General features: G+C 38.0%; 4 protein-coding genes and 1 non-coding gene across 15 annotated transcripts; 2 read left to right on the forward strand and 3 right to left on the reverse strand.

The window, feature by feature from the left end:
• Window positions 1-19898: 19898 nt before the first annotated feature.
• On the forward strand, window positions 19899-139957 carry SLCO1A2 (solute carrier organic anion transporter family member 1A2). Of its 11 annotated transcripts, none has more exons than XM_070789983.1 (16): window positions 19901-20251; window positions 55659-55757; window positions 80509-80630; window positions 85138-85279; window positions 87277-87409; window positions 95114-95220; window positions 99437-99583; window positions 104062-104160; window positions 105250-105465; window positions 107376-107540; window positions 109953-110148; window positions 113863-114025; window positions 116346-116518; window positions 124401-124465; window positions 125011-125128; window positions 130298-139957. In XM_070789983.1, the coding sequence occupies exons 3-16, from the start codon at window positions 80571-80573 to the stop codon at window positions 130509-130511; spliced, it is 1998 nt and encodes a 665-aa protein (XP_070646084.1). In that variant the 5' UTR covers window positions 19901-20251; window positions 55659-55757; window positions 80509-80570; the 3' UTR covers window positions 130512-139957. The 11 variants fall into 11 exon arrangements, with proteins under 11 accessions (XP_070646089.1, XP_070646088.1, XP_070646087.1 ...); XM_070789984.1 differs by lacking the exon at window positions 55659-55757 and adding an exon at window positions 79973-80162; XM_070789988.1 differs by lacking the exon at window positions 85138-85279 and having other exon boundaries at window positions 19899-20251.
• Window positions 38882-44478, reverse strand: IAPP (islet amyloid polypeptide). Its single transcript, XM_019961478.2, has 2 exons — window positions 44202-44478; window positions 38882-39071 (listed from the first exon to the last, which is right to left on the reverse strand). The coding sequence occupies exons 1-2, from the start codon at window positions 44285-44287 to the stop codon at window positions 38882-38884; spliced, it is 276 nt and encodes a 91-aa protein (XP_019817037.2). The 5' UTR covers window positions 44288-44478.
• A 3466-nt stretch (window positions 139958-143423) lies between the features above and the next one.
• On the reverse strand, window positions 143424-215673 carry LOC109559603 (solute carrier organic anion transporter family member 1B3). The gene is made up of 15 exons (XM_070789982.1): window positions 215540-215673; window positions 212655-212803; window positions 184173-184314; window positions 174421-174553; window positions 169982-170103; window positions 168741-168887; window positions 168449-168547; window positions 165292-165537; window positions 160913-161077; window positions 159074-159269; window positions 155012-155177; window positions 152440-152624; window positions 149260-149324; window positions 145427-145544; window positions 143424-144393 (listed from the first exon to the last, which is right to left on the reverse strand). The coding sequence occupies exons 2-15, from the start codon at window positions 212742-212744 to the stop codon at window positions 144198-144200; spliced, it is 2070 nt and encodes a 689-aa protein (XP_070646083.1). The 5' UTR covers window positions 212745-212803; window positions 215540-215673; the 3' UTR covers window positions 143424-144197.
• On the reverse strand, window positions 162660-165234 carry LOC109559604 (heme-binding protein 1). Its single transcript, XM_070789992.1, has one exon. It carries the CDS (start codon window positions 163654-163656, stop codon window positions 163081-163083), a length of 576 nt encoding a protein of 191 aa, XP_070646093.1. The 5' UTR covers window positions 163657-165234; the 3' UTR covers window positions 162660-163080.
• LOC139183401 (U6 spliceosomal RNA) lies at window positions 196726-196828 on the forward strand. The gene has a single exon (XR_011566989.1). It is a non-coding gene; the product is annotated as a U6 spliceosomal RNA (small nuclear RNA).
• Window positions 215674-259141: the final 43468 nt, after the last annotated feature.

Below are 259141 nucleotides of genomic sequence, written 5' to 3' on the forward strand. Positions count from 1 at the left end.
ATGTAATTTTTTAAAACTACTTTTACTATATTCACATTATTATAGTATTCACTATTTACATTGTTATACTATTTACTATTACCTTTGCTGTCTCATATAATACTTCCCTTGGGGGTTGAATTAAATTATAATATTAAGAAGGAACTATTTCTCTAAACAGCTAACTCCCAAACTGGCAATTATCAATCCTCCTTTAATTCATTAAACTCTGGAAATAAACAACGTATATAAAGAGGAAAACCTAATGTGTGTGGTTACAGATATTTACTGGTATCTCTTCTAATTATTGTGCTTTGATTTAATCAAATTGTAGGCAGTTCAGTGATTCTAAGTCCTATTACTAGCTTAGACAACCAAATAAAGCATTTCAAGAAGGAGGAAATTGTACTTTAAACCCTTATAGATCTAATCTAGCTATAGATATAGTCTCTAGTCATTGTTGATTGATGTAGACAAAAATGCTCTCTGTGTGTGGAATGGGTTAAATTAAGATATAGATAACTTTGGAACATGGATTCCTCAGAGAAAGCAGGAATATGTAGAGGTTGGGGAAGAGGTAACTGCTGAGAAAACTGGTTTAGAAATTAGGGAAGCTTAATGCCAAGGGGTAGGAGAGGAGCGGAGAAGACAGTCAGCTCCTTTTTAACTCTCTGGGAAGCTTAGGAGTAAATGGCACACCAATTTGGTGGCTGTTTGGAGGAGAGAAAGAAATACCAGTTTGTTGCTAAATAATACGTGTGCTTAAAGGTAGAAAAGAATAGAGGGCTGTGGAGTAGACAAGGACAGCTTCATAGAGTAGGTAGGATTTATACTGAACCTTAAAGAAACCACTAGAATTTGAACAGGTTGAAAGGGACAATCTGGCAACCTAAGGGGGAAATATCTGAAGTACAAAAAGTTTCAGGGCAGCAGTGAGCATGGGAAATGAAAGAGATGATAAAAAAGGAAAAAAAGTAGCTGGAGAGGTCAAGATTCATCTGAAAATCTGAAGGAAATAAAACGCTCTTTATCTTACTACTTTATTAAATTTTCATAAAGGTCATTTCTAACTTTTAAAGCATAGTAAGTGAAAACCTTTATATTTGGGGGCTACAAAATCACTGCAGATGGTGACTGCAGCCATGAAATTAAAGGACACTTGCTCCCTGGAAGAAAATTTATGACCAACCTAGACAGAATATTAAAAAGCAAAAAAAAAAAAAAAAAAAAGAATATTAAAAAGCAGAGACATTACTTTGCCAACAAAGGTCCATCTAGTCAAAGCTATGGTTTTTCCAGTAGTCATGTATGGATGTGAGAGTTGGACTATAAAGAAAGCTGAGCACCGAAGAATTGATGCTTTTGAACTGTGGTGTTGGAGAAGACTCTTGAGAGTCCCTTGGACTGCAAAGAGATCCAACCAGTCAATCCTAAAGGAAATCAGTCCTGAATATTCATTGGAAGGACTGATGCTGAAGCTGAAACTCCAATGCTTTGGCCAACTGATGCGAAGAACTGGCTCATTGGAAAAAACCCTGATGCTGGGAAAGATTGAAGGCAGGAGGAGAAGGGGATGACAGAGGATGAGATGGTTAGATGGCATCACCAACTCTATGGACATGAGTTTGAGTAAATTCCGGGATTTGGTGATGGACAGGGAGGCCTGGTGTGCTGCAGTCCATGGGTCACAAAGAGTTGGACACAACTGAGCAACTGAACTGAATTGAACTGAAGTGGAAACCTAGCTACCCATTCTTCACCACACTAATTAAAAAAAAAAAAAAAAGTCTAAAATAAGAGAATTCCCTGGTGGTTCAAAGCATAAGGAATCTGCCTACAGTGCAGGAGACCTGGGTTCAATCCCTGGGTGGGGAATACTCCCTAGAGAAGGGAATGGCTACCCACTCCAGTATTCTTGCCTGGAGAATTCCATGGACAGAGGAGCCTGGTGGGCTGCAGTCTATGGGATCACAAAGAGTCAGACATGACTGGGCTTTAGATTAATTTATTGAGCTGACTGAATGTTGGGAAAGAACAAGGAAATTTCATGCTATAGGTAATGATGAGCAGCTTTTGAATCAGAGGACCTGAGATCAAATATGGATCTAGCATTTCCTTAGTTACGGGATCTTAAGTGAGTTACTTTCTAATATGAGCCTTAGTTTACTTGTTGGCAAAGTGGACATAAGATCTACTTTGTAGAGTTGTTTTAAAGTATAGTTGAGATAACTTATTAAATTTTCTAGCACTGTAGATACCACAGTAGGATCACTGGTTAAGTTCTCTGCTCTTGGGAGGTTGAACAGTCTATATCTCTCATCAGAAAGTTTTGTTGACATTCTTAACTTCATTGAGTTTAAATACTTTTAACTCTCAAATGTCTTTCTATCATATTATTACTCTGAATCGTCAAAACTGAAATCTCTAAAAGCTCTTGGATATCTTCTTGAGGTTCCCCCAGTGTCCTCAAGTCCAGGGTGAGTCTAAACCAGATTCATCTTTCTTTCAGAATCTCTTGTTTTTGTTTTATTGAGGAAGCTGAACTTTCAAGAGAACATGCAAAGGAAAAAGTCTTCCCACCACTTTTCCTGTGAACATATTTTCTCATCCTTCAGACTAAGTCTTTGTCTGGCCTCAGAGCTTTTCTGATCATTCTTGAGTGTCCAAAAGTCCAGTGCTGCTTATTATCAAAGCTCTAGCGCGTGTGTGCTCAGTCATGTTGGACTGTTTGGGACCCTATGGGCTGTAGCTTGCTGGGTTCCTCTGTCCATGGGCTTTTCCAGGCAAGAATACTGGAGTGAGTTGCCATTTTCTCCTCCAGGGGATCTTCCCAACCCAGGGATGGGACCTGTATCTCTTGTGTCTCCTGCATTGCAGGAGGATTCTTTATCGCTGAGCCATAGGGGCAGCCCCATCAAAACTCCAGACTGTCATCCAATTAAAGCTTCACCTAGCTGCAGGCAGTCAAAGTGGGTTTATTTTTGATTTCTTGACCTAGCTCTTCTCCCATGTAGTGGGTGGTGTTTAAGCTGCTTTAAAATTGGAAGGTTGGCAAAGAGAAGGGTAGGAAAGACCTTATCTCACTGGAACAGCTATGAATCAGTGGTGTGCTGGGGTCATTGTCCTGTGAGAGCTGCTTGTTAAAAATTCAGAAATTGTGTAAACTGATTGTTAACATAACCGTTGTTAAATACTAAATTATATAAATGTATAATTAAATGAACTATGTGAAAAGAAAGGTAATGAATACTCAAAGCTCATTATTTCCTAATTATCAATATTTTATCATTATCTACTCTTGAGGTTATTTCTATCTATTTTATCCATATGGTGAAGATATCATATAACGTTGTACTCCTGCACACTTTTTCCCAATGACTCGTTCAGTGATATCATGTTGATTTACACCCTGTAAAATGGCAAATGATGCAAATCAGGCATTGTTTTATTGTATTGCTTGGACTTAAGAAAGTGGTGGAAAAAGTATTAATAATGCATTAAGTGAAAATTTTATTAATATTGTTTCTGAGTGATCATTTGTGGCACATTGTGAATAGCACAAAGATAGGAAGAAATATTATTCCAGTGTTCAAAAACTACTATGCAATTCAGCAAAGACATTACTGATGTCATAGATAAACGAGTGAAACTTTGACTTTTTTTTTTGGCTGTGAATCTTGTTCCCTGACCAGGAGTAGAACATCGCCCTCTGCAGTGGACATGCTATAGAGCCTTAACCATCGGACGGCTAAACACCAAAATAACATTAAAAAAAAAATCCAATTAAAAAAATAAAAACATATAAAAATTCTTCCGATTGCCAAAGATGGGCACACCCAACTTCCCTAGCTTGCCTCTCTGTAGGGCAGAAAGGGAAAAGGTAAGGCATGGTTGTCGATAGCTGTCTACAGCCCAACACTGAAACTGAGGTCAGGCTCTTTACTAAAAGCCTTTCTCTTTTGATTTCCAACTCTCTGTGATTGGTTTATAAAATTGCCAAGCTCTTCTCAGGCTGTATGATGGAGCTCATGGTTCAGTTTCAATTTCAATCCTTATCGCTAGAAAACACTCTTAAATTATAAGCACACAAGCCAATTCCAGAGTCAAATATAAATTCCCTCTTATTATCCATATCTTTTTTTCTACTATAGAAAATTGGGAATTCTCTTTAGTCTTTTAAACTTTTTGAGTCATGATTGAAACTTCTAAAAGATGTCTTTCAGAATGTGAAATGGTATTATAACACAATTTGCATATATTTTGCATATACTCTAAATAACAAATATTATTAGGATTCAACCTTATAGCTTTCATGCTGTTTTTAAATAAAATGTTTCTACTTAAGTTCCATATAATTTATTTAATTTCTATGCTTTTCACATATAAAATTACTGGACAGCACTTGAAGGAATTATTACTTAATTATTTTCCATTTTAGCATGCAATGCAACATTTTAACATCGGCTACATTGAAGATAAGAGAAATGCTGATTGTTTTCTCAAAAATAATGACATACATTCCATAGCCAATTATTATATTAAGGGACTAGAAACAAACAATGCTTTGTATTTATACTTGTTTATTGAAATCACTAGTATTTCTCATAAAATAAATGAAGGTATAAAGAAAGTAAAGTATATTTTCCCCTCCAAATGAGAGAAACATATTAAATTATGCTCTCAGGTGAATGACTAATTTACTTCAGTAAATATTAAATACTGAAATTAGAAATAAGGTTGTATCTCTTAATTTTATGTTTTGAAAAGAAAAACAAACCTTTGTTATTTAAATAATACTCCAAATACTGCATTATCCATTCATTAAATGAAGGCAGATTTATATGAAGTTTCAGTACATTTCTCTAGTCTTGAACTTATTTTAAGGTTTTTATGAAACTTTAGAATTTTAGCTGTCGAAATGATCTTTAATAAAATTCATATGTTGTAACCACATTGATTCACATTGAATGTTCTTACCCAAGGCATCAAGCTAAAAGTAAAAAAGAAATTCTCATGTCTAGACTTGGGAGAAGAAAGTTAGCCAATTTTTGCTTTGGTTCAGACCTGGTCTCTTTTGTGGATGACAGTTGAAAGAACAGCTGGGTAAAGCATTTTTATGGGACTTCCCTGGTAGTCCAGTGGTTGAGACTTCACCTTCCAATGCAGGGGATGCAGGTTCCATTCTGGTTGAGGAGCTAAGATCCTACATGCCTTGGAGCCAAAAGACCAAAACATAAAAACAACAGAAACAATATTGTAATGGATTTAACAAAGACTTTAAAAATGACCCACATTAAAAAACAAAAAACCACTTTGTTTTTGGTATAACACCAAAAAATGTTCTCATTGTATCTTGAAAGGTACTCACGGAGGGAAAAGCTTTTCATCAGGAAGATGTGGACGTGTGCTCAATCGCGTCCAACTCTTTGGGACCCCGTGGACGGTAGCCTGCTGGGTTCCTCTATCCATGGGCTTTTCCAGGCATTAATACTGGAGCGGGTTGCCATTTCCTCCTCTAGGGGATCTTCCCAAACCAGGTATTGCACCTGTGTCCCCCGAACTGCAGGCGAGTTCTTTACTGCTGAGCCATCTGGGAAACTCTGGACTCTGGATATAAGATTAGGGGTAGAGAAGCCATTTTGTAACCATGAGATCAAAAGTATGAAGATAAAGATATATTTGCTAATGATATGTAAGGAACAGATGGAAATAGCTTTCACTAAAAGCTTTACTGAGCCACTTTTTAAACTCTGGCTTGCATACTTTCAGCTCTCTTGTTTCTTGAGACAAACAAATCTTTATATGTTTAAGTCACTGTTGGTTTTTCATGCTTATTGCTGAATATAATCCTAAACCTAGCTCTCTGTTATTTAAGTATGTTAGAAGAGAAACACTTGATTCACTCCTGTTACATCCTATCTTGTGGTTTTTTGTTTGTTTTTTTTTTTTTTTGCCACAAGGCATGTGGGATCTTGGTTCCCTAACCAAGGATTAAACTCACACAACCACTGCATTGGAAATGCAGAGTCTCACATCTGCAAAATCAAATAAGTGACTTTTAGTTCAAAGAAGTTCACTGATTTATTGTGACATTTCTCACTGTGATTTATCTCCAAAATTTTGCTGTAGGCATGATGTAATTTATAATTTGGGGGCCTTGCTGACAGCCTGATTTCCACATGCCATTCCTGACCACACTGGTAATCACTCCTGCAAATCCAGTCTAAATAAATCTTTTTGATAAATTTACTTTGTGAGAGGGCCTGACGTATTTTATCAGACATAGATTACGATTTGCTATCCTATTCACACTGAGGCTGGTTAACAGTGAACATGTAGTAGGCCACTGAACAGATTAACTTATAATTAATACCTGTATGAGTGCTAAGTTGCTTCAGTTGTGTCGGACTTATTGCAATCCTATGGTCTGTAGCCTGCCAGATTTCTCTGTCCATGGGATTCTACAGGCAAGAATACTGGAGTGGGTTGCCATGCCCTTCCAGGGAATCTTCCCAACCCAGGGATCAAAACTGAGTCTCCTCTGATTCCTTCATTGCTGGCAGATTCTTTACCACTGAGCCACCTATACAGGAAGCCTAAAACCTGTATATCAATTTCTAGATGTTTATCTGCTTATCTCTATGCCTAGATCTGATTGGGGTAGCTATATAAATATAACTGGTTTCCAAGTGGTGGCTTTGTATTCTTCCCATTATCATGGATTCGATTTAATGATATAATGTGGTCAATTTCTGAATCTGAATATATTTCTTCAGTTTCAGAAGTTTGTATTAATCAAAATTACCCAAATTTACTCTAAAAAACATGTTTACTTTTATAATGAAAAATATAATAAAATGAATTAAGAGAAGTACATTTAGGTTCAGTTCAGTTCAGTCCAGTCGCTCAGTCACGTCCGACTCTTTCCCACCCCATTAACTTCAGCACACCAGGCCTCCCTGTCTGTCACTAACTCCCAGAGTTCACTCAGACTCATGTCCATTAAGTCGGTGATGCCATCCGGCCATCTTATTCTCTGTCGTCCCCTTCTCTGTTGTCCACTTCTCCTCCTGCCCCCAATCCCTCCTAGCATCAGGGTCTTTCCCAGTGAGTCAACTCTGCATGAGGTGGCCAAAGTATTGGAGTTTCAGCTTCAGCATCAGTCCTTTCAATGAACACCCAGGACTGATCTCCTTTAGAATGGACTGCTTAGATCCCCTTGCAGTCCAAGGGAGACTCTCAAGAGTCTTCTCCAACACCACAGTTCAAAAGCATCAATTCTTCAGTGCTCAGCTTTCTTCACAGTCCAACTCTCACATCCATACATGACCACAGGAAAAACCATAGCCTTGACTAGACAGACCTTTGTTGGCAAAGTAATGTTTCTGCTTTTTAATATGCTATCTAGGTTGGTCATAACTTTCCTTCCAAGGAATAAACATCTTTTAATTTCATGGCTGCAGTCACCATCTGCAGTGATTTTGGAGCCCAGAAAAATAAAGTCTGACTCTGTTTCCCCATCTATTTCCCATGAAGTGGTGGGACCGGATGCCATGATCTTAGTTTTCTGAATGTTGAGCTTTAAGCCAACTTTTTCACTCTTCTCTTTCACTTTCATCAAGAGGCTTTTTAGTTCCTCTTCACTTTCTGCCATAAGGGTGGTGTTATTTGCATTTCTGAGGTTATTGATATTTCTCCCGGCAATCTTGATTCCAGCTTGTGCTTCTTCCTGTCCAGCGTTTCTCATGATGTACTCTGCATATAAGTTAAATAAGCAGGGTGACAATATACAGCCTTGACGTACTCCTTTTCCTATTTGGAACCAGTCTGTTGTTCCATGTCCAGTTCTGACTGTTGCTTCCTGACCTGCATACAGATTTCTCAAGAGGCAGGTCAGGTGGTCTGGTATTCCGATCTCTTTCAGAATTTTCGTTTGTTGTGATCCACACAGTCAAAGGCTTTGGCATAGTTAATAAAGCAGAAATAGATGTTTTTCTGGAACTCTCTTGCTTTTTCCATGATCCAGCGGATGTTGGCAATTTGATCTCTGTTTCCTCTGTCTTTTTTAGGTTATGCAAATGCAAATCAGTATGGCCATTCTAATGTCATTTGAAAGTTTTTGTTACATTTATTCATTCAACAAATATTTACTGAACACCTCCTTCATGTTAGACAGTATTCCAGTCACTTGGATACATCGGTGAATAAAACAGACAAAAATTTCTGCCCTACCTGGATCGGGAAGATCCCCTGGAATAGGAAATGGCGACCCACTCCAGTATTCTTGCCTGAAAAATTCCATGGACGGAAGAGCCTGGTGGCCTGTAGTACATGCGGTTGCAAGAATTGACCATGACTGAGCATATGCATGCACGCGCGTGTGCGCACGCACACACACACACAAACAAATTAACTTGGATCATATGGTATGCAATAAAATTGATGGATCATAGCAATAAGTGAAAACCTTGAGTCCTTTCAAATTACATACAGCCTGAAGCTCTTCATAAAGTTTAGAACAATTAAACACCTACATGGGTACATGCAGGCACACACTCTTCAGAATTATACATACATGCAAAATTGTATAAAAATGAAAGCACGAGAATGATAAAAGATTCACAATGAAAACAAAGACTCAAGTGGGTGGTTACCTTGAGTTGGATAAAACAGGAAATAGGTTGGTGGGGGAAAACCACATGGTTAGATGTACTTTATTCTAGATCTTATGAATAAGCAAAAACAAGACCAGGAGCTGACTGTGGCTCAGATCATGAACTCCTTATTGCCAAATTCAGACTTAAATTGAAGAAAGTAGGGAAAACCACTAGACCATTCAGGTATGACCTAAATCAAATCCCTTATGATTATACAGTGGAAGTGAGAAATAGATTTAAGGGCCTAGATCTGATAGATAGAGTGCTTGATGAACTATGGAATGAGGTTCATGACATTGTACAGGAGACAGGGATCAAGATCATCCCCATGGAAAAGAAATGCAAAAAAGCAAAATGGCTGTCTGGGGAGGCCTTACAAATAGCTGTGAAAAGAACAGAAGGGAAAAGCAAAGGAGAAAAGGAAAGATATGAACATCTGAATGTAGAGTTCCAAAGAATAGCAAGAAGAGATAAGAAAGCCTTCTTCAGCGATCAATGCAAAGAAATAGAGGAAAACAACAGAATGGGAAAGACTAGGGATCTCTTCAAGAAAATCAGAGATACCAAAGGAACATTTCATGCAAAGATGAGCTCGATAAAGGACAGAAATGGTATGGACCTAACAGAAGCAGAAGATATTAAGAAGAGGTGGCAAGAATACACAGAAGAACTGTACAAAAAAGATCTTCACGACCCAGATAATCACGATGGTGTGATCACTGACCTAGAGCCAGACATCCTGGAATGTGAAGTCAAGTGGCCCTTAGGAAGCATCACTACGAACAAAGCTGATGGAGGTTATGGAATTCCAGTTGAGCTATTTCAAATCCTGAAAGATGATGCTGTGAAAGTGCTGCACTCAATATGCCAGCAAATTTGGAAAACTCAGCAGTGGCCACAGGACTGGAAAAGGTCAGTTTTCATTCCAATCCCAAAGAAAGGCAATGTCAAAGAATAGCTCAAACTACCGCACAATTGCACTCATCTCACGCACTAGTAAAGTAATGCTCAAAATTCTCCAAGCCAGGCTTCAGCAATATGTGAACCGTGAAGTTCCTGATGTTCAAGCTGGTTTTAGAAAAGGCAGAGGAACCAGAGATCAAATTGCCAACATCCGCTGGATCATGGAAAAAGCAAGAGAGTTCCAGAAAAACATCTATTTCTGCTTTATCGACTATGTCAAAGCCATTGACTGTGTGGATCACAATAAACTGTGGAAAATTCTTTAAGACATGGGAATATCAGAACACCTGATCTGCCTCTTGAGAAATCTGTATGCAGGTCAGGAAGCAACAGTCAGAATTGGACATGGAACAACAGACTGGTTCCCAGTAGGAAAAGGAGTACGTCAAGGCTGTATATTGTCACCCTGTTTATTTAACTTATATGCAGAGCACATCATGAGAAACGCTGGACTGGAAGAAACACAAGCTGGAATCAAGATTGCCGGGAGAAATATCAATAACCTCAGAAATGCAGATGACATCACCCATATGGCAGAAAGTGAAGAGGAACTAAAAAGCCTCTTGATGAAAGTGAAAGTGGAGAGTGAAAAAGTTGGCTTAAAGCTCAACATTCAGAAAACTAAGATCATGGCATCCGGTCCCACCACTTCATGGGAAATAGATGGGGAAACAGTGGAAACAGTGTCAGACTTTATTTTTCTGGGCTCCAAAATCACTGCAGATGGTGACTGCAGCCATGAAATTAAAAGACACTTACTCCTTGGAAGGAAAGTTATGACCAACCTAGACAGCATATTCAAAAGCAGAGACATTACTTTGCCAACAAAGATTCGTCTACTCAAGGCTATGGTTTTTCCTGTGGTCATGTATGGATGTGAGAGTTGGACTGTGAAGAAGGCTGAGTGCCAAAGAATTGATGCTTTTCAACTGTGATGTTGGAGAAGACTCTTGAGAGTCCCTTGGACTGCAAGGAGATCCAACCAGTCCATTCTGAAGGAGATCAGCCCTGGGATTTCTTTGGAAGGAATGATGCTAAAGCTGAAACTCCAGTACTTTGGCCACCTCATGTGAAGAGTTGACTCATTGGAAAAGACTCTGATGCTGGGAGGGATTGGGGGCAGGAGGAGAAGGGGACGACAGAGGATGAGATGGCTGGATGGCATCACTGACTCGATGGACGTGAGTCTGAGTGAACTCCGGGAGTTGGTGATGGGCAGGGAGGCCTGGCGTGCTGCGATTCATGGGGTCGCAAAGAGTCGGACACGACTGAGCGATTGATCTGATCTGATCTGATGAATAAGAACATACCACGTGTGGACAATGATGAGAACAAATTGTGAAACAATGAGTGTGATTAATCTAATTCTCTGTTTGTTTCTGAGGTCCCTAAAATGAAAATTTTTTCCCACATAAAGAAAAAGAAACCCTTTCCCCTAATAGGGTAGTTTTCCACATTAAAAAAAAAATAGAGCACAGAAAACAATTGTGAGGGACCATGTCTTACTCATCATAGCTCACAGTGAGGAAAGAACTTGTGCAATGGCATGAGGAGAACACTTACAGTGTTTGATATTTAAAGAGACATAAGATGCATGTACAGATTCTGAGGGAAGCTTCTGTACCATACAGCTCAAAGACACAACTGTGATCTCAGAATTATTGGCAAAGCCAAGGATGCCAGCCACACATGGATATGATCTCCCATGGCCTTGGCCTGCAATGACTTAGACCTGGGCTTGGGTTCCCACTCAGAGATTGAGGCTGGGTCCTGGAGGTGAGAGCACCAGATCCTAACCTCTAGACCAGTAGTCAGTGACAAGGGCCCTGGCCCTTCGACTTTGCAGAAAAGAATTTCCACAAGGAAGGGAAGTAGTGAAGCAAGTAATTTATTAAGAGGAAACTATAATGGCACCCCACTCAAGTACTCTTGCCTGGAAAATCCCATAGGTGGAGGAGCCTGGTAGGCTGCAGTCCATGGGGTCGCAAAGAGTCTGACACAACTGAGTGACTTCACTTTCACTTTTCACTTTCATACATTGGAGAAGTAAATGGCAACCCACTCCAGTGTTCTTGCCTGGAGAATCCCAGGGACGGCGGAGCCTGGTGGGCTGCCATCTCTGGGGTCACACAGAGTCGGACACAACTGAAGTGACTTAGCAGTAGCATGGGTATCTATTTACTATGGGTAAATAGACACATGAGCAGGCTCAGAGAGAGAGAGCCCCTGAATCACATGAGTCACTCTCATGGCAGTTTAAGTCACTTCGTCAGTTTGGTTCGTCACTCACGTGTGTCTGACTCTTTTAGACCCCATGCACTGCAGCATGCCAGACTTCCCTGTCCATCACCAACTCCCAGAGCTTGCTCAAACTCAAGTTCATTGAGTCGGTGATGGCATCCAACCACGTAATCCTCTGTTGTCCCCTTCTACCTCCTGCCTTCAATCTTCCCCAGCATCAGGGTCTTTTCCAATGAGTCAGTTCTTCACATCAGGTGGCCAAAGTATTGGAGTTTCAGCTTCAGCATCAGTCCTTCCAATGAATACTCAGGACTGATTTCCTTTAGGATGGACTGGTTGGATCTCTTTGCAGTCCAAAGGACTCTTGAGAGTCTTCTCCAACACCACAGTTCAAAAGCATCAATTCTTCGGCGCTCAGCTTTCTTTATAGTCCAACTCTCACATCCATACCTGACTACTGGAAAAACCACAGCTTTGACTAGATGGACCTTTGTTGGCAAAGTAATGTCTCTGCTTTTTAATTTGCATCTAGGTTGGTCATAGCTTTTCTTCCAAGGAGCAAGAGTCTAAATTTCAAGGCTGCAGTTGCCATCTGCAGTGATTTTGGAGCCCAAGAAAATAAAGTCTGTTACTGTTTCCATTGTTTCTCCATCTATTTGCCATGGAGTGATGGAACAAGATGCCATGATCTTAGCTTTCTGAGTGTTGAGTTAACTTTTTCATTCTCCTCTTTCACTTTCATCAAGAGGCTCTTTAATTTCTCTTCACTTTCTGCCAAAAGAGTGGTGTCACCTGCATATCTGAGGTTATTGATATTTCTCCTGGCAATCTTTATTCCAGCTTGTGCTTCATCCAGCCTGGCATTTCACATGATGTATTCTGCATATAAGTTAAATAAGCAGGGTAGCAATATACAGGCTTGACATATTCCTTTTCTAGTTTGGAACCAGTCTGTTGTTCCATGTCCAGTTCTAACTGTTGCTTTTTGACCTGCGTACAGATTTCTCAGGAGGCAGGTAAGGTCTTTTGGTATTCCTGTCTCTTGAAGAATTTTCCACAGTTTATTGTGATCCACACAGTCAAAGACTTTGGCGTAATCAATTAAACAGAAGTAGATGTTTTTCTGGAACTCTCTTGCTTTTTCTATGATCCAATGGATGTTTGTAATTTGATCTCTGGTTCTTCTGCCTTTTCTAAAACCAGCTTGAACATCTGGAAGTTCATAGTTCACATACTGTTGACGCCTGGCTTAGAGAATTTTGAGGATTACTTTGCTAGTGTGTGCAATGAGTGCAATCATGTGGTAGTTTGAACATTCTTTGGTGTTGCCTTTCTTTGGGATTGGAATGAAAACTGACCTTTTCCAGTCCTGTGGCCACTGCTGAGTTTTCCAAATTTGCTGGCATATTGAGTGCAGCACTTTCACAGCATCATCTTTTAGGATTTGAAATAGCTCAACTGGAATTCCATCACCTCCACTAGCTTTGTTTGTAGTTATGCTTCCTAAAACTCACTTGACTTCTTTTTCCAGGATGTCTGGCTCGAGGTGAGTGATCATACCATCATGATTATCTATATCATGAAGATCTTTTTTGTATAGTTCTTTGTATTCTTGCCACCTCTTCTTACTATCTTCTGCTTTTGTTAGGTCCATACCATTTCTGTCCTTTATTGTGCCCCAAACCTCTGAATTTAAGCTCAAGTATTATCTCCTCAAGGGCTTTCCCAGATAAAACCACCAAATATATACCACGCTGTTTGCTTCTCTTCATGACATTTATTTTTAAAGGGCTTCCCAGGTAGCTCTGTGGTAAGGAATCTGCCTCCCAATGCAGGAGATGCAGGAGATGGGGGTTAGATCCCTGGGTGGGAAAGATCCCCTGGAGGAGGGAATGGAAACCCACTCCAGTATTGTTGCCTGGGAAATCCCATGGAGAGGAGTCAGGTGGGTTACAATCCATGGGGCTGCAGAGAGTCAGACGTGATTGAGCATTCATGCACAATGACATTTATGCCTTCTAGAAATTATCTGGTTAAATTATTTCATAAAACCTCTGGATGATCCTGCCAGAAGATGGAGAAATAGGAGATGTGCTAAGGGTTTGGAGAAGGGGATGGTTCAGGCAGGGGAGAGAGGTGTCTTGGGATACTGGTAAATAATGGCAATGGGATTATGTTTTCATAGGATAAAAGTTAAAATGTAAAAACTCATATGTTTTCAGAAGTATGGTTATCCAAGGCTTTGAACACTCTAAGAGTGTATACATATTGCATCGTAAGAAGGAAACAGAATATACAAATCTCTGCAAAATTATTGTAATGCTCTTTCCCACCTGTTTACTGACTTAATGTCGGCTCTTGAAAGTTAGTGCAGTGTGTGATTCTGAAGCTGAGGTGCTGGAACTCAGCAGCCAGAACTCAGCTTTAAATCCCTCCTCTTCAGTTTCCCAGCCATCTGATCTTGATGACATTAAAGCTTGCCTATGTGTCCCAGCGACCTGATGAATTTGTTGAGAGAACTAAATGAGTTAACACACTTCTGTTCTGGGAATGGCTCATAGCACAGAAGAAATAGTCGATAAATATTAACTATCATTATCAGACAATAGGAAACAACCCTGCCACTTGGGGCTTCTTAAGAGAAAGGAAAGGCTGGAATTTCCATTTACACTCTGGAAATGGAGGTGACCAGAAGGATCAGAGCACTTCCTGCTCCACCCCCTCTCACTTTCAAAGCAGTTCTCAGATTTTTGTCCATAGAGCTGCAGGTGGGCAGATATTTTTAGGTTCGTCTTTCCTCAAACTACTTAAACAGGTTGGAAACAGTGACAGAAATATCACCTTCTGAGGTTGAGGAGCAGTACAAGAAATATCTGAGAATTACTAAATGGAATTTGGGTAGAAAAAAATGTTGCAATTGATTTGGTTGTTGAGTATTCACACACACACATATACACATCTACCTTTTAAAATGTATTTATTAAATAGGTCTAGTGAAGGGCAAAGAGTCCCTCTTATAGAACTCAAGATCTCTCAACATTCAGATATTTGATCCTTTTGGAGGTACTTAACCGATCTGTGGATTTCTTTTATCATCTGCTCTTTGTGCTGCCAAAAAGCAAATGGGAAATGCAAGGTTGTAGGTGGGGGAAAAAGTTGGGTTCAGAGGTAAAACAAAACAAAAAGCAGGAGAATAAAATCTTGGGGGAAGGCAAGAGTAAGGAGAGTTGGACTGCTATTTTCGAAATGGTAAGTCGTTAGGTTTTTGAAGGAAGTAAGGCCAGTTATCAGGCTTTGAAAGAAAGTAAAGCCATGCTCCCATATTCAGGGTCAGGTTGTCTGACTCAGTGGTAAGAGCTTACCTCTGCCTTCTTCCTGAGCCTTTAGTAGAGGATACAGCCTGAGGCGGTCACCGCACAGGATTTTCTTAAATTCCCCTCAACAGTTTGAGAGATGAGTTTTCACCCCAAATCTCACTAAAGCTGTTTGTTTCTGTTCAGTGTCTCTGATTTCCAGAAAGGAGGCGGAGAAGCTGATGATTTGTGTAGGAAGGTTTGCTGAACCTGTGTTGATTTATAACCTCCTGACCTGAGGAGATGGAGCCCTGGCTCACCAGGCTCTGACCACAGCACCCCTGAAATCTCGCTCCTTCTGGGTCAGCCTCAGGGTGATCACTGACCCACCGAAGCTTCTCTTCAGACGTCCAAGAGACCGGACACACTGCTATAACAGGGCTGAGGGAAGTACAAAGTTTTAACACAATGGGAGAAAACGGGACGACAGGACAAGATGGTTCTCTTCAATATTTAAAGAGCTGCTGAAAGAGAGACTAGAGTCGTTTTGCGGCTTTAAAGAGCACAATCAGAGCTGACAGGAGTTACCGATCAACTCAAAATGGTTCAGAGTCGGGGGGAGGGGGAATTGGATGAAGGTGGTTCAAGGTATAAACTTCCAGTTATAAGATAAGTAAGTCCTAGGGATGTAAGGTTAAACATGACTCATCTGATTAACACTGGATGTTATATGAAAGTTGTTGAGAGTAAATCCTAAGTGTTCTCATTACAAGGAATAATTTTTTTCTTTGTCTCAAGAAAAAGTCTCACAGTGAACTGCTTGTTTTTTTTCAAACGGTTTTGGATTGTGAACTCACCTTCAGCGGAGTTTTTCTAAAAATTGCATTTATTATATTTTTTGGCTGCGTTGGGTCTTAGTTGTAGCATGCGGGATCCTCCTTTTGGCACAGGGGCTCCCCGCGGTATGTGGGATCTTAGTTGCCCAACCAGGGATCGAATCCACATCCTTTGCATTGGAAGGTAGATTCTTAACCATAAGACAACCAGAGAAGTCCCAAGAGTCCTTCTTAATCTTACTATGTTGACTTGCTTATTTTCATCCTTCCTTTAACCAGAATTAACAAAGTAGAAATTTAAACTACTTTGCTTATTATTATATCCTTAGTACCTAGAATAGCATTTGGCATAGAATGTGTGCTAAGTTGCTTCAGTTTTGTCTGACTCTTTGCAACACCACGGATGGTAGCCCTCCTGGCTCCTCTGTCCATGGGATTTTCCAGGCAAAATACTGGAGTGGGTTGCTATGCCCTCCTCTAGGGGAGCTTCCCGACCCAGGAATTGAACCCTCGTCTCCTGCATTGCAGGCAGATTCTTTACCGCTGAGCCTCCAGGGAAGCCCTTGGCATAGAATAGGCACTCAACAAGTGTTTGTTGAAAGAAAGAACTATAATCTCAGCAATTCTTTCTGATTAGTGCTATAATTATCCCATAGCATAGATAAAAAACTGAGGCTAATGAACTTGCTCAAGATCACAACTCATCAGTGCTGGAGCTGGGTCCAGCTGGCACTTTTAAGCATCACAATACATTTGTATTATGTTTCCCTGTTTTAACATATCAGTCCAAACTATGCTTCAAACTTCATCTCAAATTCCATTTGGATAAGACCACCTTAGCACCTGACACTGTCCCTAATATTTCGCTCATCCAATTCTGCAAGCAAGTTGTGTGTGTGCTCAGTTGCTCAGTTGTGTCCGATTCTTATGACCTCATGGACTGTAGCCCTCCAGGCTCCTCTGTCCATAGGATTCTCTATGCAAGAATACTGGAGTGGATTGCCATTTCTTTCTCCGGGGGATCTTACGAACTCAGGGATTGAACTCGCCCCTTGCATCTCCTGAGTTGGCAGGTGGATTCTTTACCACTGAGCCACCTGGGAAGCCCAGGTAGAAAGTTATCATGAGAATAATTGGTAAATGGTGGTTTTCTCACCTCAGTCAACTGTTCAAAAATAGTGGTGGCACCCAGTAGAAATGAATGTTCCTGCTTAAAACAACTCTGTTCTTCAAGTTTATTTCTGTTTGTGATATTATCTTTTCTTACATTTTCCAGTCACACAAGAAATTGAATTCATGCTTAGCATATTAGCGTCTTACTTTACTGAATGAGTAAATGAAAGCAAAGTTGCTCGGTTAAGTCTGACTCTTTGTGACCGCATGGACAGTGCATGGAATTGTCCAGGGCAGAATACTGGAGTGGGTAGCCTTTCCCTTCTCCGGGGGATCTTCCCAACCCAGGGATCAAACCCAGGCCTCCCGCATTGAAGGTGGATCCTTTACCAGCTGAGCCACAAGGAAGCCCAAGAATACTGGAGTGGGTAGCCTATCCCTTCTCCAGGGGAACTTCCCAACCCAGGAATCAAACTGGGGTCTCCTGCATTGCAGGCAGATTCTTTACCAACTGAGCTATCAGGGAAGTCCTACTGAATGAGTAAATCAGTAAGTGATTTACAAAAGACTTCTTAAAGCACAAAAGAAAAAACTCAGAAAAGAGGTTCAGCAAGTTAAGTAATGTGAACATTTTAACTGAGTTTTCCTATAGTCTCTGAACACGATGTCATAGTCAGAGCTCTGGCCAGGTAAGGGTTAACTGTTCAGACAAAACAAAACAAAACAAAACAGAAAGGAGGAGCCTCTGGTTCCAGTTGACTAATCTTTTCTCTCACCTGTTTCATGCAGCCTTCAGAGCTAAAGAAATTTTACCAAAGGATTATTACTTAGGTAAACAGAGATTCTTTTATTTCCAGCTCTGATTCTCTGGAGAGCAAGAAGCTCCAGCTTACATGTATTCAGATGTTAATTCATATTGGTTACTCAGTATATAATTGTAAACAGTCTGACTATCTTACAGTATAGAGGCAGCAATGAATGAAGGTGATGGTGAATGCTAAGGTAAAGGAAATTCATTTATTTGGGCTGTTGTGGGTTGCAGTTTATCACTTCTGGTTGCAAAAAATAAAAGGTAGACTTAACGCTGAGAAATGTAAGACTCCTTGGGTTTTCTAATTTGTCTTTAATTTCCTGATAGTGACACCAATTCTATTTAACTCAGGATCCTGTAATAGTAGCACTACTGCTCGTTCACAGACAAGTCTGGAAATACAGATGTTGATTTTCAATCATGAAATATATTGATTTTTTTCAAATACATAGTTACCAGTGGTTTAGAATATTTGAAGTGAGTCTAAATGATCCAGATAATATTTCCTCCCTGCTTTTTTCTATCGTCTGAAAAGCCCCCTTTTGTTTATCCAGTTCCTCCAAGTTCATCCTTCAAGTTTTGATCAAGCCATATGTTTTCCACATACCTGTCTCCCTCCCCTGAAATCCTACAGCGTTAGTGGTCTATACTATACTGTACTACACAGATGTACACACACACACTTTGTTGGAATTTTCTTTCAAAATTCAAAAATGAGAAAGTTAGTTTTTTAAAGCCAAATACCATAAAAAAAGTATAAAAAGACAAAGTCAACTTGGTGAATATCTTTTTACATGTAAAAATATATAGAACAAATATAATTGCATGAATTTATATACATGTGTTCCCCTACTTTTATTCACAGGAATAGGATCATAATTAGATACATGACTTGACTTACTACTGTATTCATTTAAACTGTGTACTCCGGGTATTCCTCTAGGTCAGCACATGTGTCTCAGTCATTCTTGGCCTATTTTTTTTTCTTTGAAATATGTCTGTTTCTATAGAACAGATTTCCAAAACTGAAATTACAGAACAATGTGTGCTGTAATTCACAACTCTCCTGTTTCTATACCCCATTATGTTGAATATTATAATTCTTTAAAATTTTGTTAACTTATTATATGAAAAAGTGAGAGTATTGTGTTGTTTTGAATTGTGTTTCCTTGTCTATTAGTGAGACAGCATCTTTTATAAACTGCTTTTAATACATTTTTCATTTGCATTTCTTCTTTTATGAACCTCAGTCCATACCCATGCTTGTTTTTTTTAATCAATCTGTAGAAGCTCTTTTTTTCACATTAGCGATATAACCTTCTGCTTCTTATATATATTTTAAGCATTTCTTCCATCTCTGTTTTTCTAACATTATTTATGGTAATTTTTTTTTTGCCTTTGTTTACTTTGTATTATGATGAATTCAACTTTGAGAACTTTTCCTGTTATGGTTTCTTAAAGTTTCTTTGGTCTTTTTGAAGAAATTTTTTCCAATCGTAGCACTTTTCTACTTAAAAAAAAAAAAATATATATATATATATATATATATATATGTTTTTACATTGAAGTCTTTCATCCTTTGCTCTTTTTATTTTAAACATGGTATCTAGACAGGGCTAGCAGCCTATGGGCTGCCGTCTATGGGGTCGCACAGAGTCGGACACGACTGAAGCGACTTAGGAGCAGCAGCAGCAGCAGTCTATTTTCTTTTCAGATAGAGATTCAATTATGATATCACTATCATTCATTAAATAAGCTCTATTTTTTCCTGATGAACTATTATTAATATATTTATCATATACACATTTTCTGTTTTACTGGATGTTGTGATGGACTCCGTTTTGCACCAGTGACCTGTGTGCTTGTTTTTTGGCTCAGAACGTGCTGTTCTAATCAGACTAATGTTATCAAAGGTTTTAGTATCTCCATGGCAGTTTCCTACCATCCTTTTTGATTTCAGGGCAGGGTGGGGGCAGTCTTTCTCTCAAACTCAAGCCCAGTGAGCATGCATGACTTTAAGAAGTTCGCTGTGAGTGGTTTATCTGTCCTCTGCAATTTGGATGACACAGGGACTGGTGTCCAACTCCTGCTGTAGAAGTTTAAAAGGTTGTGGGAGGATCCACCTACCAGGAGGTGGAAAGAAGAGAGGGCTACGTTCAGAAAGGAGCGACGTCCCAGTCAATTGTGGGTCAACCAGAGCTAGTTTGGGGCTGTCTTACATCTGGACTGGATTATATGGAGCAATGCTGAGATCCCAGTAGAAAGAGGCTAAACGTGTATGCTGCTCCTTGAAATCTGAAGGAGAAATTGTGCCTGATCAATTAGCGGAAGTGCATTTACCCTGCCAGGACACTGCAGGTGAGAGACGGTGAATGAGGGGTGGGATCGCCCAAGACCTCTGAAAGTGGCCACCAGAGAGCCATCAATTCAAATCAATCCTGGCCAAAGGAGGCAAGGATGACATTTCCTACTTCATTAACCAACCCGCCGCCCTGCCCCGCCCCCCCCCCGCACGACCCTCCCCCACCACGCCCCCCGCCCCCAGCCCACACCAACTCCTACAAGTTTCAAGTTTCAACTCTGCAGGAGACAAAGGCAGGCTTGTTCTACTGGGGAGGAAGAGAGGGGTGCGTGGGGATGGGGAGAGGCCGGAAGAAGCTGATAGAAAACAGAAGCAACCTGTTTATGATGATATCAGGAATGAGTATAGAATTTTAAATCTTCAAAATAGCCATTTACTTCTCATAAGTCAATAAATAAACAGAATTACATGTCGTGTATTTGAAATGAGGATAGAAAGTAGAAAATGTCTTGCTCATGCCAAGTTGCTTCAGTTGCGTCAGACTCTTTGCAACACCAGAGAACCCTCCTCTGTCCATGGGGTCCAGGTAAGAATACTGAAGTGGGTTGCCATTTCCTTCTCCAGAGGGTCTTCTGGACCCAGGGATCAAACCCGCATCTCTTGTCTCCTAGATACTTAGAGGCAGGATGTGGACAAGATAAAAATCAAGGTTGACAACTTCACTTTTCAGTTACTTTGTTAGCAATAGAGGCAGCTGAAACATGTCAGGCTCTCAGACTGGCACTTTACATCAATCATCTCCTTTTTTGTTATATGCCAGGTAGAAGTCTAATCTTTTTAGGATCCAGCAAGAGATTTGCATATCTCCTATTTAGTCGATCTAGGAAGCCTAACAAGACTTATCAAAATGTTTTCTTGGCAGTTTCTGACTCTTCAGAGAAATTCAGGTCACTTGGATTTCAGTGTTAGAATTAATTCAAATGCTGAAGCAGCTGCTTCGGTATTCCAAATATACGATGTAAATGACAGTGTAGGACAGGTATGAAAAAACGTAGACTGAATTCTGCATTGGCTTGGTTCACCAGCATTTTTGTTTCACAAATTAGAAACTTTCTGATAGCAACAATCTGTCATTTCGTCTACTTTTATGAGAATATAATATAATGATTTTAGTTAGATGGTATAATTTTTATTTGTATTCTAAAATGGGAAAAGTGAAAGTTGCTCAGTCATGTCCAACTCTTTGCGACTCCATCCATGGAGTCCTCCAAGCCAGAATACTGGAGTGGGTAGCCTTTCCCTTCTACAGGGGATCTTCCCAACTCAGGGATCAAACCCAGGTCTCCCACATTGCAGGCAGATTGGTTACTAACTGAGCTATCAGGGAAGCCCAACAGCATATGAAATACAACAATTTGTGAAAAGTCCATACAAGGCACTTCATTGTGAAAAAGCTCTGGTTTCTCTTTCTATCCACTTTCTTCCTTTTGTCTCTGTGTTTACCAGCGAGTTTACGTCATTTGTGGTTTCTAAGCTCCTGTTCTTTATGCTGTAAATCTTGTTAAAACCCATGCTAGATGAGGCTAGTTGGTTGAACTACCGATGTGAATTCAGATATTCATTCAGATTAAATTCAGAAATGTCAGAAACATACACAAGTAGTGAACCTGTCTTTGAATCTACTATTTTATCTTTTGTTTATTTATGTGGCAGAATAAGTTGTTTATACGTGAAAGGAAGAGGGCAGAGGGTAAACTCCGTTTGAAGTTCCCATTTTCTGATCAGAGTCCCTACCAGAAAATGGTAGGCGGCTACGGTTAAATTGGACCGTAGCCTAGTAATGTCTCAATGTATCTGGAAATTATGGTCACATTTGTGGACAATTTTAAAGGTAAATTAAGTTTTAAATATATAGTCCTAGGAAAGGCTAGAAAGAAAAGTGTATAGGTGACACTAAGACATAAGCTTTTCTGGGGCAAATTTCTGGATAAAAACATATAATAAAAAGTAACTAATGATTATAACTATTTTCAGACAGGTAAATATTACATCCTATTGCCTTCCTGTATTACAGATGGGAAGACAATTTGCCTCAGATTACTGGTCATAGCCCAAGCCCATTCCTGGTGGTAAAGCAGTGCATTATCCATTTTAGGTGATTTAGCTCCTAAAAAACTCAAAAGTAACAAAAGAACAACATGTACTAGAGACACATAAGATTTAAAAGATTTTAAACAGCCTTGGCACATCCTGTCTTAAGACAGCCACATTTAAGCATATGTTGTGGTTCAGTCGCTAAATTGTGTCCAACTCTTTGGTGACCCCATGGACTGTAGCCCACCAGGCTCCTCTGTGCATCAGATTGTTCTATTATGGTGTTTACAATGATTAAGTACAGAAGGGTCTTTTCTATATTTGAATACACTCTAGAAAATTAATCCTACACTTGCAGATTTTCCCAGTTGTAGCTATTAGACGCTCCTAAAGCCTTGACGTGGGTTTATTTCTTTCTTCTTTTTACTCAGAAGTCTTAGAATCAAAATGGGGCACATGTGGCAGTAGTGAAGTTGTATAGTTTTTTTTTTTTTAATATCTCATGCTTTGGTTAATGCCATATCCTAGAATTTAATGAATAATAATTACAGGTAATATTTGTTAAATGTGGCTGAGACAGGTGTAATTATATTCTGAGCCTTTTTCATGAATCATCTATCTTCATATCTCTGCCAAGAAGACACACACATACACACATATATATACACAGGCATGTATATGTATTTTCATATATAAATGAGGCAATTGAGGCTAAAAGAAGTTAAGAAACATATATAATGTTTTGAAAAGGAACTAGGATTTTAACAAAGGTCAGTCAGCCTGATTTTAAAAACCTTACCCTTCCCATTATACCGGTAGTCTTACCATAGTCATTTTCAGCATCTTGTTGATATTTTACTCTTCCAAAGCACAACTGGGAATTTTTAAAATGCTTAATTGTACTTTTAATATTATAACATTTGAACACATTTAGACAGTCTGTCCTGGTACAGACAGTTATTAATCCTAAACTTAAATTCAAATAAAGCTCCAGAAACTTTCAAGTAAAACTCCAGTTGTCCTGGTACTCAAAGGGTTTGGTTCTGTTTCATAGCCTCTTTTATTTTCCAGTGTCCTTTCTGCAGGAGGGATTCTGGAAGCAGACAGTTCCTAAGGATGCAATCCTGTCTGAGGAAGTCTGAAGAAGGTTCAGAGAAACAAATGATTTCCATTGTCTTGTCCTTTTCTCTTGTCCTGCTAGCCTTTTCTACCTTGTTGGCCCAGGTTAACATTTAGGATTTTCATAACCAGAGTACAACTGGTACTTTCAATATTGTTCAGGAATAGCTGTTTGCAGGGAAATGGTTGCAAATGTATGTAGGCCCCAAAGCCCGAATACAGATATTTTAATTGGTAATCAAGGCTCCTTTATGCCTTTTTCCTCCTTGCTCCTTCTTTTTCTTTTCCTTATAGCTCTCCTCCTTTCTTCCCTAATCATTTTTTTGTGTCTGCAGGAGCGCATTCCATTTTTCTAGGCCTTTGCTCTCAGCTCCTGTTATGTGACTTCAACTAGGGTATTAGTAATACTGATAAAGATTTCCCTGTCAAGAGGGATTTGTCTTTTAATAAGAGACTCTTGAACTAAAAAGTTTTTAAAATGCAAAAGAATGAATTTCAAGTTGCAGGAAGTTTGGGAGATTAATTTGGGACATGAGTTCTTGAAACCTGCTTGTTATTCAGATAATTCCTATTTCAAAAGTGGAGGTATGTGTTCAGTAAAGAAACTGAATTATCACAAGCCAGAACCTACTTTTTTTTGGCTTCTCTGGTGGCTCAGATGGTAAAGAATCTGCCAGGAGACCCAGGTTTGATCCCTGGGTGGGAAGATCCCCTGGAAATGGGAATGGCAACCCACTCCAGTATTCTTGCTTGGAGAATTCCATGGACAGAGAAGCCTAGTGGGCTACAGTCACAGAGTCGGACACGATTGAGAGATTAACACGCACACGCACACACACATACACACACAGAATCTACTATTATCACAGTTATAATTGGGACCACAGCTTCCTAGCCTTCATGTAAGCTGACACTATTCCATCTGCCCCGTATTCACACATTTATACGATAATCAGGGCATTATACCCTTGAAGATGAAGAAGAGATTTTTTTTTTAATGTAAAAATCTCCAAATTTTAATTAAGACAGTTACAGGAATTCCCTGGTGGTCCAGTTGTTAGGACTCCATGCTTTCTCTGCAGAGGACCTGGGTTAAAAACGATTGGGGAAATACGATCCCACAAGCCTCTAAGCACGGCCAAAAAATAAAGATACTGCTTTAAAAAAAAGGGTCATGATAGCTTTTTAAATTGAAGTGTGATTGATTTACAATATTGCATTGGTTTTAGGTGTATGGAAAATATATATTTTGGTAGTTTTTTTAGATAATTTTCCATTATAGGTCATTATAAGATGCTGAATACAGTTCCCTGTACTATACAGTAAATTTTTGTTGCTTAAGAAAGATTTTAAAAAATTTGTCTACAATGTTTTTGATAAAATTAATTTTCCTTCTTGTAATGCCTATCCATGATTTCAATTTTAAAAGTATTGAATTCATCAATATATGACTTGTTAGGTAGGAGGTAACATTGCCAGTTGCTGAAATTCTATTCCTTTAGACATTTCAGAATTTGCTCTCACTCTTTTAATCTACTTACAAGTCAGGTTATCTCTGCCAGATGTGCTGTTTCTGCATTGTCTTGAGATTTCCTTTATAGGATTTGTGTGACACTTCTTACTGAGCATAACTGTTGTTCTAAATAACAAGGAATGTTCCCACAGGGAAGAAAGAGGGGGTGTTTTCAGAACCTGCATCTCGTGTAGTCCTGTCAAAGTTTTTGTAATTCTAGATGCGATAGTGTGGGACAAATGCCTTTGCATCATTGGTTATTGGAGCAGGAAAGGTATCCTGTGATACAAATCCTGTTTAGGATTTGGACAGATTATTGTCATTATCCTAGTTCTCTTTTTGTTTCTTTAAACATTTTCCCACACTGTTTTGTGCTCACTTTTGTTACCCACCTTCATGCTCCCCCCATTTCTCTCTCTTTTTCAATCCTCTGGTCTGGTTTGTTATTAATAACCAAAGTACCCATGTAATATTATATCATTTTTTGTTTGTGTAGAGTTATCATGGCCAGAATAGTTACCACTGACTGAACACGAGAGACATGCCCCACACTTCGTGTATTTCTTTCCTAATCTTTAATATAACCCTACAATTATTATTCCTATTTTACAAAGAGACTATAAGATGTCATCCTCTATCAGCTTCATCATTGTGTCATATCAGAACTTTACATTGAAGTTCACTCATTCATTTTCTTGTGCTTTATTCATGGAATATATTGATTCAGCCAAAATTGATTGAGTGCCTGTTATGTGCAAAGTTGGGATTCAAAGATTGTGGGGATTACCAAGGTAACTCACACATCCTTGTCCTATATTACAGGCTAGATGAGAAAATAATGCCTATGCATACATAACCAAAAATACAGGGTAAATCTGTAAACTTCTTCAAGATATTCCCTAAACTCTAGCCACTAAAAGAGTATCAAATACCAATGCAAGCTTAATAGACATGTGTTGAGTGAATGTTTCAATCAACTGATATCGGAAGAGTAATACAGATAAAAGTCTATGTAACTTAAGAAGAGAGTTTCCTTGGAGATTGTGGCATTTGAGTAAAATCTGGGTGTAAACTCCAACAGGGTGAAGGGAGGGTATTGCAAGGTGAGCAAACTGTATGGGCCTAGGTGTGGAGGTGAGGGGTGTGAAATGTAGTCTGAAGTTCCATGGGAAGGACCTTCATGGACTGGCTACTGGAAGTGGGCTTATTCACTTGGTAGAATTTTCATTGAGCCATAAAAGAAAATTTTCTTAAAAGTATACAGAACAAAGAAATGAAAGTCTCAATAGAAAAGGCAATATGTTAGGAGGTTGGGATTTACATATACACACTGCTGCTGCTGCTGCTGCTAAGTCGCTTCAGTTGTGTCCGACTCTGTGCGACTCCATAGACGGCAGCCCACTAGGGTCCTCTGTCCCTGGGATTCTCCAGGCAAGAATAGTGGAGTGGGTTGCCATTTCCTTCTTCAATGCATGAAAGTGAAAAGTGAAAGTGAAGTCGCTCAGTCGTGCCCAACTCTTAGTGACCCCATGGATTGCAGCCTACTAGGCTCCTCCATCGATGGGATTTTCCAGGCAGGAGTACTAGAGTGGGGTGCTATCGCCTTCTCCAACATATACACACTACTACATGTAAAACTGGTAACCAACAAGAACCTACTGTATAGCACAAGGAGCTATACTCAATATTTTGTAAAAAAAAACAATCTGAAAAAGAATATATATATATACATATATTTATGTATAACTGAATCACTTTGCTCTATACCTGAAATTAACATGACATTGTACACCAACTATTATTGTTTTAATTGCTCATTCATGTCTGATTCTTTTGCAACCCCATGGACTATGGCCTGCCAGGCTCTTCTGTCCATGGAATTCTCCAGGCAAGAATACTGGAGTGGGTTGCCATTTCCTTTTCCAAGGGATCTTCCTGACCCAGGGATTGAACCTGTTTCCAGCACTGGCAGGTGGATTCTTTACCACTGAGCCACGAGGGAAGCCCACAACTCTACTTTGATATAAAAAAGATCAGTATGAGAATCTCAAGTGGATTTGGGAAGGGGAATAAAGATAAGCCTCTAGCAATCTTTCAGCATTGCAAAATTTTGATAAGTGTACTAGATTTTTCAGACTTTCAGTTGAAACTTTATAAAACAAAATAAAGCAAGAAAAAATGTGATACTGGGTAAAGATTGTTATCTTCAACAGCAAACAAGTTCTTTATATCCTGAACACAGTTTTTGCCCCATTATTCTTTTGCCTGACTTGTTTGTCCAGTTCTAAGACAAACTGATTTGGCAGGGTTCTACATAAAATAAGCTACAGTAGAAGTAAGAAAAAAAAGATTTCTGTTTGGACATAATATGGCAAAATTGCCTGGGCTTCGGAGTCTGATAAACCTCAGTCCCAGTCTTAGAATGACCGTTATTAACTGTGTGATCTTGGACAAATCAGCTCATTTTTCTTTTATAGCTGCTATCCTTTATTTTGACAGATGTGGCTTGTTATGAGAAGGCAAAGAAATCCTTGTCATTCTTATCTATTCTTATTCTTATCTATTCAGAATGAAATTTTTATATCAGCCTGTTTTTTATTCCTTGGTTTATATCAGTTATTAGTGTAACAATACCTGCTTGATGGAGTTTTATGAGGATTAACAATAGAATATATATAAAGTGCATGTAGATGGTACTTAGAAAACAGCGACTTATTTTTCCTCCTAATTCTGTCCTGATTTCTCATTTTCCTCAAAGTGCTGTGAAAGGAAGATGAGAGATTTTTACAAATCCCTGTGATTGAGGAAAGTGTTATAGCATAGTGACTAAGAGTACACTTTTGGTACACACTATCACCCCCTAAAATTAGAAAGTAAATTCCATGAGGACAGAGGATTTTGTCAGTCTAATTTACTGAGGCATCCCCAAAACTTTATAGAGTATCTGGTACATAAGAGGTACTAAGCAAACATATGGAATGATGAAGAATTGGGTTAATATCTTGGCTCCACCGTTGACTTGGTTTGTATTTGGTATAAACTGAGGCAGAATAAGGTGAAATGATTTACCCAAGGTCAGAAAGCCTCAGTTTCTTCATCTGTAAGACAGTGATAATAATAGTATTTTTATTGAACTATCATCAGCATATAACATTAAATTGGTTTCAGGTTTTCACAGTGTAATGATTTGATTTGTGTATATATTGATAAAGATGACCACCATCAGTCTAGTTGACATCCATCACCAAACATGGTTACACATTATTTTCTTGTGATGAGAACTTTTAAAGTCTACCCTCTTATCAACTTTCAAATGTGCAATATATTATTATTCAGTCACTGTGCAGTTCATTACATCATTGCAGCTTATTTTATAATTGGAACTAACTTCATTTTACAGGGTTTTATGAGGAGTAAATGCATATGAATTTGAATGAGTTTAAAACAGCATCTGGCACATAGTGAGACTACCATAAATGAAGCTCTAAATGGGAAGGCACTGGGGCTCAGAAATTAATAGGTACCATTGGAATACTGCCAAGTACAAGCTGAGATAGAAAAATAGAAAGGGGAATTCAAAGGTAGGGTAGAATCTCTATTATTAAAAGAATATATTAACTTCTCCCTCAAACACCTTCCTGAGCTCTGCAGTGGGCAGATACCACCCTCTTCCAAAGTGTGATACAACACCATGTGCTGTGGCAAGGTGACCCTGTGGGAAACATATCACAGGGAAAAAGAGGGACCTTCCTCTACAAGGGGAAAGGGGGAACCAGCATTTATTGTAAGGCAAATTTGCAGCCAAAGTCTTAGCTATTCTCATCACTGACATAATCTCATTTCTTCCTCACTGCCAATCTCTTTGGTGGCTCAGACGGTAAAGAATCCGCCTGCAATGTGGGAGACCTGGGTTCGATCCCTGGGTTGGGAAGATCCCCTTGAGAGAGGCATGGCAACCCACTCCAGTATTCTTGCCTGGAGAATCCCCACGAACAGAGGAGCCTGGTGGGCTAACAGTCCATGGGGTCACAAAGAGTTGGACATGACAGAGAGACTAAAGTAGCAGCAGCAATCTGTGAGTTACTATTCTGTTCATGTCACACAAGAGGAGACAGAAGTCCAGAGTAACTTGATCGTAGTCACCCAAGTCGATGTGACTCCAGGCTACATATACATTTAGGATACACCCTTACTGGCTGTCACTTGGTTTCCCCAAGCCACTTTGCTGTAGAACAAACACAAATCTCTCATCTTCCAAAGCATGGCAACTAACAGCAAAATGGGGTTTCCCTCCTCTGAGAAAGAGAAAGATTTTCTACCCCATCCCAGAAGAAATACAGTATCTTTCCTAAGACATAAAAGGCTTTGGATCAATAATGATACATCAAAACTCAAATCTCTGGTTCATACGGTTTTTTTTTTTTTTTCGACTTCATAAGCATTTCTACACTGTCATTATGAAGAAATGAAAATGAAAGTGTTAGTCGCTCAGTCGTATCTGATTCTTTGAGATCACACGGACTATAGCCTGCCAGGTTCCTCTGTCCATAGAATTCTCCAGGCAAGAATACTGGAGTGGGTAGCCATTCTCTTCTCCAGGGACTCTTCCCAACAAAGGGATCGAACCTGGGTCTCCTGCATTGCAGGCAGATTCTTTACCATCTGAGCCATTAGGGAAGCCACATGAAGAAATAGCAGATTTAAAATGATCAGGAGTGCTATTGACACCTCTTATACAATAAAGAAGAGGTGAAGAACTTGACTGCAATTTTTGAAGAAGCTACCATTGTTAACTTCATCCCAGCAAAGTTGTATCTCAAACCATTAGAAGATGCCCAGAAGTAGAACAGACCTTGAACGCACAATGAAATTTTCCACTGAATCTTGTTACTCAGTGATTTCTTTAGCAGAAAAAAGTCACTGTATAATAAAGGATTTCTCCCTAAGTATAAAAAGAAAACTATTAATATTAGTTGCTATGTGAATAACTGTCACAGCATAATTTAATTTTCTAAGAAATTATTGAGAGTTTTCCTAATTCCAGATAATATAGAGTGTGACAATCTTTGTAACTTTAAGAATATTAATTGCAAGCCAAATGATAAAGCTATTTTAACTCATTCACAGGTTGTTTCACAGAAAAGCATTTGGTTGTCAATATGTAAACTCTAAGCTTCTGTTTGGCTTCTAAATTGATAAATATACTTATCATGACTGCTTAATCCATTTCTTTCTTGTTTGACCAGAACTTTTAAGTTTAATAATTAAGGCATGTTTGAGTATAACAAATGAATTTCAGGTGTGTTCTGTGTATTTCTCCTGTTGAAAATTTTGCAGAACTATGACTCACTGTGTTTTTTGATATCTTATTGTGCTCTATTAATAGATATTTCAAAGCAGAAACTTTCTCAAAAAGTATAGATTAAAGAACAGCATGTAGATGACTGACCAATGTATATCACTATGTCTTCACAAAAAAAGATCAAAAATTAATTTTCAAAGTTTTGTCAATAGGCAAAGATTGGAATTTTGTTTATAAAATTTGCTCATGAATTAAACTTGCATTGTAAATCAATCAAGGGGAAGGAATGTATGCTAGCATACATTATTTTTCCAATGCAAGAGCACTGTTCTACCAATAAAGTGAGAAACATGACCATTTGCTCCTATCTCATTCCCCCAGAAAACCCTTTATTTATGGAATTTAATTAATCCTACTTATTATGAAAATTTAGAATCTTTTTTTTTATAATTATGCTATAGAATTTAAATATTGTATAGTTGTATGGTACAATATTTAGTTTATTTGGAGATGGTATTCATTTCATAAATGGTTTCATATTTCAAATCAAGAAAACCTGTTAATGAAGATACATTTCACAGCAATTTATCAATTACTTTTAGTTACATGGTAAGACACCACTGGGATATAATGTGTTCTATCATCTTTATGATATGTTTAGAAAGCACAGTTGCTTGATTTGTTGTCAACCAAAAGATGTTGGTGGTAAATCAAGTTATTTTCAGAAGATGGGCTGTTTAGCTGTATGCCAGCACAATATCAAGAACAGAATATGGGAAGTGCTCAAGTAGTCCAAATTTTCCAGATTATGTAGATAGGCTTAACTTCTTGATTGTGAAGTAATTTGAGGAATGGAAAATGACTAAGTTGCAGTCTCTTGTCCTTAGGAACCTAGCAGTATTGAAGAGTACTGTGTCATTCACACAAATAATACAGCAATAATATACAATATTGTATATTGTATACAATAATATACAATACACAATTGTATATACAATATACAGTTGTATACAATATACAAGTATATATTGTATACAATAATATACAATATAATATATAATACAGTGTTTTATGAAAATAAAATATTAATAATATAATACTCTAATATCAAACTTCTTTTTAATATTCACAGTGTGAGGAGAGCTCAGTGAGTGGGGAAATCATATTCAGTAGGGCAATGATGAAAGAGTCTTGACCTTGTTATTGAAGGACTTCAAAAGGTTGCACCACGGGTTAGTTGTTCAATTTGGAGGGAATGGAGGAATGAGCCAGAGCCTGGGAAATAAGAGGAAATGTGATGATATCGGTTAAAGAGAAACAACTAAAGCAACCAGAGAATTTGGTTCAGCGTAGGAATAGGAAATGAAATGATGTGGGGAGAAGCTGGAAAAGAGGATAGGGGTTATTTTGTGAAAGGACTTAAATGTCAGGCAAAAGGACTTGATGTATTTTTGTAGATAATAACAAGGCTTTGAAAAATTTTGTATAGAAAGACTGATTCAGTAAGAAATGTGCATTTGGAACTTGTTCTGTATCAATGTATAGAATAACAGTAAATATTGGAGGTTGGAGAACTATTTTAGCAGCCTGTTGCAGGAGTCCTGGCTTGCAGTAAAGAGGACTGGAGCTATATTACTGGCACTGGGAGAAGAAAGGAGGAACATATCTTAGTAACCGGAAAGTACTTTAGAGTACCTGTGTCTTGATGACTAATTTGAATGTGCGGGACAAGGACTTAGAGCAGTTGGTGATAATTTTAAGATTCAAGGCTGAATTATAGTGGAAGAATGGTTCTGCTACTATTAGACATCGTGGAGTCAGGAGAGAAGTATTAACAGGGTAGTTAGGTATCATGAAGGTTACCTAACTGATTGATTTTGGTTATTGTGTGTGTGTGTTTTGGTAGGCTGTAGATAATGCCACAGAAGTTTATTTCTTGATCGCACTCCATGTCCAAGACAGATGAGAGGGAATCTTTTTCTCCATGAAGCCATTCAGAGTCCCAGCTAGAGGGACACCTCATCAGGAACTGCAGTAGCAAAGGAAAGAGAAAGACTTAAAATTTTCCCATAGATTTTTAAACATATTGTCAGCCTAGATGTGAAACACATCATTTCTGCTAATATTTCGTTGGCCAGAATGAGCCTCATGGCACCACCTGAATATGAGGGAGCTGAGAACTACACGCCCTTGTATGCTCAGGAAGAAGCGGATGTTGGTGAACACTAACAGTATCTATTACACATTCAGTGAGTGTAAAGAAGATGGATTTTTCCATCACTGTGGGTTATGTGTGTGTAAAAGGGAGGATAATGGGTAGAAAAAGAAAACTTTCTCCTGCTTTATATGAAAAGCTCTCCCTGCACTCAGCCAAAGGAGGTTTAGACTCACGGGCATTTCTACTCTTAACACGACTGAGCGACTGAACTGAACTGAGCTGATTCTTTCATTTCAGCATAATATTACCAGGTAATAATATTCAAGATTGACTGGTTTGACCAAACTAATTCCTTTGTCCTAAAGTAAATAAACCTTGAATATTCATTGGAAGGACTGCTGTTAAAGCTAAAGCTCCAATACTTTGGCTACCTGATGCAAAGAACTGACTCATTGGAAAAGAAAGACCCCGATGCTGGGAAATATTGAGGGTAGGAGGAGAAGTGGGTGGGGCAGAGGATGAGATGGTTAGATAGAGTCACTGATTCAATGGACATAATTTCAGCAAACTTCAGGAGATAGTAGAGGACAGAGGAGCCTAGTGTGCTATAGTCCATGGGGTCTCTAAGAGTTGGACATGACTTAGTGACTGAACAGCAATGATATTCAGGCTTCAGAGGAGTAAGAGGCTTATTGCAGAATGTTCTCTCACAATGCTCAAGAGAATTTCTGGAAGTTTTAGAAAATAAATTCTTTGTTCTGGGTCACTATTGCAATAGGAAACATAGGATCATTTGTATTTCTAAATCTTCAATAAAATTTAATTTGTAGCATGTACATAAAAGTATTTGGAAGGCTACTCAATAGCACCTGTGATTTCATGTACCACAGGCACAAGAAGAGTTGGAATAAGCTTAGTCACAAATATTTACTGTTGATATCACCAGTTACATCAATAAAGAAAAACTAATTTTTTTCACAGGGTAATTATGAGAGGCCAGGGTAAGTATTTGTTACGTTCCGTGGCATAAAGCATTCCCAACCTTTATATATTTAGATTTCTATTGGTCTATGAATGCCAAGGAAGGAAAGAATGCTGAATGTGTTCAAATGTTTCACTCTGTTAATAAATATAATGAGTAAACTTTACAATAACATCAACTATTTATATTTATTGTATCAATGTAATAAACTCTTTCCTTCTCAAAAGTCTCCTGGTTGGAGTAAGTGACATAGTAACCCTAACTCTATCCTATTCCTCAGCACCAGAAGTCGTTAGGTTACTATATGTTAATTCTTCTTGTCTTATACCTGGGAATTGTGCACTGCTATATACAATGTCCTTGATTACTATATGAGCTCATTAAAATTTAATTAACTCTTGAAAGATAGATTGAAAGTGAAAGTGAAAGTGAAGTCGTATCTGACTCTTTGCGACCCCATGGTCTGTAGCCCACCAGACTTGATTGGGGAGTTGATATAGATGTGACATGCAATGCTGTTATTTAAGGTAGACTATTATGGGACAATTTTTAACTGAGTAAGTTTAAGAGATTAATTTAATTGTACCTTGCATATGTGCTGAGTTGCTTCAGTGGTGTCCAGCTCTTTGAGACCCTATGGACCATAGCCTGCCAAGCTCCTCTGTCCATGGGATTCTCAAAATGTTGAGCTTACATCCACTTTGAAAGGGGGCTAATAGTTGAATATCACAAATAGAATTCAATCACTCATTTATTTCAGAATGTAATTCATGACATAAAATCATTATAACTAACATCTGTTTTCTCTATACCCTCCTCTCTGAGAAAAAACCAACCAACAAAACAACAATAACAAACTCTAAAGATGATAATCTAAGGTAAATTTTATGAGGAGCAATTTTAATGTAGCAATTAACTCAGTGAGCTGGATTGGCGCTGATTGAAATGCTTCTTTTTTTTTTAGTTTTTAAAAATAAAAGCTGAGCCCTGAGCAATGCATAATGCAGCATAATAGCCATTGGTATGAGTTAATGATACTTCCAAAATTATGGAACTCACAGTCAGGGAGAATCAGATACCCTGTAGGAATTTGACTTAGAGCAAAATATTTCATTTCATTTCTAGTACTGCAGGTTCCTTCAAAAAAAGGGTGTGGGGGGGGAAACATCACACACGTGGAACCTCTGCCAGAAAAGTCCAATTAATTAAACAAAGACAATAAGTTGCTATATAGTACATAATTTCCAGAAATCTATAGTCTTTTAAATAAAGACAGAATTAATAGGAACACATATTGATTTTGCAGTATTCTGTATAAAAATGTGACTAAGATTTGCTGAAAGCCACTTAAACAGAATAAAGGGCATATACATTTAATACAAGCTCACTGATAATAGTTCAATGAAACTAAGCCATGCCAGTGGGGCAACCCAAGATGGGCGGGTCATGGTGGAGAGATCTGACAGAATGTGGTCCACTGGATAAGGGAATGGCAAACCACTTCAGTATTTTTGCCTTGAGAACCCCATGAACAGTATGAAAAGGCAGAATGATAGGATACTGAAAGAGAAACTCCCCAGGTCAGTAGGTGCCCAATATGCTACTGGAGATCAGTGGACAAATAACTCCAGAAAGAATGAAGGGATGGAGCCAAAGCAAAAACAATACCCAGCTGTGGATGTGACTGGTGATAGAAGCAAATTCCAGTGCTGTAAAGAGCAATATTGCATAGGAACCTGGAATGTCAGGTCCATGAATCAAGGCAAATTGGAAGTGGTCAAATGAGATGGCAAGAGTGAATGTCGACATTCTAGGAATCAGTGAACTGAAATGGACTGGAATGGGTGAATTTAACTCAGATGACCATTATATCTACTACTGTGGGTAGGAATCCCTCAGAAGAAATGGAGTAGCCATCATGGTCAACAAAAGAGTCCAAAATGCAGTACTTGGATGCAGTCTCAAAAACAACAGAATGATCTCTGTTCGTTTCCAAGGCAAACCATTCAATATCACAGTAATCCAAGTCTATGCCCCAACCAGTAATGCTGAAGAAGCTGAAGTTGAACAGTTCTATGAAGACCTATAAGACCTTTTAGAACTAACACCCAAAAAATATGTCCTTTTCATTATAGGGGACTGGAATGCAAAAGTAGGAAGTCAAGAAACACCTGGAGTAACAGGCAAATTTGGCCTTGGAATACGGAATGAAGCAGGGCAGAGTAATAGAGTTTTGCCAAGAAAATGCACTGGTCATAACAAACACCCTCTTCCAACAACACAAGAGAAGACTCTATACATGGACATCACCAGATGGTCAACACCGAAATCAGATTGATTATATTCTTTGCAGCCAAAGATGGAGAAGCTCTATACAGTCAGCAAAAACAAGACCAGGAGCTGACTGTGGCTCAGTCCATGAACTCCTTATTGCCAAATTCAGACTTAAATTGAAGGAAGTAGGGAAAACCACTAGACCATTCAGGTATGACCTACATCAAATCCCTTATGATTATACAGTGGAAGTGAGAAATAGATTTAAGGGACTAGATCTGATAGATAGAGTGCCTGATGAGCTATGGATTGAGGTTCGTGACATTGTACAGGAGACAGGGATCAAGACCATCCCCATGGAAAAGAAATGCAAAAAAGCAAAATGGCTGTCTGGGGAGGCCTTAAAAATAGCTGTGAAAAGATGAGAAGCAAAAAGCAAAGGAGAAAAGGAAAGATATAAACATCTGAATGCAGAGTTCCAAAGAATAGCAAGAAGAGATAAGAAAGCCTTCTTCAGCGATCAATGCAAAGAAATAGAGGAAAACAACAGAATGGGAAAGACTAGAGATCTCTTCAAGAAAATCAGAGATACCAAAGGAACATTTCATGCAAAGATGAGCTCGATAAAGGACAGAAATGGTATGGATCCAACAGAAGCAGAAGATATTAAGAAGAGATGGCATATTACACAGAAGAACTGCACAAAAAAGATCTTCATGACCCACATAATCACGATGGTGTGATCACTGACCTAGAGCCAGACATCCTGGAATGTGAAGTCAAGTGGGCCTTAGAAAGCATCACTACGAACAAAGCTAGTGGAGGTGATGGAATTCCAGTTGAGCTGTTCCAGGTCCTGAAAGATGATGCTGTGAAAGTGCTGCACTCAATATGCCAGCAAATTTGGAAAACTCAGCAGTGGCCACAGGACTGGAAAAGGTCAGTTTTCATTCCAATCTCAAAGAAAGGCAATGCCAAAGAATGCTCAAACTACTGCACAATTGCACTCATCTCACACGCTAGTAAGGTAATGCTTAAAATTCTCCAAGCCAGGCTTCAGCAATATGTGAATCGTGAACTTTCTGATGTTCAAGCTGGTTTTAGAAAAGGCAGAGGAACCAGAGATCAAATTGCCAACATCCGCTGGATCATGGAAAAAGCAGGAGAGTTCCAGAAAAACATCTATTTCTGCTTTATTGACTATGTCAAAACCTTTGACTGTGGGATCACAATAAACTGGAAAATTCTTCAAGAGATGGGAATACCAGACCACCTGATCTGCCTCTTGAGAAATTTGTATTCAGGTCAGGAAGCAACAGTTAGAACTGGACATGGAACAACAGACTGGTTCCAAATAGGAAAAGGAGTTCGTCAAGGCTGTATATTGTCACCCTGTTTATTTAATTTATATGCAGAGTACATCATGAGAAACGCTGGTGGAAGAAACACAAGCTGGAATCAAGATTGCCGGGAGAAATATCAATAACCTCAGATATGCAGATGACACCACCCTTATGGCAGAAAGTGAAGAGGAACTTAAAAGCCTCTTGATGAAAGTAAAAGTGGAGAGTGAAAAAGTTGGCTTAAAGCTCAACATTCAGAAAATGAAGATCATGGCATCCGGTCCCATCACCTCATGGGAAATAGATGGGGAAACAGTGTCAGACTTTATTTTTCTGGGCTCCAAAATCACTGCAGATGGTGACTGCAGCCATGAAATTAAAAGACGCTTACTCCTTGGAAGGAAAGTTATGACCAACCTAGTTAGCATATTCAAAAGCAGAGACTTTACTTTGCCAACAAAGGTTCGTTTAGTCAAGGCTATCGTTTTTCCAGTGGTCATGTATGGATGTGAGAGTTGGACTGTGAAGAAGGCTGAGTGCTGAAGAATTGATGCTTTTGAGCTATGGTGTTGGAGAAGACTCTTGAGAGTCCCTTGGAGTGCAAGGAGATCCAACCAGTCCATTCTAAAGGAGATCAGCCCTGGGATTTCTTTGGAAGCAATGATGCTAAAGCTGAAATTCCAATACTTTGGCCATCTCATGTGAAGAGTTGACTAATTGGAAAAGAATCTGATGCTGGGAGGGATTGGGGGCAAGAGGAGAAGGGGACGACAGAGGATGAGATGGCTAGATGGCATCACTGACTCGATGGACGTGAGTCTGAGTGAACTCTGGGAGTTGGTGATGGGCAGGGAGGCCTGGCGTGCTGCGATTCATGGGGTCGCAAAGATTTGGACACGACTGAGTGACTGATCTGATCTGATAATAGCAGACAATAAAACTCTTAGGGACATTGTTTTTTTTATTTGTCTTATTTATTTATTTTTAAACTTTTAATTTTGTTTTGGGGTATAGCCGATTAACAGTGTTGTGACAGTTTCAGGGGAACAGCGAAGGGACTCAGCCACGCATATATATGTATCCGTTTTCCTCCAAACTCCCCTCCCATCCAGGCTACCACATAATACTGAGCAGAGCTCCATGTGCTGTACAATAGGTCCTGTTAGTTATCCATTTTAAATATAGCAGTGTGTACAGAGACATTTTTTAATTTTGAAATAACCTCTTAGTAGCAGCAAGTACAACAAAAAAACAGAATTAAACAAGAGTATTTTGACTGAGTCAGGAGAAGGCTTTAATTTATTTTGTAAGTAAACTCTTCATACCAGCAAATGCAATAAAAAAGAGAGTTAAAAAAAAATATTTTGACTGAGTCAGCAGCAGGCTTTTATTTTTTTAAATAGCATTTTATGTCATTTCAGAAATCTAATGCAAAAAAGGATTGCTTAACAAGGATACTTACAATTGCTAGTTTTCTAGTGTTTATAATCATAACTTTATTTTTAGTGTCTAATAATTTATCGAGTTTATCAAATTTCAATGATCAAGTATCAAGTTTATCAATTTATCAAGTTTCCAACAACCATTTTATCAAACGCAGGTAGGTCATAAAGTTACAGGCAAAAGAAACAACTTTTAAAAAGTATTTTAAAAATAAACACTACGGCAAGAACATTTCATTTTTAAAGACAGTGCCTTTTTATTATGGGATCTTAATCAATTAGTATTAATTTAAGCAATTCTTAACATGGCATTTTATATGCGTTAGCAACAAACATGGGATGCAGAGATTCATATATTCATTCTAGTAACGGAAGAGGTACTGTTAAATAACAAAGGAAATCACTGGAGTAGTTATATAATACATTAAAGCAATAAGAGCTGTAGAGGAGCACTGACCTCTAAATGGGCAAGTAACTCAATGGTTCTCTCTTTAAAATCTCAACTTTTTTCCTCTTGCCATATGTATTGGATCCCATCTTCGTAGGTGAGAAAATGGCGCCAAGTTTGTTGCTGGATGGAGCTAAAAAATTTGCCAGGCATTGAGTCTCACAAGTGGCAGTGCCGCATTTCCGCTTTTCCATCTGATGACTGGTGACAGTGAGCAAATTTGAACGGTTAGAAACTTAGAGTCAGGATTGGATACAACTATCTCTGTGACATCACATATCTCATGTTGATGAAAATGAAAGGAAACATCCTCACGTCAGTAACTCAGTGTTTTGGTTTGCAAAATACTTGGATGATTTGATCGAGTTTCTGGACACCTTGAAGATGCAGCTTAGAAATCATATAGCAAACCCTCTGTTATAGTTAATGTTGAATTTCCCAGTGTAATTTTTTTCTTTGGCAATTCAGAATATATTCCAGATAATTATAATAAAAGTTTTTTTTTTTGTCTTATATTCTTTTAAATATTGATTAATCTATTTCCCTCATAGCTCAGTTGGTAAAGAATCTGCCTGCAACACAGGAGACCTGGGTTTGATCCCTGGGTTGGGAAGATCCCCTGGAGATGGAAAGGGCAATCCACTCCAGTACTCTTGCCTGGAGAATCCCATGGATAGAGGAGTCTGGCAGGCTACAGTCCATGGGGTCTCAAGAGTTGGATAAGACTTAGTGACTAAACCACCACCACCAATCTATGTCCCAAATTTTTCAAAAAGGTCTTGAATTGCAAATTATGTATGTAATCTGGAATATGTGAATTTAAATATATATATATATTCATTTCTCATACCTTTCAAACAAGAATTAAGCAGTGTTAGTTAATTTTTGTTAAGTTTCTTGATTTCACTGAATTGACAGTGTTGACAAATGTCAGGTATTATTTCAAGGGAATAAAATTTACCACCTATTCAGGTACTCTAACTACTGTAGTGTAGAAATTCTATTACTATTAGCATAAATACATGAAGATTACTATGTCCCTGCTATGTACTACGTTCCTATATTCTCAACAATTTTAATGATAGGTTAAATGTTAAAACCAAAAGGCTTTTTGTGTCAATGGTATTAATATTCATCATGTTCCTTCAGCCACCTGGAAAAATTGCATGATAATATTATGGATAAGTCATAAATGATAACTGTAAATAATTCATTTGAATCAACTTCTTAGTATTTAGAGAATTTATTTATATCAATCCTATATTTTTGTACCATCTTTTGTTTTAGTGTACTGGAAATAGACACAATGATTGCTTTTTTGCTGATTATTAGGAGTTATAGGGAAATTTCAGCTCCTGTAAAAACCAAAATCTTGGTTAAACTTGATTAAGTGTAAAGTGGGAGGGAGATACTGGCAGGAGGCTAAAAACTCAATATCCAGAAGCCAGTGTATATACATAATTTGAAGCAATATGCAATGGCTTTTATCTCAATGTGTTTATTTTGTATGGGAAGTACTTCATTATCTGCATCTTTGTATAGAGATAGCCTAAGAGTAAATATTTTAAAAACTCATGTGAAACTTTATGGTTTATACTCTCAGATATTCTCCACAGAAAATTTTTCTTACAGAATTACATGAACTGAGTATCTATTGAGCATGAGTGTATGCCGACAAACCAATTACTCAGGCAAGGAAACACACCTAGAAGTTTAATTTGTGTATGTTAGTTGTTCAGTCGTGTCCGACTCTGCAACCCCATGGGTTGTAGCCCACGAGGCTTCTCTGTCCATGGAGTCTCCAGGCAAGCATACTGGAGTGTGTTGCCATTCCCTTCGCCACGGGATATTCCTGACCCAGGGATTGAACCCAGGTCTCTTACATTGCAAGAAGATTCTTTATCGACTGAGCCACGAGGGAAGCCCACAGAAGCCTAATTACCTGGCTTATATATCGGTCTTATTCATATCATCTGTTTAACTCTTTCTTTTTCATATGTGGTAAGCATGGCCAATGTGCATTTTCAAAGAATGGTTTAATGCTCTTATAAAGATTGAACCAGCAATTCACACTGAACATTCAATTCTAAAAGGTGATAGACTTTTCCTGAAAAACAGTAGTAATCAGAATTTGACCCAAACATTTCAAACTAATAAATTTAAAGTAATAAAAGAAACGTGGGTCAAATTGAGAAGGTTGAAAGGGATTTCTTTTCCAGGATATATTTGGTGAATGCCTTGAACAGAATGTGAAATACTCTTTGTGCTTAGTGATAATTGGTGAATGTTTGATAATTGGTCTCAAGGTTTGTAATAGGATTTTAAACTATCCTAACTAAAATATTCTCTAATTTGAGTTAGCTAGGAGGGTCATGATTCTACTTTAAAGAAATACAAAGAACTTTTATGTTTTTTGGTTTCATTCTTGTGAAACTGCTTTCCCAAACAGGAATTTTTATGTAAATCTGATAGGATATACCCTAAATTATCATTAAGATGGAGAAAGTTGACTGAGTTGGTTAGTGAAAGGCCTGGCACCCCAACTTTTATGTATTTTCCCTCATTGACTACCAGGCAGACATGACCTACCAGCCTACCCACCTGCTAATAACAAACACTAGTTTAAAGCAATGACCATTCACACACATGGAAATTCTTGGCTTTAAGAGAACTTATTATAGGATATTGAATATAGTTGCCTGTGCTATCCAGTAGGACTTTGTTGTTCATCTATTTCATATATGGTAGTGTGTATCGGCTAATCTCAAACCAGTTTATCCCTCACTCACAATAGAAGATTGTTTTCTATGTCTGAATCTGTTTCTGTTTCATAAATAAGTTTAATATCCTATAACAAACGATAATGGAAAAGGACACAAAAAAGAAAAGAATATATATAGAGAATACATATATACCTATATATGTATATATATAACGGAATCACTTTGCTATACATGAAAAACTAGCACAATTTGTAAATCAACTATACTTCAATAAGAAGAGAATGTAGACAGTGATAATTATAGGCCAGATTGTAACTCTTAAATTGTCTCTCTTTAAAAACATGTCAGTTTCAGGGGCTTTTGAAACAGTTTTTAAATGGGTCTCTTATCCCAGCTCTTAATAGTTGTCTGTGGAGGTGTGTGAGTTCAGTGACTCTAGCTTGAAACTCATGTAATTATACTTTTGGTTGCTCTCTTACTATCTGCCAGGCAGATACCACTGAACCTTATTTACTTCTGAGTCTTAAAAAGTTGGTGGGCAAGTGTGGGATCCTTCTGCCTCACTCATGAGTGTCAAGTAACATAACCATGTTTTGGTACAGTCTGTAAAGTCTGTTACTTCTTAATCCCGTCCCATGCAGGTATAAAAGTTGAAAAAGATCTCAGATGAGATGACTGATTTTTGTGAAAAGACAATATTGAAGAATAAATCTTCATCAGCTTTATTTTTTAAAGGTGTTCAAAGTTTGAGATATTTTCTACATAGGCTTTCTCAGCTTTTTATGAGCTTTATAGAATATTATATGGTTGAATGGCTCAGGATGTTAAATTCTTCCTCTCTCTTCAAAAAACTGACCAAATATACTGATTCCAGGAAATTCAATTTCCTGAAAAGTAATTGATGAATGTTTTATAAATATTTCTAGTAATTCAAAAAGGTTGTGAGACCAGCATGAAAATATAATTGTTAATAAATAACATTATGTGTTATTCTATTTCTCAGTGAAATTCACCTCATAATTAATGAATTTCCTTAAAAACATACTGGGTAAAAATAGTTAGCAGATGAATATATCTAATGAAAGAAAAGATCAAGATATAGACAGAAATACTACATAATATCACTAATTTTTCTGTCATTGTTCAAATGTTCTGCTAGTTTACCAGAAACTTCATGGCAGGTTTAAAGTTGTTTTTATCCAGGAGAAAACCAATTGAACATTACAGTCAGTTCTGAGAAGAATGTCCTGTAAACTAGGTAAGCTTTGAAATGAAAGGAAAAGAAAAATCTATGTGTACTATCTATTACATGTACGTGATTTAGCAACCTTTATGTATCACACCCAGAAGGGAAATAGACAAAATGCTGATAATTCTATGAGAAGAGTTCTAATATGACTTAAAGCAAAGATTTTTCATGAGTAAACTTATTCTCCTTGGTCTTCAAGAGAGTTTAAATTCAGTTTTTTTTTTTTTTAATTCAGTTTTATAAAACCATATGGAGTCAAAACCAATTTAGACACAAGCAAATCTTCATATTATTTATGACATATGCATGAATTTGGACTTAAGACTTTTTAAATATAGCATTTTAAAATAAATTTATTTTTTACTGGAGGATAATGGCTTTACAGAATTTTGCTGTTTTCTGTCAAACCTCAACATGAATCAGCCTAGAGGGGTGGGATGGGGAGGGAGATGGGAGGGAGTTTCAAAAAGGAGGGGATATATGTATACCTATGGACTTAAGAGTCTTTTAATAAATGGATAATAACATTTTTAAAGGCTTTCCACTTGGAAGTTGTAAATACTGCAAACATTTTCATCCTTCACAGTTTTTAAAATTCCTTAAAATTACCATTCAAATAAAATGACACCTTTCAAAATAAGCTTTTAAAAAAAAATCCTGATGTACATGCTACTTATTGAAAACATTTTCAAGAAATATTATTTTATATTTACAGAATATTGGAAATATATTTACAGAAATATTGGAAATAGTCTCATGAAGAATAGTATTTTAATTATAATTCTGTTTCATTAACAGAGCAGTTAGCAATATAGAAAGATCCCCTATGGACTAATGTCTTTTTAACTGGGTCTTCTAAATTTAACTTCTTACCAGATTTAATTTGCCACTTGATTATTTCCTACTTAGATTTCCAGAAAGAGATGTGAAAGTTCAGGATATTGCCAGAGTTGAGAAAAATGTCTATATAAGCACCCAGCAAAATTCCACCTCATATAAAATATATACTTTGAGTTTCTCCTAGTTTGCTTGAGAATTGGATTAGTATAGTAGAAGTTACTACCTTTTGGGTTTTCTTGCTTCATGTTCTGGTTCTGCTCCTTTAAGTTCCAATAGCATATTTCTTGACAAAGCTGAAACTGTCCATTCCTGTCTGTCAGAAATTTCATCAGAGAGATTTATCAGACTGACTTTATTCTTTAAAGAACAAAGAATTTAAGAAACAGTGGAAAATCTTAATGTACTATTCTTAAATATGACTTAGAAATCTAATGGCACAAGGGCCGTTAATTACATAGCAGTATTTGATTATAATTTTTTCATACTTTCAAAAGAAACTAGGATTTTCAAGTTACTAACCTTTCAGTGGGTTTACCACCACCTTCCAGATGGTTTAACGCAACACAGAGCACAATGAGAACCACCGGCAGCTTCAAAATACCCATTGCTTCTCAAATTTTCTGAAAAGAATAATTCAGCTCTAAAATAAAGAAATCTATTGTAGCTTTGTTTAATGACATATTAAACTAGAGCCTACTTTAAAAAATCTTTTAAAAACATAATTTCCAAGGATCATAATTTTATTGATATGGTTCAGACTGCTCATGCAATTTTCAAATATTTTCAAAATTTTCCTTTACCCAGTTTCCTTCTAAAAACAATCTAGAAAATTGATATCATTATACATTATCTCTTTAGTCTTCCTTTGAAATAAGCCATACATTTAATCCCAAATTTGTTCTAATGCTAAATAAATAATAGTATGCTAGACACAGAAAATTCCTTACCTTTTAATGTCTCAGTGTCAGCAATATCAGAAAATGCCTTTGTTAGGAAGGAAGCTTCATGAAAAACCCCAAGCTTGCATCCACTGGAGCATTTACCCCCCAACCTGCTAGCCAGTAGTCCAGCTCATATATACCCTTCACACCTTTTCCAGCTCTGACATGAGACAGTTCAGAGAGACTCTGTCATTAATTTCCATTCTTACAGAGAGAAAGAGCCTTATAGATAGGAATAGCAGGTGGGTCATTATTATACTAACACATTAGTGAATGTTAACCTAGCAGATACAAAGCATCTTGGTGGAGTTAATGGTAAGTCACACACAGCAGAAGTTTGAATTTGCCATCTTTGTAAAATACCAGAGTGAATTTTCAAGGATTAAAGAGAAGTTTCTAGTAGTGTGTGTGGCATGTTCAGTCGTGTCCGACTCTTTGCAACCCCGTGGACTGTAGCCCAACAGGCTTCTCTTCCATGCAATTTTCCAGGCAAGAATACTGGAATGGGTTGCCATTTCCTTCTCCAGGGGATCTTCCAGACCTAGGGATTGAACCCCCATCTCTTTCTGTCTTCCACATTGGCAAGCAGATACTTTGCCACTGTGCTGCTTGGGAAGCCCAAAATCATTGTGTACACTTTGTAAAATACATTAGTTATCTTCTTACAGGAAATCATTAGTCTTCTAAATCATGTGATTTTTACATTCCCTTTCAGAATTAAAAAAAAAAAAACCCTGAAATTTCAGATTCATTGGTAACTAGAACAAAGATTGGAAAACGGTTTCTCTCCTCCTAAGATCTTCATGCTGCTGCTGCTAAGTTGTGTCAGTCATGTCCGACTCTGTGTGACCCCATAGACAGCAGCCCACCAGGCTCCCCCGTCCCTGGGATTCTCCAGGCAAGAACACTGGAGTGAGTTGCCGTTTCCTTCTCCAATACATGAAAATGAAAAGTGAAAGTAAAGTCGCTCAGTCATGTCCGACTCTTCGCGACCCCATGGACTGTAGCCCACCAGGCTTCTCCTTCCATGGGATTTTCCAGGCAAGAGTGCTGGAGTGGGGTGCCATTGCCTTCTCCGAAGATCTTCATAAACACCCTCAAACTATATTACTCAGTTTTAAAGAAATATATGAAATCCGAGAACTTAAAGTTTATTTGGAGAACTTCCGTCTTTCCTAGATTATACAGACATGCCAATTTTCACTGACAGTCAGAATTTTAGTTGTTATATATGTTCTTAAGTTGTCATAACTTAGAATATTAACTTAAATATGTCTTAGAAATACAGAAAACAGGAACAATTTGGAGAAAATAAAAAATAAATCTTTTAAAGTAATTATTTCTATGTAATAATGAAAAAAGTGAGTGAAAAAACTGCTTGACTAGAGTTGTGAAGTTATCTGTCTCTATTTAAATGCTGACAAATGAATTTGTATATTGGAAATGATTGCTTTTATGCTTCAAACCCTCCTGCTTCATTATAAATGGCTTTCAATTTTCTTCTGTTTTTTTTCTATATACCTTGCCTTTATACCTCAATATACTATTGAATATTCATGGAATTAAGCCCTTGGGGTTATTTGAATTCAAGTAGATGCTTCAATGTCCCTGGCTTCATTTTTTGCAAATAAACATATTTGTTGATATTTTTAATCACCTCTGTTTACCAATTCCTTACTAGAACCTTTGGGAGATTCTCAGATGGAACAGTGGTAGAGTCTACATGCCAATGCAGGAGACTCAGGAGACATGGGTTTGATCCCTGTGTCAGGAAGATCCACTGGAGCAGAACATGGTAACCCACCCTAGTATTCGTGGAAAATTCCATGGACATGGACTGTGGGCTGCAATCGGTGGGGTCACAAAGAGTTGGATGCAACTGAGCACGCATGTATGCACATACAATGATTTAGAAATAATACAGAGGCCCAGGGGTGTCAAATAATATGTCTAATGTCTCACATTTAGTTTGTGTTGAATCCTGGACCAGATCTTTGCTTTTTCTAATTCACATTGTAGTGTTCATTTAAACCAAAATGCTTGTTTTTAACCTACATAGTTATTTGTTTTCCTAATTTTTTTCCCCCTCTGAGATGATAAATGTGCCAAACATACACTCAAAAATTGATTCTCTCTCCCCCTGGGAAATTAATGTTATAAGGAAAATGTTCTACCTAAGAAAGGAACAGGAGCCTAATAAGGACTACCAGGCACAGTTATTTAACTGATATGAGAGACCCACTTCATCTGCTCACCTCTAAGGTGGATATCATTTGCCCTGATTGATAAGTGATGAGACTGAGATTCAGAGAATATAAATTACTTAAGGTTGCACAACTACTCAAGGGCAAAATGAAATTCAAATTCCCATCTGTCTGTCCCATGATATTTATTGCTTTATGAAAAAAGCATCTCTATCCCTATAGACTGAATTACCAATTGCTTCTTGTAAATTTTTTGTTTATTGTAACTCTGAATGATTTTATTATTGCTAGACATTTCTTTATGTTGGTTTTGTGTACTTTTGGGGTAAGGTCAACATTGACACCAATTTCAAACAGTTTCAGGTCTTACAGGTTTCCTGTACCAAGGAAATTCATGATAGTTGTGGTGTTTTAGCAGAGAAGGCAATGGCACCCCACTCCAGTTCTCTTGCCTGGAAAATCCCAAGGACGGAGGAGCCTGGTGGGCTGCAGTCCATGCGGTCGCTAGAGTCGGACACGACTGAGCGACTTCACTTTCACACACTGGAGAAGGAAATGGCAACCCACTCCAGTGTTCTTGCCTGGAGAATCCCAGGGACAGGGGAGCCTGGTGGGCTGCCGTCTATGGGGTCACACTGAGTCAGACACAACTGAAGCGACTTAGCAGCAGCAGTGGTGTTTTAGATCATTTTTCTGAGGCAACTTCTTTACCAAATCATAAGGACAAACACCACCATCACTCATCTTTATAATCCCTCTGACCTTGCTAGTCAAAATATGAATAAGGTACTGGCAGCTTTGACATCACCCAAGAGCTTGTCAGAAACACCGAATCTCAGGCCAGATCCCAGATCTACTCAATCAGAACATGAGTTGAAAAACAGATCTCTTCTGTGGCTATCTGCAAGCTTTTGAGGAAAACTGTCCTTCTGTACATTCCACTCATTCATTGATTCAGTCAGGATTGATCAAGGGCCTGTTCTGTGAAAGGGAATCTTCTAGCAAAGTGAAGGTCCTGGTCTCATGTAGCTTAGAGCCTGGGGAGGAAACAAAGACAAGCAAGTGAATAAGTATATATGCAATTACAAATGATAAGTACTGTGGAGAGAATGGATATGGTGGTGAGAGAAAAATGGCAGCATTTAAGTTGAATCCTAAACCATGAGACAGAACCAAGAAGACAGTGTGGGGAGAAAGAGAAGCAGCATGTGCAAATCCAACGGAAGGATGAGCAAGGGGTGGAAAGATGATGCTGAAGACATAGTAGGAGCTTGAAGATGCAGGGCTCAGAGGCTGAGTTTAAGACTTGGATTTATTCAGAGAGCAATCTGAAGCTATTGAAGGGGTCCAAGCAGGGTTGTGACTTGCTTTGTTCTTCATCTTTAAAACACCAGCCTGACTGCTGTGTATGGAATGGCTCAGATGGTGGCAAGAGTGAAAACAGAACATCTGTGGGGAGACTAGGTGGTATTCCGGATGAGAGATGATGAAGTCTTAGTCTTAAGAAGAGTTAGAGAAATAAACAAATACAAGTCACATTCGCAGTCATGCATGATGTGGAAAGGATCAGGTATGGGGAACAAATGAGGGATAATTGAGCACAAAGATGAATGCCAGGTGAGGATAATATGAATGCATGGGCTTTGTATAACATTTTTAAAAAGTAAAAGATTTTTAAAATGTCTTTAAAAATAATTTCTATTTTGACCAAATTTGTGTGTGCTCACAATTTAAAAAACTTTGACAATCATATATTTTTAATTTTCAAGATGTCTTACTTACTGATTATCTTTCTGATTATAAAAAATTTAAAAGGAATCCAACACTGAAAGATACAAATTAGTGATAAATAAAATAAAAGATACAAAATTGTTCTTATATACAATATTTGCTTATGAAAATAGAACAAAAGTTTCTGTGTTAGAGTACTAGGTTATGACTTACTTTTATCTAAACATTTTTTATGTTGCTATATAGTTTTAAAACTATCTTGTTAACAGATTGCCACACAGAGTGTAAAGATGGTTGTTATTTAGTCGCTCAGTCATGTCCAACTCTTTGCAACCCCATGAATAATAGCGTGGCAGGTTCCTCTGTCCGTGGAATTTCCCAGACAAGAACACTGAAGTAGATTGCCATTTTCTTCTCCAGGAGATCTTTCTGACCCACATATCGAACCCACATCTCCTACATTGCAGGCAGACTCTGTACCACTTCAGCCACCAAACAGTCTCAAATGATACTTATGTTATCCTGCTTGTTGACTAAAAAAGATGCACAACGTGAGAGTTATGAGTTGAGTTATATTTGAGGGCAAAATGAGGACTGCAACCCCGGAAAACAGCACCTCAAATACCTCTGAGAAACTTCTCCAAAGATGTAGTGGGGGAAGGTCAATATATATGACTTTGGTGAAAGGGGAGTTAAACAGAATCACAACGAGGAGCTGATGTCACCGTGAAGGGATTTAGTGCTTTTCTAGTTATAAGGAGATGCAAGGATTAGTCTTGCTCCTTGGAAGAAAAGCAATGACAAACCTAGACAGAGTATTAAAAAGCAGAGACATTACTTTGCCTACAAAGGTTCATATATTCAAAGCTATGGTTTTTTCCAGTAGTCATGTATAAATGTGAGAGCTGGACAGTAAAAAAGGCTGAGCACTGACGAACTGATGCCCTTGAACTGTGGTGCTGGAGAAGACCCTTGAGAGTTCCTTGGACAGCAAGGGGATCAAACCAGTCAATCCTAAGGGAAATTAAACTTGAATATTCATTTGAAGGACTGATACAAAAGCTGAAGCTCCAATACTTTGGCCACCTGATGCAAAGAGCTGACTCACTGGAAAAGACCTTGATATTGGGAAATATTGAGGGCAGGAGGAGAAGCGGGCAGTGGAGGATGAGATGTTGGATGGCATCACCAGCTCAATGGACATGAGACTGAGCAAGCTGCAGGAAATGGTGAAGGACAGGGAAGCCTGGCATGCTGCAGTCCATGGGGTGGCAGAGTTGGACATGGCTGAGCAACTAAACAACAACAAAGGATTCAGTACAGTTCAGTTCAGTCGCTCAGTCATGTTGGACTCTTTGAGACCCCATGGATTGCAGCACGCAAGGTCTCCCTGTCCATCACCAACTCCCAGAGTTTACTCAAACTCATGTCCATTGAGTCTGTGATGCCATCCAACCATCTCATCCTCTGTTGTCCCCTTCTCCTCCTGCCTTCAATCTTTCCCAACTTCAGGGTCTTTTCAAATGAGTCAGCTTTTCACATCAGGTGGCCAAAATATTGAAATTTCAGCTTCAACATCAGTCCTTCCAGTGAACACTCAGGACTGATCTCCTTTAGGATGGACTGGTTGGATCTCCTTGCAGTCCAAGGGACTCTCAGAAGTCTTCTCCAGCACCACAGTTCAAAAGCATCAATTCTTTGGTGCTCAGCTTTCTTTATAGTCAAAATCTCAGGTCCATACATGACTACTGGAAAAACCATAGCCTTGACTAGATGGACCTTTGTTGGCAAAGTAACATCTCTGCTTTTTAATATGCTATCTAGGTTGGTCATAACTTTCCTTCCAAGGAGTAAGCATCTTTTAATTTCATGGTGTAGTCACCATCTGCAATGATTTTGGAGCCTGAAAAAAATAAAGTCTGCCACTGTTTCCACTGTTCCCCCATCTATTTGCCATGAAGTGATGGAACCGGATGCCATGATCTTAGTTTTCTGAATGTTGAACTTTAAGCCAACTTTTTCACTCTCCTTGTTCACTTTCATCAAGTGGCTCTTTAGTTCTTCACTTTCTGCCATAAGGGTGGTGTCATCTGCATATCTGAGGTTATTGATATTTCTCCTGACAATGTTGATTCCAGCTTGTGCTTCATCCAGCCCAGCATTTTGCATGATGTACTGTCCATATAAGTTAAATAAGCAGGGTGATGATATACAGCCTTGATGTACTCCTTTCCCTATTTGGCCCCAGACTGTTGTTCCATGTCCAGTTCTAACTGCTGCTTCCTGACCTGCATATAGGTTTCTCAAGAGACAAGTCAGGTGGTCTGTTATTGCCATCTCTTTCAGAATTTTCCACAGTTTATTGTGATCCACACAGTCAAAGGCTTTGGCATAGTCAATAAAGCAGAAGTAGATATTTTCCTGGAACTCTCTTGCTTTTTTGGTGATCCAACGGATGTTGGCCATTTGATCTCTGGTTCCTCTGCCTTCTCTAAAACCAGCTTGAACATCTGGAAGTTCACTGTTCATGTACTGTTGAAGTCTGGCTTGGAGAATTTTGAGCATTACTTTACTAGCATGTGAGATGAGTGCAATTGTGTGGTAGTCTGAGCATTTTTTGGCATTGCCTTTCTTAGGGATTGGAATGAAAACTGACCTTTTCCAGTCCTGTGGCCACTGCTGAGTTTTCCAAATTTGCTGGCATAATGAGTGCAGTACTTTCACAGCATCATCTTTAGGATTTGGAATGGCTCAACTGGAATTCCATCACCTCTACTAGCTTTGTTCGTAGTGATGCTTCCTAAGGCCCACTTGGAAGCCCATGCTTCCTAAGGCCCATTCACATTCCAGGATGTTTGGCTCTAGGTGAGTGATCACACCATCATGGTTATCTGAGTCATGAAGATCTTTTTTGTATAGATTTTCTGTGTATTCTTGCCACCTCTTCTTTATATCTTCTGCTTCTGTTAAGTCCATATCACTTCTGTCCTTTATTGTGCTCTTCTTTGCATGAAATGTTCCCTTGGTATCTCTAATTTTCTTGAAGAGATCTCTAGTCTTTCCCATTCTATTGTTTTCCTCTATTTCTTTGCAATGATCACTGAGGAAGGCTTTCTTATCTCTCCTTGCTATTTTTTGGAACTCTGCATTCAAATAGGTATATCTTTTCTTTTATCCTTAGCCTTTTGCTTCTCTTCTTTTCACAGCTATTTGTAAGTCATCCTCAGACAACCATTTTGCTTTTCTGCATTTCTTTTTCTTGGGAATGGTCTTGACCCCTGCCTCCTGTATGGTGTCATGAACCCCTGTCCATAGTTCTTCAGGCACTCTATCAGATCTAATTCCTTTAATCTATTTGTCACTTCCACTCTATAATTGTAAAGGCTTTAATTTAGGTCATACCTGAATGGTCTAGTGGTTTTCCCTATTTTCTTCAGTTTAAGTCTGAATTTGGCAATAATGTGTTCATGATCTGATACATAGTCAGCTCCCAGTCTTGTTTTTGCTGACTGTATAGAGCTTCTCCATCTTTGGCTGCAAAGAATAAAATCAATCTGATTTTGGCACAAAGAATAAAATCGATCTGATTTTGGTATTGACCACCTGGTGATGTCCATGTGTAGAGTCTTCTCTTGTTCTGTTGGATGTTCTGATCTGGTGATGTCCATGTGTAGAAGTCTTCTCTTGTTCTGTTGGAAGAGGGTGTTTGCTATCACCAGTGCATTCTCTTGGCAAAACTCTATTAGCCTTTGCCCTGCTTCATTCTATACTCCAAGGCCAAATTTGCCTGTTACTCCAAGTGTTTCTTAACTTCCTACTTTTGTATTCCAGTTCCCTATAATGAAAAGGACATCTTTTTTGGGGGGGTGTTAGTTCTAGAAGGTCTTGTAAGGTCTTCATAGAACCATTCAACTTCAGCTTCTTCAGCGTTACTGGTTGGGGCATAGACTTGGACTACTGTGATATTGAATGATTTGCCTTGGAGACGAACAGAGATCATTGTGTCATTTTTGAGACTGCATCCAAGTACTGCATTTTGGACTCTTTTGTTGACCATGATGGCTACTCCATTTCTTCTGAGGGATTCCTACCCACAGTAGTAGATATAATGGTCATCTGAGTTAAATTCACCCATTCTAGTCCATTTTAGTTTGCTGATTCCTAAAATGTTGACGTTCACTCTTGCCATCTCCTGTTTGACCATTGCCAATTTCCATTGATTCATGGACCTAACATTCCAGGTTCCTATGCAATATTGCTCTTTACAACATTGGACTTTGCTTCTGTCATCAGTTACATCCAAAACTGGATGCTGTTTTTCTTTGGTTCTGTCTCTTTATTCTTTCTGGAGTTATTTGTCCACTGATCTCCAGTAGCATATTGGGCACCTACTGACCTGGGGAGTTTATCTTTCAGTGTCCTATCTTTTTGCCTTTTCATACATTCATGGGGTTCTCAAGACAAGATTACTGAAGTGGTTTGCCATTCCCTTCTCCAACAAAGGATAGGGATTATGAAATCAGTTCCTGACGATATCTCATTATCTAAAGACCTGTTTCACCTATTTCTCTGGAGCACAGAGCCCCTCATTCTTCACCCTGGACTCCTTTCAGGGCATGTCAAAGGTCAACAATGACAGTAGCACAGATTGAATCTCTGCAGAGGCAGATGGCAAATGCTCTTGGCAAGCGGCTGTTAGTAGTTGACACACTCGACTATGAAGACATAAGTGAGTTATTCTCTAGGCAAAAATGTACAAATTAGCAAGTTGGGTGATTTTCTGACACACATACCCTTTTACCGCTTTGTACTGCAGAATCATTTTGCTGGAGAGGAATCATTCTTTCTTGACATCCTTTTTGAAGTCCCTAAGTGAAAAATGACTTTTCCAACATTCTCTTTGTATTTCCCACCAGGGCTTGCATCAGAGAGGCTGGAGCTGGAGGCAGGTACCAGCCAGGGCATGTCCTAGGTTCAATGGCAGTCACTGTCCCATTGCAGGAGGGGCCGGTTCCCTGAGGGACTGATGCTGAATTTTTTAGCTGGCTCTGGGTCTCTGCCTAGGTCAGAGGCAGGATCAGGGCCCAAGGAATTTGAGCCACACTTCTGTCCCGGCTGTAGGCAGAGCTGGTCCTGAGCTGGCTCTGCTTCTTCCCTGGGGTGTGCAGATGCGTCTGCAATGGTGATCCTTGCCTTGTGGGGAGGAGGGTTGGAGCAGAAGGGGCTGGCGCTGGAGCTCAGTGCAGGCTGCAGTGCACACTGGGGTAGTTCTGGCAGGCTGGCTAAAACCCCTGGCAGCTTTCAATCTGCTGCCTCTGTGCTGGGACTCAGAGCAAGTGTGTTTGTGCATGCACTCTTCAAGAATGGAGTTTTGGTTTTCGATAGCCCTCCCTGTACTGCATGTTGCAGTCCATGGGGTTGCAAAGAGTTGGACACGACTTGGTGGCTGAACAACAACAACAACAACACCCCATTGGTTTTCAAACCATCAAAATACTGGTCTTCCCAGTGTCAGTCCCAAGGACTGGGGTTCCTAACATGTAGCTTAAGCCCCCTGCTCCCTGTAATGTCCCTCCCTTCTTCTGGGTCCTCCACTAAGGGTGCAGGCCTGGATCAACTCTTCTCTTTCCCTCCTGCCAAACTCCACATGGTTTATTCTTTACAGCCTTGGCTGTAGAAGCGTGGTTCTGAAGGTAGTTCTCAGCAAGAGTATGTTTTATATTCTCTCCTTTAATTCTGTTTTTTAAAACGTTTTCTCAGTAAAGGAATTTCTTTTATTATTTTGTGGTCAAGCAATGTTTTCTGTGCTACTTATATTTTAGACTTTATTAAATTTTTTTGTGATCTAATACATGATTAGTTTTAATAGAACTTCCGTAAGCACATAGAAAGAGTCATATTTTCAGTTCAGGTATAAAATTCAATATATATCCATACCATCTCCTTTATTGAAAACATTATTTCAGTCTTCTAAATCCTTTCTTAAGCTTTTCATCTTGATCTACCTTGGACTGGGGAGAGACATGAATTCTTATTACTTGAATGCCCTCTACCTGTTTATCTTTGCACCTCCTGCATTTTCTGTTTTATGAAATTGCCTTACTTCCACTGGGTGCATAAAAATGTGTAACACTTGTGTTTTCACTTTAAATTGTTCTCCTTAGTACCTTTAAAGTACCATTCAATGTCTTGTATACTGCACTTAACTCTGAATTTTATCTTGTCAGATACTATGATCATGACTTTTGCTTTTTTTTTTTCTCTCTTTTCTTTTTTTCCATATGTTTAGGAATATCATTGCTCATTCTTTAATTTTACTCTTTGTATTTAGCGTGTCTTTTATACACAGTCTATATTGAGATTTGTTTCATGAATTACCTGGAAAAATATCTTTGCTTTAATAAGCAAGTTAAGCCTATGTATTTCTTGATGTAATAGATATGTTTGGGCTTGGTTCTGTCATATTAATAATGAAATATATTCTTCAGTGCCTAATTTATCAGACATTGTTCCAAGCATTATATATATATTATCTTGTTTAATCCTTACACATATGCCCTCCCTGCCCTGCCCCCCCCCCCCCAACCCTCGGCCTCTTTTAGACTAGAGAGGGATTTAGTGATAGAACTGGGATTCAGATTTAGTCTAGTTCCTGAATCTTGTCTTGTATAAAGGAGGTTGTCTAGATACTGTGCTTGAAATTTAGATTGCATGTTCAAATTCACATTTTTGAGAAAATAGAGGCCATTTCCCTCTATCAGAGTCTTAAAAAACACTTGATTCTCAATATGTTAAGATCCATTGATCTATATCAGTAACATTTCAGGACTGTCATTGATCTATATCAGTAACATTTCAGGACTGTCATGCTATCCCATTACTCTATGCCTGTCCAAACCAAGCACTGAGTACACCCCAGTTATAGTCCTTTATATGGATTCCCTTACTGTAGCCTCATGGCAGAGAGGATTCATCATAAAGGGAAGAGAGACAGACTGATAGCTCCAGGAGAGGTCAGGGTTAGGTTAAGATAACATGTAAAAAAATGCCTGGCACTTCCTAACTACATATTCAATGAATGTTTATCAACTTTTCATCAGGAAAGGAGAGTGTGGTGAGACAGGAGAGAGAAAAGGTAATTGTTGGTATCATGTCCCCGAAGAACTGGGAGGCCATGAGGTCATGAGCATAATGGAGAGGTGAGTCCATGGGGAAGAGGGAAGTAGCCACTAGAAATGCGTGTCTTTTAGAAACTGTTTTGAGTCAAGCATCGTGTTCCAACGTGTTTGTCCAATACGTAACTTCATCTTCAGACAGCCCTGTGAAGTAGAGAACGATAGCTTTCACAGATGAGCATTTGAATCTTTAGAGAGAGTGAATAGCTTTTTCAGGTTCACCTTAGAAAGTGGCAAGGGGAAGAGTCTAGCCTCCACTCATCACACAGCAAAGCTGCCACACCTGGGACAGTTATACAGCCGTAAAGGAGTTCATTTGTATAGCTAAGACTGGAATTTGAGAGGAGGGAAATTTGAGTCTCTGTTTTCACTGTCACATTGTTACCAAACGGAGCTTCGGCTGTTTTCAGCTAGGAAGCCAATATTCAAGAGATGAGTGTTGGTCGAAAAAGGAAGTTCAGTTGTGTCTGACTCTTTATGACCCTTGGACTGCAGCACGCCAGCCTTTCCTGTCCTTAACTATCTCCTGGAGCTTGCTCAAACTCATGTCCATTGAGTCAGTGATGCCATCCAGCCATTTTGTCCTCTGTCGTCCCCATCCCCTCCTGCCTCTAATCTTTCCCAGATTCAGGGTCTTTTTCAATGAGTCAGTTCTTCGCATCAGGTGGCCAAAGTATTGGAGCTTCAGCTTCGTCAGCAGTCCTTCCAATGAATATTCAGGACTAATCTCCTTTATGACTGACTGGTTGGATCTCCTTGCAGTCCGTGGGACTCTCAAGAGTCTTCTTCAACACCACAGCTCAAAAGCATGAATTCTTCGGGGCTCAGGATTCTTTATGGTTCAACTCTCATATCCATACATGACTACTGGAAAAACCATAACTTTGACTATATGGACATTTGTCAGTAAAGTAATGTCTCTGCTTTTAAATATGTTTTCTAGGTTTGTCATAGTTTTTCTTCCAAGGAGCAAGCGTCTTTAATTTCATGGCTGGAGTCACTATCTGCAGTGATTTTGGAGCCCCCCCCCCCCCGCCCCCAAAACAAAGTCTGTTACTGTTTCCCTATCTATTTGTCATGAAAACGAAAGGTTATTTTACTCAGGAGGCTAGCAACCTGGGGAGAAGGCAAACTTGTGTCCCAGTGCTCATGCTCAATCGTGTCTGACTTTTTGTGACCCGTGGACTGTAGCCTGCCAGGCTCCTCCGTCCATGGGATTCTCCAGGCAAGAATACTGGAGTGAGTTACCATTTCCTTCTCCAGGGAATATTCTTGACCCAGGGAGATAACCCGTGTCTCCTGCATTGCAGGCAGATGCAGTGGCTCTTTACTGCTGAGCGCAGAACCAACTTCAAAGATTCTGCTTGGCCATGAAATTTTTTAAGGGAAAAAAGATTAGATAGTCTTAGTTAATCATTGAAGTAGAAGGTCAGATTCTTCACTATCTCCCACTGTGTGCAGGTTTGTTGACTTGGACTCTTTCTTCAGATGCTATCTTGTTCATGCAGTCAGCTCACAGGGTTACTGAAGGGGAAGCTGGAGAAAAGTTTTAGTCATTCGTGATTTATTCTTCATTCCTACTTCTTCAATCTAAGAAAAAATTCAACAGGTTAGACAAGGCATTGTGTGATCAAAAGACTTGAGAGGAGTGCTTGGGTGGGAGTTTGGTGAAGCATGGAGGCACCCACTGTAAAAGTTAAGTTAAAATATAACTTTACTAAAGCCACAAGATAACGGGCCTTCTGAGAAGAGGTGCTTACAAATGACAGAATGATCCAGTGGGAATGACCATTAGCCTGGCTTACCCCTCTCTACTGACTTTTCAGCACTGTCCCTTTGATTCCTAGAGAGACGTCACATAGTCCTGCAGCCCCTGGGTCCTGCACCCTGCCCTCCTTCAGGTCTGACAGCATGGAAGCTGGGACCGATGCAAACCTCTGGGAAGGAGCCAGGTTGTTTAGAGATTTTCAAGTATGAGCTAAATGGAAAGGGAGCACAAAAAGAACATTATAGATTCATCAGAGCAATCATGTGTTATTTCCTACCAAAGCCACCCAGCTTTGATTTTATTTTTGTTGTTACTTTATTCTTTCCTGAGAAACAATCGGCAAGTACAGAAAGAGGCTGTGGAACCATCCAGATTGTAGAAGCTTTAAGACTAACCTTGTTTCCCTCTGTACAATATTACTGTTCATTTTGGTTCAAGAGATTATTAGCTCTTTGGAGCCTTAGTTACATTTTTTGTTTTATATTTAGGAACACTTTACAAATAATATTACTTTATGTTGCTTGTATTTGAGTTTTATTACAATTCAATCTAATGCTAAGTAACTTCCAAACTAAGTAGATATGTGATAAAAATTAACTGGTTTTAAATAGTCATTTTTGTTGTTGTTCTGGTTGTGAATGCTGCGGCTGGATATAATTACAGTTGTTTAGTTGCTAAGTTGTGGCCCACTCTTTGCTACATCATGGACTGTATGCCAGGCTCCCCTGACCTTCACTAATCTCCCAGAGTTTACTCAAATTCATGTCCATTGAGTTTGTGATGCTATCTAACCATAATTATAGAGATGAGTTTTAAGTGATAATGTGCATAATCATAAGAACTCTGATTTGGATATGATTCTTTAAGTAAATCTTATAATAACCTAACAGGAACACCCTGTGATTAAGTTGTAGTACTGCTCAGAGAAGTAGCATGTGATTAAAGTTGAAATCTAGCTATTTTATATTCACTCCTAAAAAGTTTAATACTGTATGCCAAAAATTCCTTTAAAGATTAGCTGTTTCCCTTTAAGTGTAAATTAATTGGTTGACAAAATCGCCAAGCTCACTGAGATAGTTTTGCCCACATCTACCCATACTCCTCTCATTTCCACTCCCATGGAAACAACCAATGAACCAACCAAACATGTAGAGAAACAGAGAAAGAGCATTTCTATTTTAATGTGTTTCAGCATAAATGGATTGAAGATATTTGTTGCACTATGCTTTTGGCTTTGGGTAGAAGAGCCAACATCTATGTATTCTGAAAGTATATGTTCAGACTCAGAGACCCACCACAACAGAGTGTTAAAGTGTAAACAACAGATGAGGAGACAAAAAGGAGTGTGTACCTGTGGGCAGCCATGAAGGACTCCTTGACAGTGAGTGATGGTTTTGGACACATACACAGCCATAATAACATCCTTAAGAGGAAGACTCAAAATGTTCAATTTAGAGATTGACTCGATCAGATGACCTAATTGCAATCAGATGAAGGGAGAGAAAAAGCATAATGATCCAGTAATTGGGGAAATAGAATAGGCTTAGCTGGGGTTCTACTGACACTATTGCAATGGAGTCACCAGACTAAAGCCCTTCAGGACTTAGAATTTTATCTAATTGCTAACATCCACCCCCTCTTAATTTTTCCTTTCTCTGCATTTCCAGAGATAAATTAACTTTTGGGGATGTAAGTCTGAACTCAATTGCTTGGTGAAGTACAATTCAATCTTTGTAATAAAACAGCAAACCTTCCTCTTAAAGACTGTCTTGAAATACAAAGGAAGGAAAGACCAGGAGGGGTGGCTGGTACTAACTAGGGGTTTGAGTCACTGAAGCCCTGAGGAGTTTTAGCTCCACATGCAATGGAGGAGGTTTGTTGTTGTTTGGTCACTAAGTCATCTCCAACTCTTATTGACCCCATGGACCCAGGTTGCCCTGTCCATGGGATTTCCCAGGCAAGAATACTGGAGAGGGTTGCCATTTCCTTCTCCAGGGTATCTTCCCAGCTCAGAGATTGAATCCTTATCTCCTGCATTGGCAGGTGGATTCTTTACCACTGAGCCACTGGGAAGCCCAAGGAGGAGGTTATGCTACAGGAAATAATCAGCCAGTCACAGAATGACAAATACTGAGTGATTCCACTTATATGAAGTACCTGAAATAATTGAACTTATGGAAACAGAGCCAAATGGTAGTTTTCTGGGGCTGGGAGCAGGGGGAAATGGAGAGCTACTGTTCAACAGGTATAAAGTTCCAGTTACACAAGATGAATAAGTTCTAAAGATCTGCTGTATAACATTGCACTTATGTTAACAATATTGTATTGCATCCATAGACATTTAAGACGGTAAATCTCGTGTTAAGTGTTCTTACAACAATAAAAACAACAACAACAAAAAATATGGAAATAAAATAAAACTAAGATGTGGACAGCTAAAACCAAGACAAAACCAAACCAAACCAGCAAGAGCTTAAGAGGCTGGTGGCAATTTGGAGGCCTGACATTTTCCATAACAATATGGGGATCTGAAGGCATCTCGAATCCTTCTCAATCTATTCTACAGATTTGTCCCAAGATTTTGTTGAGGTCATAAACTTTCTTTGAAATCCAGGAGGAAATGGCCTAAGGCCAATTTCAAATCAGTATAAACTAAGCCTCAAAGACCCAGGGGCTTCCATGCTGTTTGTTGGATTTTAGTTGTTTGGGGACATAATAGCCTGGTGTTGGTACATTTCATATACTCCCTTGATCCATGGTTCCTTTGAGGCTTTTTTTTCTTGCGTGTGTACTCAGTCATGTCCTACTCTTTGCAACCCCATGGACTTTAGCTTGCCAGGCTCCTCTGTCCATGGGATTTCCCATCAAGAATACTGGAATGGGTTGCCATGCCTTCCTCTGGGGATCTTCCTGACTCAGGAATCAAACCTGGGTTTCCTGAATTGAAGGCAGATTCTTTACAGTCTGAGCCACCTCTATCAAAATATGTATCTGCCTGGGAGGAGCATATTAAATTCAAAATTAAAAGGTGGTAATATATCAATATGAATTTATTAACTCAGTTAGTTTCATAGCAACTGGAAAAGAGTAGAACCAGGGCATAAAACACTGTGGACAATGAGTCAGGTGAAGTACTATAATTTATACCTCTGTGAGGCCAAGTGTAGGGTACACTGTGGGCTTGTGGGGTGGTTAAGGGGAAGATGTACTCCTTGTGTCTTCTGTCAGGCTTTCTATAATGCTAAATGGCTCTCTCATGCTAGACGTTCTGAAAGACAGCACATAGAATTGTTTAACCCCTAACATTAATGCTGCTTGCAAACAGTCACTCAATAAATTAGATTTATCTCTTTTTTGTTGAAGATATATAAATTCAGTTACGGAAGCATCAGTTTTCACTGTTTAGCGGTACTTTTTATCAAACTTGCCATCATCAAAAGAAAAAAAGTCTGGCCCATATCATCCTTTTGGTTTTTTCAGTCAATTCTCACACCTTATCTGTATCTTTTTAAAAATTTTACTTATTTTTAATTGAAGGATAATTACTTTACAGAATTTTGTTGTTTTATGTCAAACCTCAACATGTATCAGCGTATACAAATATCTGTATCTTGACTTTGTGTAGACAGAGTTAGTGGCCTTGTAGTGGATGTGATTTAAAAGATAGTGCAATATTTTGTGCTGTTCTATCTATCCCACATTCCTGCCAATGGAAACTTATTCCTTGCATGAGATAACTGAAGTGAAAATTTTTTCCTGTGTTTTACAAACATGCATTTCTTTTTATCTGGGAAAGAGGAAAAGGATAAGCTACTTCCTAATCAGAATGGTGTCTTAGGTGAGTAGGTGTTATATTGGAAAGTAGTAAAATGAAGCAGTCAAGGATCATATCTAAAGAGTTAGGGGAAAGGGAGTCTAGGGGAAAGGCCTGAAAAATATGTTTTCATATTTTTATGAAGTTTAGCCTGACTTTGATTGATTAAAGAGAAAAAAAATGAAAAGGGCAGTTTACTCTCTGGAGATGATGGGTATGGGTCGTGTGGGTGCACATGTGTGTGTGGGTTTTTCACAGGTGCTTTAGCTTATTGGAGGCATGTGGTGCTACTATAAGCTTTGTCAACTGTATCTATTGACCAATATTTCACTATGCGTAAGGCAATCTGATAGTGGCTGATATAAAATTAGCCAATCTACATGTATTTACTGAACCTCTTTTACACACAAAAAGACATTTTTAACAGAGATTTTTCAAGATTTTATCATGAAGGAGTGAAGGAAATTGTAACCTCTTGAGAATGATATTTTGGGATTAGTTTACTTAAAATCCCATCAGGGGACTTCCCTGGCATTCCAGTGGCTAAGACTCGCCACTTCCAATGCAGGGGGTGCACATTTGATCCATGGTCAGGGAGCTAAGACCTCACATTCAGTGCTTCATGGTCAAAAAATAAAAAAAAAAAAATTTTTTTTTAAATGCCATTGTGTAGGCAACCATTTATTCTGGCTCAGTTGAAACTAAACAGTTAACAAGCCACCAACAGATGTTTAATTAACTCTCTCCATATTGGTAGGGCCAGTGATACTTTAAACAAAAAGCATGTTAGTAAATTACACCTATTAGCTGTTCTGCTAACCAAGAACCTATTACCCTTGTATGATGAATTGGAAGACAGGCACATTTCCACAAACTCAGAATTATGGCTTGGTGAGTAATGAAAGTAAATGTTATCTAGTTACAAAAGCCAGTGATTGATAAATCATAATTAATGACCTTTTATGAAAACTTGGGAAAATGAAGTCTTTGTGCTACAACCTACATTGCATTTCTTTCTGTAAGTTGTATTAATCAAAGCCCTTGGTGTAACACAGCTAATTTGCAAGCAACTCAGATGATGAGATAAACTCAAAAGGATTTCATCTATCTTAAATAATAATATCACTAAGGGAGTTGCTTAGAAAGTTGCTTGGCTAACTTTAAATAATACTTTGATCACTGGAGATACTGATGTTCATTTTATGCAGTCCCAAGTAAGGATCAAATTGGCAAGTATCCACTAACTTAAGATGCAGGGAGCTAGTTTGAATATTTCAGAAGTAATTAAAAATTTTTTTTTACTCTGCTGTCTCTAGCATTAAACAGTGGTTTTTGTGCCTGATACAGTTATATCATTTGGGGTGCAGACTAGATTTTTTATCAGCTCTGCTTTCTCCTTTATACACAATAGCATTAGCTACAACTAGGTTACATGAAGGAATTCTTTGTGGTTCTGTTACTCAAAACTAAATAGATAAATAAAATGCACATAGCCGCAGGCTACAGGGCCACTTATTTCTTCTGTTTGGTTCGAAACCAGTCACTCCTTTGGGTTAATATAGAGAAAATGGGGGTTGTTTCCTCTAGGTGTTCACCTTAGGATACAACTGCCTGCAACCAGGTGGAAAATAAGGGGTGTGTGTGTGTGTGTGTGTTGGGGTTTAAAAGGACAGGGTCCGGGAGATGAAAGCACAGGAGAGAGAACTGCTTTGGGAATTAGCAGATGATGGCTCACTCCTGCAAATACCTAAGATGTTACCTTGAGCTAATCTCAGAGTTTTTGGTTTCAGTTTCCCCATCTGAAAAAATATATAATTATTTAATTCATCCCTGTCTTCCTATACAAAGAAAACATCAGAAATAGCAAGGAAATAGCAGAGAAGAATGGTAGACAAGGACCAGAAGAGAAACAATCATCAGACATTTAGTCCTACACCTTAGCAATTTCCCACCTTCTATTTTTGCCTGAGTGCCTGTGATGAAAATGCAGAGGTTCTTGAAAGAGCCCTGCTACTTTTGTGCTGATCTTGTTCTTTTAATCTCCTGTCTAGAATGCCTTCACCCCTCATTTCATCTACCTAAACTCTATCTTTTAAGTTCAACTTAAGAATCACCTAATTCATGAAACCTTTCTTCCTTAATAATAGTAACTAACATTTTTGAGTACTTTCTGTGTTCCGGGCATGATGTTAAGATCTCCACATATATTAATTCACATGATTCTCACAAGAAACCTTGGAGGCAAGTTGTCCTATTGAGTGGATTTTACTGAAGAGAAAACTGAGGTTAGATAATTTTTCCAAGGAAACTTAGGGAGAAAGTTATGTATCGGCATCAAAATCAAGATGATCTGGCTCCATGACCCCTTATTCCTTAGCCTAGGCATTGGCATTACATGACTTTGAATGATAGTTTCTGCTGTAGATATTTTATCAGGTGATAGGTTTCATATAAATAGAAATCATACCTTCTAAAGCTACCTGTCCTACAAGCACCTGTGACACTATTCTGTATGTTTTAGTATATATAATGTGTGTCACTGAGGGCTTCCTGGTCACTCCGTGATAAAGAATCCACCTGCCAATGCAAGAAATGCAACTTCAATCCCTGGGTCAGGAAGATCCCCTGGGGAAGGAAATGGCAATCCACTCCAGTATTCTTGCCCAGGAAATTCCATGGACAGAGGAGCCTGGAGGGCTACAGTCCATAGGGTTGTAAAGGGTCAGACATGACAGCAATTAGACAACAACAAATGTGCTTATTGAACAAATCTGTTCAGGAAGAATGGGGAGAGATATGTGATCAAATAAAAGAAGAATTATTTTCCCCTTATTAAATAAAATGGTAGTGTACCATTGAAACCACATGAGACAAGATGGTGAATTGGACTAGGATGGTGGCAAAAAGAGGAAAAAATAATTGAATCAAAGGTTACTTAGGAGGGAGAATAAAAATGTTAAATGAACAATATGGCTCCAAATACTTAATGATTTCCTCCCTTCCTGGGTGGCAGATCTCTAAATTAAGGTATGTGCCTGGTAAAACCGACGACAGGACTTAGCGACTGAACAACAAAAATGACAACTGATATTTTTATCTACCTCATTTGTCCTGGTATGAGTTTCATGAAGGTGAAATAATAGGCAGAGACAGCTGCCTAAACAGAAAAGATAAGGGATAGCCCATTCCTTAACCTTTATTATGTTTTCTATTTTTAGCTTTGTCAAAGGGAGAAGCAGATGGCCCCAAGATTCAGATGTATGTAGAAAATGTGGGCAGGTAGAGATTAGTCTGGGAGGAGGAGCCAAGATGGTGGGTAGGTGGATGTGGAGTGCCGCTTGCTCCACGAATGCGTTAAGAATACATCTACAGATGCAATAGAACGCCAGCTGAATACTAGCAGGAGTCCTTGACCACCGGAAAGGATTATGCGGATCCACGAATACTGGGTAGGATGAAAGAAAGAAGGGAGAAGGAAGAGGAAAGCGAGCAGGAATGGACCTCCACCCAGGGGTTGGGGAGCTGAAGCAGGGGAGAGACTCTGCATCTGGGGAAAGCGGTTGGAACAGAAGGGAAGCATTTGAGACTGTCGGAGGAGGGTGAAACAGCTCATCTGTGACAGTCTGAATAGAGTGAGAACCACATAGACAATCTGTGCTGTGGCTCTATGTAACCTGGACAGGCAGGGCACACAGATGCTGGGAGCTGGAGCTGTTGTGCCGTAAAGCCAAAATCATTAACTGTGCATACTGTAACCAAGGTATTGTTCTTATGGAATTGTTCATTGTATAAAGAACAGTTTTAAATGTTGCAAACTAATGAGTTGCACCATTTAAAAAATTTCTTTCTCCCCTCCATCTCTTTGTTGGGGAATACAAAAAAATGTATAATACAGGTGACATTATAATGCTTGCTTAATCAAAGAAGAGAGACTAAACAAGGGTAAAAAATTTAACAGTACAGTATTTGGCATCATTTCCTTGTCTTGATTCTGTTTGTGTCCTAAGATACAAAAGAAGTCAGTGGTTTTTAACAGTTTACAAGTAGAATGTGATTGTAAAATGTACAGTTCAGTTGTCTTTGAATTATGAACTTTCTTCAGATATAATAAACCATGGCTTTTAGGCTGCTCAACATTACAAAAATTAGGAGAGTGTTCCCAAGGTGAGGACTACTGTTGATTGCAGGGAGATGGTGTGAGGAAATGGAAGGGAGGTGAGCCATAAATCCAAAATAGGGAATGCCTTTAGGGGACAATCAGGTGGCCATGGAAGCAGGGTGCTACTGCTGAGCCACATATGGGGGGGGTCACCACTGTAACCTCTCTTTGCCCACATGCCAGTACCGACAGCTGGGCAACAGGACTAGCCAGAGTTGCCCTTTGAATATCTTTTGTCAGAGGCTAGAAAAGACTCCTGTGCTGTGCTGTCCTGTGCTTAGTCACTCAGTCGTGTCTGCCTCTTTGCAACTCCATGGATGGTAGCCCACCAGGCTCCCCTTTCCATGGGGATTCTCTGGGCAAGAATGCTGGAGTGGGTTGCCATGCCCTTCTCCAGGGGATCTTCCCAACCCAGGGTTCAAACTTGGGTCTCCTGCATTGCAGGTGGAGTCTTTACTGTCTGAGCCACCAGGGAAGCCCACAAAAGACTCTTAATAGTGCCATATCTCTTGTGCCCATGGCTGTTGACTTTCCTGCTCACGTGGTGTCTCTGGGGTCTCTGCCTCCATGCAGCCGTGCCCTCTCCTCACCGAGGCAGACCCAAGTCCTCCAGGGCAGCCTTAGGAGCAGACTCCTGTGGATGACCCACAAACAGAAGAGGGGGTAAAACCACAATTGACCTCCAGGGACAGAACAACTAAGGAAGAGTATCAAAAACCTTTCCAGCAGCTGCACAAGCTGCAGATTAAATCCACATGATCAACTAGGTAGACTCTGGAATATATAAAAAGACAATGAGTGCTTCCATAAAAGAAAACTCTCTAGCTCTGGCAGCTGTGGACATTGGAGGCAAACATACAAGGGAGTAGGACCAGATTAGAGTCTGAGCTGTCCTCAAAACAGGGCCAAAGCCCAGCCCTCCACAGTACTGGAGGACCTCCTAGGGTCACTAAGTCCATACGCTCTGCTTGCCACATGACAGGCCAATGAATCTGAGAGATGAGGTGTTGAGTCAAGGAATATGACTTTATTTGGAGAGCTGGCTGACCAAAAGATGGCAGACCAGTGTCTCAAAGTAACCATCTTGTTGGGATCTGGATGCCAGGTTCTTTCATAGAGTGAGAGAAAAAAAATAAGGAACTAAAGTCAAAAGGCAGAGTGGAGAGGAAAAGGCAGTGAGGAAGTAAAGTAAAAAGGGTCTTCAGTCTTGCAAAACATCTCTGGGAAGGGCCAGCCTTTGGAAGGGGTGTGTTAATCTTTTTTGTAGCCGTTCACAGGTAGGCAAGGTCAGATTATCTTTTTATGATCTGAACAAAGCCACTTTAGTGTAACAGGCAGAGGGGCAAGGTCCTTGGAGGCAGGCCATTGTGTATAATTATAATAACAACAACAATGAAAAACAAGTCTGAAAAGAACATCAAAGAAACAGTTTCCAACATGGGGTCAGACTTGGTTCTTCTCCAGAACACTAGGAAGACAGAGACAGGCTGTGGCGCACAGCACAGACAAAGAAATCCTAGGAAAACATTTATTATTACTTTTATGTTTTGATTGGCTTTGTTGTTGGCTCTGGGTTTTTTTTTTTTTTTTCTCTTCCTTTTTCTCTGTTGTTGAAGTTGTTGTTATTATTATTTCTATTTAGGCTTTTGGAATTTCTTATCCCAGTTTTTCTTTCTTTTTTTGACTGCACCAGGTCTTGGTTGCAGCATGTGAGATCTAGTTTCTCATATGTGTGTATCTCAGTTTGTGTGTTAGTCACTCGGTCATGTCTGACTCTTTGCGATTCCATGGACTATAGCCCCTTAGGCTCCTCTGTCCATGGAATTCTCCAGGCAAGAATACTGGAGTGGGTAGACAGTCCCTTCTCCAGGGGATCTTCACAACCTAGGGATTGAACCTGGGTCTCCTGCATTGCAGGCAGATTCTTTACAATCTGAGCCACCAAGGGAAGCCCTGATCAGGGATCAAATTCTGGCTGTCTGCATTGGAAGTACAGAGTCTCAGGCCCTAGACCACCAGGGAAATCCCATAGGCTTTTGGTATTTTTTTAATCATATTTTTTATTTCTTTCATATATTTCTACTTGTATGCTTTTTTTTTTTTTTTTTGCTGTTCTTTGCTTTGTTTTTGGTTGTTATTGTTTTTCTTATATATACATCCTTTTAATATGTTTCTATTTTAACCTTGCTTTTCTATTTTTTTCAGCATTTTTGACTGCTTGCTTTGTTTTCTTTGCTTTATTCCTCTATTAGACTCTAGCTTTGGTTTTATTTTCTGTTTTAGTTTTGTTTTTAACTGGTTGATTTCATTTTTGTCTTCTTTTGTTCATTGGGTCACTTTCTTTTACTTTGGTTTGTTTGCTGTGCTTTGGTTTCTTTCGTAAGTGTATGGGTGCATTTGTTTGCATATGGGTACAAATGTTCCTTTGTTTTTGTTTTTCTGTTTGTCTAATTGTGCTTTTACCATTTGTCTGGGTTTGTTTTTTTGTTTTTGATTTTTTAAAATTTAGTTTTAATTGGATGACAATCACTTTATAATATTTTGTTTGTTCTGCCATACAACAATGTGAATCAGCAATAAGAATACACATATTCTCTCTCTTGAACTGTTTCTTCTTTTTTTTTCTGATATTGAGCTGCATGCTATACTACCCAAAACAGTCTACAGATTAAGTGCAATCCTTATCAAATTACCAATGGCATTTTTCACAGAACTAGAAGAAAAACTTTTATAATTTGTATGGAAATAAAAAAGATCCAAAATTTGAGAAAGAAAAATGGAGCTGGAGGAATCAACCTTCCTAATTTCAAACTATACAAAGCTACAGTAATTAAGACAGAATTGTATTGGCACAAAAACAGAAATATAGGTCAATGGAACACGACAGAAAGCTTAAAGATAAACCCACACACCTATGGGCGCCTTATCTTTGACAAAGGAGGCAAAATTATACAATGGAGAAAAGACAGCCTCTTCAATCAGTGGTACTGAGAGAACTGGACAGCTACATGTAAAAAAATGAAATTAGAACACTAATTCTGGTGGGCTGTTAACTCACCACACCTTTAATCCATTCACTAAATAAGTGGCCACAATTTGGGAAACTCTAGTGTTGAGGAGGACAACCAGTTAAATATCCTATCTTTCTTCAAAGAAATTATAATGTTACAAATATCCACATATTTATAATGCAAGGGCAGTGATACAATGAAAGGCAACAAATATGAAGGAAGATGAAAACAGGATGGGGAGACTTCAAAGAGTGATCTTGAGGAACAAGTGAAGTTAGATAGCAGAGAAAGCAGCAACATGTTCTAGTGAGATGGACCATCATGCAGGAAGATACAATAGTAGATGAGTCTGAAAGAATGTCTAGCAGGTATGTGTAGCTGGAGCACAGCATGAATAGAGAAGTGAGTATGGGTGTGATAACTTTTCAGAACCTCTGACATTATGGGTGTATATATGTCTCTACACATTGATATTGGCATGGCCATTTGGCATGTTTTGATCAGTGAAATGCACTCAGAATGATATTTCTGAATGAATTGGTTGTTGCTAATTGCAATAGGTAAGGTACTACAAAAAAAGAGGTACTCAGAGAGTGGGTTGTTTGCAAGCAGAATTGGTAGAGATTATGGAGAGCCCCTGGTGGCTCAGATAGTAAAGAGTCTACTTGCATTGCAGGAGACCTGGGTTTGATCCCTGGGTCAGGAAGATCCCCTGAAGAAGGCAATGGCAACCTACTCCAATATTCTTACCTGGAGAATTCCATGGACAGAGGAGTCTGGTGGGCTACATTCCTTGGGGTCGCATACATTTGGATATGACCTGAGCAGCTAACACTTTCACTTTCATGGAGAGCCCAGAAACTTGTGATTGCAAAATAAAATTGTTTCTCATCACATTGATGATATCTTGGTGATTAAGATGTATGTGCGTGAATGCATGCTAAGTCACTTCAGTTGTGTCTGACTCTTTGCAACCTCATAGACTGTAGTTGGCCAAGCTCCTCTGTCCATGGAATTCGCCAGGCAAGAACAGTGGAGTGGATTGCCATGCCCTCCTCCAGGGGATCTTCCCAACCCAGGGATCAAACCCATCTCCTGTGTCTCCTGTACTGCAGGCAGATTCTTTACCACTGAGCCTTCAGAGAAGCCCAATTAAGGCATATCCTCAGGATAAAAATCATATCCCAGAACTATTCTCTAGGTACAGCTGCAGAGCAGAGGTATGGTCTATATAAAGACTTCTGAGAGGGTGAAAACCATGCCTACTAGTTTCTTTCATTTAGACAAAATGACTGGTCAGCAGATGTATTAGCATGAAGATAAGTATCTGTTGTTTCAGGCCATTAAGATATTGTGGTTGGTTGTTAGGCAGAATTCTCAAAGCAAAATTGCCCCTGAGTTTGGATACATTTTCACATTAAGCCATTTCTCTCACCACACAAAGTGGAGGATCAAGTGTACTGCCTGAAGGTCTGCTAACCAGGAGGATTGCCTGTCGTCTCTGGGTTTCGGGCCGCTCCCCAGAGGGGCGCTAGTTCAGCAGTGATTCGTTTTCAGTTTACCTCCATGTAGTGAAATCACCCATCTGTAAATCAAACTCAGTCTTCCCCTGCCTTGTCTGTCAGCTGATTTTAAGGAACTTTGCTGATATTATAGGTACAACTTGATGGGGAGATGCAGATGCAACACTGGTGGATGACGTGGAGTCTGATCTACTTGCTCTTGCCCTCTGAACCTGCTTGTGTCTGATGCTGAAGGTATCACTTTGTTCTTAGAACAAAGGTCTTTGTTCAAATGAGGCTCAGCACCTACCTCCTTTTCTGCCTCAGTGAATCCGACAGAAGCCAGCTCATCATGGGCAGCTCTGGCCACATGGTCACTTGATGTGCCCTGGGCAGTCACTGCATCATTTCCAGCACCTGGTAGCTGCAGTCTTGATTTAGAAATCCAGGGGGTTTCTTTTATGATTCTTATACTGAGGTTTGTCATATTCTTCACACTGTCTTTTCCCCTTCTCATGCTCTCTGTAAATGTCTACTCTTTCCTATATGAGTGCTCAGTTGCTCAGACATGTCCTCTCCTTCAGTCAATGGTTTCCAACTTGAAAAGCAGCTCCAGTAGGGTAACTAAATAAGGTATTGTAACATTTTATTAGAGATGGCATCTCTCAGCCTCTGATTATCTACCCTTGTTTTCATTTGTTTATGTAGGTTGAGTTATGTCCTTGTTGGTCATCTACCTATCTTGCACCTAGGGTTGTCATGTTCTATTAACCATTCCTATAACTTTCTGTAGTTCAGATACCGCTGGTTACCACCCCAGCCTTGATGCTCATTGCAAAATTGTACCTGTTTTGCTTCTGATCTTTAAATGCCACCAGCTGACTTCTGTTATTTTGTGATTTTTATCCTCTTTTCCTCTCTGCTCTCAGAGAACTCTGTTCTTTCTCCCTTTTCCTTTTCTTTTCAGCTGCACTTTGCAGCTTGTGGGATCTTAGATCCCTGACCAAGGATCAAGCCTGAGCCCCTGCTGTCGAGTCCTAACCATTGGACCTCCAGGGAATTCTGAGAGCCCTATTCTTTAATAGCATCCTTTAATGTATTCCCAAAAGCAAACCTAGGAATATATCAAATAGTTCACCTCAGAAACTTAAAATTAATGAAAGACTGGGAATATATGAGAGTATATGAGAGACAGAGAGGATGTTTATATGGACATAAAGAAGTGAAGACAGTTACACATAATGCTAACATTACTGCAAAAAGAAAATGAGCAAAGCGAGTCAAATTTGGAAAAACACCAATTTCAGTTTTCAACATCTGCCAAGAAGTGTAAGAGTTTAAGAAAAGATTTCCAAACTTTTTTGAAACATACACGTTCTCTGAAAGGAAAAGTCGAAAATCTGGAAGGTAATCTAGTCTCTACTGCAAATACTCATTCAGAAAATACTGAACGTAGGCTTCAACTAAACCTACATTCAAGCATGTCTGAACACCTAAAATTTAACAATGAGGGGAAAACCCACAATATAATAAATTTGAGGGATCCATGAGCAGGGGATCATTATTCTTCCCCCAATAGATATTTTCTGTCCATTCCGAGATGTGTAATATTGATGATATGGAAGAGATGTAATCCAACCATCATTGTCAAAACATATTGTGATATGGTTAATACACAACAACTTTTCATGTGTAGTAAGATGAGTCAGACCTTAAGTAAGAGCTCCAGCTCTAATAATTACAAGAGTATTTATGGTGGACTGAGAAGGTATTCAGGCAATGAAACTGGGTATATGGTTGAAGGAAACTCAAACCTTAAGAAATATCAGGGACCCGAATCTTCAAACAAGGATTCTAAAAGTAATAAATGTAGAAATACCTTTTATCAATTGTCAGGTTTTTCTCTAGATAAGAGTACTTGTACTGGAGAGAGGGTTTGTAGTGAATATGGTAAGGTTTCTAATCAGTCTTCAGAACTTATTCAATAGCAGACTGTTCAGAATCTACAGAAAGAATACAAATGTAAGATATGTGGAAAAGTCTTTAGTAAGTCATCCAATCTAAGTAGACATAGGAAAATTCATACAGGAAGGAAACCTTTCAAATGTACAGAATGTAGCAAAGCCTTTAACCGTTGCTCACATCTTACTCAACATGAGTGAATTCATACTGGAGAGAAACCTTATAAATGTACAGAATGTGGCAAAGCCTTTATTGGTTACTTCCATCTAACCTATCATCAGTGAATTCATACAGGAGAGAGATGTTATAAATGTACAGAATGTAACAAAGCCTTTATCTCTTACTCATATTGAACCGAATTTCAGCAAATTCATACTGGAGAGAAGCCTTATAAATGTAAAGAATGTAACAAAGCCTTTATCTATTGCTCAGTTCTTATTCAACATCAGCGAATTCATTCTGGAGAGAGACCTTATCATTGTACAGAGTGTGGCCAAAGCTTTATTTGTCATTCAAAGTTAATTGTACATCAGAGAGTCCATACTGGGGAGAAACCATACAAATGTAAAGAATGTGGCAAAGCCTTTATTTCCAGTTCGGCCCTTACTCATCATCACTGAATTCATACCGGGGATAGACGTTATAAATGTACAGAATGTGGCAAGGCCTTTATTAAGGGTTCTAGTCTTAATGGCAACCCACTCCAGTACCCTTCCCTGGAAAATCCCATGGGCAGAGGAGCCTGGTAGGCTGCAGTCCATGGGGTCGTGAAGAGTCGGACACGACTGAGCGACTTCACTTTCACTTTCCACGTTCATGCATTGGAGAAGGAAATGGCAACCCACTCCAGTGTTCTTGCCTGGACAATCCCAGGGACGGGGGAGCCTGGTGGGCTGCCCTCTATGGGGTCGCACAGAGTCGGACACGACTAAAGCGGCTTAGCAGCAGCAGCAGCAATGTTAGCACTAGCCTGCAGAGGGCAGCCATCCTTGAGGTTCTCAACAATGCCACCAATGAATTCCATATTGCTGGGGTTTACAGAGTGTCCTTTGGACTCTCCTATGAGATACAGATGACTGGTGGGGGTTTTTGGCCTTATGTGATATGTACACTCTAGCCTGCTCACTTTGATCTTTTTGATCCCTTCTCCCATCATCTACTTCACTTGGTGTGCGCTACCGGTTTTCTAAGTTTCCAAGAGACAGTCTAGAGGAGTGCTTGCCTAACCTTTGACAAATATTAAACCTTGAAGAAACTTTATATGTAAGGGGTATGTCATAAAAAGAAGAGAAAAAGTTATAGATTGTTTTGAAATGTTGGCTATGGGGATTTTTTTAAACAAGGCAAAAGAACTCATTGTCTTGCCAAATGCTAATTATAAATGTATCAGAAAATTTTCAGAAACAATGTATTTGAAAGCCTTTTGCTTAGTCTGAGAAAATTTCACACTCTTTGGTTGAATTATTCAAACCCTGACCTTACCTTCCGTTACAGTTATTTTCACTTCCAACCTTAGATCAACAACCTACATATTTGGCTGTTCTCTGGCCTAATCCCCTCAAAAACCTACTTTTTATCTGGTATCTTCCACTAGAAAATGCATTTCAATATTTTTTTCTTTAACCAGTAATGTTTTATTTATCTAACTCTCTAACTTTTCAATTAGTCAACTTTTGACCTGTATCATATTATTCATAACACAACATTCCCTGGGGTTTTAATCTGTCACTTCCTTCATTCTTTCTTTCTTCTGTATATTCAAAATAACCTCGTGGTCCATGATTTCAATTCTATACTTGTCTCTTAGATTCGTTTCCTCTCTCAACCCATTGCTGAACCAAAACCAAAACCAAAACCAAAACCAATTCAAAATTCCGAGTGAACACATCGGTCTACGTATCTCCCTCTTTTTTTTTGTCTTTCAAATTGAATATTTCTGGCATAAAAATCACGATGCTGTTGATGATCTGTATATTTCATATGATCCAATCTGACTCAGCCTAGCAAGCAGTGCTATTTACCAATCTTTTTACTCACTTCCATTTGACTTCCTGTTTTAATATCCATGATGACTGTTTTGACTTTTTTCATTCTATTGAGGTCTTCTACCACATCCCCGATGCTCTGCCTTTCTGGTGAGAATGTAGGAGTCATTCTACACATATTCTTTCAACTTCCTCTTACCTCAGAATTTCCTCAGGTTTTAACAACTTTGCTTTCTCTAAGGCACCCTACACATCCTTCCTCATGCCAAGAATATCTACATGAACATATAAAGACTGTACAAATGTGTACTGATCTCAGTAGTAAGTGAGCAAGGGTTAAACAGTACAGCTAGTACTTGCTGTCTCTGGGCAGGGTGTTTAATTGTAGGAGGGAAAATTATAACAGATTCCATGATTCTGCTGCATAGAAAGAGAATGTCTTGGATCCAGTCTAAAATTAGTGTTCTAGCAAAAAGCAAGTAAGAAAATGTAAAAACTTACAAAACAAATGAAAAAATACAAAAACAAACAAAACAACACCACATTGTAAATCAACAACAACCAAAAACAAGTACAGTGTAGATTTCCCATTGCTTGAACACAGAGGCAATTAGCCAGAGGACAAGGGGTGCTCAGGCTTGAGCCAATCACAAGGCAACTGCAGGTAGAGACACTTGTCATCCATGGATAATAATTGAAAATGTGCCAAGTACTTTCTAAAAAACTTTATTTATTATTATTATTATTATTATTTATAATTTATGGCTGTGCTGGGTCTTCATTGCTAAACATGAGCTTTCTCTAGTTGCAGCGAATGGGGTCTCCTCTCTGCGGTGCGCGGGCTTCTCATTGCAGCCGCTTCTGTTGTCATGGAGCATGGGTTCTAGGTGCATGTGTTTCAGAGTTGTGGCACATGGGCCCAGGTGCTCTGAGGCATGTGGAATCTTCCTGAACCAGGGATCGAACCTGTATCTGTTGTATTGGCAAGCAGACTCTCAATCACTAGATCACCAGGGAAGTCCTGGCAAGTATATTATGAAGCTTAATTTTACTTTAAATTAATAAACTAAGAAGTAGCATGGTTTTTTTGGATAAAATTTCCAGGTTCTCTTGCATCTGATTTCCAGTTAGGCTGTCGATGGGAGGTACTGGTGTGAGACTGGAGTTGTAGAGGGGAAAAGACACTTCTCCTGCTCCCTGCTCCGTGTGTTAAGTGGTGACTCTGGCAGCATCTGTCTGTCCCTGGCAACATCTGTCTGTCCCTGGCAGCTCAGCCTTTTTCGCTTTCTGATATAGTCTCAGGAGTGAGAGAGACTTGCCATTAACGTCAGTCTCTAGGTTGCCTACTGTCGTCCAAGTTTGGCTTTTTAACTCTTCTGATGCTTATATAACTAATTTCCCATAATTAAATCCTCTATTAAACTACCTGTCATGGGTTCTATTCTTTTGTCTGAACCTTGACTGATAAAAAGATAGAGATTATCTTCATTGTACGGGTGGATTAAGCGACTTGTACAAAATCACACAGCTAGCTTAAAAACAGGCTTTCAAACCAGTTGTGCCTCATTTCAAAGCCCAAGTAAAATGACTATGCTGTATGCAAAGGATATTCAGAATGAATTTTCAAAGAAACAGTTTTCATGCATCGCTTATTTTTATTACTTGGCTCAAATTGTCTGCATGATAGCACTAAGCAACTATTATTAACGTTTAACTGTCTATCTCTCCCTTTAGCTTGTGATACTGCTTGAGAGTAAGCACTTATTGTATTCAACTTTGTACTCTGAGCACCAACTACTGTGCTTGGAATGTAGTAGAGCCTTAATAAATATTTGTGGAATGAATGAATAATAATCACTACTGTTTACAGAGTGATTATTCATTCTAGTAAGTCTGCTAGGGGTCTTACATAAATTTTATAACTCAATCTTCAAAACAATCTTGCAAGGTAGGCATAAATATTCTAGCATCATAGATAAGAGAAAATAAACTCAGAGTTTAAGCAATTCACAACTAAACTAGAATTAAAGTCTGATTATATATGGCTGCTTCCATTAATATGAAGAAACAAATGTATAAATAATTGGGTTGGAAAAAAATCTAAACATATTATTGGATTTACAGTTTTTAGAGGAGCTTCATAAACAGATAAAGTCTTATCTTTATGAGAAAAAGGAGGAGTTTGGTGTTTTCTTGCCATAATTAAATAAAAGAACAGTTTTTGTATCTAAAACTGTCTATAAAGGCAAAAGAAAGAGAAATTGGGGTAAAAATATGAAAAATGAAACAGTTTAAGTTGCTGATTTGAAAAAACATTGGCTACTCCCATAATTATCTAATCATTCTCTAGGGTTACTTGGCATGAGAAGTAACACTGATGATATTCACAACCAGCTCTCCTAAAGACTTAAAAGACAGATTTTAGCTTTACTTTTCCAGGTCTTGGTTTATTATCCAATGTGTGTGCATGCTAAGTCACTTCAGTTGTGTCTGACTCTTTGCAACCCCATGGACTGTAGCCTGCCAGGCTCTTCTGTCCTTGGGATTCTCCAGGCAAGAATACTGGAGTGGGTTGCCATGCCCTCCTCCAGGGGATCTTCCCAACCCAGGGATTTAATCTGCATCTCCGGTGTCTCCTGCTTTGGCATGTGGTTTCTTTACCACTAGCACCACCTGGGAAGCCCGTATTATCTAACACTAGACAGGAAAGTAACTGGGTATCCAAAGTAACTGGGGTAGGTGTGTCTATTGCTGGACTACTGATGATGGTTTGTACTTATATTTCTGAGTGTTCCATTCTTTGCTTTGCATAGTAAAATCATATGTGCAAGTCTATGGCCTGATTAAGTTTTTCCCTTAGTGTTAGTAGAGTGATGCATTCCTGATACCTCCTCTGAGTTTGCACTTAAAATTATGCCTCTATTTGTAAGGCTGATTTGCAGAATCCATTGTCTTTTTCTTTGATTTCTGATGAAAAGGAACTAATAGAAGCAAGATAATTTGGTAGGCATCATACAAAGAGCTGTTGTTGACTCTCCTTGTGCTTGTTTGGCGTGTACTTGCCTGGCTTGGTATTCGCTGATATGATTTCAGCTGGATACCACCAAGAGGCTGCTCTCTTTTTGCAGAGCAAGGAGCCATTTGAAGATTCTGGAAATAAACAAGTTTCGTAAGATTTTTGCTGGCGTGACCCTGTCTTTTTTCCCAGGGAAAGGAAGTTCTCCTAAATCTTCTTCATGTATGTACTATTAGTTTTGCCATGATAAAGTAAAGCCTTTATTATGTTAGTTCAATAGTGTAGAATAATATAAAATTAAATGTATGCATTTTCCCAGGTGGTTTGTAACAATAGAAGGTATTGTGTATTTATCATTGGGAAAAGAACACAATAAGACCATTTACTTGTTTTATAAAACACTGTATTCTTTTGTGGCTGAGATGCATCATTATGAGCTGGATACCAAGGGGTGTCAAAAACCCCAGAGTGTTGCTGTTTCATGGGTATAGACTTTCAATCACATAAGATGAAAAATTTCTAGAAATCCACTAACCAAACACATGCTAATTGTTCTGGAGTGAACAATTCTGTAATGTGATTTTACCACAATTAGAAAGAAAACAAAAAGAAGACACAAAAAGCAGAGTTGTGACCAGTAGACATGGAAAAAATTCAACTACGTTCATGCTGCAGAATTACCTGCTTCCATTTGAATGCTCAGAAGGAGTTAGAGAAATAAACTGATTCTCTACTTAATAAAACTGCAGCAAGGCATTTCCATCAGCAGTGATGATTGATGAGGATTGGGTCAGTGATGCTGCAGTCCTAGGAGCAGAAATCACCATGTAAACAGAGCTGTGATGACAAAAGGGAACTCTTCATAAGGCTGGCCCTAGTCTGGTCTTGAGGATATGAAGGAAAAAACATGTGTAGTCTCTGATTTAGGGCCAAAGTGCTCAGCAGTGACGGTGACATTAATTAATTTTGTTAAGTTAGAAGAATAGAATGTATTTATTTATTTATTTCCACTATAATTTTTCCAAAGTGTCTGAAAAGCTAAAATGTTTTCACTTTTGTATAAGTTGGCAAATTTGGAAAAGTTTAGTGCTAATTGAGGGCTTCTCTGGTGGCTAAGATGGTAAAGAATCTGCCTGGCAATGCAGGAGACATGGGTTTGATCCTTGGGTTGGGAAGATCCCCTGAAGAAGGGAACAGCTACCCACTCCAGTATTCTTGCCTGGAGAATTCCACGGACAGAGGAGCCTGGTGGGCTATAGTCCATGAGATCTCAGAGAGTCGGACACGACTGAGGGTTAACACTAGTGCTAACTGAATCACGTTTAATTCTTTCCAAATCCTTAGCTTTAAACACTGCATTTTGTCCCAGTTAAGACAATTGTTTAAAAACTTCTTTCAAGGCTGGAAACACATTTTGCAACAAATCCTTGAGGCATGCTGATAAAACCTGCACAGTATCACAGTACATATAAGGAAACACAGAATTCCCCAGGGTAGTGATTTTCTCTTACCAACTCCAACTTCTATGCCTCTGTAGCAATATGGGGAAAATGGGCATTTAGAATAGTCATGATTTTAGCCACCAAGATGCATGAGTACAACTTTGATGCCAAGAGGAATAAGTTCTCTCCCTCTTATTGTTTGTTTGGGTGGTTATATTGAACTCTCATACATTGAAATATAAGCAAGCAAGAATGGGGAAAAAAGGGAAAAAAGCATAGGATAGAGGGATTTAAAATGTATGAGAAGGAAAAAATGAGGAAAAAATGAGGTAAGAAGTTTATGATAAAACCAGATAAAGACTGTGTATGCTCAGTCGCTCACTCTGACTCTTTGCAACCCCTTGGACTGTAGCCCGCCAGTCTCCTCTGTCCATGGGATTCTCCAGGCAAGGATACTGGAGTGACTGGGTTGCCATTTCCTTCTCCGGGGGATCTTCCCAGTCCAGGATAGAACCTGAGTCTCTTGCATCTCCTGCATTGCATCCCCATAGATGAAGACCAAAGAAGAGGAGTTCCCAGTCTTCTGATAAATCATCCCTGTCTATGGGTTTATCTAAAACTAATGTCATGTACTTGCACTGTACTTAAGGTGATTTGGAATTTTTTGGGAGGGATTTTAGTGTGAGTTCATTTGTATTGTCATTCAGAATTGCTAAGGGTGATCTCTAAGAGTTTTCACTTATGACCTTTGAATTTGTTCACCACTTACATACCAAACCATTTGTATTTGATCACACACTGTCCAGTTCTATTCCAATATGTTTTATTGAAGAGTTTTACCTTTCCCGATAAATATATAAGTTCCTTGGGATCTGCGTTCAAGTACCTTCCACAGAACCTTATTCTTCTCTAGTGATATATATTTATTGTCTTTAGGGCAACTTATCTGTCCTGTTTACAGCTGGAATCCTATGCTTAGCACAATGACTGGCATAGAGTAGACTTTTGATACATATTTGTTGTGTTCATAAAAGAAGGACTAAAAAGAATTAAATTCATATATAATTTTTCAGTGGCTATTGCCTTAATGTGTGTAGGGAATTAGATTCAGGTTTTTAAAAATAAGGGCCAGTCTGGATATTGTTAAATGGATATGTTTCAGAGGATTTTAATCAATTAATCCTGGGGATACTGTTATGATAGCATCTGACAACTTGAAGTAAATTTACTAGAATAAATATTGTCAGAGTGAAATAGTTTGGTTTTGGTAGAAAATATTGCCCTGGTTTCAAGAAAGGAAATAGGCAAAATCTTTGACAACACATTAGTAGAATTTAAGAGACATGGCCATCTTTTTATTTTACATATAAAAGCGTGTATCTATATATTACATATATATACTTAGACACGCATATATCTGTATTTATTATATATGTATAAATATAGATCGCCACCTTTGTTTGGTCTTCTCCTAGACCTCACTTCTTAACTGGCAGCTGTAGGATTCCTTTCCAGATCAAAGAATTATTTGTTGTTTTTACTTAGGCTATTTCCATGATTAAAATTCCATGTCTCCCCAGGTTTCTGTGAATCAGCAGTGCCCCAGAAAGCATTTCCCTTCTTGAGACTTTAGGGAAATCTTGGAATCCAAAGAACTTGAAGAGGGAGCCTGGCCAAATGAGATTTCTGAGCCTTTGTAGGCTTGCTAAACCAGATACTTAGCACAAACACAAATCAAAGTCCATGTGTTCCTAAAAGCAGCATTTTCATGTAAGTCCAGGAAGCTCATTTTGGTTTTATTTATTTTGGCTGAAGAAGTGAAAAGTTTTGTTTTAACCACGTGGTTATTATTTTGCAAGGAGACCATAACAAATTATTCTAACCTTTAATCTCACTAAAGAGTAACTAAAGTGATTTGATGTAACTTTTTCAATGGAAAACTAACAGCTAAATCTTCTCTAACGTCATTACTTTCTGGATCTGAATCAGAAGCTTCCTAGGTATTTTTGTTACACAATGGATTCTTGATTCTGTTATTCAGATTCAGTGTTTTCTTCAGAAGAACGACCCTTTATGACTTTGTCAGTAATTTAATAGATTTTTGTCTTCTTAAAAGACTAGAATTAAGAAATATCAAGATTTAGAACATAAATATCTTGGACTATTCAGAAGAACAACATGGGAGAAACTGAGGAAAGAATCGAAACTCATAGAATAAGATGTCTTTCCAAGTTGAAGGTATGGACTTGCTTTGTGTGGATATATGTATATGTACTGTATTTTCTTTTTAAACCTAGATCTTGTAAAGTTGTTTATATCTTCATGCAGTGATCTGATAATAACATCATACTACCTGATATATTGATAATTTCTTGCTTTAATGAAATTGGTTTGTAACTGAGAGTGTGTCTAAATAGGATTATTGATTCTAGGAAATTTAATCAGAATAGCTTTAAAGGATTTAAATGGGAGACAGGATCTTAAACATTTTCAAGCACACATAATACAGTACCATTTACTTTCCTGGATCAAAGGCCTATTTAAAGTTCACCCTTCTGGTGAGAGGAGTATGGAGATCTCTCCTGGAAAATGGTACATTGGACAGAAAAGCTTTGTTAATCTGTATTCAGTGATGACTTCACAATGACCCACTAAAACAAATGTTTGCTTCAAGCTTTGGCAGCATACCAGTCATCCTCTGTAAGAAAAATGCCCATTTTGCTAGCTTTGGGTATTCTTAACTACTTCAGAGAAATTCTTTTTGCATAGCCATAAAACCATTTTGCTTTCAAGCAAAATTTGAATTTATTTTAAACCAGAAGATCTGGATACTTGTCCTGATTCTACAGCTACTGCCTACAAGTGGTTATCAAACTATTACACTGCCACCAATTTTCTTCCTATCGAAAGTTTGTTTTCTCTTTATATGTGTGTAGGAAAAATCTACACATGTACAGAAAAGTTGAGAATCATGATGTAGAGTTAGAAAACTACTTTTGCCTGAAATGCTACATTAATTATGTATTAAAAAAATCCCTTTAAATTATTCCTTAATTCTGATGTCCATCTCCTAAAACCGAGGGTTTAAAAATAAAGACTGAGGACCAGGCTTCCTAGATTTGTGCTGAGTTCAACTGCTGGTTTGCTATGTGCCCTTGGATAGGTTGCTTAACCTCTTTGTGGTCCAGTTTTCTCCTCTGAAAGAGATAATGATAATTTACTGTTATCTCATAGAATTTTTTTTCTTTTTACATGCTCCAAACAATGACTGGAATATTGTAAACAGTCAATAAATACTAGTTATTATTAATAGCATTTGTGGATAAAAGTAAAAAATTATATATTAACAATTGGCTTTTAATTTTTTGTTACGTTGGAGTTTGGCAGGATTAGATATTATCTGAATATGACAGCCAAATATTGTAAGCACAAGTTTATCAGGTAAAAGACAGTTGCTTAATAAATCATCTGGGTTTCTCTGATTCTCTGACCTTAGAAATATGCTCATTAAGCAAGCATTTTTAGAAAGTAATAAAGGACTCTCTTCAACAAGTTTGCTTCAAAGGCTGGGGCATTATTAAAAAGCTGATAGGACTAGCTTTATAAATATCAAGGTTATTTTGTACTAGACACGAGTAGGAATAGCCACTAGTTAGACAGCCTACCTAGATGTTTCAGGAAAAGAAAAGTGGGATCATGATTTATCTAGTTTCCTTTCTTAAAATGTTAAATAAAAGAAATTATTCTTTCAAACATGATTTGTACTGTGCTTGGTTGGCTTTGCTTGTTTTTAAATACAAAATCTGAATTATAAAATCATGTGAAAGTTATTTACAGTGTACTCTGCAAAGATTTACAGGAAGATGCCAGACATGGTTTTTATAAATAGGATTTAATATAAAAGGATAAATAGCTAGAGATATAACTATGCTCTCTAGTCAGTCATATGACAATATTCATTTTGACTTATATTGAGCTTGATATTTAAATTTCCCAAGTCTTTCCCACATATATTTATATTCAGATTTCCCCAAATTAATTTGTGCAGGTAACTTTTGGCTTAGATGTAGTTAATCCTATTGAATTTCATCTATAGACAGCTTACTTTCAGATCTGACTACTTTTTCAAGATGTTTTTGAATACCGATTCTGTCATTTATTCAATAAATTGCACTGAGCAACTATTGTTTGTGAGACTGAAGATTTAAAGGTAAATAATATATGGCTCCTCTCATTGAGATGCTCGCAGGATAGTGAAGTAGGAGGTTATAGGCATCCAAACACATAAATAAAGTGTACTGTGGGAAATTCCCTGGAAGTTGAGTGGTTAGGACTCTGGCTTCCATTGCAGGGGCTAAGATCCCATGTGCCATGTGGCATGGCCAATAAAAAAATAATGTCCCTTAAAAAAAATAAAGTGCACTGTGCTGAGGGCTGTAATACAGGCAGGAACACAGCAAAGTGGGAAGATAAGGAGGATACCTGGGAAGTAGAAAGACAAGGAAGACTCCACAATAGAAATAATGGTATAGTGAATTTTAAATATTGAGCATACATTTATCAGATGCACAAAGTGAATAAAACACTGCAAGTGGAGGACCACCTGTAAAAGTCACTGAGGTTTAAAGTAGCATGGTGAATTAAAAGAACTATAAATAGAATATTATGCTTGGGGACAAGGGGCAGGAGAAGATAATGAGATATAGATGAGGCTTTGTTTGTCATGTAAAAAGTAAGGGTTTTTGTTAATGGGAAGCCACTGAAAAGCTTCAGGAAGTGGAATCACATACTAATTATGAATTTTATTCATTAATTTGATGAATAGTTATCATGCGCCAAGTTAGTGGTGGTGGCAGGTAGAAGGGAGATTGGAAGTGAGAGAGTAGAAGAGACAAAAAAAATGATTGCAATTGTCTAAGCTGTTCCGAACTGTATCCATTTGAGAGATTTCAGCATCTGGGTGGTAGTTAAAGCTGTAGGAATATGAGATTTACTAGAAAGAAGATATCAGGCGAAAACTAGAGGGTATGAGACAAATGCCTGAGGAAGTTGGCCAGAGAAAAGATGACTGCATACAGAGTCTAGCAGGTAGGCAGAGACATAAATATGCATTGGGAGAGGAAATTTCAGGAAGAAAAGAGAGATTGATGATGCTAAATGACTCTGAGACATCAAGTTAGCTGAGGACCAAGAAGTATCTATTGGATGTGGCAATCAGGAAGTTGTTAATGACCTTTTACAGAGTGGCTTCAGTCGGGGCTAGACTGTAGTAGACTGAACGGTGAGTGGAAGGTTAGTGTAGGCAATGAATCTAGACTGTTCTTCCAAACAGCTTGATAGTAGCTGGAGCAACCACCAGGGCAGAAGGAAGATTTTTAGGACAGAAATATCTTGCATATATTTATAAGTTAGTAGACAGGGAGGTAGTAAAGAGCATGAGGTTGAAATTAGAGGAGGGGGTTAGTAATTGATGAATTAGGACTTCAGTAATGGAAAGAATGGGTTCCAGAACATGGATGGAGAAATTCTCTGATATAGGGGGAGTGATCCATCCTTTTAAAAGAGGGAGGAAACTTAGAGGGGCAGGGAGAGGTAAATTTGAAGGTGAAGATGTTGAGATCATTTTCTGATCAAGAGGAGCACATGGCTGAGTTGGAGCCCTCTCTCGAAGGGAGTGTATAAATTATGGGGTTGGTTCAAGATTGAGAAATTGGAGGGGTAAGGATTTCAGTGTATGAGTGTACTAGCTGGAGAGTGAATTGAATGGTCTTTCAGGATGGAAATGTCATCAGGAAATATTTTTAAGGAGGTCAAGGAAAAAGCCCATGGTATTAGATTGGAGACCACCATTCAGGTTGATATAAATCTATTTATCCATAATTTGTTGATTTTGAAGCAGTAATTAATCTACCTAACTTATGATTACCCAGTATACAATGCTCCTTTTTCAAATGCCTTTCTAAGATCTAAATCTTTTTCCTTCTGATTTAATAAAACTATCAAAATGTTAGCCTTTCCTATTTTAACCATTCTCGTTCCTGCTGATCACAATGATTCTATCTGTTAATTTGTCCTTGATTTTTGTTATGGATTGTGTCAGCCTGACAGCTGTCTAAAGTTATACCAATACATAGGAAACATGATTCAATATGTGGAATATTGTATTCATATTTGTTTATCTTAAAAAGTATCTGTTGAGTTTAGAAATATTTCTGTTATTGTTTATAATTAAAATATTATTTTAAATAAATTAACTGGCAGTAAATAGCAAAATAATGCTGTATACATTGCATATAGCTTTGCATAAAAGAGAACTTAAGCAAATTTGCTACAGATATGATGCCTTTGTGTAATGCTACATTCTTTTTTAAAAATTAACATGCATGTATTCTTTTATTCTATGATAGCTTTATAGTGCTGAAAATCTATTTAAATCATTTGCTATGTCTTATTTAGAATGATAACTTGTTTCTATGTATGTATAAGACATTTCCATAAAATAATGAGGCTACCAATGACCTACAAAATTAAATATCACTAATCAATTAGTTCAACTTTGAATTTTTAAGGTGAGAACATAGCATAGAAAACAAGAAGAGTTCACTTTAAAAGGTTCTTCCAAACATAAGAGTTACTTGAACTGGAAACAATCAGTATTTTGGTAGAAGATATTTCATCAACAAGTGGCAAATATACAATTTAAAAATAAGTTTTTCATGTTTTCTTGTACTTTTTTCCTTCCTAGATGTTTCTGTTGGCAATAACATGTGCATTTGTATCCAAAACACTATCTGGATCTTATATGAATTCCATGATCACACAAATAGAAAGACAATTCAACATCCCAACATCTCTAGTTGGATTTATTAATGGAAGTTTTGAGATTGGTAATGAATTGTTTTTGCATTGCTTCTTTGTATGTATTATCTATCTAGTCTGAATTCTACTTTCCTTATTTTCTGCTTTATGTCATTCACTCTGACTGAATACTTTTTCTAAAATGGCTTAAATAACCTGGCTCACTTTGGAATATGTTTAGAAAGAATTCATTTGAATATTATTCCCAAATAACACTTAAACATTACCATATATCCAATCACAGGACTTTTTATTCTAATGGTTAGATTTTAAAAAATCTAATAGTCTTTTGGTCAGCTAGCATGAGCAGCAGAGTGTTTAGAGTACTAATATTTAATCTATCATTTAATGACTTTTAGGGCTTTATCTTCATGTTTAGAAGATATCAAGGGGAAAAAGGGAACTCATTTTTTTTAAAGCAAATATTTTTCTTCTCCTGTTGTTTCTGAGAGGTTGACAATTCTCTTTTCTAATTGCAGATGGAAGAAGAAACTGTTTTTATGTCTCACTGACTTTATTTTAGAAACAGCCTGTAGGGAAGAATAAAGTCTGTTCTTGGGCTCTGATATTTGTGGCTGATTGGGAAGATGTGAGGACAGAGAGAAAGAATGAGGAAGAGAAAGATTTCTCCTGTGAACAAATTGGCATGAAAATACCAATGCTACTCATTTTGTTTTATAGTGGATTTTACTTCCTTTAAGAGGAAAGTTGCCTTTAATACTTTTAATCAGTATCTGACAGAAAAATTAGGATCAGAGAAGGCAAAACTGAAACCAGTGATGCTTGATCTTGTCTCCTAGTCTTCTGTCCTCTCAGACCTCATGTAGCGCCACACGTGTGACAGATCCTGGCCATGGAGCCAGAAGTCACTCCTTCCATAGGTCCTGTGTAAACCCAGCTCACGGTCTAATGAAGGGCATAGATGCAAAATAATTTAATTGAATGCAGTAAGTTTGGTGACACAGGTATATGACAATTCCTATAGGAACATAGAGAAGAGACACAACCTCCCTTAAGGAAGGTAGGCTCTTGAAGGAAAAGTTTTCCAGATGAAGAAACAAGGTTGATAAGTTTGAAGAGAATTCGCTTAGAAGAAGCAGCATAAGGATGAAACAGTATGGTAGCTCATGTGTGGAGCAATGTTAAGGCCGATATTATCAACTGGCCAAGCTTCAGGTGGGAATTACTAGATTATAAGTCTGGAGAAACGGGCAGGAGTGAGAAAGAAGCTACTGGAGAGCTTTGTATGCTCACTACAAAACTTATCTTTTATCCTCTAGGTAACAGAGAATCACTAAGAGATTGGCCGGGGTTGTTAATATTTCTGTGTCAAGGACCTCTTTGGCAATCTGATGCCAAAGGTTCTCAGAATAACATTTTAATTGCATAAATTAAAAATTATAAGAGTGCAAAGGAAGCCAATTATATTGAAATAAAATATATTATCAAAATATTATCAAAATTATCAAAGTTGTAAATTATCCTTTGTACTTTTTACCAGCACATTAGATAACAATATCTACTCTAGTTTTGAAGTAATCACTGGTGTCAATAATATTTTGAGGCATCTGTATCAACTGTAATGTCATATGCAAGTACCTGTAACTTCTGTTGGTGATAATTGGTGACAAAATTGTACATGCTGCCAATACTACTGTAGTTTGTGTCTGCTTTCATTGTCAAAGGAAATACTAATATTTAGTTAAGTTAGTGAAAATAAAGATGTAATTTTATTTTTCTCACTCAAGTTCATGGAACACCTGATTTCTATTCATGGACTATTTCAGGGTTTATAGATTGCAGGTCAAGAACTTCTGTTGAAACACATTGTGAAACAGAGCCCTCCTTCATGGCAGGAGTTGTGTTTTAATCACTTATTACTTCATGCACCTCTAGCACCAATTCCGGTATTTGATATATTTATTATACAATGAATGCTAGATAGTTAATGATTGGGTGAGGCTGTTAATTCAGGCTTTGTTCATAATTATTGAAATATTCATTTCTCACGTCAATTTTTTTCTAGGAAATCTTTTGTTGATTATATTCGTGAGCTATTTTGGAACAAAACTGCATAGACCAATAATGATTGGTGTTGGATGTGTGGTTATGGGCCTAGGGTGTTTCTTACAATCGCTACCTCACTTCCTCATGGGCCGGTAAGTATTGCAGGTTCCGATAATTTTTTAGGTGCAATTTTCAGCTGCAGGAAATAAGCTTGGATTTCCTTTCTAGGAATAATGCTTCCTAAAGGCACAGAGAACTGTCATAAGAACTGCAAAAAGAACTGTAGGTGCAGATTCTGTCCTTCATGCCTCTTCTATGCTCTTGGCTGTCTGATTTCCATTTAACATGTCAATTTATGAAACAGAGATTTGGGACAGTGCTTTTGTGGATTTGAGTCTAATGAAGATTCTTTTTTTAGTTTTAATTTTTTAAAATTATCAAACTATGATAACACATTTATAGGAGACTTGGAAAATACAGAATGAGGTTACAATATATTACAATTATTTTTTAAGTAGATAAATTGAGATTTTTGTTGGAGTTTCAATATCAAACTCTCAAAAATTAATAGAATGAATATACAGAAAAGTAGAAGGATATAGTAGACCTGAAAAGCCCTGTGAACCAATTCAACATAATTAAATTTATACAGTTTTCACACAATAGTAGGATACAAATTTTATTCAAATTTCCATAGACTGTAAACTGGGAGACACTGGAACATAGCCAGGGACATAAAACAAGGTGCAAAAATTTCATGGCCTAAAATCATACAAAGTCTGTTCTCTTATTGTGAAATTACGTTAGAAATTGATGAAATTTCTTAGGACCTGGAAAAATTTGGGATTACTCCTTTCTAGGGACAATTTTTTTCCCAGTTATTTCTGTTTAATTATAAGGTATTCTGTACAATTATAGTTTTTGTTTAATTGTAGGTCACCAAGAGATAGACTAGTCTTCAGGTTGATTTTTATTTTAACTTTTACCAAATTAATGAGTACAAAGTTGCAAAAAGTAAAATTATTTTGAAAAAGTGTTGTCCTCCACCCTTTCAACATTGCTCATGTTATTGCTCCTCAGAAGTGGCCACTCCCAACTCGTTTTGGTCTTCTGCTCTTTGCTTCCATATTTCTAAGTAAATGTTTATCCTTTTAGTTTTTGATACTTTAGTGTTATATAGTAAACATATTGCCTTCCTACTGTAAAGTCATAGTTACTATTCCATGTGTGACTATGTAAATCTTTTTATATTTCAGCTGAACCATGCTATTTTTCCTTTTTTATATCACTTTTAATTTTTCCTAGATTAAATCATTGCCTCGTTTTATGTATATTAAAAATATTCATTGGTTTACTTTTGGCTGCCTCAGGTCTGAGTTGCAGTGTGTGGGTTCAGTAGTTGTGGCCCACAGGCTTAGCTGCCTTGCTGCATGTGGGATCTTCCCTGACCAGGGACTGAATCTGTATCCCCTGCATTAGAAGGTGGACTCTTCACCACTGGACCAACAGGGAAATCCCCCTCATTTTATATTTGATTCATTTTCATTTCCCACTAATCATCACCAAATTCTCTATCAGTAGGGCAATGTCTTCTGAATATACTCGTACACATCAGACGGTTTCATTTTTGTCTTTGAGCTGCTTCCCCTGTCACCACTGATTCCATCTGCAGTCTGAACTAGGAACTCTCCCTGCCTGCTGCATGGCTGCTTCTTTGAAATTTTTACTCACTGTTCTCCATGGGAACTTATTTTGCTTCTTTCTTCTATTCAGTTACTTACTTCCTGGGTATCGTATCTTCCACTTTCCTTTTCATTCTTACTCTTTTTTGTGGAAAACATTATCTAATAGGTTTCTCAGAAAGTGTGTAAGGGATGTAACAATTTTAAGACCTTGGACACCTGAAAATATTCCTATTCTCCTTCCATACCTGGTTGACCGTTTACCTGGTATAAAATCCTGGTTTGAGGTTTTCACTCTAGGGATGTTGAAAACATCATTTTCAATGTTTTTCTCGAGAATCCTGCAGCATTTTAAACCCTGTGTCCAGTTTCTTCTCTCTGGAGCTACTGGGATTTTCCTTTAAACTCCAAAGTTTGAATTCATGATAATTACCTTGGTATACGTGTTTTTCCTTTATTGTTCTAGGTGCCTTCAATCTGGACATTTATAAAAATTATTTGTATTGTTTCTTGGATAATATCCCTCCCCCCATTTTCATTTCCCTACAGCATGTATGTGTGCTTGGTCATGTCTGACTCTGCGACCCCACGGTCTGCTGCCCACCAGGCTCCTCTGTCCATGGGATTTTCCAGGCAAAAACACAAGAGTGGATCCCTATTTCCTTCTCCAGGGGATCTTCCTGACCCAGGGGTCCAACCCGGGTCTCCTGCACTGCAGGCAGATTCTTTACCAACTGAGGAATGGCAACCAACTCCAGTATTCTTGCTACATGACTGAGCACACATGCTCTGTCTGGAGCTTTCACTCCTCCACTTCTCTTTATAAAACTTCCATTCATTCCTGAATATTGTTACACTCTGAGTTAACCTATAGTTTTCTCATCTTTTTGCTCCAATTTTCTATCTCTTTGTCTTCTTGTTACTTTCAGGGGAGATTTCTTTATCTTCCAAACCTTTGAATGCATTTCTAACTTTTGCTGCTGCTAAGTTGCTTCAGTTGTGTCTGATTCTGTGCTACCCCAAAGACGGCATCCCACCAGGCTCTGCCATCCCTGGGCTTCTCCAGTCAAGAACACTGCTATCATATTTTAAATTTCAAGGTATTGTTTGTTGTTCTTTGAAGGTATCTTTTTAAGAAACATCTTGCTCTTATTTTAAGAACGCAATGTTTTTTTTCCATCTACATTTTCATTTGTCTTCTTGTCTCTGTCTCCTTCAAGTGTACAGTTTTTTATTTGTCTCTGTTCTTATGTTATAGGTCTTCATACATCTGGTGGTCCTTGGTTAGCTATTCATACTTAAGAAACAGGGATAACAACAACAAACTAACCGGAAGTTCTGTGTCCATTTGTACGATCTGGTCGTGTTCTTCACAGCACAGGGACTAGATGGTTCAGAGCTGGCTCAGAACTGCCCATAACCTGTCAGTTAATGTAGGCAGGGATTCTCCAATCTGCTCTCTAGACATGGTGCAACTTGGCTACCAGCCAGGTGGGAGTGGGAGTCTCACTCTTCAGTACATAGATTCTTCTTTTACTTAATATCCCTAGTTTTTAGTGTGGCCTCTTATATGACTTAGGGACTAAATGACAACAACAAGCTATCCTCAAAGTGCCTGTTCTGACTGTCGGCAGTCAAAGGCCATTTTTGTTGGGCTGGTGGACAATGCCTATAAAGGTCTAACTACTCTTTATACACATTTGAAATCAGTCCTCTGATTTTTGGGATCATATCCACTCCCACCTTTATCTAGTATCCTCTCTGAAATTTCCAAGGATGTGTGGCTCATGTTTGGTTGCTCCCCTGCAGGCACTTCCTCAGGCCTGTGTTTCTTATATTTTCTAGTTCAGTGGCCACCCACTTATTGATTTTCCCATTTTCCAAATCTTCTCTTCTTGTCAAAATTTCAAATTCCCTTTCTTCTTGTCAATCTTCCATTCTCTTTACCTTTGTGACATTATATTTCCTTTACCATTTTATAACCCATCAGCTGTCATTTTGCTGAAGTTTTCGGGATGAACGGACTTAGAATGAATTATTTTGATGAGTTTTGTGGATCAGACAAATGAAAATGATATGACATCTCCTCAGGTATTTCTGAAGGGATCAGGAGTTTTCAGGCAAAAAGTTTTTACTATCCTTTTATTTTCTATCCTATCCAAGACAACATCAAGTAATATTCAGCTATTATTTATATTTCTTTCTACCCTCTGCTAAAGGTGCTAGTCTTTTGTCTGAAGCTGGCATGTGTCATGGGATCATGGGTGAGGAGACAGAAGCGTTTGTCCACAGTTCACAGCCGAGCTCTGTGGCCATGACTGGACAATTGTTCTAAGGGGAAGGTATATTGACCCTTTTTATTATGTTCAATAGCAGAGAAACTAGAATTATCAGTGACTTCCTAGTATAACATTCTTTAGCTCATATGGAACTCAGAAGGGTAAGTTTATTTATTTATTTATTTTGGCTTTCTCTTATCTAGTAGAAATATAGAAACTAGTCCAGCATAATTTCTAACAAAGAGAGATTTAGCTGGAGATATTTTCTTCCATTATCGCAGCTTATAATTCACTTTCAGAGAAAGGGCATGGGGATCTTGACGTATATACACTATGATATTTAAAATAGATAACTATAAGAACTTGCTGTATAGCAAGGGAAATCTACTCAATGCTCCATAAGGACTGAAAAGGGAAAAGAATCTAGAAAAGAGTGGATATATGTATCAGTCTCAGTTCAGTCGCTCAGTCATGTCCGACTCTCTGCGATCCCATGAACTGCAGCATGCCAGGCCTCCCTGTCCATCACCAACTCCCAGAGTCCATCCAAACACATGTCCATTGAGTTGGTGATGCCATCCAACCATCTCATCCTCTGTCGTCCCCTTCTCCTCCTGCCCTCAATCTTTCCCAGCATCAGAGTCTCTTCAAATGAGTCAGCTCTTTGCATCAGGTGGCCAAAGTATTGGAGTTTCAGCTTCAACATCAGTCCTTCTAATGAACACCCAGGACTGATCTTTAGGATGGACTGGTTGGATCTCTTTGCAGTCCAAGAGACTCTCAGGTGTCTTCTCCAACACCAGAGTTCAAAAGCATCAATTCTTTGGCGCTCAGCTTTCTGTATAGTCCAACTCTCACATCCATAGATGACCACTGGAAAAACCATAGTCTTGAGGAGATGGACCTTTGTTGACAAAGTAATGTCTCTGCTTTTTAATATGCTGTGTAGGTTGGTCATACCTTTCCTTCTAAGGAGTAAACGTCTTCTAATTTCATGGCTGCAATCACCATCTGCAGTGATTTTGGAGCCCAGAAAAATAAAGTTAGCCACTGTTTCCACTGTTTCTCCATCTATTTGCCATGAAGTGATGGGACCAGATGCCATGATCTTTGTTTTCTGAATGTTGAACTTTAAGCCAACTTTTTCACTCTCCTCTTTCACTTTCTTCAAGAGGCTTTTTAGTTCCTCTTCACTTTATGCCATAAGGGTGGTGTCGTCTGCATATCTGAGGTTATTGATATTTCTCCCAGCAATGTTGATTCCAGCTTGTGCTTCCTCCAGCCCAGCATTTCACATGATGTACTCTGCATATAAGTTAAATCAACAGCATGACGATATACAGCCTTGACGTACTCCTTTCTCTATTTGGAACCAGTCTGTTGTACCATGTCCAGTTCTAACTGTTGCTTCCTGACCTGCATACAGGTTTCTCAAGAGGCAGGTTCGGGAGTCTGGTATTCCCATCTCTTTCAGAATTTTCCACAGTTTATTGTGATCCACACAGTCAAAGGCTTTGGCATAGTCAATAAAGCAGAAATAGATGTTTTTCTGGAACTCTCTTGCTTTTTCCATGATCCAGCGGATGTTGGCAATTTGATCTCTGGTTCCTCTGCCTTTTCTAAAGCCAGCTTGAACATCAGGAAGTTCATGGTTCATGTATTGCTGAAGCCTGGCTTGGAGAATTTTGAGCATTACTTTACTAGCATGTGAGATGAGTGCAATTGTGTGGTAGTTTGAGCATTCTTTGGCATTGCCTTTCTTTGTGATTGGAATGAAAACTGACCTTTTCCAGTCATGTGACCACTGCTGAGTTTTCCAAATTTGCTGGCATATTGAGTGCAGCACTTTCACAGCATCATCTTTAAGAATTTGATAGCTCGACTGGAATTCCATCACCTCCACTAGCTTTGTTCATAGTGACGCTTCCTAAGTCCCACTTGACTTCATATTCCAGAATGTCTGGCTTTAGGTGAGTGATCACACCATCATGATTATCTCCGTCGTGAAGATCTTTTTGTATAGTTCTTCTGTGTTTTCTTGCCACAGAAGTTTTCTTTTCTTCTTAATATCTTCTGCTTCTGTTAGGTCCATACCATTTCTGTCCTTCATCGAGCCCATCTTTGCATGAAATGTTCCCTTGGTACCTCTAATTTTCTTGAAGAGATCTCTAGTCTTTCCCATTCTGTTGTTTCCTCTATTTCTTTGCATTGATCACTGAGGAAAACTTTCTTATCTCTCCTTGCTATTCTTTGGAACTCTGCATTCAGATGCTTATATCTTTCCTTTTCTCCTTTGCTTTTTACTTCCCTTCTTTTCACAGCTATTTGTAAGGCCTCCGCAGACAGTCATTATGCTTTTTTGCATTTCTTTTTCCTGGGGATGGTCTTGATCCCTGTCTCCGGTACAATATCACGAACCTCCGTCCATCAGGCACTCTGTCTGTCAGATCTAGGCCCTTAAATCTATTTCTCATTTCCACTGAATAATCATAAGGGATTTGATTTAGGTCATACCTGAATGGTCTAGTGGTTTTCTCCACTTTCTTCAATTTAAGTCTGAATTTGGCAATAAAGAGTTCATGATCTGAACCATAGTTGGCTCCTGGTCTTACTTTTGCTGGTGGTATAGAGCTTCTCCATGTTTGGCTACAAAGAATATAATCAATCTGATTTTAGTGTCGACCCTCTAGTGATGTCCATGTGTAGAGTCTTCTCTTGTATTGTTGGAAGAGGGTGTTTGCTATGACCAGTGCGTTCTCTTGGCAGAACTCTCTTAGCCTTTGCCCTGCTTCATTTTATACTCCAAGGCCAAATTTCCTGTTACTCCAGGTGTTTCTTGACTTCCTACTTTTGTATTCCAGTCCCCTATAATGAAAAGGACATCTTTTTTGGGTGTTAGTTCTAGAAGGTCTTGTAGGTCTTCATAGAACTGTTCAACTTCAGCTTCTTCAGTGTTACTGGTCGGGGCATAGACTTGGATTACTGTGATATTGAATGGTTTGCCTTGGAAACGAACAGAGATCATTCTGTCATTTTTGAGATTGCATCCAAGTACTGCATTTCGGACTCTTTTGTTGACCATGATGGCCACTCCATTTCTTCTAAGGGATTCTTGCACACAGTAGCAGATGTATGTATATGTACAACTGATTCACTTTGCTGTACAACAGAAACTAACGTAACATTATGAATCAACTATACTCCAACAAAAATTAATTAAAAAATAATTTAATTTTTGGAAAGGGCCTAATGTTCTTGTGATAATTTGCCTATGGTATATAAGATATACATTCATAATTATTAACCATTTTGTTCTTATGAGAAGAGAAAACATCATTACACTGCACTGTCACAGTGTTTGAATATTCAAAGGTCTCTCATTATGATGGGCAAATGTTTTGTTTTTCTTGGAGATTGGTGAATGCATGAAAAGATTATTGTCTGAATTCTCAGAAAGTGGGAATATGTATCTTATGAGCCAACCTTAGAGAAAATAAAGTGGGAGACTTGTTTCATTATGTTGTTCCTCTCACCCCACAATCCTTTATTTTCCTAATTATACTTTGTAGAGTCTATTATTTTTCTTAGTTTTTGTTCCTTATCCCACAGTAATATTTCCAGGAAATGATCACCTAAAAATCACAAAAGGTTGATGTTAGGTAATCTAAAGTGTAGATATGCAGATAATCAAAAGCTAACTGTGAGTGAATCGCACATTTACATGAGTGGCAAGTTCTTTTTGACATCAATCCAGGATGATTGGGTGGCAAAGATAAAAGGATATCTCATTTCCTGGGTTTGGATGTTGTATCTTAAATGAAGCATGAACATCTTCACAATGCTCACATTGTCCTCATCGACTCCATAACACAAGCGTGTTTTTGTGTTCATACAGATATGAATATGAATCTACAGTTTCAGTTTCCGGCAATTTGTCCTCAAACAGTTTCTTGTGTATGGAAAATGGAACCCAGATTTTCAAACCAACGAAAGACCCATCAGGTTATAAATTTCATTACTTTAGTTAATTTGTAACTGAACACTTTCTATGGAGGGGCTTTGAATGAGTTATTGGGTTTGGTTAAGTAAGGTAAATGAACAAAAAGATATTCCAACCCCCACCCCGCCTCCAGGATTTTTGAGAGGATCACAGAGAATAGGAATGGAAAACAGAGAATGTTAGTCCTCTTATATTTGCATATACTTACTAAGACTGCCTTGTCTAGTCTTTAAAATGGTTATTTAAAAAAAGTCAGGGACTTCTCTGGTAATCTAGTGGCTAAGACTGCATTCCCAATGCAGGGGGCCTGATGAGGGAGCTAGATCCAATATGCCACAACTAAGAGTTCACATGCCGCAACTAAAAAGATCCCACCTGCCCTAGCTAAGAACTGTTGCAGCCAAATAAATAAACAGATATAAAAAAAAAATAAGTCAAATACATCCTCCCAAGGCCACTGTAGAGTTAATTCCATTGTGGAAAGCATTTTAGAAGGATGGGTTTTACTGACAATTTGGTCTATACAATTATCTAAATAGGAAACAGAGGTAGAAAGAAAATTCTTAAGAGTTGTGTTGTATTATTGGCCACCTGATGCAAAGAACTGACTCACTGGAAAGGACCCTGATGCTGGGAAAGATTGAAGGAAGAAGGAGAAGAGGATGATAGAGGATGAGATGGTTGGATGGCATCACTGACTCAATGGACATGAGTTTGAGCAAACTCCAGGAGATAGTGAAGGGAAAGGAAAGCCTTGTGTGCTGCAGTCTATGGGGTCACAAAGAGTCAGACATGACTGAGTGACTGAATAGCAAACAACTGATATTCTATAGCAAAGAGGTGACCCTACTGACTTGCCTCAGACCAGAACTTCTTTTCCTGTGATGGGGACATTTTCATGCTGGATTCATATTAGTGAAAGTTATGGTGGTCCCCTAGGTTGGAAATGTCACTACCAGCATGGAATAAGAGGGAAGCAAAATAGTTTATTTTTCTTTAAATTTTCATTGATGTATAGTTGATTTAAAATGTTGTGTTCGTTTCAGGTGTACAGCAGAGTGAATGTTATACATATATCCATTCTTTTTTAGATTCTTTTCTCATATAGGCCATTATTAAGTATTGAGTAGAGTTTCCTGTGCTATTGTATAGTGGGTCCTTATTCTAAATAGTTCAAAGGAGTTTAAGAATAGCTGTCTGAGAAACTCTGAGCTAAAGGAACCCCCTGGGGAAACAAAGGGAAACAGTGACATCAGTAGTAGCCTGTGTTCTCCTTGAGCTGGTTTTTACCAAAGAATGATTCAGGTCCTATTTCCTATTTCCTATTTTTCTTAATGTGCTTTGTAGTAGATAAATATGGTTGCCTTCCCAATATGGTGTGCCTCCAGGAGAGTGTGTCGATTCCTTGATTCCTTGGTATATTCATTTTTGCCTTAGAGAAAACCTAGAATTTGCTTAATATCTATAGACATAAATCTTTATGCTCATCAAAGATAAAATATGAATACCAAGAAATGGTGATTATGATTTTCTGGACTGGACATGACTGACAGATAGCCTCACAAGAAATTTCAAGACCCAGCTGTGTTCAGGACCCTCACTTCTGCAGGTGGCACAGTTTACTACTCGTTGGGAAAATGCAAATCAAAAACCACAATGAGATACCATCTTACACCTGCCAGAATAGCTGTCCTCAAAAAGATGACAAGCAACAAATGTTGGCGATGATATGGAGAAAAGGGAACTCTTGTAGGCCCCCATGGGAATGTAAATTTGTATAGCCACTGTGAAAAACAGTATGGAAGCCCCCAAAAGATTAAAAATAGAGCTAACATATTGCTGTTCAGTTGCTATGTCATGTTTGACTCTTTGTGACCCCATGGACTACAGCCTGCCAGGCTCTTCTGTCAGTGGGATTTCCCAGGCAAGAATACTGGGGAAAAAAATGGGTAGCCATTTCCTTCAGTTCAGTTCAGTTCAATTGCTCAGTCATGTCCGACTCTTTGCGACCCCATGAATCACAGCATGCCAAGCCTCCCTGTCCATCACCAACTCCTGGAGTTCACTCAAACTCACATACATTGAGTCAGTGATGCCATCCAGCCATCTCATTCTCTGTCATCCCCTTCTCCTCCTGCCCCCAATCCCTCCCAGCATCAGGGTCTTTTCCAATGAGTCAACTCTTCACCAAAGTACTGGAGTTTCAGCTTTAGCATCTGTCCTTCCAGTGAACACCCAGGACTGATCTCCTTTAGGATGGACTGGTTGGACCTCCTTGCAGTCCAAGGGACTCTCAAGAGTCTTCTCCAACACCACAGTTCAAAAGCATCAATTCTTCAGCGCTCAGCTTTATTCACAGTCCAACTCTCACATCCATACATGACCACTGGAAGAACCATACCTTTGACTAGTGGGCCTTTGTTGGCAAAGTAATGTCTCTGCTTTTTAATATTTCCTTAGGATTCAGCAATTCTACTCCTGTATGTATATTATATATATATATATTTATATATATAAACAAAAATGTTAATTCATAGAGATACATGCATCTCAATGTTCACAGTTGCATTATTTACAATAGCCAAGATATGGAAGCAAGCTAAGCATCCATCAACAGATGAATGAATAAAGAAGATGTGGTATATACACAATGGAATATGTTAGCCACGAAGAAGAATGAAATTTTGCCATTTACAACAACATGGAGGGTATTAAGCTTGGCGAAATAAGTCAGAAAAAGAGAAACACTGTATGTTTTGATCTATATGTGAAATCTAAAAAATGAAACAAATGAATGAATATATCAAATCCAAAACAGACTCATAAGTACAGAGAACAAACTAGTGATTACCAGTGGGGAGAAGGATAGGAGAGGGGAGAACAGGAGAAGGGAATTAAGAGATACAAACTACTAGGTAAAATAAATTAGACAAAAGGATATATTGTACAACACAGGGAATATAGCCAATATTTTATAATAGCCTTATATAGAGTATAATCTATAAAGATATTGAATTACTATGTTGTACACCTGAAACTGATATAGTATTGTAAGTCACTGTACTTCAATTTTAGAAAAAGTTATTTGGTGGTCAAGTACATAGTGGACTCTATATTACTACCCAGTTAAATATTTTTAGTTTCTAGAAAATAATTATAACTGCAGAGAACTTAAACTCTTGAATCTTATAAATATAGTAACAATTCTAGAAAGAGATATTTGTGTTTTTTCCTCTCCCCAAAGTTAGTATATAAATTGGGTAGCAGTTATAGCAGTTAACTAAGTTTAGTAGTTGCTAGTAAATTAAGTCTCTGGAGGGGAAAAAAAGCTATGATTTTTAGTGTTGGTAAATTTCTGTGGTGTAAATACTCTCACGAAACTACTGCTAAATACTGAATCGGGAAGACATGTGTATACTCATCTCTCCTAACCCAGTAGGAACTGGCTCCAGGATACCACTTATTGTTGGCCATACCTAACTATTAGAAAATGCAAAAAAGATGGCCCGATGAGTCTTTGTTGGCATAGTAAAATTTTTTCACTTTATGCAATATTGCTTTGAATTAAATATTTTTTTTTATAACTTTTTCTTTTATATTGGATTCAGAGAGATCTCCTGGAGAAGGAAATGGCAACCCGCTCCAGTATTCTTGCCTAGGAAATTCCATGGACAGAGGAGCCTGGTGGGCTACAGTCCATGGGGTCTCAGAGGATGGAACACAACATAGCAACTAAATAGCAACAACGAAAGAGTTGATTAATCGGCTTCCCTGGGGTGGCTCAGTGCTAAAGAATCTGCCTGAAATGCAAGAGACCTGGGTTTGATCCCTGGGTTGGGATGATCCCCTGGAGAAGGAAATGGCAACCCACTCCAGTATTCATGCCTGGAGAATTCCATGGACAGAGAAGCCTGGCTGGCTACAGTCCCTGGGGTCACAAAGAATCAGACATGATGTAGCAATGAAATGACAACAACAAAATAGCTGATTAACAATGTTGAGATACTTTCAGGTGGACAGCAAAGGGACTCAGCCATACATATACATGTGTTCATTTCCCCCAACCTCCCCTCCCATCCAGACTCTGGCATAGTAAATTGTTGACAAGTGCTGAGGTCACATAAGAACTGTGACATGCTTACCAAAAACTCAGAGTTAAATATTGCTAATATTTCACTACTCAAACACTAATGCAATGTTTTTTTTCTTCTAATGCAGAATGTGTGAAAGAAGTTAAATCATTAATGTGGGTGTATGTACTAGTTGGAAATATTATACGTGGAATTGGTGAAACTCCCATCATGCCTTTGGGTATTTCCTACATAGAAGATTTTGCCAAATTTGAAAACTCTCCTTTGTATATTGGTGAGTTGGAGAATCTACCTTAGCTTCTTTTCAGTAATTTCCTTGAGCATGGATATGAGTTATTTATTTAGATACTTAGGCATTTCCAGAATGTTGAACAGAGGGCTTTGGCGCAATTGGCCATCAATTAAAGTTTGTTGAACAGAGCAATTATAGGCTATCTCCAAGTAAGCCACTTCGCTAAAATTGCTTTTTACTATTGAAAATACTGATAATCTAGTTCCCCTGGAGTTCTATTTGCCTTCTCCAGTTTCTTGGCACCAATATATACCCAATCTATGAAGAAATTTAGCAGTGTTTTCTCTAAAATGTCATTTATTCAAAATCTTTCTATTTTCATTACTTCTATTTTTGTTCAGGTCTTTGTTAGCTTTGATATTGGTCATTTGATCTGTAGTATTTAAAATCAATTTCTTATAAAAATTTTTGCAGTATAATTTTTCTCAAATATATCAAATGTCCTCTCTCATGTTGATGAAGCATGCTGACTATTAAATATGAGCCCTCCACTTATTCCTAGCTCTGCCCTCAATTTATCTATTTAGTTTCCTATATAGTTTCTCTTTATCACAATCTCTCTATGATATCACAACCTCTATACAACATTTTCTATAAATATCTGTCTTCAGACCTTTGGTTATGTTTCCTGAAATTTCCTTTCCTAAAATCTATCAGTACCTCCCACAATAGGCAACTTAACATCCACCTTTGTATGTTGCCTTACAATCTCCTAAAAAGTCTTAATTTATTGTACATAATTTGTTCATATTCCTTAGTTATTCCACCTGTTGTTAATTGTAAAATCATAACTTTGAATACTGGGACATTTTGCTGTTAATGTTGAAATAGCTTTTTAAAACCAGAAAAATCAAAGAGGGTGAGAGAAGGTAGGAACAGAGCTACACATAATGAGGAGTTAAAATATTTAGGAACCATTATTTGAAGCAACTTTGGGAGATTTTTTGATGACATTGATTTTGCAATAATCTTTTTCAGTGTCTTTCTATTCAACGCTTTCAAATCCCTCTACATACTTATATTGAAAGAATACAAAATGCTCACCTGCAATAAATTAACGAATGCCTTATTAAAATATGTATTTCTTTCTTCAACAAATATTAGAGTATATAATACATAGAAAGAACTGATAATCTCTAGATGTATTAAGATGAGTAAGACATTGTCCATATAAAATTTAGTATATAAATAACTACATGTGCTCAGTTGCTAAGTTGTGTCTAACTCTTTGTGACCATCTGGACTGTAGCCTACTGGTCTCCTCTGTCCAAAAGATTTTCCAGGCAAGAATACTGGAGTGGGTTGCCATGCCCTCCTCAAGGGAATCTTCCTGACCCAGGGATTGAACCCTCATCTGCAGTTAGATTCTTTATCACTGAGCCACCTGGGAAACCAAATAACTACATAATTATAAATAAATAAAATTTGATAAATATGTATATAATTAAATTTCAAGAGTTACATTAAACTTAGGGGAAAGTGAAATAAATATGGCCAGGTATAATTTAACTAGCTATATACCAAGAAAAAATTTCCGTGTATGTCTCTAGAGTTTAGGAGAGAATACAAAAGCTAGACATAAAATTTGAGAATCATCTATACAGAGAAAAAAATAAAATCAAGAGGGAGAAATAAGATTGTGATAGGATGACTTATGCTATATAGTGAAAGGTCCCAGGATAATATACTAAGCAACAATTCTTATTTGTAGAATAGAAGGAAGTAAGGGAGGAAGTAGAAGGAAGGAAGGAAGTAGAAGGAAGAAAATTTAAAAAAGGGGTAGTCATAAGGGAAAAAGTAGAACAATAGATGAATGTGTAGATTTCTGAGTCTTAAGAAGAAGAGCGTCAAAAGAAAGTTGGCCAGATAAGAAGACGAAGACCATAAAAAGGACACTAGATAAGTGGCTGAGCAACTAACAGATAAGTGGCAAAGAGATCACTGAGAGTTTTTTGAGTAGAAAGTGATAGCATTTGAGTAGAGTCACGGCAGCCCACCAGGCTCCCTCATCCCTGGGATTCTCCAGTGTTCTTGCTTGGAGAATCCCAGGGATGGGGGAGCCTGGTGGGCTGCCGTCTATGGGGTCGCACAGAGTCGGACACGACCGAAGCGACTTAGCAGAAGCAGCAGCAGCAGTAGAGTGAGTGGTGAGGAAGTAGATGCAGAGTGTAATGGCAGGAAAGAAATCAGTGTGAATTTGATATATTGCAGAAATCAGTGGATGAGGGAGATTGAACAGATACACAAGAGAGAGTGTTTGGTTGAACAAGACATTAGAGAAGAAAGAAAGGGTTAGCATCAAGAAGTCAGGTGTGTACAGGGTGGACTAACCCATAGAACTATGGAGAAGGCATAGGAAATAAATGAAGATCTATCCTGAAGTAAAGAGGAAGAAAGTTGAAGAAGCTCATGCATTGATTTTTAATGGAAGCAGGGAAGGATCACTATACACTCAGAATTATAGACAAGTCATGAGATAGCTGATGATAACAATCCAGACGAGTAAAAAGTCAAGTAAGGATGAAGAGGGGGATGTGGAGGATAAGAAAGGATATGACAGTAAGATGGAAGAGAAGTATCATAAAAGTGAGGATAGAACCAGAAAAAGTTCAAGTATTCTAACTTGAGAGTATTCCCCAAATTGATCTACATATTCAGTGCAATGCCTAGGAAAATTATAGTACCACTTGCTTTTACTTATGGAGAAATGGACAAGCTGATCTTAAAATGCAAATGGAAATGCAAGGGACACTGGGTAGCCAAAACATCCTTAAAAATAAGAACAATGGACTTCCCTGGTGGTCTAGTGGTTGGGAATTCATCTGCCAATACAGGGGACACAGATTTGATCTCTGGTCCAGGAAGATCCCACATGCCTGTGGCAACTAAATCCATGTACCACAGCTACTGAGCCTGTGTGCCCTAGAGCCTCAGCTCTGCAGTGAGAGTAGCCTCCATTCACCACAACTAGAGAAAAGCCCATGTAGTAATGAAGACCCAGCACAGTCAAAAATAAATGAATAAATAAAATTAAAAAAAAAAAAACAGACCCACACTTCTGATTTCAAGATTTACTACAAAATTATAATAATAACATTGTGATTCTGCCGCAAGGGTAGATATATAGATCAATAGAATAGAAGTGCTAGTCTAGAAATAAACCCATACCTCTATGGTTAATTGACTTTAAGATAGATGTTAAGATCATTCAATGAGAAAAGATTATTTTCAGCAAATGGTTAAAGGGCAGCTGGCTATCCAGGTGCCAAAGTATGAACTTGGATTCCTACCTGGTACCATATACAAAAATTCCTACCTGGTACCATATATAAAAAGATTATTTTCAGCAAATGGTTAACGGGCAGCTGGCTATCCAGGTGCCAAAGTATGAACTTGGATTCCTACCTGGTACCATATACAAAAATTTAACTCAAGATGGATAAAAGACCCAAATATAAGAGGTAAACTATGAAACTCTTAGACGGAAACACAGGTGTAAATCTTCATGACTTTGAATTAGACAACAGTTTTTAAATATGAAACCAAAAGCACAAGCAACAAGAGGAAAAAAATAGATACTTAGATTTTATCAAAATTTAGAAGTTTGTACATTTAAGGACATTATCAAGTTGTTGATTTGGGAATGAAATTTTTCTGAAAATATGCCCCAAGAAATTTATCATAACCTGATATTGCTTTAAAATTCATTCAGAAATATAACTGTGGAAAAAATCAAAAGGATTTTGCTCCATAATGTGACTTTTTCAATAGCAAGATCTCAGCTGTAATCAAAATATCCACCCATGATACAGTATTGAAAATTCTATTCCAATATGGGACACAGTAATGGTTTACTCACAAAACACAACAGAATTTGCCATAAAAGGCCATCACTCTAACCAACCTATAATACCACAAGAGAAAATGGTTTTGAATCATAATATGGACAGTCTATTAATCTAATCTTTGTCTTATCAATTTACCAGGTCAATTTGAGATTGTGGAATATGATGCCATAGAATTTAAAGATTCGCATTTCCTTAGATTCATTTCAAAATCATTATTAAGGAATGGAGTCATACAAACATTCTGATCATTTTAAGTTAGTCTTTCATAAGTAAAAAGGGATATTTTCATCTTGGAGAAGGAAGTTTGCATACAATATCCTCATCCTGCTGCAGCTAATCTCTTCTAATCACAAGCCTTTACTTGTAACCTGGCGTGAAAGAGAATTTGGAGGCCTAGAGAAAGTGGCGTCAAATTATGAGATTCTTTTTTCAACATTTAAAGAAACAACCGTGTTACTTATTGTAAACCAAGTTAAGTTTCCAACAGATTGAGTACATAAGGCAAAAATATCTAGGGTAAAAACGATTTGATCCTCAGACTCTTCATGGGATTAGAACTCTTTATGTGGGTGTAGTACTTTACCATAACTTTATGTTTACCTTCATTTTTAGGGTTAATCAAAACAGGAGGTATCATTGGTCCCTTGATTGGTCTTTCATTAGCGTCATTCTGTGCAAATGTTTATGTTGACACTGAATCGGTGAACACAGGTAATTCCATAAAATCTATACAATGTCTATAGTACACAAAGCATCATCAAGTATGTCATCACGTTTAAATTTTGCTTACTTGACCCTCAGATAGAATCTCCACTTTTCAGGTGACCAAGTTGAGGTTGAGGAGTTTAAATAATTTTTCAAGTATTTCAAACCAGTGAACAGGAGAGCATGATAAAATGCTGGTGTTCTAACACAGAATCCAATACTCATTCTATCGCATGAATCGTATTTTTTTTTCAGGAGATTTAAGCACATAGGTTTGAATTTTTTAAAATCAAGCAATCATTTGTGGATAACAAGTAGAAAGTGAAAGTGAAAGTCGCTCAGTTGTGACCGACTCTTTGTGACCCCATGGACTATACAGTCCATGGAATTCTCCAGGCCAGAATACCGGAGTGGGTAGCCTTTCTCTTCCCCAGGGGATCTTCCCAAACCAGCGATCAAACCCAGGTCTTCCGCATTGCAGGCGGATTCTTTACCAGCTGAGCCACAAGGGAAGCCCAGGTATACTGGAATGGGTAATCTATCCCTTCTCCAGTGGATCTTTCTGACCCAGGAATCAAACCAGATTGCAGGCAGATTCTTTACCAACTGAGCTATAAGGGAAGTCCCCTTATAGCTAATTAATATGTACCTATTTATATATTTTTTGTGTGTGCTCAGTTGTGTCTGATTCTCTGTAAACCCATGGACTGTAGCCCACCAGTCTTCTGTCCATGGGATTTCTCAGGTAGGAATATTGGAGTGGGTTGCCATTTCCTACTCCAGGGAATTTTCCTGATCCAGGGATCAAACCCGACTCTCTGGCATGTCCTGCATTGGCAGGGGGTTCTTTACCACCTCAGAAGCCCTTGTACCTACTTATTAATTCCTTACCTGGTAGGACAGATAGTCAAACTAGTTTACCACTAGGCAATATTGTAATACCATATGTTTTCAGACAAGTTTTATCAATGTCTGAATTTTATGCAAATTCTATACTTGGCTAGAACTTGACAGTTGTAATGGTAATAATTTTCTATAGCTTGTACAGGAAATAGTGACTTTAGCTAATAAAAAAATGTATATATCTCTTTGCAGATGATCTGACCATAACTCCCTCTGATACTCGTTGGGTTGGTGCATGGTGGATTGGCTTTTTGATTTGTGCAGGAGTGAATGTGCTCACTGCCATTCCTTTTTTCTTTTTGCCCAAAACGCTTCCAAAGGAAGGACTAGAGGATAATGCTGAGATCATTAAAAATGACAAAGAGAAACAAGAAGACATCAAGAAGAAAAGGGATGCAATCACTAAAGGCAAATATAAACATTTCAAGTCTATATAATTTACTTTATATTTTCTATAATTGTGTCTGTATTTTAGTCTAACATTACAGTGTGCTAGGCTACATGAAGACAAGTTGATATTAGTAGACAGCAGTCAATTTCTAGCTAGTCTGATTCTTCACATGCTATTATATGAAAATAAGCGATATTATTTAGAAGCTGAATTATCTCAGATCAGCATTTATATAAAATTTTATGTCAACCTGGGCATTCAAATAAGTAAGTAAATAAATTTGTCCCAATTTTCTTTAAAAAACTATTTTATATAGAGCATGCTGCTGCTGCTAAGTCACTTCAGTCGTGTCTGACTTTGTGCGACCCCATAGATGGCAGCCCACCAGGCTCCCCTGTCCCTGGGATTCTCCAGGCAAGAACACTGGAGTGGGTTGCCATTTCCTTCTCCAATGCATGAAAGTGAAAAGTGAAAGTGAAGTCGCTCAGTCGTGCCCGACTCTTAGCAACCCCATGGACTGCAGCCTACCAGGCTCCTCTGTCCATGAGATTTTCCAGGCAAGAGTATTGGAGTGGGTTACCATTGCCTTCTCCAATAGAGAGCATAGATCTAATTAAAAAAGAAATTCGTACCAAGAAAAAAAAGAGGAACGATACGTGCTAATCAAAATAAGTACCATATAGTTCTGAAACAAAAATACTAGTTTATCTGTGAGCTTCTTGGAAGCTAAGGCAGAAAAAGAAAAGTGACAGGTCATGTAATTCTCTATATTTGATAGAGGAAAGGATATCAAGGGCTTAACTCAGTGTAAGAAATCTAGAAAATAAATAGAAACTACTGAGACTCATCTATTAGAACAGAATGTCAACAAACATGGGTAACTTAAGAAGCTTCAAAGAGCTCTGACATAAGTTTCTCCCTGGCCAGGACTTTATTCATAAATATGAATCCTACAACTAGATTCATTTCTTTCCTTCTCTTCCAGTTTATTTATTGATCCTTTGTTCTAGAATGGTTATTAGGCAGTTTATGAAGCAAACTAAGATAGTATATGATAAGTAAGGAAATCAAGATGAAGAACGTGAAGATAGGAGAAATAAAAAGAAACCGTAAGTGACACTTTGACCCTAAATGCAGGCAGCATGACCCAGAATCTTTGCCAGAGCTAGGTCACAAATTTGACTCTGAGCTTCTTAGTCCATACAAACAGGAAAATGTTTTGGTTAAAGCATTTACACAGTATGTACCATGTACCTTTTGTATATACCAAATGATTTGCATGGTATATTCTTAGTATATACCAAATGAATCAGGATCTCAGGCATGAGACCTATTTTAAGAGATTATGTGTGAACCATAAGCAGAACCACCAAAATTGTACTGCAGAAGCAGAGAACGTGGTACTTGAGAAAATTTTTATGCTGTGAATTTCCACATGTATCTTCATTTTAAATGCTCAGGAATGATAATATCAATTTTGATACCTCTCTATCAAATTAATTTCCTTCCTGACTTCAGAGAACAGAAAAAGAGAGCAAGTATCTCTCATGCTAGATGATATCTAGAGAAGAGAGGATAGTAGTAGAGGAAAAAAGGATAAAAAAGGAAATGGTGTGAACTCGAACAATATTTTACTCATATGCTTTTTCCTGAAGGCATGATAGTAACTTAGTGAAGGTAAATGATTGTGTTCTGAACCCTGTCCAGTCAGCAGCTTCACTGACTCGCAGAAGCTACCAAAACAATGATACAACTTTACCTTTCAAAGGGTAAAAAGAATCAAAATCATTTTGTAATGCACATTTTGTAAATGTGCATTACAAAACAGGAAAACAGAATTTAGAGGGGAGGTTGGTATTTCAGAAAAAGTCAGTCATAAAATGCAAAGCCTAGTTAGTTTGACACCTTTGTCATTCTTTCCTTTCAGATTTTTTACCCTTCATGAAAAGTCTTTTGTGCAACCCAATTTACATGCTTTTCATACTGATAAGTGTGCTGCAGTTCAACGCATTTGTCAGTATGGTTTCCTTCATGCCTAAATATATGGAACAGCACTATGGAAAATCAGCTTCAGAGGCAATCTTTCTCCTTGGTATGTTTCTTCTTGTCTGTATTGTAGCCCACTTTTTTCCCCAATGAAATGCTAAACAGTGTGACGATGAATCTAGGAAACTCCTCAATTGAAATCTGTTAGGATATTTTTGCCTCTGCTACTCTCCCCCTTCTGCTTCCAGGGAAATCGTGAGAGGGTAGGGAAGGGAAGAAGGCATAGAATCCTGTTTTCTTTTTCTCTTTGGGTCTTTCTCTGGGCTTCCCTGGTGGCTCAGAAGGTAAAGAATCTGCCCACAATGCAGGAGCCCCAGGTTCAATCTCTGGGTTGAGAAGATCCCCTGGAAAAGGAAATAGCAACCCACTCCAGTATTCTTGCCTGGACAATTCTATGGACAGTGGAGCCTGGTGGGCTACAGTCCATGAGATCGCAGGGTTGGACATAACTGAGTGACTAACACACTTGGGTCATTCCCTAGTCAGAACGCAAATTTGAAATGTTTGTAGAAATCTTGGGGAATGCACGTGTGATAAAAGTTTCACATTGGTAATTTGTTCATCAGGAGTTGTATTTCACTCCCAGATTTTGCTTTTCTGGCTCCAATCCATTAATTCCATGGTTTCTAACTTAGCTCCTCAGCTCCTCTGATTTTATTTATTTATTTATTTATGCATTTTTGGCTGTGCTGGATCCTTGTGTCTATGTCCTAGCTTTTCCTAGTTGTGGTGAGTAGGGGCTACTTTCTAGTTGAGGAGCAGGGGCTCTAGAGTGTGTGGGTTTCATTTAGTTGAAAAGCACGTGGGCTCAGTAGTTGCAGCTCCCATGCTCTAGAGCACAGGCTCAGTATTTGTGGCACCAGGGTTTAGTTGTCCCATGGCGTGTGGGATCCTCCAGGATATAACCCATGTCTCCTGCATCAGCAGGCAGATTCTTTACCACTGAACCACCAGGGAAGACCCTCTTCTGGAATTTTGAGATATCTCTGCAGTGCATATATTCTGATTTTCCTGCTACCACACTAATCTCTGTGGACTTAAAAAATATTCACTACCTAAAAGCTGAGAGTTATGGTTTATTCAGGAGAAATTTTTAGGACTCTTAGCCTGGGAAATAGCATCTCAAGTAACCCCCTGAGAGAACTGCTCCTAAGAGGTAAGGGGGTGAGGAGCTAGGTTATAAACTTTTACAACAAAGGGCAGGTAGTCAGAACATCAAAAGATGATTGCTAATTAAAGGAAACCAGATATGGCAAGTTGAGGAATTTAGCACTTTCCTATGTGTGGAAAGATACAAGAGTCTGGGCTCACTGAAATCATTCCTTTGAAATGCATCTCAGCTATCTGGGGCCAGTTTTGGGTGTTTTAACCTGCTGAGTTTCACATCCTCAGGGCTCACCATAGGGAGTGGCTGCAGTCTGATAGGGAGTGGCTGCAGCCTGATGGCTGCTAGATATCACCTATTCTTTCTTTCCTGAGTTCCTTCCGGGCTTACCTGCTCGCCGTCTGTGGTGGCTGCAATTGCTGATGACTGTGCTGTCCTTTATTTACTGACTTATTTACTTATTTACTGCAGGAAGCAGTCTATTTCTTAACTCCATAGTTCTACTCCACCTTGAGTTTTTCCTGAGATTTTTTTTTACTGTTTTGAAAGGAAAATTTCCAGATTACATGTATCCACATCACTTAGAGTGTTAAAAGTCCATATACCTAGGACCCATCTCAATCGTACTAAATTGGACTCTCTGGTACGGGACTCAAGAATGGATATTAAGCTCTTCCAAGAATGTGATTCAGTAGACAGACCCTGGTATTATAAGGATGCAACCTAGGGCTGTCTTTCCCCCCTTTTTTCTTTCCTTTATTAGGGGATTAGGGGAGGGAGAGTGCTAGTCAGTAGCAGTAAGGCATGGAATGTAAAGACACTTGACAATTACAAGCTCAGCAAAATACCTTTAAAATACCTTGAGCTGAGTCAAATTCTTAAGAATCAGAGTGGGAATAAACAGCTGTAAAATCATACAAATCATACTATTTATGATTTACTATTACTATTCATGATTTAACAATATACATTACATACAAATCATTATATATATAATCCCACCCAAAGAACAGAAAGTAACAAATGGCTGGTTGACTTTGATTTGTCATTTCTACCTGCATCCTAAGAAAAGAGACATAGAACATAACCCTTTCAGACAAGAAATTTACACACTTCTGCTATTAATTAAATGCATGATAATGATAACAGTCTTCCAAAATTACTTTGATGTTGTGAGGCATTTAAAAATCTCTCTGTATATAATATGTAACTAAGTGGGGATAAGTTTAAATTAAACTTCTTCACTATGAGTTGGACCTAAATGATTTTTTACGTAAGACATAGTAGATCAATATGTTATATTTGTTCCTTTGCTATGTCACTTTGTATATCATATTCTAATTGCATTTATAGGTATTTATAACTTCCCTCCAATATGTATTGGATATATAGTTGGTGGTTTATTTATGAAGAAGTTCAAGATTACTGCCGTACAAGCTGCCCACATAGGATGTTGGTTATCTTTTACCGAGTATCTTCTCCATTTTTTGTGTTTTTTCATGATCTGTGATAGTTCTTCAGTTGCTGGCCTAACCACGTCTTATGAAGGGTATGTTATTTTCTAATGAATATTATACTCTTTCAACTGTTAATATTTTCCACAATGATTATCCATGACCAGATTAGTTGCCTATTGGAGTTAATTTGTGGTCTTTCTCCATCTTATTTAAAAAGGTTGGGAATATATCACAGAGTTAGTGAGTCTATGATTGTGTTTGTGTGTCTTTGTGATATCCTGCTACTGCTACTGCTAAGTCACTTCAGTCTTGTCCGACTCTATGTGACCCATAGACGGCAGCCCACCAAGCTCCCCCGTCCCTCGGATTCTCCAGGCAAGAACACTGGAGTGTGATATCCTAGTAGATAGTAAAATGAAGAAACTACCTATGGTTTTAGGTTGCATTAGGATGTGTTATGCATACATTTTATACAACCACAAATAGGTAAAATTAAGAGTTGATTCTATATATATATATATATATAGTCTCAATCACCTTTATATCTTTCCTCGATGGGCTTAAATTTAGCTTAACTGAATCCTAACACATGTATAGCAATACTTTTATAAATTTATATATTTTATTTTAATATATATAACTATATCATTGAATGGTTTTAGATTCACATTTTGAGGGTTACATGGGTTCACAGGAAGATTTTGCATATTGATGTGAATTTTAAAAATTCATTTGTAGGACATATCTAGGATAAAGGAGTAATTAGTTAAGATGAAATTAAGAGCATCATAAAATGGCTCCTTTAAAATTATCAAGGACTATATGATTAGAATCATATAAAATACATAATATGAGTATTTATCAGATTACATTGTGCAAATGTAATCAGAGTATATCATGCGAAATGCCAGGGTGGATGAAGCACAGCTGGAATCAAGATTGCAGGGAGAAATATCAATAACCTCAGATACACAGATGACACCACCCTTATGGCATAAAGTGAAAAAGAACTAAAGAGACTTCTGATGAATGTGAAAAAGGAGAGTGAAAATTGGCTTAAAACTCAAAATTAAAAAAACTAAGATCATGGCATCTGGTCCTATCACTTCATGGCAAATAGATGGGGAAACAATGGACACAGTGACAGACTTTATTTTTTGGGGCTCCAAAATCACTGCAGATGGTGGGTGACTGCAGCCATGAAATTGAAAGATGCTTGTTCCTTGGAAGAAAAGCTATGACCAACTTAGACAGCATATTGAAAAGCAGAGACATTACTTTGTCAACAAAGGTCTGTATAGTCAAAGCTATGGTTTTTCCAGTAGTCATGTATAGAAGTGAGAGTTGGACTATAAAGAAAGCTGAGTGCCAAAGAATTGATGCTTTTGAACTGTGGTGTTGGAGAAGACTCTTGAGAGTCCCTTGGACAGTAAGGAGATCCAACCAGTCCATTCTAAAGGAAATCAGTCCTGAATATTCATTGGAAGGACTGGTGCCACCTGATGCGAAGAACTGACTCATTTGAAAAGACCCTGATGCTAGGAAAGATTGAAGGCAGGAGGAGAAGGGATGACAGAGGATGAGATGGTTAGATGGCATCACCAACTCAATGGACACGAGCTTGAGTAAACTCTGGGAGTTGGTGTTGGACAGAGAGGCCTGATGTGCTGCAGTCCATGCGGTCACAGAGAGTTGGACACTACTGAGCAACTGAACTTAACTGAACTGAAAATCTTAAAGATTACCTCCATGTCCAATTATCCTGATTCCCAGAGCAAATGTATAAAAAGGCACACTCTAGTCATAAGCCAGGACTTTAATTCAGTTTCTAGACTCCCATGCTAGGGTTCTTTTTATCATTTTATGTTAAGCACAAGAAAACTATTGTAATTAGACTTTTAGATCTGTTTTTAAATTGAAAGAAAGTGCAGGTTGTTCAGTCGGGTCCAACTCTTTGTGACCACATGGACTATATAGTCCATGGAATTCTCCAGGCCAGAATACTGAAGTGGGTAGTTGTTTCCTTCTCTAGGGGGTCTTCACAATCGAGAGATTGAACCGAGGTCTCCCACATTGCAGATAGGTTCTTTACCAGCTGAGTCACCAGGGAAGCTCAAGAATACTGGAGTGGGTAGCCTACCCTTCTCCAGTTGATCTTCCTGACCCAAGAATTGAACTGGGTTCTCCTGCACTGCAGGCAGATTCTTTACTAACTGAGCTACCAGGGAAGCCCTCTTTTTAAATGGAAATATAGTTGATGTACAATGGGTTAATTTCAGGTGTACAGCAAAGTGATTCAGTTACACACACACACACACACACACATATATTTTTCAGATTCTTTTCCATTATAAGTTATTACAAGATATTGAATATATATAGTAGGTTCTTATTTATTTTACATAAACTATTTTTTATATAATTCCATTTATTTTCATAGTATATATCAGTTAATCCCAAACTTCTAATTTTATCCCTCCTCTCCTTCCACTTTGGTAACCATAAATTTGTTTCCTATGTCTGTGAGTCTGTTTCTGTTTTTATAAATAAGTTCATTTGTATCATTTTTTTTAGATTCCACATATAACTTATATCATATAATATTTGTCTTTCTCTGTGTTATGCCCCTTTCCCCCTGATTTTATTAAGACATAAATGACAAAAACCATCAGGTATAATCTGATGATTTGATCCATTATATATTCTCAGGGTCAGACTCTGCAGATTCCCCCAGTGATCCCTCAGTGGGCCTCCTGGGAAGCTTTCCACAATCTGGGGGCACTGGGCTCTCTTTTTGCACTAGAGAAACCATAAGCGGAGGGGAGCTCTCTTGACGTGGTGTTGTGCTAACCTGGGGGAGGAGCCATCCAGTCAGAGTTTTATTGCTCCTGTTATCCTTCTGAGGTCATCATTCTTGGTCTCTGTGGTTCAGAGGGTGTTTTGGTCTCACTGCTGGGTTCTGGGATTTTCACAGTAGTGTCTGTTTAAGGGTAGCTGTGAGTTGGTCTTCTTGATGATCAGTGAACAGCTTTTTTTTTTACTAGAACTGTATTTGTTTACTCAAATAGTTACATTTCTGGAGCTAAATATATTATCTGCATTATAAATTACACTTATAGATTTTGAGCCCTTGAGATCGCTTTTATAAAGCAATAATCTCTCTTGTTGGCAACCCACTCCAGTGTTCTTGCCTGGAGAATCCCAGGGACGGGGGAGCCTGGTGGGCTGCCGTCTATGGGGTTGCACAGAGTTGGACACTACTGAAGCGACTTAGCAGCAGCAGCATGGAGGTGGCTCCAGTGGTAAAGAACCCACCTGCCAATGTAGGAGATGTTAGAGACATGGGTTTGATCCCTGGAGGAGGGCATGGCAACCCACTCCAGTATTCCTGCCTGGAGAATCCCACGGACAGAGAGGAGCCTTGTGAGCTACAGTCCATAGAGTCAAACAGATTCAAACATGACTGAAGCAACTTAGCATGCATGCATGGACCAAACACAGGGATTTATCTTCATTTTTGAGTTCTGATTAATACCTGGAAAAATATTTTCTGTATAGTAAGTTTTCAGTTAATGCTTGTTTACTGGCTTTTATTTACTTGAAAGAAATCAGTGAAAAAGTGGCTATGGTCACCAAAGCAAGGTATCTGTTAGGCCAGAGTTATGATATACAGGCCATATATTGACAGTTGAAAATTTTCTGTTTTTATTTTGGGGAGCAGAAGAAATATACTTGTGAATTGAGATAAAAAGAAAAAGCTCTAATATTCTTTCAAAAATATATGGCATTATTTTAAATCATTTCAGAATACATCAAAATTTACATGTGAAAAATTTCCTTGCTAACTGCAACATGGATTGTAACTGTCCGACTAAAGTATGGGACCCTGTGTGTGGAAACAATGGCTTGTCATACACGTCAGCTTGTCTTGCTGGTTGTGAGATATCCTCTGGCACAGGAAGAAAAATGGTAAAATATCCTATTGGCCTTTTTTTTTTTTTTTTTAAACAGAACTTTTGTCTTATGCACTGCATTGGTACATTCCAGCTATGAACTCGGTCCATATTTGACAAAAGTAAAATTAAAGTCTTTCCTCAAAACCAAATTAAAAACTATTGTGAAAAAAATGTTACTTTCTATAGTAAATCTGCTACATACAAATGCATTCCATTCTGAGAGCATGTTTGTAAATCCAGTTTGTTTGTAAATCAAACAAATTTAGCCTAGATACCCAACTAACACAATCGGCTCTGTAATACTGTATGGCAATAGGTTTATAACACATTCACACAAATAATACAAAAAAAAAAACACACAAAATAAACATTTTTAATCTTACAGTACGTTACCTTGAAAAGTACAGTAGTACAGTACAAGAGCTGGCATTCAGGGGCTGGCATTGAATGAACAATCAAGAAGAGTTACTGATGGGAGCGGGGAGAGGAGGTGGGAGATGGTAGACTGAAGGATCATCAGCAGTAGGAGATGGAGGGCAAGCTGCGACTTCACTCACACCTGATGTTGATGGCACAGGTCCTTGTTTCTTGCTGGATTCAATGTAATCTACCCTCTTGAAAAACTGATGCAGTGACTTCTGGATAGTAGCGCTTTGGATAGTAGCACTTTGGATAGTAGCACTTTGGATGGTAGCACTAAAGATCACTAGATCCAGAAGTGGATCACTAAAGATCCTGACTTCTGGATAGTAGCACTTTGTTTCTCATCGCAGATGACGCAGTAGCACTAGATCGTGCACTGCTCTACGTTTGTGTTCCGTGCCTCAAAAACTAACAGTGCCTCCTCAAATCAAGAAAACGCCCTTGCCCGGTCCTGTGTTGTGAATCGTTTCCGTTCCTCAGTTACTTCTTCCTCAGTTACTTCTTCCTCTTGTCTCTGTCCTTCCTCTGGGCCTCCAGTTCTATCAGGTCTTGATTAGTAAGCTCCTTGTGTTGCACAGCAAGGAGTTCAGTGTTATAAGAACAAGTGACTTCTACCATCTTTAAACCTCACTCCACTCTCTTAATTATTTTCACTTTTGTTTCCATCGTTATTGCTTGGTGCTTCTTAGCAGTACAAGCTACATCATCGCTGCTCTTACGCTTGCTTCCAGACATCCTGTGCTCGAAATAAACATACTGCACTATTGCACTCTGTTCTGTACTGTATTGTATTGGGCTTCCCTTGTGGCTCAGCTGGTAAAGAATCCGCCCGCAATGCAGGAGACATGGGTTCGATTCCTGGGTTGGGAAGATCTCCTGGAGAAGGGAAAGGCTACCCACTCCAGTATTCTGGCCTGGAGATTTCCATGGAGTTGCCAAGAGCCGGACACAATTGAGAGACTTTCACTTTCACAGTAAAGTGCACAGAAGCACAACCACTTCTAGATGATACACACACGTGACAGTGTATGCCAGACACATGAGCTAACTTACATGATCGGGTATGTGAACGCATACTGACATCTTTGAAAGTTCAAAACTTGAAGGTTTGCGTGTAGGGGACTTACTGTGTATGCTCACTTGGTTTACATTTTACATCCTAGATCTTATTTGAATGCTTAAAGCATTCCTGAGCATTGATCTTTAGCTTCATAGCAATTGACATGATTACTTAACTTCATTTAAAACTATCTAGACTGAAAAATAATACTATCGACTGAGATAAAGCTGGCAGTTTTGATCTCAATTATCCAGTCAATTGTTTTGCTATTTTTTTATTTCTTTCTGTGCATATGCTCCTGTGCTTTCGGTGTTTTTTACATCCTGACAGCTTTTTAAGAAGATGGAATGGGGCATGTTTTATTGCTTACAAAATGTCACTTAAAATCTTGGTTGGTGATCAAAATAGAATATAAATTTTGATTCTTATTAAAACCTGGGAATGTAAGAATTCAAAAAGGCTTGACTTTATTCTGTTTGTGAAATAAGCTTTATTTTAAACAAAGCTTTGTTTATTGGTAAGTATCTAAATATTTCAATTGGGCATTCTGAAGCAAATTTTATTTGTCATATTTAGCGTCTGTTAAAATAGTGTGTGTTTGTAAAAAGCATGATTTTAGGACAGCTGAGTTATTGCGAATTTATTTAATAAATTTAGAAAGAAGTACCATTTTTAGGAAACCACCCTTCTATGTTTTGTCACACGCTATAATCCTGAGAGAGATCATAAAGGATATGAGAATAAAGGGAGTAAACAACGTCTCTCTTGATCTAACTGGGAAAAGAAAATATTTAAGATTTGTGTTCAAGAGTTTCCTTCCTTACATAAGGTAATACATTATTTTTGGCAGGTGTTCCAAAATTGTAGCTGCATTCAAACACCAGGAAATTCATCTGCAGTTCTTGGGCTGTGTGACAAAGGAAAAGACTGTTCCATGATGCTACAGTACTTTTTAATCTTGTCCGTGTTCAGTAGTTTCATATTTTCCTTATCTGCCATCCCTGGATATATGGTTCTCCTGAGGTACAAGAATTATTTTCTTTATTTGGATTTATTTCTGGTTATTTAGTATGGAAGCTTTTTCTAAGAAAGTCACATGAAGCTCACAGTATCTAAGAACTTGGTGCTCTAATATATCATACCATTTATTAAGATTTTCCAAATAAGCATTGTTGAATTTTACAAAAATTTTTAAGTTAGCAAATTTAAATGTTCATCTGCTGGTACTTCCCTCCCTATCTTTCCTACCTTATTACTTAGAGTTAAATTAGCAAACGCTCATGGTTTAACACAAGAAGAGACACATTTATATTTTAGGGTAAACCATATGAAATGGTTATTTTCCTAGGTAAGAGTGGTTGCCTATAGTTCATTTCCTGTAGTTTGATGTATTAGGACAGTGGAATTAAAAGCTGTTGGAAGTCCCAGTTTCACCAGTTATTATCAATAGGGCAAAGGCGGGTGAATTGATCTTTCTGAGCTCTTTTTTTTGTTTAATAAAAAAATGGATATAGTAATGAATGCTCAACTGTCTTAAGAGGCTCTTGTGAAACACAAATGTTGAAGGGCTTACTAAAACTAGGAAATTGGAGAGCTAGATTGTAAACTTAGGTTTATCACACAAGCTTTTTCAATGACAGCATCTTCGTGCCTCATAAGCAATTTTAAACATAGCTAGTAAACAAAGTCCATAGGTTTTTCCATCTTGAAGAAGAGTTAAATTGATTGTAATTCTCAGTTCATAGTTCATTCTAGGTGGGGTGAGGTTTTTCTCTTATTTTATTTTACTTTATTTTTATTTTTTTCATTCCATTTCCCACTTCCTATCACCATAGGCATCCACATTAATATGATAGACATACAGTCTTAAATACATGCTTTCCTTTGTCAAATACTGTTTGTTGTGTATTTTTTTTTTTTAATGATTTTATTTATGGTTGTGCACGGTCTTCATGCTGCGTGGGCTTTTCTCCAGCTGTGGCTCCTCTTGTTGCGGAGCATGGGCTCTGGTGCCCACAGACCTCAGTTCTGCGGCTCCCGGGCTCGAGAGCCCCAGCCCAGTGGCTGTGATGCATGGGCTCAGCTGCTCTGCCATGTGTGGTCTTCCCAGACCAGGGGTGGAACTCGCGTCCCCTGCTTTGGCAGGGGGGGCGATTCTTTACCACTGAGCCACCAGGAAAACCCTCAGGCGTATTTTAGACTAGTTTTCCACGCTCCTATCTGGTGAGAGAGGCCTGGGAGCCGAGAGTCCTCAGCCACAGTGCTGGCTCTGCCATCAAAAGCGCTGGGGCCTCTAGCGAACGCCTGCCCCTCCCTTAGTGTCTGACTCTTTGCCCACCAGGTTCCTCTGTCCATGGGATTTCCCAGGCCAGATTACTGGAGTGGGTTGCCATTTCCTTCTCCGTGTTTGTTGTGTATTGTGTTTTATATGCACAGAAACAATACTGTGCTACAAATTTGTTTTGGTTCAAAATGCACATGCAAACATAAATTCACCAAATACTGCTTTTATTTATGAGTTATTCTCATACCATCAATTCATGCCTCTTCATTGGGTTTTCCTCAGAGCTCAGTTGGTAAATAATCCGCCTGCGATGCAGGAGATCTCGCTTCAATTTCTGGGTCGGGAAGATCCCCTGGAGAACGGATAGGCTACCCACTCCAGTATTCTTGAGCTTCCCTTATGGCCCAGCTGGTAAACAATCCGCCCGCAATGTGGGAGACTTGGGTTCGATCCCTTGGTTGGGAAGGTCCCTCAGAGAAGGGAAAGGCTACCCACTCCAGTATTCTGGTCTGGAGAATTCCATGAACTAGAGTCTCAAAGAGTTGGACATAACTGAGCGACTTCCATTTTCACTTTCATAGCCTCACTAATATTTAGAATTATTGAACTTTCTGACTTTTACTATTCCAATGGGTATTAGATGGTAGCTCACTGATGTTTTAATACGTGATTTCCTAAATCAATGAGTTTAAGAATTTCCTTAAACTTTTTTCTAGCTACTAGTACTTTTACTTCAAGATGCTTATTCATTATTTTTGTCCACTTTCATGATAATTCCTATAGTTTTCTGGTGAATTATAGATGTTAATCTAATATTATTTACTTGATACAATTATCTTCTCCTGATCTCTCATCTTTTCTTCATAATTTTTCATAGTTTTTTTTTTTTTTGTGAAATTCAGTCCTAACTTTTGTTGTACTGAAATCTGACAATTTACTTGCCTTAGGGTTTATGTATTGGGGAGTCCCATTTCAAAAGGGTTTTTATATTACTAATTTATAAAAATATTCCCCTAAATTTTATCTTACCAGCTATATAGCTTTTACCTAGTTCTTTAAATCATCATAAGTTTATCTTTATGTGTGGTGACAGGGAGAGAGAGATTCAATGTTATTTTTATCCAAACAATTGTTTTCCCAACATCATAGCACAAATAAGAAGTCCTGTTTCCATTGATTCATGGTGCCATCTTTATCATATTTAAAGTTTTTATGTAACACAGGATGTTTTCACGCATCCAGAGTTTTATTTGTCTGTTTTCAAAGTAGGGACACTGCATATGTTCATGTCTCATACGGTAGCTCTTCTTCACCCACTCGTCACTTTCACCTTCACTCTTCCCTTTTCCCCCCCAAACTGATTTAGCTATTGATGCATGAAACTTTATACTTACATATAAATTTTGACTGTATGGATTATATATATTAAAGAAACTCTGACATCAAATATTTGTGACCATGAAATACTTTTCCATTTATTTAAAATTTCCTGTATAGATACTACACATACACACATATATTATATATATACATATATATATATACACACACACAGAAAATGGTACCATGTACAATTATATATGTACCCATTTATATCCAAACATGCATATATATGTATACATATCCATATATATATGGATATGGGCTTATTTGTAATTTAATATGGTACTATTTTCTCATATTTTCTAGTTGGTTATTGTTGGTTTAGAGAAATGCTGTTGATTTTTTAACATTTACTATTTATCCAGCAACTTTTCTTATTTGTTCTGATAACTTGCTGACTTTGTTACATGTTCTTTATAGAAATATGTGCACGCAAGGAGAGTTTTATCTCTTTGCTTCTAAAGCTTATACATCTTAGATTTAAAAAATTTTCTTATAGCATCAACTTGGACCTCCAAAATTGTGTTAAACTGTAATGGTGATAATGAGTATTCTTGTTCTTTTGTATTTTTAATGGAAACCATATAAAATTTTTCCATTAAATATGATGCTTGCTATAGATTTTTAGTATATATATTTTCATCTAGTTTCTGAGTTTTTAATCATAGAATCAGCATCAAACTACTATTTTTCCTCTTCTAGGAAAAATTTTACATATAATCTTCCAATTCAGTACTTTTAGTGTAGTGAAAAAAGTGATAGATTTTTCTATGTTGAGCTCTTTGGACATCTAAGAAAAACCATAGTTAGTCACATTTAAATAATAATTTATTTAAAATTATTGCATCTATGTTTATTGGTAAAACATAAATGTTATTTTCTATTCTTTTTGTTTGTTTGTTTTGGAATCATTCTAGACCCACAAAATGAATTGATAAATTTTCTATTTTTCAATTTCTGGAACTATTTACATTAAATATCTATCTGTTGAAAGTTTTATGAACTCACTCATAAAACTACTTGTACTTTGGGCTTACTTGGTCAGTGATACTTGGTTATTATTTTCATTATTTTCATAAATGTTTCATTATAACATTTCAATTTAATGTTAGTGTCTATTTACATTTTCCATTTATGCTTATACTAGATGTTACTGCATAACAGTTTATAATATTCTTTGATCATTTGGATATTCTCTGATATATCTGAAGGATTTTCCATTTTTTCTTTATTTTGTTTATTGCATTTTTATTTCTTGATCATTGTTGCCAGAGGTTGCTTTTAATTTCTTTTTTAAAGAAGCAATTTTTAGTTTTGTTGCTCTTTATTTCATCTATTTCTGCTTTTTATTTTATTTATTAAAAATTTTTTTTTGGTATTTTTTGGTTGTTCTATATCTAACTATTTGAGCTTAACACTTACATAATTTGTTCATTTTGATTAATATATATAAAATGATGAATTTTCTTCCAAGTATTGCTTTAGCTATACCTCAGCTAATATTTTCTATGAAGTTTTATTTCTAACTGTTTTGTAACTTCTTAGCTATAAGGATTTCATGCTTTTGTGAGATCATAAGGTGGTATGTTAGAGGTAGAGGAGAAAGAAAAATTCTTCAGTAAAATTTAAATACCATATTTTCTATATTAAATGGCAACCATGGGAGCAAGAGGGTCATGTGAGGTCTCCTGATTTTATTACTTCCTTCTGAGTAAAATCATTGATGTTGCCTAAACAATCTGTGTTAGTGAACTGGTCAACTGTATCTCACTCTATTTGCTGAAGAGTTTTTCAAAGTAGTAAAAAACTTATGCCAAGAAAATGCCCATCAGTTCAGTTCAGTTCAGTCACTCAGTCGTGTCCAACTCTTTGTGACCCCATGGACTGCAGCATGCCAGGCCTCCCTGTCCAGTACCAACTCCTGGAGTTTACTCAAACTCATGTGCATTGAGTCAGTGCTGCCATCCAACCATCTAATCCTCTGACGTCACCTTCTCCTCCTGCCTTCAATCTATCCCAGCATCAGAGTCTTTTCCAATGAGTCAGCTCTTTGCCTCAGCTACCAAAGTATTGGAGTTTCAACTTCAGCATCAGTCCTTCCAATGAACACTCAGGACTGATCTCCTTTAGAATGGACTGGTTGGATCTCCTTGCTATTTAAGGGACTCTCAAGAGTCTTCTCCAACACCACAATTCAAAAACATCAATTCTTTGGTGCTCAGCTTTATAGTCCAACTCTCACTTCCATACACGACTACTGGAAAAACCATTGCCTTGACTAGATGGACCTTTGTTGGCAAAGTAACGTCTCTGCTTTTGAATATGTTGTCTAGGTTGGTCATAGCTTTTCTTCCAAGGAGTAAGCGTCTTTGATTTCATGGCTACAGTCATCATCTGCAGTGATTTTGGAGCCCAAGAAAATAAAGTTTGCCACTGCACCACTGTTTCCCCATCTATTTGCCATGAAGTGATGGGATTGGATGCCATGATCTTAGTTTTCTGAATGTTGAGTTTTAAGCCAACTTTTTCACTCTCCTCTTTCACTTTCATCAAGAGGCTCTTTAGTTCTTCACTTTCTGCCATAAGGGTGGTGTCATCTGCATATCTGAGGTTATTGATATTTCTTCCTGCAGTCTTGATTCCAGCTTGTGCTTCTTCCAGCCCAGCGTTTCTCATGATGTACTCTGCATATAAGTTAAATAAACAGGGTGACAGTGTACAGCCTTGACGTACTCCTTTCCCTATTTGGAACCAGTCTGTTGTCCCATGTCCAGTTCTAACTGTTGTTTCCCGACCTGCATACAGATTTTTCAAGAGGTAGGTCAGGTGATCTGGTATTCCCATCTCTTTCAGAATTTTCCACAGTTTGTTGTGATCCACACATTCAAAGGCTTTGGCATAGTCAATAAAACAGAGATAAGGTAGAGATACAGAGTTTTTCTGTAACTCTCTTCCGTATTTTGATGATCCAGCTGATTTTGGCAATTTGAGCTCTGGTTCCTCTGCCTTTTCTAAAACCAGCTTGAACATCTGGAAGTTCACGGTTCACATTGTTGAAGTCTGACTTGGAGATTTTTCAGCATTACTTTACTAGCGTGTGAGATGAGTGCAATTGTGTGGTAGTTTGAGCATTCTTTGGCATTGCCTTTCTTTGGGATTGGAATGAAAACTGACCTTTTCCAGTCCTGTGGCCGCTGCTGAGTTTTCCAAATTTGCTGGCATATTGACTGCAGCACTTTCACAGCATCATCTTTCAGGATTTGAAATAGCTCAACTGAAATTCCATCACTTCCACTAGCTTTGTTTGTACTGATGTACTGATGCTTCCTAAGGCCCACTTGACTTCGCATTCCAGGATGTCTGGCTCTAGGGGAGTGATCACACCATTGTGATTATCTGGGTCATGAAGAGCTTTTTTGTACAGTTCTTCTGTGCATTCTTGCCACCTCTTCTCAATATCTTCTGCTTGTGTTAGGTCCATACCATCTCTGTCCTTTATTGAACCCATCTTTGTATGAAATGTTCCCTTGGTATCTCTAATTTTCTTGAAGAGATCTCTAGTCTTTCCCATTCTGTTGTTTTCCTCTATTTCTTTGCATTGATCGCTGAGGAAGGCTTTCTTGTCTCTCCTTGCTTTTCTTTGGAACTCTGCATTCAGATGCTTATATCTTTCCTTTTCTCCTTTGCTTTTCGCTTCTCTTCTTTTCACAGCTATTTGTAAGGCCTCCTCAGACAGCCGTTTTGCTTTTTTGCATTTCTTTTCCATGGGGATGGTCTTGATCCCTGTCTCCTGTACGATGTCACGAATCTCCGTCCATAGTTCATCAGACACTCTGTCTATCAGATCTAGTCCCTTAAATCTATTTCTCACTTCCACTGTACAATCATAAGGGATTTGATTTAGGTCATACCTGAATGGTCTGGTGGTTTTCCCCACTTTCTTCAATTTAAGTCTGAATTTGGCAATAAGGAGTTCATGATCTGAGCCACAGTCAGCTCAGATCATGAACTATACATCATCTCTACTTAGAAAGCAAATTTTAAAAATTACTATCTTAACCTATTCTGCCAGCTGGTGGAATCATATATCTTGCATGCCCCTGACTCACCACAGTTCAAAGTTCCCTACTGTAAACATGTGGTGTCCACTAAAGCTCCAAAATATTTAGGTGAAGGAATTCCAGCTACAATTAAAAGGGACAAAGAAGAATCCATTAGCAAGTTAAGAAGATAATATGATAATTGGTTAGATAATTGGTAAGAACCGATAATATGATGTTTTTGCTAAAAATGTATTGTGTCCTTTTGTTTAAAAATTTGCTTTCATTTTCTCAGCTTTGGTTAGTCAAAGAAGGGAAGGGAATACAGAGGAAATCTCTAAGTGAATTCATTGAGCAGATAGCCATGCTAATGCTAAAGTGAGTGGAGCATAGAAAATGCCACGGGAAATGATAGTCTTTATTTCTACATGTAAGGGCTTCCCAGGTGGCACAGTGGTAAATAATCTGCCTGCAATGCAGGAGACCTGGATTTGATCCCTGAGTTGGTATTCTTGCCTGGCAAATTCCATGGACAGAGAAGCCTGGCAGGCTACAGTCCAAGGGGTTCCAAAGAGTTGAACATGACTGAGCGACTTATACACACACAGACACACACACACATTTCTATGTAAGGAATTTCAGGCAATGGTGAAAAGGTGGGGGAATTTTTGGAAAGAATGGATGAATCTGTGCAGCTTTTAAATAGATACCAAATCACTTAAAATATGTTTGCTTTGGATTTTTTTTTAAATCACTTTCCTTGGAAAACTTTTATTTTTGTTTTCTTTTCTCTTTACATTTACTTATGTAAATCCTTGGCTTTTCTGTATTTTGTTAATATGAATAATTTAAATACACCTAGGGTTGCATTCTTCTTTGGTTTGAGGCTAAAGGTATAACCATTAGAATCACAGACTGCTTTGAGAAGAGGATACTGAGGTAGAAATCAATTGATATGAAATGTTTTCTTCTTTGATAACTTTATGATAGAAATGAGTGAGCAAAAATTGATGGATAAAATGCCAAAGACCAGAGGTGGGGCTTCTGTGAAACTTATGAACTGAATAATTAGGCCTTGAATAGCCAAGACTTGAGTATGCAAGAAAATTTGCTAATGCTCAATGTGTTACTAGCATACAAATAGTTGTTTTAAGAAACTATGGTAGTTTTTAAATTTTTGAATTCATTAATTTTTTAGGTGTGTCAAGCCTGAAGAGAAGTCTCTTGGTGTGGGATTACATGCATTTTGTACACGAGTATTAGGTAAAAATAATTACGTTTCCCAATATCACATCAGACCACTATTAAATACTAAGTAAATGAAGTCACTCCCTCAGAGTAACAATTTAGCAAATATCCCTTCTGCTTGTAAATAGCACTTTGTAATTAGTATGAGAATAAAGAACAAGAAGAAATGAAAAACTACTTCCTTTTACTTGAAAAAGACCTAGCTGACATTCTACTTTTCATCAATAAACTTGAAAAGCAAAGAGGCAATGCTTTGTTAAAATAAAATGTGCTTGTGGTTCACCCAAAATATTGCAGAAAAAAGTATAAATAATCATTAATTCAATGCTTTTCTCTACTGATAATTTTTTATTTTGCCTTTATCCATCTAATTACTTACCTTTTTAAATCTAGAAACTTAACTCTAAAAGTAACTTCTAGTTTCTAAAAGTAAAATTAAAGCTGTAGATTTATATTCTGTTAAACTGTTCTACAAATAGAGAAACTTTTAATACTTTCAAACAAAACAACGTATCTTCTTACCTTGCTAATGGATTCTTCTTTCTCCCTTTTAATTGTAGCTGGAATTCCTGCACCTATATATTTTGGAGCTTTAGTGGACTCCACATGTTTACACTGGGGAACTTTGAAGTGTGGTGAGTCAGGGGCATGCAGGATATACGATTCCAACAGCTTCAGGTAAAGATAGTAATTTAAAATTTGCTTTCTAAGCAGAGATAATGTATAAAATGGTACATGGTACCATAGTACATGTCTAACACTTTCTTTGTCAAGTGACTAGACTACTTTTGGTTTTATTTACAAAATAGGTACTGATACTATATCGCCATTTCTTATTTACATATTCATTTTATTTCCTCAATATTTTCAAAGCACTTGATAAATATAAGCACAGGTGGCTTTCAAAAGGTTGTTCCTTAAATTGGTTGCAATCAGTATATTATTGAAGGCCATGTCTGTGGAGTAACTACCTATCTAAATTATATTACTCTCAAGTATCCTCGTTTAATCCTACATCATTCCAGCATTTTACTAGCTTAAATCCTTACTTCCTTTGGCCATCCACTTCTGATCTTTAAAATATTTTTCTCCCTTAGTAAATTTCACTGACACAGTATTCTTCGTGTTTCTTCAAGTCTTATTTTTTGTAAATATAGATCTGATTTTGAACAAACTTCATCTGATACCAACCTGTTTTTGAACAAAACTCTTCCATTTTTCTCTTTATTTTCAGATTATTTTCCATTTGGAGACCTGAATTCTGTTTAGATTTGTCTTAATTGCTCACTATGGGCAGTAAGACAACTCTTTTAATAACTAAAAAATGATTTGGTATTGTTTAAAAGAGGCTAAGGTCTTCTCTTGATCAGTAAAAGGATATATATGTCAAGAACTGTGAAGAAAGCAGACAATGAGATTCATGTTTTCATCAGTTCCCTTTTCCTCGGTTATACTGACTATAAGACAAAACAGAATTTAAAGTAAGAAAAAATTATAGAGTTAAAAAAGGGTATTATGTAATAATAAAAGAAATACTTTACCAAAAATATATAACAATCATGAATCCATATAAATCTATCACTATAACTTCAAATATATAAAACAAAAATTCACAAAATTACAAGCAGCAGTCTACAGAGTAGAAAATTGAAACACAAACTTTTACAACAAGTGAATATAAAATACAGGTGAAAAATTCATGAGGATATAGTAGATTTGAACCATCTGACTATGCAAGTATTATCTAATATAGTGATTTTTTTTAACCCAACTATCAGCAACCATAGGAAAAAAATAGAAATCTCATTGTAAAATAGATTTTAAAAAATATTTTGCATATTATTGCTGTGATACTAAGGAGGGAATAAGATACAGATACACCCAAGAACTAGATCAAATGATCTGCTCCCTCTGTGATTATTTATAGTATCACTATGAAAAAAACTAGGAAAGACCTAAGAACCCAGGGAAGTTGGAAAAGCAAAGGGAAAATGAGCAGATTTGGAGGAGTAAATACTGAGAAACAAAGCAAGCAAAGGAAACCAAAATAAACAAACAACAACAAAATACTCAAAAAGAGCTTGTAAACTAAAACATTAAAATACATGAATAAATCCAATAGTAAAAATGACAAGCACATAAATTACCAGTTGAAAGGTGACTTCATTCCAGATTAAATTTACTCTAATGTAAGAGTCTGACAAACTTTAAGATGTTTAACCAGCTCAATAGGATTAAAAATAATAAATTGATAGCATAATACCCATTAAAATGAATAAGAAATAACAAAAAAAATTCTAGGAGAAATAAGAATATGAATAAGAACTCTTGGAAATATTAGAGATTAAATGGTAGCATTGAAATAAAAGGAATTCTAAATAGATAATAAATTTCAAGTCCACATAAGTTAAAATGAGAATTGGTGACCTGAAAGTGGGTATTATAGAAATTATCTGGAATGAAAATTAATGATTTGATCTCATAAACACAAAAGAACCACCTTAATAATTTTAAAGATCAATTAGAAATTAAAAGATATATCTCAGAAATTTTCAAAACAGAGAGCAGAAGAAATAGCAGAAATAAACGAATGAATTAATGGCTTAGAATTTCCTAGAATTTAATAAAGACATACATTTTCAGATCACAAGTGCTCTTTAAATGCCTAGTAGGATGAATTAAATAGACATATCAAAGTGAAATTACAAATGTTCAAATTAAGAAAAAAACATAAGCACAACCCAGAGAAATAAACATATGGCTTATAAAGAAATATGATTCAACCAATAGGGATAGATTATCAACAACCATAGATCCTAATATCTTTATGATCCTTATTGCCTTGGGTTTGGGTTGAAACAAAAACACAAACTAGAGAACAAGAAATGGGCAAATGTGACTGACTGCATATAAAACTAAAAACTTGTTTGTAATTAAAGACACTATAGACAATGAAGAATGAGAGAACATAAACGTGAGCATCAGGAACTCTCATACACTGCTGGTGGTGAATCAAAACTACTGAAAAAACTTTTGGGAAATATTTACTAAGTTGCAGGCATCAAAATGTACCTACTTCCCTTGTGGCTCGGACAGTAAAACATCTGTCTACAATGAGGGTAGACCTGGGTTCGATCCCGGATTCCCTAGAGAAGGAAATGGCAATCCACTGCAGTACTCTTGCCTAGAAAATCCCATGGATGGAGGAGCCTGGTGCAGGCTACTGTCCATGGGCTCACAAAGAGTCGGACACAAAAGAAAGTGAGCGACTTCACTTTCTTTCTTTTCTTTCTTTCTACTAAGCTGCATCCTCTAAAATCCTTAGACATATTTTAGAGAAACTCTTGCTCACATGCACAAGGAGACATGTCAACCAAGGTTTATTGCAGTTTTATTAATATTAGAAAAAATCTGAACAAAAGTGTCCAATAGGAAAATGGATAATAAGCTGTGGTGTGTTTATTACCGAATGCAGGTTTGGTTCGGAGAAGGCAATGGCAACCCACTCCAGTGTTCTTGCCTGGAAAATCCCATGGGCGGAGGAGCCTAGTAGGCTGCAGTCCATGGGGTCGCGAAGAGTCGGACACGACTGAGTGACTTCACTTTGACTTTTCACTTTCATGCGTTGGAGAAGGAAATGGCAACCCACTCCAGTGTTCTTGCCTGGAGAATCCCAGGGACGGGGGAGCCTGGTGGGCTGCCGTCTATGGGGTCACACAGAGTCGGACACGACTGAAGCGACTTCGCAGCAGCAGCAGCAGCAGCAGGTTTGGTTGCGAGAGGCAGTTTGGTAGAGAGGAAATGCGCTTGAGTCAGAAAAGCTGCCCATCTTGGGAGAAGGTGAACTCATGTCCAGAGACCAACTCCAAGGATTCTGCTCAGTCATGACTGTTTTTAAAGGAAAAATATTGTGGGGGAAGGATCTCAGTGAATCATCGAGGCAGGAGAGTTGGTTCTGTTTTCTTCTCCTTTGAGTGCAGACTGGCTGACTCTCTCTTCAGGTGTTAACTTGCCTGAATGATCTTCCTGCAGGATTGCTAAAAGGGCTGTTGGAGGGCAGAGAGCTTATCATTTTTTAACTATTTAATTCTTCATTCTTACTTCTTTTTATCTAGGAAAAGAATCAACAGGTTAGGCAACACATGGTGTACATTCAAGAAAGCATAAATCAGGAATTAGTTTCAATTGTTTAGTGATTTCTTTACTATAATTAGGTTTTTAAAGTTACAGGGGACAGAAATGGGTAAACAGAAAAGGGGCAAACCAATCGCTTTTATGTTCATATGTTGCAATATAGTTCAAAAGTTAAAAATAAACAATATAGAACTACACGTATGTCTAGTTTTAAAATGGTGGACTGATAGAAAAAAATTTCAGAATAAAAACATAATATTATGCCAATTATTTAAAATGTAAAAATATATGCAATAATTGTATAAAGTATGAGTGGATACATGTGTAATTTGTAAAGCTATAGAAATAAAGTAGGAACAAAATCCATAAAATTCAACATAGTGTTACATCTGGAGTGGGTTAGAATATAATTGGATCATAGGAATACACAGAGGAATTAAATGTATTAATATCTTTTAAATTGGTCTGAAACAAAAATGGCAAAATTTAATCATTTAAAAACCTGGGTGATGAGTATAAATATGTTTAACTCTTTTTTTCCTTAATTCTTGATATGTTTCCTAATAAGAGAAAATTTTAGAACTAGGAAAATGAATACAAGAAGCAGAAATTCATAAATAGACTATAGACCATTGAGGTAACAAAAAAGCTGTGCTTTTGAAAAGATTAAAATATAATAACAACAATCTGGAAAGGCAAATAAAGAGAAGAGGCGCAAATAAGCACTATTAAAAATGGAAAAAATATAAATACAGATACTTAGGAATTTTAAACATTGTAATTTGGAAGCATATTAAGTAGAAGTTTTTTAGATAAATATGTATTACCAAATTTTACTATAAATATATAGTACTATATTTTCATAGTCATTAAAAAATGTGAATGAGTCACAAATTCTCATCTTCCAAAGGCATCAAGTCCAGAAGCTTTGAAGGCAAGTTTTACAAATCTTCAATGAACTGATGATCCCTGCATTATACAAGTTATTCTTGTATAATGGAAAAAGAGGGAAAATTTCCCTGTTCATTTTATAAAGCTACTGCAATCTTGATATTGACATTGGACAAGTTCAGTACAAGGCAAAAAATACAAGCTGATTTTAGTCATACATGCAAAAAGTTAACAAATTGAATCTATTAATGTGTAAAAACTAACAGAGTTTGTTCTGAATAATAACACTAGTCTTGGCTATTCTGCTGACTACATACAGAAAAATGATTTGGTGATATTTTACAAATTCAAAACTAAAACTTTGAGCAAACTCAGAAGCAAAAGCAATTTCCTTAACCTGATGAAGATCATGTAAGGAAACACAGGAGTAAATATTACAATTAGTGGTGATTCTTTGGAAGCATTCTTGCTAATTCTGAAAAAAACTGCTATCACTGTCAGTATTAAATTTAAGTTAGTATATTTAATGTAAAAAGATAAAATAAAAACAGTAACACAAGATTAAAAAGAGGAAAATAAATTTTGATTTTCCTGGATAAAAAATTCCCCAAATCATTTTAACAAAAGTTAGAATTCATCAGCTAATGAATGAAAGTTCATTAGGTTCATTCCTAAGATTCACGGGATTCATTCCTAAGGCTGACATGCAAAACAATTAGCTGCTGTTGTCCTTGTGGGGTAAAATATTAATAATTAAAAATATGCAAAACTAGTTGTATCTTTGTAAGTTTTAATATATTTTAACTTTTTTTTTTTAAATAGATACATCTATCTTGGAATACCGGCAGCACTAAGAGGATCAAGCTATATTCCAGCCTTTTTGATCCTCTTTATTTTGAGGAAGTATCGACTACCTGGGGAAAATGCCTCTTCAGAAACTATGCTTGTGGCAAAGTTTACAGGGAAGGAAAATGAGGGCAAAGAAATGGATCAAAATGCCAAAGTTTTGAATGACGAATTGAAAACAAAGCTGTAATACTCTTTTATATTATGCTTTCCAGAATTGGAAAACACAATACAACTTAATCATTTTTAAAATCAATAGAGGTATGGCAGATAACTTTTCCTTATTTTTAAGAACCTTAACATTTTTTTTTTTAACTCAAGAAGAAAAAATATTCATGATAGTATTTCTGAGGCAACAATGGCATTTGAGATTTTCCTCAGAGAGACATTTATAAACAAAACAGGATATTAGAACCAGCTTTATTTTCATGTTAAATTGTTAAAACAACAATTTCTCTTTTAACTCATGCAAAATATTTTCCACATCTCTTCCAAATGATTTTTGAAAATTTCCTATTATGAAAATCTATTTAATTCTATTGAAATCCTGCTTTGATATCATGATTATTAGGAGACTGAAATTCTTTTCTTCGTATGTGAATATTTAAGGATTTTGCTCAAATTTAAGTGAACAAAGTGAAAGAGGTGAACAAAGTCAAAGACTTTAAGTGAAAGAAGCCTAAATATTTTTTAATTCTATTTTGGAATTTTTCTTTAACTCTTCCTATTCATTCCAGAAATGATTCTTTTAAAATAGATTATGAAATTCTGTCCTTAAAGGACAGAAATGGTATGGACCTAACTGAAGCAGAAGATATTGAGAAGAGGTGGCAAGAATACATAGAAGAACTATACAAAAAAGATCTTCATGACCCAGATAATCATGATGGTGTGATCACCAACCTAGAGCCATTTTGGAATGCGAAGTCAAGTGGGCCTTAGGAAACATCAGTATAAACAAACCTAGTGGAAGTGGAGGAATTTCAGTTGAGTTATTACAAATCCTAAAAGATGATGCTGTGAAAATGCTGCACTCAATATGTCAGCAAATTTGGAAAACTCAGCAGTGGCCACAGGACTGGAAAAGGTCAGTTTTCATTCCAATTCCAAAGAAAGGCAATACCAAAGAATGCTCAAACTACCACACAATTGCACTCATCTCACACGCTAGTAAAGTAATGCTCAAAATTCTCCAAGCCAGGTTTCAACAGTATGTGAACCGTGAACTTCCAGATGTTCAAGCTGGTTTTAGAAAAGGCAGAGCTACAGGGTGGGAAGATTTGGGAGAATGACATTGAAACATGTAAAATATCATGTAAGAAACGAGTTGCCAGTCCAGGTTCGATGCACAATACTGGATGCTTGGGGCTAGTGCACTGGGATGACCCAGAGGGATGGTATGGGGAGGGAGGAGGGAGGAGGGTTCAGGATGGGGAACACATGTATACCTGTGGCGGATTCATTTTGATATTTGGCAAAACTAATACAATTATGTAAAGTTTAAAAATAAAATAAATTAAAAAAAAAAAAGAAAAGGCAGAGGAACGAGAGATCAAATTGCCAACATCTGTTGGATTATTGAAAAAGCAAGAGAGTTCCAGAAAAATATCTAGTCCTGCTTTATTGACTATGCCAAAGCCTTTGATTGTATGGGCCACAACAAACTCTGGAAAATTTGGAGGAGATGGAAATACTGGACAACCTGACCTGCCTCTTAAGAAATCTGTATGCAGGTCAGGAAGCAACAGTTAGAACTAGCATGGAACAACAGACTGGTTCCAAATAGGGAAAGGAGTACGTCAAGGCTGTGTATTGTCACCCTGGTTATTTAACTTACATGCAGAGTACATCATGAGAAACGCTGGACTGGAAGAAGCACAAGCTGGAATCAAGTCTGCAGGGAGAAATATCAATAACCTCAGATATGCAGATGATACCACCCTTATGGCAGAAAGCAAAGAACTAAAGAGCCTCTTGATGAAAGTGAAAGAGGAGAGTGAAAAAGTTGGCTTAAAGCTCAACATTCAGAAGACGAAGATCATGGCATCTGGTCCCATCACTTCATGGCAAATAGGCAAACAGTGTCAGACTTTATTTTTTTGGGCTCCAAAATTACTGCAGATGGTGATGGCAGCCATGAAATTAAAAGATGCTTGCTCCTTGGAAGAAAAGTTGTGACCAACCTAGACAGCATATTAGAAAGCAGAGACATTACTTTGCCAACAAAGGTCCATCTAGTCAGGCTATACTTTTTCCAGTAGTCATGTATGGATGTGAGAGTTGGACTATAAAGAAAGCTGAGTGCCGAAGAATTGATGCTTTTGAACTGTGGTGTTGGAGAAGACTCTTGAGAGTCCCTTGGACTGCAATGAGATCCAACCAGTCTGTCTTAAAGGAGATCAGTCCTGAATGTTCATTGGAAGGACTAATGCTGAAGCTGAAACTCCAGTACTTTGGCTACCTGATGCAAAGAACTAACTCATTGGAAAAGACCCTGATGCTGGGAAAGATTGAAGGGGGGAGGAGAAGGGGACTACAGCAGATAAGATGGTTGGATGGCATCACTGACTCAATGGACATGAGTTTGAGTAAACTCCAGGAGTTGGTGATGGACAGGGAAGCCTGGCGTGCTGCAGTCCATGGGGTTGCAAAAAGTTGGACACAACTGAGTGACTGAACTGAACTGAACTGACTCACTAATATGCTATCACTTGCTTTCTGTTCATTCCTTCCTTTGTGATTCATATCATATATTTCTCATTTTTCCAGAGTACTGACAAACTTAAGCAAGTAATTAAAAATCATGTAGCAAAGATTGTTGGTTTTTTTTTTCTTCAGCTATTCAAACTTAGCAACTAAACTCTGCAGACCAATATGATCCCCTGAAAATTGGTTGCATCATTTAAGAAGAAAGCAACAGAGAGGACTGAGTAGAACAGGTTTGGGTGGAGGATTAAAAGTTAAATTCTGTGCTTGTGAAATTTGAGATTTCATCTCTGACTGTATTAAAAAGAACCATGATTCAAGACAGGAAGAGTGTTGACACTGGAGAATGGAGCTAAAATCATCGCAACTGAGGAGTTCCAACTCAGGAGAGGTGTGCCAACTGTGATGAGGGACCATTGGGTATTGGGGTGAAATGAAACTTGGATCTGCTGTATTTGGGAAGGGAGGAAATGGGACAGTGGTCTGGAAGGTAAAAGAGGAGCGAGGACTCACCTTGTATCCAGAGAGTTGTGAGAAAAACAGCTACCATATGAGAAGCTTTTGGGGGAAGCAGAGTCCTCAGGAGAAACCCAGATTTTGGTGAGGCTGAAGCTGTGAAAAAGAATGCTGGTTTATGAGTTTTAGAATATGAACAGTTTTGGAGATGAGGGACTCAGAATTCCAGAGGATGCACTGAAAGTGGGAAGATTTCAAAATTTGAGTCTGAGAGAAAAAGTTGATAATTGGAAGTATGGAAATTAGACAATGAAAACTAGAAGGGGATGAGAGGTCATCTGGAATTCTGGGAATTTTTAGGTAACTGACACAGAGAGATGAGTCCTGATGGATTTCAGGGCAGATGGTGTTGGCAAGACCATGAGTGTCAAAATCAGGTGGTGTCATGACTGGGTTCCCTCATGACTCCTTGTCACGGAAGCAAACTGAAAAAGCAGAGTCTTGCTTGAGTACCTGTGGCTTTTTCTTGACTACTATTGATGGGTTTAAAGTGACCAGGGAAAGCTGAGTCTTAACTCTATGCACGGTTCACCCACTTGAATACCCTAAATGGAGCAAAGTAGGTCAAGAGAGATATGATTTTGGACCCAGTGTCTTGGGCTCACCCTTATTCCTTGCTGGGAAAGATGACATTTTACTGTAGGGTTCTATTTTGATGGTTCTTGAGTGTTGGAATGCTTTGTGACCACTCCTGACCTCTGTTGTTCAAGTTCATGAAGCCTGGGAAAGTCAATTATTTTTCTGGGCATTTGGCCTCTCTCAGGATAGGGTAAAAGTAAAAGTATAGCAGATGAAAGTAGAGGAGAGAAACAGCAGGAAACAGGTAATGGGAAGCCTAGAGTCATTCATGGTCTTATTTAATATTGCGAGGAGCCTAAGTTCTTAGAATAAGAAATGATTTAATATATTATTTATAATTGTAAATATAACTAATATTTATGGGAACTTTACAAATAAGTACTTAGAAAAACCATGAAAATTGGGGAAAAGCATAAAGGGAAGGAGAGAAATGTTTCATATTTTATAGCACAGAGTTAAATGTGTTTTAATCATGATAAATTCAGATAAAATTGGCAAACACATCTTATCAGAACCACAGAGAAGTGGTTGCCTCTGCTGCATCAGACCCAGGAAGAGATGCAAAGAGCAATGCATTTTCGTCTCTTTTGTATTCTGATTTCTTTTCCCTGCGATTCGCTTCCCTGGTGGCTCAGATGCGGGAGACCTGGGTTTGATCCCTGGGTCAGGAAGGATTCCCTGGAGAAGGAAATGGCAACCCGCTCCAGTACTCTTGCCTAGAAAATCCCATGGATGGAGGAGCCTGGTGCAGGCTACTGTCCATGGGGTTGCAATGAGTTGGACATGACTGAGCGACTTCACTTTCCCTGTGCATGTAAAATACAACGAAAAAGTAATGTTTCACAGAGAACACATCAGCAAAAACAATAAAAAAAGAAGTAGGGCATTTTACAGTCAGGGAAGAAACTGAATCCTCCAATTGTGAGAGCTTCAAAGGTTCTCCAGTGGGTGTTTATTGAACAATTTATTTTCTATGCTTGGTTCTAGAGGAAATGCGTGTTGTTGCATGTATGTAAGGACATGGTAATAAACTAAGTTGTAGGCTGTAAAATTCAAGTTGGTGCCATCTTATTAGGTGAATACATATACATAGAAAACAATGACAGAACGACAAACAGCACAAAGTAATTTCAAACCCTATGGACATAAGATGAATCACTAAGTAATCAGAGTTTTTTTTCTTTTTTTTTTTTCCCAAAAGCTTCTCATCCAGTCTTTAGGGTAATGATGACTCTGGGTTGATAAAAGAAAGATTAACACTGTGTCTTGATTTACAGAAGGGTAGAAACAAATGTAAGAACATCTCTTTTGCTGCTGGCTACAGTTACAGAGACTACAAGCTTTGATCAATGAGATACTGGCAGAGGCATAGATGGGAAGGGATTTCTTTCCAAAATAAGAAGACAAAGCTTTCTGGGAAGACATTTTGCCCTTTTTCCTTCTTCCTTTGGGAAGTGAGGATGCTAGACTCAAGGAGTGACAAGAAGCACTGGGATGAAAGATGATGAAACATGGTGTGGCAGGGAGACAGGAAGAGCCTGGTCACTAGCAGAGGCAGGGCTGAGTTTTATGGATTTTTAAGCTTACCAAATTTGAGAGAGAGGCCTATAAAAAAATTCAAAATGGGGACTTCCCTGTGACCCAGTGGCTAAGACTCCATGCTATCAATGCAGGGGGCTCAGGTTTTATCCCTGGTCAGGAAACTAGATCCTGCAGTTAAGACCTGGTACAGCCAAATAAATAAATAAATAAATATTTTTACTAAATTCAAGATGATGAATACAAAATAAAGTTAAAAGTGAATATTTATTTAGAATAAGAATCAAAAAAAGTCATAACAAATTCCATGCACTATACTTCAAGAGGATCATGATTTTTTTTTTTAATCCCAATGCAAACATTAGAGTTAAATGGGAAATTTAATTTTAATAAAGGTTTCCTGCTGAGTCCCTTGGGCAGCAAGGAGATCAAACCAATCAATGCTAAAGGAAATCAACCCTGAATATTCATTGGAAGGACTGATGCTGAAGCTCCAATATTTTGGCCACCTGATGTGAAGAGTTGACTCATTGGAAAAGACCCTGATGCTGGGAAAGATTGAAAGCAGGAGGAGAAGGGGATGACAGAGGATAAGATGGTTGGATGGCATCACTGACTCAATGGACATGAGTTTCCTCAAACTCCCGGAGATGGTGAAGAACAGGGAAGTCTGGTGTGCTGCAGTCCATGGGATCACAAAGAGTCAGACACCACTGAGCAACTGAACAACAACAACTTCTAAGGAAGAGAAGCTTTTCCACGAGGACGGGCAACAAAAACTGTAGCTTGAGGTGTTGGTGAAAACTCCTGTGGCTGGGAAGGGCAGCAGGAAGAAAAGCTCCACCACCCAGGGAAGGACAGGTCACCCCCAAGACCCTGGTTCACCAAACCTTCCTGTCTCCATAGCCATGTCCACATGAGACAAGAGATAGGCTCCAGGCTAAGAAGGTGGAATTGGTGCCCTCCAAAACAGCAGGAGTGAGAGAGGAGCTGAGTTCTGCTCATATAAGAGATCAAAGACCTCATATTCCTCATTCTCAAAGTCAAAGAGACCTTCTTGACTACAAACATACAGAAAGGCTCCTTGGAAGTCAAAGGAGAGGGGGCATCACCTCATAGTGATATCAACCTACTCATAGGCCTCTTCACTAGAATTCATCTTGGCTAAGAGATGCACGTGCACACATGGAGGATCCTATTGTTGTTGACTTTAGGATTGACTAGTTTGATCTCCTTGGTGTCCAAGGGACTCTCAAAAGTCTTCTCCAGCACCACAGTTCAAACATCGTTTCTTTGGTGCTCAGCTTTCTTTACAGTCCAACTCTCACTTTCATATATGACTACTGGAAAACCATAGCTTTGACTCTATCGACCCTGAGATCAGCCAAATAGAGATTCAGAACCAAGCAAAGCAAGATGATTTGCTGAAGAAAAAACCAGAAGAAATGCCCCATAAAAGGGATTCAAACTACCATGAGGGCTTGACTCTCTCTGAGCCTGCCTATGTGCCTGCTATCCACATGGACTCTTTTTCCTCCTAATAAACAAACACTTAACTTGTTTTATTACTTTCCATCTCTATGTGGAAATTCATTTCTGTGCAGTTGGTGGGCCAGGGCCTTGTCTCTGGTCACTGGTCCCTGATGTTCTAGTGGTTGGGATCCAGTGCTCTCACTGACTTGGCCTGACCTCCGTCTCGGGCTGGGAACCAAAACCTTGCTTCAAGCTGCTGCAGACTGAGGCCACCCAAGATCACACCCATGGTAACAAGGATCCAGTAAAAAGAAGAGTGGGATATATTTGGGTGAGTGGCAAGAGACAGATTTTTCATGGGTAGCATGGCAAAGGGAGAACCAAATCCACAAAGGTAAAGATCCCAAATAAAGTTTTCCCAGAGGAATTTGAAGCTCTTGGTGCACTGAGGGTAACCATGCGTGTGTGCACGCATGCTCACTCTGTGGTGTCCGACTCTTTTGCGACTCCATGCATTCTAGCCTGCCAGGCTCCTCTGTCTATGGAGTTTTCCAGGCAAGAATACTGGAGTGGGTTTACATTTTCTACTCCACGGGAATCTTCGTGATCCAGGGATCGAACCTTTGTCTCCTGCATTGGCAGGTGGATTCTTTACCACTGAGCCACCTGGGAAGTTCCTGAGGGTAACCAGTGCAACAACACACCTCAAACCCAGCTTCACTCTTGATACAGAGCCCACACTAAAGGTCTAGCAGAAGGAAAGATGTGCTCATCTCCAAGTTTGAAAAATACTTACCTCCATGTCAACTGTCGGCTACTACATGTATGCTGCTAAGTCGCTTCAGTCGTGTCCAGCTCTGTGCAACCCCATAGACGGCAGCCCACCAGGCTCCCCCATCCCTGGGATTCTCCAGGCAAGAACACTGGAGTGGGTTGCCATTTCCTTCTCCAATGCATGAAAGTGCCTTCAACAAAGAATTACAAGACATAAAAAGGTAATAAAAAATACAGAATAGACAATCATCAACCCCAAACCCAGATATAAAACAGATTCGTCAAATTATTAGAATTATTAAAAAAATAACTTAAAAAAAGTGAATGTGACTCAAAAGGACAATTTTACAGAGGGTTTAAATGTATAGAATCATTATGGGAGGATCAGTCTTAAACATAATGGTGAATAGACAAAAGCTGTTTAGTGCTTATGATCTCACTTTTATGTTACTTTTGCTCTTGCTTTCTGAATATCTTCATGTTTTCTACTTCCACTCCTTTCAAAAATATATTGCTTAAAAATGATTTAAATTTCATGCCCACTGTGATTGGAATCTCACTCTGGATAAATATATGATCTCTTCCAACCGAACTAGAGATGAAGTCTTAATTCAAAGGCATAATGTTCTAAGGATATAAGTTGAAACAGCCTCAAGTTTAACAGTGGAGATTGGTTGAGACTCAGAAGTGTATCTGTGGGGTTTTTTTTAGTGATAATTTTAAAATTTTATTGTTGACTTAAGAATGCACAATGTGGGAGTTGTAAGTTAAGTTTTATTGGGGGCAAAATGAGGACTATCACCCAGGAGACAGATTTCGGATAGCTCTGAGAAACTACGTCTAGGAGGCAGAGGGCAAGGTCAGTATGTATGTGGTTTTGGTGAAGGGAGAATACATGCAATCAAGCCCATATTTTTTGCAGAAGATTTCTGCTAGTCATGAGGAGTAGTCATCACCATGAAGGATTTTAGAACTTTTCTAGAGATGAAGAGGTACAGGAACAAGAACTGGCTCCTGAAAATATCTGACTATCTGAAGCTCTATTCTGCCATTTTTCCCAGAGCACAGAGTACCTCATTTCTGCCCTCCACCGTGAACTCCTCTTAGAGGGTGTTGAAAGTCAGCAGCTGCAGCAGCATATGATTTAATCCTTGTAGAGATAGATGGCAAGTGCCAATGTGTAGTTGACACCACTTTTCATCTACTTCTGAGGACATTCCCTTTACAAAACCTTGTAGTCTTATAAACTACAGGTGTAGAGTTGATGTTGCTGAAACCACACTGCTTATCTAATCATCTCATTACGTTGGTTCCTGGTTTCCATGTGGTGAGCAAGCCTATATAGGGTTTCCCAGGTGGTGCTAATGGTAAGGAACCTGCCTGCCAATGAAGAGACATGGGTTCGACCCTTGGGTCGGGAAGATCCCCTGGAGGAGAGTATGGCAATCCATTCCAGTATTCTTGCCTAGAGAATCCCATAGACAGGGGAGCCTGGTGGTCTACAGTCCACAGGGTTGCAAAGAGTCAGACACGACTGAAGCAACTTAGCACAGTGCACAAGGGCACCTTAATGAAGGTGCACAAGAGGAAAGTGACAATGACCACTGCCAAATTGGTTGTGATTCATTCTCAATACTTTTTTCAGGGGCTACAGTCTCCACAAAGATGAATATTAAAATTGAGACAAGGCTAGCATGGTCCCTATGAATGAGATACATGAACATTTTAATTCTAATATTTATTACATTGTATATTATCATACATTTGTATTTTTAAGTCTTTAATAAATTTGCTAGAATACTGCTTCTGCTTTGTGTTTTGTTTTTTTAGCCAGAAGTCATGTGGGATCTTAGCTCCCCAATCAGGGATTGAACTCACACCTCCCACTCTCTAGTTTGGAAGTTGAAGTCTTAGCCACTTGACCACAAGAGAATATATTATCATGCATTTGTGTGCCTATTCTTCACCTCATTTGTGGGTTTCCAAAGGGCCAAGATTCTGTTTCATAAATGTTTTAACTCTCTTGTGCTTAGTGTCAGATGGCAGTCATTTGTGTGCCTATTCTTCACCTCATTTGTGGGTTTCCAAAGGGCCAAGATTCTGTTTCATAAATGTTTTAACTCTCTTGTGCTTAGCGTCAGATGGCAGTCAAAAAATACTTTTTTCACATTAAAAAATTTACCTTTTCATTTAAAAATATTAAAGAAAATCTTCAAAATATCATAAACCATCATTATTTATCCAATGACTTAATGCAGCTATTTTTGCATGCTGTTTTTAGTTCTTTTTATAACATTCATATTTCATGTGACTGGCACTTCTGGAGTTCATTCACTCATTCATTCTTTCAAGAATAATTGATAAAACACCTATTTGTCAGACACTGACTAGATATTGGGGGCTTCCCTAGTGGCTCAGATGGTAAAGAGACCTGGGTTTGATCCCTGGGTGGTGAAGATCCCTTGTAGAAGGAAATGGCAACCCACTCTTGTGTGGGGTCACAAAGAATTGGACATGACTGAGCAGAGACATTACTTTGCCAACAAAGGTCCATCTAGTCAAGGCTATGGTTTTTCCAGTAGTCATGTATGGATGTGAGAGTTGGACTGTGAAGAAAGCTGAGCGCAGAAGAATTGATGCTTTTGAACTGTGGTGTTGGAGAAGACTCTTGAGAGTCCCTTGGACTGCAAGGAGATCCAACCAGTCCATTCTAAAGGAGATCAGTCCTAGGTGTTCATTGGAAGGACTGATGCTAAAGCTGAAACTCCAGTACTTTGGCCACCCCATGCGAAGAGTTGACTCATTGGAAAAGATTCTGATGCTGGGAGGGATTGGGGGCAGGAGGAGAAGGGGACGACAGAGGATGAGATGGCTGGATGGCATCACCGACTTGATGGACGTAAGTTTGAGTGAACTCCAGGAGTTGGTGATGGACAGTGGGGCCTGGCGTGCTGCAGTTCATGGGGTTGCAAAGAGTCGGACAAGACTGAGTGACTGAATTGAACTGAACTGAACTGAGCGACTTTCACTTTCAACTAGATAGAAGGAATAAAATAAGCAGGTAAAATGAGTTCAGTTTCTACCCTCCTAGAGCTTGTGACTAGTGGGGTACACAGACAGTTATCAAATAACCATAATAAGTATAAAATTACCATTTTGATAAATGCTATACTGCTACAAATATATTGGAAGTTTTTTGTTTTTTTTTAACAAATGAGGAAGTCAGAGACATTGAAGGAATAGTGACTGAACTTAGATTTGAAGGCTGAGAAGCAGTTACATGGAAAAAAGAGCATTTCAGGAAAAAACATCATAACCAAAGACCCCATTTCGTGAAGGTTAAAGAGACTGTGAAGACACAGTGTAAATAAGGAGACCTCAGTCTGGATACTCAAGTCTTTCTTCAGAGCAGGAAGTCATTCTACCACTAAATTTCTGATTAATATTTCTTTTCCAAATCCATTTCTTCCTCAAAAATAGATTCCTTAGGTTGGTGCTTTGTTTGTCCTCTAAATAACTTACCTTTATTTCACAAATTGCTTCTTTATCTTTTTATTCTACATTTTCACTGATTTTTAAAATATCTACTCTTCTTTAGATTCTATTCCCACATGAAGTGAAGTCGTTCAGTCATGTCCGACCCTTTGCGACCCCATGGACTGTAGCCTAGCATGCTCCTCCGTCCATGGGACTTTCCAGGTCAGAGTACTGGAGTGGGTTGCCATTTATAGGTCATTACAAATATTGAGAAGAGTTCCCTGTACTATACAATAGGTTCTTATTAGTTACCTATTTTATATAAAGTAGGTGTGTATTTGTCAATCCCAGTCTTCCAGTTCATCCCTCACCCTCCCATCCCCCTTTCCCCCTTGGTAACCATAAGTTTGTTTTCTATGTCTATGACTCTATTTCTGTCTTATAAAAAGGCTCATTTGTACTTTTTTTTTTTTTTAAAGATTCCACATATAAGTGGTATCATACGATATTTGTCTTTCTCTGTCTGATTCACTCCACTCAGTATGATAATCTCTAGGTCCATCCATATTGTTACAAGTGGGATTATTTGTTTTTTTCCAAATGTATCTTCTTCATCATGGATTTAGGTTTTGGGCCATTGACTTCTTTCAATTTTATCCAATGTATGGTTTAACTAGAGTCTTGCATTATTTTGGTTCCTCAAAGACTTTTCTTATCATATTCTTATCTCTGTTGGTTTTTTCCCCTAGAATCTATATTTACGTTTTATAAATGCAATTGAATTAAAGATTAATATTTATTCTGGATTCTTGGATTCTGAAGTAGACCAAATAATCTGTTCCTTTCCTTCATTGTACATGTCACATATAAATATAAAATTATCTTTTAATTTATATAATTTTATAAAATTGTATAATTTAATCTTGTTAATGTTCTTCTTCCCCTTTAAAGGGTAACCTCCATGAAGTAGGGTCCTTCTTTGTTTATTTTACAGTTATATTTCATTTTACCTATCAGTTTCTTGACATTCAATAATTGTTGAAGAACTAAATATTGAAGATACTGCCTTTATTTTCATGCAATGTTTTAAAAAACAGCTCTGTAATTTTCTCTCTTTATTTTTTAATGAGACAAGATCCCATTAGACCTGTCATATAGTAACGTTGCCTGTGGGTGATTTTTCCAAATTTCTGCTTTTTTGATTAATGAATCCTTCTTAGGTCTACAGTTTGACAACAGGTTAATATCTATAACTTCCAATGTAATTCTCAGATTCCAGCAAGCATTTGTGGGGTGTGTCTTTGGTATACTCAGGGATATTGTCTCCTATCATATGGATTGGTTTTTTGTGTCTCTTTATCAAGAGTTCTATGTAAATTTTTAAAAATAATTTTGTTTATTTATTTTTGGTTGTGCTGGGTCTCCATCGCTGCATAGGCTTTTCTCTGGCTGTGGAGTGTGGGGGCTGTTCTCTAGGTGCGGTGTGCAGGTTTCTCATCGCAGTGGCTTCTCTTGTTATGGAGCGTGGGTTCTAGGCTGCACGGGCGTCAGTAGCTGTGGCACGTGGGCTCAGTAGTCGCAGCTCCCGGGCTCTAGAGCACAGGCTCAGCTAGTTGTGGCTCGGGGGCTTTGTTGCTCCACTGCACGTGAGATCTTCCTGGATCGGGGTAGAACCTGTGTCTCCTGCATTAGCAGGCAGATTCTTTACCACTGAGCCACCAGGGGAGCCCTATGGGGACTTTTTTAAAGGGGAGATCCAGGCTTGTACCACAAATGTTTAGAACCAGAATCTTGGGTGGGTGTATGATTGTGATTTCTTTAAAAACATGTTTCACAGGTGATTTTAATGACCTCTAACTTTTCATCTTTTAGCCTGAGAATAAAACTACAGTTTTTAGCTTTTGTTATAAAAAGCTGTCATCACTAGCAAATGCAATGTTCAGATATTTGTTCTCATACACTCCACTTCTTGTCCAACTTGTGGAGGTGTGAAAGATGTCTCTTTATGCACTAAACACAAACACACAAAGCCAGGCAGTTTTGAGACAATTGGTAAATGATTCAGTGCAGACTCCATTTCTTATAGAGAGCAGACAAAGTGAAGACACACCTTTAAACGGGCTTTGCTTTCTCAAGTTAATGTCAGTGTTTCTTAATCCACTTCCACGGACCTGAAGAAAACTTAATGCAGCCTGTAATATGCTGACAATGGCAACTTGCAAATTTTCGATTAGCTCTATTTCTTCAGTAGTATTTTAATAAGAGGTTGGAAGAATATGCATCAAGGGTTGTGTGACAGTCAAACACAATTTCAAATTATAAAATAATAAGGTCTGAGAAGTATATAACTTAATTCACAAATGACAGATGTCATGATAGCATAAGCCCTCCGTTATAATAGACTTTAGGTTTGAATAACATGGTCCAAACTGGTTTATTTGTAAGGTATCGGGCTTTTCTCCATATTTAGACTATTAATTTCTGTCTTCCTTTTTCGCCTATACCTATTTTCTAGTCACTGGTTTTATTGTACTACAATCATCTGAACAAATATTTTTTTTCTGTTACATATTAATTATAACTTTCACCTTAAATTTGTATGGATCATGCATTCTAATCTTAACCACAAATGCAGAGTCATATGTTAACAATGAGTACTCCCATTTTTTTTCCCTTTGGTTTTGGCTCCATCATTAGTATAGAATGTGGAAATTGTCAGTGAAAAGACCAGGAACTACTCAAAAATAACATCCTACTCAATTAATACAATGTCAGTTGAAAACACAGCAGCAGAAAAAGAATTTTTTCTTCCCTAAATATGTGTTTCATGGTCCACTTTGGCATCATTAATTAATGGTCCTGAATTTGCTTCATTCACGGCTTTTGTTTCATTTTCTGATGCCTTAATATCTTTCCCTTGGTATTTTTTCTTCATAGCAAAAATCAATACAACGAATAAAACAAGGGCTGGGAATTTTAAGCCTGTAGTCAAGCCAAAGAAAGTATGTCTGCGAAAAGAAAAAAAAGAATACATGTATAAAACACTTTACATTGCTGCTCTCCAGTATGCAGAAGACCTTAAAAAATGATGCTTGAAATCTTATGTAGAAATACTGAAGTAGCGATTCCAGTGATTCTTTTGATAGGAGCAGAAGCAGCCTGTGATTATTTTTAAAGGAATGTTAACCACAGAAGCCAAGATTGGTTCAAGATCTGCCCAAGTGCTATCCATAAAGTAAGGTGTGTTTGGAATGTTTAACTTTCTCAAAGACTGATTAGTTCATGTGTAATGAGAACAGATTATAAAGGAAATGAAGTGACTGTGAGATAATCGAATCCATTTAGATTGAACCAGAAGCCTATGTTTACCTTATGGGCTTATGGCCCACAAGATCCTTGTAGTCTACTGAAAATTTTTTTACAACAACTACATAAAATTACCTAGCGTGCACGATCTATTCCTGTGATTTTCAACTGGTTGAACATTAGAATCACCTGAGGAGATTTTAAAACCCTCATTCCCCGGGCCATACCCCCCAGACCAATTAAATCAAAATTGCTGAAGATAGGACACATATATTAGCATTTTGAGGGGATTCCCTGGTGGTCCAGTGGTTGGGATTCTGTACTTTCACTGCTGAGGGTGTGGGTTCAATCCCTGTTTGGGGAGCTAAGATCCTAGCAAGCTGTGTGGTACAGCCAAAAAAAGAAAAAAAGAAATTAGTACTTTTAAAAGCTCCTCAGGTGATTATAATGAGCAAGAAAAATTGATGACCACTGACCTTGTAGGTTAGGAAGCTCTTGTCTCATAATGTTGTTAACTAAATGTTGACAAACTTTATGCGAAAGATACTTTGAATAGTTATTGGGTTTAACTGAAGGTGAATGGAATCAATTCTATAACTTTGAGCTATTTATAACTTTATTAAATGGTGGCTATAATTATTAATACTGTTACTACACTGAAAATGATATCTCATTCTTTAGGAATTAACAGAGTCAAAGGAAAAAAATAAATGAAGTATGTTTATGACAACTTACCCATATAACAAGGAATTATATAACCTGCAAGAGCCTTGCTTCCCATAGTTGTTGATGGACCACTTCATACAAGCTCTATCAATCAGAGCTCCAAAATATATAGGAGCTGGAATTCCTCCTGTAACATCAGATGAGAAGATGTCAATGGAGGAGAATGTTTCAAAGGAAACAGTGACATTCCACACTGATACATTTTGGATTATGTAGAAGTTGAAAATTTTGGAGGACTCATCCATTGATTTGGTCTAACTCTACTTAAGAATCAAGATTACTGGGACTTTCCTGGTGCTCCAGTGGTTAGGACTTCACCTTGCAATGCAAGGTGTGAGGGTTTGATCCCTAATCAGGGAGCTAAGATTTCATATGCATTGTGGTCAAAAACTAAAACATAAAGTAGGAGAGATATTGTAACAAATTCAATAAAGCCTTACAAAAAAGCATAGTTATTTTTTTAAAAAAGATTCAAAATTATTAGGAATCTCCAAAGCTCAAATCACATACAATAGCAAAGGCATCTTTTATCTACCTTTACCATGCCAACACACATAGGGAAAAAATGAGATTACATGTCTTTACATTGTTCTTCTTGTAATACTAATTAACTTAAGCCTGGTTGGTAAAAAGCAGAAAACTGTCAGTAAAACACAGAAGTTATGTTGGTCATATGTAATTTTTTTCTTAGGCAAGGACAGCTGAAATAGAAGGAGTAGAGATATAACTTCACAGGGAAAGTAAAAAGCTCTTTGCTCAAATGCAAATACAGAAGCTGCAAAGACAGAAGATTTTTCAACTCGATTTTTAAGCAAAATTTAAGGTGAATGCCAGGTTTTACTGGTGGATCAGTGGTAAAGAATGCACCTGCCAATGCAGGAGATGCAGTTTCAATCCCTGGGTCTAGAAGATCTCCTGGAGGAGGACATGGCAACCCACTCCAGTATTCTTGCCAGGGAAATCCCATGGACAGAGGTGCCTGGCAAGCTACAGTCCAATGGGGTCACAAAAGAGTTGGATATGACTTAGCAACTAAATAGCAAACAACAACAAGGCTCCTGGTTGTGCTTATTTCTTGCCTTAGGGCTCCACTCCCATCATCTTGGAGTCATTAGAGCCCACAATCATGCATTTTTCCCTCTATTGATTGTGTTCATTTTTAATACCTCTTGAAACAGCCTGGGCTGTCCAAATTACAGACTCTGGTGCTAAATTTTGTTTCTGTTAATGTCCTGATCATAATGATGTCAAGGTCTTCAGTGGTCTGTTACCTAACCTACTTTTTACTTGTAGTGTATGGTCTTGCAGTTTTTGAGGCTTTACAGGAGCACGCTTGTTGTCTTACAGCAAAGTGCCCATCTGCTCTTGTTATTGTTTAGTCACTAAGTCATGTCTGACTCTTTTGCAACCCCATGGACTGTAGCCTGCCAGGCTCCTCTGCCCAGGGATTTCCCAGGCAAGAATACTGGAGTGGGTTGCCATTTCCTTCTCCAGGGGATCTTCCCAACCCAGGGACTGAATCCATGTCTCCTGCTTGGCAGGCAGATTCTTTACCACTGAGCCACTTGTGAAGTCCATCTACTCTTACTGCTATTTTAATAAACTCTGAGATTTACCCTAGTTCTATGCATTGGTAATGTGACCAAAATTTTAGAGATATGCTGATTTTCAACTTCTATATTATTAGATAAAAATGATAGTGATTCATAGTTTACACTTTTGTGAAGTGAAGTCAATGTCAGTAAGTCGTATCTGACTCTCTGCGACCCCTTGGACTATAGATTCCATGGAATTTTCCAGGCCAGAATACTGGAGTGGGGAGCCTCTCCCTTCTCCAGGGGATCTTCCCAACCCAGGGATCGAACCCAGGTCTCCCACATTGCAGGCAGATTCTTTACCAGCTGAGCCACAAGGGAAGCACATTTACTTATAGTCAGTCTCAATTTGAGACTTCGAATGAGAAACCTCAGAATGTCAAGGAACTGGTGTCTGAGACAAATATACCTGATGAAAATTGGTACTGAGAAACCAGGATTAGGAATTCTCAGGTTTCACAAATCAAAGCCACCCTTTGTAAAATTAAAAATCAATTCAGTTCAGTCGCTCAGTCATGTCCGACTCTTCGTGATCCTATGGACTGTAGCACGCCAGGCCTGCCTGTCCATCACCAGCTCCTAGAGTTTACTTAAACTAATGTCCATTGAGTCAGTGATTCCATCTAATCATCTCATCCTCTGTCGTCCCCTTCTCCTCCTGCCTTCAATCTTTCCCAACATCAGGGTCTTTTCCAATGAGTCAATTCTTCACATCAGGTGGCCAAAGTATTGGAATTTCAGCTTCAACATCAGTCCTTCCAATGAATATTCAGGACTGATTTCCTTTAGGATGGACTGGTTGGATCTCCTTGCTGTCCAAGGGACTCTCAAGAGGCTTCTCCAACATCACAGTTCAAAAGCATCAATTCTTCAGCTTTCTTTATAGTCCAACTCTCACATCCATACATGACTACTGGAAAAACCATAGCCTTGGCTGATGGAACTTTGTTTGCAAAGTAATGTCTCTGCTTTTAAACATGCTGTCTAGGTTGGTCATAACTTTTCTTCCAAGGAGTAAGCATCTTTTAATTTCATGGCTGCAGTCACCATCTGCAGTAATTTTGGAGCCCCAGAAAATAAAGTCTGACACTGTTTCCACTGTTTTCCCATCTATTTGCCATGAAGTGATGGGACCAGATGCCATAATCTTTGTTTTCTGAATGTTGAGTTTTAAGCCAACTTTTTCACTCTCCTCTTTGCTTTTCATCAAGAGGCTCTTTAGTTCTTCTTCGCTTTCTGCCATAAGGGTGGTGTCATCAGCATATCTGAGGTTATTGATATTTCTCCTGGCAATCTTGATTCCAGCTTGTGTTTCATCCAGCCCAGCGTTTCTCATGATGTACTCTGCATAGAAGTTAAATAAGCAGGATGACAATATACAGCCTTGATATACTCCTTTCACTATTTGGAACCAGTCTGCTGTTGCATGTCCAGTTCTAACTGTTGCTTCCTGACCTGCATACAGGTTTCTCAAGAGGCAGGAAAGGTGGTCTGATATTCCCATCTCTTTAAGAAAAATATATGCCAACAATTTATTTTCCCGATTTAATAAAATCACAGAATCTTTCAGTGTCTGATGTACACCCTGGAGTTGTTTTGCAGATATCGTAACTGCTCCCAAAGGGAAAAGCAGAATCTTAGAGTTGGTTCTGGGACATGAGTCTGCCTTCTCCCCAGATTGCTGGCTTTTTTGATTAAAGCAACTTTCCTTTCTATCAACACTTGCCTCTGGAATTTTGACTGGAGTATTGACTTTTGAGCAGGCAGCAGCCAAACCTGAGTTCAGTTAACATCCATTCCCTTTTCCTTCTGCTTTACAGAACTAGTCAGTGGGACTGTGAAAGTCTGCATTTGTTGTTTGGCACGATCTGTGGGCCTTTGGAGCTGTTTTGAGCATTAAGCCCCTCAATGAATAAGGACAGCCCTCCACTCTGCATATGGGAAGAAATATCCCTACATCTTAAGTTAAAAATCTTTGGAGACCACTGATTCTTGTTTTAGAAAGGATATAATACGAGTGCAATGATGCCTTATTCTTACAGATTGATTTTACATAGAATTGACAATCAGATTTTCTTTTAGGTCATTTAGTTTTCCTTTATCTCATTATTTTTCATTTACCACAAAGATACAAATAATTTTTACTTATACCTTTAAAAAACTTTCTTACAATTAGAAATCAATTACATTTTAGTCTTTGACATGAAAAATTATATCTGGAATTTATCATCTACATATTTATCATACCTAGCGTTCGAATAGTTAGTGAATGGAAACCCATGGCAAGTGATTTCAGTTCAGGTTCAACATTTCTGAAATAAGATAAAGGCAAAGAAACATTAAACATTCCTAAAATACCAACTGAGTTAATATTAAAGCATTTTTCAGTGTTATTCTTTATGATTGAATAAAAACCCTCAAGCGAAGGCAAACATCTGAATGACATTAATAGTTATTATTCCTTTACTTATTCACTGTTACAAGTTCAAGACAGTTTTACAAACATTTTCATGTTTTATCTTTAGGAAATCCTGAGATAGTGGTTGAAATAGAATTATGATATCTATGAAGACAATAATTTCATGTAATCTGTTTAGTTTACATAGGCCATATGAGAAGGCAAATATGTTTATGCAGGTTTTAGACTGAGTAGAACTCTTTTTTGTACCTTCTTTCTATCATTGCTGTTAACAGAAAAGTTAACTAATATGTTTCATGTCAACAAAATATAACCAGGAAGATCAAAAAGTTATCTATATTCTAGTGTCTAGTGTATTTAAATGTCATTTTAAAGGTAGTAAGTACATGTTAATCCTTTCTTAAAAATTAACTCAGTCTTGCATTTAGAAAGTTCTTTCCACAATTCCATTTTTCTATGTTCAGTTAGCTAATGACATGACCATCTCTGATACGGTGAGGGATTAAGGCTCAAAAATTCTGTTTTTACCAAAATATTGATTTAACTGATACAAAGGCTTATTTTTTCTTGGTTTGAATGACTGTATTTATTCAGAGATAAACTTTGTCATTCAACAAACCTTTGCCAAGTGCCTCCTACGAGACTCTATACTAGTCTTTGTTCTTGATAATAAAGAGATAAATCATGTTTCATAGTAAATAGATACCTTTGTTATTGTTTAGTCAATAAGTCATGTCTGACACTTTGCAACTCCATTGACTGTAGCCCACCAGACTTCTCTGACATGAGATTTCCCAGGCAAGAATACTGGAGTGGATTACCATTTCCTTCACCAGGGGATTTTCCAGACCCAGGGATTGAACCCATATCTCCTGCATTGACAGGTAGGTTCTTTACCACTGAGCCACCAGTGAAGTCTAACTAGATGCCTTTGGGAAGTCATTTAGCCTCTCTTAGCCCTAGTTTTGGAGAAGGCAATGGCAACCCACTCCAATACTCTTGCCTGGAAAATCCCATGGACAGAGGAGCCTGGAAGGCTGCAGTCCCTGGGGTCGCTAAGAGTCGGATATGACTGAGCGACTTCACTTTCACTTTCCACTTTCATGCATTGGAGAAGGAAATGGCAACCCACTCCAGTGTTCTTGCCTGGAGAATCCCAGGGACGGGGGAGCCTGGTGGGCTGCCGTCTATGGGGTCGCACAGAATTGGACATGACTAAAGCAACCTAGCAGCAGCAGTAGCAGCAGCAGCCCTAGGTTCCTTATTTTCTTAGTAGATTTATCTTGTCTGTTATGAGGATCCAATATAGCGAGCTAGCCCTCCAATCCTCCATTTTCTTTACACAAAATTGTCTGTTAAGTCTTTTAGGAGTGCTACTGTTGAGTGAGATTCTCAAAAATATCCAAGAAAGCTTATAAAAATAAACAATATAAAAATTAAATTAAGCATAGCATAATAAAAATTAAACACAGCAGAATTATTTATTAAAAGAGAAAATGAATTGAAAGGGGTTTTTGTCTGTTTTTTCAAAAGACAGGGACACTTCCAACTAGCTGAACTGAGGACTCACAACAATATATTTGAGGGCAGTGAAGCCATGCTAGCACGCAGAGGATGTCATGTTATTCAAGGAGGTGGTTTCTTTGCTGAGGACGTAGTCATGAGGGAACCAGCAGTGACAGTTAACTAGTGCATTTAGCTATCTCTCTTGAATATCAGAATTTTTAAAAAGGGCTTTTGGAAAGAGAGAGAATTCAGTTTGTTCTTGGTTGAACTCTCTGTAACAAGTGCCTGAAATGTTACTTTTCATTGCTGTTGATTTCTTAAAGGGTGCTTTTGGCATGCATGCCAGATGCAGTAGAGGCAAAATTGAGATATTTGTTATCAACTTGTATTTTTACTCAAGGAGTGGGATGGTGGGCAGGAGAATTGAGGGGACTTGGAGATTGAGATAGTATCTTCCGGCAAGGGGGCTTGAAATCTTAGACAGCCCTGAGGAAATGATAGATTTATGTGTTATAGTGACACACACACACACACACACACATATACAGTAATGATCACAGACACTCCTACATTCACATGCACACACACTCACAGACCCCCATGCTCATACTTACATGCATGATCTCATGCATAAACACATCATTATCATGTAAAATATTGTTCACTGCAGTGTGAGTCCTACATCAATCTGTATGGGAACAGGTACTTTATGTATTTTATTCACAATGGATTATTCCTCACCAAATGTGGTTTAAGTATTTGCCTAATCAATGAAGAAAGGAATAAATTCTGCTCATATATGTTTCTTTTCTCTATGAGGGTATTTCTTTTCTCTATGAGGGTAGGTCAAAAGCCATTCTTTTGGCTAGGATTAAAAACTGGAATATCAGAGACTGTTTATATTAGTTTGTCTGTCTGGTTCCCAAATTTTAAAAAATGAAATAAATAGGTGATTCACTCTGATAAGCATCTTAAAATTAGAAGTTCTTTTAGAATCACAACAGGATTCTTCCACATTGAGGCAGTTGTCAATCAGTCTCTGTCTTAAAATTCTTATTAAGAGAAGAAATTTTGTAGTGGAGATCAAATTTTGTAGATTTTGTAGTGGAAGAATCCAAGGCAAAATTATTAATAATTATGGCAGTGAAGTAGCACACTAATTCTAAGAAAATACACTCATAAAATTTAAACATTACAAAATCTGAATTTGGTTTCCAAATATAATGGGAAATATGTACATTATTAGGTATGTTTATCAGCTAATATACATAAGTGAAGTCGCTCAGTCATCTCCAACTCTTTGTGACCCCGTGGACTGTAGCCCACCAGGCTCTTCTGTCCGTAGGATTCTCCAGGCAAGAATACTGGAATGGGTTGCCATTTTCTTCTCCAGGGGATCTTCCCAACCCAGGGATCGAACCCGGGTCTCCTGTACTGCAGGCAGATGCTTTACCCTCTGAGCCACCAGGGAAGCCAAACCCCTTTTAAGAAGTCATACTCACTTAAAAATCAGCATGATATTTGAGGTGCTTCCTAATGCAGCAGAAAAAAGGGTAAGTATTTGCACTACTATGTAAATATAAAATTTTCTTTTACAGTCATCACTTTTCGGGCATTCACCCAACTTCATTGAGTTATTTTTGCTCTGGAAACCATTTTCTTCCACACAGCTACAGTTATGAAACACCTAAAAAATAGTTTTTGAAATATTACAGAATATATTTGCAAAATATGACTGGGCTATGAATATATTCCATTATATTTAAAGACATCTCACTCATTTAAGCTAAAATATTTACAGTTTTAAAGAAAATATTCTAACAATGTTAAGTATTGAAAGGCATAATAGTTTTCTGGATTCCTTTCTAGATAAAAAAATATTTTTAATAAAATATTAAAAGTTAATACTTTTCAGTTATCCCTAAATTAAAAATTAGGAAAGAGTATAAAAAAGTAATGTCTAGAACTCTGTAAATAATTTTCTCATTAATATGAAAGTTTAGAATATTTCTCTACTACTCACTTTTATTTTCTATAGCACACTTACTTACTCTCTTTAGCAATTTCTATGATGTGGGACGATCCCTGGGTAGGAATTGTCTAGTGAATCCAGAAAATATGGTAGTTTGGGAGGGGCCAAACCCAGGACTAAGTCCACCCACCAGACCATAGCAGAGGTCAAGGCAAAAGGAACCAGGCAGAGATGCTAGAATTATGCTTTGGCCAGCAAACACACCATTCGATTGCATAGTGACAGATTATAGGATAAATAATGCCATTACCCAAGAGGTTCAGCACAGCAAAATACCCTAAAAGTTAGGGCTCAGCAGGAGAAAATTTAGGAACAAATGATTTTAGAGACTTACTTCAGCAGGCAATTTATGGGGCTAGATGGCTTTAATAAATTCTTTTCTGAGTCTAAGCTAAACCAATGTTTAAGGGAAGTTTGAACCCGTTAATGCCAAAGACAAAATACTGAGGGAGGAACTGAGGAAGAATTTGAATTCATACTTATTTGATGACCGAGTTTTACCTTTTCACTAAGTGTAGTATGGAGAAGCTCTTTATATAGCAAGTCCAATGGTCAATAAAACCAAACTTAGGTACAAAGAACATTATTTTGAGTGATTAAGAAGGGATGACATATTACTAAGAATTTGGTAAAAGACACTCCCCGGTGGTCCCCAAATGATAAAATCATTGCTAGTTTTAAGATGTTTTCATAGTAGACAGAGCTCTCTTTAGGATTCTAACATCATGTCGCTTCCAGCCCTTCACGCATGGACATGGTGGAACAATGTATTAAAAGGGCAGTCTTAGTGAAAGGCACTAACTATAGCCATAAATATGAGATGTGTTTTTTTTACGTATAGTCTTTGGGGAATTTTAGTGCAAATTTATGTTTCAGCTTCAAAGAACCTAGGTTCTTCAAAGTCCTTGGTACCATTCATTTATGCAATTAACATGACTATGAGCAAGAAAAACGATGGAAAAAATTTGAAAAGCAAAGACAAAAGGATGTGGTAGAGAGCAATGATCATATTGGATGATATTGCTAACACTGGTGATAGGAAAATGGCCCAGGAAATGAGATATTCAGTGGATTGGAAGTGGAATGGATAACACCATGGATGATGCCCAGCTGTTGGAAGTTACCTAGGGAAGAACTCATAATTTGCATGGAAGGGGATATTTTTAGTGAAGAAGGCAATGGCATTCCTATGGGAGATGTTAGCAATAGGTAAGCAGAATATTGTTACCTTGGATAGGAGAAGTGCCAGTTTTGAAAAAAAAGTCAAAATTAGAAGTCAAAAATTGGACAGTCAAGTGAGTTGCTGCTGCTGCTAAGTCGCCTCAGTCATATCCGACTCTGTGCGACCCCATAGACGGCAGCCCACCAGGCTCCCCTGTCCCTGAGATTCTCCAGGCAAGAACACTGGAGTGGGTTGCCATTTCCTTCTCCAGTGCACGAAAGTGAAAAGTGAAAGTGAAGTCGCTCAGTCGTTCTTCATGACCCCTTGGACGGCAGCCTAACAGGCTCCTCCACCCATAGGATTTTCAAGTGAGGAGGAAGCCTTAATCAATTTCTTGGGAAGTTGAAGGATATTGAGCTTAGAGATAAGATCTCTAGAATCTATGTGCAAGACAGCACATAAATGGCTGTTCATCTAGCTTGACAAGGGATTGGCTCAAGACTTCCGCTTAGCATTTGAAGGGTTGAGTACCTCCAACCGAATGGAAATCATATCCTTTAGTCAAATGAAGTGCTTTCTAAAGATCTAAGTGTTCTTAAATTTCAAAAGGCCATAGTCTTATAAACACAAGAAGAAAAAGTGGGAGTATTCTGAGAATTCAAGCCAAGAAAAACCTATTGTGTCTCAGGCAGGATTTTATGTGGGGCTTTGTTTACATATTACAGCCATCACAATGACAAGCAATAAGGGGAATCTTTTTCTATCTCTTTGCTGGGGACCTTAGTTGTAAAAATATCTGACACATCATTATCAAAGTTTAATAAGTTACATTAAATCTGCAACTTTGATTAAGGAGAAGAAAGTAAAAACTAATACTCACAATAGACTTTTTGCTGCCACTTGAAGATGTACATCCTGCTAAACAAGGTGACATGTAAGTTATTCCATTGCTCCCACAGAGTGGTTCCCATTGAGTTGGGTCACAATTGCAGTCTGAGTTGCAATAAGAAAGTGGTACATTTACATGCGATGCCACTGGAGTATTTCTGGAAATATATGATAGACATGTATCAGAGAGAGAAGAGAGAAAGAAGGGGAAAGAGGAAAAAAAGATGAGGAGGAGAAAAAGAGAAGGAAAGGGAAAGGATGAGAGAGGAAGAGGAGAGGAGGAATAATGGAAAGTGTTGTCTTTAAATTAGAGAAATTTTGCTTTTCCAAAATGACAAAGTTTATTTTTGGTGCTTATTAATTTTCTCACCTTTTATCACTATCCGGACACTATTTATTATGTAGAAAAAGTAAAACATAAAGAAGAGACCAAAGAGGGTAGATCTTTACGAGGCTATTAAAAAAATCACTTCATTTTTCTGAAAATGATTCTGTTCAGTAGGGTCATGGCATTAGGCTAAGGTTCTTCCCAGCTCACTGTAAAGTCCCATGAATCTGTGAATGTTACTCAACTAGTTTGAATTTTAAAATCTATACTTTAACTACAGAAGAAAATAATTCAACATGGACAAAGGAGAATACTTAAGGATCATTTTTTTAAATCAAGAGCAATATAATCAATTGAGAGAGACTAGAAAAGCTTCATAAGAAACTACAACAAATTTTATAATAATTTACTGTAAAACATAGTTGTGCTTATGAAATATAATTTTATGGCTATATTTATAAAACAAACTATTTGCACAGTTAATTTTCTGACTACAGATTAAAAAAATTCTTGTTTTTGGTAAAAATCTTGATAAATTATCTTTGAATGAGAAAATAATTTTCACAAAGAAAGAAAAAGGTAGACTCAGAAATTCTGTAATCAATAATTTTACTAAAAGCATCTAATGTCTAATCCCGCTTGGAGACATATAACAGATGGGGAGTACTTTAGCATAATGATTAATAACCCAGTCCAGACGTTTCAATTAGACAGTCCTGGGCTCCCATTAGGTCTGCCACCTCGTAACAATGTGGCTTCACTTTCTAAAATCAGTTTTGCCATTTGTAAGTCATAAATCCTCATCGAAATTTGTTTTGGAGAAGTATTAGTTTAGCTGTTCTCAAACTTTCTGTTTTCAGCGGCGTTTTCACTCTTGAAAAGTATTGAGGATCCTAAAGATTTTTTCTTCAAGTGGGTTCTATTTAGTGATATATATATATATATATATATATATATATATATATATATATGTATATGTATATATATACACACACACACTAGAGATTAATAGCAGTAAAAAATTAATACATGAGAATGCACAAGTGCACACATCCTTAGCCATCAGACTGATATTATTGTCACATATCTTGTAGCCTTAGAAAATATCACTATACAAGCGCTGGAAACTCTGTTCATCACCCTGTAATATCCTAAATGGGAAAAGAATTTTGAAAAGAATAAATACATGTATATGTATAACTGAATCACTTTGCTGTACACCTGAAACTAACACAACATTGTTAATCAAGTATACTCCAATATAAGATTAAAAAAAAAAGAAAATATCACTAGATACTCATGAGAAAACGAAAAAGGAAAACACTGTATGCGAGACAGCAAAAGAGACACAGATGTATAGAACAGTCTTTTGGACTCTGTGGGAGAGGGAGGGTGGGGGATGATTTGGGAGAATGGCATTGAAACATGTATAATATCATGTAAGAAATGAATCGCCAGTCCAGGTTCAATGCAGGATACAGGATGCTTGGGGCTGGTGCACTGGGATGACCCAGAAGGATGGTATGGGGAGGGAGTTGGGAGTGGGGTTCAAGATTGGGAAGACGTGAACACCCGTGGCGGATTCATGTTGATGTATGGCAAAACCAATACAATACTGTAAAGTAATTAGCCTCTAATTAAAATAAATAAATTAAAAAAGGAAAACACTATCTTGTATTAGTATAAAAATAGTTTAGAATTTGTTGGCCCTCTGATAAAGTCTATAGGTTCTCAGACCACATTCTGAGAACCTCTGCACTAAGTCATACTTTAAAAATTTACCCCAGTGACTAGCATTTCATAAATGCTGCATATATACATTCTGTTAATAGTCATCACTAGAGGATGAGTTTCATGAGGGCACTGATACAGCCTGTAAACCTTGATCTTTAAGGAGGCACTTAGTGCAATTTTACTGAATTAAAAGTCACATAGAAGTCTAGCTGCCTTCTTTGACTAGACAGCACTGTTATTGTACTGTTTTCAGGGGCCTGGCTTTAGGTTAAAACCTATATACTTGTGATATGTGAAGTAGCATCATTCTGGAGTCACTGATGTTTTCAAACAAGTCAAAGTTTCTCCAGGTCTCAACTAGAAAAGGAAGAGGATATAAGAGGGTTGGGTTGTTTAATCTCCAGGGTTCTTTCCCCCCTAAAGTTCAATGTTCTAGGTACTCTGTATTTTGATTAACCAGAGTGAGTGATAGTTGATAGGAATATTCAACCACAAAGAGGACGAGGACAGAGTGGGGAGATAATTCAAGATTAAGTTGGCGAGCCTCTGAGAATAAGATGATGTTAAGTGAATGTGGGAAGATTCAACAGGTTCAAATGGACACCTTATAAGATCCAGAGTTTAAAAGCTCAAAGCCAACAATAAGCAGTGCTAAGAACCATGGTTACTAAACTATGATCCAGGGATCTTTGCTTGTTACTTGATGTGAACTTTCCTAAACCAAAATTGTTGGTTATATTCAGGAGATGACAATAAATCTTCATAGAATTAGAAAGTACATTAGTAGGGGCCAGAGGTTTGGGGTGGAGAGCATGGGGAGAGGCAATGGGGAAGTAGTGTTTAATGGGGACAGCGTTTCAGTTTAGGAAGGTTAAAAATTCAGGAGATGGATTTTGGTGAGATTTGTATAGAAATATGAATGTACTTAGTAGGCACTAAACTGTACAGCTAAATATGGTTAAAATAGTGTGTTTTATGCTATGTGATGTTTACCACAATAAACAAACAAAGAAAGCTGCACAGGAAGCTTGCCCTTGATTTGGGATAGAGACCATAGTTCTGGTGGCTCAAACGGTAAAGAATCTACCTTCAAGTTGGGAGACCCAGGTTTGATCCCTGGGTTGGGAAGAGCCCTTGGAGAATGGAATGGCAATCCACTCCAGTATTCTTGCCTGGAAAATTCCATGGACAGAGGAGCCTGGTGGGCTAGGGTTTATGGGGTCACAAAGAGTTGGACACAACTAACATTTTCACTTTTCACTGTAGTACTAGCTCTACTGCACAATGCGTGATAATAATGAAAAGTAGAAGTTTTCTAGGCTTAATATGCTATTATATGTATAGAATATCAATTCTAGTGCTAATAAAGATAATACCAGAAAACATAATAGGTTTGCATAAGAGGAGAACTCGGCACAATATAAGAGTTTTCTTATAAAGATAATTGTTAAACATCAAAATTAACTGCAGATAAAGATTTTTCAGTCACTTTTGGAAAATGTCATTTATGTTTCTCTCATGAGTCATTCAAGACTGTAGTAGTTAGGACTAAGAGTTTTGGAGTCAAAACCTTCAGATTTGAGTCAGAATCATATAATCTGTGACTCTCTCTAAGTTTTGCTCTTCTTATCTATAAAATAGTGACAAAAGCTCCTATCATTCATTGTAAACACCCCATAAGTAATAACTATTACTATTACAGACTATGTAGATTTTCTTTTATGTGTCCATTTTTTTTAAAGAATTTTATTTTATATTGGAGTACAGTTGATTAACAATGATTTGTTAGTTATAACTTTTCTTTAAGGAGGGAAAAAACGGATTTTAAGAAATGAATCTTTTGAGATCTTAAGAAATGTTATAAGAATTTATAAATTGACAGTCCTCTCAGCTTAAAGTTTAGTAAAGATTGGTATCTGCCTTGCTTTTCTTACATTCTCTTACATTAAATAGAGTACACATTGTGCAACTGACATATTGATATATACAAACCCATCATAGGTCAGGGTTAGTCCGGCGACTGATTTGTTTTCACAGATTAGTGCAAAATTTATTAGATGAAATAGGAAGGATGTCATATGGGCACAAAGTGAAAATTTGGCAATTCCAACCAAGGTAAACTTGAACTTTTTAACAATAAATCCTCCTGTAAACATTCCAGCTGCCAAAGATGGTATGGATATGAATCCTAGAAGAGAAAAAAAACATAATTATGTAATTATATTAATATGGTTATCCCGAATGTCTTTATGTGTGAAATGCTATCTATCAACCAAATTAATGCAATCTTGTTATTTCTTAAACAGAAGACTCACAGTGTAGGATGAAGGTAGGGGACTAGTGTACCATGTGGAAGAGACAAAAATAATTTCTCCCTGCCAATGCTAAAGGTTTAGCTTCCCAGTAGCAAAAGTCAGTGACTGAGAATATTTGTATATCTAACATATTGTTTCTATAACGTACTTTTTGTTCTCTTCCTGGAAAACTACAACAAAGCATCATCTTCCTGACTCTGAGACTTTTTATCCTATCACCTAAATCCTATATATTTCTTTAAAATGAGGATTTCCTATCCTTAAAAACTTACTATAAATTTTCCCACTACTTTAGATTTGAATACTTAAATTAATATCTCTTCTTTATTAATCTAAACACACATATGCCCTGAGGTGATAAACAGGCCTGTATGTGGTGTCACGAATAACTGATTCCCCTTATAACTTTCATTTCATAGTCCTGCAAGATTTGTTAAAGATGAAGATTCTTTTAACAAAAAAATTAGGCTGAGAACCTTATTAGGAGTTAAATTTATAGTTTTCAGTTCTCCAAAATCACTGTAGATGGTGATTGCAGCCATGAAATTAAAAGACACTTACTCCTTGGAAGGAAAGTTATGACCAACCTAGATAGCATATTCAAAAGCAGAGACATTACTTTGCCAACAAAGGTCCATCTAGTCAAGGCTATGGTTTTTCCTGTGGTCATGTATGGATATGAGAGTTGGACTGTGAAGAAGGCTGAGTGTGGAAGAATTGATGCTTTTGAACTGTGGTGTTGGAGAAGACTCTTGAGAGTCCCTTGGACTGCAAGGAGATCCAACCAGTCCATTCTAAAGGAGATCAGCCCTGGGTGTTCTTTGGAAGGAATGATGCTAAAGCTGAAACTCCAATACTTTGGCCACCTCATGCGAAGAGTTGACTCACTGGAAAAGACTCTGATGCTGGGAGGGATTGGGGGCAAGAGGAGAAGGGGATGACAGAGGATGAGATGGCTGGATGGCATCACTGACTCAATGGACGTGAGTTTGCGTGAACTCCGGGAGTTGGTGTTGGACAGGGAGGCCTGGCGTGCTGCTATTCATGGGGTCGCAAAGAGTCGGACATGACTGAGCGACTGAATTGAACTGACCCCACAACAATTGAGCCTGTGCTCTGGAGCCCAGGAACCACAGCTACTGAGCCTGTGTGCTGCAACTACTGGAGCCTGCACTCCACAGAGCCGGTGCTCCACATCAAGAGAAGTCACCACAATGAGAAGCCCTCACACTGCCATGAAGAGTAGCCCCTGCTCACCACAACTAGAGAAGGTCCTTGCAACAATGACCCAGCACAGCCAATAAATAAAGGAATAATATTATAAAAAATAACATGACATGCAACTTCAAAGGCAGAACAATGGTAATATCACAAGATGGATGGAGCCGATAAAATTTGAAAAAAAGAAAACTATGTTTAATAAAACAGGAAATTGCCTTCACAACAAAATATCACTTGGAACTCATTTACTCAGTAGTTTATCGTTTATAAAGCAAACATAAACAATGGGTCTTACCAAGCAAAATGCTCGTCTCAGATGCTGAATTGCCATACTGCTGCTCTACGTATTTGAACACATAAGTAATAGAACCAATATGGCTGCTGGCTTGTAGCAGTGTCAAAAATAATGTTAAAACATACAAGGGATTGGTAAGGATGCTTTTCAAGGACTGGAGGAAACCTATAAAAACATCAAAAGAAAGAAAATATAATGCAGCTTAAATATACATTAATATCTTAATCTGGTAAATATAATTAATTTGACTTAAAATTCCATAAGTATATAGCACAAAAAGTCAGAGTAATCTGCAATTCTACTGCCAGCAGTTTTCTTAAAATATATTACTTCCATTCTTTCCATATGTACATTCATATTTTTATGAATAAACTAAATAAAATGAACTATTTATTTTGTTCATTTTATTCCAAAATGGGATCAAGCATTCATGCTGTTTGTTATAGCAACTTGCTTATTCACCTCATATTTGACTAATAGCACTCTACCATACCTGCATCCATATTAGTTCATTTATTCATTTATTTAACAAATATTTGGGTTTTGATTGGGTACCATGTAATATGCTAGGCACTGAAGGAACAAAAGCTAATGAAATGTCTCTTATTTATTAGCATTTAATAGTATAATGATTATATTAATAATATAATTATTAAGTAGAAATTTACCTTAAAATAGTATGAACCCAAAGCTCACAAAAATAGAATACTAAGGTTCAAAAATCATAAAGGTTAATTTAGTACCAGGACTCAAAACTCTTTTTCTGGTATATAGTTTCTACCATAAAATACTACCTCAATAATTCTGGCAGTAATAGCAATCACCTTTATTAAAGAGATATTGTGTCTCAAATGACATTATGACAACAGTAGGCAAAAAGCCGTGCCTACAGACAGGAGTGCAACAAATCCATAATTTCTGTACCTAGCAAGAATTATGTGATTTCAGTCTATGATCACCAGGTTAACCAGCTGCAATGGGAGTTAAAGTGAAAAGAACTACTTAGAAAAACAGTGGAAAGTATCAAAGTCTAGCAAGACCGAACCAGATATCATTCTTGAGAAATGGATGGTATGGACTTTGAAAGATCTTGTGCTGTACAACTCTAAAGGTTTCCATCAAACATGGTCAGAATCAAACCTTCTATTCAATGGTAATTAAGAAATAGCTTCATCTGCTTATAATAATAAGAAAAAAGATTAGGGCAAAGGACATAGAAGAGGAAAGAAGAAGATGTATGGAAATTTATAGCAGGGATAAATAATATTTAAAATTATTAAGTCAAAATGCTAAACTGTGCTCCATGAGACTCCCCAATCAGGAAGAACCATTGACTTGTGAGGCATTCTATGTGAGTTGTGATATTTGATCAAAAGAAATAAGACATATAGGTTCACCAAATCCTTGAATTTTTGAGGTGACTGAGAACTTGGACATCATTTGTACTTCTACATAATCATGATCCATTATGTGACCTCAATAACTGGATCAATAAACAACTCAAGTGACATTAAGCTGATTATTTCAGAAAGAAATTGCTCCATTTTTGGTCGATTCTCCATGTTTACAAATTGTTTCTTTAATGAACTGAAAGCTTTATTTCTTTCTAATCAATTAGTCTTATTTCTGTTCAAATTAGATATATATTTTTTCTGACTAAAACTTGTTAGTTATTTCACCTGTTCCTAGTAGCACATATGAAGGACCTCTTTGCTATCTTTTTTTTTGTTTTGTTTTGTTTCAGCTGTTTAAAGTCAAAGATCTTAATTTTTGGCTTCTTTTTAAAGAAAGCTCTTCTAAGAATTACATATGAAAGATCACGCGTAAATCACACTTCTTCGTGGATTAATAAAAATACAGTTTTCATGATTTGTAAAAATCTGTTTTTAGGGGATCCAGAGAGCTGGAAAAATGCTGCTGGGTTTTTCTGGCCTACCACTGAATTGTCTATAAGTCAATTAGAAGGACGCATGTGTATCGTGGGTACATTATTTCCCACCAAGAGAAACAGAGCCTCAGCATCTGGACCGTGCTTATCTCAGGAAATTGGCAGTGACTGGCTCTGAAGGGAAGTTGGTTCTGCTGGAGCGGCAAGGGGGCGCTGCTTCCTCCCAGGGGAAGTGGGCACAGATGCAGACCCCCGCGGAGCTTGGGGCACAGCCGGTGACTCATTCACTGCTCTTCACCAGCCAGACCTCGTTGCGACGTCCGTAGGGCTTCATGGGAGGGTCATACCCGGTGCAGAAGTAGAAGTCAGTCTGGTACTTGGCTGTGCTCTCCAGGGCGGACCGCAGCTGGGCGGCTTGGGCAGCGTAATCAGCTGCCTTAGCATAACCACCAAACTGCGTGGAATAGACAGTGATGCCTTCCCTGTCTTCGATCTTAATGCTGTCATCGCTGGGAGCTGGCGGGTCGCTTTGAAACTTGTTTGGAATCCGGAACCAGACTTTTAATTTCTTCTGTAGGTCCCCATCGTCACTGGGGAACACAGCAAAGGAAATAGGAACTGTCATCCCCATTCCGAGTCCCTTATCATTGGAGCCTCCCACATACTTCATGACTTTGGGCATTGCCTCCCTCAGAGCCTCATCCACAGGCTTATCTGTCACTTCCACTGTGGCAAACTTCCCGCCTTCACAGGCCCTCTCCTCATAGAAGACATCTCCCTTGCTCCCTTTGCTCAGGACCTGCCAAGGCCAAGTCTCTACGCTCCCGAACAGCGAGTTCTTGATCATGCCCAACATGGTGTCGCCCGGGTGCTCAGGACGCGCGGGGAAACACGGGGTAGGGGATAAGGGCTGGCGCAGCCGGCCCGAGCAGGGATCCAGGGCGAGCGCGGGAGCTCTTTGCTATCTTATATTGGTCACTATCTTGCAAACACAGTTGATAATATAGATGATATTAAGAATTGTTCTAATTTTGTATTTTCATTATCCTCCCCATTCTTTCTGGGCTTACAGTCAACCATGTTCCTTACAGGTTTAAATAATCAACTACTTTTAATGGATTTAATTTGCTGCAGTATGAAAATAGCATAAATTGGATGAAAATTCAATGCGATGCTATTTTTATTGTGCATATTAATTTCAAAAAGCTCTTCAGTGATGTGCTGGTAAATGTTTAACAACCGATTCTTGGGAGCACAATGCCTGATTTGAGTATTTCCCAATTTTGGTAGTAAGTGGTGGTAACTTCTCCCATTTGGCCAATTTCAAGTCACCAATGTAGTCAAAAAATTAAATCTCTCATGAGCCCATACAAGTAACACCACTGCTTTCAGATTAGGGCGATGGAGAGGAGAAAGTAACATTAAAAGGAGTAGATGGAAGAGCTAACCAGAGGGAGAGCTTGGGCTACACTAACAATCTCTAATGTCACCAGCTTTAGCTTGAAAGGTTGCCAAGGGTTCAGGTGTTGCTCTGCTTTGACTCTTACTGCTCCACTATGGCTGTGTGATCTGAAAACTGCACTGTTAACATCTCATTGTTTCAACCATCTTGCTCTGACTGCTGCTGGATCAATCACAGATTAGTGCTCCTAAGTTGTTCTCTATTAGTCTTTGGCAGTTTATGTTGGAAAGGAAAATCACTATCCCGTGCTATGGAGGATTCTTATTCATATGACTGACTCCAATACTCTTTGCTACTACTCTTGTTTCTACTTCATTTTTGAATATTTAGGTATGCAATATTTTCTATATAAGTACCAAGAAGACAATCTTACTCTAATTATCTAGAAAGAAACTTGATCTGATTTCCTTCTGCATACTCCATGTCTCCACCTAAGTATAAAGTTGCCCAATTTATAGGCACTCAGAATCCCTTATATAGGCACTATATGGCTGTTGTCTATATTCTTCTTGTTACAACCTCACTTTACTTAAATACTTGAAAAGCAGAGGCAATACTCTATTATCAGGGCATAATATGATTCCTGGTACCATTTGTGAAGCAAAAGAAAGGAAGGGAGGGAGGGAAATAAAGAAGGGAAAGAAGGAAAAGAGAGAAAGGAAGGAAGGAAGCGAGAGAGAAAGCAAGAAAGGAAAAGAGAGAGAGTCCTTTTAACTCATAATTTGCACTATATAATTTGGAAATGACTATATACTCTTTGGTTTATTAATAATAGATAGTTTTTTAACCTTTAACTGGTTTCTCCCTGCTAAAGACCACAAGCGAATCCTCTTCTCTACAGAGCTGATATGTGTTCAGAAAATATTATGAAGTTTTTTAGTAGGAATCTTAGAAGACTAATCCAGCCAAATTTAGTACAGAAGAACACTCACTTTAGATGACTTGAGTATGACGTTATTTTGGAATATTTCTCTCTCTCTTTCACTGGGATTAACAACTCCAAACTGACTATAAATGTGAAATACTTACCAGTTACAGTGTCAGTAACATTTTGTCCAGTCTTGGTCAAACTAGCCATTTGACTCTTTTCTTCATTTTTCATAGGCAAAGATACTGAGAATGCTGAAGCTTTTTTTTCTTTATTTGGTTTATTCAAAGTTTTGGGCAAGAAAAAGAATGGTATAGAAGAAATAATGGCTATTAGTCCAGCCGCAAGGAAACCAAGCCACCAAGCACCAACCCAACGAGAGTCCTTAGGAGTTATTCTGATAGTGCCTAGAATAAAGAATTAGAAGAAGCCAGTCAAAAATCATTTTGAAGTGCAATAATTTTGGGGAAATATTGGTAATAATTGCTGTACTTCATAGATGAAGAAAGTAAATGATGTTTCATCCACTCTGAGACAATGTTTTCTTTTTTTCACACATTTTCATTTTTGAAATAAGGGTAAGTCTAACGTTTAAAGACATCTTACGATTGCTCTTGTCTAGGAATCAGTCACGACACTGTTGTCATTGATGGAGTCTATGTGAACTTGATGGCTTTTGTGTTGACATGACTGAACAGCTGTCCTTGTGGAACAATTAAAGCCTGCAAACTATTTAAGGGCCAACTTTGGAATTCCTTGGTGGCTCAGTGGAAAGAATCCAACTGCCAGTGCAGGAGACACAAGAGATGGCAGGTTCTATTCCTGGGTTGGGAAGCTCCCATGGAGTAGAAAATGGCAACCCACTCCAGTATTCCTACCTAGAAAATTTCATGGACACAGGAACTTGGCCGACTGAAGTCTATGGGATCACAGAGTTGGACATGACTGAGCATTACAACGATGGCAATATGGAAGGCATGACTCCTCACTGCCTGAAAACTTATATTGGCATCATCTTCTGAGGTCAAGAAATCACCAGCAATGAAACTTATAGCAGTCTGCTAGAAATTCTCAGAGCTAATAGTAAGGTTCTCCCACCTCCCCACTAGAACCTGCATTTCCAACTCTTTGACAGCACAGGGGATGATAATGGTGAAGATATATACATACTGAAACTCCGAGTTCAAAATCTGAACTCAAAATTTTAGGGAAAATTTAATCATTTTATTTCAATAGTATTTTCCCTTAAAGTATGTGCTATATTTGTGTGTGTCAGTCACTCAGTTGTGTCCGACTCTTTGCAATCCCATGGACTATAGCCTGCCAGGCTGCTCTGTCCATGGAATTTTTCAGGCAACAATATTGGAGTGGGTTGCCTTCTCCAGGGGATCTTCCTGACCCAAGGATCGAGCTGGGTCTCTTGCATTGCAGGCAGATTCTTTACCTTCTGAGTACCAGGGAAGTCCATGTGCTATATCTAAACAGGTATAAATGAGCTGTTTCAGTGAGTATAAAGTAAACATTCTAATAAGGAAGTACCACACACACAAACACACCCTAGAAATTTGAAGAACAAGAATCGTATTGTTACTCTTTGATCTATAAGAAAAACTCTTTAACACGAGAAAACATTGAATTGATATAAAGAAGTAAATTATTCATTCTGTTTACTGAAGTGGTTTTAAACTATGCATAGATCTGAGTTTAAAATTGATTTGCATGTTCATATTATTTCATAATCAGCAACTCTAGTAGACTTTAGAAATGATTGGTAAAATCAGAGACTCCATGTATATGCCAAGTACTTATTCATCATCTGTCAGAAATGTCACCTTGGTAACATTTTTTTTTGTGCTCTATCCCTGGTCTACACAAAAGAACGAGAGATCATAACCTGTCTAGACACAGCCTTCTGAAGTGTTGCTTCACACACCATCATAAAAATTGGAAGATTCTAATGGAAATCTGGATTTCTAGATTTTCTTAAAAACCAATCAGTAGATTTTGTCAATGCTGGATCCTGATTTCTGCATGAAAAGGATAGGTTGAGCCTGAGTAATAAATTCATTTTCAAGTGTGTTCAGAGGGTAGTTCACCACCACCAGTTCTTACAAGTTTAACCATCATACTTAACACTCTTTATTCACTTGTTATCTTGTTGGTTCCTTTGGCACTGGAGCTTGCCATATTATGTTTACATCACACCCATGACTGACTAAGAGAAGATGTAATTAAGTCTTGACTTTCAGTGGTAGAAATGGGATTACCATGTATCTAAAACACTATGAGTAGTAATTTCTGACTGTAGAAAAGAGGTTACAAAACTATCATTCCAAAGATTTTAATAACCATTTACTTCTAGGTTCCTGGTGGTAAAAACAATGATGAACCTGGAAGTGAATGAATGGAAACATAGAATATGATTCACACATCCAAAATAGAAGACATAATGTATTCCATCAGGCCCACATTTTAGTTTTATATTAAAATACTTGCAAGATTGTGGTTATCATTGGACTGCTGTGAGGTCTACTTTATGTAGCCCTGGTGCAAATCTGATTTGAAAATCTGATTTGCTTATTTCCAAATGCTAATTACTTTATAACAATATAGTGAGATGGCATATCAGTGTACAAATATTTGTGGCTCATTGTGATAAAGACTACAGTAAAGACCTGCTCTTGGTGATCAACAGGGGTGTTTATCTTTTGGTGCCAGTAGAAGATGGTGAAGTAAGGCTTCTCTGAAGAGGAGTCAAATTTTAGAAGAGACTTTAAACTATGTAGATAGAGAGGGTTTTCTAAGAAATGCAGGTAAGTGACATCAGAGGGCCTACTGAGAGACCTGCAATTAATTTGCAATTATTTTGGATGAAGTCATCTTAAGTTTCTTAAATTTTCTTATTTTGTGCTTAGCTGTGAAAGCCTGATTTAGCTAGCTATGTGTGTGCTCAATTGTGTTAGACTCTGTGACCCCATGGACTGTAGGTCCCCAGGCTCCTCTGTCTATGGAGTTTTCCAGGCAAGAATACTGGAGTGGGTTGCCATTTCTTACTCCAAGGGATCTTCCTGACCCGAGGACTGAACTAGCATCTCTTGCATCTCCCACACCGGCAGGCAGATTCCTTACCACTAGCACCACTTGATGTTGACAGGAGATGTGTTTTATTTTTATTATACATATTAACACATTTCCTGTTTGTAACTTTTGATGATTAGTCTGCAAAAAGCCACTGAAAGAATGAATTCACTTATTTGGAAGAATGCTGTCATGTACTTCAAAAGCATTATCATGTTACCTTGTTCTGAGAGTACTTACTCAGATCCACGTATCCAATATCCACATACATTTTAGAAAACTGAGATACCAGTATAAAGCCAATGATTGGACCAATCATTGTTACTGCAAGCAAATTACCTAGAAACATTATAAAACATTTTTATCAAATGCCAATAATACATGGTTCTTATTAAATTTTTAAAAGTAATACTACTTAATATATTTCTCCAAATAACTTTTCATTAAATAAAAGACTGAGTTGAGGAGCAGTGTTATTTCAAGTTACACCCAGGGAAAGTAACCATAAAATCTACTCTTTTCTGTACATTACCTAAATACAAAGAAGAATGTCCTTCTTCAGCAAAATCATCGATGTAAGAAATCCCCAAGGGCCCAATAGGGGTTTCCCCAATTCCACGAAGCATATTACCCATGAGAACATATATCCACATATAAGACCCAGAATCCTTTTCCAAACCTACATGGACAAGAGAATGCTTTATTTTAAACATTAATCTTAGCATTCCTATTAAAAACTCAACTAATGCAACTCTTTAATCATTCCATTTAAAGTGTTTTGTTCTTTTCTAATTGTAAGAATGATTTATAGTCACATTACAGAATTTGACAATGTAGAGAAACACAAAGCAAACAAGTAAAATGATCTGTAATCCCACCACACAGAGAGCCACTTCTGATGTTTGCTTATATCTTTCACATTTTTAGTGAACACAAAAATATGCCTAATATTCTTTATGTTCTTGTAGCAGGATTTTAATGACTGCATCATAGTGTGCTGAATAAGTTTCATCATTTCTTTAATCAGTCTCTTTCCTTGTTTGTTGTTTTTAGCTGCTGAGTCATGTCTGAGTCTTTTGCAACCCCCTGGACTGTAGCCCACTAGGCTCTACTGTCATGGGATTTCCCAGGCAAGAGTAGTGGAGTGCCATGGGATGCCATGATTATAATGATAAATAAATCCTTCTGTATATTCCTGATTATTTCCTTTAAGATAAAGCAATAAAAGTACAGTTGCTGATTTAAGCAAATATGCATATTTTTGTCCTTTACCATCTTAAAAATTAACCTCCAAAAGAGAAATTTATACACTCTCTATAATACATAAAATGTGGCTTTTCCCTCTACCTCATTTCTTTTTATTTTTAATCTTTTCCTATCTAATAGGTAGCAAAATCTATAACTAGTACTATAATAAAAGCGATTTGTGTTTTAGTAGGTAAACAATCTTTAATTTGTGTAATAATTTGCATTTTTCATAATGAGTAAAATTACATTTAAATATATTCATGCCACATCCTCTTCTTTTACATCAGTTGCATATTTTCTTTGCCAATTTCATATCAAAATATTTCTTTTTTCTTAATGCTTCTAGAAGCTGTTTATATATTAACAATGAATTTTGTCTTACATACATGAAAATGTTTTCTTATTGTTTTTAAATAAACTTTACTAATAGATAATATAATAGTTTTTATAGATGTAATATAATTGTTAAATTTTAGAATATTTATTTGTGACAGTAATATTCAATAGTGTGAGTTCAATTCTTACCTTTTCCCACTACCTCCAATGACGTTCTATTGGGTAACAAATTTTGGTTAATCGAACAAGTTGGTAAATTTGATGTTGAATTCTCTGATGGATTAAAAGTGGTGTCTTTAGAATACCTGTAACTGTAAGAACATCACTATATTTACTGAATAGTTTTACTTTTCCCAGAAATGCAGAGGAATTTTCCCCTTTAACTGTACCATTCTCTTCTCCAAATTATCAGGATACTCTTTATCAGTTTCCCAGCCTATATGTTAGGAGAAATGATAGGTCAAAGTAAAATAGAAGTGTTTGCTAAGAAATATCATGCAGTACTCCCCAGGCAAGGTGGATTATCACATTACTGTCATCCTAAGAATTCTTATATTCTGGTCAATGTATGAAATATCTTGGTTTCAAGTTTTAAAAAAATTGCTAAGTGCATTTATTCATCCCTTTGAATTATCTTCAAAGATGGTTACAATCTAAACTTTCAAATTTAATTTACAGTCATACTGATTCACCTGCATTTTCCATCAATAATTTACTTGAATTTCTTTCATGGACACACACACACACACACAGAGTCATATGCTTGACTCCTCAAAACTTAGTTTAAAAAGTTCTAGTCTACTTCAATTTGATAAGGAAGAACTTAATTAGAACAACAGAGATGGACCTAGAATAGGTACAAATGTTGTTATTTAAAAATACATGAATGGATGTAAAGGTATTGTGCTTAGTAAAATAAGTCAGGCAGAGAAAGACAAAGATTGTATGTTTTCACTTATATGTGGAACCTAAAAAAATAAAAAGAACATATATAACAAAACAGAAACAGACTCACAGATACAGAGAACAGATGAATGGTTACCAGTGGGAAGAGGATTGGGGGAAGAGAGAGTAAATAGGTTAAAGGGATTAGAGGTACAAACAACTAGGTACAAAAGGAATAAGATACTAAGATGTGATATACAGCACAGGGAATAGAGCCAGCATTTTATAACTGTAAATGGAGTATAATCTATACAAATAATGAATCTCTATGTTATGCACCTGTTACTATTATAATTCATCCACTACACTTCAATAAACAATATAAATTAAAAATACTGAGGTACGCTGTGAGTTCCAAGGGCAACCTACTGTATGCCAGGCATTATGTGCAACTCCAAATCACTGGAAATAAAACACACAGCTTTTGTTATCAAAATATCTTATATCCTCTAAGATAAACGTATATGATGAAAGATACAAAAATGTTAATATGTCAGGTCCTGAGTTGTTGTAAAGGAAAGCAAGATGATCAACTTTGCTTGGATATTGAGAAGGGTGTGGATTAGAGGAAACTTCACAGTGAGGATTCCATAAGAGATGAATTTTGAAGATAGAAAGGAGTTTAACAGGTAGGCAAAGAAGGAAAAATACTCAAAGCTGTAGAAACACTATGAACAAAATATTATGGCACATTTGGAAAACTCTAGACCTATAGTGTGGTCCTCAACCATGGGAAGCCGTGTAAAATGAAACTGGGAAGATAGTCAAAGCCAAATCAATGAGTTATCTATATATGCAAATAAACCTAGATATTAATTTGTAGGCAAGAGACTTTCAATCCTTTGACTATACCAACAGTGAGAGATATATTTTGCATCACAATCACAATACATACATATCCACACACACACACACAAATTTATAAAACCAAAAAGAAAGTTTCACGGAATAACTGTGTTTTCTTCTATTCTGTTCTATTCTATTCTATCCTATCATATTAAAAAATTGTTAGTCTCAATAATCTGAATTGATTTATTGATCAACAAGTTTTTCAGGATCTGAATTTTGAAAAATACTGCTCTAGGATATTGGGAGTTTTAAGTAGGAGTAAAATAATAAGATTTTTGTTTTTAAAATGAACACCATAGGACTTCATTGCTGGTCCAGTGGTTAAGACTCCAAGCTCTCAATACAAGGGGCCTGGGTTTGATCCCTGGTCAAGGAACTGGATTTCACATATTGCAACTAAAGATTCTGCATACTGCAATGAGTATTAAAGATCTCATGTGGTGCAATAAGACCATTGCAGCCAAATAAATAATTTTTTAAAATAAAAATTACAAAAAGTAAAATGAATACTGTAGTATAGAACGTGAGTTACAATGAAGTTGGGATGGGATGCAGAAAGTCCAGGCCAGAGATGATGAGAAAGAAAAAAGGGACAACTTTGACATATAGGAGGCAGTAAAAGCAAGATTTGCTGACCACTGGTCATGTATACTGAAGCAAAGAATAAGTCTAAGATGAGATCCTTGACTTTGGTTTGAATCTCTCTGTGGATAAGTGAATCACTGCTGAAAGAGTGAATGTGAAAAATTTGAGCTGGTTTTGGCACAGAGATAAATTCAGTTCTGGATATATGGGTGGAAAATGTTTGTAGGATGTTAGACTGGAGATACCCATGAGGTGGTTGATTACATAAATCTTGAGTATAAGATAAACTCACTGTACAGTGATAGTTACATTTAATGCATGTACTTGACAGAAATCTTGTAGAGTGTAAAGTGAAGAAGATTGGTAAGGGAACTTAGGCAAGACTGACCGTATGGCGTCAGAAGCAGAAGGAAAGGGTGGGTATGATGGAGAAGCCAAAAGGAGGAAATAAATCAAGAGGGAGTAAGATGATGGAAATAAGAAGGAACAGTACCAGGAAGAAGAAAGACCTTATGAACATCAAATAGAGTAATTAACATAGTAACAAAAAAGCATGGCTGTTGGCATTGATAATGAGTAAGTAATTTATGGAGAAGGCAATGGCCACCCACTCCAGTACTCTTGCCTGGAAAATCCCATGGACAGAGGAGCTTGGTGGGCTGCAGTCCATGGGGTCGCAGAGTTGGACACGACTGAGCGACTTCACTTTCACTTTTCCCTTTCATGCGTTGGAGAAGGAAATGGCAACCCACTCCAGTCTTCTTGCCTAGAGAATCCCAGGGATGGCAGAGCCTGGTGGGCTGCCATCTATGGGGTCGCACAGAGTCGGACACGACTGAAGTGACTTAGCAGCAAGTAATTTATATCTTTAGCAGAAACTGCTCATTGGCTCTCGATATCCATTATTCTCCCCTTTCTATGGTAACAGAATCTAGGATCTTTCGCTGGGAAATGTATGCCTGAAATAAAGTCTATTTTTCCCCAAGAACTTTGTATCTAGATGTGAGGTATAACAAAGTTCTGGCTAGCTTGAAGCCAGTAGAAGTGTTATGCTTCTGAAGATGTTCCTTAAGCCTCAGCCTGTGTGAGTTCTGTTTCTTCTTCTTCTTCCCTTCTTCTGTCCTGTTGTAAGGAACAACATTGCCACAACTTACACCATGAAGTCAAGGCCAGTCAAGGCCTAGGTTGGCTACATTAACTTTTTATGTAAAAAATGAGCTCCTATCTTATTTAAGCCATCACTATTTTTGGTTTTATGTCATCAGTATCTGACTTTAATTAAACTACACAGAGACAGGTAGAAGACTCAGATGGTAGTGGGAAAATCCATACTGCAGTGAGTTGAGTGGGGAAGTTGTGAGAAGCTTTTGGCAGGAAAGAGGTCTCTGCAGGAGGTCCCTTTGTCTCTTCACTTTAGCAAAACTACATTGTAACTAACTTTTAAATCAGGCACCCCATGTGCTACTCAATCTCCAGCCAAAGCACACCTTTCAAATGTTTTGATCACACGATATCTTACCTAACTTGTCTATTCCTTCCACAGATCAAAGAAGTAAAAATGAAGATGTAATCAATCAATCAATTAATCATCTATTAAGTAATTAACAGATGACCAGATCTCTTTCCTAGCTTTCTCTTCAGTGAACAAACTGTATGAACAAGGTAACCTCTAAAGAAAGATCACAAGAAGTTGACAAGCCTGACCACTGTGGGGGATGGTAACGACTTTGACACTCTTTCTCAATCTCAAAGATCCCTCCTCTTTTCCCTTCAAAAACTTTTATGGCTAAACAGAATCATGGGAATTGATTTTGGAGGGATAGGAGTCCATCTTCTCCCCAGATTGTTGACTGACATTCTGATTAAAAGCAAAGTTTCCTTTCTACCGACAATTGCCTCTCAGGTATTGATTTTTGAGTGGTGATCAGTTGGACCTGGGGTCAGTAAATAAGGTCTTATTAAATAGTACCAAAATCTTGTAGGCAAAGACATAAAATATATGTTATAGTAAAAAGTCACAAAAAGCTTTTCTACAAAACTGCATCTGATTTATTGCTATTCCTATTTCAATATCAATGAGAGCCACGGTAGATAAAACAATGAGTTAATTATTACATAGAAAGTATAATCCATTTCTATACATGCTTAGTGGACATTCTTCTTAAGGGGAATACTTATTTAAAAATAAAAAATAAAATTGTATGATTAATTTACAAGGAAATGATAATTGATAGCATAGAGCCACTTACTATCCCATGAAGAAATGTGGTAAAGCAGTCAAAATACTTCCAGTTCCCATGATAATGCAACCAATTCCAATTAGCTTTGGTCTGTGTAATTTGGCTCCAAAGTAACTCACAAATACAATCACAAGCAAATTTCCTACAAAGAGAACAAAATTATTTTTAAATGATTCATTATAGCAAACAGTAACTGAGTCCACATTTGTGTCCAAGAGAATAGAAAGCCCAGGATGGATACAAATAAAGCATAAGACATAGTATGTGCATGCTAAGTTGCTTCTGTCATGTAGGTCTGTTTGTGATCCTATGAACTGTAGTCCACCAGGCTCCTGTCTCAATGGGATTCTCCAGGCAAGAATATTGGAGTGGGTTGCCATGCCCTCTTCCAGAGATCAAACCTGCATTTCTTAGGTCTCCTACATTGCCAGGTGAATTCTTTACTACTAGCACCACCTGGGAAGCCCATAAGATGTGGTCAGTTCAGTTCAGTTCAGTCACTCAGTCGTGTCCGACTCTTTGAGACCCCATGAATCGCAGCACGCCAGGCTTCCCTGTCCATCACCAACTCCTGGAGTTCACTCAGACTCATGTCCATCGAGTCAGTGATGCCATCCAGCCATCTCATCCTCTGTCATCCCCTTCTCCTCCTGCCCCCTATCCCTCCCAGCATCAGGGTCTTTTCCAATGAGTCAACTCTTCACATGACATGGCCAAAGTACTGGAGTTTCAGCTTTAGCATCATTCCTTCCAAAGAAATCCCAGGGCTGATCTCCTTCAGAATGGACTGGTTGGATCTCCTTGCAGTCCAAGGGACTCTCAAGAGTCTTCTCCAACACCACAGTTCAAAAGCATCAATTCTTCGGCGCTCAGCCTTCTTCACAGTCCAACTCTCACATCCATACATGACCACAGGAAAAACCATAGCCTTGACTAGACGGACCTTTGTTGGCAAAGTAATGTCTCTGCTTTTGAATATGCTATTTAGGTTGGTCATAACTTTCCTTCCAAGGAGTAAGTGTCTTTTAATTTCATGGCTGCAGTCACCATCTGCAGTGATTTTGGAGCCCCCAAAAATAAAGTCTGACACTGTTTCCACTGTTTCCCCATCTATTTCCCATGAAGTGATGGGACCGGATGCTGTGATCTTCATTTTCTGAATGTTGAGTTTTAAGCCAACTTTTTCACTCTCCTCTTTCACTTTCATCAAGCTTTCCTCAAAGATCTGGTAATCTAATTAGGATAAAACTCACTTACCTTAGGCTGCTCACTATACAGTTGTATGGTATTAATAATAAATAGACTTGACTTTAGATAAGAGTGAAAGGACTCGAATTACTTGGTGATATCAGTGAAGCAAAATTTTATGAAGAATTTGGAGTTGAGTCGGTTGTATTGGAATGGAGAAAAATGGACAAACTTACTTGAGGAAAGATATTTACTCAATGCATTTTTCATTCACTTTTAGCATTCTTTAAATTCTTATTAAGTACCTTCCATGGTCCTAGAAGCCAGAAGTATAAGAAAAGAATAAACACTGTATGGTATCTGCTCTAAAAGAACGTACATACCGCTGACAAGAGTAGATAAATAAACAGAGGGTTCAATCCCTGGTTGAGGAATTGGGATCCCACATAGATCATGGCATGGCCAAAGGTAAAAAGCATACTTGTAAAAAATGTATGTAATCTATACAACAGACATAAATTTTGAGTCCTTTCAAATCATTAAAAAGTGGGGAAAAAAGGAAAATGGGCAGAGGCGTTAAGCAACCAGTTCATAAAATAAGAGAAATAATTCAATTTCTCAATAATTCAATTGCTCAATAATTATATAAAATCTCACGAGTATTGGAGAAATCCAAATCAAAATGAATACAACAAAGCAATATACTCAATGTTCTTAAAAAAAAAAAATTAACCCCCAGTTCTATACCCTGTTAAACAGTCTGCCCATTTTCCTCTTCCCCCACTTTTTAATGGTTTGAAGAGACTCAAAATTTATGTCTGACTTATAGATTACATATTTTTTTTACAAGTATGCTCTTTTTCTTTGGCCATGCCATGCTCTGTCAGGGGACGTTCAACTTTAAGGGATCCAATATATTGTTTTCTTCCTTTGTGAGCTGTTTCTCAAGGACTCTCTGTTCCTTATCAGTTCCTGGATAACAGGAACGAGCAGAGCTGCACGCAGGTCTCAGGCCTGAGATCATGGGAAAGAGCACCTGCTTGCATTTCCTTCAGTGACTCCCTCAATGACCTTTTAGGACTATCCATTTTGTTGCAACTGGTGGAATTTCATTCTTTTTAATGGCTGAGTAATCATTTTATTGAAGATATATAAGCATGCGTTTCTGCAAATAAAGTACCCTTGTTTCACTCGAGACTTGGGTCCCCTGCGTAACTTCTTCTCGTCGACTCCAGTCCCCAGGTCCTGGTCCACAAAGACCGTGACAATTGGCGCCTGAACAGGGACCTGGTGAATGCCCTTGCCAAGTGGACGGAATGACTGTTAGGACCTATGGAGGTTGGTAATTGAGGGGCTATGGGACAAACGGCTGGAAAGCCCCACCACTTTTCTACTTTACTTCATCATTTATTTAAGGTTCAAGGACTTTTGGTTTCACGTCAACAGATAGAGGCTTGTCTCCAAACAGTGGTTGTATATAGTCCTTGCTTCCTTGATGAAGACAGTTTCGATTTAAAAATTTGGAACTGGGTTAAAAAAAAAAATGTTGAACGAGCCACAAGACTGGGAGAAAATATTCCAATAGATTTCTAGCCCTTGTGGGCCCTCATTAAAAGCCATGATCTTGCCATTTCAAGACAATTCTAGCCCCCCTGATATTCGTCAACAAGCAGAATGCTCATTATATGAATATAAATTAGATGATGAGACTTTACAAAAGGCCCAATTAGAACAACATAAAATGTTTCAGAACCTTCCCACCATCCCTGCTCTGGTTGTCCCAAACACTCCTCCTCTTGTAACGGGCATGAAACAAAAGGTCCCCTCAATTCGAGGACAAGATGAATCTGATGATGATTCTTCTGATGCTCTCTTGACCCTAAAATCAACAATACTTTTTTTGATGACAATGATAGGCCCCTAACACAACACTCATATTTATGAAAACAGATGATCCACTCATTCTCCTTCATGAAAAAGACTTTCTGATTTACTGGCTTTGCAATCTTGAGTCTATGAGGCTGATGATCTTTTTGCCTTTCCTGTGTTAAAAAATGTTAATGCTCAAAGACAACTAATACCTCAATACGAAGACATTGATTTTTCTCACATGCAACAAATGAAAAAGGCTGTAACTATATACGGTCCTCATTCGCTTTTTACTAAAAACCTTCTAAATGCTATGACATCTTCTATTATTGACAAATTTTGATAAAAGCTTTTCTTAAACCAAAAAAATATCTTCAATAGATAATGTGGTTTCATGATGTTGTCTGAGATGGTGCCAATTCTAATGCTCGAGCTGGCACTCCCTCAAACCAAATTACTTTAAAAATGTTAACCAGTATGGGACAATTTGATTCGGTGGAAGCTCAGATACTATGCCCTCCTTTGTTACATGAACAATTGAAAGAAGTTGCCCTTAAAGCTTGAGATCAAATTACTCCTCAAAGAGAACCTAAAGATAGCTACACAAAGATATTACAAGGGCCTAATGAAGCCTATGCTGATTTTTTAGCTGGACTGAGAGTTGCTATCTCCCATAGTGTTGTCGAAGAGGAAGCCAAAGTGCAAATAGAAAAGCTGCTTACATATGAAAATGTGAATCAGAAATGTCAGAGAGCCATCACTCCAATTCATGAGACCAGAAATGTTATTGATTATTTAAAGGCTTATTCCAACTTAGGATCAAAAACTCAAAAAATGCAAATGTTAGCTTAAACAATGACTGCTACCTTTAAAAAGAAAAATGAAAGATGTTTTGCTTGTGGGGATAAGAACCATTAAAAAAAGGATTGCCCTAAAACATACACACACACAAAATTAAAACTATTAAAAAACCTCCAGGAGTCTGCCCTCATTGTCGTAAGGAGGTACATTGGGCTAAAAAATGTTGATCTAAATACGATATTGAGAAAAACCCTATTTCAAAAAACTCAAAGATGGGGACTCCCTGGGTCCCCATCAACAAAAACCAGGGATAAACTCCATCTTTTCCCTCAAATCCCCAACATCTGACAGTGCTACCATCAATATACCAGCCCTAAACGATTTTCTTCTTTTTCCTCAAGCAGTCCCTTCAGGATACCCACCGGACTTTATGGACCCCTACCCCCACAAACCTTCAGCCTTATATGGGGCCAATCTAGTCTGACTTCTAAAGAAATTACTGTTCACCCTGAAATAATTGATTCAGATTATAAGGAAAAAATTCAAATTATGATGTCATCTCAGATACTGTGACAATTCAAAAAGGGGGACAAAATTGCCCAATTACTTCTTTTACCTTACATTTCTATTAACTCCTCTAATGATATATGGACAGATGGATTTGGTAATACAGATCAAAAGCAATCCTTATGGACATCAATAGTATCTAAATACGCATGACCAAATATAAATATCAAAATTAATGACAAAAGATTTTCTGGTCTTCTTGATACTGGGTCTGATATTACCAGTATTTCCAAATATTTATGGCCCAAATCTTGGCCTATATAGAGAATTTCTTTCCAAATTGCAGGAGTTTCTCAAACCAAAATACAAGAGGTTTATCAAAGTGTCCAAATATATCCATGTGAGGGACCAGAAGGCCAGCCTAAACATTACAACCTTATGTGATAGATGCACCCCTTAATTTAATAGAAAAAGATTTACTTATACAATGACAAACTCAAATATATATTTCACATTTTCCCTAGGGGCCACTGCTAATTTAACAAACAATACAATTATTAAAATAACTTAGAAAAATGACGAGCCTATTTAGACAGAGCAATGGCCCCTTACAAAAGAGAAATTAGAGGCTACTAAGAAACTTATAAATACACAATTGAAGTAAAAACATATTGAGAAATCTTGTTCCCCTTGGAATTCTCCCACCATGTGTCAATATTATGTAACCAAAGCCCTTAAACCTATGAGAAAACAATTTCCTAACTTTCTTGTTATTCATTATATAGATGATATATTGTTTTCAGCTCCATCTGTTTTAGAAACTCAACAGATGTTTGACATAACTCAACAATGCTTAAAAGCTTCTGAATTAATCATTGCCCCTAAAAAGATTCAAACATCTGCACCTTACTATTACTTAAGATTTGTTGTTAATAGATAATGTATTGCTACTGCTAAGTCATTTCAGTCATGTCCGACTCTGTGTGACCCCATAGACGGCAGCCCACCAGGCTCCCCCGTCCCTGGGATTCTCCAGGCAAGAACACTGGAGTGGGTTGCCATTTCCTTCTCCAATGCATGAAAGTGAAAAGTCAAAGTGAAGTCGCTCAGTCGTGTCCGACTCTTAGCGACCCCATGGACTACAGCCTACCAGGCTCCTCCATCCATGGGATTTTCCAGGCAAGAGTACTGGAGTGGGGTGCCATTGCCTGCTCCGAGATAATGTATTACTCCCCAACTAACACAGATTCATGTTAATAAATTATCAATCTTGAATGATTTTCAAAAACTTTTAGGTGATATAAATTGAATTAGACCCTCTTTAGACATTGCAAATTATCAACCGACTAATTTATTTAACACTTTAAAAAGAGATCCCAATTTAAATAGCCCTCATTCACTTTCACAAGAGATACAAGAAGAACTCTATTTATATAAAATAAATTGCAAAAGCAATTTCTTAACTCATATTAGACTTGATTTACCTCTAGAGTTATTTATACTCCCCTCTCTCCATTCTCCCACAGGACTTCTTACCCAATAAAAATACCCAATAGAATGGATTTATACCCTTTTTAGGGGGACAAGGTCACTTACACCCTATCTTGATTTGAACACTCTAATCATTATCAGTGAAAAAAATAGAGCTAGGACTCTAATTGGCTCAGATCCTCATAAAATTGTAGTACCTATTAATAAATCTCAAACAGAGAACACATTACAAACTTCTACCAATTTACAAATAGCCTTTCTGAAATATTTTGGAAAATTTTCATTTCATTATCCGTCTAACAAACTTTAAAATTTCTTCAGAAATACTGAATTTATTATCTCTCACATTATCACATCACAACCTATATCTCAAACTGATGTTTTCTATATAAATGGGACTAAAAACACCAAAGCCTCATTCTGGTCTCTCAAAAATATAAAGTCTTTTATACTAAATTTCACTCTGCTCAACAAAATGAATTATATGTTCTCATTCATGTTAGTCACCTACATTCTTATCCTATTAATATAGTTTCTGACTCCTTATATTCAGTTTTTGTATTAAAAAATATAAAAACTTCTACCATAAATTCTAATCAATTATCCAACAACTTTTTCTTAATCTCCAATCTATTGTTAAAAACCATACTTCCCCCATTTATATTACCCATATTTGAACACATTCTTGTCTTCCTGGCCCTATGGCTCATGACAATAAATAAGCTAAGCTTGTGTCTTTTGCTACTTCTGAAGAGCAACATGCTCTATTACACAATAATGCTGGCTCATTACATAAAATTTGGACAATTCCATACCGATATGCTAAAAAAATCATTAATAATTGCTCTACTTGTAGGCCCCTACATCTTTGACCCATTACACAAGATATCAGTCCTTGAGGATTACAACCCAATAAACTATGACAAATGGATGTAACTCATTGCCCTGAACTTTCTCCCTCTTCCTTCTTATATGTCTCACTCGATACAAATTCTTCTTTTACATGGGCCACACCTCTCCGAGGTGAAACTACACGACATGTTATAACTCACCTGTTAGCTTGCTTTACAGTAATGAGAACACCTAGTTCTATAAAAACAGACAATGGCCCTGCCTATATTTTTAGACAATTCAAACAATGTTTACATTCATTCTCTATTCAACATATTACAGACATTTCCTTATAATTCACAAACACAGGACATAATTGAATGAGCACATCATACACTGAAACTACAGATAAAAAAATTTAAAAAGGGGGAATACACAGGAACACTTCTATCTTCCTTATCCAGAGCAGACTTTACTAGATTCCAATGCAATATATTGTTTAATCCTATAACTATTGTTAGTACAGCTTTATTTGTTTTTAAATTTTAAACTTACTGCAAGGAGATATTTTGACAAAAGCAGAAAAACATTTCGAGGCATTGAAGGATACCTCCCTTCCTCTGCTCATTTGGTATCAAGACAGGTTGACTAAGCAATGAAAATCTGGAAAATTAATATCACAGGGGAAAGGGTATGCTTGTATTTCTCCAGATGGATCCAACGAAATCAGTTGGCTCCCTCTTCGGAAGATCTGCACAGGGGAGCCACCGGCGTTCAAGATAGAGAAGAAATGGCAAAATCCCCAGGAGGAGGAGATTTCAGTACAAGCCATGGTGGCTTTAAAAATTTTCCAAGAAACGCTGCACTCAACGTCATCAACCTTATGATCTCCCTACTTGGGGACAGATAAAAACCCTTTCTAATCAAGCTGAAAATCTGGTTTCTCAGCAGGGAATGCCTTGGAATCCTGAAAATATTTTTGTTGCTATGCTTGCTTTGCTTGCTTTTGCTTCCCCTGCTCAGGCTGACTTGATTAATCACACTTATTGGGCTTATATACCTAACCCCCCTTTATTACAGGTTGTAAAATGGGCAGATATAGGATCGATCATATCCACTAATGACTCAGTACATATGCCTCCTCCTTGGAGCTTGGAGGGGCCCTCTCATCCTGAGGAAGAAGGAAGACTAATTAACATTTCTCTAGGCTATGAAATCCTTCCTTATGCACGGGCCCAGTAAAATTATGTATTAATGTTAATCGACAAACGTGGCTTTTCCTCCTGCCTCCAAAAAAGAACTTCCGCACATTGCTTGGACTGTTTACTGCCCTGTCCTTTTATGAGAACCATGTCAATACTATCAAAACTCTAGGAAAAGGACAAAAATAGGAATGTAAGGGCTTTACTTCTAAGGACTTTAAATATACTCCTGTTTATTGGGATAGATGTCAAGCTAAATCAGGGAAATTAATGTTTATGGCCAATTACACCATTGATGAAAGTGAAAGTGGAGAGTGAAAAAGTTGGCTTAAAGCTCAACATTCAGAAAACGAAGAGCACGGCATCCGGTCCCATCACTTCATGGGAAATAGATGGGGAAACAGTGGAAACAGTGTCAGACTTTATTTTTTGGGGTTCCAAAATCACTGCAGATGGTGACTGCAGCCATGAAATTAAAAGATGCTTACTCCTTGGAAGGAAAGTTATGACCAACCTAGATAGCATATTGAAAAGCAGAGACATTACTTTGCCAACAAAGGTTCGTCTAGTCAAGGCTATGGTTCTTCCTGTGGTCATGTATGGATGTGAGAGTTGGACTGTGAAGAAGGCTGAGCGCTGAAGAATTGATGCTTTTGAACTGTGGTGTTGGAGAAGACTCTTGAGAGTCCCTTGGACTGCAAGGAGATCCAACCAGTCCATTCTGAAGGAGATCAGCCCTGGGTGTTCTTTGGAAGGAATGATGCTAAAGCTGAAACTCCAGTACTTTGGCCACCTCATGTGAAGAGTTGACTCATTGGAAAAGACTCTGATGCTGGGAGGGATAGGGGGCAGGAGGAGAAGGGGATGACAGAGGATGAGATGGCTGGATGGCATCACTGACTCGATGGACGTGAGTCTGAGTGAACTCCAGGAGTTGGCGATGGACAGGGAGGCCTGGTGTGCTGTGATTCATGGGGTCGCAAAGAGTCGGACACAACTAAGGGACTGAACTGAACTGAACTGAAAGGTGAATGAAAAATGCATTGAGTAAATATCTTTCCTCAAGTATTTTTGTCCTACAGCTATTTCCTAAGGCTGTAGGAAAAACAGCCAAAGATGTCAACATTCACAGATAGTACGTTGTGTCCTAGGAACGCATTTAAACTTTGAAAGTGCAGGGCAACGTGTATTTGTGAACCTGGAATTGGGGTATGATGGCTCAGATAGTGAAGAATCTGCCTGCAATGCAAGACACCTGGGTTTGATCCCTGGGTTGCAAAGATCCCCCTAGAGAAGGCAATGACTACCCACTCCAGTAATCTTGGAGAATTCCAGGGACAGAGGCGCCTAGTGGGCTACAGTCCATGGAGTCACAAAGAGTCAGACACAACTAACACTTTTGCTTTTTTCAAACAGTAGAACCTAACAAACATTGCTTCAAAACTGTTCCTCCCTCCCTAAAATATCAGAATCATAGTCTTTTCTCCAACCTTTTTTTGCACTACTGCATCTTGAGAAAAGGAATGTTAAAACCCTGCAAAATATTAGTTCACAGACAGCGAGCTTGTATAAATCAGAGCTGTTTAACCTCTATACTTTTGACATTTTGGGCTAGGTAATTCTTTGTTTTGGAGCTGCCTTGGGCATTGTGGGATGTTTTGAGGCATCTCTGGCCTCCGCCACTAGATGCCAGTACCATTCCCTAATCCTCGGTGATGACAACCAAATTGTCTCCAGATACTACCAAATTGCCACAGCAGGGGTGTGGGGATCCTTACCTCTGGTTAAGGATCAGTGGTGGAGAGCATATACGAACAGTTTTCACCTCTGCAACTCTGATTACTAAATAATAAAAATGCATGTAAAACTTACCAATTTCAAAGCTTCCGTCAATTAAGCCAACAGTAGAAGATGATATGTCAAATCTCCTTTCTATTTGAGTGATGGAACTTTTCATAATGACTGCACCCAGTGCCTTAGAAATAAAGCTGAGTGACAGGGCTGCCAAAAACATCTAAGGAAAAACAGGAAAGGGAAAAATGATTAATCATAAGATCCCATAGTGCTTATATATATATATATACACACACACACAAAGAATTTGAAAAGCTTTCTTCTTTACTTAGTATTGAATGTGTGTGCATGTGTGTATTAAAAGAATACTCACTTTCTCCTACTTCAATTGGTACTTCTTAGTCCTTTTAACATTAACATAACTATATCCATAAAGCATCATTTTCTAACTTGATTACAGCATCAGATTATTAGACTAGGACAAAGTTGAATTTTTCTTTAAGTTAATGTCATTAGTTGATTTCTCAGTTCAGTTCAGTTGCTCAGTCGTGTCCGACTCTTTGCGACCCATGAACTGCAGCATGCCAGGCCCCCCTGTCCATCACCAGAGTCTACCCAAACCCATGTCCATTGAGTCGGTGAAGCCATCCAACCATCTCATCCTCTGTCATCCCCTTCTCCTCCTGCCCTCAATCTTTCCCAGTATCAGGATCTTTTCAAGTGAGTCAGCTCTTCGTATCAGGTGGCCAAAGTATTAGAGTTTCATATTAAACATTAGTCCTTCCAATGAATATTCAGGACTGATTTCCTTTAGGATAGATTGTTTGGATCACCTTGCAGTCCAAAGGACTCTCAAGAGTCTTCTCCAACACCACAGTTCAAAAGCATCAGTTCTTTGGTGCTCAGCTTTCTTTATAGTCCAACTCTCACATCCACACATGACTACTGGAAAAACCATAGCCTTGAGTAGACGGACCTTTGTTGACAAAGTAATGTCTCTGCTTTTAAACATGCTGTCTAGGTTGGTCATAACTTTCCTTCCAAGGAGTAAGAATCTTTTAATTTCATGGCTGCAGTCACCATCTGCAGTGATTTTGGAGCCCCCAAAAATAAAGTCAGCCACTATTTCTCCATCTATTTGCCTTGAAGTGATGGGACTGGATGCCATGATCTTAGTTTTCTGAATGTTCAACTTTAAGCCAACTTTTTCACTCTCCTCTTCCATTTTCATCAAGAGGTTCTTTAGTTTTTACTCACTTTCTGCCATAATGGTGGTGTCATCTGCATATCTGAGGTTATTGATATTTCTCCTGGCAATCCTGATTCCAGCTTGTGCTTCTTCCAGCCCAGCATTTCTCATGATGTACTCTGCATAGAAGTTAAATAAGCAGGGTGACAATATACAGCCTTGTATTCCTTTTCCTATTTGGAACCAGTCTGTTGTTCCATGTCTAGTTCTAACTGTTGCTTCCTGACCTGCATACAGGTTTCTCAAGAGGCAGGTCAGGTGGTCTGGTATTCCCATCTCTTTCAGAATTTTCCACAGTTTATTGTGATCCTCACAGTCAAAGGCTTTGGCATAGTCAATAAAGCAGAAATAGATGTTTTTCTGAAACTCTCTTGCTTTTTAGATGATCCAGTGGGTGTTGGCAATTTGATCTCTGGTTCCTCTGCCTTTTCTAAAACCAGCTTGAACATCTGGAAGTTCACAGTTCAAGTATTGCTGAAGCCTGGCTTGGAGAATTTTGAGCATTACTTTGCTAGCTTGTGAGATGAGTGCATTTGTGTGGTAGTTTGAGCATTCTTTGGCATTGCCTTTCTTTGGGACTGGAATGAAAACTGACCTTTTCCAGTTCTGTGGCCACTGCTGAGTTTTCCAAATTTGCTGGCATATTGACTGTAGCATTTTCACAGCATCATTTTTTAGGATTTGAAATAGCTCAACTGAAATTTCATCACCTCTACTAACTTTGTTCGTAGTAATGCTTCTTAAGGCCCACTTGACTTCACATTCCAGGATGTCTGGCTCTAGGTGAGTGTGAGAGATCATACCATTATGATTATCTGGGTCATGAAGATCTTTTTTGTACAGTACTTCTGTGTATTCTTGCCACTCTTCTTAATATCTTCTGCTTCTGTTAGGTCCCTACGATTTCCGTCTTTTATTGAGCCCATGTTTTCAGGAAATGTTCCCTTGGTATCTCTAATTTTCTTGCAGAGATCTCTAGTCTTTCCCATTCTGTTGTTTTCCTCTATTTCTTTGCATTGATCGCTGAAAAAGGCTTTCTTATCTCTCCTTGCTATTCTTTGGAACTCTGCATTCAAATGGGTATATCTTTCCTTTTCTCCTTTGCTTTTTGCTTCTCTTCTTTTCACAGCTATTTGTAAGGCCTAAGAAGCTAGATAATGGTATGAGATGGCCATGATTACAAACTGTTCTTTAGCCCCAAGTAAATAGCAAAGGTCAACAGTCAGGGGAGTAACTAGACATTTTCAAAAGTCATTTCTAGGAAGCCAGCTGAAAATATTTTTCATTTATAAAACCTCACTAATATTGGAGCAAACCAAATTAACATGAAGACAACAAAGCAATATAGTCACTGTTTTTAGAAAAAAAGACTTTTAACCCCACTGGTTATCGATGTTTTATTCTCAATTTGATTTAAAAAAAATTATGGATTCATCTTTCTTACGGTCCTCATTTACATCCATTAGCAAATTCCTCTTACATCTAGTATCAAAATATCATCCTGTTATGAACTGCATGTTAGTATCTCTACAAAATCCATATGTTGAGACTCTAATCCCCAGAGTGATGATATTTCAAGATGGGGTGTTGGGGTGATACAAGTTTTCCCCACTAGTCAAAAGCAGAGCATTCCTCTGAAATTTTAATAAGCCAAAATGGAAAGAATCTATTTCCTTAGGATACATCTTGCTAACAAATGCACAAAACAAATCTAGATAAAGCACAGATGCTTGCAAACACAGTTCAAACACATGGCAGCTTCACGGTGAAATGCAAAGTGTAGTTTTCAGGGAAGGATATTAGAGATGCTGCTGCCATTATTCAAGGTGACCAAGGCTAAATGCTATTTTTGCTTTTCACCATTTCTTGTGAAAGCAAAAGTACTTTTTGAATTTCTTTCAGTTAGCAAAAACAGGTACTAATGAAGGTCTTTCATAAACATAAATGATGTAAAGTGAAGTTTTGAAAAGTGGTATACCTATAATTGGGCCATGAGAGTGGAGTCCTTGCGATAGGATATGTCTCTCTCTCTGCCATGTGAGGACACAGCAAGAAGATAGTCATCTGAAAACACGGAAGATGGTTTCCGACAGAACCCAACCATGCTGGTACACTCCTCACAGATGTCTAGCCTCTAGAACTGTGAGAAATAAAATTTCTGCTTTTTAAAACATCTAGTCTATGGTATTCTCTTATAGCAGCCCAAGCTGATAAGACAGCTCCTTCTCATTGCCTCCTACTCTGCAAAGTGGTGGGCAACATCATGTCTAGAATGGAGCGCTGCATTAGCCTCCTAGAAGACCTTTCTGCTTCTTTTTTTTCCCATTTCATTTATTTTTTAATTGGAGTATGTTAGTTGCTCAATTGTGTCTAACTCTTTGTGACTCCATGGACTGTAGCACACCAGGTTCTTCTGTCTATTACCTTCTCCAGTGGATCTTCGTGACCCAGAAATTGAACCTGGGTCCCCTGTGTTGCAGACAGATTCCTTATAGTCAGAGCCACTAGACTATAATTTCTTTATAAAGTTGCATTGGTTTCTGCTATACAATGATGTTAATCAGCTATATATATATATACTTTATATATATATATATAAAATATATATAAAACCTCCTTCTTGAGTATCCCTTCCCTCTTCCATTGCACGCTTTTAGGTCATCACAGAGCACAGTGCTGAGCTCCCTGTGCTATATACAGCAGCTTCCCACTAGCTATTTGTTTTACACATGGTAGTGTATATATGTCAGTGCTACTCTCTTAATTCATCTCACCCTCTTCCTCCCCTGCTGTGTCCGCAAGTCCGATCTCTATGCCTACGTTTCCATTCCTGCCCTGCATATAGCTTCATCAGTACCATTTTTCTAGATTCCATGTATATGCATTAATATACAATATTTGTTTTTCTGACTTACTTCACTTAGTGTAACAGGCTCTAGGTTCATCCACATCACTACATGACCCAATTTCACTCATTTTTATGGTTGAGTAATATTCCAGTGTATATAGGTACCTCATCTTTATCCGTGTAGACCTTTCTGCTTCTGCTCTTGTTTGCCTACTATTTCTTCTCAACACATTAGGTAGGAAGATTATTTCAAAATGAAAAGTTGATCAGGCCAGCATTCTCTGTTTTTCCATCTTGCTCATAGTAATATCTCATCTTCGCAACGTCCTCCAAGGTTTGAAATAATCTCTCCTCTCCCCTGCTCTCTTTTACTTTCAGATCTCATCTTCTGTAACTTCAGCCATTGCTCTACAGAAACCCTAGCCTTTTTGGTGTTCTTGGTGTCTGTACCTCAAGCCTTCCATGTTTATTATATTGTCTCAGGTTCTTTGTTTTTGCTTTTCTTTCTGCAGGGAAAGCTTTCATGTTGAATCATAGAATGATCATATGATACAGCAATCTCACTTCTGGGTATACAGCCAAAAGATTTAAAAGAAGAATCTTGAAGAGGTATTTGTGCATCCATGTTTATCACAGCATTATTCAAAATATCCAGGAATTAGAAAGAATGCAAATATGCATCAACAGATAAAGGAATGAGGAAAATGTGGCATATACATGTAATGGAATATTATGCAGCCTTCAGCTCAGTTCAGTTCAGTTGCTCAGTCATGTCCAACAACTCTTTGTGACCCCATGGACTGCAGCACACCAGGCCTCCCTGTCCATCACTAACTCCCAGAGTTAACTCAGACTCATGTCCATCGAGTCAGTAACGCCATCCAACCATCTCATCCTCTGTCATCCCCTTCTCCTCCTGCCCTCAATCTTTCCCAACATTAGGGTCTTTTCCAATGAGTCAGCTCTTCACATTAGGTGGCCAAAGTATTGGAGTTTCAGCTTCAGCATCAGTTCTTCCAATGAACACCCAGGACTGATCTCCTTTATGATGGACTGGTTGGATCTCTTTGCAGTTCAAGGGACTCTCAAGAGTCTTCTCCAACACCATAGTTCAAAAACATCAATTCTTCATTGCTCAGCTTTCTTTATAGTCCAACTATCATATCCATACATGACTACTGGAAAAACCATAGTCTTGACGAGATGGACATTTGTTGGCAAAGTAATGTCTCTGCTTTTGAATATGCTATCTAGGTTGGTCATAACTTTCCTCCAAGGAGTAAGCATCTTTTAATTTCATGGCTGCAATCACCATCTGCAGTGATTTTGGAGCCCCAAAAGTAAAGTCTGATACTGTTTCCACTGTTTCCACATCTATTTGCCTTGAAGTGATGGGACCAGATGCCATGATCTTAGTTTTCTGAATGTTGAACTCGAAGCCAACTTTTTCACTCTCTTCTTTCACTTTCATCAAGAGGTTCTTTAGTTTTTCTTCACTTTCTGCCATTAAGGGTGGTATCATCTGCATATCTGAGGTTACTGATATTTCTCCCAGCACTCTTGATTCCAGCTTGTGCTTCCCCCAGCCCAACGTTTCTCATGATGTACTCTGCATATAAGTTAAATAAGCAGGGTGACAATATACAGCCTTGATGTACTCCTTTTCCTATTTGGAACCAGTCTGTTGTTCCATGCCCAGTTCTAACTGTTGCTTCCTGACCTGCATATAGGTTTCTCAAGAGGCAGATCAGGTGGTCTGGTATTCCCATCTCTTTCAGAGTTTTCCACAGTTTATTGTGATCCACACAGTCAAAGGCTTTGGCATAGTCAATAAAGCAGAAATAGATATTTTTCTGAAACTCTCTTGCTTTTTCCATGATTCAGCAGATGTTGGCAATTTGATCCCTGGTTCCTCTGCCTTTTCTAAAACCAGCTTGAACATTTGGAAGTTCACGGTTCACGTATTGCTGAAGACTGGCTTGGAGAATTTTGAGCATTACTTTGCTAGCATGTGGGATGAGTGCATTTGTGTGGTAGTTTGAGCATTCTTTGGCATTGCCTTTCTTTAGGATTGGAATGAAAACTGACCTTTTCCAGTCCTGTGGCCACCACTGAGGTTTTCCAAATTTGCTGGCATATTGAGTGCAACATTTTCACAGCATCATCTTTTAGGATTTGAAATAGCTCAACTGGAATTTCATCACCTCCACTAGCTTCGTTTGTAGTGATGCTTCCTAAGGCCCACTTGACTTCACATTCCAGGATTCTGGCTCTAGGTGAGTGATCACACCACTGTGATTATCTGGGTCATGAAGATCTTTTTTGTACAGTACTTCTGTGTATTCTTGCCACCTCTTCTTAATATCTTCTGCTTCTGTTAGGTCCCTACGATTTCTGTCTTTTATTGAGCCCATCTCTGCATGAAATATTCCTTTGGTATCTCTAATTTTCTTGGAGAGATCTCTAGTCTTTCTCATTGTATTATTTTCCTCTATTTCTTTGCATTAATCACTGAGGAAGGCTTTCTTATCTCTCTTTGCTATTCTTTGGAACTCCACATTCATATGGGTATATCTTTCCTTTTCTCATTTGCTTTTCACTTCTCTTCTTTTCACAGCTACAAGGAAGGAAATCCTATCCCATGCTACAACATGGCTGAGCCTCAAAGACATGCTAAGCAAAGTAAGCCAGTCATAAAAGGACAAATACTGTATGATTCCACTCGTGTGAAGTATTAAATTAGCCAAAATCATAAAAGCAGAAAGTAAAAATGTGGGTCCCCAAAACCAGGTGAAGACAACAGAGAATATTAGTGTTTAGTATTTCAGTGTTGCAAGATGAAAGAGTCTAGAGATTCGTGTAAACAACATGAAGATACTTAGCACCACTGAGCTGTTCCTTTAAAAATTGGTTAAGACAATAAATTTAACATCATATGTTTTTAAAATTATAAAAAATGTATTTTCCCATTTAAAAAATGTGGGTAGCTTTCTGCTGAGAGAAGTAACATGTCCTACTGGATATGTTCAAACTGTCACTGTGGCTGACAGATAGAGGCATGTTACTACATAGGTTCATTTTTTTTTTTCCCCTGTAACTTCTCTTCACTTTTGTCATCCCCTGATATATGAAATTTGATACAGATGTAGAACTTCCTGGTGAGCATTTCCTCCTCCATTCCTCTCCCCTACCCTTTACTAATTTTAGAGTTCTATTCTTTTTATAAATATATATAACTATAAGTAAATAAATCTTATAGATATGTATATATACATATACACACTTATGTGTGTGTGTGTGCCTGTGTGTGTGTGTGTGTGTGTGTGTGTGTACAGCCATGGGTGAATTTTTTAATTATTGAGTTTGTTGCCTCTTTTCAAGAGTGGTGAAGTAAATAAAATATCTGGTGATTCTTGCCTCCCTGCTTTCCTTTACATGTGGAAGCTCCCTTTCCTTGCTTTGAATATTCAGTCTTTGTGAAGCCTTTCTGGGATGGAGAGGCAGCAGTCTTTGGCAGCAGGGTGGCTCAGTGGTAAAGAATCAGTCTGTAAATGCAGGAGACACAGGTTTGATTTCTGGGTCAAAAAGATCTCCCAGAGAAAGAAATGGCAACCTGTTCCAGCATTGAATGGACAGAGAAGCCTGGCGGACTACAGTCCACAGGGTCGCAAAAGAGTCAGGCATGTTGTAGTGACTAAAACAACAAGTCAGTAGTTTATCTGCATGTGGGCCCTTCACTTCTCCATGGGTGTCACCAGCCACTAGAGACACTGTTCAGCTCCTATGCCCAGGCATCCACCCACACTCACCTTTCCTGCCCAGGATAGATGCCTCTGCAGCTTGCTGGGGTGGGAGGGTAATTTGACAATCAGGTGAAATGTTAAGCAGGAAAGAGGCATGTTTTCTCTGACTGAATGAGTGCAACACACTATACCGATGCCTGCTGCTTGTCTCTGGGACCTGTCTTGATCCCATGGTCACTGGCTTTGCCTTTGAAGCACCCTTGGAGCCACGTCCATGTTTTTTCAGCTTTCTTCTCCTGCACTTGTATTAGACTGTGATTTCTTTCTTTAGCCTAATTCTTTTTCCTTCTTAGTTTTTCAAAAACTCTTATAGTTTCTGATTTACACAATGTATCTCTTCTTGTTTTATAGCACATCCACAAGTTACTTTTAATATCTTTTACATTTTTATTAAAATTGGAGGGGGAGGACATGGCCTCAGCCTTATTATTTACAGTGTGCTGTACTGAACTGAAAGTCAAGTTCTACCTTTCTTTCTCTAATAAATAGAAAAAAAATGTTATCAGGCTTTTTATCAAACTCAGATGCCTGACACATTATGAGTATGTACTCCATAAATGGTTTTTGGTTGTTGAATAAATTGTTGTTCCCCAGTTATAAATATGGTATACAGTTTACAGGCAGTGAAACCTCTCATATTTTAGATTTTCAGCTTTTAGATGAAGATAATTACAATAAAATTATTATGAAGATTAATTAAAGTAATATACATAAAATTTTTTGGCATGTAATAAGCATTGATAAATGTCTGATTTTATTATCACTGTGAGCTATCATCACTCAGCTTTTGGCTGTAAATTCATTCAGTTAAAAATAGAACTCTGATCACTTAGCCAAACACATTTTTTGTCAGGCACTATTTGAGTTGCTGCAGAATCAGTAATGAGCACACTGACAAATGATTTATTGATTATTAAAGAAATACTGAGTCAAACTTTTATCTAAGTCCTGATTATCAAAGCTCTACTTGGTACAATCAAAGAGGAGTGGCTTTTAGAAAGTAAGAGGACATTATCTCATTAAAGCAGATACAAGTGTGACCAGAAGTAAAACTTGTCCTAAATAAGAGCAGCTTTCTAAAAGTTCTGAAAAAGGTTTTGCAATGTCCATATTTTCAATCTTAAAAGGAAGATTAGCTCAAAACAAGAGATTCAATAAAATCAAAATTCGCATGGTACAATTCTAAATTGGTTTTACAAAGAAGAAAAGAGTAACAGGTGCAAACACAAGGGCTACAATAGGATTCTTCATAAACTGGGATTTTAGGAGGATGTGGATTGAGTTTCTGTAGATAGATTTCTAAATGTGCTTTCTTTTATTCTAACTGTAACCTGAGCTGTGAGCATTTTAGCCATGTTCCTAATATGGGGCTGAAGTTCAGAGAAAGAATGGTATGGTGACTTTCTTATAACATAAATAATTAAATAATAAAAAAACTAATTTCTTCAATGAAAAATATTAAAAGACTGATGCCATGAGATAGAGAATTTAAGATTGAGAGATTTCAGAACAGAGATACAAATATTCACAATTATCAAATACATTTTAAAATATCACAGGCAGAAAGACACAACTAGTACTGAGATAAAAGGTAAAGTCGATATTTACCTGCAATAAAGAATGTTCAAACTACCACACAAGTGCACTCATCTCACACGCTAGTAAAGTAAGGCTCAAAATTCTCCAAGCCAGGCTTCAGCAATATGTGAACCATGAACTTCCACATGTTCAAGCTGATTTTAGAAAAGGCAGAAGAACCAGAGATTAAATGGCCAACATCCTCTGGATCATGGAAAAAGCAAGAGAGTTCCAGAAAAACATCTATTTCTGCTTTATTGACTATGCCAAAGCCTTTGACTGTGTGGATCACAATAAACTGTGGACAATTCTTCAAGAGATGGGAATACCAGACCACCTGACCTGCCTCTTGAGAAACCTGTATGCAGGTCAGGAAGCAACAGTTAGAACTGGACATGGAACAACAGACTGGTTCCAAATAGGAAAAGGAGTATATCAAGACTGTATATTGTCACCCTGCTTATTTAATTTATATGCAGAGTACATCATGAGAAATGCTGGGCTGGAAGAAGCACAAGCTGGAATCAGGATCGCCGGGAGAAATATCAATAATCTCAGATATGCAGATGATACCACCCTCATGGCAGAAAATGAAGAGGAACTAAAAAGCCTCTTGATGAAAGTGAAAGAGGAGAGTGAAAAAGTTGGCTTAAAGCTCAACATTCAGAAAACTAAGATCATGGCATCTGGTCCCATCACTTCAAGGCAAATTGATGCAGAAACAGTGGAAACAGTGTCAGACTTTTTGGGGGGAGGGCTCCAAAATCACTGCAGATGGTGATTGCAGCCATGAAATTAAAAGATGCTTATCTCTTGGAAGGAAAGTTATGACCAACCTAGATAGCATATTGAAAAGCAGAGACATTACTTTGCCAACAAAGGTCCATCTAGTCAAGGCTATGGTTTTTCCAGTGGTCATGTATGGATGTGAGAGTTGGACTGTGAAGAAAGCAGAGCACCGAAGAATTGATGCTTTTGAACTGTGGTATTGGAGAAGACTCTTTTTTTTTAATTTATTATTTTTATTTATTTATTTTTTAATATAAATTTATTTTAATTGGAGGCTTATTACTTTACAATATTGTATTGGTTTTGCCATACATCAACATGAATCTTGAGAGTCCCTTGGACTGCAAGGAGATCCAACCAGTCCATTCTAAAGGAGATCAGCCCTGGGTGTTCTTTGGAAGGACTGATGCTAAAGCTGAAACTCCAATACTTTGGCCACCTCATGTGGAGAGTTGACTCATTGGAAAAGACTATGATGCTGGGAGGGATTGGGCGCAGGAAGAGAAGGGGACGACAGAGGATGAGATGGCTGGATGGCATCACCGACTCGATGGACATGAGTTTGGGTGAACTCCGGGAGTTGGTGATGGACAGGGAAGCCTGGTGTGCTGCAATTCATGGGGTCGCAAAGAGTCAGACACGACTGAGTGACTGAACTGAACTGAAGTGGCAGGTCAGTCCTTTGTTTATTATGGCAAGAGCTCTAGAATTAAGGTCAGAGGCAGTTCCAAGTTTCCACATTGCCACGTGTACAGCCATAATCAACAACATAAACATTTGAGGTTCAACATTTGAACCTCAATTCATTTACTCAGCAAACATTTGTTGAGCAACTACAGTATGGCAATTAACTCCACTAAGCCTTGGAGTTGGAAAAAGACACAGCGTAAGAAGAGAAGTAAAAACAACTAAGACGTAATAAATGCCTCCAAAGAATTAATGTTTTCCTAGCCCAATAAACAAATAATGCCAGTATAATAATGTAAGGAGTACCGCAATTGCTATACATTTATAAATTTATGAGTACACAGGACAGTGGTTAATTCTGTCTGCAAAGGTCAAAGTTCCTATAGATATGGTAACATTTGAAAGAAGTCTTTAGGGAGTAAAAGAAGCTTAGAAACTGAAAAAGAAATAAACATTTTAAACAAAGTCAGAAACTGTGGAAACAGTGTCAGACTTTTTTTGGGGAGGGCTCCAAAATCACTGCAGATGGTGATTGCAGCCATGAAATTAAAAGATGCTTACCTCTTGGAAGGAAAGTTATGACCAACCTAGATAGCATATTGAAAAGCAGAGACATTACTTTGTCTCTGAGTAGTGGAAGAACACAGAAAGCCCAGAGTAGTGTAAGAACACAGATCATTTGCAAAACAAAAATAATATCTGTGGGTGAAATATAAGGATAGAAATATGTCAACTGCTGGGAGATCAATCTGCATTTTTAAATGTGACCTAAGGAAATTAAATTTTAGGGGGCTAGTTCTGTAGTCATGAGGAAGATGAATTTATGGCAAAGAAATTAGTTAGGAAGCTGATTTCAGAGAGAAAAATGAACAGAGATGGAAAGAGGGGAACAGAAAGTTATAGACATGCTTGGGAGAAGTTTAAGAGGAGAACCAATAAAATTTGGAAATAACAGAATATGAGTATTCTAATTTTGTTTTATAGTTTGCTTCATTTTATGTAGTAATACTATTATTTGGGATGAGAAAAAGAGAAGTCTTAGGGAAGACAATGAAACCATCTCTTCACAAATCAAATTTGAGATGTCTAAAAATAAACTTCTACCTGATAGACCCACAGGTAAGGCAGGTTTGGTGCTCAAGAGAGAGTTTTGTATGGAAGCAGTTTTGAGATTTACCAGTGGATAACTGTACAGTTAACCCATATTCAGGCTTGTTACATTAACAGCTTATTCTTGCCCCACTGCATCCTAACTTTTCCATAAGTCTCTCTCTTTTTTTTTTCCTCAATAAAACCAAGATTTGTTTATATTTCCATGAATCAAATCTTATTTTTTGCATTATTCTTCTTAAGTACCCTCAGCAGGCTGAGGGTGATTTTTAAACATTTAGTTCTCCAATGTAGCTGAATAAGTTCCCACTGGGCTGATCCTGTAAAGTCTTAGGGGAAAACAAAAAACACCCCAAAACGTGGGAGAACAAAAAAAGCTGTCAAATTCTGGAGAGGAGTTAACACTTAAAAGGAGACATCTAAGGTTAGTTTCTTTTTCTTATGGCTTTAAGGTGAGGCCACAGTTAGCATTATTCGGAAAAGTTAAAATTCTTTTAAAAAACTCACAGTACTTTTGACCTGAAGAATGAGAAAAAAGAGTTTAGATTAAAATTTAGGGGAGAGTGTTTGCTTTGGCAGCAGATATGCTAAATTTGGAACAATACAGAGAAGATAAGTATGGTCCCTGTGCAAGGATGACATGCAGGTGTGTGAAGTGTTCATATTTTTTATGATACTTCTTAAAGTCTACGAAATATATTAAAGTGTGGATAGACAAGAGGAAATTAACATTTTGCCTGCAATTTAAAAAAAGCCTGTAGGTCGTCAGTGTAATGTTCTGATCAAAATGTATATGTAGGGGCTTCCCTGGTGGCTCAGTGGTAAAAGAATCTGACTGCCAATGCAGGAGACACAGATTTGATCCTCTGTCTCGGAGGGTCCCACATGCTTTACAACAATGAAGTCCATGTGCCGTAACTACTGAGCTCGTGATTTAGAGCTTAGGAGCCACAACTACTGAGCCCAAGTGCAGCAACTACTGAAGCCCGTGTGCCCCAGAGCCCGTGCTACGCAACAAGAGAAGCCACTGTAATGAGAAGCCCACAAACACAAGTAGAGAGAAGCCTCCATTCACTGCAATTGGAGGAAAACCCATGCAGCAATGAAGACCCAGCATACAAACATAAATTTTAGAAATGTATATGTATACACATATGATTGGAATTGTATTATCTTAAACTCTCAATTTTTTATCTAAATATACCCTTGCATCAGAGGAGTCAAAGCAGTTGAATCAGAAAACCTGCTTGTATTTTTGCAATAAATATTGGTCTAATCTGAAAAATAAATTCAGGGGAGAATCGCATAAAGGAGAGATCCAGAGAATGGGGGCCTTAAATTCTGTATGTAAACTCTCCAAAAATTTGACCTCTGAACAATTTAAGCTAGTCAGCTAAGGATAAAGTAATTGAACTGAGATTTGAACTATTTCCTAAGAGATAGACATTGCAATTTCAGGTCAACAAACTTAATTGCCTTGTAACACAAACAAAAAATATCAACAGCCTTTGGAAGAATATAACAATGTCCGAAATTACCAACACATGAAGAGCCAGGAAAATGTAGCCAAGTCTCAAGAAAATTAACAATCAACCAAGTCCAACCCTTAGATTATGTTAGTAACTAACACATACGTTAGTATTGCTGGACAGGAATTTTAAAGCAACTAATCTAACTGGGCCCTCTGATGTAGAGGAAAGTATCTCAAAATGAAAGAAAAGAAACAGAACATTTCACACACACAAAAAACTGAAAAGAAGCTATAAAAATGAGAAAAATGCACTATCCAAATAATATGCATAATAAAGATGCTAATTTATACCACATCTTCTAAATAGATGTATATGTACTCTGTAATCCGTGCTTTCTTATGACATAGATATTAGTATACATCGAAATTTTCTTAAACAGAAACTGTAGAGTCAATATATCCTTTGAAAAATGTTTAATAGCAGAGATAAAGATGAAGGTTTGCATCTGATACCCTACAGAAAACTTAGTTTCTCCTCATTCACTAGATATTTCTTTTCCAATTAATGCAGGAAGGACATGAAAACAATTTATGTTATTATCTGGAAGCTAATATTTGCTAGGATGTGTTCCATGTATTCTACAAGTATTATTTTTAATGCTCACAAAATCCTTGCCTGTCATGCATTTCTGTCTTCAGAATAAGAATAATAAAGTTTAAAGATGCAAAATTATTGAACCAGAGGAGTAAAGCTAAAAATGTAGGAGAGCTGTAATTGAAATGCAAGTATTTCACACATGAAAAGCAAAACAGTTCTTGGATCAGATAAACTCACACACTTTTCCTTCATCTCTTTATCATCCTAAATCACATCCTTGTTATCTCTCACTTGGCTTATTTTGTTTTTTTCTCTTAATGATATAGATTCTGACAGGTGTAAGGTGATATCTCATTATGGTTTTGATTTGCATTGCCCAAATAATTAATGATATTGAACATCTTTCAATGTACCTTTCTGTATCTATGTGTATATGGCCTTTCAAAGGCCATCATATGTCTTCTTTGGAAAAATGCATTTTAGCTTCTCTGCCTATTGTTTTTTTAAATGAGGTTGGTTTTGTTGTTGTTGTTAAGCTCTGTGAGTTTTTAAATACATTTTGGATATTAACCCCTTATTTGACGTATGATTTGCAAATATCTTCTCTCATTCAGTAGGTTGCCTTTTCTTTTCTTTCTTCCTTTTTTTTTTTGATGGTGTCCTTTACTGTGCAGAAGATCTTTTGTTTGTTTATTTTTGCTTTTGCTTCCCTTGCCTGAGGAGACACATCCAGAAAGTATCGCTAAGACCAACGCCAAAGAGTGTATTGCCTATCTTTTCTTCTAGTTTTATGATTTCAGTTCTTACATTTCATTCTGATCCATTTTGAGTTGCTTTTTAAAGCTGTCTGCTCCTGGATGTCTGTTTTTGGGATTTTCTTGATTACTATTTTAATCTCTTCAATAATGATCAGTCTGTTCACAATTTATATTTCTCCACAATTCAGTCATGGAAGGTTGTATGATTCTAAGAATTTATCCATTTCTTTTCTAGATTGTCCAATTTGTTGGCAAATAGCTGTTCATAACATTCTCTTATAATTCTTTTTATTTCTGGGGTGTCTGCTATTATTCCTCCTCTTCAGTTCTGAGTTTATGTCTTCCCTCTTTTTTTCATAGTGAGTTGAGCCAATTTGTTTATCTTTTCAAAAAACAAGCATTTAGATTCATTGATCTCTTCTATTGTCTTTCTAGTCTGATTCATTTATTTCAGCTCTGATAATTATTATTTCAGTCCTTCTACTGACTTTGGGCTTCATTTGTTCTTCATTTTCTAGTTCCTTTAGATGTGAGATTATATATATATATATATATATATATATAAAATCTTATTTGTTAAAATAGACCGCTATTGCTAAAAACGTCTCTCTTAATACAGCTTTTGTTGCATCTCATAAAGTTTAGTATGCTATATTTTTATTTTCATCTGCCTGAAGTATTCATTGAAGTTGTTCAGTAGCATATTGTTTACTCTCCAATATTTGTGATTTATCTAGCTTTGATTTATAGTTTCATACTATTGTAATTGGGAAAAAAAAGTTTGATATGATTGCAGTCTTCTTAAATTTAGTGTTTTGTATCCCAACATGTGGTTCATCCTTGAGACTGTTCCATGTGCTCTTGATAAGAATGTGTATTCTGCTTCATTTTGATGGAATGTTCTAAACAAATCTGTCAAATTCTCTGGCCTAATGTTCCATTTAAGACTGCTGTTTCTTTGTTGGTATTTTGTCTGGATGATGAATCCATTGATGTAAGCAGGGTGTTAAAGTCTCATTATTATTGTGTTGCTCTCAAATTCTCTTTAAGTCTTTTTATAATTGCTTTATATATTTTGTTGCTCCTATTGTAGGTGCATATGTATTCATCACTATTATGTCTCCTTTATTAGTTGTCTCCTTTATCATTGTATAATGCCTATCTTAGTGTCTTGTTATTTTATTTAGCTTGAAATTCATGTTGTCTGATATGTATATGGCTACACTTGGTTTTTCTATCTGCTATTTGCTTAAAGTATCATCTTTTATCCATTCACTATAAGCCCATGTTTGTATTTAGAGCTGAGATGAGTCTTCTGGAGGGAGCATATAGTTGTGATTTATTTTTAAATCCATCCAGACTGCCTTAGACTACTGCCTCCTGAGAAATCTGTATGCAGGTCAAGAAGCAACAGTTAAAACTGGACATGGAACAACATACTGGTTCCAAATAGGAAAAGGAGTGCATCAAGGCTGTATATTATCACCCTGCTTATTTAACTTACATGCAAAATACATCATGCAAAATATTGGGCTGGATGAACCACAAGCTGGAATCAAGATTGCCGGGAGAAATATCAATAACCTCAGATATGCAGATGACACCACCCTTATGGCAGAAAGTGAAGAGAAACTAAAGAACCTCTTGATGAAAGTGAAAGAGGAGAGTGAAAAAGCCGGCTTAAAACTCAACATTCAAAAAACTAAGATCATGGTATCTGGTACCATCACTTCATGGCAAATAGATGTGGAAACAATGAAAACAGTGACAGCCTATTTTCTTAGGCTCCAAAATCACTACAGATGGTGACTGTAGCCATGAAATTAAAAGACGCTTGCTGCTTGGAAGAAAAGCTATGACCAACATAGTCAGCATATTCAAAAGCAGAGACATTACTTTGCCAACAAAGGTCCGTCTAGTCAAGGCTGTGGTTTTTCCTGTGGTCATGTATGGATGTGAGAGTTGGACTGTGAAGAAGGCTGAGCACTGAAGAATTGATGCTTTTGAACTGTGGTGTTGGAGAAGACTCTTGAGAGTCCCTTGGACTGCCAGGAGATCCAACCAGTCAATCCTAAAGGAAATCAATCTTGAATATTCATTGGAAGGACTGATGATGAAGCTCCAATACTTTGGCCACCTGATGCGAAGACCAGACTCATTTGAAAAGACCCTGATGCTGGGAAAGATTGAAGGCAGGAGGAGAAGTGGATGACAGAGGATGAGATGACTGGATGGCATCACTGACTCAATGGACATGAGTTTGAGCAAGCTTCTGGTGTTGGTAATGGACAGGGAAGCCTGGGGTGCTGCAATCCATGGGGTCACAGAGTCAGATGCAACTGTGCGACTGAACTGAATTGAAGTGACCTGAAGTATTATTGATTAAAAATGCTACTTCCAAACAAGATTGGAATACAATTTATTGGTATGTTACAGAAAAACTAAGTTCTTGATATACTGTATCTCTTTTTTTAACCCTGACTTTATTTTGTATATGGACTTTATATCTCATAATTCCCTCTTCTTTCTTCTAATATCCTCTACCCACTATTTTGTTTCCTTCTTAGCAAAGATAGAAAATTATTCATGGATTACCTGGTACGCATGTGGTGAAAGAAAAAAGAATGTATTTTGCAATCAGAAGATCTAGATCCAGTTGTCTTGTTTTTAATTTCCTAACCAAACAAAGATGAAAAAATTACACAGTTCACTGAACTTCAGTTTCCTAACCCATTAAAAGGTAATACAAAATAGTTAGCTTATTTATTTTATAGGGTCATTGCACGGTTCAAAGGAGATTATGTTCATGAGGTCATGGATGTGTTTGTGAATGTTTGTCAATGCACCAAATATATGTAATTTGAAAGGCCATTATAGATTTATCCTCTTTTTTCTTTTTATTAATATGACTTGTTTTTAAAACTTTGCTCCATTCACACTCTGCAAATATATATTTTTTTCTTTGCACTAGTGGAAGAAGAGTGTTAAATGCCAAAGCCATTCCTACCACCTCTGTAAGACATATCATAACCAAGTTAGAATCATGTATATTATAGAGTGAAAAATATTACAAAGTGCTTATCTTATACCTGGGCTTCCCTCATAGCTCAGTTGGTAAAGAATCTGCCTGCAATACAGGAGACCCCAGTTCAATTTCTGGGTCAGGCAGATCTCCTGGAGAAGAGACAGGCTACCCACTCCAGTATTCTTGGGCTTCCCTTGTGGCTCAGCTGGTAAAGAATCTGCCTGCAATGTGGGAGACCTGGGTTGGGAAGATCCCCTGGAGAAGTGAAAGGCCAGTATTCTGGCCTGCAGAATTCCGTGGACTGTATAGTCCATGGGGTCACAAAGAGTCAGACACAACTGAGTGACTTTCACTTCACTATCTAATACCTAGCCCAAAGATTTAATTTTTATTAAATATTATGCTTATGTTTTAATAACCATTATATTTTGATGTCTTTCTAATGTGTTTGATGTTTTCAATTTTGATCTCTTTGATTGAATTTTACTTTATGTAATTTTAAAAATTGTGAAAATCACTTAAAAATTTTTTGATATTTGATATATTTCTTCTCTTTTCTATTATGTACTAATTAAGCAATTGTATTGCCTTAAAATTCACTTTGTAAAACTATCTTGTGGTTAATTCCTTTCTATTTTTTTAAACAGATTTTATCACTGTAAATTTCTTTTTTATCCATGCATTTTGATTTGATTAATTTCAGCCAAATTCTATGTGTTCACTGTCATAATCCAGAGTTTTTGGTAATATGCTGGTTGTTGCCTAAGTGATTAGTTTTAGTGCTTACCAATGTTAAAGAGCTTTATGAAAATTTGAACTTCTTTTGGCATAAGCTATTTCCTTAATTATTTAAATACATACGAATGCTGGGAGGAAAAAATGATAAATAAATAATTTAAGAATATCTATGTAATGTGCCACACTAAGGCACTGTATGAAAAATTATGGATGGATGTTCATGACATCGTACAGGAGGCAGTCAGTGATCAAGATCATCCCCAAGGAAAAAAATATACAAAAAGGCAAAATAGTTGTCTGAGGAGGCCTTACAAATAGCTGAGAAAAGAAGAGAAGCAAGAGGCAAAGGAGAAAAGAAAAGATATACTCATTTGAACACAGGGTTCCAAAGAATAGCAAAGAGAGATAGGAAAGCCTTCCTCAGTGATCAACACAAAGAAATAGAGGAAAACAATAGAAGGGGAAAGACTAGAGATCACTTCAAGAAAAAGAGATACCAAGGGAACATTTCATAAAAAGATGGGCTCAATAAAGGACAGAAATGTTATGGACCTAAGAGAAGCAGAAGATATTAAGAAGAGGTGGAAAGAATACACAGAAGAACTATACAAAAAAGATCTTTATGACCCATATAACCATGATGGTGTGATCACTCACCTAGAGCCAGACATCCTGGAATGTGAAGTTAAGTGGGCCTTAGGAAGAATCACTATGAACAAAGCAAGAGGAGGTGATGGAATTCCAGTTGAGCTATTACAAATCCTAAAAGATGATGCTGTGAAAGTGCTGCACTCAATATGCCAGCAAATTTGGAAAACTCAGTGGTAGCCACAGGACTAGGAAAGCTCAGTTTTCATTCCATTCCCAAAAAAGGCAATGCCAAAGAATGCTCAAACTACAACACAATTGCATTCATCTCACACTCTAGCAAAATAATGCTCAAAATTCTCCAAGCCAGGCTTCAGCAGTATGTGAACCATGCACTTCCAGATGTTCAAGCTGGTTTTAGAAAAGGCAGAGGAACCAGAGATCAAATTGCCAACATCCGCTGGATCATTGAAAAAGCAAGAGAGTTCCAGAAAAAACATCTATTTCTGCTTTATTAACTATGCCAAAGCCTTTGACTGTGTGGATCACAATAAACTGTGGAAAATTCTTCAAGAGATGGGAATACCAGACCATGTGATCTGCCTCCTGAGACATCTGTATGCAAGTCAGGAAGCAACAGTTAGAACTGGACATGGAACAACAGGCTGGTTCCAAATAGGGAAAAGAGTACATCAAGGCTGTATATTGTCACCCTGACTAACTTATATGCCAAGTATATCATGCAAAATGCCAGGCTGGATTAAGCACAAGCTGGAATCAAGATTGCAGGGAGAAATATCAATAACCTCAGATATGCAGATGACATCACTCTTATGGCAGAAAGTGAAGAAGAACTAAAGAGCCTCTTGATGAAAGTGAAAGAGGAGAGTGAAAAAATTGGCTTAAAACTCAATATTCAGAAAACTAAGATCATGGCATCTGGTCCTGTCACTTCATGGCAAATAGATGGGGAAACAATAGAAACAATGACAGACTTTACTTTCTTGGGCTCCAAAATCACTACAGATGGTTACTGCAGCCATGAAATTAAAAGACACTGGCTCCTTGGAAGAAAATCTATGACCAAACTAGACGGTATATTAAAAGGAAAAGACATTACCCTGCTGACAAAGGTCGTGTAGTCAAGGCTATGGTTTATCCGGTAGTCATGTATGGATGTGAGAATTGGACTATAAAGAAAGCTGAGCACCAAAGAGCTGATGCTTTTTAACTGTGGTGTTGGAGAAAACTCTTGAGAGTCCCTTGTACTGTCAGGAGATCCAACCAGTCAATCCTCAAGGAAATTAGTCCTGAATATTCATTGGAAGGACTGATGCTGAAGCTGAAACTCCAGTACTTTGGCCACCTGATGTGAAGAATTGACACCTTGGAAAAGACTCTGATGCTGGGAAAGAATGAAGGCAGAAGGAGAAGGGTACGCCAGAGGATGAGATGATTGGATGGCATCACTGACTCAAAGGATATGAGTTTGAGCAAGCTTTGGGAGTTGGTAATGGACAGGGAAGCCTGGTGTGCTGCAGTCCATGGGGTCACGAAGAGTTGGACACGACTGAGAGACTGAACTGAACTGAAGGCAAAGTATAATTACAATAAAAAGAAAGACAGAGAACTTTTAGAATCAAGAGGAGAGAAACTTGTCATAGAAAGAGAACCCCCACAAGACTAAGAGCAAGTTTTTCATCATAAACCTTATAGGTCAGGAGAAATGGAATAATATGTTAAAAGAACTCAGAAAAAAGCAAAAACAAACCATATCATCCAAGAATACTACACTGAGCAAAAGAAACCTTCCAAATGAAAGAGAGGTAAAGACTCTCCCAGACAAACCAAAGCTGAAGGAGATCATCAATACCAGACTTCCCTTATAAGAGACACTAAAGGGAGTTCTTTAAGTTGAAATAAAAGACTACTAGACAGCAACATGATAGCAGAAGAAAGCACAAAACTTGTTAGTAAGGTAGACATAGAGACAAATACAAAATACTGTATTACTATAATATAGTGGGCAAATCAGTTTTGATTCTAGTACAAAAGATTAATGATAACAATATTTAAAAATAATTATTAAAATATTCTAAAAGTTAGACAGTATATGTAGATGTAAAATGTGACAATAATAATGTAAAGTATACAAAAGGGGAGAATGTAATATGTAGAGCTTTTCTGTTATCAAATTTGTTATTATCAGCTTTATAACTGTTATAATTATAGATATGGAACCATAAAAGACCCTGATTTGCCAAAGCAGCCTTGAGGAAAAAAGATCAAAGCTGAATGTGTCACTCTCCCAGATTTTAGACAACTGTACAAAGATACAGTAACCAAAACAACCTGGTATACCACAAAAAACAGATATACACATCAGCAGAACAGATAGAGAGCCTAGGGAAAAACCTCACATACCTATGGTCAATTAATCTACAGTGAAGGATGTAAGAATATACAATGGAAAAAAGACAAATCTCTCAATAAGTGGTGTTGGAAAAAATGAACAGTTACATGTAAGACAATGAAATGAGTACATTTCCTTACACTAAATGTGTGTGTGTGTGTGTGTGTGTATATATATATATATATATATATATATAAAACTCAATATGGATATCTATACACACAACTCAATATGAAATAAAGAGGTGAATAAAGACCTGAAACCATGAGACATCTAGCAGAGAACATAGGCAGAACACTGTTTAACATAAATTGCAACAATAATTTTTTTGGATCTGTCTCCTAAGCTAAAAAAATTCAAGCAAAAATAAACAAATGAGATCTAATTAAATCTAAAAGTCTTTGCACATCAAAGGAAACCATGGATAAAAAAGAAAAGGTGGTCTATAGGATTCGAAAATAATATGACTGGCAAGGTGTTAATACCCAAAATACATAAATAGCCCATACAGCTCAATATTTAAAAAAAAATTAAATAATTGGCAGAAGATCTGAATTGTCCAAAGAAGACATACAAATGGCTAACAGACACATGAACAGATACTCATCATCACTAACACATAAATGCACATCAAAACAAGTGTAAGATATAACCTCACACTTGTCAGAATGGCTATCATCAAAACAACTACAAATAATAAGTGTTGGTGATGATGTAGAGAAAAGAGAGCACTTGTACGCTGTTGATGGGAATGTAAATTGGTGCAGACACTTACAGTATGGAGGTTCCTAAAAAAACTAAAAATAGAACTAATATATGATCTAGCAATTCCACTCCTGAGTATATATCTGGAAAAATCAAAGACACTAATTAAAAAAGATATATGTACCCCAATGTTTATAGTAGGACTATTACTCAACCATAAAAAGAATGAAAATCTCCCATTTATAGTGATGTGAATGGACCTAGAAAATATGATTTGATAAAAACAAATATTGTATGATATCACTTACATGTGGGATCTAAAAATTAATACAAACAAAGGCTTTTTCTGTATAGCAAAACAGAAAAAGACACAGATATAGAAAGAGAACTAGTGGTTTCCAGTGGTGAAGGGGAAACGAGGAAGGACACAATTAGGCATATGAAATTAAGAGATACAAACTGTTAAAATAGATAAGCACCAAGTCTTCCCTGATGGCTCAGATGATACAGAATCTGCCTGCAATGTAGGAGACCTGGTTTCAATCCCTGGGTTGGGAAGATCCCCTGGAGAAGGGAATGGCTACCCACTTGAGTATTCTTGCCTGGAGAATTCCATGGACAGAGGAGCCTGGTGGGCTACAGTCCATGGGATTGCAAAAAGTCAGACATGACTGAGTGACTAAACACTTTCACTTTCAAGGATATAAGATATAGCACAGGGAATTATATCCATTATCTTGTAATAAGTTCTAGTGTAGTATAGTCTATCAAAATACTGACTTTCTATTGCTATACATCGGAAACTAATATAATATTGTGAGTCAACTACACTTCAATTAAAAAACTAAAAATTAAAAAGAAGCAAGACTTAACTATTTCCTGTGTATAAGACTCTCAGTTTCTCACTTTAGAACTAAAGACACACAAAGACTGAAAGTGAAGTGATAGGAAAAGATATTTCACGAAGTAGGTAACCAAAAGTGGCTGTAGTTACTTCAGACAAAATAGATTTTAAGTAAAAATGTCACAAGAGACAAAAGAAGACATTAATATAAAAACTGAGAGAGTCAATTGACCAGGAAGATTTAATAAACATCTCTATCTTTCTATCCCCAACATCAGAGTACCTAAATATATAAACACTGAATGGAGAAATAAACAGCAATACAATAATAGTAGAAATTTGAATACATCATTTTAAATAGTAAATAGAAATAATAAAGAAATAGATAACTTGAAGAACATTATAGACCAAATTGACCTAAAAGACATACACAAAACATCCCACCCAACACTAGCAAAATACATATTACTTTCAAGTGTACACATATCTTTGCATGTTTCACCACAAAATAAATTTTAACAAATCTAAGAAGATTGATCTCATCCCAAGTATCTTTTCTATCCACAATGGAATGAAACTAGAAATCAATAGCAGGGTAAAAACTGGAGAATTCACAAATATATGACAATTTACAACACCCTTTTGAACAACAGTAGATCAAAGAATGCTAAAAAGAATTTATAAAATGCCTCAAGACAAGCAAAACTGAAATCACAACATACCAAAACATATGGGATGTACATATACAGTACTAAGAAGGAATGTCATAGTGATTAGTGTCTATATATAAAAGGAAGAAAGATCTCAAATCAGCTACCCAGCTTTACATTTCAGTGTGCTGGGGGGACAGTGGTTTTGCTCTCACAAGCACGACAAGGTGTGATGACAACCTGGCCAAAGCACGTACGATTGCCTGCATGGTGTGATGCAGCGTATTTGGAGAGGAGTTTTGAGTTAGCAAGATGGCCTTGTGTATAAAGCATGTTAATTGCTGTCCAATAACAAAGCTCAGAGAAGCAATAAAAACAATGGTAGCTAGCTACTAATAGTACTATACACCAGAGGTTGTTCTACTGCTGAACTTCCATTAGTGGATTTATTTCTTAGCATAATTCTGTCACTCAGATGCTAACATTTCCCTTTCACAGATGAAAAATCTTAGATACAGAGAGAATAAATGACTTCCTCTAAGGAAAAAATTATATTTACAGGTTTTGGAGATTAGGACCTGCGCATCTTTGCATGACATTACTCTGTCTAACTATGAATATATTAGGTAACATGGTAAGGGGATATTAAGTTTGCAAATGGAGTTAAGGTTGCTAATCAGATGACCTTGAAGAGATTGTCCTATGTTGTCTTTGTTAACTCAGTGTAATCCCAATCTCATCTTTAAGCATGGATGAGAGAGAAGAAAATTCAACAACAATGTCATGCAATGTAACAAATATTTGATTGACCATCACTAGCTTTGAATGTGGAAGAGAGTTATTAGTCAAGAACTTTGGACAGTTTCTAGAAACTGGAAAAGACAAGGAAATTAACTTTTCTCTAGAGTCTCCAGAAAAGAACACAACCCTACCAAAACCTTGGTTTTAGCCCAGTGAGACCTATTTCAGACTTCTCGACTTCAGAATTGTATGATTATTACAAAAATTTGTGTTGTTTTATTCCATTAAGGACATAGATATGCACACACACCTATACATATGTGTACATTTGCATGTCAGTGTCAAGTGGTGATAAATGCTATGAAAAAAATCAATTTGGTTGAAGAGTTATGGACAGGAAATGCTATCCATATATATAGGTGATATATGGTGTAGTGGTCAGGGATGAGGTAATGTTTAAACAGAGATTTGAGTGAGATGAAAGTGCAAGATCTGGGAGAAGAATATTTCAGATGAGGAAACAGTAAGTACAAGTTTCTCCAAGTCAGAATTGCACTTTGCATCTTGAGAAATAGCAATAGGACAGAGGCAATGAGCCAGAGGAAAACTGTGGGATTGTGATTCTGTTGGTGGATAAAAATGGGATAGTTATCCTAATGATTTCTGGAAAAGGAATAGGAATGAAGGTGGACTGAGACAACTTTTACTTTTCCCTGTTATTTATATTTTTTTGATGATGATGCATTACTTTTATGTTTTTAAAGAATTTTCATTATAACACAGCAGTACAAGAAATCTGAAGCACAGAAACAAGTATAAAGATGAGCAGTGTACTGGCAGGGTTTTCATAACTTACTTGATTCTGCTCAAAAATTGAAGGAAAGGGGTAAGAAAGAATCATACCATGCTGTTGTTATTCAAGATTATTTGCTATCTATTTGCACTTTTACACACTCTACATGCTGAGTCTATATACACTCCTCAGAAACAACATGTGCATTTGTATGTGTGTGGGCACATATGTTTGCTTGAAGCTGAATTATTTGGTATGAAGGGGAATATTTGGAAGTATAGAATGACAAGGATTATTTAAAAATCCATTTATAAATCCATGCTTACCAGAACATCTTGAAGATAGCAATATTATGGAAACTCACAGATACTTTAGCAATATGGAGTACCATTGAGATCATGGGATTTCAGGCTGCCTGAGTTCAGACCTTGGATCCACCACTTACCACTTAGGGACCTAGAGAAAGTCATTCAACCTCTTAAAGTTTTTTTTCTCCATCTGAAAAAGGAGATAATAGCACATGGCTGACTGAATTGTGATAATTAATACACCCACTAGTAGTACTAAAACAGGCTTCCCTAGTGGCTCCATGAAAACAAATCCACCTGCAATGCAGGAGATGCTGGTTCAATCTCTGGGTTGGGAAGATCCCCTGGAGGAGGACATGGCAACCCACTCCAGTATTCTTGCCTGAAGAGTTCCATGGACAGAGGAACCTGGCAGTCTACAGTCACAAAGAGTCTAGGGTCACAAAGAGTCAGATACAATTGAAGCAACTGAGTACACACGCATGCAGAACTGAAACACTAGGACAGGACTTCCCTGGTGGTACAGTGGATGAGAATCCTGCCAGTGCAGGGCACACAGGTTCAGTCCCTGGTCTGGGAATGTTCCACATGCCATGGAGCAACTAAGCCCATGCACCACAATTACTGAAGCCCATACACCTAGAGCTCTGCAACAAGGGAAGCCACCACATTGAGAAGCTCCATCTGCCATAACTAGAGAAAGCCTGCACAGCCAGTGCTCAGTTCAGTTCAGTCGCTCAGTTGTGTCTGACTCTTTGCACTCCCAAGGACTGCAGTGCACCAGGCCTCCCTATCCATCACCAACTACCGGGGTTTACTCAAACTCATGTCCATTGAGTTGGTGATGCTATCCAACCATCCCATCCTCTGTCGTCCCCTTTTCCCACCATCATTCTTTCCCAGCATAAGGGTCTTTTCCAATGAGTCAGTTCTTTGCATCAGGTGGCCAAAATATTGGAGCTTCAGCTTCAGCATCAGTCCTCCCAATGAATATTCAGACTGATTTCCTTTAGGATGGACTGGTTGGATTATTACACATCCAGTGTAACCAAAATGAAAACAAAAAATAAAACACTGGTATAGTGTCTTGCATAACAGTAAGTGCTCAATATACTATTATTGTGATTGTTTCTCTGGTCTTTATTATTGGACTGCAATTAACATACTTTATATGCACTGATGACTTGCTAACTTGAAGCTTTTCTATAAATATGCTTCAAGAGACTGCACAGGCAACTTTATTTGCTTTAGCTAGTTTGTCGTCATCTTGGATACACATGCAAATGAAATCACTACAACTGCCGATGTTTAAAAGCAAAATAATCCAGCACATCATGCTACCCCTAGACAATAGAATTGGTCCAAATGCATTAGCCAGTAGCTTCTCCTGGTGACTGCTTCTTGGCTTAAATATTACTTAAATATTTCATCAGAATAGACTTTACCAGTAATCTCTGAAAAACAAACAGACCTTATGTTCCCTGGACAAAGTTAAAAAAGACCTTATATAACACGATTGCAATTGAGTTTAATCTCTGGTCTTTATTCAACTAGATAAAACTATAAATTTGAGGAAAACATTTTAAATAATGATCAACGTGAGCCCTGGTTGAGTTTTTGATTTCTTCTAGTCTTCTCTGCATGTGTGAGTGCTCAGTCATGTCTGACTCTGTGACACTTGGACCATAGCCTAACTAGGCTCCTCTCTCATGTGATTCTCCAGACAGGAATACTGGAGTGGGTTGCCATGCTCTCCTCCAGGGGATCTTCCTGACCCAGGGATCAAATCCGCATCTCTTATGTCTCCTACATTGGCAGGCAGGTTCTGTATTACCACTAGCGTCACCTGGGAAGCCCTATGAGGGTTTAAAGGCTTTATTACCATATGTAAAATAGATAGCCAACGGGAATTTGCTGTATGGCTCAGGAAACTCAAAGAGGGCCTCTGTATCAACTTAGAGGGGTGGGATGGGGAGGGAGGTGGGAGGGAATTCAAAAGGGAGGGAATATGTATACCTATGGCTGATTCATTTTGAAGTTTGACAGAAAACAACAAAATTCTGTAAAGCAATTATTCTTCATTAAAAAAATAAATTTATGAAAAGGCTTTGATCCAAGAGTTTTCCATTTACAATCTAGATGGCTTCATGCAAACTTCCCAATTTCCGTTAGTCTTGATTTCCTTAATACTGTGCTCAAGGATTGCTTTTCCCTGTCTGTGAAAATCCCAATACAGTCTATATCATTCAGTGCTTCATGGTTTTATGACAAAAGCAAGAGACAGGATTATCACTTTTACCCATTGCATACGGAAAAATTAACTGACCATCCCAAGTCATCAACTAGGCTTTTGGGCCAGGTCTTTTAGAGTTATAACAGATCTCTTTTCCATCAGACTATATTATTTAAATTAATAGAATAAAAATGCTATTTTCTTTTTAAAAAATTAAATAGATCAAGACCACAAAGTGATTCACAAGACTGATAAATCTTCTCTGTCAATAGGTCAAATATAAGATTTTTTTAAAAAACATATTATCCATTATACAAAGACTACTTTTATTTGAATCATATTTTTTGTAAGTACCTTTTGTTCCATCAAGAATGAAGAGAGGATTCCAAAATCTTTCTAAATTTTCAACATTAATAAATTCTAAGCCAGAAATGTCACTAAAGAAATACTTTTTCTGATTTAAAGACTGATGTATACCAAGATAAGTATCATTCTGTATTTTAATGTATGCTTCTTTCAAAAACTCTAATTTGAAATATAAATGTTCTTTTAAAAAGACTGGCTGCCTTTTCTTGAAATAGAAATTCCCCCTTTTACTTATTTTAGTTTGAAAATACAAAACTCATTCCACCTTGAATCCATTGCAGCAGTTTCTAGTTGTCTTTTTCTCGGAAGGTTGTGCCTCTTCTGTCTTATCCGAATGATGATTTTGGTCCATCATTGAACTGCATATATCATGTGAATGTTTCCAGTTGTTGATGTTTAGTTCAAAGTGATCACCTTTTGAGAGAGAAAAAGTGTTTTATTTCACGTTAACAATTCAGAAATGAGAAAAACCTCAAGGTCAACATCCATCGATCAATAATTCCACAAATATTCATGTAGGATTTATTATGTCCTGATGAGGCAGAAATGCTAGACAGTCTAAGACTCTGAGACCTCAGTTCTTTTTAATTTCATTGTTTTTTCTCTTCCCAAGTAAGCATCTCACTCTTTGTTCCAATTACCACGCATCAGAGGAATACCTCCCTGGTCTGGAGGGCCATAAAACATTCAGACCAAGGATAAGACAATCATTACTTGCTGTCCAGTTTATCAAGGGGAAAACAAAACAAAACACCAAACTCTAAGAAGATCATTAACTCTTAAACATACCTTTGGTTCCTAAATAATGGTCTGGGGTCTTAAGAGGGGGTTGAGGGATGGCATCACAACGTCTAGAGAAACTGAGAAATGGGGGATCCAAAAAAGCCATAAAAATGACAATCTGGACTTTGCGATACTCAAACTGATTGGTCAAAAATGATGTATATTAAAGTCACCAGCCAACCAAAGATATACAGTTTGATACTAGTAAAGATATAAAACTGCTGCAACCCCCGCCTTCTGGGGGCTCTTCACCCCCTCTCAGTGTCTAGGCTGTGAGCTTTGTATCTCTATCATTTAAGATAAACTTTGCCTGTGTGAGTGTTTGCAAGTTTGCAGATTTCATTCTTCGGCTCCATGAACAGAGCTCGGGTTTCACATTTCACTGAGTACTGAAACACAAAATGAAGGGGAAACACACACACACACACACACACACACAAATTTCTAGTTTCAGTGAGATTATAATTTAGGAAGATAAATTTATAGAGGGAAACTTGAATTAACAAATAAGGTAGCATAGAGTCACACACTAGATTAGATTAAATAAATTATTAGCAATTATCTATTAGAAATAAAATTTGGGGATTTTCCTGATGGTACAGTGGATAGGAATCTGCCTGCCAATGCAGAGGACATGGGATCGATCCCTGGTCCAGGAAGAGTCCACATACCACAGAGGAACTAAGCCCACACCGCAACTGTTGAGCCTGTGTTCTAGAGCCCTCGAGCTGCAACTACTGAGCCCCTAGGAAGAATAGTCCCTACTTACCACAACTAGAGAAAATCTGTTCACAGCACAACCAAATAAATAAAAAAATTTTTTTTTAAAAGATAATTTTGTTACATTTTCTGCATATCTACGTGACAAGATCTAGGAAGACAAACATGCTTAATTCATCTTTGCGTACTCAGTTGTGTCTGACTCTTCACAACCCTATAGACTGTAGCCCACCAGGCTCCTCTGTCCATGGAATTGTCTGTGAAGAATACTGGAGTGAGTTGCCATTTCCTTCTCCAGGGGATCTTCCCAATCTGGGTATCAAACCCACATCTCTTGCCTCTCCTGCACTGTCAGGCAGATTCTTTACCACTGAGCCACCTGAGAAGCCCTGAATTCATCTTTATGTCTTTACAAAGTGTCAAATGCTGCCTTCCACATAGTAGATAGTCAAAATGAGCAGAAAAAACAATGTAATGAATTATAATTAGAATGGCCTAAAACGGTTTCATAGAGAAAATACCTCTGGAACAAGGCTGAAAAAGCAGGTAGAGTTTGGACTTATTAAAAAGAGCTTAGTGTACTCTAAGCACCTTTCAGAGAGACTATGGTCATGCCTGACCTCACCATAACCACAACTCCACTTTATTTTAATTAATTAAACAGAATCATTCCTTTTCTTTGTATTTCTACTACTTTCCCAGACAGACTACTTATCTCTCTCCTACATATTGGGAAAAATATCCAGATAAAAAATTGGAAACGTAGGCACTTTTACCTTATTTCTGGAAAAAGATTAAATTGTAATAAATCACTACAAATTAATTAAAAGAGTGGAATATCAATTCAGAGTTGACTCTAAACATCATGACATTTTAGTCTGACCTATACTGGTGGTACTGAGAGGGGGGAAGAAAGGGAAAACAGCATTCACTAACTTCTTAGATCTTTTACAAGTCTGTAAATAACTTAATAATTTTTAATTAAATAACCTTAACAATAATTATTAGGCTAGCCATCTTCCTGAATTGGAGAAGGGAACTGATATTTTTGAGTCCATAATTTGTGCCAGGAACTGGGCTGAGCAGAACTTTTTCTCATTGAATCAGAGACAAAATAATCTTGGAGACCTATTTCCTCCCCCTGAGTCAAACTTGATTTGAAACAAGTAACATCGAGGTGGGTAAGTAGCTTTGAGACACATCCCATTTCTCAATGCTTGCCAGCTAACACTTCAACCCACATTATCCAGTTGGAATCAAAGAAATCAAGAGCGAGTTTAATAATTTTATATAGTCAGTGATAATAATTGCCTTGGAGCATGTTTTGAGAAGATAACTGGAGGTTCATTTTTTCAGACTTGAAGTTCCACTTGGATAGAAAGTAATAGGAATGGGATTTCAGACTTTATTGTTAAATTATCAATGTCTGATTTTCTGTCTTTTATTTTCAAAAACACAAGCCTGAGGCTCAGCTACCTCTAGAAGATAGGTTTTAAGGGCTTAGAATACAAGCATATGGAAGACACACAGCATAAAATGTGTAATATTTATCATGTCCATAAAAACAATTTTTATCCTTGAAAGTTGTGGAAGTTTCTCACATAAGAGAAACACTGAAGTTTGAGAATTTCAAAGGTTCTTTCTTACCTGGACTTAGGATCCCACAGCAACAACCACAGGTCTATCCCTTTATCTGCTGTCAGAGTCTCTTGCTAAATAGTTAGCTGGGTTATTTCTTTTTTCAGTCCAATGATGATTAACTATCTTATTAGGTCATTGTCCTAGGCAAATAGAAGAAAATTGACCACTTATTATAAGAATCTCCACTGCACACTTATATTTTAAAAATTGTGTTAATAATGTCTCAGAACTTACCAAATATTTGTATATAAAAGTTCAAAAATTAAGCTTTATTTCTGAGAATAATTTATATTTGCTTACTCAGTTTGCATATTTTTCTTTAAAAATACAAATACAACAGATTATCTAAAGTATTAAAACTCTTCCATATAAAGAAGACTACAAGGCAATTTTTTAAAACTTGTCTACAGAGTGCTTTAATATTCAAAGGATCAAATACACTAATTTTGTTTGATTCTTTTTGTTGTGAAAGGTGCTCAGTTGTGTTCCACTATCTGCAACCTCATGGACTGTAACCCTCCAGGCTCCTCTGTTCATAGAATTCTCCAGGCAAGACTACTGGAGTGGGTTGCCATTCCCTTCTCCAGCGTATGTTCCTGATCCATGTATCAAACTCAGGTTTCCTGCATTGCAGGTAGATTCTTTACCAACTGAGCCTCCAGGAAGCTCCCTTTTGTTTGGTACTTGGTGCAATTCTAACATGATGTCTCTGGATACCAGATGTCCCATATGGAATAGTAAAAGTGCCAATTTATTACAAGATAGATTTTCTAAATGACAAAATTTTTTAAAGATGATGGAAGTCAAGACTACTTTGCATGATAGATTTCTTATATCAATGTTTGCAGAAAGATAGATCATGATTTCTATTAACCTGATTTTTAGAGAAGGGGAGAGCTTGATCCAGTTGCAAGTTGTCTTGAGGAGGTATGATGTTTCACGGTCTCATTATTTCATTCACTCACTCGAACACTTTTGAATCCCTATTATACCTCTTTACCCCCGTCATTGGACTCTGTTCTGGAGGTGTACAGAAGTTAAGTCAAAGTGAAAGTGTTAGTCACTCAGTTGTGTCCAACTCTTTGAGACCTCATGGACTGTAGCCTGCCGGGCTCCTCTGTCCATGGAATTTCCCAGGCAAGAATACTGAAGTTGGTAGCCATTCCCTTCTCCAGGGGATCTTCCTAATCCAGGGATCAGACCCAGGTCTCCTTCACACATAATGATGTAAGTGTCAACTTAAAAAATTGTCACAGTCCAGAAGTTGAGTGTTATGCTTTATTTGGTGGGAATTTTTAGGACTTCAAACATGAGATGGTGACTGTAGCCATGGAATTAAAAGACACTTGCACCTTGGAAGAAAAGCAGTGACAAACCTAGACAGCATATTCAAAAGCAGAAAATCACTTTGCCGACAAAGGTTCCATTTAGTCAAAGCTATTATTTTTCCAGTAGTCATGTACGAATGTGAGAGCTGTACCATAAAGAAGGTTGAGTGCCGAAGAACTGATGCTTCCAAACTGTGGTGCTGGAGAAGACTCTTGAGAGTTCCTTGGATAGCAAGAAGATCAAACTTGTCAACCCTGAATATTCATGGGAAGGACTGATGCTGAAGCTGAAGGTCCAGTACTTTGGCCACCTGATACAGTTAGCAGATTCATTGGAAAAGGCCCGATGCTGGGAAAGACTGAGGGCAAGAGAAGGGGAGACAGAGGATGAGATGGTTGGATGGCTTCACTGACTCAATAGACATGAGTTTGAGCAAACTCTGGGAGACAGTGAAGGTCAGAGAAGCCTGGAGTGCTACAGTTCATGGTGTCACAGAGAATCGGGCATGACTTAGCTTCTGAACAACAACAACAAGCCCAGGAGACAGCATCTCATGTAACCTTGAGAGAATTGCTCTGAGGAGGCAGGGGGAGGAGTCAGGTTATAGAGAGGTTTGCAAGAAAGGACAGGTAGTCTGAACATCAAAAGATTATTGTTAATAAAGGAAAAGCAGATATCTCAAGGAATTTAGTGCTTTTCTGTATGTGGGAAGATACAAGAGTTTGGGCTCACTGAAATCATTCCTTTCATATGCATCTCAGCTATCTGGGGCCAGTATTTGGTGTTTTCCACCCCTTCCCCTAGCTCCTCAGTGCTCACCTTAGGGAGTGACTAATGGCTGCTTGATAGCAGGTATTGTTCTTCCTGGGCATCCTTGGGGCTCAGAAATTCACACTGAAGTGCCAGATTCATAGATGGCTGTGAAATCCTTATTTGTTGATATGACAGAAATACTCTATTTCTTATAAGTAAGATTTGTACTTTTCTTCTATCACATGAATAAATAATGTATATTATATATGTTTTATGCATGTATGTTATTTATTTATTATGCAGCATACTTAATATATGTATAGAGATATGTGCATGTATATATATATATATAGCTATTATATAGAGATAGCAACGTGAATGTATATGTATGTACATAGATATGCACATACACATGTGAATATATATATGCACATACTTATGTTGTAATGTGAAGATGCATACGTAAAAATAATGTTATCCCTTATCACTTCTGCAGGATAATCTTTGATACTGCTGCAACAATATTTATTTAAGCCCTGTATCTCAGTTATTTGATCGATTAGTTCTATCCAAGCTTATTCTTGGAACTCTTGGAACCACGGAAAGAACAAGAAAGTGCAGAGGGGAAAGGTTTAGGAAATCTCTGTTTTCTCAATTAAAGGTAACTGAACTGAACTGAACTGAGGAAAGAAGATCTGGGGCTGAGAAGATTAGGGTTCAGCCTCCCAAATATTCCTCAGCAGAGTCAGCATCTATAGCAGTCAGGTCCCCACACCCAGGAGATTCTGATTCAGTTGACCAAAGATTACTATTTCTTAATAAGCACTCAAGTGACCTTTGGCGTGACACCCGATTTTGAGAACCACTGTAGCAGAGCTGGAGGAATTGATTTTGTGTGCTTCCCTTTCATTCAGAGTCGGGGTACAATTCAGGTGTTCCTATGCTAATGATTTTCTCTCTAAATTTCTATTCTACTCTAGTCGCACCACCTTGTTTTGAGACAACCGTACAAAGATTGAAGGTAAAACAGTACAAGTTAACTAGACCCTTTCTAATCTAATCCAATCTCTGGTGAAATTCTGGAGTGTTTCCAGAGATCAAAGAACATTTGCTCTTTTTCTTGTGTGACTGTTTAAGCCCTTAGACCGTTTTCTTTGCATGACTTGTGGAAGAACAAAAGTGGTCAGAGGAAAGACATTGCAACAGTTCTTTCGAGATCAATACTATGCTAACCTCCATAGGTCAATAGAATTGCAAAATTTCCTAAAAATAACCTTATTGATATTTACTGCAGACTTAATCACCCCAGTTCTGATGATATATTATGGTCTTTGAAATCTGATAGACTTTGATGCCAATGTGTCTCTGCCACTTGCTAGCAGTATGAACTCAAGTAGGTTATCTAAACTTTTCTGAGCAATAATATCTGCATCTATAAAGTAGGAAGACAATACTTGGATTAAGGGTTAAATAATATACATAAAGTGCTTTGCACAGTACTTGACAAATTATTGATTCAATACTTAAGATTCATTGTACTACGTTAATGTATTATAAATATTTAAAGCAATTGCTTCATATGAAATGAATAAAAATTAAATCTCTAAGACACACCCCCAGCAGTTTTTCTTTTTTTTTTCCCAAGAAGCTTTTTATTTCCAAAGTGCTCAGATGTGTCCACAGGCATTATTGAGTGGGGAGACTTCAGGCTCAAAGCCAACCTGCAGTAGCCTACTCCAAACTTCTCTTGGCAATGGTCAAGAGGTTGTTCTGTAACACAATATTATAAATCAATTATACTCCAATAAAAGTTAATTTTAAAAAAGAAGTTGGGACTTCCTTGGCAGTCCAGTGGCTAAGGCTCTGTTCTCCCAGTGCAGGGGGCATCAGTTTGATCCCTTGTCAGGGAACTAAGATTGTGCATGCTGCCCCAAATTCTGAAGGCTTTTCAGCATGACCAAAAAAAGAAAGGAAAATAGTGGAAAAAATATTTTAGAAAAAAGTGGGAAGCACTAGGAGGCTGCAGACTCCTGGAAAGAACTCCCATCTTTCTACCCCCGAAAGCCCTGGCATCATCGTGATTGATCTTACTGTGGCCATCATCTCTCTTATGTTGATCACCACCATGAGAAGCAAGGGATTCCCTGATCATGCTTGTCAGCACCATTGTAATTCCCATATGGCTGTGCACTCTCCTGTATTGCCCCTCATCCCCTATCTCTCTCTCAGTCCTGAAATGAGATCATTCTCTTGAGATTTTTTTTTGAACTCATGAGTAACCGCAAGTATAATTCCCTTTACTTTCAGCCTCTTTCCTGACACATTTTGCCTCACATTCTTGCTCTCACTTAAACTTGGTCTTTCCCTGAATACACTGCCTCTCTGGCTGCTGCGATCAATGCTAGATGCATTGTTCTCTATTTTATACCACATCGGAAGCACCAGTTTCCAATTTGCCTTACTTTGCTGCTGCTGCTTCTTCTTTTTTTTTTTTTTTTAAAGGACTTTTTGGATGTGGACTATTTTAAAATTCTTTATTGGATTTGTTACAATGTTGCCTTTGTTTTATGTTTTCATTTTTTGGTGGGGCTGCGAGGCATGTGGGATCTTAGCTCCCCAATGAGGGATTGAACCTACACCCGCTGTATTGGAAGGTGAAGTCTTAACCACTGGACTTCGAGGGAAGGCCCTCCTTTCTGTTATTAAACCTTCTCCTTTCTGAACCCATCGTTATGAATCTCATATTTAAAGACCATCACTTCTTCATGGTGGAATCATCCACCGGTCCTTGAGTCGCTCCTACCTCTTCCATGAGTTTCAGCTCTTGGTTCAAAGCCAATCTCTCAAAGTATCCCTGCTGTCATAATTATTGGTAATGTCAATGGTTGTCAGGGAATGTTTAACAGTTGGATTCCTGTGTGCTGTTTCCTCTCTCTCTTGAGCCCTCTGTTCCTTATCAGTTCCTGATAGAAGCAAGCAGAGTGGCAAGCCACTCCCAGGATTGAGATTAAAAAAATGGGATTCTTGCATAGGATTTCCTTCATTAGCTTTTCCATATGGTGAAAGGGATTATTTATGACCCTCTTGATATGGATTGCCTTTTGGCCTTATGGCCTCTATTGCTCCTTGTTTCCTTGGTAACTTGTAAAGTCTGGTCTTTTGATCTTTATCTGAAGAAGCTACCTTGTAATATGGTATATATTACTCACACAGAATTCAATAAAGCACCCCTGTTCCACCAGAGACTTGGCTCCTGGTGTCCTTCCTTCTCTCTCTCTCTCTCTATTTTTCTTTCTTTCTTTCACTTTCTTATCGTCGACTCTGGACCACCAGGTTCCGGTCCATTAAAGGATCCCAACAAATGTTCGTAAAGAGAATCCTTCTAATCCTTCCACTCCATAGTTTTTCAACTTTCTCTTCTCTAATGGTCTTTCTTCTATCCACTCCAATGGACATATCCTAGGCTCTGTCACATCAAAACTGCAACTTCTCCCTACTGCCAGCTACAAGGATTGGATCTCCACTATCTATGTTGCCAGCTCACAAATTGTAGTACTCTGGATGCAACAGTACTTTCTAATGACCAGGACCTATCTGACTACTGATGGATTCTACCAGAGATTTCACTGTGCCTTATTTCATGTCGCCATTTCCCTCTGTATCTGGGTTAAATTTAATGATCACGGTAATCACTTTCATCCATATATCTTCAAGTTATTTATGACCTTGTTATCATTTTAATTGCTTGACAAAACTATAACCTGGATTAAATACAACTCTCAGACAACTCTGTCCATTCATCCATGTTACTGAACATGACTAAACAAAAATTCTCAACCATGTTGGCTTTAAATTTATGATCATGAAATTCAAGGGGCGTCTTTCTTGGGCTTAGGTATCATGCTGCATTTTCCCAATCCACATCTTGCCTTCTCAGTAACTATTTTGTGCTTTCATCTCTCTTCAAAACTCTAATACATCCTTTCCTATCTCCACCTTCAAATGATGATGATTTCACTAACAAAAATGAAGAACAACTTGGGAGTTGGTGATGGACAGGGAAGCCTGGCGTGCTGCAGTCCAGGGGTTTGCAAAGAGTTGGACACAACTGATTGACTGAACTGATTGAATGAAGAACAAAATTTCCCAAATCTCCTTTCAATGCATATATTAACCTGTAGCATCAGTACCACATATTCTGTCTTGATGAACTGTCTATGCTCTAGCTAAGACCAAGCTCCACTTGTCCACTTGTACTTCCTCTGGTGTTTTCAAGAATACCAATTTTTCCTTTCTAAAGAATTTTTCCCTTCAGCATATATACATGCCATCACTTTTCCATCTTCAAAAATCTCTCTTTCGATCCCATTCCCCTTCCAGGTATCACTTTATTTTTACATTTAAAAAAACTTCTCAAAAGCTTATCTATAATCACTGTCTTCTATTCCTTCCCTCACATTCTCCCTTGAGTACACTTCCATCAAGTTTTTACCCCCAACTCTTCACTCAATTATTCTTGCCTAAGTTATAAATTACCTAAATGCTACATGTAATGGTCTTCAGCTGACTAGACCTATTAGCAGCATTTTTTCCAGAGTTGATTATTTCCTTCTCCTGAAAATACTTTTCAGGATACTATCTTCTGTGATTTCCCTCTCAATGTACTAGCTACTCCAATTCCACATTATTTACTGACTCCTTTATATACTTTGGCTTCTTAAAGTCTTTCAGGGGACCTCCCTGGTAATCAAGTGGTGAAGACTTTGCCTTCCAATGTGGTGGGGAGCAAGTTCAATTACTGGTCAGAGATCGAAGATTCCACATGCTTTGGGGGCAAAAAACCAAAACATAAAAAAAGCAGTATTGTACTAAATTCAAAAAAGACCTTAATTGTCCACATCAAAAAATCTTTAAAAAAACAATTGAAGTGCCTCAGGATTTAACTGCTCTATTTCAGTGCTCTCATTTTTCTCATGTCTTTAATGCTATCTCAGTTTTGTTCAGTCACTCAGTCATGTCTGACTCTTTGCGATCCCTTGGACTGTAGCCCCTCAGGCTCCTCTGTCCATGAAATTTTCCAGGCAAAAATACTGGAATCTGTTGCTGTTTCTTTCCCCAGGGGATCTTCCAATCCCAGGATCGAACCTGAGTCTGTTTTGTCTCCTGCATTGGCAGGTGGCTTCTTTATGATTGCGCCACCCGGGAAGCCCACATAGTACACTATACATTTGCAAATATAATTTAATATTTTGACATATGTTTTCAATGATGAGACCAAAATAATGAACATAAAGTCACTCCCAGAAATTTTCTTCTACCTTCTCTAGTATTCCCCAACCTAGACCAAGCCACTGATGCTCTTCCAGCTCTATGGATTAATTTATATTTTATAGAATTTTATACTAATATAGTCAAATTGTATGTAGTACTTTTTGACTGACTTCTTTCATTCAGCATAATTATTGTGAAATTCAACTATGTTATGTATATCAATAGTCTCATTCCTTTCAATGCTAATTAGTAGTCTAATATATGGGTATGTCACAATTTATCTACTCATCTGGTTATAAAAATTTGAGTTGTTTTCAGTTTTTGCCTAGTACAAATAAAAGTCTTATGAATATTCATTTACATGTATTTTTGTGTACATATGCTTTCATTTCTCCTAAAAAATACCTAGCTGTGGAATGCCTGGCTCATATGGGAGATTTGTGCTTAAGTTTTTAAGAAATTGTTAAACTGCTTTCTAATACAGTTGTATCATTTTACACTCCCATCAGCAGTGTATAAGAGTTTCAGTTCCTCCATATCCTCACTCATGTTGGTATGAACAGTCTTTTTAATTTTAGTCCTTTTAGTAGATGTGTAGTGGTATCTAATAGTGGTTTTAATTTACATTTCCTTAATATTAAATGACGCTGAACATCTTATGTATTTACTTCCTGTCCATCTCCCTAAATATATTTTCGCTTTTTCTTTCACTTTTGCCTTGTGAAATGTCTGCTCAAATCTTTCTCCCAGTTTTGACTGGAGTCTTTGTCCTCTTATTATTGAATTGTAAGAGTTCTTTACATGTTTTCAAAGAAGGCCTTTCTTGGATAATTGTTTGCAAAGACTTTCAAGAGCAAACATTTAAAATTTGATAGAGTCCAATTTATTTTTTCTATTCAGTTTGTGCTTTTGTGTTCTATATGAGAAATCTTTATGAAAATCAAGGCCAATGAAATTGTCTCTTTCTGTTCTAGATATTTTATATTTTTAGTATTATATTTATGTCTGCATTCCATTTTGCATTAATTTTAGTATAAGGTGTGAGGCAAGGGTCAAGATTAATTAATTTGTCTATTATTATCTAATTATTTAGCATTGTTTGTTAAAAAGGTTATTTTTCTCCTGTTGACTTAGAATGTTTGTAAAATATCAGTTGAATATACATGTGTTGGTCTAGATCCAGACTCTTTATTCTATTCCACTAATTAATATGTCTATTTACACAGCAATAACATAGTATCTTATTTACTATAGCTTCATAATAAGTCCTGAAATGAAATAGTTTAAGTCTTCCCACTTTATTCTTTTTCAACAATGTTGTGGCTATTCTAGGTCCTTGGCATTTCCATATAAAATTTTTAATCTGCTTGTCAATTTCTGAAAAAAAATCTCTGCTGGAATTTTGGGATTGCAGTCATGCTACAGATAAGTTTTGGTATAAATGGTATCTTAGCAATATTGAGTCATACAATTCATGAACATGGTACACTCTCCTTTGTTTAAATCTTGTTTAATTTCAGCTCAGATGGTAGTTTTCAGTGTATTGGTCTGTCACATTTTGTCCAAATTGTTAAGCATTTCATGATTTATACTATTATTGTTTTATTTTAATTTCAATTTCTGACTCTTCAGTACCATTATATAGAAATAAAATTGATTTCTATATATTGGACTTGTATCCAGAAACCCTACACAACTCATTTTTTAGTTCTAGTGGATTTTAAAAAAAATATGTTTCTTAGGATTTTAAATATAGGTTACCATGGTCTGTGCAAATAAAGACACTCGTACTTCTTTTTTCCTTTCCAATTTGGATCCTTTTCCTCCTCTTCCTTAGTGTACTGACTAGGACTTCCAGTCCCCTCTCTAGGCTAATCTATCACAAAATAAAAGTGGTGAGAGCAAGCATCCTTGCTTTGTTCCCGACATTATGAGATAGTGTTTTTCACAATTAAGTATGATTCTAGCTGTAGGTCTTTTTCAGTTCAGTTCAGTCGCTCAGTCGTGTCTGACTCTTTCCGACCCCATGAATTGCAGCACGCCAGGCCTCCCTGTCTATCATCAACTCCCAGAGTTCACTCAGACTCATGTCCGTCGAGTCAGTGATGCCATCCAGCCATCTCATCCTCTGTTGTCCCCTTCTCCTCCTGCCCCCAATCCCTCCCAGCATCAGAGTCTTTTCCAATGAGTCAACTCTTCGCATGAGGTGGCCAAAGTACTGGAGTTTCAACTTTAGCATCATTCCTTCCAAAGAAATCCAGATGTTGGTTAAGAAAAGTTTTCTGTTATTTCTATTTTTTTCTGAATTAAATCATTAATAAATGGTTTAACATTCAAAGTCATTCAAGGTAACTCACTGCATCAGTAGGCTAAAGAGAAAAAAAAATCTCTTAAACATACATTATTTCAAAAGATGCAGAAAAAGCATTTGATGAATTCTTCATTCCTTTATGATAAAAAATCTTAGCAAACCATGACTAGAATTTTCTTAAGATAACATAGAGCATCTACCAGAGTACCTATCTACTTCGTTACTTTTTTATTGGTACTGATGGATAGGGAGAAAATAGAGGATCCAACAAATTGGAAGTCCAATGAGTTAGGAGAAAAGATACCTGAGAGAATTTGAGGGAATGAGATGAAGGTAAAATGTGGAAATCTAAATATATTATTTTAGAGCATTTCCAGATGATGACAAATACCAGAAAATGGCTACAGGATGGGTTTACTGAAGTGGAATAGAGGTGTGCATTTTCTCACTGATCAAAAAGGCATAGAAATTCTACTCAAAACAACATAGATATCATTTTTACCTATTATATTGGCAAAAATCTGAAAGATTGAATGCAACCCATATTGATGAAGATCTGGGAAAACAGGCATTTGCCCACATTCCAGCTGAAGTGCAAATCATATACAGCCCTTTTGTAAAGTGAACTGTCAGTATTTATTAAAATTTTAAATATTTTTTAAAAAATAAATTCTACTCAAGGCTGTGTTGTGCCTTCAAGGCAGCACTGAACAAATTTCCTTCTGTAATGATGAAAATGTTCATAAGTGGATTCTCAAAAGCAGCAGCATTAGCTACACATGGCTATTTAGCACTTCAAAGATGACTTGTGAGAACAAGAAACTGAGTTTTTAATTTTATTTAATTCAGATTTAAATTGCCACATATATCTAGTAGCTACTTTATTAGATAGCATAATTTCAGGGTATAAATCTGTACCTTTTTGGAGCAGAGGAAGAATGACCTTTTCCTGAGAATATCACAAAATCTCACTTAAAACATTACCTTAACTTAATTCTTTCCAAGGATTGAACTGCCAAATCATAAGGCTATCAAGAAACAGAGAAGGTAGGCAATACTCTATTACTTCTATTTTCATGTATGATTTACCTCTTTCTCCTCTTTTCTCTCCTTTTCATATCCTGCTATCTCAAGATTAAGGATCAAGCACAATATCAGATATTGTAATCATTCAATACATGACAGCTATTATGATAGTCTTTTTCTATTTATAAACAATACTATAATGAACATCTTTAATGAAAATATTTGAATATGTCTATGATTATTTCTACAGGGTACAATCTTAGTACCAAAATTACTGATTCAGAGAGTGTAAGCTTTTAAAAACTCACTTTTCAAATTGCTTTCCAGATAGATTCTATCAATAGTGGACCCTCCATATACATTGCACCTCTCATTTCATATCCATCAATCATATATGGTTTCAGTCTTAGAGTATAGATGCAAAATGGAAACTCACTGTTTTTTCATTTTGCATTTTTTGATCATGAACCATATTTATGCTAATTCCATAGGATCTTATGATCAAGTCCTCTAACATTTTATATGACACAGATATTACTTCCTTTGTCTCTTTTTAGTTTACTTTGGCTTAAACTCAGAAAAATATTTTTTCATTCTCAAATGGCAAAAAAGTGTTCTCTTGAACTCCACTGGTATAGCATTTCGCTCACTGTAATAGGAATCCTAGTCATAAAATAAACATTTTTTTAATCTGGAAATTCTAATTTTTCTAGATAATTCTCAGTTTGTTTGCTCTCCTGCGATATATTATAAAAAATACCAGTCACAGTTCCCAACAGTGTCTCTGCAACAACAGGATTCTCCTATTCTCAACTCCTGCTAATCTTGAAATTCCAGTTATGACTTGACTTCCTTGAATCATCTTGTCCATTTCCCTCAGGCCTCTCTATGTATGTCGTGTTCCATGGACTTCCTTGTGGCTTTCAACGTCCTCTTAGATATCTGTAGCCATCTAACAATATTCATAACACAACACACTGAATTATTTAATCAATCACTCCAGAAGCTAATACTAGAGACAGCTGGTAGGTTTTGGAGTAAGAAGCACTAGGTAGATAGGAGCTGACATGGCTACAAGTCAGAAGCAAATACAAAGATCCAATTGGAAATTACCTGTGCAGTACTGATGTTTGTGAAATTCTCCCGCCAGTAGGTGGAAGCAGACTCCTGTCTGTAAAAAGCGATCCTATGAACAACTCTCATATCTGAGCCATTGTTTACCACTTTGCAGTAAAAGCAGCTTTTCTTCTCCAAGAATCTGCCCTTTCTTGGGTCATATTTATGCAGTCAGTAATCCTTATTAAAAGCAGATTAGGGGCCTTCATGAATTTAACCCATGCCTAGTGTATTAAAATATTTTTCCATGCAAGTTCAGGTTAGGCAAAGCAAACATAACAAAAGAGTAAAATCTCATCTGTTGTTTAGCTGCTCAGTCGTGTCTGACTGACTGTTTAGCAACCCCACGGATCTCTGTTCATGGGATTTCCCAGACAATAACACTGGAGTGGGTTGCCATTTCCATCTCCAGGGGATCTTCCTGACCCAGGGGTCCTGCACTGGCAGGCGAATTCTTTATCACTGAGCCACCTGGGAAGCCCCACACATCATCTGAGTAGGTTTTTAATGCTAATAAATTGATCATGGGACATCCTAAATAAATTCTGTTCTTACCTCATTCTCCTAAGAAGACAGTGCTACTTGGCTTAGGCTCAGGAAGGGAGGATTGGACTCAAAAGGGCAAATCCACAAAGAAGGAAGTAAGTGGGAGGGCAAACATGATTTAATAGTGGGGATAATGTGACTCGAGCTCCATGAGGGCAAGGATATATCTACCATGTCGGCTTCAAAGGCTAACAAGTTCCAAGTACCTAGTGGATACACATGAAATATTTGTTAGTAAAGTGCTGAATGACTATAGAGAAGTTTGTATGGTGTCTCTTCTTAGGATTTGTTATCCCAGCAGAATCCCTTGTTAAATGTATGTAATGCATGAAAGAACATTGAAGGCCATTGGAGAAGGATGATGGGTGAGGCTGAAGAATAGTCCTGAAAGATGTCTACACCCTAATCCCTCGCCACTGGGAGTATTAATTTACATGACAAAAGATGTTTTATTAGTGTAATTAAGGATCTTAACATGAGGAAGGCATCCTGGATAATCCAGATGGGTCCTGTGAAAGTGAAGTGCTCAGTGTGTCTGACTCTTTGCAACCCCATGGACTGTAGCCTACCAGGCTCCTCCATCCATGGGATTTTCCAAGCAAGAGTACTGAAGTGGTTGCCATTTCCTTCTCCAGATGGGTCCTAAATGTAGTCAAGAGGCAGATAGGGCTTCCCTGGTGCTCAGGTGGTTAAGAATCCACCTGCCAATGCAGGGCACAGGGGTTTGAGCCCTAGTCCAGGAAGATTCCACATGCCATGGGTAACTAAGCCTGTGCACCACAACTACTGAAGCCCACAGGCCCGACGCACATGGTCTGTAATAAGAGAAGCCACCACAATGAGAAAGCCCATGCATCACAACTAGAGAGCAGCCCCTGCTTGCCACAAGTAGAGAAAGCCCTTTCACAGCAATGAAGGCCCCATCAGGCAAAAATAAATCAATCAATAAAAGAAGTAAAGAAAAAATAAGAGGCAGGTAGAGGAAATTTGAGCATGGAGGAAGAGGCCGTGTGTCAAGGAATCCAAGAGGCTCTATCCTCTCAGAGATTCCAGAAGAAAGCAGCCCAACTGACACTTTGACATCAGCACAGTGAAACTGGTTTCAGACTTGTGACTCCAGAGCTGTAGGGGAAAATGTTTGAGTGTGTTAAGGCACTAAGTTTGTGACACTTTGTATTGTAATAATGGGAAATAATACAGGTGGTAACTGCCTTATTCACCCCTCATTTCTCCTTCTCTGTGGGCCTCCAAGTTGCATATAACCAATAGAATATGAAGTTAAAGCCATCTAGTTGACATTATCTATCCTAGGAGGAAAGAGTTAGGCACTGGGATAGGCCATGGGACTCTGACATTGGAGTCCCAGCCAGGCCAGTCTTGGGGTAGAGGAATACAGTCCTTCAACACAGAACTAAATTTTAGAACATCATTACAAATATATTAGTGATTCAAAGTCTGGGGAAAGTCAATTTCATTTCCATATTATGAGAAATGTAGGCTTGAGCTGATCTCTATTTGTGTCATCTATATATCTTAGGAACTTTTCATCAGTCTTAGGATTATGGAAATTTGCTGAACACTGGAGACTGAGTACAACACACTAGTGCTGAAGACTCAACTCATTCAATTGACACAAGTGTATTGAGTGATACTAACATGCTGAGAGGTGGGCATCTACATAAACAAATATGTTCACATCCTCAAGAAGCTCCAGACTGATTGTAAATAAAATGAATGACCTTAGGGTGTGCTGCTCCCTAAGTAATATGCTACTTCACCTATGGTCAAACTATCAAATCCTTAAATTTCTTTGAATAAGTTCAAGAATCAGTAAAATGTTCAAACTAAATATTAGGAGATTAATAAAAGTAGGGGCTGGGGTTGGTTTTATGGTAATAGCTTATTGATAATTATTTTCTTTTCAAAAATTTTTTATTTTATATTGGAGTATAGCCAACTAACAATATTGAGATAGTTTCCAGTGGACAGCAAAGGGGCTCAGCCATTCATACACATGCATCCATTTTCCCCTGAACTCCCATCCACGTGCCACATAACATGGAGTAGAGTTCCCTGTGTTATACAGTAGGTCCCTGTTGGTTATCCATTCTAAATATGATCATTAGTTTCTGTTCCTCTAAATTAATGGTGGGAAAATTACACACTGAGGACCAAAAATAACCCCTTGATGGTTTTCTCAGAAAAAAAATGCTTCATTGAAGCATAGCCGTGCTCATTCACTTATGTATTGTCTTCAGCTGCATTCATGAGCAGTTCAGTTCAGTTCAGTCGCTCAGTCCTCATGGACTGCAGCATGCCAGGCCTCCATGTCCATCACCAACTCCTGGAGTTTACTCAAACTCATGCCCATTGAGTCGGTGATGCCATCCAGCCATCTCATCCTCTGTTGTCCCCTTCTCCTCCTGCCCTCAGTCTTTCCCAGCATCAGGGTCTTTTCAAATGAGTCAGCATTTGCATCAGGTGGCCAAAGTATTGGAGTTTTGGCTTCAATTCATGCTACAATGGCAGAGTTAAGGGCAGAATTAAGTGGTTGTAACAGAGATCATATGGCTTACCATGAATGTATAGTCTGTCTCCTTTTGGGAAAAGTTTGTTAATCTCTGCCTTTGTAAATTTTATCCCTTTCTAGCTATTAGTCTTACTGTCTATGTTGGGTTTCATATCAAAACCTATGATGAACAAAGACCTATAATATCAATTATTTGATGACTAGAATCAGAGTGGAGCCTGAATCTTCTCTCTCACTGGCCTATATTCCACTTTCTTAGTTAATTTTTCTACAGACTCCCTCTTTCCCAGGTTAATAACACTAACATCTATCTTATTCTTCCATGACCCCATATAATAACAAGCACATAAGTCTTTTCCATATGCTGCTGCTGCTGCTAAGTTGCTTCAGTCATGTCTGACTCTGTGCAACCCCATAGATGGTAGCCCACCAGGCTCCCCCGTCCCTGGGATTCTCAAGGCAAGAACACTGGAGTGGGTTGCCATTTCCTTCTCCAATGCATGAAAGTGAAAAGTGAAAGTGAAGTCACTCAGTTGTGTCTGACTGTTAGTGACCCCATGGACTGTAACCCATCAGGCTCCTCCATCCATGGGATTTTCCAGGCAAGAGTACTGGAGTGGGATGCCAGTAGGTCTTCCCAAACTTGCAAAAACCACACATACACTGGTAACATCGGGGTAATTTCCTCACAGGCAAATTAAGTTTCAGATATCTGTGATTAATTAGAAATGTGTCCAACAGACAGCTCTAGATTAGAAATGTCACTTTTAGGAGACAAGGTAGAAAAAAAATTTTAAATATAAAAGAAATCACTTAGGGGAGGGTGGAAGCATGAATCTAAAAAACAAAAACTCAGAAGAAATAGAAATGAAGGAGGGAGCTTCCCTGGTGGTCCAGTGGTTAAGATTTCACCTCCAATGCAGGAAATATGGGTTTGCTGTTCAGGGAACTAAGAAGCTTCCCAAGTGGCACAGTGGTAAAGAATCTGCATGCCAATGCAGGAGATGCAAGCGAGGTGGTTTCAATCCCTGCATCAGGAAGATCCCCTGGAGGAGGAAATTGCAACCCATTCCAGTATTCGTGCCTGGAAAATTCCATGGACAGAGGAGCCTGGTGGGCTACAGTCCATGGGGTCTCGAAGAGTTGGACACAACTGAGTGACTGAACAATAGCAAAGTACAGATATGGTACTTGGTCAACTCCCAGGTCATCTCGACCCAGATTTAGAATGGCAAAAATGCTATTTCAGAATGACAGTAAACTATATACTTTCAAAATGGCCAGGGTTCTGGTAGGCTTTTTTTTAAAATATGTGTTTCTTAATAAGGCAAAAACAGATGCATTTGTTCACCTCCTGAATGCTTTTCTGTCTTGGAATTGGAATCTTTCACTACTTTGGATTTTACTTATGAAGCATGGAGTATGTTCCAATCACATTGGCCTTAGGCATGAAATAAATCAATGCCTGGATTTTTAAAATATGGGTTTAATCCAAGCCAGACCTGGCCTAAAGCACTGTATAACCTAGATTTGGTTGTACTGATGTTGGAAACTGAATGTTAGAAAATGCATCTATTAAAGGGTCTTTTGTGTAGATGCACCTAAGTAACCTCAGTTGTAAAGTCTAGCTAATTGTAAATGATACCCTAATAAAGCCTTTCTGTAAAGAGTAACTCCTGGAAAACTTTGGGTAAAAAGTTTGTTAGCTTCCAGTATGTGACATCTATTTACAAACTTTTCATGGGCAAATTCATTATTTTTTAATGGAGAAGACGTCTTCTACATCTCTAGATTTTTCTCTTTTGTCCTTCCTATTTATTTCAAATCTGGGATGTTTTATTCATTCAGTCACTGGGTGCTCTGTTCTATGTTCTTTATAGTGGAGAATAACAACTATTCTTTGACACTTTATGGAGCTTGAAGACAATAAATAAATGAGCAAGAGGATCTATATTAAGGAATGATAACCACTGTAAGGAGAAATAAGTAAGGTTAAGAGTATACAGACGGCCCCAAGAATACTGGAGTATTTAGCTTATCCCTTCTCCAGATGACCTTCTGGATCCAGGAATTGAACCAGGGTCTCCTGCATTGTAGGCAGATTCTTTACCATCTGAGCTATCAGGGAAGCCCAGAGAGGGCCGGCACATGCTATTTTTGAGAAGGTGGTCAGGAAAGACCTTCAAAAAGCTAATATACTGGAAGAAAGGAGGGAGGGATCAAGTCCTAGGGGGCACTTCCCTGGAGTCCAATGGTTAAGAATCTGTCTGCCAATGCAGGGGACATGGGGTAAATCCCTGGTCCAAGAAGATTTCACAGGCTTCAGGACAACAAAGCCCATGCACCACAACTACTAAGCCCATGTTCTGCAGCAAGAGAAGCCACTGCAGTGAGAAATCCATGTACTGCAACTAGAGACTAGCCCTTGCTCATTGTAACTAGAGAAACCCTGTGGGCAAGCCACAAAGACACAGTGCAGCCAGTATTTATTCATTTATTCATTTATTTATATTTTGAAGTCTTACAGGGCAAAATGTTGCAGGCAGAGAACTCAGGACTGTTGCAGGAAGTACAAAGACCCATGACTTAGCAGCTGCTTGATTTTTGGTGCAACAGAGAGGGCAACTGAGTGGAAAAGAGTGTGGATAGAATGAGAGGAAATGATGTTAGCTGATGGAAAGCCATGAAAACATTAAATATATCTAATCAACAATTATATGTTATATTGGGTTTCCCAGGTGGCTCAGTTAAGAATTTGCCAGAGACCCGGGTTTGATCTCTGAATTGGGAAGTTCCCTTGGAGAAGGGCATGGCAACCCACTCCAGTATTCTTGTCTGGAGAATCCCATAGACAGAGGAGCCTGGAGGGTTACAACCCATGGAGTCACAAAGAGTTGGACACGACTGAGTGATTAACACACATACACACGATATATTAGTGTGAGTGCTTTATATACAAAGTTATCTGAGTTTCTGAGTTTTTAATTCCAGGCTTGTCTACCTCAAATTTCAAAGTCTTTGATTTTCAACTCAGATTGATTAATAGCAGGTCTGGGTGAGAGATCACAGGATGTCAGGCATCCAGTCAGCAAGCTCAGCACAGCCAGTAAGTAACTGGATGTGTTTGGACTATGAGACCTTTCACTGGGGACTCTGACTTTCCTGTCTGTTCACTGAACAATTATGCTGATATTCGGTTTGCCATGGTTGTAGGTTCTCTGTGTTTATTAGCAGCCCTACTGCTGTTATAGGGTTCTTTGCAGGGTGTGTGCTAGTCGCTTAGTTGTGTCTGATCTTTTCCACCCCATGGACTGTAGCCCACCAGGTTTTTCTGTCCATGGGATTTTCCAGGCAAGAATGCTGGAGTGGATTGCCATTTCCTCCTCCAGGGGATCTTCTTGACACAGGGATCAGACCTACATCCCCTGCATCTACTGCACTGCAGGCAGATTCTTTACTCCTGAGCCACTGGGGAAGCCCTATTCTAGACTAGTCTTAATTCATTCTTGCCAAATTCTTCCTGCAGTGAATTCAATAAAAATATGGAAATTTTATGAAGAATTGGAGAAGGCAATGGCACCCTACTCCAGTACTCTTGCCTGGAAACTCCCATGGATGGAGGAGCCTGGTAGGCTGCAGTCTATGGGGTCGCTCAGAGTCGGACACGACTGAGCAACTTCACTTTCACTTTTCACTTTCATGCATTGGAGAAGGAAATGGCAACCCACTCCAGTGTTCTTGCCTGGAGAATCCCAGGGACAGGGGAGCCTGGTGGGCTGCCATCTCAGGGATCGCACAGAGTTGGACACGACTGAAGCAACTTAGCAGCAGCAGCAGCAGGTAAGGTGTGATTTTATTAAGTCTTTTCTCAATTCCTAAAGGAAGTTTATTTTTCCTATATCACCAGTTCATTCATTTATTCAACATTTAGTTTGTAGCAGGTATCTGGTAATGTACAAGATTCTACCACTAGTCCGACTGGGCCACTGTCAGGTACTTCGGTGGTGCTGTGAGGCTCAGGTCCAGGGAAAGCTGACTAGAGGGGACTGAACTAAACCTCACTGAGGAGGAATTTGCCAGGTCCTTGCTAAGGACATGATGCTGCTGGTCTGTGGGGCTGGTTAGAATTATAGAATCTCAGGCCTCACCCCAGAACTATTGAATCATCTGCAATTCAAACAAGATCTCCAGATGATTCACAGACACATAATAAAGTTTGAGGAGCCCTGAGGTGGGTGAAAAGGTAAAAAAAGATAAAGTGTTTTTTAGGCAAAGAAAGTAGTAGGTCTGAACAGCACATTTAGGAAACTTTATTTGGTACAGTGGGCCAGGGGATCTAGTGAAGAATTTGATTCAGGGGTTTTGTGGGATATGGAGTGAGGAGGTCATCAGGGATCAGAACCTGAAAGGTCATGTTTTACCAGGATGATTGATGTTTCCCAAAAATGCTGGAAAGCTACTGGTTGATTTTGAATACCAGATTAAAATCATAAACAAATTTAAATTTTAGATGTATGACATATATAAATATCACTGGGTTTCCCATCAGACAAGAAAAAAATGACAAGAAGTATCAGCTTTGAAAAGGAGTCAAAATAACAGTCTTTGCTAGATTCTTTGATCACCTCCCAAGATATACCAAGAGAATCAATTGAGCAAACTAAACTAGTAATGGACTTTGGTACAGAATACCAGTTACAAAATTAACATGATGCTCCTAATAGCTTTGCTAAATCTGGTACATATAAAATATAATAAAAGATCTTAAGTAATCTGGAGTGGCAGCTGCATGGTGCTGGAGCGACTGTGAGGAGATAACCCATGTCCAAGGGCAAAGCAGAAGCCCTAGCAAGATGGTAGGAGGGATGAAGTCAGGTTTAGAATCAAACCCCATACACACCAGAGATGCTCAGCAGGCTCAAAATAACCTTGTGCACACCCAGGACCCAGAGCCCCACAGAGACTGAGACAGACCTGTGTCTGAGTGTCTCCTGTGGAGGTACGGGTCAGCAGTGGCCTGCCGCAGGGGCAGGGGCTCTGGGCGCAGCAGACTTGGGTATGGCATAAGTCCTCTAGGAGGAGGTTGCCATTAACCTCACCATAGAGCCACCAGAACTTACACTGGACTGAGAAACCGACACTTGGAGGGCACAAACAGAACCTTGTGTGCACCAGGACCCAGGAGAAAGGAGTAGTGACCCCACAAGAGACTGACCCAGACTTGCCTGTGAGTGTCCAGGAGTCTTTGGCAGAGGCGTAGGTTGGCGGTGGCCTGCTGCAGGGTTGGGGGCACTGAGTGTAGCAGTGCTTTCATGGGACCTTTTGAAGGAAGTCGCCACTATCTTCATTACCTCCACCATAGTTTGGCCCCAGGTAAATAACAGGGAGGGAACACAACCCCAGCCATCAACAGAAAATTGGATTAAAGATTTACTGAGCATGGCCCCGCCCATCAGAACAAGACCCAATTTCCACCTCAGTCAGTCTCTCCCATCAGAAAGCTTCCGTAAATCTCTTATCCTTCTCCATCAGAGGGCAGACAGACTGAAAACCACAATCACAGAAAGCTAACAATCTGATCACATGGACCACAGCCTCGTCTAACTCAATGAAACCATGAGCCATGCTGTGTAGGGCCACCCAAGATGGACAGGTCACGGTGGAGAGTTCTGACAAAACAAGGTCCACTGGAGAAGGGAATGACAAACCACTTCAGTAGTCTTGCCTTGAGAACCCCATGAACAGTATGAAAAGGCAAAAAGATAGAACACTGAAAGATGAACCCCCCAGGTCGGTAGGTGCCCAATATGCTACTGGAGATCAGTGGAGAAATAACTCCATAAAGAATGAAGAGACAGAGCCATGCAAAAACAACTCAGTTGTGGATGTGAATGGTGTTGGAAGTAAAGTCCAATGCTGTAAAGAGCAATATTGCATAGGAACCTGGAATGTCAGGTCCATGAATCAAAGCAAATTGGAAGTGGTCAAACAAGAGATGGCAAGAATGAACGTCGATATTTTAGGAATCACCAAACTAAAATGGACTGGAATGGGTGTATGTAACTCAGATGACCATTATATCTACTACTGTGGGCAAGAATACCTTAGAAGAAATGGAGTAGCCATCATAGTCAACAAAAGAGTCCAAAATGCAGTACATGAATGCAATCTCAAAAACAACAGAATGATCTCTGTTCATTTCCAAGGCAAACCATTCAGTATCACAGTAATCCAAGTCTATGCCCTGACCAGTAATGCTGAAGAAGCTGAAGTTGAATGGTTCTATGAAGACCTACAAGACCTTCTAGAACTAACACCCAAACAAGATGTCCTTTTCATTTTGGGGACTTGAGTGGAAAAGTAGAAAGTCAAGAAACACCTGGAGTAACAGGCAAATTTGGCCTTGGAGTACAGAATGAAGCAGGGCAAAGGCTAATAGAGTTTTGCCAAGAGAACATACTGGTCATAGCAGACACCCTCTTCCAAAAACAAAAGAGAAGACTCTACACATGGACATCACCAAATGGTCAATACTGAAATCAGATTGATTATATTCTTTGCAGTCAAAGATGGAGAAGCTCTATATAGTCAGCAAAAACAAGACCGGGAACTGACTGTGGCTCAGATCATGAACTGCTTATTGCGAAATTCAGAATTAAATTGAAGAAAGTAGGGAAAGCCACTATACCATTCAGGTATGACCTAAATCAAATCCCTTACGACTATACAGTGGAAGTGAGAAATAGATTCAAGGGATTAGATAAGAAAGACAGAGTGCCTGAAGAACTATGGATGGAGGTTCATGACATTGTACAGGAGGCAGGGGTCAAGACCATCCTCAAGAAAAAGAAATGCAAAAAGGTCAAATGGTTGTCTGAGGAGGTCTTACAGATAGTTGTGAAAAGAAGAGAAGCAAAAGACAAAGGAGAAAAGGAAAGATACACCGATTTGAATGCAGAGTTCCAAAGAACAGCATGGAGAGAAAAGAAAGCCTTCCTCAGTGATCAGTGCAAAGAAATAGTGGAAAACAACAGAAATGGAAAGACTAGAGATCTCTTCAAGAAAATTAGAGATATCAAGGGAACATTTCATGCAAAGATGGGCAAAATAAGGGACAGAAATAATAGGGACCGAACAAAAAGAAGATATTAAGAAGAGGTGGCAAGAATACACAGAAGAACTATACAAAAAAGATGTTCATAACACAGAAAATCACAGTGGTGTGATCACTCATCTAGAGCAAGACATCCTGGAATGAGAAATCAAGTGGGCCTTAGGAAGCATCACTTTGAACAAACCTAGTGAAGGTGATGGAATTCCAGTTGAGCTATTTTGAATCCTAAGGGTGATGCTGTGAAAGTGTTGCACTCAATATGCCAGCAAATTTGGAAAACTCAGCAGTGGCCATAGAACTGGAAAAGATCAGTTTTCATTCTAATCCGAAAGAAAGACAATGCCAAAGAATACTCAAACTACCACACAATTGCACTCATCTCACACGTTATCAAAATAATGCTCAAAATTCTCCAAGCCAGGCTTCAACAATACATGAACTGTGAACTTCCAGATGTTCAAGCTGGTTTTAGAAAAGGCAGAGGAACCAGAGATCAAATTGCCAACATCATCTGGATCATCAAGAAAACATGAGAGTTCAAGAAAAACATCTACTTCTGCTTTCTTGACTATGCCAAAGCCTTTGACTGTTTAGATACAAGCAAACTGTGGAAAATTCTGAAAGAGATGGGAATACCACCAGACCACCTGATCTGCCTCTTGAAAAATCTGTATGCAGGTCAAGAAGCAGCAGCTAGAACTTAACATGGAACAACACACCTGTTCTAAATCGGGAAAGGAGTACTTCAAGGCTGTATATTGTCACCCTGCCTATTTAACTTATATGCAGAGTACATCATGAGAAACGCTGGGCTGTATGAAGCACAAGCTGGAATCAAGATTTCTGGGAAAAATATCAATAATCTCAAATATGCAGATCAGTTCAGTTTCAGTTCAGTTGCCCAGTCACGTCCAACTCTTTGCGACCCCATGAATCGCAGCACGCCAGGCCTCCCTGTCCATCACCAACTCCCGGAGTTCACTCAGACTCACGTCCATCGAGTCAGTGATGCCATCCAGCCATCTCATCCTCTGTCGTCCCCTTCTCCTTCTGCCCCCAAGCCCTCCCAGCATCAGAGTCTTTTCCAATGAGTCAACTCTTCGCATGAGGTGGCCAAAGTACTGGAGTTTCAGCTTTAGCATCATTCCTTCCAAAGAAATCCCAGGGCTGATCTCCTTCAGAATGGACTGGTTGGATCTCCTTGCAGTCCAAGAGACTCTCAAGAGTCTTCTCCAACACCACAGTTCAAAAGCATCACTTCTTCAGTGCTCAGCCTTCTTCACAGTCCAACTCTCACATCCATACATGACCACAGGAAAAACCATAGCCTTGACTAGACGGACCTTTGTTGGCAAAGTAATGTCTCTGCTTTTGAATATGCTATCTAGGTTGGTCATAACTTTCCTTCCAAGGAGTAAGCGCCTTTTAATTTCATGGCTGCAGTCACCATCTGCAGTGATTTTGAAGCCCCAAAAAATAAAGTCTGACACTGTTTTCACTGTTTCCCCATCTATTTCCCATGAAGTGATGGGACTGGATGCATGATCTTCATTTTCTGAATGTTGAGCTTTACGCCAACTTTTTCACTCTCCACTTTGACTTTCATCAAGAGGCTCTTTAGTTCCTCTTCACTTTCTGTCATAAGGGTGGTGTCATCTGCATATCTGAGGTTATTGATATTTCTCCCGGCAATCTTGATTCCAGCTTGTGTTTCTTCCAGTCCAACGTTTCTCATGATGTACTCTGCATATAAGTTAAATAAACAGGGTGGCAATATACAGCTTTGACGTACTCTTTTTCCTATTTTGAACCAGTCTGTTGTTCCATGTCCAAGTCTAACTGTTGCTTCCTGACCTGCATACAAATTTCTCAAGAGGCAGGTTAGGTGGCCTGGTATTCCCATCTCTTTCAGAATTTTGCACAGTTTATTGTGATCCACACAGTCAAAGGCTTTGGCATAGTCAATAAAGCAGAAATAGATGTTTTTTTGGAACTCTCCTGCTTTTTCCATTATCCAGTGGATATTGGCAATTTGATCTCTGGTTCCTCTGCCTTTTCTAAAACCAGCTTGAACATCAGGAAGTTCACGGTTCACATATTGCTGAAGCCTGCCTTGGAGAATTGAGCATTACTTTACTAGCGTGTGAGATGAGTGCAATTTGTGCAGTAGTTTGAGCATTCTTTGGCATTGCCTTTCTTTGGGATTGGAATGAAAACTGACCTTTTCCAGTCCGGTGGCCACTGCTAAGTTTTCCAAATTTGCTGGCATATTGAGTGCAGCACTTTCACACCATCATCTTTCAGGATTTGAAATAGCTCAACTGGAATTCCATCACCTCCACTAGCTTTGTTCGTAGTGATGCTTTCTAAGGCCCACTTGACTTCACATTCCAGGATGTCTGGCTCTAGATGAGTGATCACACCATTGTGATTATCTGGGTCGCAAAGATCTTTTTTGTACAGTTTTTCTGTGTATTCTTGCCACCTCTTCTTAATATCTTCTGCTTCTGTTAGGTCCATACCATTTCTGTCCTTTATCGAGCCATCTTTGCATGAAATGTTCCCTTGGTATCTCTAATTTTCTTGAAGAGATCTCTAGTCTTTCCCATTCTGTTGTTTTCCTCTATTTCTTTGCATTGATCGCTGAAAAAGGCTTTCTTATCTCTTCTTGCTATTCTTTGGAACTCTGCATTCAGATGTTTATATCTTTCCTTTTCTCCTTTGCTTTTCACTTCTCTTCTTTTCACAGCTATTTGTAAGGCCTCCCCAGACAGCCATTTTGCTTTTTTGCATTTCTTTTCTATGGGAATGGTCTTGATCCCTGTCTCCTGCACAATGTCACGAACCTCATTCCATAGTTCATCAGGCACTCTATCTATCAGATCTAGTCCCTTAAATCTATTTCTCACTTCCACTGTATAATCATAAGGGATTTGATTTAGATCATACCTGAATGGTTTAGTGGTTCTCCCTACTTTCTTCAATTTCAGTCTGAATTTGGCAATAAGGGGTTCATGATCTGAGCCACAGTCAGCTCCTGGTCTTGTTTTTGTTGACTGTATAGAGCTTCTCCATCTTGGGCTGCAAAGAATATAATCAATCTGATTTTAGTGTTGACCATCTGGGGATGTCCATGTGCAGAGTCTTCTCTTGTGTTGTTGGAAGAGGGTATTTGCTATGACCAGTGGATTTTCTTGGCAAAACTCTATTAGTCTTTGCCCTGCTTCATTCCGAATTCCAAGGCCAAATTTGCCTGTTACTCCAGATGTTTCTTGACTTCCTACTTTTGCATTCCAGTCTCCTATAATGAAAAGGACATCTTTTTTGGGTGTTAGTTCTAAAAGGTCTTGTAGGTCTTAATAGAACCGTTCAACTTCAGCTTCTTCAGCACTACTGGTTGGGGCATAGACTTGGATTACTGTGATATTGAATGGTTTGCCTTGGAAACGAACAGAGATCATTCTGTCATTTTTGAGATTACATCCAAGTACTGCATTTCAGACTCTTTGTTGACCATGATGGCTACTCCATTTCTTTTGAGGGATTCCTGCCCGCAGTAGTAGATATAATGGTCATCTGAGTTACATGCACCCATTCCAGTCCATTTTAGTTCGCTGATTCCTAGAATGTCGACATTCACTCTTGCCATCTCTTGTTTGACCACTTCCAATTTGCCTTGATTCATGGACCTGACATTCCAGGTTCCTATGTAATATTGCTCTTACAGCATCAGACCTTGCTTCTATCACCAGTCACATCCAGAGCTGGGTATTGTTTTTGCTTTGGTTCTATCTCTTCATTCTTTCTGGAGTTATTTCTCCACTGATCTCCAGTAGTATATTGGGCACCTACTGACCTGGGGAGTTCCTCTTTCAGTATCCTATCATTTTGCCTTTTCATACTGTTCATGGGGTTCACTAGGCAAGAATACTGAAGTGGTTGCCATTCCCTTCTCCAGTGGACCACGTTCTGTCAGATCTCTCCACCATGACCTGCCTGTCTTGGGTTGCCCCAGGGGCATGGCTTAATTTCATGGAGTTAGACAAGGCTGTGGTCCTAGTGTGGTTAGATTGACTAGTTTCCCGTGAGTATGGTTTCAGTGTGTCTGCCCTCTGATGCCCTCTTGTAACACCTACCATCTTATGGGTTTCTCTTCCCTTGGGCGTGGGGTATCTCTTCACGGCTTTTCCAGCAAAGCACAGCCGCTGCTCCTTACCTTGGACGAGGGGTATCTCCTCACCGCTGCCCTCCTGACCTTCAACGTGGGATAGCTCCTCTAGGCCCTCCTACGCCCGCACAGCCACCGCTCCTTGGACGTGGGGTTGGTCCTCCCGGCTGCCGCCCCTGGCCTCGGGCGTGAGGGCGTGGGGTAGCTCCTCCTGGCCGCCGCCCCTGACCTCGGACGCGGGGTAGCTCCTCTTGGATGCCTCCGCTGACCTTCGGCGTGGGGTAGCTCCTCCCGGCCGCTGCCCCTGACCTCGGACTTGGGTAGCTTTTCTCGGCAGTTCCTGCGCCCTCACAGCCTGGCACTCTCGGCTGCTGCCCCTGACCTCAGACGTGGGGTAACTTCTCTTGGCCGTCGCCCTTCGGGTCCTCCCGGCTTCTGCCCCTGACCTTGGACGTGGGGTAGCTCCTCTCAGCCACACTTAGTGCGCTGGTCGCACCACCCTTATGACAGAAAGTGAAGAGGAACTAAAGAGCCTCTCGATGAAAGTGAAAGAGGGGAGTGAAAAAGTTGGCTTAAAACTCAACATTCAGAAAACTAAGATCATGGCATCTGGTCCCATCACTTCATGGTAAATAAATCGAGAAACAGTGGAAATAGTGACAGACTTTATTTTTTTGGCTCCAAAATCACTGCAGATGGGGACTGAAGCCATGAAATTAAAAGACACTTGCTCCTTGGAAGAAAAGCTATGACCAACACAGACAGCCTATTAAAATGCAGAGACACAAATGTCCGTCTAGTCAAAGCTATGGTTTTTCCAGTAGACATGTATGTATGTGAGAGTTGGACTATAAAGAAAGCTGAGTGCCGAAGAACTGATGCTTTTGAAATGTGGTGTTGGAGAAGACTCTCGAGAATCCCTTGGACTGTAAGGAGATTCAACCAGTCCATCCTAAAGGAAACCAGTCCTGAATATTCATTGGAAGGACTGATGCTGAAGCTGAAACTCCAGTACTTTGGCTACCTGATGTGAAGAGCTGACTCATTTGAAAAGACCCTGATGCTGGGAAAGGTTGAGGGCAGGAGGAGAAGGGGATGACAGAGGATGAGATGGTTGGATGGCATCACCGACTCAATGGACATGGGTTTGGGTGGACTCTGGGAGTTGGTGATGGACAGGGAGGCCTGGCGTGCTGTGGTTCATGGTGTCGCAAAGAGTTGGACATGACTGAGATACTGAACTGCACTGAACAAGTTGAATTGTGTTCCTTCCAAATTCATATTTTAAAGACCTACTAACACCCAGTACCTCAGAATATGAGTGTATTTTATTTTAAATATGTAATTAAGTTAAAATGAGGCCACTCAATGGCCCTGAACCCAATCTCTCTGGTTCTTATAACCAGAGGAGATTATGACATAAAAAGAGACATCAAGGATACATCTGTACAGAGAAAATACCACGTGAGCATGTTGAGAAGGCAGCCATCTGCAAGCCAAGATGAAAGTCCTCAAAAGAAACAAAACCTGCCATACCTTGACTTTCGACTTGTAGCCTCTAGACTGAGAAAATGTATTTGTGTTGTTTGAGCTTTACCCAGAGTGGTGTTTTATTGTGGTAACTCTAGAAGACTAATACAGCTCCCAAATTAGAAAATAATTGTTATAAGTGGGACACAGTAATAGTTAATATATTAATAAGATAACTACCACAATAAACATATAAGCAAAGCTAAGAACACAATCTATAAGCTAAGAGATATGACCAATACACATAAAATTTTTAATTCACTAGCAAAGACATGAAAATAAAAACAATGAGATGCTATTTTTATTTATAAAATTGATAAATTAGAAAAGTTTAAGGAAAGCTAATTCCCAGTTTGCCTCAGTGGTAAAGAATCCCCCTGCCAATCCAGGAGACCCAGGAGACTCAGGTTCATTATCTCTGGGTCGGGAAGATCCCCTGAAGGAGGAAATGGCAACCCACTCCAGTATTCTTGCATGGGAAATTCTATGGACAGAGGAACCTGGCAGGCTCTAGTCCATGAGGTCAAAAAGAGTTGGATATGACTGGGTGACTAAACACACACACATATTTGTTTGAAGTATAAAATATTATTGTGAAACATAAACCATGTTCCTGATGGGAAGACTCAAGATTATAAAAATCAGTTACTAAGATTGGTACTAGGAGATTACACGATATTGTGAAACTGTGATTTATAATGAGAATAGAGCTCCTAAGACCACTGGAATTTTCTAAGTGATAAGGTTGAAAAGAGCATCTTTGTTCTTTCTAACAAGCCCCTTTCAACCACCTGAGTTTATGTTTATGCAGTAATTTTAGGAAAATCTCTAAGGAGGTGGGAGCTGATCACCAGGGAAACCAACTACTTGAACCATTGCAACTTTCAGCCCCCTTTCCCACCACCTCCAGGGGTGAGAGAGAGGCTGGAGGTTGAGCTAATCACTAAGGGTCAATGACTTAATATTGCCTACTTAATGAAACCTCCATTTCATTAAAAAACAAACAAACAAAACCATAAAGGGATGTGGTTTCAGCAAACTTCAAGTTTGGTAAATACTTGCAAAAATTGGCAGGATGATGTACCTGGAGAGGATGTGAAGGCTTCCTACTCTTCCACATACCTTGCCCCATGCATTTCTTCCATCTGCCTATTCCTGTTGTACCTTATCATAATAAATCAGTAATCTAGTAAGTCTTCCTGAGTTCTGAGAGCTGTCTAGGGCACACCTTGTTTTATTGTGTGTGGTCAGGCTCACTGTGGCTGTTCTCGTGCTCTCTGTACATCCCCTGACCGACCAGTGAGCACTTGCTTCACCTACACCGCTCATTTACCTGACCTTCTTACATACTTGCCCCAGACCCCAGCCACTGATTACTCTTATTGAAGGCTGGTGAGGGATGTTGTCCCTCTACTAGTTTCCCTGGGTGGAGAAGGCGATGGCACCCCACTCCAGTACTCTTGCCTGGAAAATCGCATGGGCGGAGGAGCCTGGTGGGCTGCAGTCCGTGGGGGCGCTAAGAGTCAGACACGACTGAGCAACTTCACTTTCACTTTTCACTTTCATGCATTGGAGATGGAAATGGCAACCCACTCCAGTGTTCTTGCCTGGAGAATCCCAGGGACGGGGGAGCCTGGTGGGCTGCCGTCTATGGGGTTGCACAGAGTCAGACACGACTGAAGTGACTTAGCAGCAACAGCAGCAGCAGCAGTTTCCCTGGGAACTGATAAACCAATCTGAGGTCAATTCCCCCTAAAAACGGCAGTCTTCTCCTCCCCACTCCACCCTGGAAGCAAGACTGCCACCATGTCCTGCTCATCATCTGCCTTACACAGTGTGGTATCACTCCAGGACCTTGCTTCACAGAGATAACATCCCCTTATCTGTCAGACCAGCAGTCCTTAACCTCTTAGGCACCAGGGACTGGTTTTTTGGAAGATAATTATCCCACAGACAAGGCTGGGGTCAGTGGGGTGGTGGTGTTGGTTTCAATTTCTCCTGCAGCTCCTCTCCTACTGTGTGGCCTGGTTTCTAAGAGGCCACGGACAGGCCCTGGGGTTTGGGGACCCCTGCATTTAAACCATTATTGTCTCTGTTGCTGATTCCCGGCCTTTCTTTGGTCTTAAAGCTGGTCAAGTACAGGTCTCCTAGGACTGTGGGGTGCAGTTGAACTTGTGCTTCACAGATAATCTAGTTTTTATTTATTTATTTTAATATAAATTTATTTATTTTAATTGGAGGCTAATTACTTTACAATATTATATTGGTTTTGCCATACATCAACATGAATCCACCACGGGTGTACACATGTTCCTCATCCTGAACCCCCCTCCCACCTCTCTCCCCATATCATCCCTCTGGGTCATCCCAGTGCACCAGCCCCAAGCATCCTGTATCCTGCATGGAACCTGGACTGGTGATTTGTTTCATATATGATATTATACATGTTTCAATAATTTGTAATTTTAATTGATGGTTTGTGGCCACCCTGTATCAAGCAAGTCTGTTGGCTCGGTTTTTCCATTAGTATTTTCTCATTTTATGTATTTTTGTTACATTTTGATAATACTCAGAATGTTTCAAATGTTTTCATTGTTTGTTATGGTGAACTGTGACCAGTGGTCTATAATGTTACTACCGTGTATGATTTGCTAAAGGCTGAAATGATGGTTAGCACTTTTTTTTTAGCAATATAAAGTATTATTGAATTAAGGTAAGTACACGGTTTTATGAAACATAATGTTGGGAATTCCTTGTGTCTGGTGGCTTAGGACTCTGAGGTCTCATTGTGGAGGGCCTAGGTTCAATCCTAGCCAAATGCTGGGGAGCTAAGGTTGCACACGTGGCATGGCAGCCATGTGGCATGGGTGAAGAAAAAAATATATGTATATAATGCTATTGCACACTTAATTGATTGTATTTACTTCATTGCAGTGGTCTGGAACAGAACCTGCAGAATTTCTGAGCTTTGCCTGTATTGAACCTGAAGAGGTCGTTGTGGTCACCTTTAACTTATAGCCAGATGGTCAGAAGCCCAGGTGATAATCTGCACTTGTGATTGGCTCTGAAGGGGACGGCCAGTCCTGTGGGATAAGCACTTAATCTGTGGCATCTGACAATTACTCTAAATAGAATTGAGTTTAATTGTAGGACACCCAGCTGGGGTTGGCAAAACGTTTGGTGTGGGGGAAGAATAAACTCTGCTTGAGAAAAATGGCGATTTTCTCTTTCTTTAAATGTTACATATGATACAGATAGCAAGCAGATAGGGGTTTTTTTGTTTTTGTCTTTTAAATTAATAGTCTCAGTTGAATACTTTTGGAACTTGACGTGATAATCCTAAAGTTATTCAGGAAAAATAAAGTGAGCATATTTAAGAAAAATTGTTTTCAATATTCATTTATTTTTTGGCTGCTCTGGTCTTTGCTGTTTTGCCTAGGCTTCCTTTAGTTGTGGGGAGTGGGGGCTACTCTCCAGTTGCAGTGTACGGGCTTGTCATTGTGGTAGGTCCCCTTGTTGTGGCTCAAAGGCCCTGGGGTACTGGCTCAGTAGTTGTGGTACAGGGCTTAGTTTCCAACATTCATGTGAAATCTTCCTGGACCAGCGATTAAACCCATGTTCCCTGCCTTGGCAGGTGGATTATTAACCGCTGGATCACCAGGGAAGTCCAAGAAATTTTGAAAATGAATCTTATGAAGGAAGACGTGAATTTTTAGAAATTAAAATGTATTTTTACATTTTATAGATATAATTCTTATATAGAGTGACTCTAGGCAGAAATAGGCATATTAATGAGATTAGAAAGTCCCCAGACACCCATAATTTAATAAGTTTTAAAGGTACAGAATCAGGACTTAAAAAAAAAACTTTTTGTATTGGGGTATATTAATTTAACAATGTTGTGATAGTTTCGGGTGAACAGCGAAGGGACTCAACCATACATATGCATGTATCCATTCTCCCCCAACTCCACTCCCGTCCAGGCTGCCACATAACACTGAGCAGAGTTCCATGCGCTCTACTGTAAGTCCTTGTTGGTTATCCATTTTAAACAGCAATGTGTACCTGTCTGTAATAAGTATTATTAAATTAATAGCATTGGGACAAGTGTCTACAATTTGTCAAACCAATGAGGCTGTTTGTCTCAAAATTTTACATCAAAAGAGATATTTTAAATATCTTTAGAAATTAAATTATAAATACAGATAAATATAGGTAATTGTATCATCTTAAGGTAAATTATTTTAAGCACATGAAAATATAAAATCTATAGAGAAAGGAGATATTTGATTGTATAAATTTTCAAAAAATCTTCAGCTTTAAAAATCAGATACAAAAATTTAAAATTTAGTCCCTGTTACAAGTTGAATTATGTTCCCCCCAAATTCATATTTTAAAGCCCTAACAGCCAGAACCTCAGAATATGAGTGCATTTGGCGATAGGGCTTTAAATATGTAATTAAGCTAAGATGACCATTGAAATGGCCCTAACCCAATAGAGTTTTAGGATTGGTTCTTAAAACAAGAGATCAGGACAGAAAAAGAGACCCCAAGAATACATACATAGAGACAAAAGACCATGTAAGCACAGTGAGAAGACAGCCATCTGCAAGCCAAGATGAGAGTCCTCAAAAGGAAAAAAAAAAAAAAAAAACTTGCCAAACGTTAACCTTGGACTTCTAGCCTCTAGACTGTGAGAAAATACATTTCTGTTGTTTGAACTTTACCCAGGGTGGTATTTTGTTGTGACATCTCTAGCAAACTAATACAGCTCCCAAATTAGAAAAATAATTATTATATTGGGACACAATAATGGTTAACATTATCAATAAGACAACTGCCACAATAAACATATAAGCAAGGCTATGAACACAATCTATAAAATGAAAGATATGACCAATACACATATAAAATTTTAACGCACTAGCAAAGACTTCAAATTCAAAACTTTAAGATGCCATTTTTAATTTATAAAATTGATAAATTAGTGAAGTTTGAGGACAGCTAATTCCCAAGTGGCTCAGTGCTAAAAGAATCTGCCTGCCAATGTAGGAGACATGGGAGACTCAGATTTGATCCCTGAGTAAGGAAGATCCCCTAGAGGAGGAAATGGCAACACACTTCAGTATTCTTACCTGGAAAATTGCCGGGACAGAGGAGCTGGTGGGCTATAGTCCTTGGGGTCCCCAAAAGTCAAACACAACTGAGTGTGAGTACACACACATATTTGTTTCAAGTAAAAAAAAAATATATATATATACTATGAAACATAATGATGGGAAGACTCAAGATTATGAAATTATCAGTTACTCAGGTTGGTACTGGGCTTCTCAGATGGCACTGCTGCTGCTGCTGCTGCTGCTGCTGCTAAGTCGCTTCAGTCGTGTCCGACCCTGTGTGACCCCATAGACAGCAGCCCACCAGGCTCCCCCATCCCTGGGATTCTCCAGGCAAGAACACTGGAGTGGGTTGCCATTTCCTTCTCCAATGCATGAAACTGAAAAGTGAAAGTGAAGTTGCTCAGACGTTTGTGACTCTTAGTGACCCCATGGACTGCAGCCCACCAGGCTCCTCCGCCCATGGGATTTTCAAGGCAAGAGTACCGGAGTGGGTTGCCATTGTCTTCCTGTCAATGCAGGAGACAGAAAAGACGTGGGTTTGATCCCTGGGTCAGGAAAATCCCCTGGGGGAGGAAATGGCAACCCACTCCAGTATTCTTGCCTGGAGAATCCCATGGACAGAGGAGTCTGGCAGGCTACAGTCCATGGGGTTGCAAATAATCAGACACAACTGAAGCAACTTAGCACGCAAGGTTGATTTTAGTAGATTACATGATATTGTGAAACTATGATTTATAATAAGAACAGAGCTCCTAAAACCACTGGAATTCTCTAAGTGATAAAGTTGAAAAGAGCATCTTTGTTCTTTCTAACAAGCCCCTTTCAACCACCTGAGTTTATGTATAAGCAGTAATTTTAGTAAAGTCCCAAAGGAGGTGGGGCTGGTTGCCAGGGAAACCAACTGTTTGAACCACTGCAACTTTCAGCCCCCTTCCTTACCACCTCCAGGGATGGGAGACAGGCTGGAGGTTGATTTAATCACTAATGGTCAATGACTTAATATTGCTTATCCATTAAAACCTCCATTAAAAAAAAACAAACATAATGGGATGTGTGGTTTCAGACAACTTCCAGGTTGGTAAACAAGTGCAGGAGTTAGGAGGGTGATGCACCTGGAGAGGATGTGAAAACTTCCTACTCTCCTACACACCTTGCCCCATGCATTTCTTCCATCTGCCTATTCCTGAGTTGTACCTTGTCACAGTAAATCAGTAATCTAATAAGTCTTCCTGAGTTCTATGAGCTGTCTGGGGATTACCTTCTTTTATTGTGTTTGTGGTCAGGCCACACCTGGTGGCTGTTCTGTTCTCTGTACACCTCCTGCCCACCTGCTTCACCTACACCCTACTCACTTACCTGGCCTTCTTACATACTTGCCCCAGACCCCAGCCACTGATTGCTCTTATTAAAAGGCAGTGAGGGGGCGGTTCCCTGGGAACAGATAAAATCAACCTGAATTCAATTCCTCCTATAACTGGCAATATACCCCTCCCCCTGGAAGCCAGACTGCGGCCCTATCCTGCTCACCATCTGCCTCACAAGGTGGAGTGTTGCTCCAGGACCTTGCTTCAGAGTGGTAAGCTGCCCTCATCCGACTGGTTTGGTGGAAGACAGTTTTCCTGTGGACAAGGCTGGGGGCGGTGGGGTGGTGATGGTGGTTTCAGTCTCTCCCCCATCTCCTCTCCTGCTGTGTGACCTGGTTTCTAAGAGGTCATGGATGGGCACAAGGGTTTGCAGACCCCTGCCTTAAACCATTGTCTCTGTTGCTGACACCTGTCCTTTCTTCTTGTCTTAAATTTGGACAAGTATAGGTCTCCTAAGACTGCGGGATGTAGCGCAACTCGTGCTTCACAGATAATTGCGTTTTTTTTTTTTTTTTTTTTTCTGATTGATGGTTTGTGACCACCCTGTGTCAGGCAAGTCTGTTGGCTCTGTTTTTCCAATAGTATATGCTCACCCTTGTGTCTGTGTCATATTTTAGTAATTTTCAGAATATTTCAAACGTTTTCATTATTATAGTGAACTGTAATCAATGGTCTATAAGGTTACTACTGTGTATGAATTGGTAAAGGCTGAGATGATGGTTAGCATTTTTTAGCAATATAAAGTATTATTTAAGGTATGTACATTGTTTTATTAGATATAATGTGGGAATTTCCTGTTGATCCAGTGGTAAGGACTCTGAGCTCTCATTGCTGAGGGTCTGGGTTCAATCCCTTCTAAGGGCCCAGGGAACTAAGATCCCACAAGTGGCATGTCAGTTGTCTGGTGAAAGCAAAAAAAAAAAAAAAAAGATATAATGCTATTCACACTTAATTGATTCTATTCACTTTATTGAGGTGGCCTGAAAGTGAACCAGCAGTATTTCTGAGGTTTGCCTGTTATGAACCTGAGCTTGTGGTCATCTTTTATTTATAGCCAGATGGTCAGAAGCCCAGGTGATAACCTGTACTTGTGATTGGCCTCTGAAGGGGATGCCCAGTCCTGTGGGATGAGCACTTAATCTGTGGCATCTGACAATTACTCTAAATAGATAGAATTGAGTTAAAGTTTAGGACACTTAAGGGCTTCCCTGGTAGAACAGCTGGTAAAGAATCCACCTGCATAGTGGAAGACCTGGGTTTGATCCCTGGGTTAGGAATTCCCTGGAGAAGGGAACGGCTACCCATTCCAGTATTCTGGTCTGGAGAATTCCATGGACTGTATAGTCCATGGGGTTGTAAAGCGTTGGACATAACTGAGTGACTTTTATTTTCACTTTAGGACACCCAGCTGGGGTTGGTGAAATGGTTGGTGGTGGGTGTGGGGAGACACCCTGCTTGAGAAAGTGGGAATTTTCTTTTACTTAAATGTCATATATAGTACGGAGAGGAAGCAGGTAGGTTTTTTTTTTTTTTTCCCTCTTTTAGATTAATAGTTTCAATTGGGTATTTTTGGAACTTGACATAATAATCCTGAATTTATTCAGGGGGAAAAAAAGTGAGCATATTTAAGAATTTTTTCAGTATTTATTTTTGGCTGTGCTGGGTCTTCGTTGTTGCTTGGCTTTCTCTTGTTGTGGTGAGTAGGGGCTGCTCTCTAGTTGCGGCGCTTAGCCTCTCATTGAGGTGGCTTCTCTTGTTGTAGAGCCTGGGCTTTAGGGCACCCTGGCTTCAGTACTTGTGGCACGTGGCTCAGGAGTTGCAACCAGGAGCTTAGTTGCTCCATGACTCATGGAATCTTTCAGGGCCAGGGATGTAACTCATGTCCTGCATTGGCAGATAGATTCTTAACCACTGGGCCACGAGGGAAGTCCAAGAACTTTTGAAAATGAATCATATGAAGGAAGACATCAATTGTTAGAAACTGAAATGTGCTTTTACATTTTACAGTTATAATTTTTATATAGAGTGATCCTAGACAGAAATAGGTATATTAATTAAACTAGAAAGTCCCCAAACACCCATAATGTAAGAAGTTTTAAAGGTGGAGAATAAGGATTATTAAATTAACAGTATTGGGTTGTGTCTAACCATTTGTCAAAATAATGGGATTCCTTATCTCAAAATACTACATCAAAATAAACTGAGATATTTTAAATATCTTAGCTTTAGAAATTAAATTATAAAACAGGTAGATGTAAGTAATCATCATCTTAAGGTAAGAAAATTCTTTTAAGCACATATGCAAATATAGAATCTATAGAGAAAGGAGATATTTGACTATATAAAATTTTTAAATGTATAAATTTAAAAAATCACATTAAAAAATTAAAATTTAGCCCCTGTTACGTGTTGAATGTCTTTCTCCCCAGATTTGTATGTTAAAGACCTAGTATGTAGTACCTCAGAATATGAGTGTATTTGGTGATAGAGTCTTTAAAGATGTGATTAAGCTAGTGATAAAGAATCCACCTGCCAATGCAGGAGATGCAAGAGATGCAGGTTTAATCCCTGGGTTGGGAAGATCCCTGGAGTAGGAATACCCATTCCAGTATTCTTGCCTGGGAAATCTCATGGACAGAGGAGCCTGGAGGGCTATAGTTTAAGGGATCACAAAGAGTCAGACAAGACTGAACATGCAAGCCTAAGTTAAAATGAGGCCATTAGAATGGGCCTGCCTGAGTCCAGTCATTCTGGTTCCTATAAAAAGAAATTAGGACAGAAAAAGAGACACTGAGGACTCATATGCACAGAGAAAAGACTGTGTAAGCACAGTAAGAAAGCAGTCATCTGCAGGCCAAGACTAGAACCCACACAAAGAAACAACAAAACTTGCCAAGCATTGACCTTGAACTTCTAGCCTCTAGACTGTGAGAAAACACATTTTCTGTTGTTTGAGCTTTATCCAGGATGGTATTTTGTTGTGGCAGCTTTAGGAAACTAATAGAGCCCCCATATTAAAAAAAAATGGTTATTATACATGGGACACAATAATGATTAGTATCATTAAATCTATAACCATAAACATATAAGCAAGGCTGTGAACACAATCTATAGAAGAAGAAATAAGAAATATGATCAATACACATATAAAAGTTTTAAGTCACTAGTAAAGACATTAAAATAAAAATATTGAGATACCATTTCAACATATACAGTTGATTAATTAGTGAAGCTTGAGGAGAGCTAATCTTTTAAGTGTTGTTTGTGTCAGGCTCTACTATCTTTGTCTTTTGGAATGCTGTTGATTTGTATGTCTGAAATATTCTATCACTAGGAATCTATTTTAAATAAAGATAAGGAGAGGATGCATGCACAGAAGTTGCCTTGTAGATTTGTTTATATAGCAAAAAGATTTAGAAAGTAAAAATTATTAATAACTTTAAAGTTGTAAATCCTTGATTATATTAGTAAAAAAAAAATATTGGACTTGTGGGTAGGAGTGGATGTTGGAAGTAAAAACTTTTTAGTTAAAAGTTTTAAAGTTTTAGCTTTATTGAGCAATAATTGACATATACCCATTCATCTGTTGACAAACATGTAGTTTTCATACAAGATCTTGTCTATTGTGAATAATGATGCAATGAACATAGAAGGGTGGATATATCTTTGAGATTCTGTTTTTATTTCCTTTAGATATATTCCTAGAAGTGAAATTGTTGGATTATATGGTAATTATATTTTAATTTTTTGAGGAATCTCCATACTGTTTTCAATAGTGGCTGCACAAATGTATTAATAATTCCTACCAATAGTGTACAAGTGTTCTCTTTTTCCACATCTTTCCCAACACTCACGTCTGGTCTTTTTGATGGTAGCCATTCTAACAGGTGTGAAGTGGTATCTTGTGGTTTTGATTTACATTTCCCTGATGATTAGTGATATTGAGCATCTTTTCACATATCTGTTAGCCATTTGTATATTTTCTTTGGAAAATGCTTATTCAGATGCTGTGCCCATTTTTAAATCAGTGTGTTTCTTTTACCCTTGAGCTCTATGAGTTGTTTATTTTGGATATTTACCACTTACATGATTTGCAAATATTTTCTTCCACTCCATAGGTTGCATTTTCATTTTGTTGAGGGTCTCCTTTGCTGTGCAGTAGCTTTTTAGTTTTATGTAGTCCCACATATTTATTTTTGCTATTGTTGTGCTTGCTTTTGGTGCAAATCTAGAAAACCATGCCATGACTAATGTCAAGGAGCTGATCCCTATTTTTCTTCTAGGAGCTTTATGGTTTCAGGTCTTACATTTAAGTCTTTAAAACTTAACATTTTGAATATTTAATCTTACATGAAGAAAGTCAATAGATAACATTTATTGTCTGATTCTTGGTATTTTTAAAAAAGGAGAATGATATCAATGTATATTTTTATAATTTTGGGTTAGCCAATTGCAGAATATTTCCCAGATTGCTAAAAAAGTGGCTGTAACTTCTATATTGCTGAGAAATAAAAGCAAAAATATAATACATATAGCATATGAAAGAATGTAAGGAAAGCATAAGGGAAAATTTAATGAATAATATAACAAAACTAAAACCAAAATATGTGATAATTAAATGACTTATTGATATGCAAAATTTAAAAGTGGAAATAAAATTCAATTTGGAACTGTTAACAAATGTCTAATGTTAAACAAAGTACAGGAAACTTTTAAAAATAAAGGAAGGACCAAAGATATATCAAGTAAACATAATAAAGCAGAAATGACAATATTAATTAATGAAGATAATTATTTAAAAATAAAAGTCAAAGTATTAACTATGACAAAGTTTTAATAATCAAATATATACATTATAATAGTTGTGAAATACAATGTTCAATTCTACGAATAAAACCTTTTTAAAAGTAGAAGTAATTCACAAAAATTTGTTCAATTATAATTGGGAGATTTTGACATATTATAACTCTAAAGCCTTGAAGAGAAAACAGGAAAGAAAATAAATATCAAAAGATATGAGTAGTATAATTGTTTGGTTTGGTAAATATATATGTAGTATTATCCTCTATAATCAATAAACATACTTTATTTTCAAAATCTGAATATTTTCAAATATTGATGACTGCCTTAAATCCTCAAATTTCCAAAATGATAAAGTGAGTAGGCTACATTCCCTAATTATAAATGTAGTTAGTTAATCTAAAAACTTAAAATTTAAACTGAAATATTCAAACACAGGGAAATTTTGAATCATTCTACTTTTAGAGAAAATAGGAATTCTGAATCAAATAGAAAATCAAGAATGCATTTGTAAACAGTTAGGAAAATATTCTGGGTACTGCAGTATGGCAAAACTTTGTATTACGAATAAAACTGAAGATTAAGGCATGTTAAATTTTCTAAGCTAGATCATACAGTTATATGCCTACTCATCAAGTATTTAGGTAAGTAATTTTTTTTTTAGGTAAATAGTTGTGTGTGTTTTTTTTTTTAAGCATGCATAAACAAAGTAGAAGGGAAAAAAAAATTAAGTAGCAGGGAAACAGAATCCAAATGCTCTTTCTCTGAAAAGTCCAGTGAAACAAGTTCCTGGCAAGCACAATATGCAAAAAAGACAAATCCAAATACACGAAATTAAGAATGGGAAAAGCATAATAATTATCTTAATTTCTCTAAGCTTACAATATTAAAAATGTCTTTTAAAAACTTGGAAAATTTTTCTAGAAAAATTTACAAATGTTGAAAATTGAAATCAGTAAACAAATTTTTTTTGGAAAAGCTACAATAACCAATACACAACTTTTCAAGGTATTATTTCTCAAAAAAGTCTAAAATGTAAGAGCAGCAGATAGTTCCTGTGCTACAAAATCTTTTCCAGACATTTAAAAATAAGATAGTTTTCTAGTTAATTTTATAAAACTGCATAATCCTGATATCAGAAGCTGACAAAGATAGCAACATTTTTAATAAAGAGGAGGATAAACTTGTGTTTTCCAAATATATTGTATGGAAGATTAGTCAGGTCCAAGACTTGTTAATAAAGCTGTAGATTTAATGCCAAATAAATTTGAAATGCACACTCCCTTTTAATGCCAAATAAATTTGAAATGCACACTCCCTTTTTAGGACATTGGTAATCTACAGAATCACATCAAAGAATCAGAGATTCTGCAAACATGTGAGAGCTAACATTAAATATTCCAAAATTATACAAACATAAAACAGTTTTAAACATCACACTTATTAATATTTAAATATGCTACCATTAGGCTGGTTCATAGTAGGTCCTCATTAAATATGTTTTCCTTCTTTTTAATTTTTTTCCTAATGGTAGATTCCATAACTTCAACAGTAGATGGTGTTGACAATGATCATGATCGTAAGCTTCAAGCCTTTCCTATGTGTAACAGTTGCAGAGTTGACATTTTAACAATGTGAAAATAGAGGTACAGCTAACAGGAAGATATACCAGAGTTTGCAGATATAAAGGGAAGGGAGCGGATCTCTAAGGTCTTCATTTTATAGAGTGGGGAAAATTATAATACTCAATGTTTATTGAATAAGAAATGAAGGTATCAATGTGATATTTGAGGAAACTAGAATAGTGACCTCACTATGTAGAGATTACTGAGGGATGAGTAAGTGAAATTAGTTCTAATCTAATAGAACACTGACATAATCAGTCAATAAACATTGCCCACGATAATAAATCAAGAAAGGGGTGTGTGCATACTATTTAAAGATAATGGAAGTGACCATCAGAAAAACCAACAAAACAAACTGGTTAGAAGTAATTCCCTTGAGGAACAGAAGTGAAGGTGTGGAGGACTGTTTACTTCTCATTTTAAATCATTTGATTTTTTTTAACCATGTGCATGATTTAGTATGCTAAAACTTCTCTAACGTCCATGTGCAAAATTGGCTTTCAGCAAAGTTAGTGGAAGACAACAATTTAGGATCTGAGAGAGTTAATTCCTAGACAGATTGATAAGAAGTCCAGGGTCCCCAAGGAGAAGAAAGGGGTCTGGAGCTCTCGAAATGGAGATAGGGGTCTGGAATTCTCAAGGAGGAGAGGACAAACTTTTTTTTGTCTACATTCCTTGAAAGTGAAGTCACTCAGTTGTGTTGGACTCTGCGACCCATGGACTGTAGCCCACCAGGCTCCTCTGTCCATGGGATTCTCTAGGCAAGAATACTGGAGTGGGTTGCCAGTTCCTTCCAGTCTTCAGTTCAGTTCAGTTCAGTTCAGTTGCTCAGTCATGTCCAACTCTTTGCGACCTCATGAATCGCAGCATGCCAGGCCTCCCTGTTCAACACCAACTCCCGAAGTTCACTCAGACTCACGTCCATCGAGTCAGTGGTGCCATCCAGCCACCTCAACCTCTGTCGTCCCCTTCTCCTCCTGCCCCCAATCCCTCCCAGCATCAGAGTTTTTTCCAACGAGTGAACTCTTCGCATGAGGTGGACAAAGTACTGGAGTTTCAGCTTTAGCATCATTCCTTCCAAAGAAATCCCAGGGCTAATCTCCTTCAGAATGGACTGGTTGGATCTCCTTGCAGTCCAAGGGACTCTCAAGAGTCTTCTCCAACACCACAGCTCAAAAGCATCAATTCTTCAGTGCTCAGCTTTCTTCACAGTCCAACTCTCACATCCATACATGACCACTGGAAAAACCATAGCCTTGACTAGATGGACCTTTGTTGGCAAAGTAGTCTTTGCTTTTCAATATGCTATCTACGTTGGTCATAATTTTCCTTCTAAGGAATAAGCGTCTTTTAATTTCATGGCTGCAATCACCATCTGCAGTGATTTTGGAGCCCCCCAAAATAAAGTCTGACAATGTTTTCACTGTTTCCCCATCTATTTACCATGAAGTAATGGGACCAGATGCCATGATCTTTGTTTTCTGAATGTTCAGTTTTAAGCTAACTTTTTCACTCTCCTCTATGACCTTCTTCACTTTCTGCCATAAGGGTGGTGTCATCTGCATATCTGAGGTTACTGATATTTCTCCCAGCAATCTTGATTCCAGCTTGTGCTTCTTCCAGCCCAGCATTTCTCATGATGTACTCTGCATGTAAGTTAAATAAGCAGGGTGACAATATACAGCCCTGACGTACTCCTTTTCCTATTTGGAACCAGTCTGTTCCATGTCCAGTTCTAACTGTTGCTTCCTGGCCTGCATACAGGTTTCTCAAGAGGCAGGTCAGGTGGTCTGGTATTCCCATCTCTTTAAGAATTTTCCACAGTTTATTGTGATCCACACAGTCAAAGGCTTAGTCAATTACAAAATTCAGTATAAATTCTGTACTAGGGATTATACAACAACAATGTATCCTGCTTGAGGACAGTTTCTTCTTCCTGAAAACCTTCTGGCTAATCCTGCTATCTTAAAATGTAAATTATGGGAATGGGTGTAGTTAGATCTTTACAACCTCCAGACATTCTTTTGATTCATTGTAATAACTAATTAAAAGGTATATAACTCCATTGCTAACACTAGCAAGGGGGGTACTCTTTCTACCTCCTTCTGATGTCTATGTCAGAAGCTTTCTCTATCTCTTTTATACTTTAATAAAACTCTATTGCACAAAAGCTCTGAGCGATCAAGCCTCGTCTCTGGCCCTGGATTGAATTCTTCTCCTCCGGAGGCCAAGAATCCCAGCATCTATTCATGGTTCAGCAACAACCTTTCAGATCTAGGTTAATATGGGTATAACATAGCTGTTTGAATTTGATCAACCTCAGATTTAATCTTGGCTTTACCATCTATGAGAACACCTTGGCCTTGGAAGAGTCACTAAAACTCTCTAAGCTTTCTCTGAAACTTCATATCAGTACTCACACCTAACACATAAGTTATTTTGACCTTTGAAATTGAGATAATGTGTCTAAAGCATTTAGCACAGGTAAAGAGAGTGCTTAATTAATTAATATTAATTGTTATACTTAAAATTGTTATAACAATTATAGCCAGACATGTTACAGTCAATTTGCTCTTTCAGTCTCCTTTTATGTCTGACTCTACAAATTTATAGTAAGTGAAGATTTCTTAAATTCACATACTCACAACATTCTTCCAGCTATTTTTAGGTGTTTTATATTGTTTGCTTTTATTACTGGCTTTAGAGGTATCATAATATAATGGGAGAAGCCAGCATTAGTGTGACTGCCTCCACCTTGAGCAAGTTATGTAATCCAATTTAAGTCACTCCATTTATAAAATTATACTGCTAGAGCATTACCTGTCTGAAGGTTAGAGTGAATCAGATGTTCTTTTGAGGTGTTGGTGACCTCCAGGGATCATGAATGTACAGTAAATGAATAGACTGGTGCAATTGTGGGATCCCACACATCTGTCAAGGCCTTACCTCTAATATTTGGCCCTGGGGCTGAGAGAATCTCTGAAATGGGGTTTGGTTTGTCAAAA

Source organism: Bos indicus, chromosome 5, assembly GCF_029378745.1.
Source record: "Bos indicus isolate NIAB-ARS_2022 breed Sahiwal x Tharparkar chromosome 5, NIAB-ARS_B.indTharparkar_mat_pri_1.0, whole genome shotgun sequence".
NCBI lineage: Eukaryota > Metazoa > Chordata > Mammalia > Artiodactyla > Bovidae > Bos > Bos indicus.

What these genes read in the sequence shown, in the direction of transcription:
- IAPP (XM_019961478.2), bottom strand. Translation starts at nt 44,287, where the DNA reads ATGGGTATTTTGAAGCTGCCGGTGGTTCTCATTGTGCTCTGTGTTGCG. An exon ending in GGTGGTAAACCCACTGAAAG is followed by an intron (nt 39,072 to 44,201) that starts GTTAGTAACTTG and finishes CACTGTCACCAG; the next exon opens with TCATCAGATGGAAAAGCGGA.
- SLCO1A2 (XM_070789983.1), top strand. Translation starts at nt 80,571, where the DNA reads ATGGGAGAAACTGAGGAAAGAATCGAAACTCATAGAATAAGATGTCTT. An exon ending in AAACTCTCCTTTGTATATTG is followed by an intron (nt 99,584 to 104,061) that starts GTGAGTTGGAGA and finishes CTTCATTTTTAG; the next exon opens with GGTTAATCAAAACAGGAGGT. An exon ending in AAGGGATGCAATCACTAAAG is followed by an intron (nt 105,466 to 107,375) that starts GCAAATATAAAC and finishes CTTTCCTTTCAG; the next exon opens with ATTTTTTACCCTTCATGAAA.
- LOC109559604 (XM_070789992.1), bottom strand. Translation starts at nt 163,656, where the DNA reads ATGTTGGGCATGATCAAGAACTCGCTGTTCGGGAGCGTAGAGACTTGG.
- LOC109559603 (XM_070789982.1), bottom strand. Translation starts at nt 212,744, where the DNA reads ATGATGGACCAAAATCATCATTCGGATAAGACAGAAGAGGCACAACCT. An exon ending in TATTGGATACGTGGATCTGA is followed by an intron (nt 165,538 to 168,448) that starts GTAAGTACTCTC and finishes TCTTTATTCTAG; the next exon opens with GCACTATCAGAATAACTCCT. An exon ending in AATATCATGCTGATTTTTAA is followed by an intron (nt 149,325 to 152,439) that starts GTGAGTATGACT and finishes ATCTTATTTCAG; the next exon opens with AAATGTTGAACCTGAACTGA.